Source organism: Syngnathus leptorhynchus, chromosome 4, assembly GCF_054491065.1.
Source record: "Syngnathus leptorhynchus isolate UIUO chromosome 4, UIUO_Slep, whole genome shotgun sequence".
Taxonomy (NCBI): domain Eukaryota; kingdom Metazoa; phylum Chordata; class Actinopteri; order Syngnathiformes; family Syngnathidae; genus Syngnathus; species Syngnathus leptorhynchus.
The window spans coordinates 7,897,184-8,181,269 of record NC_141198.1 but is presented as its reverse complement, the minus strand read 5'-3'; the positions used below and the strand labels follow the sequence as shown (position 1 = coordinate 8,181,269).

Genomic DNA, 284,086 nt, shown 5'->3' with positions numbered 1-284,086 from the left:
TAGTTTATTTTGGGGGGAAAAAAACTTACCATTGGGAGTTTTAAAATTGGAAATTTCGTTTGAGATTCAGCATTAAAATAATAAATATTATTGTTTTTCATAGATGCTTGATACGTGCTACCCAATCTAAAAATATGTGTATTTCAGTAGTAAAGCAGCTTTTTAATGACTTAATCTTAATCTTTTTTTAGAATCGCCCTGGGCTGTGATTGAGAGCATCAGGTGGGTTTTAGTGCCCCCTATTGACCAAGAGGAGCTCGTAAAGCCAAAGGCGACTTGAAGTCATAAAGGCAAAGTTTTCATTTAGTACCTTTTTTATCACCTGAGTAGCTTCATTTGTGCGCAACTTGAATGAGATGCAAACACTTCTGTCTAATTTAAATTATGTGGTGGGGGTCATACACAGAATGTAAAGTCCAAGGTCAAGTAGTGTATGTTTCCAATCAAGGATTCTTGACTCCTTTCATACAAACAAATGTTAAGTGTGACTTTGTTGCTGAATGCCACTGATTAATGAATATAATTACACTGCACGCAATACTGTGAGGACAGCTATAGTGGTTAGCACCTGCATCTTCTTAGAGTCCTGGGGTTCTGGGTTTGAATTGCATTTATGGCCTGATGTCCATACCAACATTATTAATTAACATTCACATCAAATATTCATTTATCCATACATCCTCTGAACCTCTTATCCACACAAGGGTCACGGGCGTGCTTGAGCCTACCCCTGCACCTGGACTGGTTGCCAGCCCTTGTTGGGCGATTCTACAAAAGTACATTTTAAGTTTTGTACGTGTGAAAATCGTCTTTCCTGCATTTTCAACAATGAAGTAAGATTTTACAGTACCAATTGGTCCTTGTATCGTCCATCATCTTAGAGATACAAGTAAAAACAACTGAAGAAATTGTTTTGAAGCAAACTACCTTGCTTTGTTGTGCTAAATAACACTGTTGCTGTAAATGCTAATATTGCATGTTTTGTTCTGAAAAAAACAAACATGCATGATAACACTGGCAGTTTGAAACAGTTCTACAAGTTCTACTTGCAAGGGATTGGCTTGGAAGTTCAGTCATGTGGATGAAAGTTATCCCCCCCCACACACACAAACACACACAAAGTGCATGCATGCACGCGTATGCACGGACGCACACACATACACAAACGGGGCTTTGGGTTGTTCCCCCACCTTAACCTTCTAACTCACACTGAACAACTTAATTACCTGCAACAACATCTCATGATTAGCCTGAAGGTCACGACTTCATTCAAGTTCCGTAGGTATCATAATGGTGTACGTTTCAAACATAATCGAGTACACGATTGTTTCCAGTCATCCATGGATGAAACTAAAAATGTGCCAAAGTGTGTGTCTTGATTGAAACATTTATTTTGCATTACAGATGCCCATATGTAGCGCATACACACTACTCAGTGTCATTGTCCCAATAAATACCTTCACCAAATTGCGCTATTCACATGACATTCTTACAGCCTTAACGAAAACCAAAAGGATAAAAAAGGCTAGAAATAAAAAAGCCCCTAGTTATGAAATCATGTGTCAAATCCTTTATTAAAGAAGTGAAGCTTAAGCTGTTTGTGTCACCTGAAGTAGCATATGAGGCGAATCACTTACTAGGAGTGTCACGCATTCCTCCATCAGTTTTCATTATGTAACAATGTGGAGGAGGGAGAAAAGAAAAAGTTTTGTGATCTCCCTTCTTGTAAGAAACATCCACATCAACTTGCCCTGAGAACACATGGTAAAAGCAAACTTCCTTATCAATACAAAAGAGCAAAATAAACCCTGTGGATAGATGCTTGTTGGTGTGTTGACACAGATGGATGTCACAGGGGAGATGCGTAAGTGTAGGAAGAACAGCCATAAACTAGTGATAGATGCGAGTGCCACATGGAAGGCAATGTGTTATTTTTCTAGCTTGCATCATTCCTCTGCTTGATACATGGATGCAGCATCTGCTTAGGTGCATTTAGTCACATACAGCTCTCTAATGCCCTTATTATCATTCTCCACGACAAAAACGCAAATACAGTTTGATAAAATATAGACTCTTTCTACATACTGTAGCATAGTTGCCATAGTTGATTTAAAGAAGGGGTGTCAAACTATTTTTTGTCGCGGGCCGCATTGTCGTCATAGTTTCCCTCGGAGGGCCATTATGACTGTCAACGCCTTATATTATTTACAGTATAGGCTATGCGACCATCTGGTGAATAACTAGTTTTTAAATCAGAGATGAGTAAAAACTGTTCAAATATTATAAAAACATGAATGGTAGTAAAAATTGCTAGCAATATCTCTATTTTTTAAAAGTGAAGGCAATTTGTAATGACACAAAGTTGATGCAAAATTTGTCTTCGCGGGCCACAGAAAATGATATGGCGGGCCGTATCCGGCCCCCGGGCCTTGAGCTTGACACCTATGATTTAAAGTGTTGGAAACTGATTGACCTCCTGAACCTGTCTGAGTTCTTCTTCAATTAATGTGTCAGTTTGAAGTAAAAAAAAAAAGTTTCATTTTATTATTCCCTGGTATGTAGCACTTTAGTTGTAGTCTGACAAGGTTTTTCCTCATAAACATGTAATGCTTAGTACATTCAGAAAAAGTGACTCACTCAATCATGAATAAAGCTTGTCCTTCTATAGTAGCCCTATTGCTTAAGGTTGGCTTGCTCTCAAGCAAGACTTCTCTTTGTGTGCATGCAATTACATCCGCATGACTGCATCAAGTGGCCTGTCCTGACAGACACAACAGATGATGCTGTTTTTCATTCTTTCTAATCCATCGATTTTCTATAGCGCATGTTATGTTCAGTCGTCTACAGGGCATAACCCTAAACTTGATCAGTTTGGTTAAAAAAGAAAAAAAATGACTGGCAGCCATCTTACTGCACTGGTATTGACACACTTGGCAATCATTTTGTGCACGTAAACCTTTTTGGGAAGCACAACAAAACAAAGCAATTGTTTACAGTTCACATAAAATGTCATCAAATTATTTTGTGATTGTGAACATCTTTCTTTCCGGTTCAATCTACAAAAGTGACATAAGTGGGAATAAATCATTTGAATAGTCAGCATGTGTTGTGTACTCCATAACTGTAGTGCTTAAAGTAAATTAATAATGGTGTTTTTTCTGTGATGTTAAGCACAGTATCATACCACACACATTGGGGACCCCAAGTGGAGGGGGAAAAAAACCCTTCATAAACCTTCTGAGGTAACTTCGACAACTTAACAAAGGCAAAGATGGTTGGTCTTTTCAGCAAGAGAAGAAAGAGCAGAAAACTAGGCTATAGAAAACCAGTTCATATATGTACAGAAGTAATACACAGTGCATGAACAGCACTGTGCACGGTTTACGCGAATAAATCATTACAATGTCATGAGCCAGTGTGATAAGTTCAAAATACTATGAAGTGAAATTCCTCAAAAATTCAAAAATTATTTTTTGAATTAGGAATAAAATGAGAATATGTTAATTAGTACCACTAGAGTGGAAGGAATGCGCTGGTTCTCTTGTTCACCAAGGCTCCTCGGTTTTGCAGATTTCCACTGTGAGAAATGATTAAAGTAAAAAACAAACAAACAAACAAACAAACAAAGCGTACTAAAAGTTCTGTAAAGGTGGAGAAACGGAAGGTCAGGAGGTAGCTGGTGGTGGTATACAGACGCATACCACACTAGACAGTTAAAAAAATAAAACACAAATAAGAATATGTAGAAGAATAAGAACAGCACTTGTCAAGTCAGACAACACACGCTGAATCTGTGACTCAAACAGACTGCACAAAATCGGATCTGCGCTCGGCAATTAGATACGCTTCTACCTGCAGGACAAACAATTTGTTCTTTTTCACCTGGTAAACCTTCAAAAAGTGTATCTTCCTCAGCCTACAATGAATAATGAGCTCTCTGCTTAGGTCGCTAGGACTCTTTTTTTTTTTTCTCTCTTTTCTTTGGTGGGTCTATGTTCATCTGTGGATACAACAGTGATAGACACATTTGATATGCAGGAAGCATTCTACCTATTATCTCCACAGAGAAAATGGCTTTTGCGTCCTTCACAGACGGGAGGCAACTGGAGGTTTTTCTATTACAGCAGCCGCTGCAGGCCGCTCCCAAACATAAATGGCAAATCTGGAAAGGTTTAAGAGTGCAAAGCAGACGGCGTGAACAAACATAGCTGGTTTCAAACACTCGAGCCTGATGGTCGACGCTCCTCAGGGGAACAGGTTGACATAACTGCGTCAATATATCAGCAACAATGTGTTCGCATCAATTTTTTTTTGTTGGAAATCATAAAAAATGTTAAGCACTAACTTATGTTACTTGGCTCTGTTCCAGCTTGAACAACCCTCTGCTGGAAGGCAGACATTTTTATTCAGATGTCCATATATGCATGTGGTGCTGTCATATTTCATATCTGCAGATTTGACGGTTGAGAAAAGAATGTGGATGTGATCTGAAACTGAAAAGGTAAAATAACAAATACAAATGACAAATACTGGTTTTATTTGGGGCTGCGCTGCCAGATGTACCCACCTGATATAGTTTGATCACCACAGTGAGTTTAGTTTGAGTAAATGTCGAGCTGAGGAAATTGACAGCGCGCTATTCATTTTGATGTCAAGGGAGCACGTCGATGCCATAAATCCAAGTAACAGATCGCTCAAGCGATCATAGCCTTCTTAGTTAGATAACAGGGAAATAAACCATCCATTATAGCCTAACAGATTGTAAGTCAAGCAGCATTAGTTGCCAAAAGGACCACTAAATAGTAGGTTATGCTTCTTTATCAATTATAGTAGTACGCCACTCTAGTCTTTAGTTAGGCCAATTAGGCCAGTGGTGTCCAAACTACTGCCATTTGGCCATTTGCGCTTCATTGTCTGTTCTTGGGTGGCCTGCAGCACTTACAGAAAATTACTTTTGACAGGACCTGCAACCTTATTGGGTTTGGGTGTTGAAATGATGTAACACCCACAACAACCGTGGGTACGACTCACCTGAAATGGCTGCAACTTTGAACAAATTCGACTTACAAAGCTTTTCTAGAATTGTAAAGATTCACAACTAAAACAGTTAAAACTTTTCTCAAATAGATTTGAAGATGTTTCAGCTCCAGAATAAAAAAAATGTGATTAACATCCTTAGGTAAACAAATTGTCCACGTGTTATATAGATCGTGAAATTCTTCACGAGGGCCTTTCACAGTACATCATAGATATTGCACGGTAATGATGTGGATTGAAAGATACGCTATGCATCATAGGAGATTCTCTAATGTCTCTAATGTTAGAACATGGTTGTGGACCAGCTTGAACAAGCCCTGACCATAAGTTTTGTCAAAAAAAGAATCCACTCTAAAATGGTTGCATGCCTTGATCTCCGTTTGCGCCTATCAAGCAAATGTACTGCAATGAATATATTTTATTTGCCACCGTTTAAACGTCATCAGTTTTATGGGTCTGAGATCTCATAAACTTTTTCCATCTCAACACACCTAGAGGTAGAAAGGCAGCTCTAGTACAAATATGTCACTACACCTCTGTAGAATTCTCATATGGAAATTCTTTACTTACTTTATTAGTAGTTGGCAACTTCCAATTTTAATCTACTACATTTCGCAACTAAAATGTGCACTTTTACTCCAGTTCATTTCCCCCTAAGTATCTTCATTACTAGTTTCTACAAAAACAAATGCGAAGAAAATTGTTATGATTATGGTGGAGCACTGGTTAGCTCCCCCGTCTCACAGTTAGGAGGGTACGGGTTTGATTCCACCTCCGACCCTCCCTGTGTGGAGTTTGCATATTCTCCCCGAGCCCACGTGGGTTTTCTCCGGGCACTCCGGTTTCCTCCCACATCCCAAAAACATGCTTGGTAGGCCGATTGAGCTCTCCAAATTGCCCCTAGGTGTGAGTGTGAGTGCGGACGGTTGTTTGTCTCTGAGTGCCCTGCGATTGGCTGGCAACCAGTTCAGGGTGTCCCCCACCTGCTGCCCGATGACGGCTGGAATAGGCTCCAGCCCGCCCGCGACCCCCGTGGGGACAAAGCGGTAAAGAAAATGCATGGATGGATGGATTATTAAGAGCACCTGATGTGCCAAAGAAAAACAAGCAGAATCGCAATCAGCGCAAAGAAAATCCAGACAAGTCTGCTCGCATCTTTGATAAAAAATAGTTACAATTTTAAAGTGTTATCCTTGATAAAAAGCAGTCAAGTTTTGTGTTGCAAACTTCTCAGTCTCTTAATAAAAAAATAAAGTACATTCTGTCATAACTCATCATATTTAAACATTGATTTTGCATCTCAAGCATTTCTCTGTGTTCAATGAAAGAATGTATGGAAAAATCAGTGCCATCTGGTGGGGAAAATAAAGTGGAAGCATCTTAAATAAATTTCCTTTCAAGGGGGCCCCAAATCCCTGGCGATGCCTTTGCTAATCCAGCTAAAATGGGCCACGAGACACTTGCGAACATCCACCCTGTACGTCTTCTTCGCCTGCTATCCTATGCATATAATCTGCGGTTTGTGCCGCTTTCAGACCAGGGAGCAACAAGGGTTGAAGCGAGAGACAACATGATGAGAACTGTCATCTGTGTCCCTGCAATGTGGGTTGCCAGTATCCTGATAATCCCCGGAGTAATCCCACTACTACAACGGAGACATCAGATTCACCGAGGCAGGACAGGGCTGTGCATGACACACACAAGAGCATCTTGGTTCTTAACAGGGTGACAGCAGCCACTTCTCATGAAAATTGGTGCTCACGCTTGACTGGGGCTTGAATTGATGTTTACAAGTCTTGACAAATGGGGGGGGGGGGGGGGGGGGATGCATAAATCTACTCAGATGGTTAGAATTGAGAGGGGAATTCAGTCATCGAACGTACTGTTTGTTTGATTTTTGCCATATGCCTAGTGTTCAGGACCTCTCTGCAGGATTAAGGTATTTTCAGAAGAAAACATCCAAACGTTCAACTTTTCAAAAGACATTTTTTTAATGTCTTCCACTGAAGGGAGGCAAATCAAGAAAAGTCTGATGTCACCTGATGTCTTATGTGTGTCTTCTTGGCGCTGACTTAAAAGACACTTGCCGATTGTTCAAAAGTTAAAACAGCTTCTCACTAGAATGAGAAAATATTTTCAAGTCACAGTCTTTTTTTTTTTTTGCCCTAATGAGGACCATTTGATGTTTCTGTTAAATGAAGTCCTCCAAAGTAAAGCGTGACTGGAAAGCGTGACGAAAACATGTTCTACACCAAAAGGAGAAAAGGATGCAGCTCAGGAAATACGTAATAATAAAAAAAGATACATTTTTTCCCCACAATGATCATATTTTATTTATTATCATCTCATTAATTTCAAGTTTAATTGTCTGGGGGGGAAAGAAATCACTGATTTAGTAGTTTCTTATTAAGTATTGCAGCCCCACAGATTAAATTATTACTTCTCACATTAATCTCAATTATGCATCATTTATTTCTATATTAATATACAATCATTTTCCAAAATAGGATTTCCAATATGGAGTTTTCTCAAGCATAATGTCCATCTTGCATCTGTTCCTAAAGAGGTACCAAAAAAATAATATATAGGGTTGTTTTCTTGATAACTTCACGCGGCAATGGAATATAGAACAGTCTTGATGCCGGATTTGAGGGTAACACCCGGAGCTGCAAGATGAAAGGCATGGAAATAAATGAGACAAAAATAGGAAACATACAGACGCTTAAAACATGAGGTTGTAATTGCACCTTAAGAGAACCAGAAATAAAAGTAAAGTCCGCCTTGTCTAAAGGGCAAAGGGGTTATTTAAGTGCAAGGACAGTTAAGATGGGCAGCAATGACAGTAATCCACTGCCAGAGTGGCCTATAAAGGCCACCCATAGGACCTACGAGACTGATGAGGTTTATAGAGGGGTCACTGTAAGTGAATTGCGACACCCCATTGGTTAAACATTAAGGTCATCCTGGAATCAGACTGTCAAGGATGAGAGGTGCTGAGGGCAATGTTCAATAAAACATGAGAGTAATCTTCTCACCGGGAGTAAAAGTGCTTTGCGATTCAAGCCCGAAAAAACAGACAAACAGATTTCCCCTGTGGGCCGAAAGAAAAAAAACTTTGCTGCCCATTCACCACGCCTCGCCGTCAAGTTTACGGCTGGTTCCAAAAATAGCGCTGAAAATTGGTCAAACTATCAAATGAAATATGACCTCTGACAAAGCTTATCTTGCGCAGAAAAATGTACGAGTCAGAGATGATAGTGTCTGTCTGCTGCAGCTTCTCTTTCTGCCTCATTAGCTGCTGATATTGGATGGGTTATCTGTTTCAAAGACATTTTCTAGTTGGAGCCAGCCGGCTCACCTTCTTCTGAAGACGTTGCAATAAGAAAAGGTTACTTTTTTGTGCGGGGGAGACAATCATGCCTGAATGTCCCTTGAATAGAATTAGCGAGTGTATGTCTTTTTGCTTCCCTGTACTTTGCTGACACGCGGCAGTGAAGGTGCATCGATGACAGCTCCATCCCGATTTCTTTCCACGGGGCATGAACGGAAGAGACAGATAAGCTTCTCGCTCATGCTCCAGGAAGCACATGAAACCTGATGGAATGAATCCTGATGGGAAGCCCTTCTAGATACACAGCGTGATGTGCTGTAGTATACCTCATGCATGGTCTCTTTTTGGATCTGTATAGAAAGAATTCTGTTCAGCTCACAATTGAATGTCTGCTACGATGTGATTGAAGCTTAAAAAAAAAAGTTCTTGAAGTTACAATCATCAGCTATGTAGCTACACACATCTTGGACTTCCTTCCCCTGCAGTGTTCTTAAAATTAAAATCAAAATAACATAGTCTGCAAGACCGGAGGGGCCTCATGTTGTCCAGCTAAATTCCTTTTTGCTGATAGGGCCAAGTTGTAGGAATTACCTGGCAAACGGCAATCGGGTTTAGAGGATTAACAGGAATAAATTCTTGTTCCAAAAGTCCAACTTCTTTCATCTCCAGAGGCTTGTTTAGATGACGAGCCACAACCAGAATCCAACTTTAATGTATGCATATTTCTTTCAAGCAAGCTCGCAACAGCATGACAAGCAGGCTGAGCAGTTAGTCAGCCGTGTTATTAGATTTTTCTTCTTACTAAGATGACGGTGAACACGTGAGGAGTTTTTGGAGCAAGCACCATGGCAATCTAACAGTGCAGGTGAATGGACAGATATGACACGTGTGTAATCATGTTATGTCATACATATAATCAGGGGGAACCTGGGGGGTATCTAAATAGTCAAGAGGGAAGTAACTGAAGTCCATGTTGCTATGCTGCCATCTTGTGTTCGAGTCAGCCTGCATATCATGGACATGATCACATCTTGGACTTCATTGGGTGAATCCTGAGAAAAAAAACAGGGGGGGATGAAAGGAAAAATGAACTGTGGACTATAATAAATATATATTGTATTTAAAGGTGGCTCTTTGAGATGAACAGTCAAAAGGAATCTAGAAAGTGTCACCCGGATGTTGTCCAAATGAAGAAAAATAGTGGCATTTAACCACAATAATAACAGCAATAAATATATGCAGAGCAAACGATATTGAAACAGACTGGTGATTGTTGGAGAATTGTAAATCGTCCGTGGTGTTCTTGAGTGAGATTTTAGAAAACATTAGCTTGTCGACACACGTAAGTGGGATTAGACAGTCTGTTTTTATAGTTTCTGTAAGTCTGTCAAGAACAGCAGCTTGCACATTTGGACCTAAATGCGGAATTTGAGGCACAAATAAATTTGAAAAGACACAGTTTAATTAATAACACAAAAAGGTCAGTAGCACATTCACGATCAGTCAAGGTTGGTAGTCAAAACTGGGTCAAAGCATAGGCCTACAGGAAGTCAGTGTGAGGGGAAAAAAAATGCTGGAACATGAGCAATGGGTGAAACATTAGTGGCAATGCGACAGGCACGGGTAAAATATGTGAAGAAATAGTGGGATAATAAGGTGCAGGTGAGGAGGTCAGGTTTAAGGTCAAACTGAACCTTTTGTGGTTTCCAAATACAGCAGCTCAATCTCAGTTCTGAGGTGTGGTTTGGAATCCTGGCTCTCCTGTTAGAAGTTAGAATGTTCTAGCTATGCATGGTAGCACTGATGGAGCTAGGATTTTTTTTTTCTTGGATGGCAGGGAGTTGGGCAGAGGGGACCAAAGATGACTCAGAGGGACTCCGAAAAATTTTTTTTTTTTTACAAATCTAAAAAATTCTTCAGAATAATAATAAATATTTATTATATGTTCCCTGTGAGGGACGTGTTTAAATGTAAAAAAAAAATTCTGGAAATATATTCTTTTGTTCAGTTGTTGTTTATATCATGTTGCCTGCCCGGCATTCCTATGTAAACCCCTGTTTACACTGCATGATAAGGTTGGCATTCCTTATTTTAAACTGCACCTCCTCAATTTGGAGATGGAGAGTCAATTTCAAAAGGACAATATTCCATCTTCAGAAGTACTATGAAAGGCATGACAGAGGTGGGATAATCCCCTAGTTGAACGCCACTATGGTTGTCCTGAAGTTTTAGTACATCACTCTAGATTCTGAAGCTGACATGTGAAATGATATGATTGGTGGTTGCCATGTGGTTGTGTGAAGGCACTGGATTCTGTGTTAACGGTGGCTATTCAATTATGGCCGTTCCAGCAATGTTCTGTGCAAAATAGACTTTCGAGTAGCACAGTGAATGGATCTTCCTATGACAGCTTCCTACGAATTCAATGACCTCCAGTCATTCTTAATTCAATCTTCACTTTCTTTCAGTCTCCATATGAGTACATGGTCATTCCTGGACCTCTCGAACCCTAAGTAGCTGACCAGTCTTCGGCTTGACTTCAACCTTCCTACTCCTCGAGTTTTCTCCGTGGTCACCAGAGCCCAAGTGTTTGGTGAAAGGAAACCGTTTGTTACATCTTCAAGGGCCGCTTTGGTGAAAATTTAGCTTAATGTCCCGCGGACGACGCTCACCTCAGCGTATCCTAACCGAGGCCCAGAAACTCCCCAAATGGTTTTTATCCCTTTCTCTCAAGCATGAGATCAGAGTCCTAGCCCGCGATTGAGGTGTTTGGATGAGTTGTATCAGATATCTATTGAAGCATAGCTCTCTTTCTCCTTTTATGGCTTTGCTGCTCGTTTTATCTTGCGTTCCCCTCCTCTTTCCAAGAAGATGAGTGACACATCAGAGATAGCCTTCAACTAATCCTATCCTTTATGCTCTGTGAGAGTAAGCTGCGAGCCTGTCGCCCTTTCACACTTTATTTGCTGCCGTTTGAAATCATACGAAATGTCATGCTCAGCATCAGATGAGGAGCTCGGGGCCCTTTTAAAGTTCACTTTTACAGAAACAGAAGAAACATATAGACATCAAAGCATGCAAAAGAGATACTTGTGGTTTAATTGTTGAGTGTCACCAGGGAAATCCGCCTTAATTTACTGGCTACATGTGTTTCAAGAAGAGACTTGGGGAATGTTTGGCTAAACAAATGATCAGTATGATAATAGAAAACAGACTCCTAAAGATGAATTACGCTTGCTGAAAATATGGGGAATGCAACTTCACACAAAATGTCACACAGAACTTTATGAGCAGGCTTTGGAGTTAAGATCTAAAACCAACCACTTCACATAATCAATGAGCAAGAAAATCAATCCAGAGTCAACTTTGTGTATCAATAAATGAATTCCCTTCACTCACCCATTTTCCTTAAGGTGTCTCCTGATCAGGGTCAGGGAGGTTTGGGTCAATCAGTAATATTTTCTAATCAATGACCTAACTATCTCATGAGCAAGTCTGAGTGGTACTTCTAATTTCCAGCAGGTGGTGCTGGCAGGTTAGCGATGTCATCAACTCACTTGTCAGTAAGCATGTGGAGGGAGAGCTTTGCTTGCATCTGCAGAGCTTTCTTTACCTGACCTCCCCATTCCTCTCAGCTGCACACACCTTGTCAGCAGGTTGGGCCTTATCTCTCTCTGACTGAACTGAGCCATTCAGTGCACACTTGACCTTGTTCATTATCATGTACCAGACTTTGTTTTTACCCACCCCTTCTCCCTTCTCTTTGTGTCCGCCCTGACTTTCCTTTTCCACTCTATTTGAACAAAGATAAGAGCAGAAGGTGTTTACTCAGTCCCTGTTAGACACACACACACACACACACACACACACACACACACTCTCACGCTCTCTCTCTTTTGTTTACCAGAGAAGCCTTGCATGTCCCACGCTTCCATCGGTACTATCAGGTCAATACTGTTTGACAGGTGACAAACACATTTTTACTATTAAATTTTAAAAGCAAAGCATGTTAAAGACTGTAGTTTGTTGAACAAACAACGACTACCGTATTCTATCAATAGAGATTAGAAGTGGTACACATCGAAATGTTTTCAACAAACAGAACGGATCCGATCATGTCGTATTATGAACACTCCAAAATAGTTTGGTGTCCATTTTTTATTGCCGTTTTGTTTTGATTAAAATGTCTTTTAATTCTCTCTCTCTTTGCCTCTCTCTTTTCTCGCTCTCTGTCTCGCTCGCTGTCTTTTCCCACACACCCCACACACCCACTCTTCCCCATCAGCCCCCACCCCACCCACCTCAGTCCGTGCCCTCCCTGCCCCAACAGTACTGCCCAGCCCTCAAATGACTTTATCCCACTTGCATTTTATTGATCAGTTCACACGCTCTGAATTGTTGTACAATTTTGTACTAATCGTAGACAATGATGACAATTCTACCTCTACATTCAGGCACAGCGCCATTGTGGTCAGCACGAGTTTCAAAATCAATTACAATACAATCTGAGTCAGTTATTCTTACAGCCTTAAGAACATTATACAATGGAATACGTACTGCTTGTGCCTTTCACCCACTAACAGATGGAATAGGATCCAGATCATCCTAATGAGGACAGGCTATACCAAAAATGGATGGATTGATGATTTGAAAATGTACAGTGAAAGACACATGAACACAACTTCAAATGTTTACATTTCTTTTCTGGTTGAACCAACAAAACGCTTGTCGAAGCAGATCTATTCACTTTAATGTCTTGATGCTCAACAGACAATGTGTCCAAGCGCGAGTGAATCATTTAGGCGTGTTGCGTGTAGGTGTAGGTACACACAGCTGTGCACTCCCCAGCATTACATTAACTTCAACACAAACATATAAATCAGCCTTAACCTTTCAACGAACGCAAACATGCCAAAATTCTTGGCAATAATCAAACTAAGAATGTACACAATGTAATCCTTAAGTTGTTTGATGACTGATATTTGGGGGATATATATAATTGGAGTGCGGCAACATCTTTACATTGCTATTTGAGAAATGTTAGGTAGGTAGGTAGGTAGGTAGGTAGGTAGGTAGGTAGGTAGGTAGGTAGGTAGGTAGGTAGGTAGGTAGGTAGTAGCAGTAGTTGTGAATTTTGAGTTGTTGAAAAAGTCGTTGAACCTTTTTGTGTTGTAGCATCACATTTTTTCCCACAATATTCTCTTCTGTGAAAAATGATGATGAGTTGGGACTTTGTTTTTCTACGTACGAACTGATGCTGTCAAGTTTCAAAGTCGCCTTTGGAATTACAAGACACATCCCCTGCCCATAATGCAAGCGTTGATAAGTGTCTATCAAAAAGTTTGCTGCAAGCGTGAGAAGGGATGGCATATGCCTTTGATTCTAATGTTAAGAGCATAATTTATGGAAGATGTTTGAATGGCCTTTTTTGTAAGAATAGATTAAAGCAAGTTTCATGTTAGAGGAGCCCGAAAATGTGCATGCAAAGCAGTCTTTTCAAAACTCCTGGGGCTGCATGTGGATTGATGAACAGGGCGGGTGCAAGCGGTGATTAGCTCATGCCATTTATTGCACTAACAACAGTATGCCAATCATTGCAGTCCCTTGAGTTTTCCTCTCTTTTCTGTAAATATGAAAGACCTTGTCCCGACAGTGACTTCAAAGGTGGCAGCGGCAGGCCTCATACCAGGCCACAGAGTCTTCGTCAACCCTTCCCCTGCACACATCAAACCCGATTTGACAAAAGAAGCTCTAGGTGGCATAATGAGACGTAGCGCGCCTTTCAACTATGTGTGAAGAGTGACATTCTCTGTCTTTTTGTGACTTGTGTTTACTTGTGCCCCCGTGTGTTAGGAAATGACCAGACGGTCCAGGCAGTCTCCCTCTTCTCGGATATGAGCTGTTGAGGGAACCGTCAAACTCTGCGAGCTCTTTAGGTCAACAAGTTAAGTCTGTCTGTGTGTACACAACCACACACACACTTGACGACGGCTGCATATGCATTGTATTGCTGCAACTTTCACTGATTGGTGAATTTGGTTTCATTGTAGTTTGCAAGGTGGCGATGTTATCATTAATACATAACTGAAAAGAGGCACAATCAGATTAATTATTCAACTCCTGTACCCAAGTAAAAGTAAAAATGACTATTTTATGACTAGTTCATATCCATCCTGTTTTGATATCTGTTCAAAGAAAAAAAGTTTGCTTCTCATTCAATAATACTTGGTGGAAAAGATGAATTATGTAACATGTACATGTACGTATATTGTTTATGAGCTAGCTAGCTTTGCCTAGCAAATATGCAGGGGTCAACTGTCGTTTTAAGGTGTAATATCACCAATCACCACTGGATGGCAGACATAATACTGGACAAAAAAAGTTGAGCCAAGTTAACATTTTGAGTAAGTCGATTTTTGTGAAACAACGTACCAAAAAAGTTCTTGAAGAAATGTTTTTGTTCAGAAGTTTTGTGCCGTCCTTGAAAGATATTGTAGATGCTAGACTGCCCGTATGCAAATCTAAAAGAGCATTTGTGTTCAGAAGTGTGCGGCCTTCTGTTGCCCCCAGTAGCTCTGATGAAAAATTGTGACCCCCCCCTCCAGCATTTAAGTCATCTCTGATCTAAAGGGAGTTTAGTCTTTCTCATAAGCCAAGTGCTACAAATCACGAGGGAGATAGCAGAAGCCTTGCTCTTGCTCGTGATGAAAACGATTAGCAGACTAAGATAGCTGAACACATTGCTCCAATTGCTTCTTGCCTTTGTTCGACATATTAACCTTGACCCAGGTCTCCTTTAGAGCCAAAAGCCATGCAACAATGCAATGCATCTCTCATATAAGGTCAAAGCCAAAAAGTAGAAGGGAAGTTGCATGAGGCTGAACCCTGACCACTCAGACAGCTATGATCGGTCAGGCAGGATGACCTCCATCCTGTAAATTGATTAGATATCAAAATAGCATTGGAAATATCATAGCTGCCATAATTAATCATCCTCAGAAGCAAATAAAAGCGTGAGCCACTTTCTAGTCATCCCGATCCACCACATATTGCAATGAAGTGGGTCAGTAATCATCTAAAATGGGTTTGCGTGCATTTATTTTCTTTTTCTGACCCTGTTCCTCTCAGTTTTAAGTAGTAAACTTGGACTTTGTGGTGTCAGCCATCCTGTTGTCTGTGGCCCCCGAATTACCTCAGAGCGTGCAGTGCCTAGCACGCTGCCAAAGATGGAGGCGAGTATTGTTTCCATGACAGAGATCAATGGGTGGGTGAATATGCTTTAATTCTGCAGGAGCTCCTCTCCCAGGCTAATAAATGCAAGCCTCCCTGCTGACTGGGCTGTCGTGCTGAGCCCAGCGGGGGTTTGCCTTTTTGTGTTCCTGTGCCCAAATTATGGAACCATCAATACGCTGCCTGGAACCAGTCAATAGAAGCCCGCTTTGTGGCTGAAGGGAGACCAACTTCAAGGCTGATCAAAAAAGGGAGAAAAGACTAAGCTCTGACACGTTTACCAAATAGAACGAGAATCAAAATGCAAAAGGCTTAGTTCAGTGTTACTGGCAAATACGTTATGATACATATAAATGGGTGTGCCACACAGAATTTAGGGATCCCACCAAACCAGTTTTAAGACAATAGTTTGCAAGTTCCACACCTTTCTTTGGAAAGAGTAGGCACAGTATATTTACTCCTAGAAATGGTTTGTTATTGAAAATACAAATTCTTCACATCGTACGGCAATATTTGCACGCACAATTAGGCACTTGAGGCGATCCTTTGTGCTTGTCACTATCAGACTATGCAATGTGGGCCACAACTACTTCCAATACCCGTGCCACTTCATTGTTCAAAAAAGTTGTTGTATATGAGAGCGTCTCATAGGTATATTTACCTATTGCTATTTTTATTTTTCAAACAATCTGCTGTGCGCTGCTGTAACAGTTGAATTTTCCCTCTGAGGATCATTACAGGATTATCGTAGCCTATCCGAGTCGAGTGAACTCTGCTTTGATTTGCGCCTTTAATAAAAGCCGAATCCTGCTACCTGATCCGGAGGTTGTCATGCACTTGCCTTTGACAATGCAAAGGTGATGAACACGTCGTTGTGCATGAGTATTTTTCCATACTGCCTGACTGCCGCTTGTAGCATCAAGTGAATTATTAAGTATCCAGCTTCAAATAGCTTGTAAAACTCCTGTCCTCCTGAAAATATGAAACTTTCTTTCCCTTTTCCTCACACTTTTGTTTTTGTTGGCTTCTCAAATATCAAGTTGTCTGCGGATTTTCAAACGGGTTGAAAAATAAGAGTTTCCCCAGCTTGCAAAGCGCATTCAAAGGGCGCCTTCTTCAGATGTGCCACCTTGCAGCGTGGTGGTGGCTGTGCAGGAAAAGGATCATTCAGATATGCTAATGGATCAGCGGGGTAGCTCGGAGCGCGGCTTACCCCGCTTTAAAAGACAGCTGCCTTCTCCCTTTCTTTTCATGCCCTGCTCTCAGCCTGCCTCTCTTTTTCCCACTCGACACTGATAGCAGGTTGAAATGTAATAACCATTGCATTTCTACTAATTAGACAGATAGAGCAATTAGCCGGGTGCATGTAATTCCAGGTTGTGAAATATGTCAGACAAAGGGAGTTCAGACGATGAGTTTGGGCAGTCATCTGATGTCGGCACGGTGTAATGATATCACTGCTCAATGCGGAGAGCGGCACATAATGGAGCCAATGCCCACCGGCCCTCCCCGCAGCAGTCTCCCTCTGTGTCAGTGCCTGTATATGAACCATTGGCTCCGCTGCCCAAGCCCCCGGTCCCACACTCTCCTGGGCTATCTATTCTCTCCAGCCAGAGTCATGCTGCGCAGGAATCCTGGGTGATTGGGTTTCTTTCAGGGGCCTTATAGTCAGTCATAAATCGGAGGGGATCCCGCCCGGCCCCTCGCTCTCGCCCTTAACCCTGGCTCCGGCTGGCAGGGGACGATTGTTGGAGAGACGGGGTCATTGCGGGGTCGCTCTCTGTGACGCTTCTTAACTCTCCTTGCCTATTTTTTTTTTCAACCCCTCCTCTGCACTATACTCCCTTTTCTCTCTGTCTCCCGGCTGAGGTTGCTAGGGCTTGGTATTTGCTTTTTAGGACCATGTTGTAATTACAGGGAGGCTCGACTCCCACTGCTGCCTCTGGCTGATCGGTGGTAAGAAGCTGCCGGGGCCATCTCGTCCACCACAACAGGCTTTTATATTGCTTCCTCCCGAGGCACGCAGAGAACGGATCCATTCACGCACGTCATATAATTTACACAAAAGGAAGCAGAATACAGTGGACAGACACATCAATGGGTGCAGAGTTCACAAGCAGATGCTAGGTCAGAATGTGGTGGACAAGCTATAGTGCTATAGTCGTTTCCACTAAACGGTACAGTTCATTGCCGTCTGCCACAGCCAAGTTTGGAAAGCTAGTATTTATGACCCTGTGGGGTGTTTTGGTGCGTTACTGATAGCGGCATCAGCGACAGTATGTAAATGCTTGATATCATACTCATGTCTCACACTGAATGTAACAATGCCACAAGTTCACAACTTTACACAGCAAACACCTCTCTTCATGCAGTGGATATGATGTCACATACTGACTACAAAAATATTCTCCTATAAAGCCTTCTTCTCAAATGTTTACAATTAGGATAATCAAATGTAAATATCAGACAACGATAAGCCATAACGTTTCTGGAAATCTTGAAATTGAGATTGTATTTAGAAAGGGGGAAACTTATACCTAGCCCTGTATGAAAAAGGTACACTTGTCACACTTGTTTAATCATGAGTAATTGTTCCTCGTCACATTTTTTGGAAAGATGAGTTCACTTTAATTGACCACACCCAAGCCTGGCCTATTCAAACCAGAAATTACTTAAATAAAACCTGTATGACGTTACGAATGACAGTCAAAAGATTTCAAAAAGCTGCAAAGGATTACAAAGACATTCATAAAGCATCGATGCGAGCGAACCATGGTGAAAGACACAACAGTTGGGTGAAAAGTTGCCCTCTCGAAATTACCCCAAGTGCAGAGCAATTGACTCATCCAAGAGGTCACCCAGGACAACACCTGAAGAACTGCTGGATGACTTTTCTGAGAAATATTCTGTGAACTGAGAAGACAAAAGTTGGAAACTGTATGTCTTGTTACGTCTGGTGTTAATGTAACACAATACTTTGCAAAAAGAACTTCATGCCAACAGTCAAACATGGGCTTGAAGTGTGATGGTTTGGTGTTGCTTAGCTACTTGATTGATGAAACCATGAATGCTGCTCTTTTGCTAAGAATCTTGAGAGAGAATGTTTGGTGACCTCAAGGTGAAGCGCAGTTGGATTCTGCAGTCGAAGAACAATTCAAATCATGTCAGCTAGTCAACTTGTAAATTCTAAATTTACAACACATTTGCGTGTCTTCCGTTTTCACAAATGCACATTTTTCAAATTGGAAACCATTTTTCAATATGCTGTATAGTGTTGTTGCGTTTTCAGGTTCCCAAAGCATTGCTATTATGCTGTGTTATCTCGACTGCCCCTAAATTGTGGCATTTTGCCTCTGAAATTAGAGGCAGTGCAACAAAATCTTCTGCATGCATGTGACCAATACATATGCTGACTCGTTTATTTTTAATTTCGAAAGGTTTTTTGTTGCTGACACACTTCCATCCATTTAGCAATACAGTAAAAATGTGTGATTCAAGTGCACTCATAAATGTTTTATTTGCACCTCTAAAATTAGTGTGAGGGGCCACTAAGCTCACAGTACAAATAAATAAATAAGAGTTTGCCTGCAGCCTTACGTTATTAACATAAGTACAATTGTTTGACATTTCCGGTCATACAAATGGCAATTACACTCACAGATGCAATGTGTAAACTTGTTTTGGTTGAGAAAAAAGCAGACCAGGTTGCCACAAGCTCATGTGGAACCTTTTGTGTCATTCTTCTTGGTGTCTTATTTTCTAACAGCAGAACACGGAACAGAGCGGTCACAGCTGCAATTGTCTTTTGTGGGGGATTGCATCCCTCTGCCAACATCTGGGATCATAAACTAGACTATCAAAGTGACCAAAAAATACTGTCATTGCCCAATTTATAATTCCCATTTTATGGCATTTGAAAAAGGGCCTGAATTCATTCATGTCTATAATAAAACTAGGAAGAAACGCTTAATGTGCAAAACACGGTCGACATTTATATTCCGCTGCGGAATATAAATGTACTGTACATTTAACATGTTCAAATTTAGTCTGTAAATAAAGGATTTTATCAGCATCATAAATTCTTCAGAGTGACCAAATTGTTTGAGGCTATGCAGAAGCATGCCGATTGTCTAACAGACTTCAAAGAGACTATCACGAAAATATCAGAAATATGCTATGGCAGGATGACTCGTTTTTCATGCCGATTGAAAAAAATGGAACAAACTAGACAGTGTTCCTTTTGAAATGGGATACGGGCTTGGAGGATCCATTGTTCTATTTCAGTTTGCTTGAATCACCGCCGGCGCATGTTGGCTCATTGCTGCCGCACCATTCTGACTTCTGACAAACAGCATCTGTACCAGGGACTCCACTTCCTCCCACGAGACAGATGGGAACAAACCCAGTATAATCTCTTCAAATAAACAGGATGCCATTTATTGTTTGCCCCACCAATTGAAGTGTGTCCCCTGGTAGTTAATGAGATCTTGATTAATCATTTGAATGTTTTGACTTATTACGTGCCAGTAGGGAGAGATGAAATGATTGGCACCACACAAATCAGGCATTTAAGCCGCGTGTTCACCTTCGATACACACGGCCTGTTTATGCTGTACATCGAGCGCAGCCACATGTGAATGCCTTAAAGCATCAAGATATCTCTAGAAATAAAGCTACGTTCAAATTTTATAGAAGCCTACGATAGATATTCAAATTTAGTGCAATATTCGGCAAAATGCAGTGAAGACATTGCTTAAAATAGAAATAATGGCCACAAAAGTCCGTTTTCAGAGACCATCGAAGCCATTCACGACCTGATGTCGCAAGTCATTAAGGACAAACTCTTCAATCAAATCAACACATTTAATTTTCCCTGTTTGGGAACGCTTTTATCGAAATTCACCATAACGCTGGGCCAAATGCCAGCCCAGTTTTACTTGGTGGGTTGGATTTCGCTTACATGTTACTACTTGCGTTTGGCCAGCAACAAGTGTTTGCTGTAACAAACTGTTTGCTTTTATTCAAGTGCAGAGGTGAGAGGAAGTCACACAGTGCAAGTCACAACTTAGTCTCGAGTCGTAACCTTCAAGTTTCAAGCAAGTCCCAAGTTAGTGGGGAAAAAAAATCAAGCGAGTCAAGCTGAGCTTTTGAGCAAGTCATAACTTGATTCAAGTATGTCATAAGTCAATACGATCTTGTTCAGTCCCAACATAAATTGGAGGGATATTATAATATTTTTTACAGTTCCATTGGAACCACACAACCTCTAAAACGTGTCATGGAAAAGACACCACACATGTAGGCTGTTTTAAGGGCCCATGACAGACAGAGACCCTGAAAAAATGTTTTTAGACAATGTATGGTATTGATTCAGGAGGGTCCTCAAATGGCTCATGATTGATAAAATTGTGTTATTTCTCTTAAAAACTAGGCCAGTGAGCAGAGCATCTTAATGAGATATGTCACACAGATGTTTTGATGTCCTGCTGTGACAACCTGAAGTGATTTATGGGGTTGTTTTTGTGCTAATTATCCAAACGAATATCGTTTGGTGCAGTCCCCCAAGCCTCCCATGGGAGCTGGAATATCAAAAGTAAACCCCCATTCCCCCACTCTTAGGAAAAGATCACAAAAAAGACCAAACAAAGAGGGCATCAAACAAACAAACCCAAACTCTTAGTACTTGTGATGTGTGTCAGCATGGATGTCTGTGCTGCGCTCAACAATGTTCACATGAAGCTGATTTGGGCAAATGGGAGCCCACAGGTCCCCACCCTATCTCACAAGTCGGTAGATTCTTTGTGACTCAGGTCCAATTTATAGTGAGAGCTAAAAACCGGGCAAGTTCATCAGCAAAAGACCAAGGACATTTTGAGAAGGAATTGTCCATTGTGTAGTGGAGTGCATGTGCATTGAAAATTCATATATGAAATGTAGAGGAGGTAGGTTGGTTAGATGTCCTCATCTTATCACCACTTATGACGTCATCATCATAATATAAGGTACATTTACTGCATAGAGTCTTTCAATGGACCCAAGGACGCTTAACAATAAGTCATCGGGATTGTCTGGGAAAGCCTTGCTCTCAAAAGGATAACTTTTATATACATATTGTTTACATATGTTTTTATATGTCATATACGTTGTTGTTGTTTTGTATCACGTTACCTACATCTGAAATTTACAATAAGATATTTTGATATAAATACATACAACAATCAACAAGGACAATTATGCTATTTTGATTTATAGTGATTGCTTTACATTTGAATTTATGTTAGTCTTTCCAATTTGAAAGTTAAATGATAGCAGTAATTAAATTTTTTGATAAATTATGCCAAAGGAGTTATTTTTCTCGATTTGAACGCGCCGTTCCCCCAGGCCTTAACATTTGCCAATATTGCCCAACAGGCTACTCTGGGCAGTATAAGACTAAAATCTTCATTCAAGCCATTCACCCCGTTTGCACAATCATTAAGCCTTTTAAGTTACATAGAAGGGTTTTAGTTTACTATCAGAGATCACTCTGTCTTTCCACCCCTACGTATAAACAGTGACATGAACTAGACTACAAAACCTGACTCAACAGTGTAGTGGTCTGAGTTTCAGGTAAACCTCAACTTTAGGATCACGTATCATCAGAGTTGCGCAACCTTTATGGTATTGTGGTCACAATAAGGTCGGACAAGTCAGTCAGTCAGATGCTGGCAGCTGGAGTTTTTGTTTCATCTCTTCCAGATGCTGAGAAGTCAAGATGATCTATGCCTTTTCCATTTGCCTGCAGAGAAAGACCAAAGGGATGATGATGTCGTCAGGGATGTTTTGGGTGTCAGAAACTGTTGTCATCTGTGTTGCTTTGTTTAAACAGGGTGAGAACTGACATCTCTCTGTAGTTTAAGCAGGTAAGCGGGATCGGAAGTCAACACTAATTCTACTGACCCTGGATCTCTTTGGGAACTGACCCAATACTACAAATATAAAAAAGAGGTGCTGTCACAACCATTCCTCCAATCTGAACAGACAACCAAAGCACCTTCATCTTTCATTGCTTTGAGTGTTCTCTTTCACCACTTCTCCCTCTGTGGTTTTGTCATATAAGCTGGTATTTCAGCTCCAGGACACGTCCATTCACACCTTTTGGTAAATCGCTTTCATGTTGCTGCCTCAACTATTCTGATATGAACATGGTCAGCCGGGTGAGCCCGGTAACACGGAGGCAGGCAGACCGTTGACAAGAAAAACATTGTCACCGAGGACTGTGTTTCCATTCCACCCCTCCGCCATGAGGTTTGAAGATTCATCTCGGATCTATCCTTTGTTTCCAAAAGCAGGGTGGGTTGACCAGACAGGGAAAGTTTAGCTGCCTACAAAGACAGCATGACATCATACCAGCGCGACATGATGCACTTTCTAAAACCTCCACTTTTGGACCTGTTTTTAAAGGTTTGCATGATTGCTCTCCAAATATGCCATTCTAATTATATGGGCAAAAAAATGAAGTATTTCTGGGGTTTTTTGTTCGGATTTGTGAAAATCAAATGATATTGTAAAAAAAAAAAGTCCCATCCATGCAAACCTGCAAAAATAACTGAAAACATTGAGACAGCTGGATCAGTAGTGGGTTGTGTCTTTTTTTAAAGGAACAGCAAACTTTGTCTTGCCGCATCTAAGACTAAATGGCATTTTAGATCTTCTTCACTTCAGCTTTCTTTTATACAGCACTTTCAAACTTTGTTGCATATTTACTCACATTGAACACTTTTCAAGTATGTGAATCGTTTGCACAAATCATACAATTATCTTCACAAATGTCGACTTTGAAAACTTTTCAGGCTTCATGGCAGCCGTAAAAAGCTGGAACAACACAATTTTTATTGTGTGCGGTTAAAAGCAGTGTTAAATAAAAAGTCAATGATTCAGATCCTTAAAAAACACATCATACAACCGCAACACGGTTTAACTGGTGAATTTAGCACATGCAATATATCGCTACAGAGACAAAGGAACATCGTTTCCTGAGTTATTTGATAAGACAATAACAGTATCGTTCCCCAATGATTCCATTCAGTTTGCTTGAGTGAAAACATTCAAGTGTATAAAATAGGATGTAATGAAGTCGCATGTCTAAGTGGCTTTTTGTCAAAGGATCCTCATTTGATCATTGCTCAGAAAGCACAGGGAAAAAATGTGAAAAAATGTGAAGTATTAAGTTGGGTATTTTTGTCGGGGACTCGTCTTGATCAGCACATACAAAGAAGTCAAACAACCATTGCACATGCAATAAAAGCGTGAGAGGGAATAAAGCCCCACAGCACATTGCGTAACTGGGTTACTAACAGCTATCGCTTTTGTTTGACAAGAAGTTTAATTTGTGAAAGCAAAATGTTTTATTACCCCCCCGAAATAATCTGTAGCGCATTAAACTTTACACTTTTTTCCCAGCGTTTTTTTTTTACACTTGAATATGACTCCTACTTGACTTCATATTTCCTCTCCATATTACTTTTGATATCTTTTCAAGTTAAGAAGTCAAAACATATGGCCCACATGCTTACTAATGTCTCGAACGCACAGTGTTGTGAGGAATGAGAATGACAAGTTATTTAGTGCTGTTTTGATATTTGAGCCCGAGGAATGCCTGCAGATACACATGATCCCCCTGTCTGAGGAGGAAACCTCATAGATGAGGTAAGACCGCTTACAGCAATGAAACAATATCTGAAACAGATTAGAAGAGTCTTTCCTCCGCGTGATTCGGCTTCCTTTCAGCACACCCAGGTGTTGCACCACACGACAGCGAGGTGATGAGAGCACGGTGGATATGCGATTGCGACCTGGAATGTATTCTGGAAGCTGGTAGAAAGGAAAGTTCATTTTTGTCAGTCGTTGTAACCCCCAGTGTCGTCTGACTGACATTTGAGATTTGTGTTCACCCGTCTGACATCTCGCCTTCATTGTTCTTCAGCGGATGAAGATGGATGTGCAAGAATGTGCAAAGATCGAGAAAAAGTAAAATTGCATCAGAATGACAAACATTTGTGGGTCTGCAGACACTCTCTCTTCCATCTTGTCTTAAACATGTTCAGGTTTCACTGTGATAAAGTCCCAGGACATTGAATCTCCTCGCTTCACACCTTGTTGACGTCCTGAAGAATGAAGCGTAAAATGAGCTTTTACATTTAAATTGGACTTCAAAGAAGCTCATTCTGTTTGCTTTTGTGTGCAGCATTCTGAACCAACCAATATACTGGTTATCTGCTTTGAGGCAGCCAGACTCGTGATCTGTACTTGCTTCTTTGTGTGGCAAATCAAAACGGCCAATGAAACGTCTATGGGCATGTGAATAAAGTAAATCAACTTGTGTGCTGCTCTTGTGGTGCCTTAAAAAAAAGACTTCCATACGCCTGTGAACACAATGACAAGCCTCCACAAAAATCACACAACAAAGCTGTTCCCATTCTCATTGCCACAATTGCCAGTCCAAGCGTTCGTCGTTTCCGCCCCCAGCACTGGATATCGATGAAAAACGAGCAGATCACTTACATCTCAGCCGCTGCTGTGGAAAAGCTGTCTGTTCCTATTTATTATGGTTGTGTTTTTCTGTCTGTATTGATAGCCATTTCCTCTTCCCCCGCAGCAGCCTCGGAGTCTCCGTACCGACGCACAGCACAGCACATCCAGCGCAGTCCCACCGAGTGCAAGCATAGGAGGAAATCAATAGAGAAAATATTGCTGCAGGCTCACACATTTTTATCTTGCTTTGAACGAGTCAGCTTTAATTTGACTTTGATCTCAATTTGCTGCTTTTGGGATAGCTTGGCTGCACATAGAAGGATTGAGGTGGGGGGGGGGGTCTTCCACCAGGGCTTAAATACAAAAGACCCCGTGAGTTGAAGCCTTGATTTTGTCCATATGTGTCAGTCAGTGTCCATTATAGGTTTGCAAGGACAAAAGGCAACTAATACTACAGGGCTTTCGCTGATCTACGGCCGATCAGAGCAAACGTTGGACAGTGTTAGCCAGGCCGCACGACAAAGAGACCCTTAACGCTGCCGTCTGAAGCAGCTCGATGGTGATGTGTGCTAACAGGTTGACGTGACGCACAGCTGGCGCTGATCTCAATGCGGGCGACGTGTCACCCTCCTTCCCATCCGACCTCTCTCATCCACACATCATTAGATGTGACACACCAAAGGAATGATGATATTATAGCATCACCTAAGGCCCACTAAAGACGTCCTTGCTTCATCTTTTTCAGACCAGTGAATTCTTAAAAGAGAAGGTGTTTGGGATCGTGTTTCTCTTTTATACAGCCGAGACAAAAGGGAAGGATAAATGACCAGGGCAGAGAAAAGACCAGCGCCTTGCTGGGCAAAGAGGGAAGGTTCTAATCTAATTTGAGTAGAGCAGGATATGTGAGTGTGTGTGTGTGCGTGTGTGAACATGTGTGTGTGCAGACATGCATGGCTCCACCGCACAGTGTGAGGGGACTGTGGGAATGGGACAGGAGGGCTGTCCTATTCAATGGCTCCTCCACAGCCAGAAGCAGTGGGGAGTCTCCCCTGACGCGCTGATTCCGGCCGGCCACTCAAAGAAGGATTAGACCAGTGAAGGCCTTCCTGATTAACAATTCACACTCAAGTACCCCCACAAGGACCTTGGGTAATAATATTGCCATCAGTCTCCCTCACCGAAGCAGACATTACAAATCTTTCATCCTTTTTTTTTTACTTTTTTCCTCTCCTCGTTCATGTGAAGGGTCACTGATCACTCGTGTTATGTGACTGAGGAAAAAGTCACCCAACACTTCTTCACTGGGGCGGATTTTTTTTTTTTAAATAAGTTGTAAAATTGAACAATTATCCCTCTCTTCATTCTTCTCCTAAATGACCATCCCGTGGAAGAGTGATTCAAAGCAAGCTCGCCGTAGACCGACTTGGCCTTCGTCACAAACAAAAAGCCATTGAAACGGGCTTTCTTGGCAAGCAGCCTCTCAAGGCCCACCATCGACCATAATTACACTAATCTATAAACACTTAGAAGGTTACAAAAACTGTCACTTCCTCTTATTAAGCACAAGGCACAAAGAATGAGGTCAAAGGTTGCACCTTCCATTGATGGCTGTGACGTATTCTTGTGAGGCAAGGCACATTGGCAAAAAGATAGGGAGAAAAGGAGTGGCACAAATTAGCCCTCATTAATAAATTACTTAATTGAACTATTTAAAACGCATGAGGATGAAATACTGCAAGCTTTGATGTAGTCAGGCCTCCTCAATATTTAATCGCTTCACTTGTGCATTTCCCAATAACTTATCTGACCTTTTGCTAAAAACTGGAGCTCCTATAAAATTCAAACACACATTCATGTCACAATTAAAAACTCGTTTTAAATTTTTCAGTCGAAAAATTTGGAATGAGACCAAAATTTGATTGAAAAATAAGCATTTTTTTTGTCATAGCCTCAAATAGTTGAGTGGCAATAGGGGAGAAAATAAAAGATTATGTTGATAAAGGGGATCATCCTGAGCTAAACGCTGAATGTGTGCGATCAGGGGGGGAGAGAACAGGATCTTTGGACAATGCACGGAGCGTATGAACAAATAGTCTCACCTCCAGCTGAGTGTGTTGTTTCTTCTCATTGTGCACTCTGAAAGCCAAGAGGAGGGCCTTGGTTAAGAAGATTAGAGTCCTACCCCACCCGTACATTTAATCAACACGGCCTTTCAATGCCGCCAACAATACCAAACATGTCCAAAATGTCACCTATTTCTCCCATAGCTTACCTCACATGCTGGAACGGAGGACAAATCATCCAAAAGGGGCAAAGAAAACCAGGATGAGGCTTATTATATAGAGGGATGGCATAAACAGATTTGTTGTCTTCAAAAACCTTTTAAAATTGTCACCATCACAGCAAACCCTTTGATATCAATCAAATTTAAGACTTGAACAAAATGCATCAACTCCAGCTTCTTTGACACTATTAATGAAAATTCCCTTAAAAACCTGAGCAGCTTTGCTTGCTTGCCCTTCATTTCTTTCATCCGTGGTTAAATATGTAAATAAAATGTCTAAAGTCATTCTTCAAAGGGGAACAAAAGAAAAAAAAGAGTCCGGAGGAAAAGACAGCCATAAAATTCCTCTGATTCTCCATAACATTAGCCAGAGGGGGGCCAGCTTCCAGCCAGAGCCTAGCAGCAGGGGTGCCAGCAAGCACCATAGAATCACAGATTGCAAATCCCACACACAAAAAATAAAATATCTTTTCAGCTTCACCCATCAAAGCCCACCCCCTTTCACTTTATTAGTTACAGAATTATCTCACAGTTACTTTCTTAGAGATGGTGCAGGGCTAGGTTCCCCCCTTCTCCCACTGTTGTGGTTGCACAGATGAAAAAAAGTTTGGATCTGCATGAGTGCATGCCTGTGTGCGTGCACGTGTCAAATGTATGACAAATATTCTATAGGAGGCCAGTTGTACTTGAAATCAGGTCCAAGACAGAACAATTAAAAGAAAATCACGAGGCAGGCTTGACTCAAACTGTTCCCATCTATATTTCAAAGCCATCGTCGTCATCATGACAAGCACAACGGTCATACGAACAGAGAGACGGGAATGAAAAAATTCCAACAATGATTCATTCCAGCAAATGTTGTCTTCTTAAAAAGTCTGTATTACAATGTTATCCTGCCAGTTTCCGAGTACTAAAGCACCAGTAATAAACACAGATGGATGGGTAGATTTATTTTACAATACTATGGCAGGAACACTGATGATGAGTAAAAGCCCCAGGAATAGATTTTATGACCTATTGTTTTATGTACACATGAGACTACTTTTGTTCTACTTCTGCTCAGCCTGCATATGTGAAAGTAAAAAAGCAGGCATGTCAGCTGTTCTCCCTTTATGAGATGTGACAATAGCTTTCTTTGTATATGACCAAAACTAAATGTGTTCCATACATTGAAGAATTCTCACATAGTAATACATTGGAAGTCATTATTACCTTTTTTAAATGCTGACATGTGTGTTATAATTAACATTTAAATCAAATGTTTTAATCTGGGTATACTAATGATGGTGCTGAAATGGTGTTGAAAATACAGTTTGGGTCTCTTCAATATCGCTACGGTAGACTTGATAAACTGTATTGACAGTGCCAAAATAATCAAGCATTGACTGTTTTCATTCAGCTCCAACCACAGTGTAGGATTCCATAAGGTTGGCTGAGTGTATTTTTCTGATGGCGATCCGGCCAACTTAGTATTAACACCAACAACTGGATGAAAGGAATCTGTGCAACACATGTGCTAAGGAGAATGAGCGTGTATTATTTTCACACCCCGTATATGTTGCTGCTCCACACGCTGAGCCTAAACAGCTGAAATGCCACCATTGAGATACATTGTGCTAAAACCATTTATGCACACTGGTGCCAGGTTTCTCATTTTGCACAGGCACATTGCTGAAATGCCTCTCAAAGCACTTTAGGTACTCTTGTAAAAATGCACTTAAAGCTATATGTGATGTGTATTTCATAGCCAACGAATACCACGGATAAATCTTGAGGCTTAAAACTTTTTTACAAGGTAATGTGAGTGGAGGTCTGGAGGATCTCTCATCAACATACACAAAGCAGAAAGTGTGTACTACCCAAAGTCTGTCATACCAACCTGGCCCCTGCACAAGCAGTCTGACATAAAACTACATCTTTATAAGGTTCATCGAAGTGATAATATGATGTATTATTTCTTTTACATCTGTTCTAGGGGAGTTCCACCCTCAATTGAGGTTTTGTTTTAAACGGGCAATAAAAATCAACAATTTCATTTGATTCTCAAAACCAACCCTTTTGTGTTGGTGGTGGGGGACTGCAGCTGTCCCTTGATTTTTTGCAGGACACGAACTGCTCTCGAATCACTTAAACAAACAAGAGAGGCATACAGTATAGACAAGCAAATTATGATTAGAAAAATGCTTTGGCTGCATGATCTGCACATCTCTTGCTCTTGAAGTGTGCTGAATTAAATATTCTCTACAGATGTGAAATGTGTTATCATTGAAATCAGCACAATTCAACGTGTGCTGGGAAAACATTCATATCAGAATTGTTAAGTTAAGATGACGATGTTGAGTTTTGTTTATTATTATCAAAGCCAAACTGTATTTATTGATAGTTGGCATGAGAGGTAGCGAGAATGGCTGGATGGAAAGTGTTGTATGTAGAACAACATTACTTCGTGTTGAGAGTTGCTTCTATTTGTTAATATTTCATCCTCCTATTTAACTTAACATGACAACCAAAGTTACACCAGCACATTTGGCACACAAGGACAACTCCTGGTGCATTGGGGATTGCTGATGGTGTAGGGGTACTCTCGCCTGTCTTGTGTGCGACGCCGTGAGTTCGATTCCCGCATACGACAGTATGCATGTGTGTGTGACCCCAAAAAGAAAAAAAAAACTGTCCAGCCGTCTATTCCAGCTCATGCAGCGATATCTTCCGGCCTGCGGGACCATTTTGAAAATCAAAAATATGACTGGAAAGCCTTCTTGTTACAACTACACTTGCATTGTATTTATAAATAGTAGGCCGTTGCATTCATTACAAATAGCACTGACTGTACCTTTGCTAATCCGGATATCACCAAAAGTAGCAATAATTTGATAACAAGGGTAGAAATAATTCAATACATGACTAGAAGCAACCCTTCATTATTTTGTTTGAAGTGTTTTATATTATCTTATTAAGTTATGAGTCTCTCTCTCTCTCTCTCTCTCTCTCTCTCTCTCTCTCTCTCTCTCTCTCTCTCTCTCTCTCTCTCTCTCTCTCTCTCTCTCGCTCTTTTTCTCTCTCTCTCTGTCCCTCACTCTCTATCTGTCTGAGACTTGGTCTGTGAATGAGGCCCATAGATTTGACCACTACCCCAATCAGCTCATCACTTCAAATAACATACTAGACTGCGTTATAATGCCCTAGCTCTAATGCCTTGATTAGCATTGCAGTTCAGGGAATGTGTTTTTCAGAATTCAGTTAATAAAAGACTCATGGGAAGACAATGAATGCCGTACATTTTTAGAATGGTCATGCGAATGTTTGACACTCCCAAACATCTGCAGACCAGCAGCAGGTTTACATTAGTAATTGCTTTACTCGTGATTTTCAAAAGTTTGTATTCCACAATGGACTAAAATGACATTAAATACTATTGTATTGTATTATATTGTATTGTATTGTATTGTATTGTATTGTATTGTATTGTATTCTATTCTATTCTATTCTATTCTATTCTGTTCTATTCTATTCTCCTGATTCCAGATCAGTTGTATAAAAAGAAATCCAAACAGTTCATGCATTGTTGTCTTACTTCCTTCATTGACAAATACAGGAACCGAAAGTGGTTTTAAATAGGCCAAATTAAACAGACATCTTCACAACTACAGTTGGAACATATCTTTTGTACATTTTTGCACAAATATTTATTCTATGTGGGACTTGTGAAAATGTGGTTATATAAGCCATCTAATTTTATTTTTTAATACAAACAAAATCAAATTAATGAGCTTTTTTGTACAATCGTGAACAAATACTATTACCCTGAATGACATTGCTATTGAGTGCGTGCCCGGATATTCTCATTCTACAATAATGTCAAAACATATCACGTGACTGTTTGCAGCTAATTGCTTTATTTCCAAGGAGAACAAAACCATATCCGTGTTAAAGGGGAATACATAAGCAAATACATAGGAAGTCTTAGATTATATCAAGCCCAACAAATGCAATTATATCAGCCCTACAAATGCATCTTTTTTTTTATCATTTCTAATATTGAATCACTGCAAGCCTCAGTGTCCAGGTAAACACGAAAACGTACAGTATGTATTATTTATAGGAAGCCCAGCAAAGAGCAAAGAGGCAATATATGTTTATTAATAAACTTGACCTAAAGTAATGCTAAGATTTAATTGAGACTGTAAGACATGTAAATATTGTGGTTGTTTGCTGTGCGGTGTAAATATTTTGGCTGGGAATATTTTCTTATACTGTACTCATTTAAATATATTTATACTATATACCTACACCAGGTCCCTGTATAGCTATCAACCATATTGTTGAATAGAAATAATTTTAACTTGGCGATCTTGTATTGGCACGAATGTGGCTGTACGCGTGTATAATAAATGTAAAAAATATAACGCGCATGGGAAAACCAGGGTGAGAAACACATCCCGTCTCATCAAAACTTAAACACACCAGAAATTTTTGGTGTAATGCGCATTTGACGCGGTGCGTCCTGGAAGCATATTGTGCAATGTTTAAATGTTCTTGTTTCCAAAAAAAAAAACATATTCACATTGCACTGATGTGAAGTTTGCAGTCGGGCACAACCAAAGAGACTGCGGGGCCGTTTAAAATGCAGTAATGAACAAGCTGTTCCACACGATTAGGAAATAAGCCGCGTGTCAGTGTCATCTTTCTTATGCTAAGTGGCTGTCTTTGAAGGCGGATCTTTTGGCAGGTTGGACCGGGACCGAGGCGGCTCCGAGCAGCTCAGCTCAGACAAGCGCTGCCACCAAACGCATCAACAGCCCAGCCCGTCCGTCCGCCCGCCCGCCTCCCAGGAGCGCCAGCCGCTCCATACTACTTGTGGCCAACGTGTGATATTATCGCTAAGGATGTTTATTTGAGTCGGACGTCATTATTTGTGACCCGCCAAAAAAAAAAGCAAGAGCGGAAAAAAAAGAAAAAAAAACAGGAAAAAGCAGGGGAGGCGCTCTACTTGTACTCTGAGTGAGGCTCTTCCAACTTCTTGCACTGGGACGGGAAGCACGCCGCTGCAGACAGCGCTGGACAGAAAACTCGCACGAAACGAGAGGATGGAGGGCTTGGACTTTTGCGAGTGATTTCTTTTGGAATGCATGGCCAAAGAGATTTTTTTATGGACACATTTGAGGCTTTTGGAGATCCACGCCATGAAAATTGAGTGAACACACATGCTGCAAGTCTTGAATCACAAACAGGGTGTCCGACAGCATGGGCTGCAACGCACTCTCCCTTCTGCAAAACTCAATTTTTGGACCAATGTGGGATTTATGTTTTTATTGAAGTTTGCCAGGCAAGGTGGTCTTGCAACAGAAAGCGGCGTAAGTTCAGCCACTCTGATTTGGTTTCATAAAAGACTTTGCAGTTGTATGAGATAACCGATGATGGACAGTTTGTTTCTTGTTTTTCAACTCAAGTAGCGAGGATGTGTTCAATTGCAAACCCGAGCCTTATGTTGTTCATGTTGCTGGTGCAATGCATCAATGAAGGCTCAGCCATTAGCTCCGTTGACCCAGACTGGCCAGGAGAGGGGAAATGTCAACAAATCAGCATCCCCCTGTGTAAGGACATTGGCTACAACATGACCCGCATGCCAAATCTCATGGGTCACGACAACCAAAAAGAAGCAGCCATGAAGCTGCAAGAATTTGCAACGCTGATCCAGTTTGGATGTCACAGTCATCTTAAATTTTTCCTTTGTTCGCTTTATGCCCCCATGTGTACTGAGCAAGTGTCCAACCCCATCCCTGCTTGCAGAGTGATGTGTGAACAGGTCAAAGTGAAATGCTCACCCATTTTGGAACAGTTCAACTTCCCCTGGCCGGATTCATTGGACTGCTCACGTCTACCCACCAAAAACGACCCCAACTACCTCTGTATGGAGGCGCCCAACAACGGCTCGGATGAGCCTCCCAAAGTCTCGCACACCCAGCCGCCGGATTTCCGACTGCACCGTCCCCTGAACGGAGCGGATCTGCACCCGAAGGACACCGGCGGCAGGAAGCCGTGCAGCAACTCTGGCAAGTTCCACTATGTTGAGAAAAGCGAGTCGTGCGCCCCAAAATGTTACCCGAGGGTGGATGTCTACTGGAGTCAAGGGGACAAGCAGTTTTCCTTGGTATGGATGGCCATCTGGTCCATCCTGTGCTTTGTCTCCAGCGCTTTCACCGTGCTTACATTCCTCATTGACCCCCAGCGCTTCAAATACCCAGAGAGGCCCATCATCTTCCTCTCTATGTCCTACTGTGTTTACTCGGTGGGCTACCTCGTCCGACTTTTTGTGGGAGCCGACAGAATCGCCTGCGACAGGGACAACGGGGTCCAATATGTCATCCAGGAGGGCCTGGAGAGCACCGGCTGCACTATTGTGTTCTTGATCTTGTATTATTTTGGCATGGCAAGCTCTCTTTGGTGGGTGATCTTGACCCTCACGTGGTTTCTGGCCGCTGGAAAGAAGTGGGGTCACGAAGCCATCGAGGCCAACAGCAGCTACTTCCACCTCGCGGCGTGGGCCATCCCGGCTGTGAAGACCATCATGATCCTGGTGATGAGGAAGGTGGCGGGGGATGAGCTGACAGGTGTGTGCTATGTGGGCAGCATGGACGTCAAAGCTCTCACGGGCTTTGTGCTCATTCCTCTCTCCTGCTACCTTATCACGGGCACCTCCTTTCTCCTGTCTGGCTTTGTGGCTCTTTTCAACATCAGGAAGATCATGAAAACAGAGGGGGAGAACACAGACAAGCTGGAGAAGTTGATGGTTCGTATCGGGGTCTTTTCTGTGCTTTATACCGTCCCGGCCACTTGTGTCATCGCCTGCTACTTCTACGAGCGACTCAACATGGACTACTGGCGCGTGCTTGCTATGAAGGACAAGTGTAAAGACAACGGCGTACAAGAGTCCGAGTGCCTTTTGACCACCTCCATCCCCGTCGTTGAGGTTTTCATGGTGAAGATCTTCATGCTGTTGGTGGTGGGCATCACCAGTGGCATGTGGATCTGGACCTCCAAGACCCTCCAGTCGTGGCAGAACGTGTTCAGCCGGAAACTGCGAAAGAGAACGCGAAGGAAGGCAAGCAGTGTGTTCACCAGCAGCCGGCCATACATGAAACCTCACCCGTCTCTCAAAGGGCACACTTCTAAGTATGAACCCACGCGGCCCCCTCCCACATGCGTATGAGCTGGCTCTTTTCCTGTGTATGACCCCCACCCCACCCTAAAACACTTTGAAAACCCTTACCACGAGACATTTTATTCAAGAGTGCCATGATGTATTTATGCAAGCTGCATTGAATATCATGCAACACGTTTTTTTGTTGTATCTCGAACAAGAGCTGCCTTTGTTTGTGAAAAAAAAAAAAAAAATGCTTCTCTTCTGTTATCCAGCTGAGGATCCTGGTGGAGAAAAAAAATGTGCTGTTTCAATTATGAGAAAAGGAGTGGAATAACCAATTGAGCTGTGCCATGGGGTTATTTGAATAATGTGCAATAGATGTTTTGCTTCCACGCGGCAAAGACACTTGTACTGTTTAGTGGAAGATTACAGACGAAGAAAGGACCCCAGAGACAATGGAGGCAAATGGTCAGAGATGAGTGTTGTGTTTAGAGGCTTTTTCATGGAAATGGAGCCAGGCGTCATATATGTTTGAACTGGGAGCGAGAACAGCTGCTGAAAAGCAGCCCAGACCTTCTCCACTGCCTTTTGTGAGGCAAATCCATGCTGTAAATTAATTAAGCACTCTGTATTGAAAAGTTGTTTGTGCGCGTTATTGCGTTTTCAGTTGCTGTTTTATAGCACAAGGAAATGTTTTCTATGTATTTCTAAAACTGCAGATTTTATTAAAAAAAAACGTTCTAGTTTTAAATGCTGGTCAACCTTGCATTGTGTTGCAGTTGAATTGTTTTTGCTGTTTTCTAACACCCGCACAGAAATTGTTTTTGGTTTTGCGTCAGTTGCCGCTGTTACGCTTTCTCTTATTCGGTGCCGCTGTATCGTCTTTATTCCTATAAATGTTGACGAGTCAGTTAAGCATGAATAAATGTTTTCTCACGCTACAGGCAATCAAAATATTGAACGACCGCCAGACGCTCAGCAGCCGCAACATTGGGTACAGCTCCAATCAGATCCAAAACAAGAACCGTATCTCAAAATCTGCCTTACAAGGTGCCATCGGGAAAGGAGTAATCTCGCTGTGCTTTTTGTTGAGCGTGTAGCTTGAATTGAAAAACATCAGACTGAGAACTGTTTCAGTATTTACATATTTTGTATCGCTTACATTGAGAAAAACAAAATAGTAGGCCGCTCGCTATGATACAGAGCGGTACTTCATCACTGCAAGCTACAACTATAATGAATGAAATATTAAATCTATTGTTAAAGTCTCAAAAACTGAACATTATGAAACTGCAGTAGTAGTGAAGGCCGATTTATGGAATTGCATTAGAATGTACAGCTGCACAATCTAATGTGGCCAAGTGAGTATACAGTATACTGTTCCTGATATTAAATATGTGCTCAATTAATAAGACACAATTTCTTATATAGAGCATGTTTAGTATTACATGTAATACTCAAACGATATTTTTATAAACATGACAGATGAAGAGGATAATCATTTTCAACATTAATGTTTGTACAATCTTTTGTGCGACTCTTGCAGCACATCCACAATTTTTCTTCAGCCCATTCTCACCTTCCTCTCTCTCCTCTCATGAATGTGTTGGCGTGTATCAATGGAGGGGCTTGTTCAATAATCCTGCTCTCATTCAGTACAGGATTAGACAGTTTGAAGGGTTTGACTTTGAAAAGAGGATTGCTGTGAACCCAAAATACAAAATATCTGTCATCTCTTTCCTTCTTTATCAGCAAAGCATGGTGGCATTTCTAAAGACACATCTGCTAGGGCTTTAAAATGGCTATTATTGACGGAAACATCTTCCGAAAAGCAGTAAGAGTAAACAGAGATGTTGGGAATTTGAGGTTCATGCACATTTAAATCACTTGACATACATATATATATATATATATATATATATATATATATATATATATATATATATATATATATATATATATTATTTATGTATCTATATGTTTTTTTTCTTTTCTTTTTTTTTATTAATATGGAAATACAAGATCACTCATTTCACATCACCTGAACGTGAGAGTTTAAAGCTTATGCATACAGTCCTGTTCTGTTGGTAGACGAGTGTTTCAGAAACCACATAATGCTTTTTGTACCTGAGGGCATTCAAGTGCCTGCATCAACCCAACCTGTTTTTACAGTCAAAAGCACATGACTCACAACCCCAATATGTCTGAATCAAAGTACAGCAGTGCCTATTGATACTCTAACTTGGAGGAGGGGAAGGTGAGCGCTCTTCTACGAAGACCACCTGGATAAGAGCCCCCAAGGTGTCTGGGAAGGCTGTAAATATAAGTGACAGTTTGCACCCACCTCCAGGGTTTCTTCAGCCATGTAGGCTTCACTTTTCTTCTTCTCTCTTCAAAGGGAAGAAATTCCGCTCAGAGCAATGGCAAAAGTATTGCTGTTAAGAAAGTTCTTTTCCTTCTCTTTTTTTTTTCTTCCGAGAGTGGGGGGTGTCACAGTATGTCTTGGTGAATTGAATTTCTTTCGAGCCTAGAACATATTGTACGTATTAGATCAGGTGCATTCAAACACTTGAATTGTAAGGATGTGTTTCATCTGACAGGATTTACCAAGATATTTCAGAAACAGAGCGTTACTTCAAACCTCAAGGTAAATCGCGCTCAAGTCAAAGAGGTAAAGTAGCTTCACCAGTTCTTTCAATTGTGCCACTACGTCATTGAATGGACGGACACACCTTCTTGCCTCTGTGTGTTAAGGTTGTATATAGAGGAACCTGTGTAAACTGCCTTTGTTTACTTCTGTTGCAAGAAGCCATAAAGTTCTCTGGAACAGATAGTGACGTAACTCACACTGCTGCGATGACTGGCGTCTGAGGCAGCTCCCCTTTGATCAGACAGTTTGGAAACGCCCTGCGTCCTCATCCTCAGCTGCTACAAGAGCACCTGTTTACTAGTTCGGGCCTGTCTGTTTTTGCAAAGCCGTTCCGACCCTCTCAATGTCATAGACTTATACATGACACGCAGACATGCACACAAAGGAATCCAACTAGAGCTCGGTGGTTGGCGGGTGTCTTCTAATGTGCTCGGCCATACTCTTCTTCACTCTTGTATCCAGAGACAGCTGATCTTAATGTAATTCTGTCGCTTTTCAGAAATGTATTTGTGATGTGGCTTCAGAAGAGCCATAAAGGAGTTGGTGCATCAAATGAAAGGGTTTTCTCACTGAGGAGTTATTTGTAGTAACTTGGAGGAAGATAGTTATCAAAATAACAACGACAGAAAAGCTTTAGAGTTAGAGGAGCAAGTTTCATAGACCCAAAGAGTTATCAAAGAATGCAATGAAAGCTCCCTCACATCCCTCAAATTCTTCTGGGGCACAAATCCAGATTTTAGAGGATTATGGTTCAAGCATGAGTGGGTGTTCACAAATGATCTGTATAGCAGCGAATCAAGGGCAATACAAGTACTGTATACATGCCCGATGTGCTGCTACACAAACACACACGCATACACTTCAGTGTGCCGTGATCATCTGCTCTTAAAGGTGAGAGTAATTACATAAAAAAAAAAGGCAACAATGAGATCTCCTCGTACAAGGAGGCCCTCTAGTGATCAAACAAGTGTTTGATAGTGGCTTTGGTTTGAAAGATGATTAAATGTGTTGATTTGCATGTGCAGAAGCGAGTGACTTTGAGGGGCGGGATCAGGCAGATTAGTGTTAACTGATGCAGACCTGTGCAAACGGACCCTCCCCCAGCATATAAGAAGACCAGCGACACACTTCCTCTGAGGACCGGTTAGTCAGACTGAATAAAACATCAGTCAGGCGGCAAGTTCTGCTGCTTTCCGGCATGAGCCTGATGATGTGCTTTCATATTCCATAATATGTCTTTTTCAGATACATGCTATACATGCTTATCTGGTCTAAGCGTGTACAGAATAGTGGAGGCAGTATTGCATAGAAAGGTAGAATATATATATACAGTAATATTAAGTGGTCATCTGGAACAACTGTCATGAATTTAATCAGTTTTATTAGAACAATTCACTGGAAACCATTGGAGTATAATTCCATCCCGCATATAGTGCACAAAATATGAACGAGGTAAATGCAGCATCCGCCACACCTGCAAATTCTAATGTGATCTGAAACAAGAGATTTTATGAATAATTGTCTTTAAAAGAATAGTTATGCTCAGCTTTGACACCAAAAGAGATTGTGGAATTAATTAAACAAAATCATCAGGGTAATTTGTAGAGGTGTACCACTGTTCCCCATCTTAGTGAGAGGGGTTTCCAATAAGTTCATTTTAGCAATGAGAGGGCCAGCATATTAAAATGTAATGTATTTCTGAGTTGCTTAATAACCGTCACACTCAAGGCTCAAAGTAAGATAGCTTGCATTGAGTCAAAATTCAGATTTGTCACTTCACATTGATACTTTGAAAGGCAAAACTGCTCAAGGATGTAGTACAGGTGACACCTTGCACCTTTGTCAGATACACACAGAAATCTGAGCTGGAAGCAAATCTATTTTGTTGATGGTGCCGGAGGATGGTGAAAATGTGGGAGCATTTCGGACTGAAACAAAAGGCAACCACCGTGGCGTGTAATTGTAGCTCAGACTTTGCTCTCTGTGGAAGATGCTCACTGGGATGCTGCTATCAACATAGCACAAAGTAATGTGTTTCATGTTAATTATTGTGTTATCTACATAACATTAGACCTGCAAAGGATTAGATCTTTGTTAATTATGACTACTGTCAAATATCTGGCTTGTTTATTACCAAGGTGACAGGTTTATTATATGCCCACGACCATAATTACATCATAGAGGGTGTTTGCAAATTTAAAGGGGAAGTCAACTCCAAAAAAATGTCTTCATAATAATATGTTGTTCTGAACACGGCATTTTGGTTAATAGCGCATTTAAGAATATCATTTTATCCACCTCAGGGGGCGACCATTTTGCCACCTCAAACCTGGCAACTGTCATTTTCAGTCGACAGCAAATGGCCGTCCCCGAGGTAGATAAAAGCAGGCGGATTTGCGCTATTTGATTCATATATCAAATATGATAGCAGATTATATCTGCAAATTATTGTCAATTGATTGTCTATGTGAAGCCCTTTGAGACTGCTTGTGATTTAGGGCTATACAAATAAACTTGACTTGACTTGATATTCCACAAATGACACATTCATCTTCATGGGGAATCTTCTCTTGTGGACTTGTAGAAAAAAACCTATTCAGACAAAAATATTCTTCTGAGTTCATTGTCTAAAATCATTATTAGATGCAGATTTATGGCGGGACATAAAATCACACACATAATCCTGTTTATAATTGCATTCAAAAGTGAGAGCAAATCTGTGTTTGTGTTCCTCCATGCTGTGCTTGTGACTGGCAGGGAGCAATGAAATTGACGGTGACACGGGGAGAGTTAGTCAGTCAGTCAGTCAGTCAGTCAGTCAGTCAGTCAGTCAGTCAGTCAGTCAGTCAGTCAGTCAGTCAGTCAGTTAGTTAGTTAGTTAGTTAGTTAGTTAGTTAGTTAGTTAGTTAGTGCGTACATATGAGCAAGGAAAGGATGCACAGGAGGAGAGAACAATGGCAAATCCGCCAGTGATTGTGAGTTCTGCTGAAAGAAAGTGCCTGCGGTTCAAACACACCAACAGCAAACTGAACAAAGAGTCACGTCGCAGAGGGAGATCACATGAAAGGAAATAATAACACAATCAACTGTCACATAAACTTGGTGACAACATGTTGGTAGAATAAATGGAATGCAGACGTTTGAGGTTCACGCCAGCCAATGGACAGTGACAAAGGAACCTGTTTGTTTGCAATAATTGGCTTTTGTACACCTAAAACAGTGGAGACAGTGAACAATGCCTATACTATGTTTAATATAGATAGGTCTTTACAGAAATAGGAATTAAGCATTAAACAAGCAAGCAAGCAAGCAAACGAAAGAAAGAAAGAAAGAAAGAAAGAAAGAAAGAAAGAAAGAAAGAAAGAAAGAAAGCACATATGACCAATGACCAACAAACAAGCAAGATTGAATTCATCATTCAATTGATTTTACTTTTTTTTTTTTTTTTTTTAAAGAAATGTGAACTGGCAGTCAAAGAACGACATTGTTTTAACTTGCACATGTCTGAGTTTGCTTCAGGCTTGCTTAACACGGCCAAAAGACTGGAAGCAATTTAAAATAAGTACTGAGGCGCAGGCTGACTTTAGTGTCAGGCTCTTAAGTGTATCTAATATCGCTGCACGTGATCATTTGAGTGTTAAAACAAGTGCGCTGCAACGACACCGGAATATTGTTGCCTCGACACCAATGGCGGGTCAGAATGTCTGCTGCTGATAAGAGTAATCAGGCTGATGGTAGCAGGCCCACTTATGCGGACAAAATTGTCCATATCCTTCCGTTGAAGAAAGAGAAACTTTGGGTCACAGAAAAAAACTTTGATAAATATTTACTGATAAAAAAAGAAGATTGACATTTTGAGGCAATTACTGTAATCAAATGGTTTCTGTCATGTTTTGAGACTTGTGCAACTGTTAACAGGTACCTTAACCTACTCATCAACAACAAAACGCTCCACAGGTTTAATGAGTACCTTCTCCAGACTGCATGTTTCAGCTCCATTCCACAGATGTTCAAAATTATTTCAATAAGGGGAATACAACTGACACTTTGCAGAACATTTTGTTTCAGGAAGCATGATGGTATTTTGTCTTCTGATTTCATTGAATCATACACACATTCATGACGAGCACTGTTTATATATTGAATAAATCATAAAATTGTCATTTCTTTAGGCAAATATCGCAATTATATCGGTATTGCTAGATTTAACAACCATATGGCATGTTTTTCCAATATCGTGCAGCTTTGATATCCAGCGACTTTTATGGCTTTCATATTTACAAGATAATGTACTTCTAGATGAAACAATGACTCTCTGTGTTTAAGGGTGTGTATGTACTAAATAATTTGCATTCTGAACAAAAGATGGCATGGATGGAGCTAAATATAGCCCTTTGGTAATTGTCTCAGATTACGGACAGCACTTTGAATGAGCAAAGCAAACAAAACAAAACAATCCCACGCTTTTGTGACTGCCTCTTCGAGGAAGCAAGAACTCCTGCTGGCAGAAAGTAGAGAAAGCAAAGACAACAAATGTTCAATCAGGAAGCACATGAGCATTTGATCAAGATCAGGACTTAACTGAAGGGCCGTGGCAGCGTGTTACCAAAAGATGGAGTCACTGATCTATTATGTTATGTATTTAGATTTGTTTTGTTTGTGTGAATGGCAGCTCATTTGATGACCATCTGTTGTCTTGAGAATTTACATTCGCACTTTCACTCACAAGATGTTTTTTTTTTAAATAAATACCATGTGTGTCATCCAGTGACTCGATCACTCCATGTTTTTTTACGTAAGAACTTTTCTGTTTTAAATTTAGAGTTTTTCATGTACAATTCAAGATATCGAAAAAAATATTCTTCTTTTTCAAACAATTTATGCACACCACATCAAAGACACACAGAGCCCAAAACAACTTGCGAGAGTGAAATGCTGAAAGTTGACGCTACACTGAGGAAGTGCGATGCCCCCTCGTGAGCACACATGAAAGGAATGAACCGGTCCTGTGTGCGCAGAGATTCAAACCGATGTTGGCGTCCATTTGCAAAGGACAATGAAAAGCTATGTTTTACTTAATATCCTTTGAAAGACTTGAGCGTCTAATCTTTTTCTTCTTCTTCTATCTTAATAGTATGACCAGTCTAGAGTAAAATATTTACACTGAACTGGCATGAATGAAGCACTGAATAGTCTGTAACTAACAGGATGTGCTCATATAATGACTTTGTTTTAGAATTGTGAATCATAATTGTGAAAATTGGTGCCATTCATAGTCTTTTTTTATTTTTTTAGTACCCAACGGCCTTCATATGTAATCCCTGGCTAGGACAGAAATTGCCTCTGGCCCGAAAGGATTCTTATTTGGGAGTAAGCCCTCTGCCACACAAGTAATGCGCCAAAGTCGACTTCAAACTGGAAACAGGAATGTACTAGTGCGGATGAAGCGTTGTTTAACTTTGCTCAATCAAGGCTGTTGGATTTGAAAGCAGCAAAAGGCTGGAGGCAGGTCAGGGGAGGTCAGAGAGGACAGCGAAAGCTTCTTATATGTGACTGAGACACTTTTGAGGACTGCTGCAAAGGGGCACTGAGTCAGTTCATTTATATTCAAGGATTTGACCTACAGACAACAGTGGTGTCAGTTAGGTTAAGACAGCTGTGCCTTGTTGCATTGTGCTCTTGCCGAAAAAGCCAGTTGGTCCCCTGGCCCCCCTGCCTTGCATGGTTGCCATAGCAAGCAAATGAGTCCAATAGCATTTTGTCACACTCATGTAGTCGCACATTCTTCCTTGCTTCCTCCTCTTTTTGACTTTCCAAAAATGCTGCTTCACCAAGACACTCCCAAGTAAGACTGTTTGGGACAATGACAACGGTTGCTGCGTTTCATTCATGCATAGACTTTGTACAGCACAAACTAAGAAGAGCGGCCTCCCAACATGCAAAAATTGCCCTTACCGAAACACATGGCAATTATTTTACCGCTCTCTGTTGTGGGATTCGAGTGGGTGGATTGGTTCACCATTTATCCTGAAAGACAAACAAGACCCCAGCATATTCTTCTTTTGAATCCTAACTGCAAACATTATAGGCAAGTTGATGAAATTCAACAACAACAAAAATTATGCTGGTTCAAATCGCAAGTGGAAGCCAACTGTGAAGTTTCTAAAGGAAACTAAGTGATTGGCGGTATGCTTGTTTAGTGTCTAGTTGTCAAAGAAAAATGTTCCTAGGGCCAATTTCAAGGAGAAGAGACTGAAGGGAAAATTGCAGCTGCATTTAGCAGTCAAGCTGGCGAGTGGTTGCTCTCAGGTGGTAGGGCATGTCGGTGCCTCACCAAACATGAGTAGGATGCCTGCTGCAATTGGCTCTGTAATTACAGGCTAGGGCAGAAAGAAGCTTATGGCCCCAGGGGCCAAATGGGTCATGATGCAGAGAAACATTCAGCTCCCTCCTAAATCCTCACTCCACCTGTCCCTAATGTTTCAGTTTCCTCGTTTGGCTGACAGGGGGCTTTAACCTTTCCATAGCCGTGTCAGGAAGACAATTCTGAGGACTTAATGAATTGTGTCACTTCCACATTCCTTCACCCTTTTACCTATGGGCTGACAATTGTAGAGAAGCTTACACTGAGAATAATAAATGATAAACTAGTGTTAACTTTTGGATATTCTTTCCACATTTTTTTCAACAATCTGGGACCTTAGATCAAATTGTCAGGAAGTCATTTATGTGTTTGTATGTGGCGACGTCTGCGTCAGGCCGTCATCATCCAGTGGTTTCTGCGTTCCGGTACAAAGGCCTGAGCCCTTTGTCAAAGAGCAGATTTCGGATGAAAAAAAAAAAGTCGATACGAGAGAACAGCAGTCTTTTTGTAGTTGGTGTTAGCTTTTTTACATCTCTTTGGTGCGTGTCTCTGCCTTGAAGCGATGTTGGCCGGACTTGAACTGGGGCCAGTACTGTTCAATGTCAGGGCCTTGACTTCTGAGAGTTACTAGCACAGATCTTGTGTTAAAGGATCAAATAGAAGAAGTTAGAGAACAAAACGCTCTACAACAATTAAACTATATATCAGTGCAATTATTATAATGTGAATTTCCTTGATGAACATTAGACTATCTAATTATGAGCAGCACAATGATCATTATCATGCTGTGTTAAGATTTTTGTCTTAAATGAACAGCACTGGAAAAATGTTGCTTAAAACACCAGGATGGGCTATATGCAGTCACGTACACATCAAATCTAAACAATGCTTTAATGCAAATATCTTAAGATGTGACAAAAGTATTTCCACTTTTGACTCACTTTGATACTTGTATTAATACAGACTCAGATTCTGTGAAATTTGTGTCAGACAAGATGACTGCAGGAGGCAATCTTTTAAATGTTGTGCTTGGTGAGTTCAAACATTCACCATCACTGACCTTTTTTCTTGTAGTCGGGAGGTGTCATGGCAGCATGGGAAGAAGGTCTTTGCTGACCACAGCAGTGTCCTGGAGAGGCAGAGCACCACAGAGGCAGCCCCAATGAGAATGCCATGTGATCTCTGGAAAGTCAACAAGGCTTGGTCCACAGCTGGGCTTCAAGAGAACACAGAGCCCACACATAGCAACACCCTCCTGCTGTGAGAAACCAAGGAGACGCGGGACTCACGGCCAACATTTGATTCATTCCAGTAGAATTTTGCCCTATTAGATGTGAGAAGACACAATGGATCTCCCACAAAGTTTTCATCACCAAAAATGTCCTTCCTACCTTTAACTTAACTAACTTAATTTTTATTTTGATACAAGTCTGCAAAAACATCGTGGTACTGCTTTTATACAGCAAATTTATGACCCCAAGTCTGAAAAATGTTGGGAACAAAATGACGCCCAGAGTTGATCGATTCCAAGACGGCTTGGAGCATCTGCATGTGTATTGTCAATTGTCAAACAACAGTGTCACCTTATTACAATTTCTAGCTTGTGCTGACGTGAGAAAAAAAATGAACTTCTGACTAATGGAAAAGAAAAGGGGGGAAAACTGAGCCATGGCATAATAGGAAATGTGAGGCTTTAATTTACTCTGAAGATTAAGCTGCCTTTTGCATCAAGTTGAAATCTCAATGGTTATGTCGCTTCTTTTTCCAAAGCATTGGCTTTGAACAAAGGTGCAGGAGAAGCATCGCTAGCAAAGAATATAAAAAGCACAATGTGGGAATAAAACAGAGGGGAGTTGAGCATCAAAGGCAACCAGGCACAGCAGGACTGGCATCGGTGTGAACTCCCAACTTAGGACACTCAGCATGCTCTTCACCAATCGCCCCCTTTAGATCAGTACTGGGCAGTAATTAAAACCATCATTCCCACTGCCTCAGTATCTCATTAGCCACACGACCTCAGGCTTTCATCCTTACTTTTCCAAAAATATCACCCCAACACCAGCAGAGATGAGACCCTCACAACCAAAACACATACGTACAAAACCATGCACATTGCACGTGCACACACACACACAGTTTGGGACCAATTTTTATTTTATTTTTGCAGGCCGAGCGCATAGCGCAGTCGAACTGCATATGGGTGGAGTTTTGGGGGGCGTTGGGGCTTTTGTGCGCCGTTGTGGGATGGGAGTAGACTTTTCCCAACCAATCCGCGCCATGTCCCTCATTTGCATCAAAATTAGGACGGTCGAAGGCAAATCCAAGTCAGCCTTCCCTGACATTGCAGAAACAAAAGCATCACCCAATTTGGAGAACTCTACCTAACCTATTCCAGCAAAATGCCCTTCAAAATGCACCTGAATCTATTATTGATTAGCCGATAAACATGCGTAGTAGTAGTAGTAGTAGTAGTCGTAGTAGTAGTAATATTAGTAGTAGTAGTAGTAGTAGTAGTAGTAGTAGTAGTAGTAGTAGTAGTAGTAGTAGCAGTAGTAGTTAATGGGGCTTGAAATTTAATCAATTCTTGAGTACAATTTATGTTCAGCAAATCCAATGCAATAATAAATAAGTATCGCCCTTTGTGCACTTCTTGATTACTTTTGGAAATTTCGACAAGGTAACCTCTGAAGCTTGTCTCTAGGTTATTTATCTGAAATTACTAGTACTACTTTCGTTTTTTTCTGATGGTATGGATGCACTATGCTGCTTCTAACAGGTCAGCCACACGTGGTGTCCTGTGTGCAGTCATCATGAAAAACACAAACTATAAGAACAGAGTGAACTCATCTCGTGCAACTCATTCATTTTTTGCCACTCTTGATATGTGTCGACTACCATTTGAAAAAGTGTTCAAAATGTTTAAAATCATATTGTGTGTCCTTTGCCTTCGGAACTAAGAACCGTCTCCTCGGATCCTGTTTTTCTGTGGACATGCCAAATACGATATGTTGCGGCACTATCCTCATATACATTCAAGAACAGCAGAGACATAATTAATTTTAATTGTATACCAGAAAGTAAATGAATTTCAGAAAGCAAATACAAAGTGCAAGATCACATGAAAGACTAAGCCCACAAATAGCGATGGCGTTTGTTCAAAAAGAAAAAGCCGACAGAAAATCCAATTAGATTTGCATTGTGCTAGCAGCTTCAAACATCCAGCAGTGTTTGTGACAACCAGACATTAAAATTAGGACAAACTGATACATTTGAAACTCTTACGCCTTCACTATCAAAGAGCGAAATTTTGAAGTGGGCGAATATCTGTTGCAGTGGTCAGATTTAGCACTTTGGCAGTAGATAAAAGGAAACCCGTCTTCCCATGTTTAATTCAGTGTGAACCATGACTAACTCATATGAAACTGGGCTTCTGAAGTCAATTGAAGACTTCTTCAGTCAGTTACTTTAGAATGCCCTTGTATCATTACAATGTTAAGGGAGAGGGTCAGAATAATATCACCAATCACCGGAGGTTCGTTTCATTTCTTTATTAGATTAGTTTGACAGTGTAGCAGCAGTGTGTGACTATACTAAACCTTAATCCATTGCATGTCATTAACCTACTTGGCATCGCTGCCAGGCTGTTTAGTGTGATCGGTGCAAGAGAGCTAATGGACTAAAAGGATGTCATTAACAGCATCATTTATGCTTCAGTCAGACCCTATCAGATTTCGACTTAAATAAATTCTATCATGAAGGGCGAAAAGACACTGGGAGAGCATACTCCATTTGGATGCATAGTACAAGTCTTATCAGTATTGGGTCCTGGGTGACCTTTAACCTTCCTTTGTCACATTGATTAGAGGTGACACTAAATATGTATCTTTGCCACAAATATCAACAGATTTGTTTTTTTCCCCCTCAGTGTCATCCTAAGTTAGTTGTTATTAAAAGGCAAACGCAGGCTGGTTCTCAGCCAAATTTAGCTAACTGACTCTCTCTGCTGTGTTTCTTTGAGAAGCCTTTGATGTTAGCAGGGGGTTTCTACACTTGCACTGATGGTAACGAAAGATACTTTAAGCGATTCTTTTTTATCTGGCAAGCTTAATGAAAGATTAATGGGTTTGATATTTACCCTTGTTTATACATTATTCAGAAAATAAGACATGATCCTTAGAACCCGTTAAAAGATTATTGGTCATAATTTTGTAGCAGTGAAAGTCGTCATGTCATGGTCGTGACAATATGTTGATGAATCCTGCATGGATCATGCTTGAACTGTTATTTGCTATTGCCAGGAGACATTTGGCATTTTCAAACAGCTCAAGTCGGCAACGATGAAAACTTTGTGGAATGTGGATTGAACTATGTGTAAGGAAGGACATCATATTACAACGGTATAAATTGCAAACCCAGTGTGGATTTTCAGGAGGTCCTGAGTGTGCTACGGAGTTTTATTCCTACCTAGTGGTGATGTAACCCGAATTTGCACATGACTTTAAAGGTTTTAGCATTTGAGTTCTAGTGTTATTTGTTGTTTGTTACTTTTGTTTATTTTTGGGGTTCCTCATCTTTAACTTTCACTGGAACAGATGGCGGCTGAGTGTAAATAACAATCAGCAGACCATAGTACTCAGTCGGGTAAGGTTGAGTGCCCTCTATAGCTCGGGGATGAGATCCTGCCCCAGGTGGAAGAGTTCATCCATCCGTCCGTCCATCCATCCATCCATCCATCCATCCATCCATCCATCCATCCATCCATCCATCCATCCATCCATCCATCCATCCATCCATCCATCCATCCATCCATCCATCCACCATCACAACCACTACAAAAACAAATACTGTTAAAGAATTCAAAACTTGGAACCCAGAGTATGTGCCGGGTTTTGGTTGCCACCAAGTGGCATGCAACTCAAACTGCACTCATAATTCGCATCCCACGGGTGTCAAACGTTTTTTTTCGCAGGCCGCATTTTAGTCATAGCTTCTTTCTTATGACTGTCAATCCAAATAAATGTATGAGCACCTCATATTATATACAGTAAAAGCTACAAAACAAATAACTCTTTTTCAAATCAGACGAGTAAAAACTGGTCAAATATATATATATATATATATATATATATATATATATATATATATATATATATATATATATATATATATATGTATAAAGATATTATTCAAAGTGAAGACAATTTGCAATTCTAGTAATGACACGAATTTGATGCACAATTTGTCTTCTCGGGCCACATAAAATGATCTGGCGGGCCGCATCTGGCCCCCGGCGCTTGAGTTTGACACAGTAGTTTAAAACGGATTACTGCGCAAAAAAAAATAGTTCCGCAAACAATTCGGAAATAACATTTTGCCGGACTTCGTATCGTATCGTATTTGATTAAATTCTAAATAAAGGCATATTTTATTTGCAAATACATTTGGCTTTAGTATGGTTAACATGTTGCACGCGGACTGATTTTCTGAGTTGCAAGGCTTATTTTGCAAATGCGCCACATCAATTATCGCAAATTGGTAAATAGACCACAGAATCTTTTGTTCATCGACAGACTTCGTTGTTTGTGTGTAAGTATGCAAAACAACTTGTATATAATGTAACAAAACTTTGAACATAAATGTTTTATTTCTGTTACTAGTTTGTTATGGCAAGGTATCAAAATAGAGTAATTTGACTCATCGCCTTTTTGATTCGTCATTTAACGTACATGAATATTGAAATGTATTGTGGCCCAATGATGCCATCAAATGTGCATTAGATAGATATTAGGTTATATATCTTTACTTGTGGTTGTCGTGGTATTTATTTCAATTAGTTAAGGTTAGCAGGATCGTCACAATGAGCAGATGCGAACCGGGGCCCAGTAAACAAACAAATGGCTCTAAACCGCGATTGTTAATTTAAAAGTTAAATATTTTTATTGATGCTTGTGTTTGGATGCACGGTGAAGTGTGCACGGTGGACTCTTTTGTAGAATATAAATTTTTAAAATCTTTATTTTAGGAAACTTTGAGATTGAGGGGAAAATGGCCAGTCAAGAGAAAATGCCCATTCGCGGACGCTCCCGATCAAGAGGCAGAGCACGTGGCCAGGAGCCTGGGCCGCCTGGGGTAAATCAAGTTCAAATGGGACATTTCTCAACTTTGTGAGTGTAATTGGAACTTTTTAAATGATGCATATATGCTACAACAATATATGCTATAAAAAAAAGGTCATACCGTATTACTGATCAAATGTATGATGCAGGTTAGCCAGTTATTCCCATTTTAGGGCTGGGCAAATAATTTTTCATTGGGGGCATCATCATTGGATTTGACTGGGGATGCCCCCATTTCAAAGTCGCTCCACGCATAATGTGATGTACATTTTATGAAGGTGTGTGACACACTGAGGTCATTTAGAGATTCTGTCAAAAACGATATCGTCCAAAATGTTACATGGGTCAGAGATTGTGCAACGGTCATGGCAAATGATAAATTTGTCATCTTTATTGCTCCTGCAAGACTCTGTCCAGAGAACCTGCACCAGAAGTTGCAGCAAAAGAAGTGGGTGGTTTGGTTGGTCGAGGGAGGCAGAAGCAACCTCTGGTACCTTTTACTGAAGAAGGTATGGTTTTACATGATGTCATGGTTCTATTTTACACACACACTGTGAATAAGCAAAATGCGACGATAATGCTTGACAGACAGTCCATTCGATGAGAACATGCATTGCGCGACAAGCGGCCTCACTCACCCTTTCTTGTCAAATGGTAATGATAAGGGATCATCCTGTGAGACCATTCAGGAATTTTAGGAGAGGTTGTGATCTCAATGGCGTTGAACCACAAATTACTCTTAATGAGATTGTTTCTGTTTTAGTAATTTATTTGGGCTTTGCTCCCGGCCTTGGCACTTTTTCAGGTCCTTTGGGCAAACAAGAAATAAATACTTTCACGAAAATGAAAAGTTAGTTAAAGCAAATATAATTTTTGTTTTGCACATTGAATACTTTATTTGTACATGCTTCGTGTCCAATCTTAGTTTGGCACTTACCGCAGATTGTTTGTGTTTGCATATTCTGGACCACAGTTATGTTTTTGTTTCAATTCATTAAAGTAAAAGACAATTCAAGCAATTTTCTCTTGTATTTAAGATTGTACGGTGATAAAACCTGGATACGCGTGTGAACGGAACGGGTGAAAACAATGAGAGAATGCCAGAGGAGATATTAATTATGTAAATGTGTCTATCATTAAGCCAAAGCGACCATCTTGAACGACAAAAAATTGTGTAGTCTGAACTCGTCATCAGCAACAGTCGTAGTCCTTGAGAAATATGACAGTTGTATTATTTTATTTACTTTGTTCAACTACTGGTTCTCACTGTCTTATATTGTAGCTGCACTGGAGATCTCAGCTGGATTTCGCCAGGTGAAGATAGGAGAAAGAGGTGGACGTAGAAAAGATTTCCATGATGGCAGCATTAACACCAGGCTGACGATGGAACATGTCAAAACGTCCAAGTGCGGTATGTTATTTTAAAAGCACACAAATATTCATTGTTGATATTTTGACTGCAAACCTCTTATGAATGACAACTTTCAATCAGAGGGAGTGACTGGGTAAATTATTCTCATCAAAGAAATATCTGCATATTGACTTTTTCAGGAACAAGTGGCTCGGCTATTCAGTTGTCGGCCAATTTCTTTCGCATTGTGTCCCGTCCTCAATGGGTTCTGTACCAATACCATGTGGACTTCAATCCACCAATGGAGTCCCGTCGCCTTAGATCAGCCCTCCTATTCCAGCATGATCAAGTCCTGGGCTCTGCTCACTGCTTTGATGGAGGAATCCTTTTTCTGCCTCAAAGACTTGATGACAAGGTGATGGCAGACTCCATACTGACAACATCCACATGGCATGTAACAATCTTGTCCTTGAAAATATAAATAATTATTGACCCCTTTCCTGCACACAATTGCGTATCATGTGTCCAGGTGACTACGCTGCAAAGCAGAACAAGAAATGGAGAGGACGTGCGAATAACGATCACTCTGACAAATGAACTACCTCCAACATCACCAGTGTGCCTGCAGTTGTACAACATCATCTTTAGAAGGTCAGCATATTTATTTTCCCTTTAATATGCTCTCAGTTTTGACTCTTCAAATATTATATGAAAATTGTACATGGCTTTAGTAAGAAATAAAATAGAGCAAATATTGTATAAAAATCGTACACAGCGTCAGTAAGTAGTAAAATAAAGCCCGCATTGTTGATGGTCTGCAGAAATGCAGCAGAGGCTTGGCATGTGACATTCTTTAAAATGACGGCAACAGACCAATATTGGTGCATTATGGGTGGTCTTAATCTGTAACCATTTTTTTGGTATTCGACTAAGGACGTCCATCCATTTTTTGTACCGCTTGTCCCCACGGGGGTTGCGGGCGTGCTGGAGCCTATCCCAGCACTCAACAGGCAGTAGGCGGGGGACACTACCCTGAACCAGTTGCCCGCCAATCACAGGGCACACAAAGACAACCAACCATCCACACTCACACTTACGGGCAATTTGGTTTGCTTTATCAGCCTACCACGCATGCCTCCGGGACTAATAACGCCATATCATTTTTCCCTAATATTTATCCGATAACCTTTGAGCATCCTTTGTTTCTTTTGAAGGGTTTTGAGAATCCTTGGCATGCAACAGATTGGACGCAATTATTACAACCCCAAAGATCCACTCAACATCTCGCAGCACAGGTACATGTTGCTCTCCTTTTAACACACCATGAAAAAAAAGTATTTACATTCATTTTTGGTAGCATTGGCTTCTCATATGAAAACCTTTCTGGGTCATATTTTTGAATTATTTTTCCCCCTCCTTCAGACTGACTATATGGCCAGGCTTTACCACAGCCATCTTGCAGTATGAGTCTTCCATCATGTTGTGCACCGACGTGAGCCACAAGGTGCTGCGTAGTGAGACTGTGCTCAACTTTATGGAGAACCTGAGGCAGAAGTGTGGATCACATAACTTCAGTGATATCTGTGCCAAGGAGCTTATTGGCCTCATTGTTCTCACAAAGTAAGAAGGACATTTTACTACGCAGATGAGTTTCTTCTACATGATCAGCTGAATGAAACGCACTGACCATCAATTGACATACTAAATGTCTTCATTCTTAACGATTCTTTTTCTACCCGTCCGTGTCATTGTTAGATACAACAACAAAACCTACAGGATTGACGATATTGCTTGGGATCAAACGCCCTTCAACACATTCAAGAGAGGGGACACAGACACCTCCTTCAAGGACTACTACAAAAATGTGAGTTATACAAACTATTTATGTGAGAGCTCTGATTCCTGGATGTGAGGAAAATCAATCAACCAACCAAAGTCTACAGCTGTTATTGACCCTGTCGGTCTGTCTGTAAAGGAGAATAGAATTGTTAATATGAAGGCAGACTGAGTCAAATCTTATAATTACAGCTGAAGTGGAATAGTATTAATGCAGTTATGGAATGGAGTGGTTTTTTTTTCTTCTCATGTATTACATCTCATTTGCTTCCTTCACTGTTTTTGTATTGATCATAGCAATATGGCCTGGAAATCACTGACTGCAATCAAGTTCTCTTGGTCAGCCACGTGAAGAAAGTTGCTCCCGGTCAAACTCCTGCTGGACCAGCTTTGCTTATCCCAGAACTGTGCTACTTTACTGGTACTCACTATATAATATAATTTAGTATAGTAACCAAACCTTGATGCTGGTAATGATTGACTTTTGCAATTGTTGTATTCAGAGAGAGAAGACAATTTACTCTTAAACTTGTTAGCAAAGTAGTTGTAACAAACAAATTAAATGAAACAAATTAATCTCCTTTGTCAAGGCCTCACTGACAAGATGCGAGCAGACTACACCATCATGAAGGATCTCAGTATGCACACCAAACTGGGACCAGAACAGAGAACAGGACGCCTTCTCAGATTTTCTTCTACCTTGAACAAGTAAATCTCCTTTTGTGTCCAACTTGTGTTCTTGTTGATATGAGGGATGGGTGTGTATTGGTACACAATATCTGTATCGGGCTGATACTGTACCAGCCTTATTTCAATGAATCAGGTTTTCTACCGATACCAGTTATCAATACCATCTTTTTGTCATTTTTAGTATGATTTTGATTTATTTTTAGACAGTTGCATACAAACAGTACTCATACAAGAACCATAAGCAACAAAACCAAACAATGGTGTATATCAATGTCTACGTATATTAAAATAGAATTCTTGATATCTATTGGCCACATACTGTCCATATTCACTTCTTATTCAGTTGTGGTTCTTGGAATTTGTGCTGTAGGGCTGCCACAAACAAATCTTTTTATAATCTATTATCATATTCCATCAATTGCTCCACCCCATCGTAGAGGGCTGCTCCCTCATTAATTTGTCAAACTTGTCTGCTAAAAAAAAAAAAAAAGAAGTTATTTCGAGCCTTGTAAACCATAACTGATACTTTAAGTAATGATGGTTGTGTTATGAAATTACTATCAGGCTATTTCATCTGTTGTGAGTAAACCCAATGAAAAGTGGTCATTGAAGCTAATTTATATGATCTCATAGTGATCCTGAAGCATCGGGAGAGATGCACAAGTGGGGACTAAGCTTTGACAAGCAGCTCCTGAAACTGACTGGCAGAGTCCTCCCACCAGAGAGGCTTTTCCAGCAATCAAGATCGGTAAAAATGTGTCTGTATTGTTTTCGTTTAAGATTAAATTGATATTAACAGATTTGTCCCTCAGTATGGTTACAACCCCCGAACAGCTGACTGGGCGAAAGAGATGCGTGGGTTACCTGTGATTCACTCTCCACCTCTGCAAAATTGGCTGCTGCTTTACACTCGACAGAAGACCAGAGAAGCTCAAGGCTTCCTGGAGACTGTGTATAAAGTTGCAGCTCCGCTTAAGATCTCCTTACAAAAATGTGTCATGTGAGTGACACGAAAAGTCTAGAATCACCCATGTAGTTTAAATCCAGCCTTTGTCGTTAAACTGTCGGGCTTTCTCCTCCATTAGGATTGAGTATGAAGATCATCCCGAGTCTTTGCTGAGAACCCTGCAGCATAATGTCAGAGCTGAGACACAGATGGTCGGTGGCAAAATCGTTATTGTTCATAATTGATCTGCATTTGATTAAGTCAGTGTTTTGTTGCTGCGCAGAGAGGTAAATGTTTCTAAATGCATGAAAATGATGCGTAAAGCAAATGGAAATGTTACGCTTGTTTGTAGGTGGTGGTGGTCCTCAGCAGCAACAGGAAGGACAAATACGACTGCATTAAGAAATATCTCTGTGTGGATTGCCCCACTCCCAGCCAATGTGTTGTGGCCCGCACCATCAACCGACCTCAAGCCCTCATGACAATTGCGACCAAGATTGTGCTGCAGATGGCCTGCAAGATTGGAGGAGAGCTTTGGAGTGTGGAAATACCTGTAAGTCTCAGGCATGACTACTACAAGTTACGTAAGTGATTTGTTCATGGTTCCCCTGTCTAAAGGTGGGTGATAAAAGCTTCTAAAGAGGGCTGCACAATATCAGAATCACTTTATTGTCCTCGTACTCGGTACATCAAAAATTGAGCGCTGCTTCCTTGGTGCAAACAGCAAATTAAAAGAGCACTCGGAACACAAGATAAAATGTAAAAAGGATATAAAATGTATAGAAAAGGCAGTATATATATATCAAACAATTATGAATTTCACAATATTGGCCCATAGAATATGTAAAACATGCAATCAGTTCCTGATGGAAATGCATGCACACAGAGACAAAACCCAAAACAAACACCGTTACAGTGACATTTGTTGTGTGCAGCTGAAGCAGCTGATGGTTGTGGGTGTGGATTGCTACCACGATACTACTGCTGGGAAAAGGTCTATCGGTGCCCTGGTGGCTAGCCTCAATCAGAACATGAGCAGGTTTGTGACTAGAACCAATGCATAGCTGCTGCTAATCTGTCACAATGTATCACATTTGTTTTATGTTAAGATGGTATTCTAAAGTCAAACTGCAAAGCAGAGGTCAAGAAATTATGGATGGACTGAAGATGGCCTTTGCTGGCAAGTTGATAATCCAAAAAGAACTACCTTGTGAAAAATCACAGATTACTATCAGCAAAAATCTGCTTTGCAGGTGCGCTCAAAGACTACTACAAATTCAATAAATGCTTTCCATCCCGCATCATTGTGTACCGTGATGGAGTGGGGGACGGCCAGCTGCACACTATCGTCAACTACGAGGTGGCCCAGATTGTCGAATCCATCAAGTCCATCGGCCAAGACTACATGTGAGTGTCCCTCTGGGTGACCCTTGAATAAACATGGCACTGATGAACTTTTTTGAAGTGCCTGTCTATTTGGCCAGGCCCAAGATGAGCGTGGTGGTGGTGAAAAAGCGCATCAACTGCCGGCTCTTTGAGCACAGCAATGGAAAGATGTTAAACCCACCTCCAGGGACAGTCGTCGACTCCGAAGTTACACGTCCGGAGTGGTACATTTAAGCCTTTTTGCTTGGCCATAATAATTGTAATGACGTTTCCTTTGGAAGGACAAAAATGATTTTGACCTTCATTTGCCAGGTACGATTTCTACATTATTAGCCAGGCTTCCACCTTTGGAAGTGTCTCTCCTACCCACTACAATGTTGTGTATGACACAAGTGGACTGAAACCTGACCATATGCAGCGGCTTACCTACAAGCTGTGCCACATGTACTACAATTGGCAGGTAAAGTCACCTTAAACTTCACCCCCCCCCCCCCCCCCCCAAATAACAAATACAAGCTCCAATTCCCATGAAGGTCGGGATGTGTTAAAGGTATATTAAAAATTAGTCTTCTCCTGCCTTGCCACCTAGTGTAGAAAGAAAGCACTGCAGTACAATGCAGTGAAATAAAATGGGCGGCGGCAAATGTTCCTTCTCTCCTGTGATGTGCACCACTAAGGGACACCCCTGATTAAAATCTTTTGACCCTTCTCCCTAAAATAATCTGAGTCACGAATGACTCTGAATAGGAATTAGAACAAGGATCTGCAACCGGAATCCACATCATTGGAATAGGTGCTTGTAATAAACTGCCCTCTGTTTGGAGCATTAAAGATATTTTCTTTAAATATTGTTGTCCAACATTCCTACCTCAACCCAGTCCTGACGATTTCCTTCATTAATGCAATATACCAATTAGCTTTTTGGGGGATTTCCTTGTAAACTATTTCCTTTTGTTTTTTTTAGGGGATCATCGCAGTCCCTGCCCCTTGCCAGTATGCCCACAAGTTGGCCTTCCTTGTTGGTCAAAGCCTCCACAAGGAGCCCAGCCTGCAGCTGGATGACCTCCTCTATTATCTGTAGGGAGGAAGCAGCCCTGTTTGGCTGTTTGTTTTCTTATGTTCTGCAAACTACTTAATTCTAGGAATCTAAAACGCTAAGAATCTTAAAAAGCTATGCTTCCTCCTAATCCTTTTTGAGCATTCTTTGTTATTGTTTAAATGTGGCACTTAAGTGTTATCTGTTTTATTGTTCTTTTTATGTTTTAAATCTGTTCAAAATAAAGACATCAATTAATCAATTGCATGCTATTTGTAACCTCGAGGCCTTTGTCTGGTGCGTTCTAAGTTGAGAAATTGTACTTTTTTTTTCATTTTATTTTTTTAAACATGGGCAATTTCAAAGAAAGAATATGTTCAGTGTGATAGAGCAAGACAGGAGTGGACTTCATACCTTTTTATTTGGCTCAGTTTATGATGCTTTACAATTAACTCACCCAAGCATACCTTCTTAAACCTAGGGGTGGATGACCTCTTATTTATTGAGATGAAAAATGCTTGTTCAGGTGTTGGTTAATTTTATGTATCATAAATGTGGATTTGCCTTGAGCTTTTGCAATCTATCATATTCAAGATGGCAGACATCATAGCATCTGTAAAAGTCAAGGTTCTTCAAAAAGAGAAATACCTTATCCATTGTTTGACCACAATAAATTTGTGGGAAAAACGGATCATCTCTTAGTCAATCAGACATGCAAATGGTTAAAAAATATCAAATTTATTTAGAAAATATTGCACATGCACCCACACAGTAATCCAGCAATATAGGCTGATTATTCTTGAAATAAAGCTAGCTCACATTGCAAACTAAAAGATCTTCACACCATGAGAAACGCTTGCACTGCATAATTATAAAGTGAATGTACAAAAAGGCAGTTTGAAAATCAAGTATAAACATTTATAAACAATTTACAAAAGAGCAACAGTCACACAAAAATGGTTGGAAGCAATATGGGGGCGAAAGGAACTATTGGTCTAAGATAACCAAAGACTGACATTTCTGAACACCCAAGTGTACCCATTGCGTTGCATACGTTTGAGCTTTCTTTTGGCAGTTGAGAGTTTTTTTGTCAGTGTAAATGTGTCCCTTTTGATTCATGCGGATGGAATGGGATTAACGCCATGATGGTCATTGTACTGTTAAGGGCAGCTAAAAAAAAAAACAGTACCTTTCAACTGATCATACATTCACTACAAACAGAATAAAGAGTGTGGCTACGTATATATACATTTACAGTACCTTGATCCTGGTGTCATCTGAGGATCAGGATCCAACATTTCAAATGAAGCAGCTTTGGGTCCAGGATAGAGGGGTTCTAAAGAGGTAGCCTTTTGTCAGTTTAACTGCCACTCTCGATCCAATCTCCAAAGGGTCATAAAATAACCAAAGAGCTCATTTTTACTGTTATTATATATATATATATTTTTTTGGAGATGGGGGGTGCGTTTTAAAGTCAGAGGCAAAGAACTCCAGGAGTTATAAATATCAGATCTGATTGTATAGAGAGAGGACATTTACTGCTGCCTGGATTAGAGTGCCACATAATTTTGTTGACAACACAAATAAAGACATTTGCAGAAACTTGGTCACATTTGATAACGTTTTAAAAAACAACAACAACAACAACTGATAAGGCAAGTACTGTATATGGAGCTTTGACCTACGAGACTGAAGTGACCGCTGCTTTGATTATTTTAATGGGGAAATCCCTGGTGGTTATTTGGTTACTCCTGACAAATGCACAGCATACTAACCGCACCATGTAAAATACTCCCACTTTCCACAAGTAACTTGTCAGGTTTTACCAAAGTAAAAGTATCAAGGAATAAATGCCACCTTGTTCTTTTGTGTGTCAAAAGAAGGTCAAGTTGTCAGTTAACAGCGCCAAGCAGCAGGTTCTTCCCTTCGGAGTGTAGTCCTTTTGTCCTTATGGAGGCATGCATGTCCAACGGGTCCCTGATGGGAGTGCAGGGTGCGTGGATGCACTGTGGGAGCGCTTGCTCTTCTGGGCCGACCCCATTTGTCCCACGGAACCTAATGGGAGACCCGTAGGGGGACAGTTGAGGGTGTTAAAAAGTCATCTGTCGCTCACACCATCAGTGAGCTCAAATCTAGCTCTAGAAGAAAACTAGAAGCACTCTGAGGCCCCGCTGAGTACAAACACAGCTTGTCTTGTTTCTGTATGAAGCTGCCCGCAGTCAAGAACAACACGGCGGAAGTATTAATTTACTTCCACAGTTTAACAAGACGACATTTCCCAAATAACGGCAGCTCCTTACACAAATTCATTTGCCTTTTGGAGACAGGAGGGACATTGCACATTCACTTCTTAAATACATGTATCTATAGAGGCTAGTGATACAACTGGGTTACAGAGAAATGACTGGTCACCACTCCTTTTCTGTAATCATAAGCTAAAAGGCTTTTCAAGTTGCACTTTAGGGAAGACATACGTGACATACGTACAAGTACAGTACTGAGATACTACTTTATGTATGGACAGAAATATTGAGGCACCTCTCCATCACTTGAGGCTTGGATGACACTACTCGTGAAGTTTATGCAATTTGGCTGGAGGAACCTGAAATGCACCATAGCCTTTATAGGTAATGAAACATCTACGCTTTCAAATGCAAATGTACAAGTCATACTGAAACCTTGAAGTTAGACATTTGCATTCAAAAGTTTAGAGGTTACAAGTTTATCTGTAGAGGTGATACAGTGCTGTGAGATTTCACCAAAAAGCGGAATATTCCGTACTTTCTGTGAGTAGTGTATTATGGCTTCAATTTAGTTCTTCTGGATAGATGTAAAACAAGTGAATGTATTCCCAGAAGAGTGGAAGCTACTATAGTTGTCATATATGCAAAGAGAAGACCGCATCCCTATTGTTATTTCGTTTGTACTTCCTGGAAATGTAATGGAAAGGTGTCCCAAAACTTTAGTCCATTCCCTGTGACTTTCTTCTTCTAGAGTATAAAACTTTTGACGTTAAAGAAAGTATCATCCTCTTCTTTTGTTTTAAATACAGCTTGCTGCTACAGACACGGAATTTATGCCATACAATAATAGTTATCGTATTTTTTGGACTATAAGTCGCACTTTTTTTTTTATTTTTTTTTTTATACATGTTTTGGCCAGGGGTGAAACCTACACTCCAGAACAACTTAGCCTACCATGCAAGTTTTTGGGACGTGGGAGGAAAAGCGGAGTTCCCAGAGGAAACCCACGCAGGCACGGGGAGAACCAGTGTGCACCGAGCCGCTCTGTTTTAAAACGTCCACTGAAAATGGGAATACTTTACATCACGGGCACTACAGTATGGTAGTTGCCCTATCGGTTACGCTGGTGACGATAACAAATCGGAGAACTGCTGAACATAATAGAAAAATAAACATTTCAACTAGATAGCGACAAAGGCCTGAATGACACCATACTCTGCAGATTACAAGTTGCGAGTGGTGAAATATGCTTCTGTCCACAGTAATTGGGCAGAGCTATTGGAGTGAGTGGTCTGGAAATTGCAATTCAAATCCTTTTCGATCTCTGACAAGGTATTTTCATTGAAATCGTTTAGATACTCGTACTTTCTCATCCCTAAACTCGATATGCCATTATAAAGTGAACATATGATTATTGGCAAGTGCGGTGTTAACTGGGTTGGAACATCTGAGGGACGGGGACAGTGCAAAATCGCCTTTTAGCTTAGAACGAGTTACAGCAGGAGACTTGTTTAAGGGGACAGACACCGTCATGTACAACACTCGGAGGAGAAACAACTGAAGATACCACACGTCTTGTCTAATGCATTGGCTATGGCTACTGTTACCTAGCAACACAGTAAAAAACAGCATGTTGAGTGTTTTTGGCAAACCCGAGAACAACCGTCACCCTGCCTAAAAAGTGTTGCAGCATTAAAAAGGAATATGGCATATCAAGTGTACATATTGCATACCGGAGACTAAGGGTACCCATGTCATCTGCATTAGACGAGGGGGGAACGTAATCTTGGTATCCTCAGTTGCTCACTTACGTGACGGAAACACAGCCTTTAAGGTGTGAAATGAACACTCTTCTTCTGTTTTGCCAAGCAGGTGAGGAAAAAAAAATAACAAATATACATATGGTGATGATGGGATTTCAATAGTTGGCATGATAAAAAATGTCAAATTGGAATACAGTACAGAAAAATATTGGATGACAGTCATTGAAAATCATTGCATACTGTCTTTGTTAGACTAAAATAACATTGAGAATAAACACTTCCAATGGTAATGGGGGCTACATTGCAAGAGAGCAATATCACCCCCATACCAGCCCCCCCCCCCAAAAAGGCATTCAGAAGAATGTACAAAAGTGACATTTTTTTTTTTTCCCCCAAGAAAATGTTGAAAACTTCATGCATGTGATCTTTTAGTCATGCTGGCCTAAACGCTATGTTGTACATGAAACTCTTATCAGAGAGTCCACTCAAATACAAATGGTGTTTAACTGCTGTTTTTGAGACAGAACAATTACAAAGTTTATACTTGAATTGAAAATGCTTTATAAATATTTGATATCAATGTACAGTTTTACACATTGTAGAGCTTTTGCCATCAACATAAAAATAGTTCTGCCAAGTATTAGTCTTAAAAGTTTTTATTATAGTCGATCCTTCACATCTATTTCCACCTTCAGTCAAAATGTCCTTGCACTTTGACCAATGACGCACATTGGACTAATGTCCACACATTAGTGTGCACACACACACACACACACACACACACACACACACACACACACACACACACACACACACACACACACACACACACACACACACACACACACACACACACACACACACACACACACACACACACACACGCTCACTCACACAACTAAAGGGAAAGGAAGAAACGGGAGGCAGAGGAGTAAACGTAATGAGAGGCCTAGTACTGCGAAGGAGCATGTACCCTTTTGGTCTTTATCCGTGTGGGAGTGTCCTGCGGGTATCGTGATGGTGAGTCGGTGAGAAAAACCTCGACATCATCAGGCACTTCTTCTAGAAAGTTGGAAGGAACAAGACCGCTGTGTCCGTTGAGCTCACCCTAAGGAATATAAGGATGGTGACACTTATTTTCTTTTATGTGCTACTTGTGAGCACTTTGTCTTCACACAATTACACGCACTCGTAGGATGACAGTTCATATTTCAATCCACCACTTGAAGCACATTTTGTCTTATTACAGTGCTGCACTACACTAACACTACTTGGCCCTTTCTAGTATAGGCATGTGTCATACATTGCCTTCTTGTCAAGGGTATCGAGTAAATGCAACCGTTAGTTGGTCAAATGTGGCAAAGGATGTTGTTCGGACTAAAAGATTACCTAAAAAAATATTTTATTAAAATGACAGTGAGTCATGTGGCTTTCTGCTTCATTCTGCTCATGTGCTGTTTGTGAGGATAAAGTACATACTATTACATTGGATCTTAAGTGTGTATATTAACACTATTGAATCAATGTATCACTACCAGCTTCCCATTTAAGAAATTTCAATGTCTGCATTTTCCCCAGCAGAGGGCGCCAAAGACCTATGAGGGAGGCTTGGCATGTGTGTAAAACTGAAAACAACCAGGTCAGAAGGTCACAGATATTTATTTAGACAATGACAGGGTGGGAATATACTAGCCACCGAGTAGTACTGTACCTAGTTTTAGAGATGGAAAAGCATAATGAATAGTGCCACACAACACACACAAAATCACTATATAATATAGCTTGTGATTCAGGGCTATACAAATAAACTTGACTTGACTTGACTTTCGAATGTATTCACCTGAGGCCTCTCATGGGGAAACCGATATGTTAGAAAATTCGGATCACTTCTGCTCCCATTGGTTACAGTGGCTTTCACTTCACTGTGAGGTATTTGACCAGTACTGGATTAGATTTCTTTTCTGATCTGACCAAATATGTTTTTTTTTTTTTTTTTATGTGAAATTGGTCAAATGTACCGCGTTTACGATTTTTCTTTTCAAATGTCTGGAATGTTTGAAATAGAAATTAAAAACAACTACTTACATAATAAAATCCATCTTCATCTATTTCCCCAAAAACCGTGATGACATCTCCAGCACAGAATGTCAATTCAGCCTGTCAGAATGGAAAATCAGAACACACAAAGCCTATTACACTTATGTCGTTACAGACTTTGTAAATACATTCAGTATATTTGGGGGGGGAAGGGGGGGTTCACACGCTAACTGTGTCCTCCAAATTAATGTGAAGCATCACATTAATGGACACCAGTGTCAATTGGACTGGAGTTAACTGAAAAACTTAGGTTGGGACTATTGAAGAGAAAGTGGCAGCACAGTGGGCGCATCTCTTCTGTGATATCCTCTCGGTCCAACAAACAAGCCAAACAGTTATAGTACAGTCAGCGGTGTATGTAAAGCATGTCGCAGACAAGTTGACACAAAGACCACAGTGAGGAGGGGAGATGCTAGCTCAGGCATTGTGAAGCGCTTTGTATTTGTGACCGACCGCTCTGAACCTCAGAGCTGTGAACGCCACCATCTCCTTTGGAGCCCAACACTTAAGGAAGAAAAAAAAAACACACAGAGCAGACAGCAATGCATCTTCCTCACCGTCACTCACCTCGTCATCTAGTCTGTTGCCCTCATACTGTGTCGTTGGGTGGGTGGGAATGCCAATAGAAAGGTGAGAGTAAGTAAAAACCAAGGGATGGAGGGGAAAAAAAACAACGTTTTACCTGAACCTATCTTAAGCATTCGACAGAGTAGATCGAGCAGTTTGACATAGGCCGCCTGCTGCTAGAGAGTTGTTTGTCAAATCCGTTATCAAAACCCGATCATGTCTTCCCAAAATATTTTAATTATACATACGTCCTGAATCGTTGATACCCTGGGCCAGATTTTAACTTCAAAATCACAAGAAAATGGGAAAGTCTATAAAAGGTCATGAAACTTTTGCTATATGTATTTTTTTTTTTTTTTTTTTTTTATAAATTGGCTTCATATTCTGGATTTTATTACAAGATTTTAAAAGTTGCTGATAACATTAAGATCCTTGGCTCTTTGTTCCAGATCATTTGCATCAATAAGATGTTTGGGATTATTTGTCAAAATCTAAACAAGGTTTGGAAAACATCTTTAAAAAAGTCACGTGTCCCTTTCAATATTTTTTACTGTTAACGGTTTATGGAATAACACGCACAATTGTTTTTCAGGAAAAGAAAAGAGTGCGGTGTTAGGCTATCTAACTTAAATAGATGCATGAGGTGGGCAAATGTTTGATTCCAAACGTCTACATCAACCTATTATGTGGAAGTGGAAGCGAGAAAATATGTTTATTTATAGACAGATGATAACAATGTCAGCTGAAGACAAAGTGGACAGCTTGAGCTGTATATAGTAATGTCACAAAATTTCCATGTCAAAATGTTGAGTTTGGTTGGAATGGCCACTTCAACCTGAGCACATACCAAAAAAATAAAAATAATTAAATATTGGATGATGACTTCCAAAGAAAATGAGCTTTTAGTGTCATGGGAAAAGCAATATATGCAGTAGAATAAATTATGTCCTTTAGTGAAACTGTTTTCCCCTGAATTTGTTCGGGTATTTGAAGTGCTCATTCCATTTTTTTGAACCAAAATTCCACAAAGATGGTGTCTACTAGGACAGTACCTCAATATCAATGTTTGGGGAACTCTCTCTTGGATCGTAGTCATACAGTGCTATCATTCTGCGGGTTGACATCGAATGCTGACGGCCGCTCCGTCTGTTCCTCTCTGCCAACCAGATGTTACAAAAGGAGCAGGATGAGGCACACATATTTGTAGTGGCTTGTAATTTGTAAATTTGACCACAATGTAGGCTCTCAGTGTTAGTCAATAATTATTATTAGCAGTGGTACAAGTAGTAAATAAAGTAAATAAGAAAATAAATGGGTCAAAGTGGACAAAAAAATGGAGGTTACGCTATTGCCTGTGATAAAAACATGAAAAGCTCAATTTCACTGAACTGTCACTGATAACTTAATTCCTACAGAATATATTTAGTTTAAATTTTAGAAGGATAAACTGATGTCAATAATTGAAGCAAAGTTTCAGGCAGCTTTAAAAGGAAGAAAATGTGAATAAGATCAAGCGAGAAGCAGGAGACAGGACACAAACCTCGCTTGGACTTTCTGGACCTGCGATTTATTGAGCGTCCACCTTTGAAATGATCACAGTTTACTTCACGGGAAAGGATCAAAAATGGGAAAAGTTGGGGAAAAATAAAGGAGAGTCAGAAGCAGGGAATCAACCCAGAGACAACAACATGGTGCCAGTGTACAACATTTCCTTACCTAACTTGTCCACAGGAGTGTTGAGTGGGAGAAAGCCCTGTTTGAGTAGCTGGCCCATCATGTTACCATCCTCTATTTGGATTTCAGAGACCATGTTACAAGGAATCAAACCCACTCGGTCTCGAATTTCTGCCCTGTAGAAGCCATCTGTGTCTTTATTTCCAAACACCTACAGGAACAAAGATAGAGGCAACGGATGAGCAAGCTTAAACCTGACAGACAAATGGAAAAAGAAGGATAACACGATCCTTTATTTTGGAAAGGGAAAAAAAACAAAACAATTACATCTTCGAAAGGTGTTAGGATCATTGGAATTATAGGCAGAATATGAAAGAAACACACTTTTGGATTTAAATATAATCTATAAACATTTGGTTATGTGTTAAGAACATGAAGGATGGATTAGGCCTGGGCAGAAAACTTCCCATATACTCCTGGGCCTGATTTTGGCATTTATCAGTGAAACATTCATAGATCTTGACGGAAATCCGTAGTATCTCCTGGCCAAGCCCTTACCTTGATGACCTGGCCCTCCTTAAAAGGGAGCTCCTCATCAGCAGCATCAGGATTAGGAGACATCGACAGCGGGTCGTAGTCAAATAGGGCCACAAAGACACGTGTCAGCTCATCCGCTTCTGATTCCTCAAAGTAATCCTGCGAGCGGCGATCCCGGCCGTGCCTGCGTCCGCCATAGCTGTCTGAAACAGAGAGGAGGCCTCTGCTGCTACTAACAGCCTCAAACAGCCACACAGGCTCCAGTGGCGATGAGAGCACAATTTGGTTTGTTAAAGCTGACAGGAAAAGGACTTGACATGCATGTGTGCAAAAAGAGCCAAATGCTGTTCAAATGATTTTATTCGATTCAATTTCAAATGATTCGAATGTCGGATTTTCCGTCGCAATGTTGACTCTTTTGTCACACATATGAGCTCAGCTGTGTGCGTGACATCATAGAAAAACATGAAGCAGCTTTTTGGAGTGAAGGGAGAAATGAACAATGTGCAATATAAGGACAATACAAGAAGCAGTTGCTCATTGCTGTTTCACTGCCTTATCTCACAAAGGGCAAGTCAAAAGCATGCCTTCCTTGATTTGGGCAAGATGAGGAGAGCATTCCTACATCCAGGGTTGGTAATCCCATGCTTGTATGCCATGTGTGAAAAAAAGCAAAAAGGAGAGCAGACATTCGTTCCAGACACAGAAAACACGGTAAATACCCTAATCGACAACAACTGAATCAAGGCAACTGGGATATTCTTGTTTGTTTGAATTGTGGCCAATAAATACATGGGAAAAAGTGAAAAGAAAAGCACTAGACTCCTTCAGAACTAAGTCCAGCCACTGGTTTAAGCATGGTAATGTCAGTTCAAAGTAGATTTGTTTACTGAACAAATCAATCAACTCTGTGGATAGAAGTCTGAGAGAGGAAGACATCACAGTTGACACGTCAGGTTTTTTTTTGGGACTGTGGGCAGGGAAGGACACAGACAGAAACCCCACGAACATCAGGAAGGCTTTCACTCACTGAGGATAAAAAAAAACGTTTCTTTTTTCAAATCTACCAAGAGAAAACAAATCACTAGACTCAAGCCTGAAGATAGAAACAGCTGGCAGAATTTTGTGGTCCCATACGTGGAAGGTTTGTCAGAGAACGAACAATTGTTTGGCATTCCGGGCGCTCGTTTTGCTGACCACACTGAGCGACAACTACAGTACCTACCCTATTATTTAAAAGAGAAAGAGGTCGAGGGATACCACACCGAAAGTTTACAACGGACAAAGCCTTTTAGATTAAAAGTAGCGAACGGTGCAGTTGCCTTGATTCAACCTTTGCGGATTTCCACGACCGACTGAGAATCAACACAGATATCAAAAACCCTAGAAGTTCTCAATGACAGATAAAGGACAGTGAGGGAGGGGGGAGAGAATGAATCTGGGATCAGTTCTTCATGCTTCATGTAAATGTTTGAATGACAGAACAGTCAGGCTGAACAATCGGTCTAATGAAAAACCTTTTGGAGAATGGAAAAAGTGATTTATTGAAGTTAACAACTGTGATAGAACAAGAATTAATAAGTATGCAACTGATTCTTCCAAATACTAAGTGATTTTGGACTGTTTGGGGCAGTAGAATCACTGAAGTGGGATAATCGAGAATTTGAGGGAAAATTGCAAGAAAAATAGGCCTTTGTCAAACACACGCAAGAGTTCCCTGGTGCTTTATTATTGACGTTTTTAACTTTGTAACTTTGTTTATCACTTGCTTGACCACAAATGACTCAAATTACACAAGTACCTTTCATAAACGAATTATGACAGCAACACCTTGGCCCTTGATTTTTTTTCCCTATTTCCTTTCCTGATCAGCATCTTACAACAACTTGCGTTCCACCCTAGAAGTTCCACTGTTCATGGGAAATTAATAGTGACAAGAGCAACCTGGCCTACAAAAAAGTTTAAATTAAAGAAAAAACAGGTGGGCTGATGCCATTCAACAGTTGAGTTCAGTTTGGCAGCAAAAAGTGATTGATCTTGTAATGTGTGTCACAATGTAACCCACAAATAAATTACAAAATAGATCTAACAGCGCTTCATGACAACTCTGGCTTTGAATCCATTCACCAATTCAACTTTAGTGTCTCTGTATTATGGTGAAATATTAAGTCAAGTCAAGTCAAGTTTAATCTGGTCAATTTAAATAATGTCAATATATCAAACGGAACCTAGGTTAGTTGGGATTGAGGTAGTAGAGATGGAAAGAGGTGTGGCCAATCTTCCCCTGTTCACTCATTCAATGATGCTCGTTAGGTAAATAAACTAAGCGTCCAGCAAAGAACACAGATTGTGATGCTATCGCTGCCGTTCTTGGCCTTTTTCTGGCTTTGTCAAGGTGAACTCTTGGTGAGAAGCTGCGCCACGTACCATATTGATCCTCTGAGGACATAGATGGCCATATCCTTCGCCGAGCTACACTGCCATAGTAAACATCCTCCTTGACAGGTGAGAGGTTCCCCTCACTCCCCTCACTGTTACTGTCCATGGTGATCTCTACAGAAGACACCAATCACAGCATTACGGTCAGAGATTCCATACACACACACACACACACACACACACACACACAACGTCACACTGCTAATTCAATCATGCTGGGAGAGTTGGATGAAGTTGTCCTAAAGTAAGGGACAGGGGGATGGGGAAGTGGAAGACACAAGGCAATTAGGACTCCCTTTTTGAGTCATGTAAAACAGCAATGCTTGCACTGTTGCGGTGGTGACCACTGTAAACACACAGCTTAGGGCTGTAACTCCTGCAAAAACTGCACATGGACATCTGGCCAGTCCAGCTCATGACGATGTATCTACGAGGTATGCAGACACCTGACAAAGGGGCCACAAGATATTAATGCGCTATGGAAGTGATGTACAGCTCGGCTCACATGGGGAAGGGAGACACATGGTATTGATTGCAACAGACATCAGTGGCCCTCTAGGCGGGGATTGGGCGTCTCCTCATTTGGTGACCTCACTAACCAATGGAAGGGATGGGTCGTCCCTGAGGGGGGGTGCCAATGTGAACCGGCCTCCGCCCTGTATGGTCCAGACGGTTGGCATTTCCATGAGGTGGTGAGTTTCCAATGAGCTTTAGGATAAGAAAAGACAAACAGTTACAACAATAGGCTACCTACATCATGGGGAAACAGTTGGCATTTGAAACAATAATTAAACAAAAAAAAAAAAATCCCACAAGTTTGTCAAAACAACGAAAAAGTCTTAGGAGCAAATGATCGAGTCCATTTGTCCTGAAGGAGGATAAATCATAGAAAAAAACAAAGAAACGATAAAGAAACAAGTAAATCAAATCAACCCCCAACATAGGATCACGGTTTGGGGTTAGTAGCACAACTAAAGACCATTTGTTTGGTTTGTTTTGCTCTGTGCATGTCAGCTTCATGACAGGAAATTCAAAAAGGTGTTACGGAAAATAAGTGAAGTTACCATGACAATCAACAAAGTATCATAAAATAGGATATTTGGAGTGACTTAATTAATAACTACAGGAGAATAGGAATTTATACGTGTGTATGTGAGATGAGATTCTGCAATAAACCTCCGAGCACAACACTAACAAATCATGAAGTATGACTTATGCAGCCAGCAGATAGAAGGCATAAACTAACCACGCTTTGCACAGTCAAGCAGCTTAGCAACTGCTGCCCATTAGCCATAAAGACATGACAACTCAAAACGTGTTAAAATGGCCTTTAGGGAAATGAAAATTTGGCCGTATCAAAAAACAAAAACAAAAAACTGTCAGTCAGAGAACGAGCAAAGTAACTTAGTCACAACAACATAAAATCAGACCAACCATGAAATGCGGTCAGAAAATGAAACCATCCAATGATGAGAAAGGGGGGTAATCATGACGAAAACCACACAACATTCAGAAAGCAAAAATGGCTGAGGCTTGCTGATTGCAAAGTACAGCAGAAAGTGCGAGTCACACACCAGCGACTGGTCCCAGTGGAGCCTGGACAAAGACTGGGCCCTGCCCCCCCTGTGAGGACTGTAATAGGCTCTGTCCAGCTCATTCAGCCTGGCCTCACTCAGGGCCCCCTCCCGGGAGTAGTGCCGTGGCCCAAAGTGTTCCCGGTTTTTAAAGTCACCGGTGTGGACTGACTTTGCAGAGGTCACTGGAATGTCAGCAAACTCCTCCTCTACACTGCACTGGCGTGTCAACGTTCTCTTACGGCCCATGGCGAGCGCTCGCCTTTCTACCGGACCTTCACAGTGGATGATGCGCATGGGAGCCGCCTGGGTATAGAAACCTCGATGACCCCTGCTCAGAAATCCTTCTTCCTCACTACCGCAGTCCAAACCGCTGTCGGGACTCTTGGTGTTCTGGCGGTTAGGTCGGCCCAGGATGCGGTCCTCCGGATTGCAGTAGTAGCGGATGTCGGCGAAGCGGGGCGAAGAGCGCTGGCGCTGCAAATGGCGAAGGCTCTTGCCGGAGGTGACGCCGCGCTTGTGCATGTGATCGTCACGGCTGTACGTCCTTCGTCCGCCGCGCGGCGTTCCCGGCCGGCCGCCTTCCTCGAAGCACAGGCGCTGGCCCATGATGTCCACACCCTCCGTCTCTTCCTCCACCTCAGGGATGCTGTGGAGGCGCTTGCCACGCAGCGATTTCTGCTTTACTACCTCCCTCTGGAGGTCCCAGCAGTCTCTTTCCTCGGCAAGGTCCTGACGCTTGTAGTATGCCTCCACGAGGCAAAGTTCCACATGTTTTCCCAGTTCAGTGAGTCAGTTCAAAAGGTTCAGTTTAGTGTTTTGGTAGGGGGAGTTGACACGTGTTTGGAGGTTTTAACACAGGCAGGAAAGAACACAACGTGTGAATAGAGTAAATAGGAGGGAAGACAAAATAAAGACATAATTAGTTATTTGTGGCAAGAAAGCAACTCATGCAGTCTCATTCCATGAAAAAGAGGATATGGCATGCTCTGAACAGGAATCTGTGGAATGATGGAGCGAGAGCTGACAGACACGACGTGGACACGGATTGGATAAGCAAAAAAGGGGGTGAAAGTGGGAAATCATGAATAAGTAGGGTGGTGAAGAAAAGGCTTTACCTGTTGAGGGGTAGAGAAGAAAGAAATGAATTCTACTTGTAATATTCCATAAACCAAGCTGAGGGCATAGAAGTGCCACTTAACACAGTATGTCGATATTTCGTAACCATTTACATTTGTAATGTAGACAGCAATTCCACCCGTATTGGAGCAGACAGCAACGAGTAAAATGCAATGAAAAAATAATGATGAAAACAAAGTAAATACATAGATGAATTTTTTGGGGGGTGAATTTTATGTTTATACTACAATTTGATTGAAAATTTGGAGCAACTTGACTTCTGACAGCATGTAAACATGACATTTTGAGACCATAATGGTTTCACATCCATTTACATACATTTTGTGAATTGTATATAATTACACTACAATTTGATTGAACATTTATAAACAGGACAATTTGAGACCATAATGGTTTTACATCCACACAGAACAAATGAAGACAGAATTGTACTGATAGCCACTGCCAATAGTCAAAATTAAATATCAAGACGTGACAGACATGAGCAAAAGTGAATATTTACATTTAAGTGCTCACTTAAATGAGATTCCCACTTGTACTTGATATGCCATGACCCTTTGCGATTAAACATTAGCATTTTGCTGATATAAAATGTCTAATACAACACAAAGCACATAAAAAAAATGCAGCGCAACTCAGAAATGCACATTGTTTTAGTATTCAGCCTCCAACCGCTAACATGCTATACAGATTATTGTGCAGTATGTTCTGTAAATGTAGCCATTCTCTAAGCTCAGCCTTGCATTAGGCCCAACCGGGGAGGGGGGTGGGAGCAGGATGAGTAAATTCAGCTGAACTAAAGAAGTAGCACTCAGCCAGGCCAAGCCACTGCGGGCTGAGTTGTAAAAACCTTGAAAAGGTGATGCCCACCACCCCCCCCCATCTGCCCCCTACCCTGTGTCACTACAAGCACAAAGTGAGCAGACGTACCTTTAGAGAGTTGTGAGAGTTGATGCTCCTCCTACGGCCCTCTTCTAATTGCATCTCAGAGTAGAGATCTTCCTCGTCCTCCTCCATGATGTCGGACAAGTCTGATCCCCGGCTGCTCTCTGTGTAGTACTCCTCACTGTGGCTATAGTGGTGGGGATGATGGTGATGATGATGCTAAGAGGAAACATAAAAAAAAAAAAATGAGCCTCATATTTAAGATATTTTTTTTTTCCGTAATCTTTCTCTCAAGTTGACACAGGTTACTATAGTTAAAGATCACATTCTGTATTTGAGGTTTTTTTTTAACCCCAGTTAAGAATGACAAACTGTACAAATGACAAACTGTGCTCCACCTATTTGCAGAGGAGTAAACATTTCTTGCTCTGGAGAGAGTCTCACAATTGCAAAGAGCTCCTCTGAAAAAAGTCGCTACATTTGTTGATCACTGCTTTTAAAAAAAAATAAAAATGCGTGAGTTGCGCCACTTGTCGTCATAATAAGCTAAAACGTACTCTGCCTTTGCATGAGACTTTTAAATGGTGAAACAAATGTGTGATGTCTCATAATACATACTAACACAACACTTGTAGGAATAATACCTGTCTGCCCAGTTCAGAGCCTCTAAGAAATTCGTCCACCGAAGCACCTCTTCTTCTTGCATGAGGAGAATCATAACCGTCTTCCTCCTCATCAGAGTTCAGTGGGTGCAGGGCGTTACCCCGCTCGCTGAAGATGTTCCGCTTCTCCACCTGATACAAGACATCACATTGACAGTTATCCCATGTTATATTATGTTTGAATCATTATGATTATTATGAATTATGATTCCATTTTTAATACAATACAGTCATCGATCGTACCCTGTTGCCTTCGGCAAACGCTCTCTGAGCAGCTTCCCTGGCCATGGCCTTGGCGATAGTGTTGGGGATGGGGACTCCCTGAGGCTGCGGCAGGATCCTCTGAGGAGAGGGCGAACGGCGTGTTTGAAAGGGCGGCGGCTCCAGGTTGGGTCCGCGCATCGGAGGCAGCGGGGAAGGGGAGTGTTCCCAGGGCGGGCCGGGCCGCATGCTCGCCTCGTGCTCTTTGGTTTCTGGCTCTCTGGCACTTAGGAGCGGTTTTGTCTTGGGCCCGGGCGGGCGCTGGAATTGAGGATTGGCGTGGGGCGGAGGGTGACAGATGGGCTGCGAGTGCGTCTGTGCGTGAGGCTGGGCTCGAGACAGAGGCTGCACTTGTGGCTGGGGATGAATTGGCGGATATGTGGATGGATAAGGAGGGTGAGTTTGGGAGAGAGGTGGGTGAGGCAAAGTGTGTGGGGGCCCAGTAGTTCGATGCGACAGACGAGGAGAGCCTAGTAGATTATGCGGGATGATGGCCACAGGTGAATCCTGGGACTCTCCTTGTGTTGATAACGTCCTTACGATGACCTCCCTGGCCTCCAAGCATTGGATTCTGTTTAACTCCACTGTCACATAATCTGCTGTCGGGTACAAGACTTCTGCAATCTGCACAAAACAACCACAGCGTCAACAATTTCGTGTGCATATCTGCTAATTGGTGCTGTTGTTGAATTCATCTTTTTTTTTCATTTTAGGTGGCTGGCTAAAGTAAAGCCAAGCCAATAAACCCCATGTAGAAACTGTCATCCATGCCTTTGTTACATCTCGGCAGGATTACTTTATTTTTGGAGTAAGTCAGTTCTCCCTCAAGTGTCTCCAGTTGGTCCGCTCGTCTCTTATCTGGAGCTTGTAGGAAGGAACGCATGACTCTTGGATTTTGACAAAATTCTTGGATTTGTTTTTTAAGTCTTGAAATAGTCTCGCCCGATCTTACCACTGAGCTCCTCCACCGCTACATACTTAACCCTGTGCTTTTGACCAGACACTACTAGAGGAACTAAGAGGACTAAGCGGAGCCTGAGACCGATCAAGCTTTTTCCATTACCGGCTCCTACCTTTGGAATGACCTTCCGTTATTAAAAACGCACTCACTGCCATTGACAAGTGTACTTTGTCTTCACACGGGGGGGGTTCTCATTGGGGATAGACGGGAGAGCATCTGCTGCGACTCCACTGGAAACTTGGAAACTACTTTACTGATGCACAAACACCAATAGATGACATTTTAGATATAAGGTCAGCACAGTCTCTGAGTCCACAGGGAGGAACGGCTGCGTTTTGTGCAACCTACCTTTTTCTACTAGTAAAAGAGCAGAAAACGACAGAATCTGTTTTTTTTTCCTTGTGAAGGGAAAGTGTGTATTCTTTCATTTGGTAGTTTGGTGCTCATACAATTATTGACCGCAATATCCCACAGTTCTCGAAAATATCAAAATGCTTTAAAATGGCTGGCAGTGAATGTGGTTTATGTTAGGCCACTCTTTTTATTGGTGTTTTGACTCAGCGTGAAACTCCACGTTGTTTTTGTGTTTTTATGTCATGAATTCATTCTTTTAATGGTTTGTTTTTTGTCATGGCTGATTTTTATTTTAAGCACTGCACTTTGTATGCAACTGTGGTTTTTAGAATGCTTTATAAATAATGTTGAGTTGAAAATTTGTGAAGCTGAATTTGATATGTACATTGACCAGTTCACCTGTAAATTTTATGTTATGATATCCAATAATGATAACACAAAAGTTTGGGGAGTCGTATTTGAATTTCATAAACCCTGTTTTAAATGATGAATTTTTGGAACGGGGGGGGGATACTGAAACTATATATTTGTATTCAGTCATCATGACATCATGAATTTAATCTGCAGGGGAGCAGGTAGGCGGTCACTTGATGAACATGCTGACGTTCAAACGATTTTATCTTGCTTGGATATTAACATTATTCCCTTCCTCCAGAAGGGGGCAAAAGAACATTACTAAACCATTCACATTGCTACAGAAGTATTAAAACAACCTAGTACCTTTTCTCCCTTTGTGCATACAGCATATCCAATGACACTGGCACCGTTGGAAGTACCAGCTGTAGTCAGTGGCGGTGGCTTCCATCTCACCTGCAGAACCCCGGGTGTCTGACCACATTGGACCTGAACCTCCTGTGGAGGGAGCGGAGGCCCTGTGGACCACAAACAGGAAGATAAATAGTCTTGAAAGTTAGAACGAACTTGTTTTACCCACTCCTCTGATGAGTTGAACTGATGTGAAACCCACAGTGCCACCGTTAGTGATTTATTTTTTTTCCGACATGTACAAGTATCTTGTATTTAATTATGAGCCATAATTGCTGTGACAATACTATATTTTGCCACATAAATGTTACATATTTATACAATTTCAATTACATCATTATTCACAAGACTCCTTGATAAAATATTTTAAAGTTTTTCACTGTAGGATTCTTTTTTTCTGACAACACTGCTTAGTATACATTTGGAATAAATGAAATGATGACCTGACTAAGCCGTGGGTGGAATGATAACAGATGGAAAGGGAGTTTAAAAATTGACACCAAACCTGAGAGAAGAACTAACACTGCGATAAGCTATAATGAATAGGACCAAAGAAAAAATATCCAGTTTAATGTTGGCCGGATCACGAAACACCTGGAGGTTAAAGTAAAACATCTTTTAAACTAACAGCAGTTGTGAATTGGTACACTGCAACAACGCGTTGGTGAATCTGGCTTTGCAAATGTATAATGTGCTAAATCAGGGGTGTCAAACTCCTTTTTTTTCACGGGTCGCATTGTAGTCATAGGTTCTTTCGGAGGGCCATTATGACTGTCAATCCAAATAAATGTATGAGCACCTCAGATTATGTACACTAAAAACTACAAAACAAACTGACAAATAACTCGTTTTCAAATCAGACGAGTAAAAACTAGTCAAATATCTAAAAAAAAGATATTATTAAAAGTGAAGACAATTTGCAATTCTAGTAATGACACGAATTTGATGCACAATTTGTCTTCGTGGGCCATATAAAATGATGTGGCGGGCCGGATCTGGCCCCCAGCCCTTGAGTTTGACACCTGTGTGCTGAATGCACTCCATGTTCTCTTGTTTAGATATGTGTAAGAATAATATAAAATATTTTAAACAGCTGCCTGTAGAATGCAGACAATTTGACACCTCAAAATTAAAACCATGGTCGTAAAAATCTTGTCAAAAGTATACCTTTCTATTTATCAAAAAATACTATTACATTTGAGCTGGAAGTTGTATTGGATCACTTTATGTTCAGGTTGTCACATTGTTGTAGCTGGCTTGCGTATACAGATCTATTGTATTGGCAATGTTTACGACACGAAGCTTTAGTCGAGGGCAATCAAAACATAAAAAAACGAATACGGAGGAGAACGATCACTTTGATTCTGATTTCTGAAAAATGTGCTTGAGTGAACTACGTTTACTAGAATTCAGCAATCAGCCAGTTATTGTATAATGTTGTTTTAACAATAAGACAAGGGAACACAATTATTTTCACAGTTTGTCAGTGCTGCGTGCATTAAGGAGCAAGCTGCACACAGTAATTAGATGCACTTAGCAATGCTTGTCTGTATGAAGCTATACCAGTGCCAACACATTTCCACTCAGAAAAAACATAGTCTTAGACAGGCAGCTATAGTCTAAGCTACGACTCTATTTCAACTTGTGATATTTAAATTTCTTGTCAGAACAAATAGTTTCTCTGGAAGCAGTAAGTGAATTATTTTGGGCAGTTGTTACTTTCATTAATCCCAGCTGCAGACACTGAATTTATGACAAGAAACTCGAGGCTGCACTTGGTCCGTTTTTGAAAGTGCAAAAATGAATACAAAAACTGTTTGAGGAAGACACGTTGAGTTTGAAAGTCTACACAGTTCGCTCAGACATCGTCCAGTGCACAGGAGACTCTTATAATCATCTCTAATTAAATTCTTCAATGGATGGATAATGTAATGAACTCATCAGGTTTTCCGATCAGATGCCAAGAGGAATAGCACAGCGTGACGCCTCTTATGGTGCCCCCTTCTCCATTCATCATCTTGCCATTTCTGTGCAGCATTCTGATTTTCAATCAATTACAGTGCTTCCTTTCTCTGCTTACATTGCCAAGACCCAAACCGCACGCACACACACACACACACACACACACACACACACACACACACACACACACACACACACACACACACACACACACACACACACACACACACACACACACACATTCCCGAATACATTCATCTGATTCTAATTGTCACAATTGCCCGCTTTCATGTGCCGTAGAGTGTTGAACAGTGGGTCCAATGAAAAATAATGAAAAACTATCCATCAATTTTCTATTTCACTTGTCATCAGGGCCGCAGGTGAGCTCGAGCCTTTCACAGCTGACTTTGGCCCAGAGAAACCTGGACTGGTCGTCAGCCAAAAGCAGGACACACATTGACAAAACCAATTATATTTACATTAGCACGCACAGTATGTATAGTGAAAGTAGATCTGCTAACTGGGCACATCCAAGATTATGTCAGGCAATTGTGCAAAATTTTGCACAGTCTGAGAGAAATTTATGCAAATCAACTAATTCTATATGTGTAATGCGATTTGTCAAACCTGAGACGAATTACGATCACAGATTTTCCTAGATTATTTTTTTCAAACCTGAAAAGCAAACATAGACCTAAACACAAAATAGAAACAAAAACCATTGCGACATACAATGCAATGCTCTTTTGGAGCTTCTAAATGAAGGGCTGAACTAGATCTAGCCACAAGAAGGAGTCAAGTCAAAGCACCTGGCAAAACTCCTTTCAATTTTGCATTTTTCTCTCATGACAAAGGAGATTATGTGCAACCATCATCCACCTTGGTCAAAACAAGACGGAGCAGTTTCATCCAGCTCAGGCGAGTAGCGGCGGAGCCCTACGACAGTAGACCAGGACAAAGCACCATACAATGACTGTGTTAGACAATGGACCCTATATTTGTGCCCAACGCAAGTCTAGCACAAAGCGCAATCCAACTATGCACTCTTTCTTTTGATATTTACCGAGACTTTGCACAGGTAGAATAGGGCATAACAAGCCGTTTGTGTCGCTGTGGGATGAAACATATCAGAGTCCCGGCCAATCATAGCAGCATCCCTCATTTGCATAAAAATCAGTGTGGTCGGCACCCATGCCGTGCTTGACGTTGCGGGACCAAAAATAGACTCGCTGGGGTCCGTGCATCAGATTGACGCAAGCAAAGTGCATTTATAACTAGAAAAGCATCTACAAGCTCACATTCTAAAATTTTGTGGAGACTTGCACATTTACAGGTAATAGTGGTCAGAAACCATCAAAGTAAACAATCTAGGTCTACACAGGAGAATATCTTATGTTATTCTAATGAGCCAGCTTTAAAAGACCTTCGTTTTAGTGAAATGGAATCCTTTTGAGCCAAACTGTTTTTTCCTTTGCTTCTCAAGCAACGCGCACAGTAGGATTACAAGAACAGCAACAAAAAAAGGTAGTATGAGTCAAACTATCATTCCAACTTGTTTTAGTGCTATTTGTGTTAATGATGAATGAACACTTAGTTTGGCATCCTGAATGCACTGGATGGTTTAGAGTGAATTCATGTGCAGGCTCACCTGCATGTTGAGTGCAGAACTCCACAGAGATTTCCCTCTTGTCCCTCTGCTCCGTTGGAAGCTGCCAAGGCACCTGGTGCGTCTGTGCCACAACCTTCACTTTGTAAACCGTCATGGGCTTCAGGTTGAAGAATTGGTATTTATATCCCCCGGGCTTTATCATGTCATACTCTGCGCCATTGAGGAAGAGGGTGTGGCTGTAGTTGCTGTTGCTGGGCATCCATGAGAGCTCAGCTGAGCCCTGCGTGATGTTGTCCACCCGCAGGTAATAAGGTGCCACCACCACATCTTTTCCCACCAGCAGCGTGCACCGGAGCTCGTCTGACAAGCCACGCTCAGTAATGCTCTGCACGGAGATCCGGTAGGTGTTGGTTGCCAGATTAAGTTTCTCAATAAGGGACTTAGTCCTGCCTCCGTAAGGGACACTCATGCGAATCTCTTTGTCCACCAAGACATTGTAACCACTAATGGACCCCCGGCCGGGGGGAATCACAGGGGGGTCCCAGCCAATGATGATACTCTTGGCCAGTTGTTTAATCAGGTTAATGCGGCGAGGATAAGGCACAATGTTTTCACCGACCTCATCAATATTGACATCTAAGGTTCCCGTCCCATTGCTGGAGGAGCCCAGGAGGTCCACACCGAGGCTGCTGCTGCTGTTGCTACTGTCGTTTGGACAGCCTTGTTTACTGTCGGACAGCAGGCTGCTTAGACCTGCAGTGATACCCCTGCTGACCCCGAGTCTCTGAGGTCCCAGGCTACTGTGGTTGAGGTTGCCAGGTTCTTTAGCTACTGAGTCTTGAACAGAGGTTTTCTCCTCCTGTATAAAATCCACAAAATTGGAGGGGACGAGCCCCCGTTGGCCATCTAGGAGCTCTCCTAAAATCCAAATTGGGAAAGAGACAGTTGGCAATTCTGGGTACGATTCAGACAGAATAAACTATATGAGGCACCAGACCTTCATAAAAGCCATCCTCATCCATTGTTCCGTAAACGTAGAGGTACTTTCCTGCCACCAGGGGGAGCTCTGCTTCTGGATTCTCATTTGGCCCATCATAAGGATTATAACTAGCACAAAAGCACAAAATAGTCATCAACAGTCTTAACCTGTTTCACATACTATAAATGGATTTACCACAAGAACAACAATTATATTTCACACAAAAAGGTTAATTGATGGAAAAAGAATAAACACACACAATTATTGGCAAAGACATCATCGTTGATGAAAAAGAGGAACTACCGGTCCTATATTTTGACCAGGTCTAATTAATGGGAATAGTAACATTACAATCATAATGTATCCTGGCAGACATGGCAATCACATTTCAGGCCACTGAGGAAAAAAATGGAAAGGATACAACATGAGGTGGGGGGCGGGGGGGTTATTTGACAATGTGACAGGCAATCTGTGATTGCCATGGACCTGGCCAGACTGTTGAAAAAATGCCCATGGCAGTCACAATGCGCATATGAAACCTAGTCGACCGTAATAAAATGGGGTCAACAAAACAAAATCTGACAGTACATAATAGAGCCTAATAATGTTCTGAGGTGGTCCGTAGTCTCTTGGGGAGCAGATGTATTTATCACTTTGTCCCGTGCTTAGTGCATGTTTTGTCCAATTTTGCCACGTTTCATCATGCCATGCTTCATTCAACTACAATCTGACAAGACCCTCGTGGTCTGTAAAGGGGTATAAGGGAGCTTCACTCAAGTCTGCTGTGGTAATAAATATGATATCCGGCGTCAATGTTTCATCTGTCAAGTCCCTTGAAGGAATATGAAAAACATGTCAGACCTCGATCACAAAGTGAGAAGGTTGAGGGACCCCATCAGAATGTGATGGGCCGATCGGAAATCTACTGTACAGACATCCATGGGAAATCGGGGACCGAAATGTAGTGTGCCTTTGATACCAAGATTTGAAAATGGAGGAAAAAATGGCCAAAATACCACAGTTCCCAAAGTTTCAGTGCCGTGGCCATCGGGTACATAGTGTAAACTTAGCAAGTGTTTGTAAATGGTCATTTTCCACCAGTTGCGGCCCTCAAAGTGACTTATACTGACATCCACATTCACCTAACTGGCAGTTGAGTATCTGGCTCTTTTTTTGTTTGGCTTTTAATTAGGTTCCTATTTTTTGCTTTTGTAATTGGCATTCTTGATTATGCCCTATTGTTCCCTTCAAAGTCTCTGAATATTTTCTTTTCCTTTTTAAACATACCTGTAGCGAGCAATACACAGACGGACCTTCCCTGTAAACCGCGGTTTAGATCTGGTGGTGGAACCGAGCTCTTTGTCCATCTAGAGAAAGAAAATGCAGTTCTTTCAAAGACATTCTCAAATTGATCCAATATATCAGTCAGTGGGTTATGAAGTAATAAAACAAATAACTGTAAAGGCCAAACACTTCCAAAATATAGAAACTAGAACTGTGGAAATGCCTGTTTACCTCACAGACATTGCCAGGATACGTTAAGGGACCTGGCTTGTACAGTGCTGGAATTGCATTCAACTCTTACATGTTGTTCCTCTCCTACATTTACGCAACTGGATAATACAGAAGACACTCAAAAACCTCAGAGAGAAGCGTCCTTGCTGAGCTGCTGCCCCGACTGCGAGTAAGGAATGTTGGCTTGACAGAGAGGAGCTCCGGTTTGTCTCCGCCAGTCTGCAATGGACGAATGAACTCCGATATCAAAGTTCTGCTTGTCGGAGTCTCACCGCCTGTGGATCAAACAAAGCACGTCATCACGTCTCATATCCGAACATTGGCGCTGAAATCAAGACAGCAACAACTAATAACTCCATCTCAGGTAGTGAACTGTGCAATAAATTATGGTCGATTCCAGTCAAGCGGATACTGTAAGGCATTTAGATGACATTGATATATTTGCAGAGCATGACGGGATTCATTTTCTTACTGTAAAGATCATAATAATGATCACCTTTGCCTATGGGGGCTGCCAATCCATTTAGGAGCTGGGACAGGGATTTGTTGGGAGAGGCGGGAGATTCACACACTGTCAAAGATTCAGTGCTGAGGATGTCAAAGCCCGCCTGCAGACGAAACTTCTCCAGCTCTTTGGACAGCAGGTTGAACTGCTCGCTCTGATTCCGACATTTCTCCTCTAGCTCACGCACTTTGGCCTGATGGTGATGAGGGCAAAGGGGACAGGTATGAGAATGGGGAAGAGGCAGAGGTAGCAGTAGGATGGGAAAAACAAACAAACAAAAAGTTATGAAATGTACACGTTGTCATTGTTTGTACACTGAGCCACAAAAGCTGCAATAGGCAATGGGTGTTAACCATGCTGTCTACACAAAGAATATGGACAATTATTGATAGATGAAAGCAAAATGGTGATGCACACATCACGACCGTTCATAAATTAACAACTTTTGAGTCGAACGTGCATACAGTATATGGAAAAAGGTGGATTCGTCATTTTAAATCACACAACATACAGGCAAACAGAACCACAATTTTAGGTGCTGAAGTCTTATTTCCTGGCTTGCACAATATTTGACCTCACAATGTGAAAGCAAAAAAATAAAATAAAAAAGGAAATGTGCTTTGAATGCCATTTTAACCACTATGGATGCTTTTGTTGTTGCCCATACGGTGATGCTACCACACTAGTTCCATGCTGTTATGTATGAACTGGAAAGATAAGTAGTTTACATCGACATGCAGCTGTGTGCATTTGTGGTCAATAATCACTAACAACACATGCAACGATCATTGATTATATATATTGATTGCCACTACACAACGAAGGATTGGGATCTTGGGCTTTTACTTTTAGGCACTTCATTAGATACACCATATGAATCTGATAAGATCCATGAAATCAAATTACAGTCTTCATTTTGTACAAAGATGCTGTAATGCTTACATCAATTCAGCAACAACAACAACAACAAAAAAGGATAAAGCTGACAGAACGATGCAGTGCAGATCAGTACATATTCACTACGTTAATGCCTCTTGTTTCATGCATAGCTCTTCTATTGGATCTCATTCGACTGTGTCGGTGTGCCCAATGTTGCTGCATGTGAGGTCACTGACGTCAGCCAACCACCTTTTTACTTTATGCAGGCTATGAAAGTTTGATTTGTCGAATCTTTTCATCAAATATTAAGGATTATAGGATGAATATTTCTCTATGATCAATGCAAAGAGAAGTCTTGTTTATACTGTCAGTCATATTCCAGAGGCTTGTGTGTGAGTTTTCTTTGATAGCCAGGAGAAACACGAGGTGGGTGGACAGCAAGACCCAAGGAGAGGAAGCACACAAAACCAAAATCCTCCTAAATATAACCAATATATGTGTTGATGTGTTGGATTGCACATTCATTTCGTAATTAGCTGTTCCTCCATTTGTACGAACAAAGAATAAACTGATATGCCTTCACGGATGCAAGAAAATATGTTAAAATATCCAACACAGCAATAAAAACAATTCTGAAATACCTGCATGCTGTCCAAGTGGTTCTAAGCATCAACAGCGACACAGTAAAAAGAAAAACAAAAGAGAGAAAAGAAATCACTCATGCACATATTAATAGAAACCCAACAAGAACATTAACCTAAACTTTAGAAAAACAGTGAGCACAGCATGACTATCTGTGTATGAGCAATTGACCAACCATTGTAATGACTTCACAGAGTATGCGAGAATATATGTCAACTACATAAAGCCCCGCCCCTCAGTCCAGAAGCTCACCTCTAAAAGATGGACAGCACCCTCATGTTCCTTTTTAGCCTCAACCTGAGCCTGGAAATAAAAGATACAGTGTTTCAGATCAGGTCAGCATGATTGGAATTTCTTTTCTACTGGTGTTGAGTGATAAAATGACTACAAATTCATTATTTACTTTCACCGTTCCTGGCGAAATAATTTGGATTTGACTCTTGCAATATTCACAAAATAAAGTATGTTTTCTTTTAAATGGATTCAAGTCTAGGCAATGATCGCAAGTCCTAATGTACATTCAATCACCGGCCGTAATGTTAGCAATAGTTACAAAATATAATAACATCATTTTTATTCCAAGAATAAACCACAAAAATCCCTTTTTTTTTCTATCTATATAAGAATGCCACATTTGTTTTAGAGGTTCTGATTAGATTAAGCAGTGATACACAATGAAGGTTCACCACCTTCGCTCAGTTCAGTGGGCCATCGGCACGTGCTTGTGTCATCACAACATCCCGTTTCAGCCATGTTGTTACTGTTTCAAAAGTTCCAAAAAATGCAGTTTTTGGTGGCTGGATCTTTAGTGCATCCCTAAAGTAAACCCATGCTGCCTGTCAAGTGAACCATTAAAGTGTTACTGATGGCAGTAACGAGAGCAAATAACCAGAAAACAACAGCAACATTGTTTTTCATTCATGACTTTAAAATTTGGACATTTCTTGAAAATGATTTGCAAAAAGCATTAATGGGTTGCCACAAGTTATCTTCCTTCAGCCTGTTCAAGCTCAAAAAGTTCTGATGACATGCTAGTTAAGTCAACTGTTTTATCTGTTTCAACTGTACTGTGCTCCCATCACTATTGTGCCACAGCATTATTGTTTCATTTGCCATGTGGAATGGATCCAAGTCAGTTTGCTTTGTTGCCAAAAGCAAACAGTACCCAGGACGTTTGCGACCGTATACCAACAATTTGATTGAATCAGAACTTCAATTCATTTACTGTCTTCACAATTGCACAAACACAGCATTGCCAAGGGGAAAACAAACTAAACTTCAAGTAAAACAGACTGAAGACTGTTCAGTTTTTGGAGCATGGTTGACACTTTGCATTCAAGCACCACTCGGCTGAAAATAACAATGAAGTGCCTGACAGCACTTACTCATGCACATTTTTAATGTACTTTGCTAAAGGCAGGTTGGTCTTCATATAACTGAACTAGGAGATTTAATTCTGCCGTGCTTTACTTCACTCCACGTATCTGAGACCCCCCCCCCCAAAAAAAAAAAAAACGTGTTCTGCAATTATACAGTGGACTCCAGATGTCAGCCATGACAAGCAATTTAGCTGTAATTTCTTATTCTTCTGTAATGTTAACAAGAGCAAATGAGTAAACCTGTTCTGGCCATTAAAGCCTTAATCAACTAAAATAATGGCTGACAATAACGCAATTGTGTTGTCGGTGGTGTGCTCGCATATTTAAGTTGATGATAATTAGGGTATTTACAAACCATGAGATGATTTAAAACTGTGACGGTAGAAAAAAAAAGAATTTCTTTAAAGAACTGGGAACATCTGTTGAGAGAAAATATGACAGCATATGTTGACTTAACACTTTCATGAATCTATTTTGCAGGCAATTAATTTAAGAGAATGCAGAGCGTCTGAAGGCAGATAAGGCAGTAATGAGCTTCTGCTAATGAGAGAAAACGCCGCCTGCAAGTGGCTGACTGTGAAGTCAGCACGACACTACAGCAACAACACTGAGCTGTGCAGACAGAACCGGTGACAATTCTTATCACGATCACACTATCAACAATCTCAGCCTTTGCTCCACTCGCTTTGACATTAAAGTCAGCTCCAGTGCGGAAAAAAAAAAAACCCCAGAAAAACGGCTAAGTACCGAAACTGCCTTGGCTAGCGAGCACTTTGGTCTAAGCAGGCCTCTAAAAGGTGTCATAACTACTTTCCAATTGCAGTGCACGATTGGCTTGTGACAGACAAGAGTGCTCGTGAAATGTTACAGAAAAGATTAGGTAGGGAAGAGAGAGCTGAGGGATGGGGGGGGCTCAGCGGACAGTCGTGCCAGGGATGACAAATTGTTGGAAAGATGCCTGGTGAGAGGACTCTTTCAGTTGACTTTCACTTTTATTGTAACGTATCACAACCTCAGCTCTAGCAAAAAAGGCTTGTTGAATCTCATCACTGACACTGACTGAGCAAACGAGAACAGCCGTCAAGATGTCTGCAGCTTTTACCTTGGAACAACCTGACTTCTCTTACCTTCTGAAGCAGGTCAATCTCCTGCTGCTTTGCATTGAGTACAGCCAAGGCCTGCTCATGCTCCAACTCGAGCTGCTGCCTCCGCTCCGCAGCCTCACGCATATGCTGTCCGCAGGGGATGAGAGGTTGGAGAACCAGGGAGGGAGAGGGATTGTGTGGGAGGGCATAAAGACGGCTAATGTTAGTGCTATTAAGAGCCAATGCAAAGTGCATCCCCGGTCTTCACTCTTCGTTTCCACTCAATCCAAGTGTTACACGTGCTCTCGCTGGTTAACAGTGCCCTGACCTAATTGACACCCTGTAGGATGAGCGCAACGTAGACTACAAACTGCAGTTCCCTCATCAATTATGTGTGAATTCTGAGAGATGTTGTTTCCGAGCCAGAACGAGCCAAACGAAAATCATTAAGGACGATGATAATGTCGCTTGATACATGACAGCATATCAGCCTGCAAGACGGATGACATCAGAGTAATCGTTTTGAGGTGACGCTACGGCTTTTCTGGCTGTGATCGTGCGCTTCGTCGCATTCTGTAAAATAAGTCCAATATTATGTAACCGGAACTCTTCAGCGTGTGAGCTGAGAAAAGTAAGAGCTCACTCAGCCTGAGTTGGACTCCATGATACTGTTATTGAGCAGGAGAGCAAAGAGAAGCAGCTGTTTAATTACAACAGCTTTAGTGCAAATGCTTATCTCTTAGCATTCGCACAGAGACTTTGCTTGACGGTGCCCCAGAGTTGAACGTATAGCTGACCTGTGCAGCTGGCCCTGTGACCCACTCGCAATCGATCCGTGGTGTGGTACACTGTCGGGCCGAGAAAGCTCATCTCTCAGCGTTCACAATATTTATCACAGCAATCGCTATGTGACAGTAGTCTATACCAAGTCATCAGCAGCACTAATAAGATCAATATTTGCACCAAGGGACATATGGATGAGGACAAAGACATGGATACACATCAAGCCAAGTTTGCTTCCCCCTTTTGGTAACACAATGCTTCATTTCTTCCACTCTAATTTGCATTATCAGTAGGTTACATGAAAAAAGGTGAGCAAATTCCAAATTCAAACCAGTGCGCCACCGTGCCGCCGGAGTTCAATACACCTGTCATCCATTCATATGCCCCGTCGAGTGAACGTATGTGACACTGTCAAGTGAAAGAAGTCAATGACGCACGCGTGAAGCTCAAGGATAATGTGTGTGTCGGTGATATGATCATCATGGGGGGGTGACCCAGTCTTACTATTGCACGCCGCCTCATGCATCAATCACATTCCACACAGTTGTGGTCGAATTGCCAGGTGAGCATTCATGTCCGCACGCATCCCACTAATGAAGAAGTATTCAGAACGAGATGAACAACTCTGCTTCCCGGAAAGACGTAGCTGTGTTCATTCTAGCGGGGGAGAGGCAAGTGGGAAGAGGGGGATGGGGAAAGCATGGAATAGAGGGGAGAAAGTCCTAGCTTCTACTCTTTCACTTTCAGACCTTCCAGAACGACACTCGCAGGCAACAGACATGTCAGGGACGTTAGATGGCCAGAAGGACGTGTATGGCACATTAGGGAGTTGTGCTGGCAAAACGTTGCATTCTCTTGAATTGGGAACCCAAAGAAGATATTCTCGTAGCCATGAAGCTTCTTTTCTCACCTTGAGCACCTGCTCTAGGTTCTCCAGTTTGCCTCGGAGCTGGTTTCTCTCCCACAGGGCTAAATCTCTCTCCTTCGTCACAGCACCAAGCGTATCTTTGAGTCGGGCATACTCAGACTTCACCTGTGTACACAAAACAAAGCGAGAACAAATACAAAAATGAAAATCTGTCACAGATTATTTTTAATAATAGATCATAATGCAGAAGTATTCTAAAAAAAAAGGCATGGGGGAGATACTATATGTCAACATTAGTTCCGAAATGCCATCCAACATATTTCAAGATGGAAAAAACATTTTAACCCAGACACTTGAACACAACCTCTCTATAAATGGTTTTACAGAAACATGGGACTCTTGAGATCCCCAATAAGTACCAAGGGTTGTGCAGTCATTTTCAGAGCAGACACAAATTCCTAATAAGTCCTCGTGGGAAAGTAAATCACAAACAAAAGCCAGGGACAGTACAACAATCAACCTGAAACAATCATACAAATGTGTCATTTGTGAACTTAACAAGGTCATCTTCCGAACCATGTGTGGAGAAACTGTTTAAGTACCAACATGTTGTAATCCAGTCCCAGGACAGGTGCTCTTTGCTTGGTGTCTTGCTCTATTCAGAAGTTCATAGGAATCACAGCACTTGTGTGGAATCAAGGCTCGCCATGTGCTTTTCTCATAATCAGCCTCGATGATAACAATTCAGAGACAGTTGCGTCGAGAGCCGCCCCACAGTCCTGAGAGGACATCAATAACCAGCATCCCACTCTTTTGCAACCCCAACAGCAACTATCTGCCAATAAACTCCTTCATGTAATTGCCTTACTGCCCATGGAGACTGAGCGTTTTTGTTGATTTAGTAGCTGAATTTTGTGTACTCACTGTAAAAGCCTTTTAAGGTCATCGGGAAGAAAGAGGGGTGAATGTTTTTGGTTTTCTTTATATATAATCAGAGGATTTGTTTGCGTCCCACACCAGACACGTTGCTAGAAAAATGAAAACATTTGGAAACCACTCGTATAAACTGATATTTAGCTAGGCAGATTTACACAAAATTCTGAAAATTATACCAAAATCTTCCACAATCCACTTAAGCAAACTGATGTTGAATTCTTACTGTTCTTTTGTTCAAAATGGATTGCTTCTTTAAAATATTACACTTGACTGCTTTTTAGGCGGTTGTGAAGACACTACCCAAACTGGCAGACTCTCACTTTTATGTGTGCAAGTTCAACATCGGCTGCTCATTTAAAATCAGATATGACAGCAAAGTGTGCAACTTGGTTGTCGGCTCTTACCCTCTCATATTCGGATGATTTATGACTGCCGCTGAAAAACTGGAGGCTTAAGTGTGTGTTCTCCTGGAAAAACTCATGAAGCTCATTCTCCTACGCATAAAAAGGCAGAAGAAAAATTGGGTTTAGGCCACCACATCTTTATAGAGTGCTCAGTGTTTTCTTGTAGTATTCTTAATTGTATTATTGTAAGAATGTTTAATATGCTCTGAAAGTTACGTCAGGGATGGGAATTAGCCAAGATTATGCCCGTAGGCACCTCCTCGCCTGCGGAAAACATCCTCATGCACAAACACACAGTTGTTTAATTTTGGCTATTGTTCTCCATGCCATTTATTATTGTTAACTGCTGCCTTGTACAATACAAATCATCATTTTAAAATAAGCCAAAAGCCAAGAAAGGTGGAGTCATATCAAGAACGCCTCTGGGGTTTTAAATGGGGACTTGACAGATACATTGGGGGTTTGAGAAAATCATTTATATTTGTGATTTAGAATCTCCCCAAAAAATGCTGGAGGTGCTACACAAATTTTCCACGGAGCTATTGCCCCCAGATCCCCCCCATACATAACGTGTCATACATGATCTTGATATTAAAAGTAAAAAAGAAAAAAAAAATCTTCAGCTTTCTTTTGCTTCTCAAACGCTCAGTGTATTATGTATATACTGACATCGAGGATCTGCTTTTCCATGAATTAAAGAAGCCTGAATTTGGACTCAGCCTCCGTTAATTTAGCCTTTTATAGCTTCAAAACCCAAATTAGATTGCCTTATCCCTTCATAGCCATTGATCCCTCAATTAGAGGCAGCACGCTGTAGATTGCAAGCTCGGCCACCAGAGCTTCAGACAAACAATTTTCACAGCAAATTTACCAAAAATACAACACCGATAACAAAGACCATAAAATGTAAGCGTTCTTGCAGTTGCTTTGCCCCCCAAAGCTTTGACAGTTACACATTGTAATCTTCCAAAAATACACATTTTGAGGGAGCAATTCCTGCGTTATCTGTCAAAATAGCAAATGCATTGAACGAATCTTCTGGGATGTACGACAAAAACATTTGTGTCATCTATATTAGTCCGTGTAATGACTTGAATAATAAATGCGACGCAATTAGTGTATTGGTGGAGTTGCTCCTTATTGTTTATGGAAGTGTGGGTTATGTCTAGACATGGCCTGACTCAGCTTGGTGGACCACAGATGTGTACTTAATGTCAACCAGACTGACGGATGACTCAGTGGTGCCATTTAACACACCAATAAAGCAAACACTCTGTTCTCTTCTCTCTCCCTCACTAAATGCAGCCGCCTCACCTACACACATAAAAACGACCCCATTTTATCCATTGCCTTGACCGAGGGAGTCTGTCTGTTAGGCAAGCATTGTTGAATATGATCAATCATAAAGTGTCATCTGTGAAAATGCATGCCATGAGGCTTATATAAAAAGCGTTGCCAATCACACTTTTGACAGAAGGCGTTGTGTTGTGCAAACACCTCGTCGCTGTCGAAGGAAAGAGGAACAAGCCGGCAGGCCACCAGATAGCGAGCGCAAGGCGACAGCACAGAGGAGCGCTGCACTCCCTCGACTTGTTGACTTTCTGCCGTTTGCCTCTATTGATATTTGATTAGCGCAGTACATATTCAAGTGTCACTTGCAACGTTGCTATGGTAAGAGCTGAGACGTGTTCGGCTGATGGACTAGAGCTGCACCACGAGGGTGAAGGTACCAGATGGCAACGCCTGCGTTGACTGTCGAGTGACGTGAACATTAACTTGTTAGAACAGACAAGCAAGTCCTCTAAAAAAACTGGTGGAATACTTAACACTTCTGAGATCTACGGATTTCAACAGCGCTCAGAGTATAGCTACACATTCCATCAAGGAATTTATCTATTTATTTATCTTTTCATCTCGTTTTGAAAGAAATGTCGCAAAATGTTGCATAAACTCTCACAAGCAGAACGTCCTCATTTCAAGATCTGTAGCAGACCTTAAAAGAACCAAGTATTCTCAAAGACCTACAAATGGAGTAAAGCAGAGGTGCGACTGAAGTAATGAATTAATTCATCAAATTGATCAGAGATGACTTATAATAACGGATTCATCATTAAGCTACTTTTTTTTAATTGTCCACATCAATAAATATCATCCAATTTCTGTAGTCCTCGTCAGCAGATTGAATAAAATATTTGATTTGACTGGAAAACGATGATCAATATTTTGGACATTTTTCTGACACATTACAGACCAAACCAATAACTGAATCACAATTAATTAGTTTAAAATAAAGTCCAGTCTTTTTAATGCAGGGACAGAAATTAAAAAGTTTTTCTTAAAATATTTTGATTAATTTACAAAGCAATCAACAATTTAATTGAGAGCAAATTATTGAAGGTGGTACTGGTACACATAATTGTTTGGCATTTAGCTCCATTTGCACACCCTGCCTTCTGATAATGTTGGACATACATGTAATGTTATATATTTGCTAGATTACAGTAATACTGTCTTTGAGTTGTAATGTAATTAAAAAAACACGTGTTTTATCTGAGCAAGCTGAGTAAAAAAAAACCATTTTTTGCTGTTGCGCTGAACTGTTGCTGTATTTCTAGCATTCCCATTGTTTTCTCAGCAAATTGTTGTGATTGATTGTGGATGTCTGCACCACTCGAAGAAAGTGTTTAGAGAGGGTGACAAAAGAAGAATAAGTCGGGGCAAACTTTGGTTTGCACAAAACAGGATGTGACTTTACTGTCAAGTCGAAGCGCTTTCAGTCATCTTCACTGCTCTGCTGTGTGTTTGTGCGCTGCTACTCAAAAGCTCAGTGTAGGAGGAGATAAGTGCTGTACTGGCAAACAACCTGCCATTTCTGCATGCCATTTGGGGACACTTTGTCCTTTGGGGAGGGAGCGCGTTCCGTGTGTCCTCGGTGGGCTGACAATGGGCAGGAGGGGAAGTGCAGCTGTGGGCTGAGAATGTGACAGAAGTGCTGGAAGGAAAATACTGCTAATGGAGTGATAGAGAACCACATACAAAGAGAGCTCATCAAAAGAAGACGGCCTTGACAATATGAGGGGATGAATTCATAAAGTGTTATTTAAATCTGTGCTAAATATCCCCCCAGCTCTATGCTTCTCCTGCTTCTTCATCTTCAACAAAATTAACTTTTGGGCATGGGCACCGAATGTGGACTTATACTGTATCAACGTAAACAACGGCAGTGAATTCAATCAGGAACCATGAGACTGTTGGGACCAAACTTTAAGATCCACTTTTGAAGCATTAAAGCAGCAGTTAGTCACCTTCTCTCTTAAACTGGAACATAAAATGTCTGAGCCAAATCCACTTTATCCACTGTGTAATATAAAATAATAATAACAGAAAAATCTTTTCTATCTATCTATCTGCCACATGGGATTGACGTAACTGCAGAGGCGAAAGCCCCAAGATCACATTATGTTGTTTATTATGATGTGGTGGAAAGAAAACATTATTCACAGTAACACTCCTCTCAATAAAAAGCATCCAACTAACTAAGCTGTGTAATATCAAAATCAACAGTTGGTATCCAGTCCAATAAAACAATTCTAACAAATATATTATGAGAAAATATAGCGTTTCCTACTTATCACAAAATCTGCAAAATTATTTTCCTGTAGCATCTAACCGGAGAAAACGTCTCGAGGCGCCACTGAGTCTGAAGAACATTTTTGCTGACACCATGTCCGTTAAGACATATCATTTAAAATATGACAGCATACACGATTGTTATGCTATCAATAACAAGTATTGCATTGTATTTAATAAACACAAACGACAACAGAAAAAACGCAGAGACCAGCACTTACACATACAGCTCATCTGCATCGTAGCATCACACACTTTGATTTAATTGCTACCGTTTGTCACATTCTGTCATCACCACCTAAGAATCAGGCTATCATTAGAAGACAGTGAAACTCATTTCATCAGAGGGTATTTTAAAGCCCGGAATCATTTTCCGCCTGCATCCTTATACTCTGAGGCTGGGGTGCTTTCTTCACTTACCAAAGTCTGACATGTTTGATTTTTTTTCTTCACCTCTGCCTCAAGCGCTTCACACTCCTTTCTCTTGGCGCTGATCTCGGTCTCCTAGAAGTAAAGAGATGAAAACATCAGAGGGCTTGGGTCTATAACAGAAGCTTCCGGAGAGAATGGGAAGTGAGGGCAATGTTAAATACTAACAAATAAATAATAGAATATAAAATGAAAACTCTGCACGTTTTCTTTTTGTTTCTTTTGTGTGAATATCTTTAAAGGCTCTGCACCTCGGCCTGATGTATACTGCATCCCGTTACCAGATATGAAGTCAGAAAGCGAGACGACACCTAAAATCTCCTGGTGAGTTCATTTCATCACGTGATGGCGTGATCTTAAGTGAAATGTCTTTCACCTCTTTCCACAACATAAATCTATCTCACTTTCATATGGAGGATGACTTGCTCGGATGTGTCAGCACCATATGCTTTTCTCTGGAGTGGTCTGCAAGAAAATGTGATGTTTCCATCAAATATGACTGAGTGCTCATTCCTGCTGTAAGGAGGCCACAGCAACACGCACACACACACACACACACACACACACACACACACACACACACACACACACACACACACACACACACACACACACACACACACACACACACACACACACATGGGCACTTGCAGAATCAAACACACTTCAATGAAAGGCCCTGCATCTGTTTGTTCCTCCTCTGTGCCAGCTACATTCAATAAAACAGGGAGCACAAGGGCGAGGAGGATTCATGAGGTTCAACCCTTTAATGTTCTATAATTCATAGTCATTTCCCTTTACGCAACAAAAATAATGGATAGTTTTCATCATTAATCATAACTCTATACACGTAAGCACAGCCATACACACATGGACTCGGCTTTTTTTTCTGGTTTTTTCCCCCATTTAGATGACTGAGATTTGTACAATGTAAGGCAATAAAGTTATAGGGCAACCACAGCTCATTTTGAGGGACTTTTAAGGATTAAAGCTTGGGAAGAAGAGAATGAAAAACTGAATTATATCGAACTTGAACTTAAATGCAAATTACGATTATTTTGCCGACAGATGTTCCTACAACTCAGGGGGATTATAAACAGCTAAACAACACAATCTAATCAAAACGTACCCATGTGTACACGACAAGGCGCCATTATATTGAAACTAAATGACGGAGAATTACATAGTGTCTCCCCAGACCGACAGCTTGTCGTCTCCCATGCGGCCTGGTTTCCAATGTGAACAGTCTCCACAACTAGACGGCATCATCATCAATACCAATGTGCACAATGAATCTCGTATTCACAATTGCGTCCATAAACACACAGCACTCAAGCTTTTGGAGACACGATTGTTCCGAACACATTTGCAAGAGCCCAATTAAAATTCTCTCTGATGAAAGATTCAAATGGCTGCCATTGTGAGTAATGAGCTCCTGCGTAAGTGAGGAGGCGTTTGCTGCACAGCGGATGAAGATGGATGAGGAAGACCATCTCCTTAAACTGGATCAAGCTGGCGCTAATGCAAATATGGTAGACACTAAGAGTGTACAGTATTCCTTTACACAGTGTATTTAGTATCTGAGAGGCACATTTTTATTTCCACGACAAACATTTTGTTGCACTTTGTGACCGTGTCCCACTTGATGTTGATTCTTAACGAAAAATAATTACATTTTTGTATTTTTATTTGTGAATCCTGAAATATGGCAAAAGGTCAAAAGGTCCAAGGGGGGGGATACTTTTGCAAGCCATTGTATGTATGTACGTACATATGACATATACATTTTCAGTACATATTTAGCGGTGCTATCACTGCGACTTAAATGTGAAGTTGAAATGTAATTTTGTTTTGAGTGTTTTTTTGGGGGGGGGTTTTCATGAAGGGTAAATTTGTTTCAGAGTTGCGTGACAGATGCCAAATGTTTGCAGAGGACAATGAGAAAAATGCCTCTGTTGCTTCTGAATCGCTACTCAGAATCGAATGCCCAGCAACATTTTCTCAAAATGAGGTTTGGATACGATATATAATTCTAGCAATAACTAATGAAGTCAGGAGGGCTTCCCCATCTCAACATTAGCTTCTTCTGATCTTCAGGAGGTGAGAAAGCTCGGTACATAATCACAGGCAAGCAGGGGGAACCTCATTACACACACTTTGCCTGTCTCTTTCATCTTCTGTTGTGTTCAATATGCATAGTGTATTAAAAAGGGAGGGGGGGTGGGGTAATCCTGCCCCGGCTGATTTTTTGGGGGTGTATTTTGAATGCCATTTATTTCCACTGGGGGTAATTTTGTGATAACAACAGATACACTGTAATGAAGCTCTCAAACACAGATACTGATCGGCTTATTCCAGGGTGGGTTTTAAAATTTTAACTTCCACTATAATTATGACACTGAGGGCGAATCCTTGCATATTACAATTCTGCTGAGATGTTTTGAAGCATGAGACCATTACGGAGGATAGCAGAGGGGCCACGAATGCCGAGCTGGCGCTCTGTCAACAGGGTCTTCAATGGAGAATTCCCCACTGTTACTCACTAATACCCCTCGCCAGCTCCACTCAGTCTTTAGTCACGCCTAACTGCTGACTATGCAGGATACAGCGCTAGGCCAGACACAGCAGTCAAGTCCACAACAGTCAACACTCACTTGTGGTTTGAGATCATTTGAAATGGCAGAGTATGTTACATAACCCCCTGCAGCTTAGGACTGGGTGTGCAGCCATAGATGCTAACACTCTACTAATGCTTCACTGTCAGTGTGCGTGTGCGTGTGTGTGTGTGTGTGTGTGTGCGTGCATATGCGTGTGTGTGTGTGTGTGTGTGTTGCACATATTGAGGACTGAGCAATTCAGAGATGTACAGGAAGACACAAGCACTCAAAAATTAATCAGCGGCATCTTGTTGCCTTGAGTAAAAATCTACATTTGTGACTTCATTAAAACAAACATGAAAACAAAAATTAACCAAACTTCAAGCATCGTCATCTGAACGTGTAATTGGATATTTTTATGCCAAGTATGAATGTGCAGTCGGAATGAAACTTTGATATATTATATTTTTATAGCTACACCTTTGACTATCAAAAACACAAGACAAAAAAATGCCATGTCTAATTAAGTCTCAATAATGTAGTGTAACGTAATAATGTAATGTAACTTTTAAAAAAAAAGAAGAAAATCAGGACAAAAGTGACGGTGCAAATGCAGTCAACAGAGAAATGAAAAATGCGTTGCAGGCAGGATTTACTGTCAAGCTATGCAGCAATCCGTACAAGTACAGGACTAGAGCATATTAAACATCCTGCAGCAGCAGCAGCAGCAGGGAGATGAGTATCCTTGTATATTCTTTGTCTCCTTTGCTCCTTTTCTTTCGATATACCCACTGCCACTATCAGCGGGGTGTGACCTCATAGAGCCACAACCAGCCTACTGATGTGTTATGACTCTATCACACTTCAACGGCACAGCGCATATGCAGAGGAGGCAAAAGAACACGAGCAGTGTGAAATGCAGATAGCCATCATGTAGGATGAAGCGGAACTTTACCAATGCTATAAAAGGCCTTGACAATAGGGAACAATGAAAAGGAAGGTAGCAAAAGAGAGCAACTGCGAACAAATAATACAAACGTGGGAAGATGAAGTTGGAACAGAGCACTAATTTGAAAGAACAGAGTGTGTATGGGAGATCTCCAGAGAGAGGACTGCAAATCTGATAATCTCATTGAATCAACACCAAGATGTCAGGTGAGACTTTGGCTTCATAAAGGAAACTACAGTGACTCACTTTGCCACAGCAGACTGCTACAAAGACATAGGGGGGTTATATACACTGGTTGGTTCTACGTATTTACCTGTGTAGTACTCGGGCATGATGAAATGATTAACGAGATGACATGAAGGAGATCATATGACGGGGAAATATTAGCATTTAATCATTTCATTTATTCTTTCTGCTGCTGTAACCATTCGTCTGACAGAAGGTCCACTGCGAACTGTTGACGATTGCTTGTACAGCCAAGCAAATGTTGAGAGCCCATTGCTGCACTGCTGCCCACACACAGACAAGATTACGCATCCCCAGTTGGATTCTCAGGCCAAGATTCTGCAGATGGCCATTAAGTTCACTGGGTAATCTCCATCCTCCCCTCACAGAGCACTAAACTCCACCTCGGCAAGCTTTAATCGTGGCTGATGGCTGGATGAAACCAATTTGACAAAGTGAACTGTGCATGTTTGTGGTAGTTTGTGGTAGCATATTTATTTCTTTTTGGATTGACTCCCTACGCAACAAATACAAAGCGGTGCGCTATTCCAACAATCGATCATTCTAAAAGATTGCTGAGCTCTGTGAATTGTGGCTAAGATACATACGGTCGAGAAAATCCTCTCAAGTCGGGTTTCATCTCTGGACCAAAAGTTGGAAGTCCCTGTTGCCAAAACCTCTGCATATACTACACAGCGTTATTGATGGAGTTCAGTTGTGGCACCTGCAATGTAATATGTATAAATATGAACGGCCATTGTCAATAACTACGCTAAGTCATTGTAAAAAAAGAAAACTCAAGACCATGAATATAATGAAAAGTGAGCTTTTTTGTGTCACATAATGCCATATTCACACACTGCTATACAAATTATTTTCTTGAGCGCCCTTGTCAGGAAACTAACACTGGTAAAGCTGCACTACCTTATTTACAATAAATACGCGTACGAAGAACAAGATGAATATCTTATTTCTTTATCATTTTATGTTTGCAATATTATTAAAAAGCATGCAGTCATACTGACAATTAACCTTTAATTATGAATACTACAAGTTGTTGTGCACACATACCATTTCATTGATGGGCTAATAAAACGACTGAGAATATTTGCTTTTCATCTCGGAAATAAAATACTAAATGTTTCCACGTACCCCCTCCGACGTCCTTGCAAACCCCTGGCTGTAAATCACTGCTCTAGATTACCCTGACCTCACATACAATTGATAGGACTACACAGAAATTTGGATTTTAAACTCAGCCTATAAACTAATCTTTCTATAAATGTTCGAAGAAGCTGAAAACCCTGCTGATAGGAAACACGTCATGAACTACATTAAAACCTCAACACCATATAAACATAACACAGAGCTTTCAATAAAATGCTCACCAAAATATTCAATCATATTTTGCAGTCATTACCAAAAGGTTAATGGAATGTGGCAGATGATAAATGAATAATGAGGACATTCCATAGGTCAGACCAAAGAGCAATTGGCCCAGCCACATGTCAGGCATACAATAACGTGACACATTATTCACAAATGTGATGCGGTAAAAAATTAAATTCTTAAATTAATTATTTTGTTGAAAGAAAAAAAATCAGCAATGACGTAAAGAGTAAAAAGGATCAGCCACATTTTTCTTCCTTCTCCTGATGACTAGCTCACTCACATTTCTGTGATGCACTGGCGGAGGCCAGCACAGAAAGACAGTCTCCAAAACATGCTATGATCAAATTAATTCACAGCAAAGCAGCCAGCTTGTACCGCAACCAGATAAGCTGATTATTACGCCCACACACACACACACACACGCTGTCCTATTTGTTCTGATCCAATGTTATCACAATGTCCAATCACTGACCTATGGAATGTTAAGACGGATAATTTCAAGGAAGGCATGGCGATCCAAAAAGGTGTGCCAGAACTGATTGTTTGTCATTTGATAATATTATAATGACAATAATTTAGAAATCAGCCCAACAACTGAATCGATATCAATGTGGACAAGTGATCAGATGTAGCAGGTATAAATAGCTCTTTTTTTTTTTTTTTCTTCGGTGTAAAGATCCCCCTGTGAAGAATGTCACAAAGGGACCTTTGCAAACACAAACTACTCATTTAAATCTTCCCACATCCAAAGAGCAACGTCTGTTGATGGCATCAGCTATGGTGGCTCGTCTCCCACTTTGATGCTGTGCCAGAGCAAAAAACCTACAGTATGTTACTCCATCCTGCAAGGCGGAGCAACTGGATGCGGAAGAAGACGGCACTCCTCCACCTTTCCAATCATTAAGTACACTTCAATGGCTGGTGACCCAATAGCATGATCTCCAAACTCAAAATACAGCGAGCACACCTTAGCTTTGGATTTCTTACCGTTTCCGTGCATGTGTCTGGCTTTGACATTGCTCCCTTAAACTCGACTATAAATGTTTGCCAAGGGCTGGATGACGGGCATGGAAAAAAACAATGGATTACCAAACAGGTTGTCTCCATGTAAAATGATCATAAAGACCCACAGTTACACCATTCAAGTCTGGGTAAATACATTCTATACATGGCATAAGGGGATGCAGGTGGTGTCCAGGGGGAGATAAAGAGTAAATATTTTGCCCCACGTGAAGTTTGGCACAATCAATACAGAAAATAGAGCCTTGCGCTTTCCGTCTAGGATGACAGTAACTGCTTCTAATTCACAGGCCTCCATAACACGTCACACTGAAAGTGCCAAAATCAGTGCTAACTGTGGGGGAAGAAAAAAAAAATGCCTATATAAAAATATAAAAATAGAGAGACTCGTCAGCAAGGTAAAACTATTGCATAACGGTTGACTGTCATTAAAGTATACAAATATGGTAGCCTTTGTCAATATCCAGGGCTGTGAAATATGAAACACTCAATCTTTATTTAAATGATGGCATGATCCATAGATGTGATTTGGGGACCTCTATTAACTTTATTAACAGTGTCAAACGGAAACACCTACTGTAAAACAGCACTCGGGCAGCAATGCATAAAAAAATTATTCGCACTTTGTCAGTTAATGCAGTTTGCTGTTATAGCTACCAATGCAAGTTAGAACTCCAAAATCCAAAGCTAAAGCCACAAACGCTGTCTGAGATGGATGAAGTGTAAAAGTGCTGTGATCTGACGAGTCCAACTTTCAAAATGGTTTTGGGAAACCATGGACGCCGTGTCCTCTGAGTCAATGAGAAAAAGATCAATAGCTCAAAATCCAAACGGCAGCATCTGTGATGGTATGAGAGTGTATCAGTGCCCATGGCATGTGGAAGATAGATACAGGTTTTGCAACAACATATACAGCCATCCAAGCAATTGTTTTTTTTTTTTTCAGGGAAGTCCCTGCAAGGCAATGCCAAGCAACAATCTACATTCCTTCACAGGGAAAGAGTGTGAGTTTCGACTGGCCCACGGGCATCCAGACTCCCACTGAAAATGTATGGCGCAGTATGAAGCAAAAAAATATACGACACAAACATCTGATTGTTGAGCAAGTGAAGTTGTACATCAAGCAAGAATGGCCAAAGCTTCAACAATTACTGTTCTTAGTTCCCCAACATTTAGCACAGGAGTAAACATGCCCAACTTTTTTTTTTGTAATACGTTACAGGCATCAAATTCAAAAAGAGTAAAAATTAGCAGGAAAAAAGTGGATCATTTTGAACGTTAAATATATTGTCTTTGTAGTGTATTATTGGTTTTTTGTGTCTTTATGACGTATAATTGAATGCAGTGGTTGGAAAGGGAGGAACAGAACACTGTATTGTTTTGATTTATGATTTACACTTCATTTGAATTGAGCTTTGGAGGTGTACAAAAATGAGCCAACACAATCCCACACCTTTGCAACTTTACTGGAGTAAGTGTGACAGTTGTGATTTCACATGCAAGAGGATCCGTGTTTACAGGAAGTGGGTTGTTTGTCTGGAGTGCTAGAATACAGAATTATCATATAAACAGTGTGAGGCAGAAAGCTGCTGCTTCATGAATGTCAATATATCCTCGCTTTTTCTCATCCGGGGATCAGGTCAACGAATTGCTTCAATACTAAGATTACGCCAAGACAATTTGTCCCTCCAAATTCTGAAATGATGGCTACACCCTTAACAATATGAACGAGAAATCTGGCACTACAACGCCAACGTCAGAAATCCCTCACTAAGGTATAGGGCTCCTTAGTAATTGTTGGCTCGCTGTTTTTTTTGGGGGTTGGGAGGCTCCATGTTTCTTCTTGACTGAGGCCCAAGGGGGACTAGAAATGCCCCTGCCTGCCAACACCTCTGCAGTGCAAATAGACATTTTGGAGTCTGAGCCCTATATCAAGAGGCAACCCTCCACATGGGTGACAGCAGCGTGGCATTCTTCCATATTGGAAAATGTAAACAGCAGCTGTCCTCTTATCAAAGGTGCAACAGCAACATGAGAGGCTTCAAAGGAGGAGAAGAGAGACAAGTGAGGAGGGGAAAATCACCAGAGGTTTAGAGTCTTTCAATTAAGAAGGAATCCTTTATCCCACTACTTGAGATGAAGATCAAATGGTGTGTTTTATTCTTTTACATGCACTCAGGGAAGGATGTTATAGTGAGGATGCTGCACACAAGTATCCTGAGCATCTCAGTGTCTTGTTCAATAGGGCAATAATGCACCAAATACAATAGGTAGGAAGGAATAAAATACACACAACCAAAAATCAATTTACAAGCGACATTATTGCATCAGAGACACAATGATGGTTTAATGTGAAGTGTCTGAACATATATTGTAATATTGTTATCATTTTCTATGGCGCTTAACCTCGTTAGGGTCATAGATGTGCTGGAGTCTGTTAGCCGACTTTGGGCGAGAAAAAAATCATTTATGACCTAGAAAGTTTCGAGACAGACATGTTTTGGAACGGATTACACAAAAAAAAAGTGTGAAGTATCATTTTGCAATTTCATGTGGAAGGTCATTGTTCTCCGATTAAGAGATTACCTTCTAGTCCAAATATGGTCAAGGTCATAAAATAATATCTAATTAATTTTGGGGAAGTGACTTATCTCGCAATCTCGTACTTTGGCATCATAATGAAAAACTGAATAAATAGCCAGCTTCTTGGTTCGATTTCTTATTTTGTTTGCTGCAGAAATGAATGTGATCAACTGCACAAATAATGTATACTTAAATATTATACAATACCAATTTTGCAAACTGTTATAGAGTCCCTACATTTCATTTGTGGATGGCTGTTCGCTGCTTATTTTTTTTAAATTGTTGAATGCGTTCTTGAGTTTCTGTACACAAAAACCTAGCATACAGTGGCCTTTTTTAAACGTGCACACAATAATATAAAATATAATAATCCAACAACATACCCTAAAACTAATTAAAACTAGCTCCATTTGAAAAACTTTGAAAAAAAATTTCCAGCGGGGATACTTTGGCGAATATTGCCCTGCAGTACCCAAGGAAAAAGGTTGCCGAACAAAAAGGAAATGGCGCAATCCGTGCTGCGAAGGTTTGATCATCAATTCACAATGCGCTGATAGATATCCAAGGTAACCATGTCAGATGATGAATGCTTCTCATTGAACACAGTTGGAAGTCATACAAAAAATACTGTGAACAAATGCCTTACTATCTTACTACGTATATCCTATTACTGATAAAACCAAGAAAGCAAGCTCCTTCATGTATTCACTATCGACAAGATATGCCAAGCTAATGGACTGTTGGCTCGGGTACTAAATGTCAAATTATTAAATAACAAAATAGCTCCACTGTGTTTGTCTTTACTTACATAATATACTCTAACTCACAATTACTGCGTGGGTGTTGGTGGAAGTCAGTGGTTAAATAAACATTTTCTGTACAAAATAGAAATTCACGTCAAACTTATCAGCCAATATTATTAATTCGCAGCACCTTTAAACCTCTTTGGAACCTGCCGAAAATACAAAAGCATCCAATGCAATCTTTTATTCACAGTGGAGCACTGCTGACAACTAAGGGCAGATCATCCTCTTTTCTTGCGCTGGCCTCCGCTGACCTGCCTTCACACTCCAGCAAACAGAGAGCACGCCAACAGCAACACATGCATGCATTTACTGACTGCTTAAAACATGTCTGCAGCAATTTGCTATGCGTACAAATCACAGCACCACGCTTCCTGCTTTAAAAAGATATGAAAAGGGGATCAGGGCAAAACAGAATAAGATGAAAAAGGGGGGAGGGGAGACGAGCGGGAGAGTGATTGGTAACTGGCTGCCATTCTGGCCCGGTGGCCCTGTAGCTGATGCACACAGCGTTGCGTAATGGCGCTGCATGCATTCAGTAAGAAGTAATGCAAACGGGGCTTAAGCACATGTAGCTGAAGGGAGCACTCAGACCTTGTGGGGAAGCAAATTTATGTCTATGCGCACATGCATACACGGGATGACGCAGCCATGTTTTGACACAGTGTGCTAAAAATAGATGCTTCTTAAAACAAGAGGGGGGGGGGGGAAACAAAACAGAATGCCAGTCAAATCCAGACTGGCACGAGGCAGCAAGATCAAGCATCTCTTGGTAGAGAGCCCAGCGATAATACAAAGATCCACCATTCAAAATCAAATTACACACCTGGCATGTGTGTGTACCCCGCTTCAAAGTCCTCGCAGCTGCACCCCCCCCCCACACACACACACATATATAATAAATTAAAGCAATTAAGAATCTGCATGAACAATTTTGCAGATCCGTTATGTAATTCTTGGCCTGTGGGGTCGTGTGATGGGAGATGGCGGCAGACAGGCCTGTTGTGTTTGCTGCTACACATACTACATGGCCATTAATCACGCTCAGGCTCTTTGCTCTTTTTCTATTTCCAGAGATGCAAAAGCCTGACGGCAGCCAACCTACGGCACTGCAGCGGCATGTGCAGGCCGGACTTTGGCTTCACTGAAAATGTCACACAATGTTAGCTCGCTGAATGGAGAGCAGCCTACAGAGACAGAATCAAGAAATCTTATAAATGGCACCAAATTATTGAAGGGTGTGATCTTGATAAAACATTGATTAATCTGATGTATTCCAGTTAAATGAATGAATGAATAAATAAATGAATGAATGAATAAATGAATAAATAGATAAATAAATAGATAAATAAATTGGTAAATAAATACATAGCCTCAAATTATGAAATCTCACACACCTAAGAGCCACCTTACTGCAAGGGAAAATTGAATGGACTTAGCAATGCAAAACAAAAACAAAAAACCTTCTCAATATAGATTTGTAATTTTGGAAATATTAATGAGTACAAAGCACAAAGGCTCAGACAGATGAGGTGGAGTGGGTGACATAAACAGATATGTCTTTGGGAGCAACAAAAAATAATGTATCTCTTCCCCTCACTCTTCCTCCCTCCTCTGTGCAAAAGGAGTTTTCTGCAGGGTGTGCTGGAGTGTGAGTCATCATCAGTGCACACAGAGAAAAAAGGTAGAGTCATTCTTTAAGTGGAGGGTTTATGGTAGCCATGAAGCACAAAAATGTTATACACCCCACCTTTAAAGATATCATTATGCTTCAATTCTAACACAGATGAGGAAAAAAAAAGCAACACAAGGACACATCACTGGTTTAAATATATGTAGTCAAGTGTTATGTAACAGTCAGCACAACTGCTCCAAGCATAACATATGAATGTGACATCAGGAAAGACTGTGTTATATTTGAATAATTATCTGTTCATCTTTCTGCAATGTTATCAACTCAATACATTCAACCACACCAAACGAGTTGGGAAAATAAAGTAAATGCAAATTACAAAGACACTAGTGACAATACAATTTAACATGACTTAATAATTAATTCACATAAATCATTGCAGAATATTCACAGCAAAATGTGTCAACTTAACGTCATTGGTAAATAAACATTTCCATCATTTTAACTGCCATGCGTGATAAGCGTACCAACAAATGGTGCAGAGTTTTAGATCAGACCTTGACACACTACGGTCTACAATGTCAGGTTTGGACTGTATCCAATTGGGATGATGTCACCTTATTTTATTGAAATAACTGATGTGGTTATCGCAATCTTGCCTTCACATCACCATGGTGGAAACAAGTCAGATAGAAATGTTTTATTGAGTGATGGAAACATGACTGTCGAACCAGTCCTGGTGTCACGGGGGGCATTGGGGGGCCATGGCCACCCTCGATTGGATGCTGTTTGGAGAGGCCAACAAAATATTCTTTTGTTTACAGAAATGGTGTCTAGTGCTGTCATAAAGTTGGCATTCTTGCATATGTAAACACAACGCAGAGACACATATTTGAATGTCACAAATGCCCTCAGGTTGATGAACGTTAGGATACTGACACGTTAGCCACCGCAGATTTCACTCACCATAAGCCAGCCACTTCCCGCCATGACACTCGTCACGCACATCACACACACCAGCCTGTTCCTGTTATTGCAAATGTTTAAACTGCTTTATTATCACCAATACACTATCCATGCATCATTTGAATGCTCAATGGGTTTTTTTTTAGCTCCTCTGAACTGATTGTTGTTTTGTTTTTCTAGCAGTGTTCTACTTCCATCTCTAACACCAATATGATCAATTCAAATGAATGATGCCTGTTTCAAGAATGTTCCAGGATCTTTCACATAAACTAAAGAGGAAACAAAACATAGCTTACAAAAGGTTTGCTGTCTCCAGAAATCATTGCATGTTTCAATTAAATAATTCTTAATATTCCAAAGGTTATTTTGTTTTTACCTTCTCCCACACAGAGACGGTGCAAGACTGGATGACAAGTTCCCTCATTTCCACACGACTACAACAGGCAGGTCTTGAGAGGTTTGTCCTAGCGGGCATCAATGTGGCTACATATAGATGAGTGTCACAGACCACACTAACTGTGTGCAACCCGATACCCAAGACCGGCTCAAGTCCATGACGCAACCCGCCTCATGATTAAATTACTGCACACAAAGCGCTACTCTCCCAATAAAACACCATTAAAAACTGCAGCTGATATGCAGCATGGAAAGTAAATGAATATGAACTCAAGGCCGGCGTAACATCCCAGAAACAGGACACTGTTTGCAATAGTAGAAAGAAAATGGGAAATGTTTTTCTTTTGTTGCAAGTTTGTTTGAACAAAATCTGGAAAAAAATAACGTATTTGGTAAGGAAATAAAAGAAAAATGGAAATGTTTTTTACAACATTGAATACTAAAAGTACATTTTGTATCCACAAAATGAAGGAAAATATAATTATAGTGAAAATGTGCTTTGTTTTTATTGATTCAGGCATCTACACCAATTAACTTCATTTTAATGCATGAGCCTTTGATGTTGATTTTAAATGTATTTCTGTATTACAGGATAGCCAATAGTCAGAAGAACACAGATCGAACAACCATGATGGATTTATCGTCTCTGAAAATAAAACAAACTTTTTTTCCCTACAGTAAAATACGGTACGGAAAAGAAAAAAAGGTGGTATGCTGTTGTTGCCCAGTGATTTTTGCTAGCATTGGCACATTCATGACTTTGATATAGAGGGGATTCTGAGGTGGCACTAATTTCACAGGCTTAAAATAGCTGAGCTTATTTAAAAATAGTGAAGCGGAGAGATGCGATCTAAGTAAATGACCCAGAAAGAAAAGCTTCCCCTGGTGAACTCCATAGAAACCTCAGAAGTGAGAATCATCCCACGTCTCACATCACATAAGTAGCAAGTCACGAGAGAGTAAAATGAAAAGGTAACAATGAGCTCTCAAGAAGAAGAAGAAAAAAAACGTGAAGAGAAAGCAACCTTTGGAGCAATTGCATCCCATATGTGCGCCACATATGAGTGGTCAGCTTATCAGTCAGCTCCTCTGCCTCCATGAGAATCGCTGTCAGCCAGCAATGGCCTTTAATTCCAGCCAGGCAGCAATCTAATTAAGGTTACTCCACTGAGCACAAACACTCACTTTCTGATTTACAGGCCATAGCTTTGAAAACAAAGCTGGTGACTTGGTCAAATCATTTTGTAAAATGTATGGAATGAAACAAAAGATGTTCTGTTTTAAGGTTTCATGGAAAATACTGGAGTACACATGGTTCAAGTGAGGGGGAAAAACTGGTAAGCGTTGAAACGACTATCCTCCACCTTGTTTTGTTGCCCTAAAAGTTGTGCTGTTCCTGTTAACTATAATTAGAATTAAGAAGATCTGGAGCTTTATTGATCGAATTGAAGGGTATCATTAGGTCTCAGTAGATGAATTGTTGTACTCCTGTCCATGAATGGGTTTTTTTGGGGTTTTTTTTTGTGGTGGTGGTGGTGGTAGTGGATGGTGCATTTTAGGACTATCGTCAACCTATTCATTTAAATACCTACTTAAATAAACGGTCACCATAATAAAACCTTTATTAACCACACACACATATTAAGAAGTATTTTAACATTTTTAACAATCGTACAAAAAATAAATAAACACAGAGATAATGCTTTAATCCTCACTGAATGAACTCTTGTGACATATGCCATGATGTCACGTATTTTGTGGCCCGTTTTCCCCTAAAATATTTCCCAAATTCAATTGTACAAATGTGTTTCATTTGAGTTTCCACCTAATGTACATTTTGTAATCACCTATGTAAAATGATCTAAGCACTAGACCACTAGTGACAGGTATCATAATTGACTTTCATTACATCACAAAACACACAGACTGAATAATTCTCTTTTTTTCCCCCCATCAAGTAACATTTCAATAAATCTGTCACATCAACTCCATCGGGGGATAAGCGCACAGACAGAGAATTTATATATACGCAGAGTCCGATTAGTCTAGCTCCAGGACCGAGCGTTTCAGTTTTTATATTTATGCACTGACTGTGTCCATAAATACCAACGCCCAGTCCAAAAATCAATGTCTACCAGCTCCAATATTTTCATCTTCCCCATGAAGGTCACATTAATCCAGAGGTACCTATCTACACACACACACACACACACACACACACACACACACACACACACACACACACACACACACACACACACACACACACACACACACACACGCACGCACACAAATCAGTCACCAGTCAACACCGTCAAAATCCAGGTTGCCTTGACCCTCTGTTAGTTGGACTAATTTAAGTGTCACATAATCTGTATCAGAGTGTAAAAATAATGACAGCTCGCCCGACATAAAGGGATTATAGAAACTGTCACAGGCCAAGAACAAGCTGGATTTTCAGGCTCTGGCTCTGTGCAGAGCCACGTACATTATAGATGAAGCAGTGGAGAAGGGGAGTGTTCAGCAAAGCACTATCAGTTACCAGAAGACCAATCTAAATCCCCCACATCATGATCAACCTACAGCGAAATATCAGTGCTGCGGGGGCCAAGCAGTAACAAGCTCAGCCTTTACTCCAAACTTGGACAAAGCAGACTCCATTGTAAACTGGAAAACTAAAGAAGAGTCATAGTGTTTCTCATAACACCATATGATTTTGTCACTTTGCTAACAGGCTTATGAAAGTCAGATGAACACTTTACAATCTTGTTAAAACCGGTTACATTATTAAAAGGGCACGTTCATTGTGTGAGGCGGCAGAGAGCGCCTGTAGCAGATTGAAATGTTAATAAGCTCAATGCACTGGCTGCAGATTGAGAAACTTGGCAAAGATTTAGCTCTGAAATCCTGCATATGGGCACAAGATGATTTAGTTCCATTGTATCGCGCATGCTTTCAAGCTGGTCAAAAGACATGAGCTTCTGCCAACCTGTGGTAAACCCATTACGCCGTCTAAGAACTATTTTGATTGTAGTGCCTCTGAGTCAGGCATATAATGCTTTACAGTAAACCCGTCCATCGGAGAGGAGACTATTCGTTCTAGAATCCCCCGTAGTAATTCTGCAATAGGGAGACCCTTAAAAAATAATACCCCTATCGCATGCTTTAAACCCATTGAAACTTATTAAGACACACTTTTTACTCACATCATAAGTGAAAATGTATCTTCCTTACTTTTTCACTATTCATGTCCAAGTATTTTTCATTCAGAACAAAGTCAATTGTACCTACTTTGATTTATTTAAGTGTAAAGCTGCTAGGTGTAACTTGAGCTCTAATGTATAGACTGAAATTTCAACTAGAAGTTGTTCGTGGAGATTAGTTCCACCTCTGTGCTTAGTTGCTTTGACCTCTGTTTCTATGATGTCAAAGTTCGACAAAAGAGGCAGTATCAGCCCTATTGTAAGCCACTCGGCAGCTTCAGTCAGCTGAGTCCCAGAGGGAGGGTTTTCTTCTGTCCTTGAGGCGAACATTGTTCATGGTTTTAATTCCCTGCCACTCCTCTCTGGGATTTCTAGTTGGCAGGGTGGCCTTTTTCTTTTTTTTTTTTATAACTAAACATGTCACGTCGCATTGAACTATTCATCTGTCTCCAATTGTCCCTTCAAGGTGCTTTGCTCGGATTCCGTCATGATCTTCATTTTTCTCAGCAAACCTTCCAATTTTTTTGGACACTAACGGCTTGTTATGGTGGATTTTTTGTGTGTGTGTGTTTTGCTGGAAATACTGTGGAATTAGAGGTCAACCATAACCATAACCCTACACAAGCTACTGGTCAACCACAGATTTCAGAGAAAAAAATAATGGACAAATAATGAAAAAAGGAAGAAGAATTGTTTAAAAACTATCATCCTCATAAACCTTTTATAAACTATAAAGCTATTTAAAATAATAGTTCAACCATCTTAATGGTCATACAAGTGTAAAAAAGAATTCAATCACTGAAAACACACTAAATGATGAAGATGTAGAAATCTACTTTGGTAACCAACATAACCATGTAATGCATAGCCATGAAAATCTGCACGGAGCCTGGTCCCTATAATTTAGCAGATGAGTACGACCCAACAAATCTCAAAGGGGGAGCTTTGTGGGAGTGAACACAGTCGACTTCAATCATGTCCAAGCGAAATGGCTCCTCTTATTCCCTTTAAAGGCGGTGCACTTGTCGTGCACTGACAGTCGTGACACATGGTGGAGCACAGACAACCACATTTTTCCCAAGAAAAAAAATGACTTGCTCATGAGGAAGGTACGTTTATATGGAGGTGCAAGCACCTCTATGGGCTGATGTTGTAAAGTTGATTTGGGAGGAGATGAAAAAAATATCTGTGCTGTGTAATGGATACAAGACCCGAGCCCCAATTATTTGATTCAGAGGGTTTGATGTCCATTCTTCACATATTTATGATGGAAATACTCTCACGAAACAACAGGGTGACACGAAACAATAACAAGAGACTAACAAACCGAGGTAAATAGGTGGAGCACAATGAGAAAACAATGGACTACTAAGGAAAACAATACTAAAGGGAAGACTCAATAACGGAACAAAAATACTGGGTAGGAGACAAACACAAGAACACGCAATCTAATCGACACAAGACTAGGAACCTACTATGAAGAGAAAAGACAGAATTACTTAGATCAGGGGTGTCAAACTCATTTTTTTCGCGGGTTCTTTTAGAGGGCCATTATGACTGTCAACCCAAATAAATGTATGATCACCTCATATAATATACAGTAAAAGCTACAAAACAAACCATATCTGTGCCCCCGGGCCTTGAGTTTGACATCTGTGACTTAGATGGAATGACAACTTGGCAAAAGGTAGCTGGCAAGCATATAAGATCACTACCAATGGCAATAAGTAAACAATTGCGATGTCAAAAAAACTGGATAAAAAGGATAAAACAACGTAACCACTGTTTATTGTAAAGAATTTTTTAAAAAGTTAAATAAACACGGCACAACGACTCCCATGACTCCTTCGCAGGACACCCACTTGGATAGAGGACACCAGATACATGATGGTACTTACGTTCTGTCACTCAGAATCATTCACATGAGAACATTTTGTAGGAGATATTTGGTGACAACAGAATTTATACACGCCTTACGTCATCCAGGGGTCACAAGTGACTATTTTCCTATATATACTTGAAACATGCATGTGCAAAGAGAATATGTGTGCTTCCGGCATCGGATGAAAAATGGATGAAATAGAACTACAAAATATCCAGCAAGAGGTTGAAGCGGGGATGCAGTGTCTTTAACATGACAAGTCTCTAGTTATATTTTACTATTGTATAGCAAATAATAAAACTCTCCAAGAAAAAAATGTTCTGATTATGTTATGGGTTTGCTTTGTACTGTGTAGCCTATTGATGAAGTATTGGGCAATTTCCCGCCTGCAGGCGAAGTTGGGATGTAACCAAGTATAAATTGGGTCATCAAAACAAACAATCAAACCAACCAACCAACCAACCAACCAACCAACCAACCAACCAACCAACCAACCAACAAACCAACCAACAAACCAACAAACCGACAAACAAAAAGACAGCTGAGTGAATCATGTGCAGAGACCCTGTGTCAATCAGCAGCATTGAGTGTTAAACAAGAGGGATAATTGAATTTGTGGATTGATGGATGCCTGTAATGTGGGCGCCACGCAAATTTAATTTCATTACAAGTGATGTAAACATGAGGTTGTTCCCCCCCAGCAGAGGAGGACCTTCCACATCAATAGATGTACACTAGAAAGTGCAAATGTAAAATCACAGGATTTGGCTCAACTGTCCCATAACATCAAACATATTGATAATGTAAATTTAAACTAATAAACCATGAATGAATGAAACAGAATAGGTGCACATTGTGGAACAGCTATTCATTGTGTAAATAAACCGCTGTACAGTAAAAAAAAAAGAGAGATGGCAAACCCTTGCATGATATTCCCATTTATGTCTCTGAATATTAATAAACTGGAATAAATTATTAATCTGGGCAATTATGGTAGAGTGCAAAAGAAGACGTGAAATCAAGTTAACTCAAGTTGTGTTTGTTCAGAGGAACATTTAAGCCCTGACAGTGTCTAGACGCTATTTAGCCTGAGAATGACAGCTTTTCCCTGTCTGGCTGGTCCATATTTATGATCGTCACTAAAATGTGTCTCTGTGTGATGATTCACAACACCAGCAAACCAGATGTGGTCGAACTGAACCTGCAGGCTCGACCGTGCGACCTGCTCTCTCACATAAATAGTTATGAGGGTGAAAGTTAACCAGGGAGGAATTGTTCACATCCCTCATTTTTCGTCCCCTTTTGACATCATGGCTGCTACCAGTGACATGTTAAGAGGCCGAGCAGTAATTGGACACTTTTTTAGTGATAGTGTGAGTAGAAACGAGCAGAGGAGATGATAAGAACTGGAATAGCAGCAATCATCATCACGTTTGTGTCATACTATTGTAGTCAATCATTTCATAAATTAATCAAATGAAAAAGATGCACTTTTAGTGTTTCGCAACATGATTTACCTTCCAAAAGTATGTTTTTTCTTGGAAATGCTTTCTCTCAGGTTTTGGTGTGAAAAAAGTCTTGAAAATAAAATTGCTCTGTCTTGAAAATGTCAAAAAGGTATTCATGATACAGTTCATCCTTGTTTCTTCAATTTCTTACTTATTTCAAATGCCGAGCACAACTAAAGGTATATTTGTTTGGACCAATATATTAATGACAACACTTTTATTTGGTGGCTGTATATGCAAGTCAGAAATCATGTCACTAACCTCCGCTAACTAAATTGTAAAGTCAAAACACTTCTAGGCAATTGATATAAAGCAATCAAATGACAGTAACAGTACAGTGGTAACTAAGCTTGCCTTGCATGTCATTGTGTTGTATTCATAAATTAAAAATGGCCACTCAATTTATGATTGATTCATGGGTACTTGAATTATTGCAATACTCTAAGTTTTTTTTTTCAAAAACTTTGTGCAGTTAATAAAGGTTCACACTGAATGTAAAGCTTTCTCCACTAAGGTGATCCTAGAGATCTCCATACTTTACATAATAGATGACGTAGAATTATTGTAAAGGGTGGAGACAGCTGTGTAGGAGGAGACCTTTACAGCGTTTTCTCCATTTTGATGATTGCATCTCCATCATAGAACAACAGAGCTGCAGGCTAATGGTGCTTGCTGAAAAGCTTCATGCTCTGTCAGTTTTTCATTACCACTTCACTCAGTCGTCCAGTATGTAGGACCATGCAATATTGGTAATTACTAACGGTACCCCAGTTTTTCAGGGTCCATAATCATCTATTTTTCCACTTCAGAGAACTAATAACATCACCAGGCTTCAACCCATCCACCCCCTCTTCAATACTGCTTTCCCTGCTGACTGAGGCGTGCACAAAACACCAGCATAACAGCGCAGCAAGACGCATAATGATATCCAAAACATTCTCAGCAATAGCAAAAAGTGCTACGGAGTAACTTTGCTCGGAAAAGAAAGTGAATTATTTCAAACGTTCTGCTAACCCTCCTCAACCCTCCAGTTTTATTCAACAAAGGCTCAATCACTATGTGTATGGGTGGATGATTAAACAAGAGATTGTTTGTGTGTGTATATATATATATATATATATATATATATATATACATAATAACATTAGTAACATTACTGTACACCGTAACATTATATTATTAATTCAGTGATTCTTTCCAGTATAAAAAGAGGGAGAATCGCTGATCTAGGTGAACGTAATGACTTTCGAAAGGTAAAGGGAAGGTTTACATATTACTGTTTACACACTTCGTATTCTTAAAATTACTGCAGTTTTTGTCTACAATAATCTTATTTATTATTATTATAGTTAATATCCTGCTTAGTATATACTATTTCACTTAATTTTTCATTAATCTCAAACAGACTAAAACTAAAACAATTTAAATGACAATATATATGACTAAAACTAAATTACATTTAGTGGAGACACTTTGATTAAAAACTAAGTCCAAATTTGCTGATACCCACAATACGTATTAGTTGTACAGTATCTTACACTGCAAAGTAAATATCCAATTCGTCGCAGACAAATTGTTGACAAGCTAATCATCAAGTAGTTATTTAACAAGCAGGTGGGGATTTTATAAATAAAACTCACACCAACTCACATTTTTGCCAACAGTCACAGTGAGTTGTGCTAAGCTCACACCCATACAGGCCACAGCTGGTGCAATGCAAGTATTCAAATATCGAGCATTGACACGTGTGGAAATCTTGCAGAAAATGTTTTTGCAAATCATAACTTGGGCTGAGAACCTAGGGAAGAATAATGTGTCCGCCTTAGTGTTTAAAAATAAAATGTTTGCATGCCCACGTACATTTGTTTTTCATAATTCTAGAGGACCATCATTATGTCCATACTTTAACCTCATGTACTCTATCTTCCACCCTATAAGGCGCTTTGGCGCAGACTCAATTGCAGGGGCTCTTTTGTACACAGAAGGTGCATTATAGGGCGCATGCATGTCATGACTTACGGTAAACAACAACAACAAAATGTCATGGGAGCAAAACAGTGTGTTCAGTTGTCACCACGGCACTGTACTGTACTCACACAACCGTTAATCCTTATTCATACGCAAATCCATCCAAGTCCTCATTTCCAGTAGCCGAATTAAACAGTTAGGCGAGTGCACCGTTAAACATAACAAGCTCCTTCTCGTCATTGTCTCATCCTTGTCATGTTGCTCTTTGGCAATGATCCCGACTTTCCAAAAGCTTGAATTGTACCTCGTAAGCAGTCTCTTTGTCGATGCCATTTTCGAGGATCCTAATGCTGTTTGTTTTGCACAAACTGATCGTATATATTTATCAAGGTACATTCTCTACGTATTACTTAAAGTCCTCTGATTGGTTTACCGCCCGGCCTACAAATTTTACGTACAACATACGCTCATTGGTTCGTCTGGTCTACATACGTATTACATCTACGTATCACATCCCTGTAACGGCAGCCACACAACAACATTTACAGATTTTGGAATTCGGTCCACACAAATGGTGCACCGTATTAAAAGTAGCACCTTTGGTTTTTGAGAAAATTAAAAGCTTTTAAGTGCACCTTATAGTGCGGAAAATACGATAATTACTTTTTGTTTCCATTATGGCGACTCTGTTTTTGTCCCAAGAATGAGAAACACTTTTATATGATTCTAGCATGGCAAGTACACATAGCCCAATTTGCACGCATTACACGGGGGTCTAATCGATTCTGCTCATTCATATTGAAGCACAGACGTCAAGGAAACCCAAGAGAATTGCAAGCAGCCTGAAGAAAGCTTGATGAGGACAAGGACATGTTACTGGAATGCCGTTGAATACAGCAGCAAACCACCCGCCCTGCATATTCTAGGAGACTGGTGACATTTATGGTGAGCATTTCAGGTCAGACCTGTGTAATAATCATGACCTTTAAACAACATCTTGATGTGTCCATTTCTGAAAAGTATAGCAAAACAGTTTCTATTTTTGTTGAGTGAACATTTCCCCTCGGATTGACCCTTGGCCAGTCTAGCATCAACAAGCTTATAGCAACCTTTCATAAAGTGAGCTCACCAGTAAGCTCGGTTTTAGCCTCTGGCTGCTCAGCGTCTCAGGGTTGAGGCTCAGGGCCGCACTGCTGTTCTCTAGAAGACAAAGGTTGTCCAAACGCTGTCCACTGTGGAGCTGCAGTGGCACCACTTCATTTCTGAGCTAGACCAGGAGCGAAAAAAAAGAAGAAAAAAAAAGACAAGGTTGGAAAATCAATCAAGAGTTCATTTGTATTTTCTCAGGAAATACATTTCTATATTCTTAGGCTGGTTATCACTGACAAGGTACAATAATATCGACCTAAAATATACTATCCCCATCATGTTTGTTCTTGCTTAAATTCAAAACCTTCAAAAAGTTTTAAATTCAAAACCTTCATAAAGTTCACTGCTGCTGCAAAATCCCACTGATGAGAAAAATTGCCTTGCACTCAGCTTTAGTTCAAGTGTATGCTGAGTAGTTGCTCAGCGCCAGCAGTGGGTCTTTGCGGACAAACACATCTGTCAGCCACACTCATGCAAACAATCCTTCATTTATGTCTTCACGTTTGTGCCTTTCAAAGAATGAAAGCAGTTCAAAGTTAACTTTTACAACTCTGCAAACAATTGTTTCAAAATGTTAACACACAATAAGGAAAAAGCGCAGTCACATTTTATTGCTTGTTATCTGTGCATGTCATAAGACATCAGTTTACTGGGATAATGGATGCCTTCCTTAACTCATGAGCAGTTTTTATTTCAAATTTTAATTACACACACAGAGAAAAAGCAAACAATTGGCTATTCCAATGAAATAAAAAGACACATTTAATCACAATGCGATTCACACATTCTATTCTTAGCCAGAAATGCTGATGCAACATCTGTTTTATTAGCATGTTTGAGTGATAATATTGTAAGGTTTCAATTATTCATCACTCCAGTGAGGTGGAACCAGATGCAGCTTTTGTGCCATAGTGGTAGTGGTGTAACACAACTCAAGCATGGCGGGCCCAACTCTGCATGGAGCTAAAGTCTGGACGTGGCAAACATGGAAACTGCTGGGGCCACACGCATAACGCAAGATGTCATGTTACTTGCTGGGCTGCAACCATGTGACATCTCCACCAGCACTTGAAGGGTGGGTCAGTGGATAGGCCTGAAGTCTGAGCTTCCTGTGCAACCAACCCCTTCTGGTGTGACTTTGATCTCTTTCCTAGCGTGGCGGATATAGGCAGAAAATAACCTTTCTTGTCTATGCCATCCATTAGTAATGACTATTAATGCAATGTTGCTGCATGTGCCCGCCACTTATGGGAACGAGCAAAGATATTTTTAGGTGCATGTCCCCAGCTGCACACGTCCAATTCAGGGCCAATGGGCAATTAGTGTTTGTCTTTCATAGCAGAAGGCAGTGCCGTAACCTTAACACAAACAGACATCTGTGTCCGTACTGCCATGTAGCCCATCACAAGGCTCAAATCCTAAAGCCCTGCAGTCCTTTTAAGTGCTTCAAACTTCAGATGTGCTATATTAGCTATTTAGCATTATTTATTATCTATTTAAATTTTCCATAAGGTTATGGTGTTGGAGTCTTGACTTCAACAGTATCTCCTCCTCAATGATGGTGTACGTGGGGGCTCCTATTTTTTAAATGTATAGCGGCCAATATAGGGTGCAGAAGCGAGTTGGCGTATTGGGGTCAGAATTCGAGAGAATGATCCATCAACAAGGACATATGAAGAGAACAGAGAGTGAGAGAAAGAGAGAGAGAGAGAGAGAGAGAGAGAGAGAGAGAGACAGAGAGAGAGAAAGACAAAGAGAGAGAGAAATTATTCATACCCCATGGGGTTGACCTATCCCTGCTGCAAATGACTTGATAGAGTTCGAGTTAGACTACAAGAAAATTACATTTGAATGAATGCATAGTGCATGTTTGCCAGTTTTATCTCAGATGTTTAAAATTTGTGATAAATACTGCTGGTGCCTTTTCCATTAGAAAGTGCAAAGGTGGTGAAGCTTTACGAAAAGCAAACTGTACCGATTAAAGTTGGATGTTCACGGGTGAGTGAAAAGAGCAGTTTCAAACTAAACTGACACATTTCATTCAATTCTATAACAGGAGTGGTATGTAGCGTCCTAGTTCTTCAGCGGACCAAGGAACACTTTGAGTTGCGGCTCTCGTTGCTGGCCTACTCAAACAATAACATTGGTTCCGAGCAAGAATATAATGGTGAAAATGTTCGATTTCCTCCACTGAGAGACAATTATTTCGCTATTCAGAATATGGCAGGCAACTGTCCAGATTGGTAATTATTCCACCTTTTCGATATTTGCATTCCATTGTTATGTTATGTTTTTATTATACAGTGTGATACATACACCCTATTTAGCAAACAAATATAATAAATCACTTTATGAGTCCTGACTGCCTTTTTATGCTATTAATCTTCAGAGCTGTTTTACAGTTTCATGTAAGGCTCTGCATGGAATCAGTGCATGGAACAGGAGGAGACTTGAAGAACCCCACAGAGACTTCTACAAAGTAGCATCAAACAATGTAGCATGCATGCCCTATCACACTAATGAAGATGAATCATTGCAAACGGAATAACAGCGACCACCGTGTGCAGTACAGTAGAGCCCAGCTTTTCCCCGTTAATCCACTGTGAAATTCCACTTGATCATGACATTAGCATCAATTACACCCCCACATAAACACAGCATTGACTCCAGAGCACATTAGCTTTCGATTAATCATTCCAAAAGTTAAAAGTGGAGCAGCAAGTTTGCCTTATATTAACTGCCCTGTTCTCCGTGTGGAGCCCTGCCTGCCAATAATGTGCTATCAAAGAGTGCAATTAACCTCCAATAGGCGGTGTGAAGGGTGAATCACAGACAAAGTCAGTGACATCAGAGGATGCTTCTCATACTTTTTAAGGTTGCGAGTGCGCTACGGGTCAGGGTTGCCTGTCAGCATGGTTTAAAAATGCAAAATGCAAAGGGAATCAAAGTAAGAGACACAATACTGCATGACAACCAATGCACAAAAATGAGGACATGCCGTGCAAAACTCCAAGTAGACGAGAAAAAAAAAAAAAAATACAACTTGAGGCTGTGACTGAACTCTTGGCTTAAAATTCATCGCATTTCAAGACAAAACACTTTGGGCACAATCACACACTGCAGAAATGAGCAAACCACCTCTCTGCACTAATTGGCAAGCAACTTGGCAAAAAGATCTACAGTCAACATGATCATTTCACTTCAAAAGAGATCGATTGCAGTGGATGATATTTATAAATGTTGTGCCTGAATGTCAGGTGCAAAGTGACACACACAGCAATGCCAGCATAGAACAGAAAAAAGGACCTCTTCCGCTCACGTATGCTTTGAGCAAATGCAAGAAACAAAAATAGTTACGCCATATCGTCTCTTGAGCAATGCAACTTTGGAGCTCCCGATAATTTAAGGACTGATATAAGGTAGTCACAAGAAAGATTGATTTCTTTGCATCTCCTGTAGGTCATTTCAGCCCCTTAGGCATAGTCTATATCCGGGGTGTCAAACTCGTTTTTGTAGCGAGCCACGTCATAGTCATAGTTTCCTTCTGAGGGCCATTTTGACTGTCAACCCAAATAAATGTAAGAACGGCATATTATATACAGTATAGGCTACACAATAAACTGATAACTAGTTTTGAAATCAGAGACTAGCGAAAACTCTTAAAATTTTTAAAAAGATGAATGGCAGTGAAAATTGCGAGTAACATCTCGATTTTTTAAAAGTGAAGACAATTTGCAATTTTTGTATTGACCATTAAAGTCGATGCACAATTTGTCTTTGTGGGTCAAATATAATTACACTGCGGGCCACATTTGGCCCACGGGCCGGAGTTTGACATCCCAGGTCAATATAGTTTGATGCAGAAAATATTCAGAGCCCAGACCTCAACTACTTCAAGTGTCTTGGGGATAAACTAATATTTGAATTGGTACACAGACTGTCTCCTAAATTTGCTGAAATGCTTTTCAGAAAGCTGTTGTGCAAGTGAGCGACAAAATCTACAATTATGTCGCAGTTCATTTTGCATACACCTTTAAATATGAGCCCTTTATTCTTACACAAACACGTTAAACTGATTATTCCGTGAAATTAAAGAAGTACAATGTCAGCATCACTCTCGCAAACACATGAACTCCCCAATCATTGTTGTCCATCCGAGGGAATGAACGGGCCTAATCAACTCCACAAACATCAATTATGAATGTCTTCATATCCCTCAGGCGACCTCTGGCACAGTCAGCATCCAGTCCGTCCTGAACGTCAGACAGACTGCAGACATGACACCAGGCACATGATATCAATTTGCTTGAGCAGCATTTGTGCAATACAAACATGTTCTCGGGGTAAACACGACGTGCATTTGTCTGCCGTGTTGAAAGGTGAATGGATGAATAGAATTATGTTGAACGTAGAAGAAGAAGAAAGGGTTTGTGTGGAGACATTGCAAATCAGGGCTTATTGTGCTATTGTGTGGAAAGCCTTGCTTGCGTTGTCATGCACGGGACAGTCCAATAAACGGTCCGAGTGACATGGCTGCTAACGATGATAATGCACTTTCACTCTGCTGTCACGGAGCCTTACAGAAGGCATCTCTGAAATCATTTCCCGCTGAAGATAGTGTTATGTAACATTGCGCGCTGGCCTTGCTGCTCATATCACTAAAGCCTCACACTGCGGGTCACGTGCCTCACCGAGACCACATTCTGGCGCCAGCAGCAGCAGCAGCGTTCCAGCTGTTACTACGACCAAGCCTCAGTCACTTACGACCACACTCTGCCACCCAGACATAGCTACAACATCCACTGATTCTCCATGTTCAGCCCATTTTTTTTTTCTACTAGGGGCTCTCCAATAAAAGGAAGATCATTTTACATTGGCGACTCAATATACATCGCAGTAGTACATTTGAAATGAAACTAATTGAACTGAAAATGATGCACAAATTCACAATGCATGTCCAACATTGACCATTAAATCCCTCATGAATAATAATCCTAAAAAAACGTATTTCCCATAATGTCCATTATTGTTTGCCCAAATAAATTACTCAAAATAAAGGGGCTGTGAAAAAGGTTTACTTTCATTCCAATATGGTATTCAAATTAATGTTACGTTCAATCAATTTAAATTTCATAACATTTTAATCTGCTCACCAATAATCACAATAGCTTCAAAAGTGGATTTGTAATAAGAAACAAGGAAAGGTAAAAATATTAAATAAAATAAATACACTAAATAATATTGTTTTGTATAAAAGTAGGTTCACCACAAAGCAAGGATTATTTTCCAGAATCACATGTCAAAACAAAAGCAAACTCTCACACATTCTCCAGCTTTATGGATAAAAACTCTTGAGCCATCTTTATTCACTTAACACATTGAACAAAAATGTGTTTCCTTCCATTCACTCATTCCGTTCAAGGCACAATAACAGCACTTTATTCACCTTGCTTCATAGTGAAAGTTGAAAATATATTTTCTCTTTGCATAGGGAAGATAAAAGCCACTTGCTGGCAGCTCAGGGATAAACTGCGAGATGATGAATGAGCATTTGTGCTTGTCAAGGTGGGCAGGAGGAGCTACAGTATGAATGGGAGCTTGTCATCAGAGATCTTGATCATATTTCATGTGTATATATCTATATCTATATCTATCTATATTTATATCTATATCTATATCTATATATATACATATACATTTACATACATATATACATACACACATACACACACCCGCGCGCACACACGCGCACACACACATGTGCCAACATGCACACAAACGACCCGTGTACTCCTACTACCCGCATTCTCTTGTGGCTGTCATCCATGGTTTTATATGTTGTGGGGAAATGCTGACCATGCACAAATGATTACAACATTCAGAAGCTCACGTCTCTCCAGTGCTGTCTGCAACCTACACAGTGAAATGATAAGCAACACAAACATTCAATAGCATTTTTTGTGACCCACAAACAAGCAGAGCAGTCTGTATTCAATCGTGTTTTACTGGTCTGCACCATTGATTTTGCAAGTTAGAATTTACATCTTCAATTTATTAATGCAACTTCACTTTAGACTTAAGAGAGAATGCCTCTTGGCAGGCGAGGCGGTCTCAACTGGACCTGACGCTAACCCTCCAAATCACGTTATACCATCCATGACAATAAAAACAGCCAAGTATTATTTTAAACCCACTGCATCATCCTTTTGATAAGAAAAAAAAAGCATAAATAAATGAACTGAATCCCCACTGCATGGAAATGAAATGCAATGATCTGGGTCTACTTTAGCAAACCCAGGCATATTGTAGTGTTGGAGAGCCAAGTGAAATTTCAGTCATCTTAACCTTTAAGAGTATGAAAGATCTTTATCCCTCAGCAGCAGCTCTGCGATTCTGCAGCACAGCAAACAAAACAACCCTGGATTATTTAAAAAACAAAACAAAACAAAAAAACAGCTTGACAGCAGACGGTAACATACCTTAGCAGTAGCACTTAAAAGGACCAGTGGCGTGGCAGGTGCTTCCCACAGGACTCCAAGGACAGGGACACAAGCAAGAAAATGATGTCAATGGCAGCTCTGTAGCATAAAATGGTTCATCAGTGCACGGCAGCAAGAAGCACAGCCAGGCAGTGCACGGGAAGAGAGAACGAAAGAGAGAGGTGGGGAAGGAGGGAGTGAGAGAGCCAGCCATCGAGCATCATTCAGCTCACACTACCACAGTTGTGCAGCAGAGCAGAGCACACACATCAACACGCCCCCTTTCCTTTCTCCCTCTCCCCCTCGCTCACTTTCTCCGTCTCTTACGCACATTTAGTCACACAAGACTCAAGCACGCAGGAGTGCAGAGGCAGTGCGGTACACAACACCAATGAGAAAGTACTCCATTACCGGGATGCCTTTCATCTTCCCGAATCACAATTGATCATTCTCAGTCTTGTATTCGGAAGTCACACGCAATCTTGTCAATTTAGCCTTCCATCTACCTTCTATCCTGCTCTCTTGTAACCTCCACCCATGAGCAGCCATGATTGGGACTCACAAGGTCGTTTGAGGCTCTTCTACTAACCCCATCAGTCTTTGATCTAGTTTTGTTGCAGCACTTCAAGCTTATACTTTATCAAAGATGGGTCATGGGTGCACCCATGGACTCTGGAGGACAAAATCTCATTCAGTGAATGGTGGGCCAAACCAATCAGCTATCAAAAACAATGGCAAGCATCCAATCAAAGATCAGGAAATTAAGTACAGAAGTGAATTTGGAGGGATCATTTGGAATATTCAATTTTTTTTTTTTCACCATTGGGCAAAAGTGTACCAGAGCAGTGCGCCATGACTGCCCTCTGTGGCTGATAAGACAACTGCATTTGTTGTGGGGAAAAGCAAGGTGAGTGGCCCAAAAGAAATATGCTTTCCCTAGTGTAGATGCCTAGCAACCACGAGCCTTCCCACCCCCTCGAGCGGGACCCTCTTAGCAATCTAGTTTATATCATACAGGGGCCGTTTATCAGTAGATGCACCACAAGATCACATGAGCTTGATGTCAAGTGCCCTCTGCCTTGCGAGTAAACAAAAAAGGGATGGGCTGTGAGCATCCAAAGCAGGAGTCCTATCTTCGTGTTTTCAGTAAAAGCAACAACCATAGGGTTATGGAGAATTTGTGGAGAGGTGGGAGGACTACCTGGAGAAATGCCATGCAACTTAAACTCCAACTTCATAACTAGATGTGCTATTGCCAATTCTACTATGCCATAAATGACTGAAATGTTTTTAGTTGTGTGTGTTATCATAATGAGTCGATGAATTCCTGCCCAACTTGGAGTTTTGATGCAGCCAAACCTTTTCAGACAGCTGTCAAAAGGATGTCGAAGGGCATAAGTAGAGCTTCAGTCGTTTCTGAACTAAGATGACTGTGGCAGGTTTGGAGGTTTGAACGGCTTTTTTTGACATTCCCTTTGTGAAGTTTCTCTGATTAAATATTGAAATAAAAAGTTGACGGTCATCTTCGAAGGAATCTTTTCGTTAATGACGCAATCGTTTTTAAAAACGGATCATGTGTTTTCCAAAAGTATCACGGCCGAGCAGATCGTTTGTTAATGCGCAATGTAGGAATGTATATATATATATATATTTGATTGAATGATAACAAACATTTGCTATTTATAGCATTTTAAACCTCTGAATGTATTCTAATCTAGAGTTGCTGCTGCAGAAAGGAGGTGAGCAGGTGTGGGCTTATTAAAAGCGCCTTGGCTTGCTGACGATGCACATGAGTTTTCCCCAGTGAACAAGAGTGTTATTTCCCTACCCGTTTCAGTTCAGGTAATGTGTCCTACAGTCGTATGTGCTTATTGGTTAATACAATACAAAACCTTCGTGGAAACCGTCAAAGCCATGAAATTTGATAGTGAAAATCCAAGTATATAATAAAATATTTGCTCCAGGGTGCTTCAACAGTAGTCAGAAAGCAGACTAGCAACTCGCCGACAGGACAGGCATTTTTTTTGGGGGGGGGGGGGGGGGGGGGGGGGGGGGTTTGCATACAGCTCAAGGAGAGATGTAACTGGATTAAAGTAAGCCTTTGTTTTCAGGTAAATGAAAACATTCCTACACATATAAACAGAACACAGAAAGGGTGGAGAGAGCAAGGAATATCTCTTTCCCAAGTGAATGTAAATATTGTGGGATTTGATCAACAAAAACATCAAGCCATCCTTCACGAGGGCAACCACAAGTCACAAGTTATTCACGTCAAACAGTGCCATTGCTCAAATCGTGCAGCCTCCACATGCACAGATCCACAGTACGGAGTCATGACAATCATAAGCCTTTGAGGCTTTTTACTAAACCTGGGAGAACAAAGCGGTGAAATCCACCTCCGTCCTAATATGACCCTTTGACCCAATGCAGTTGCACCTGGGATAGCATTTACCCATCTGCATTTTCCAAATCGTCAAAATCCCGAGTGTTATTAGGCCTTGTCTTGTTTTACAGTTTTTCTTTGTAACCAGAGCATTTGATTTTACCCTCCTACAAAATCAAGTCACTTTCACCAATTGAATATGAAAACCCGCATACAACAAGCTTTCATTAGTTGGAGCTGCAGAGAGCAACGTGAGGTCAAATTGTGGCTGCGGGCATCAACAAGTGCGGCTTGTGTCCAGATCAGACATGGCTGAATTAAAAGCTCGTTCGCAGTAGACTCAACTCACCTTGTCTGTGCCTTTCATCCGACTGCTCCTCTTTGCTGGAGGTAACCTTTGGCTCAGGGTCACAACACACTCCCTCTGAGACCGTTTCAGGAGTTTCTCCACCCTGCAAGTCTTCTCACAACCCATTGACCCCTGGGGTGAAAGGGAAGGGGTAGTAAAAAAAAATTAAGCCTAGTAGCAATCATGTTGCGGATTGACTACAAGTAACAACCTACCATGGCAAGCCAGTTTGCATGCCACCCCAAATGCTTGTCATGGTCAGCTGTGCTGGGTGGTCGGGATGATGTCATAACTTGAGATTATAAATATCTGCATCCAGCAGGGTTACATAATAAGTGGATGTTGGATTATTGCCGGGACACAGACAGCAAAGACGGCACAGCTGTCACAAGAAACACATTAAAATCCAAAGAAAAATTAAATGTTACATGCTTCACATATCAAACCTGTGTTGTGTTTACAATACATGGGAAAACATTGTTGATACCTCCCTGTTAATGAAAGAAAATAGACCCAAAACAAAGTAGAACATCCTCTATATTTCACAGTAGACAAAGTGTTCTTTCCTTGTTATGCTTCATTTTCATATCTCTGAAAATAGAACTGATATGCCTTGCTAAGAACTTGCTGAAAACGGTTTTATCTGGTCTATTCATGAGACATTCTCCCGGAAGCTTGGTGGCTTGTCAACATGCAGTTCTGTATTTTACTAATGTATTTTTATTTTATTTTTTATTTTCACCAGTGGTGTCTTCCTTGGTTGTCTCCCATAGTCCTCTCGGGCTCAACAACAACGGATTGTGCGACCCAACACTGATGTGCGTTGACCTTGGGAGTTCAGCTTTCATTATTTTGGCAGTTGTTCTGGGCTGTTCTCTTACCATATGCTATTTTCCCTCGCTTTGTCATCAATTTTCCTTATCCGGGGAGGTTGGCTGCAGTCCCGTGAATCTTAAATTTCTGAATAATGTGTTGTCACACTGCTTGTAGATGCTCTTATTGCCTTTAGCCTTATATGCTTGTCTATAAGGTTCTTTTTAATCTCCAGATACAAATATCTGATTTTGCTTTTTCTTGCCCATGTTTCATGTGCCTATTCCAAAATCATGCACTTGAATTATGATTCTTGATACAGACTCTAAATACTAGTGAAATGTTTGTCTACGTGTAGCCTGCGATTTGTGGACCTTATCTCTCACCCATGTCTGCTGAGATGCTCTAGCTCAGTCTAAAATCCAAGAGTACAAAGGGATATGTGAAATGATGAGAATGAAGTTATGTCTTTTGGAAATTATTTTTATTTTTAGTACTGTACTCCACAAAATGTTGATATAAAATCTAATTGATAACATTCAAACAATACAAATGATTATGTTTTAACATAATGAGTAAAATGTGCCCCCTAAGATGACATCAACAATATTTTTCCTCAGGTATATTAACATCACATTCACAATGAAAATAGGTTTTAATTGGGGGTAGAAAAGGCACAGTTTAGATTTTTTTGGGTTGAAACTAAGTCAAACGTCATCAATATAAATGTTTGTTTTACCACAAGAGAATAAAATGTGTCCTTTAACATGACATCAAAAAGCGAAGGCACGGGGGATAGAGAAGATACAATCTAGGTTTGGTGAATGAAGTAAACGGTTGAAATATGCTACTTCAGCCAATATCACTAACAAGTGGAAAATATGACACAAAATCTACATTCCTTCATTTCAAATGGTATTGCAAACAAGGTCCTGAGACTTATATTTTGTTTCAATAATTCAGTGACTTTATAAAACAGTTAAGCTGGAGCCTTTTTCTCCTGTTTGTCTCACAGTGGCGAGAAGTAAGCAGGACATTACTGCAGTTAAGCAGCACTCTGGCACATAAATGTCACTGTTACATCTGCGTTGTTGTTGTTGTTGTTGTTGTTGTTGTTGTTGTTGTTGTTGTTTGTCTTTATGCTACATGTTCCACAGCTCTAATCTATACAAGCACAAAAGAAGAAATGTCCCATATTTTTTTTAATTAAATTTAAATTCATCTACAGTGAATATATCCTTTGGAGAGCGACACTCAAAAGCCACAACATTAGGTACACTTGCATGACCTAATCAATCATTATTATGAAATGAATGTTGATACCGTTTTTTTATTTGAAACTTGTTAGGTTCTGCAGTTAGTTGTACCTAATGTTGTGGACAGTGACAGTACATGACAGTGACACATTCGCCGTGTACAGATTTGTGAGGTCTGTCGTTACCGGTGCAAAGAAGAGCAGAGGACAAGTTATCATACTTGATTGTGTTTCTCCCTGTAATGCTGTTATATGGTGAATGAGATGGCGCTGTTGTAAGCTTTATCACTACAGGAACAAGAGATTACTGTGGGGTTGTGACCCAGGTAATCCTTCACACAAAGGCACCAACTAGTGCAATGAGTAAAATGAGGACAGCTGCAAGTCCGCTCAAAGCGAGGCAGATCAACTTCTGTTGGAAAAAAAAAAGTGGGGGCGTAAATATCTGGACTGAAGAAAGACAATTGAAATGAAAATGTAAGATGGATGGATGGATGGATGGATGGATGGATGGATGGATGGATGGATGGATGGATGGATGGATGGATGGATGGATGGATGGATGGATGGATGGATGGATGGATGGATGGATGGATGGATGGATGGATGACAAGGGGTGTGGATGCTATTACCTCCTGCTGGCTGTTATCAGTCTCAGGCAGGAGGTTTAGTTAGTCCAACAGACAAGCCAACAATCAAAGCAATGACAGCAAGCAGGATCAGGAGAACAAAGGCAAGGATTATATATTTCTGCCGAGCAAAGAATGTGGTGTTAATTCAACTTCAAACCTTCCATTTGTGGTGGCAATAGAAATGACCATTATTACACTGCGATAGAACAAGGAAAATAAACAAAATGTTTCACATTATTTTTTTTATAGTAGTTGTTAGTCAGCGTTGATGAAAAATGAGCCATATTGTCTATGTCAATGCAGAGTTTGATTAAGTTCTTGTATTTTTCTCATCAGATTGTTCCAGCTTGTGGCTGATGAGAGTGGTGATAAATGACTTACCCGCCTGGATTTTTTCTGGTATCTTACTGCTTTTTTGGTTTCTTCTTTGGCTCGACAAATGTATTCAGCTGCATTGGAAACATTGTTCTCAATGTTATTGACCATTTCACCCTAGAAGAGAAATTATGAATACTCTTATTTGGGCAAATGCAAATGTGGTTTGTACAGAGAAGAACTGGAGAGCAAGAGAAATCCTGTTAAATCCAACAGAAATGCTAACCACTAAGTCAAAATGATGATCATGGTGCTATAAACAGATTTTTTTTTAACCTAAGACACAAATTCAATTGTGTACTGTATTTTAAAAACAAGTGTCAATGTGGGTCAATGGAGACCTGAGTTTCAACAAGCATTGCCATGTCCATGAACATTGCATGTAACTCTCTAATGCTGGATTCCAGTTGTATGATGTCCTGATGCCGTGACTCTATCTCATCCACGGCCTGACGTGTGATTTTAGAGTCTGAGATTATCTGAAAAAAAAAAAAAATCTGTTGTAAAAATGATTACAGGTCAATTCTTTTGGGGGAGGAAGGGAGATGACATGCGAGTTCAAAAAACGCTTACATCAGATGTGAAGATGGATGGAATTCCACTCTCGAGCATGTCTTCCAGTTCTTCATTGGTGGTCACTCTTCCAGCTGAAATTATTCTTTATTTAAAATTAAAGTGTGTTTTGCGACACAAATATTACGTTACTTTCGATACGCATGCTACACTGCTGATAGTACTCTGGCTACTCCAGTTCCCTCCCACATTCGAAAACTAAAACTAACTAAAAACTCAATTATTCATATATTTAAACATGATTATCTGTGAGTAACGCCGCACACTGCCCAGTGACCCAAAAGTCAACTAGGATCAGCAGAACAACCCATGAACCTGAACAGGATAAGCAGCAGAAAATGGATTGCCGGATAGATGGCTGATATTGTTTAAAAAGATGACTTTGCACTAATGTAATAACAAAAGCTGGGGTATAACACAAAACACATTGCAATCTGTTTAATCCCACAACAACAGATTAGTGTGCTTCTGTTGTGAAGATGCTCTGTGTACAGACCACTGAGTGATGAGACCAAGCCACACAAAAAACGGCCTGAGCTAACAATAATGTTTCTCTTGTCCTCCCCTATGAATAAAGCGTCGCCTTTCCTACGTGCAGGTGCAGTTTATACTTATTTTAATTGAATACCAATCAAGACGAGGCTTTGCTGCGATTAGACGACAACTGAAGGCAATCATAACGGCACCAGTTCCATTTTCTTCTTGTTGGAGGGCATTGTGAGTACAGAACGTTGATAAGAAACAAAATAGCCACTGGTACAGGAGGTGCATGTTATTAACTTGACACTATAGGCCTACAGTCATTCTACTTTTGGGTTACCCCGAAATAAAATAAAATTAGAAGGAACTCGGGAACGTCTCATAGAGAAACAGCTGGTGACACTATACAAACAGAAGCACCCCCAAGCCATCCCTCTTGTTGCTTAACCACTCCCTCCCTGGAGAGGAAAGTAGTTATGGATGTCACACTCCCTTTTGTACAGACTTTTCCTCAGCGAGACTCAGCCGAACAGAGCAAAACACGCCCCATTCACATCTCATTCAAATGCAATCCATCACTATAATATAAAGAAAAGGTCATTCCATGTGATGTCACTTGTTGTTAAAACTCCAAGACAGTACTGCGTGTCAAAGACAGGTGAAAAAGTGTTACACAAGCCGCCCTGCCCTCTTGCCGTTGTCCCGGCAACACGGACACAGTGCACAGAAGAGTCTCCAGTATCAGGCTTACCAGCTACAGTGCAAAGCGTCTCATTAATGTTGTCTCTAGGGCCTGGGGGAGAAGACCTATTTTTCATTATTGTCTGGGCTTAATGGCAAATGGACCAAACCTTCAAATACACACTTGCCACAGTCATTTTAAAGTGGTGAATTTAGAGCTTATTGGAAAAAACATTTAGGGAAATAAATTCATTTATGTTCACCTAGAAACACAGTTGAGGGAGTAGCACGTTTTCAGTGACTCAACAAGAAAAATAATCATATTCATGAAACATAATGAATTAGATAGACAAACACATTTCGGTTGATGCAAAAAAAAAAAATAAGGCTTTGGCAGACTGAATAAGCCTGTAAAAAATAACACTCCCTCAATGTCTGTTTAGCAACAGTTCAAAGAAAAGGCGGAAACTGGTGGCATCTGTTTCCTGGATCCTGTCTAACAGGGATTTTTTTTTTTTGCCTCTCTTTTATCCCTGATTATCTGACATTCCAAAATGTTTTTGCTCTGAACGCTTCGTATCTCTGAGCCGTCGTGATACTTCACATACATTTGAACTCTGATCTCATAAAAAGACAAACGGGTTAACATTTGTCACTTACTTATCTCCAACTGTCTTTGGATCCGTCCTTTGCTTCGCTCCCTAAAGGAAATTTGTGTCTCATTGTACTGGGTCATCACCTCCACAAACTTCCTGCACAGCACCATGTGCTAGAGATGAATCAAAGGACAAGGACAGAGGATGAGACTTTTCTTTTCAAACATCCCTTTTCTATATTTATGTTTAATTTCCTGATGTGGGGTGAATGTAAACACACGAATTCCACAGTACAGTCTTGAAATGAATCAGCCAAAGGACATACAAATAAATCAAAAATATGCAATTAAATAGGCTACCTGTGTTTTCTGGATTCTGAAGTCAACAGAGGATCTATTAGTCGCGTCATCTTTAGGCATGCTTTGCTCCATGGCTTCAGAGGGACATCATCATGGCGCAACATAACACACGGGAAACGTTAATGCTGTGTACAATGCGCCTTGATAATACTTGAACAGTTTGACCCACATTTGAGTTTTGTTCGCACCACATTGGCATTCCCTTTGATGTCATTGGTCAGTGCATTAAGACGATCCTTTGTTTCTGTACACAAAACATGTCAACATGACAAATACAGTGAGTTTCTGTGCAAAAGCCAATGGTAATAGTTTCAAGCTCCCCAGTGAGTTTCATAACAGATGCAAAACATGCCTCCACATTACAAATGATGTTTAATGTTGGCCAACCGCCATTACCCTCAGCAGCCTGAACTCATACACTGAACTGAACACGACATTATACCAGCTAATGAGATTCAATGACTAATAAATTGTGTCAAAAGATCTTCCTTTTAGATTACAATATTCAGATTTGATTTACACTGTCAGAGAATTATTGATTTAAGAAAATGTTCCTTATCGTTGTAGCTAACAGTACTGTGGAACTGCTTTGATTTATACTCAGCATAACTGTTGTTATTTTGGTGAATTATAGATAAATATTTGTAAATTATTGATCTGCAGGTAAAGGTATTACAGACGCCTCGACGTAGGATGCATTGAAATCTACCAAGAAAACAAACATAGAAATAAACGTGCAATAAAATGACCCAAGTGAAAGTTTATCAGACAAACACAAACACCCACACGTTGAGAAACTTACTGTCATCTGGGTGAGGTGCAGACAATATCATGCTGTGCATCTTCTTCACATCTTCCACTTGGTCGATTATCCGATCAGTGAGACCTCGAACCTCTTCAACCTGCAAAAGTCAACATTTTGGATCCACCCATAGCCCAATTCATGACACACTTGTTGAATGACAGCGTCTGACCCTCCTGAAGAAGCTCTCCATGAAACCATCTCGGTCCACTGCGACTGCAACATCTTCCTCTGCCGATGTTCTACTCTGAAACCGACAAAATAAAAAATCCAAAGAATGACAAAAGATTTAGAAGGAATAAAAGACACTTACAGCAGTCAGCTCAACCAGTCGATCCTTCATTACAATGGCCAGCTCGTCTCTAGAACAGTATACTTTATTCTAGTGAAAATCGATCCTCCGCGTCGTGGTGCTCCATGTGTCGAGTGTTCAACAAAATTCAAAACGCATCATGAAATCAAAGATAGAAGTCTATTTTCAGTGTGATCATAATGAATGATTCTCTCTCACAGGTCTTCACCAACACTTTCCCGTAGACGCCTTTGTAGGTCCCTCCCCCGAGCGCTCCCTCGAGATGAGACAATTTCAACCTCAATCAAGCAATATTCATGATTAAAACCACACCTCCACATTATTTATGGATCTCTAAATGAAAAAAAAAAAATTCCAATAATACGTCGTGGGTCTATTTGCCATATATACAGAAATAAAGTTAATTGAAGAGACGTGTCAGAAGAGAATGTTCACTAAATAATAGATGCGTGATTCAAGGGGCCACACGGGGTCAGTGTAAACCAGTATATGAAAAATTAGAAGAATGTGAAGTTGCGTCCTCGGATTTTGGAATTACAATTGGAAAATTATTTACAGTAGCCTTTTTTTCTACATGTTTCTAACGATAAGATTATTTTTTTTATTATAATCAGCACTTTACATATTCTAATCAATTAACGACAGCGCCCTCAAAACGATTGTGGTGATTGCTGTCCGTCTAATTTAATGAGACTAAAACTTTTCAAGAAGCAGCAGCTTTAAATTTAAATCTCTACATCTAACGACATGCTGTGTACTCTATTTGGGTGGTAGTCCATCCTGCCATCCCGTACGCACAAATAACGTCATCTACTCTCAACTCCAACGCCCCTCCTCACAAGTTCCAAAAATTACGTTTTCCCTTCCAACGTTCAGTCCAAGTCAGTGAGGCTGCACTCCTCGGCACACCAGAACAACTCCTATATGTATATCGGAACAATCCTTACGGATTCTATTTTTTAATTTATTATTTTTAATATTATTACTATTGGACTTTTTTTTTTATATATAATGAAAGAACTATTTACTCAATCAAACACTGTTTAATTGGAATTCTTCTACATTTTGGGCAAGTGCCTCATCTAATGTTTCTTGGAATAATGGATGACTTCTGGATTCGTTTTTACTTGTGGATTTAACTTTATTGGTTTTTATACTCTTATTAGTTGTCCCACTAAAAAACATGGCGCTTTCTGTGGGAATTCCTCTATTAGCAGCTTTTGTTACATGTGTTAAGGTAAGATATATTTTTAAATGTCAACAGTACTTCCAGATGAGTTTACAATCTGCTCTTGTGGTAAATGTCAACCAGTAAGAGTCAGTTTGGTTTCTTTACAGGTTTATGCCCAAGTCGTGCATCACCTGAACCATCCAGGTAGAAAAAAAAGTTCATTTGTACGAGCACATACACATTTTTCTATGTCACTGTTTGCAAAACCATAGGCCAAATATGTGCAAGGATGATGAGACTAGAAACTTCATCCATCCATGATTCTTATTTTGTGATCAATATTATTACGTAACACTGCATGTCCTCATTAGAGCATCCTAGTTGACTTTGGACAAGAGAAACACATAAATATACAATGCACTCTCTCATTCATAGCCATGGATAATTAAATTAACTTTGGAACAGGAAGAATGCAAGATTACTCAAAGAAAACCCACATTCGAGAATTAACATTCAAATTCCGCACAGCAAGGGATGAGCAGAGATTCCAAACCAGAAACTCTTGACTATGAGGAAGACATGATAATTTGTCCACTGTGCTAACCAGACTACCAAATGTTACACACAGAACTGTCGTGATGATCCGCTTTCAACGTTAAAACATGCTCAAAGAGCCAGGAAAATGAATTCTGATTAACGGGATGCAAAAAAAAAAAAATTGGAAATCTATGTTGACCCCTGATCTGTTCCTCCCAGGCCTCCAGGTGTTGTCCACAGCCTCACATTATTGGCCTCTTGACGCTGTGGATGGGATCCACGGATTGTGTGACCAGATTGGAAACAGACCAGGTTATGTTAACGGAAATAATATAAGTATGTGTATCCCTGAGGAACCTGTGCATCAGCAAAGTGTCCTTTTTTGTTTGAACTATGCATGACTTCATTTAACTGTTTTTCCAACACGATCATCATTCCTTTTGAAAATGAGCTGATGTGATTGATCAAAGCTCTTGTGATAAAGGAGATACACTTATGTGATATGCTTGTTTATTCAAATATCTGCTCTACTCAAAGCATTAAAACTATAACGGCAATTCCAAAAAGATATGACAAGTTAATTTTTTTTTCCCCTGAACAATGGCTATAGCACATTTTAGCTATGATGTCATGTTTAGTAAAGAGATGAAATTGAAGAGGGATCAGGTATAGACTTGAGCATGATGTGTGAAGCCACTCACACGTTGAGGAATTTCCTCATTTGAGGAGTGAATAGATCCAAGTCACTCAGCTCTGCATCACTCTGTCTCATACCTGCACATCATGTCCCTCTCATTGTCTTTGTCTTTCACTGTCTCCTCTGCTATGTGTCCATTTAGGTGTGAATCACATCACTGTCTCTCCATTGTCTCTGTCCAGCTCTCAGAATCCACAAGCACACTGTGCTCCCTTCCTCCCATAACACTTCCTATGTGTATACCAATGACTCTGCCTACACTAACATTTCTGCAACAGTAGGTGAGAATCTGCCCACTGAGACATCCATATGTACTGTGTAACACCCATTGCCTCCTGTTGTCTTTTCTGCACACGCCTCATCATTTCTCACGGTTCCTTTTGTCATGCAGCAAATGTTAAACATTGTTCTTTACACCAACCAACAGTTGTATTATTGTTAGGTCAAGAAACAGTTGGACAGTGACCGAGTTGAATTTATTTTGCCTTCATACAAATATCATCACCATGGATGTGAAATAACGCAATCAAAATGTCATTGAAGTGTATACTTTCTGTTTCAATTTAAGACAAAAAATATTTACAAGAATTACAGACATTTTATGCAGAGAAGAATTTTCAGGGCACCCTATATGTACAACGGGACAAATAATAGCAAATAGCAAACAGCATATCATTTTTTTCCCTAAATGTATACTATTGGTGACTCCCCACATTTTTATCATTATTATTATGATTATTATCATTTATTAATATTGAACACTCTAAAGTAAGCACAATGGCTTGCTCTCTTTGCCGATGCAATGTTAATGATTCAACAAACATGATATTTTGGTTGCTAAAAAGTGATGGTTTTGGACATGCATCTGAGGATGTCTTTTTATTACTTGGCTCAATTAATAGATTGGCATCCTATTTGTTTTGTTGCATTTGGATTAAGTTTGTTATCATTTTCGGCATCTGTTATTTAAACAGTCAGTTACACATTGCCAGACCATAACGCAGTTCCTTTTTTTCACCATACGCCTTTCTCTATAGATCATTCTGAAACAAGTTGGGTAAATCTGTTGAAATAATCTAATTCCAGAAATTTGAATTTTAGTCTGAAGCTATTATTCTCAGCTGGTGTGTCAGGACCCAAAAGTGGGTTTTCGGCACAGTGCAGAGGGGCACAATGCGGTACGCATTAGGAAAGGAATAACAAATGTTTCTTCTTTGTGTTCTTAGCACTTCTTAATTCTGTTAACAAATACAGTGGAGCTCAGCCTCTGACTGATGCACGTATTCAAACTCTTTTGAAACAGTATTTAAAAGTATAATGTGCTGTGCTCGTGTTTTCTGAGACCATATTTAAACATTGCTTTTCCCTTATATAAAAGTGGGTTGCAATTTGGCAACAATAGGAACATTTGATTCTCAAAGTAACAGGCGATCTTTGGAAAAACACAATTAATGCAAGTGGAGTGTTGTGATTACGATGCCTAAATGCTTAGGTCTATTCTTGATTTTTGCCACAGATATTGTTGAAGGAATGGTCAACAATGGCATTTACCTGAATGGAGACAACGATGGTACCTTTCTCCATTTTGGAAGCTACCAGAACACTTGCATTAGTGACCCTACGCTGTGTGGTCCTGATGGTAGGTACTAATAGATAGAAGGTGTTAGGGAATAAGGTCTATCAAATCATACGGCATCTTATTTGACATGTTAGATATTTCTATACGTGTCTTTTTTTTTTTTTTTTTACAGGAATCACCTTCTCCTTTTTTTGGAAGAACCATGAAGCAGAATCCCGTTTTGCTGTTGCATCCGGAGGTAAAGTCATCTCAAATGGCTTCTCGGTCTACACCAACCCGCTTGGAGGATATGTGGAGTTCTACACTCGAGGAAACAACCATCGATGGAAAGTCAATATCAAAGTTCCAGGTACCGCCAATAGATTGGAGTTGATGCGGTGTTAAATATTTTATTACGTTCATAATTGCATTGACGCTGACAAAGACAGAATTTCATGATGAACTAACATGAAAATAAAAATAAGATAACTCAGGCCAACTTTGTAACTGTAAATATGAAAGCTTAAAGATTGCAGTACACTCAGTCACAAGTGTTTATTATCCAGAAAACTGTTTTGACAAAACAGGATAAAACAAGACAGATATTTATTTTGAAAAGTTTTTCTCTCACTGATATCAGATTTTTTGTTTTATGCACTATTGCAATCACATTTCACTGTTGAATTAATAATATGTTGGGTTCCAGCAGCTCGGTGGTCATCTGGTTGTCATCCAGTATGACGTGGACCTTTCGGGGAAAGATGTGTTGTCAAGGGAAAAGGTCTGAGAGTAGATAATAGCCTTCAGGTGTCCTATGACAGACCTTATTCATACTCAAGTGTCACAGTGCATCATATATGTTTTACAAGGTGAAAGTTTAAATGGAAATAATAGCTTGGCAGTGACAGCTGGTTTCAATTTTACCCACAAAAGATGAGATATACTTTAGTTTGACATGTTTCTCAGACAGCTAATGCTGAGACTGAGACTGATTTTGTCAATTAAGTTTGCAGAACAAAGATTGGGTTCATAAAAGTGACTGAACTCTGTAGATAGAGATACTGACAGAATATATACATGACATAAAGTGTTGCAGAATGTAAAAAAAAAAGATCGGTTATTTTAATGAGTGTGTGTGTACTTTTCTAATAATCCACAGAACCTCGAGGTACTAAACAAGATTTAAGAGATGATACATTGGTATATCTCTAGAGTTCAAATGACTCGTTTGCCCGGTGTATAACTGTTACTATATTATTATCTGAAGTATCTAAATTGCCCATTGGTGTGACTGGTTGTTTGGCTTCATGTGCCCTGTGATTGGCTGGTGACCAGTCTTGGTTTTTGTCTGCCTCTTAACCAAAGTTAGATGGGATAGACGGTTTGATACAGAAGGTCACTATTAAGTGTATGGACAATGGATAATGATTGTCACATAGAGCATTAAAAAAGATCAAATGTCTCCTTGAGATCTTTCTAAGGAAATAGTTCGTGAGAGGATGGATGTTATAGAATTCGAGAAGAGTGATACTTCATGTCATTCATTTTTGTCTCTCAGGTCCTTTTTGGACCCATATTCTCTTCACATGGAAAAAGACAGCGGGTCTGAAGGTTTACATAAATGGCACCTTTACTGCTGGTGATGAAACTGGCAGCATTTCTGAAAACTACGGCGACCCCTACCCTGACCTTGTGATTGGAACTGGCAACGACAAGACCTATGGTCATTATATAACAGGAGCTTTTGATGAGTTTGTCATCTGGGAAAGAGCTCTTTTGCCCAGTGAGATCTTTCTCTACTACAGTGCTGCTATAGGTAAGAACACCACATTATGGAAAACGTATGATAAATGTCATCCAGTCCAATTTCAGTTGCTCTAACTCAGAGGTGTCTAAAGTTTTATTTATTTATCACTTCTTTGGCAGGGACAGTAAAAGATGGTTACAAGGTTGCTGATAGTTTATAGCTAGTGCTAATGCTCAACTTCAGTCCACAGTTGGGCTCTTTCACAACACTGCAGCACAGTATAAAATGTCCATAAATAGCCGTCATTGTAATTTTCAAAATGAATGCCATTGTGCACATAGTTCTGCCTTAAAAGTGTTACTCTAAACATGCTAAAGTATGGTGGATTGCACGAGTGAAGGTCATTTCATTTTATTTTTAGAACACAGCAGGTCGGATCTTGAGTCTCATTTCAATGGAATAGAGCAATTTGTGTATCAATCTAGAAATGTATGGTTGATGTTAAAAAAAAAAATGCAGCCTCTAATTACAGTTGTCATGCAAATGAGCTGTTCATATAAAAATAATTGATTGATTGAGTTTGTTCTAAAAATCTAATCATGACAGCTTGAATGTTACAGTTGCAAAAGAATATTTTGCAATGTTACACTGAACCAGAGGCAAACGTGCAGGAATAGCTCAGTCTAATAAGTGCATCCATATTTAGGCATTTGCGGGTGGCTGATTTTATGAAATCACAACAAAGACATAAAATGTGTCTTGGCCTTGCAGAGAGGCCAGTGTCAGAATATTTTACTGCTGTTGTGAAAATTGTAAACTCGTTATGAGTACATGCCATTCTTTGCTGCTGCTGCTGCATGAGAAAATCTGTTTACCTCACAGCTGGTAGTCTGGTCAGGTTAAATCGAAATAAATATAAAAAGGATTTTGTGTTCAATTGACCAGGTCATGCTATAGAGTCTGCCACAACACCGAGTGTCTTCAAAGAACTACCTTTGACTACGACAACTGTGGTAAGTTCATCATCAGCTACTTTATGGGATTTGGCATCAGCACTGCATGCCAGTGCTATTTTTATAATAATACAAATTACACCAAACAGCGATTTACTATATGAGTCATGAATTAAATTGCACACTCTAAAATGCCAGTTTTGTCCTCACAAATAAGAACATTATACTTGTAAAATTGTTGGCAACCACATCCTGACTGGTGAATTTCCACAATAAGATCTTCATCTTATGTTTGCTACACGTTCCACATTGAGACTTTTGCTACGTATTTGTTCAGCACGGCATTGCCGTCAAAAAGCAGTCACAAACAGAGAATGGTGCATGGCCGTCGTGTGTAGACATAATTGGTGTTGAATTACTGTAAAGAGAGATGCAGAGTGTCCCACAAACTACATTTTCTCGATTACTCAAAACATTCATTTTCTTTTATTGACCATGTTAACATCCCTCGCTGTCAACTAATGTACCAGACTCGAAAAAAAATCAACAATAACCTAATTATGGGCATTTAGCCACAACAAAATAGCTTTGTGTGTGTACCCTGTGACAGCTGCTCAGCACCACACACACACACACACACGGTACCTGTCTGGAAAAGACCTGTGCTGAACTGTTTGATTCCCAAACTTAGGAGATCTTTTTGTGCATTTAATTTCGGACCAACTCCCTGCCCTTGGTAACCGGTCTTGTGATTGTAAATGTAATGTCGGTTGTTTCCTCAGAGAGCCGTTGAAGTGAGTCCTCCTGTCATCAGCAGTAAGCATGAGGTCCGAAGCTCCCAGGATCCCGAGTCGATTCCAGTTTTGAGCTTTCTGAAGGCTCTACCCAATAGGACCATTCCTCATAACACAGCCAGCAACCTCACACAGGTCTCGCGACCGTCCAACGCAACAGACAAAATTGTCAGATACCGACAATGTTGGTCTTACTTGTTGTCATTCATTTCACTGCAAGCAGGCTTTTCTCAAAAATGTGGATGAAGTGCTTTCCTCTCCTGGTCTGCCAGAGGTAAATGAGTTCACACTGTGCAAACATGAAATCACCAAACAAAGGAGTAACGTGTTGAATATAAATTCAAGAGATTTTGGGAGCTTGGTGATTGTCGGAAGACTATGATAGGGCATAGAAAAACGACGGGCAAGAGAAAGTCGAAAATAGCACTTGTTTGTATAAAACACCTCCTCATTGATGTAATATACTGTAAATGTGTGGCTTCATGTGCTATAATTCCTGGCTCAAAAGTCATTCCACATCCAAGCATAATAGTGCCCGAGGAAAGTGTGCGGTTTCAGAACATTGAGTGTTCAAAATAAACGTGCTTGTTTTGGTTTCTGCAAACTGAAACAGATGTTCACATGGGAGATTGCAAAAGATAGTCGTCAATGAATAGCCTTACCTTCTCTGCTCACTCTTGTACGCTTTGAGAAACGTCATCGGCAAAGAGCAGTGCATTTTCAGTATCCATGAAGATGTGACAAATCGGTTTTATACTGAGCGCTAGAAGTACACACAAGGTAGAATTTGTTTGCAAATTCTAAGGTTACTATTGAATACACATGACACATACTGGAGGTATGCCACAACAAACTCAACTGACCAACTTTTCCCAGATGCAGGAAGACTGCGTGTAGTGCTGAATCTCCCAAGATTTTACAAGCTACTAATTCACATTTGTATACTGTGTGTGATTGGACACACCCAGGAATTAGTCAAGTCATTGACGCTCGTATACATGGGTGGGGGGGGGAATCTAATAATAGGCCCTCCTCCAACATGCCACATAAAATCCTAAAATACGATAATGTTTCATACTCTGACATGAACGAAAGCTGAATAGTGAGAGGTTGTAAAATCATGCAAGTTTATGTGATGCAGCAGTCCGGCCCCGTGGTCAGCGGTTTGATCGAAACAGTGGACCGAGTAATGGACCACATGGTGGCTAACTTGGAGCCCAGCCCGAACTCTCTCATCTCCCTGGGAGGAACATCATTTGTTGCAGGTCGGTACCATGTGAAAGGTCCAAAAAGTGACTCACTGTTTGTAGTTTGTGCGGTAAAACAGTTAAGACAAAGGGACATGGAGCATCGAGCTGACATCATTGGTTTGATTATTCAGCAAACGAAGGCAGGTCACAAAAATAGCTCTCCACCTTCCTTTTCACCAGTGTGGGTCAATTTGCCACTAACATGAATGCCATTACTTGCTCTCATGGGTTCTTCTTTTGTCATTGCTGATCCACAGATTATGCTTTGATGAAATTGCCCCAGAACTACAATTTGCCACATTACCGCTTCCCCACAGAGGGAAAGAACTACATATCTGTACCCGGGGAGGCTTTCACCATCCAGTGTAAGTGATCTTTTATGTAAAAGTCACAGCTTCATGTGGTTGCGTCGGAATGTGTCATGCACTCAATCCTTCACTGATGTTATTTGCCTCTAAATTACTTTAAGATTTAAAACTAGTGCCATGCTATGGCTTTGAGTGTCAAGGATCGCCTTTGTTCCGCTTTATGGTGTACTGTAGAACTCCAGCTCTGACTTTAAGGCTAGTAATTACTCTTTCATTCAGAACAGCAAGAATAAGAGACAGCACATTTTTCCCCACTTTCCTCTGTCGTTAAAAAGAACGAGACATACGTTTAGGCATGTTGGACTTTATGTATAGGTCACTTTCCCCTGCCTCTACTTGGCCGCACACAAATTGTGTTGACCTACAAAGAACATTTCGGATGCCTTTTGAATTTCACAGTTCAAGAAATAATCCCGCAAGCAAATGTGCTGGGCCCGGGGGGTTAGATGTGAACCAAAGTTAGTGAAACGGGCTTAAAAGCCTTTCAAAAGAGGAAAGGGAACATTAAGGATTTCCTGCAGTGCCATTGTTTATCTTAGAGGTTTAAGGTGGGACCATTGTGGATGATATGTCAGATTAGGGGAGGGTGACTCGACCCCCTGCTCGACTGGTGAAGTCATTTTCAGCTCTCACAAGATTTCCCAACCACCACATGCACGGCTTACAGACCTTTCCATTTCACTACTGTGCAAATTCAAGTGTTCTTTTTGGAGGCCAGTGTCAGCATACGGCAGCAAAGCAGTGTTAATTAACTTCTCTTCTTCATGAGTATTTTAGCAGCACTGCTTTACATTCTCAGCCCTCACTTACTTACTGTCCTGTTTTTTTTATTTTTTATTATTAGCTCAAACCACCATCGTTGGCCTTTTTTACCACAACATGCACAGCTACTACAGAGAAATCAGCCCTGTCAAGACCAGGTAATATAGAATGCAAATTAATTCAGACAACACAAATGTTTCTGTTGATTATTGCAGCTAGTTGAGCTTCAAACTTGGTACTTCCTGTGTGTGTGTATGGGGGGGGGGGACGGTCAGGTCCACTGACTCTAAGGCGCCCATGTTTCCTGAACAGCTCATGGCTGGAGTCAGGGTCTTATCTGTCCACTGGCCTATCTTCCATCTCACCACTCAAGCTCCACTGACTGATACACCCTGCCATTAGCGCAACAGCTCCATTACACCAATCCAAACCTTGTCTCACCCCGGATGCCAGCGAGTGGCAGGCAGTGAAGTGGATTGTTTAATTCCTCCTGAATGTGGCATAACTACGATCAAGCGTTCAATTTTTCCCACAGACACACGTGCTATTTATATATTGAAAATAGGCATAATATGTATTGAGAAGATCCAGTTTCTAATAGACTGTACCATTGGTCACATTGTTAACTAGAGTGAATGATGCTATGAGGTTGAAGGAAAAAATTTGGATTTAAAGTAGTATGAAAAGTTATTTCTCCAATTTTGATGACGTTTTCTTTTCTTCTTCTCAAGGTCAATCATTTCATCATGTGCACAAGGAATATAATAATACTGACGATAAGAATAACTTAATTTGGTGTCTTTGAAGGCCTAAATAACTGAAATATACTGAGGTTTTCCATTCATCCATCTTCTGTCCTCTTAAATCACTTCCATTTGATCAATTTCTTGGCCTTGCAGTTTTACTGTCTTCATTGAAACCCTTTTCTGTCTTGTAGGATTAATGAAGCTGCTGACTTTAAGGATCATAAAATCCAGGTAGCAAGCTGCTTAATCTCTCTAAATGTGGAGCCATCACCAACCCTGTCAGTCAACCTCTCCGGGGCACCGCTCATCAAGATCGTTCTAAGCCACATCTTGGTGAGAATCAAACATAACACACTAACTGTCATGGTCTCCTTGTTGTTGACTCATGTCTTGATGTTCCATTAACTGCGGGTGAGTCAGTCATACCGGGAAAATGCCGTGTTTAGTTTTTTCCAGTTTGGCAGATACAGATGTAGGGTGTGGGACACCCACCTTATCAAAGGGCTATGATTTGCCTGTGGTTGGAGTAGATGGATGTCCCTATTTGAAATGTACAAGTTCTATTTCTGGTGTTGCTTGATGCAAGAAGATGGGTATAAACCACTGACCAAGACTATTGCAACTGGGTGTTCACTTGCACAAAGAGCAAAACTTCCTTCCTTCCATCCTTAGCAATTTCCTTCACTTTCCCCTCATGGAGCGGATGGCTTCCAGAGGGCGAATTGATTATGCACATTTGACCTGCAGCCTTATGGTACTCTGAGGGAAGCAGTAAATTTCTGTTCTGAACAACAATTTCCTCGCTACTTTGAAGATTGTTCCAGTTTCCACACAGAAACAGATTGAAACTCGCCACAAATGTTACATGAAAATGACTATCATACAATATATGGCTGCTTTCACGGATAGAAAGGTGATAGCTTTTATCCTTTGCGGTCATTAAAATTAGCACGCAATTTTTTTTTCTCATTTAAACATGGTATTTTAATAGAATTGGGGGCTTAAGCCCCTCTACTATAATTCTGCTCAAACCCTCCGTACAAAACACATTCATTTTAGTTTGAAGCTATTTATTAATTGTAAAAGATTAAATGGAAACAATTCAGCTTTGTTGAGAAAAATTGTCCTTGATGGGATAAATGTTTACCCTGCAATGACGATTTTCGTTATATTTTCCTGTGAGAGAAGCCTTAAAATCATCTGAGATGTTTACCAGCCCTGTTAGGTGTTTGTATTTTACTGTGGAAATGACCGATGTTAGACAGATTACTCATGTATTAAGTATAATGCTGTCATAATATAAATATGCTTTTATTATCCAAACTTAAAACTGGGCCAGTGCTTTTAAATTTAGCTAGCATCACTTCATTCCCCTCACAGGAATGTTGAATAATATTTAATTCTCTTTGATCAAATGATTTCAATTTAGCTGCTCTGCATTAGGCATATGTTTAGTCTATCGAGAGTTTTTTTTTTTTCTTCACACTGCTCTACAGCCCTAACCTATTTTAGTAAAAGTACAAGTGTTTCATGAGTAACTTGGCACCTGATGGACATGCAACCTGCCTTTAACCCAGGAAGGAAAGACAGATCTGAAAGTCGCTATTTCGATTGCTATTAAAATTGCTGCACCTCAGATATTCCTTCGTGGCACCAGCGCACAAGTTTGCGATCTGCAGCTCGAACTCTTTGCTTATCGTCAGGGAGTTGACAAGCACCCGCAACTTCATTAAAAGGTGAATGAATGTCCATGGAAGAGTATCAGCTTTCTCTTCCGTCTTTCTTGTTGCTATGGTTACATTTTGGTGGGTTGTGACTTGCATGGTGCATAGGTTTTGGTTCCAAATGTCCTCTATTTTCCTTATCAGACTCATGTCAGGACTGAAATTACTTTAATGTCGGTTGATGGAGTTGCCAACCTTGAGTCATGGCAGGTGTGACGCTGAATTCAACACTGTAAGTTTGGTGACCTTGCACTCTTTGATTAATGTCACTGTAACGGCACAATGAGGTCACGCCATTCCCGTAAGGGTCAGTCATGCATTGCATGGCACCGGGCTGACCAAGTTTAGTTCCCAGAGAAAATGTTATCAGGACTTCAGGAGGCCCACATGCTTTCTCACGCCACTCAACTTGAATGTTGATTAGAACCTGGCACCATCAGAGATTTATTAGCGCTGTCTGACTTGTTCGGATGGAGGTGGAGTTGAGGAGGTAGGGAAAGGAGAGTGGGAGAATTTGGGCTCTGTGGTTAAACATTAATGCTTGAGTAAAATTACTGACACCTCCTGGACATCTCATTCTCCTCCCTCAAAGCAGCAGGACCAAGTAAATAAATGGAAAGACTTACGTACTTCAATGGCAAAGAAGATTAATGGGGTCAAAAAATGAGAGGCTCGGAAAAACTGATTTTGATCTTGTCGTACCGGGACAAATGGTGACAGGTGAACAGGAGAGAAAAAGTTCAGATCAGCTTCAATATGTCCAAAAGTGAATTTGTAATTTACCTAGACTAATGTGGAAAACTTTGCTTTTCTACTTGGTTTTCCTCATAAACCTTTTTTTGAGGGGGCGGCACGTTATTATATATTTGAGCCAATAAACCTCACTGCGACGTCAATGCCTAATACAGACCACATTACTATGACAAATAGGGGTGGAGCTAGTCACAAATAAAAATAAAAAAAAAGCTACTGTGAATTATAAAGCACATGCGAGACCCCACAAACACAGGATTGTATTTTCCCTTGTGGAGGCAGAACTTCATCAACTTCATCAATAGAGCCATATTACACTTGTAAAATGAGCGCTCGGATCCAATTGAAGATTGCAAAACACAAATCCCTTTATGTACGTAAATGACATACAACTGTTTACCATTTCAAGGTGAACAAAACATAAACATCAAATTTTGAGCATTGAGCATTTCTTAACACATTACCAAACAAATATGAAATGATGATATTTTTGCGAAAATGCAGTTTAATTTTAAGAGCATGAGCTCAGTCAGAAAAAGGCGGTTTGAAAGTAAGCCTCTTACCAACAATGACAATTTTTTTGGTACTGCCTCTGTTACAAGCACCACAGTGGTCAATCCAAGGTTTCTGTGAGATCATGGTGTACGATTCCATATGTTCCTTATTCTCAAATGACTCTGCCAAGACTCAATATGGCTCTACTTACAAAAGCCAAAGAAACATTACACTGGTCACTTATGAAAGCCCGTGGGAATGAAAATGAATGCATTGGTGGGAAAGAACTTTTTTTTTCATGCAAACTTTAACGGTGCAAGAAATTACAAAATAGGATTGACCCCCCACAGTTCCCTACTCACAGCATTCCTATCAACACTTCTTGTTTTGAGTGTCCACTTCAGAGACTGAGCCATAACCAACAGCTGCATGTCTTATAATGTATCCCTTGACACAATGATCTCACTCGGGACTGCGTGAATTCAAATTGGAAGTCCATATACTGTATGATGATAAAAAAAGACATATTGCATCAGTTGAGCTGACCGGTATTTCCTAAAGTCTTCAAGTGCTTTTTATACAAACACCACAAATGTTTCTCAATTGCCACCCGTTATTGTATTTAGTAGGCACAAATTAACCAAATTCTGCCCATATTTTTTGCAACACAATTAACATTTGTGTTAAAACGAAATTTTGTCTATTTTTTTGGGGGTGCAATTATTGAAAAGCCACTAGGGCAGACATAATAACAGCAATAGATACCACAAGTTTACATAGATAGCTGCCTAAAATAAAATAAAAAGTTTTGTCAACATTCATAATTTCTTCTACATCCAGAAAGAAAGAAATTACTGTCGATATAACACGAGACCTTTAATCGAGATGGGAGCTTTGGGACATATTAAATGTGATTTTCCGTGTTGAATTTAAATTGCTGCCGGATGTGCAATCTGTCTGAGAGACAGATACAGTTGTGATATTTTCGAGTTGTGTTCAAGATGGTTTGTGATGTGGAATTGTTTTTCTGATATTAAACATTGCGGTCCAATTACAAACATAATTATATTTCGAGAGCAGAAAATGAAATAAAGATCACGTAACATGGAACTGACCATCTGTGGACCAAAAAAAGAAAATTATAGATGTGTATTTGATGTTTCAGCTATTGATGGCTCAGGTTTCAATTGGCCTCAAGTTGGTCAATGTGACTTTAAGAGGCATTTATTATCACTTTGGATACTGAGAAGTTTTACCAAAGTCAATCGCTGACTTTTCATTCTGCCAGTGGTCTGACACAGAGGCTGGGATATCTTTGTTTTACGTTACTATTGCTAGGGTGCAACAATCATTTAAGACTGCTTTTGTTGTACATTACAGTTTTTTTTTTTCCATGCTCATTGCACACAGTATTCCTCCCCCAATTGCATGATACATGTTCAATATGTTAGCTGCCACTTTTCTTCATTGATACAGCCGCTTGTTTGACAGGAACATTTTTACCTTTATTCTCTTATATACTATATAGTATACCCAAGACATTTAAATACGATGCCTTTTCTTAAATTACACATTTAATGTTCTAAATTTATGGTTCTCTCGGTCGGTGAACTGATAGGAACACCCTGGAATGGACGCCAGACATACGCTGACAAACAATAATTCACATTCAGTCACACCTATAGGCGAGGTAGAGACTTCAATTAATCTAATATGAACGTTTGTTGTCAAGTAGAAGGCCAAGGACAAACAAATCCCACACAGAAAGGCCCCAAGTTGTTATATGAAACTTTTAAATGTGAATCAGATGAGCAAACCACATGCGCCATTGTGGCGCTATCTCTTTGGAACCAAACACATTTATTTGTTCAGTGTCCTGTTTATCCTCATGGATGATGTGGCTTTAAAACAATAGTCATTGTTAAATTATATATATTTTTTATCCTATTATTGAATTGAATAGAGCAGTCGAGACTTGATGTCAAAGTAACTGTAGATATTACAACAAAGACAGCAGAGAAGCTTTAAAAAGGCGTTTGACTCAGATTGAGCATCTTCGCTTTCCAAATCTTCTCTATTATTATCCTGTCACTCATTAATGTCGAGTCTCTTTTTCATTTTTGGGTTTTACAAGGCTCAAAGGAATTTCCACAATGGTGTTTGCTTGCCTTCTGTTGTTAATAAAGACTTGGAGCAACCAGCTGCACTCTTGGCTGGGCGGTATTGAGGTCTTATAGGACACCCGGGAACAAAGTGGTGTGCTCGGCCAGAACTCTAAGCGCATTTTAACACTCACCAGTGACTTTCGGAGTCCTGCATCTTTGCTCGGATAACAACTCCAAACCACATTCTGGATCTACCTCAAGCAGAGAGTTGCTGGAGAGAAAACTAAGCCAAGCCAAGCTGCACGTGTAGTAAAGGAACAGAGGGGTGACAAATTAAAGGCGGAAATGTGAATACTTTGATATAAAAATAATGAGTAAGGATGTTTCCAGAGAGAACCCCCGAATGGTTCAAGTTGTCACAATGGGTGGAGTGGGAACAAAATTAAGAGCAGACTTACAGGAACTGAGAAGTGACTGTTGATTAAAACAACAGGAAAATGAACAAACAAACACTAGCAATAATCAGTGGGAGGAACAAAGGAAGCTGGACAAGAGCCAAGGAGGGAATTGATAAAACATAACCTTGAGTACAGACTGTGCAACCAGAACTGGAGCTTACTGCTGCTCACTTTGGACAAGTCGGGGTGGGGCCGGGGACTGGTTGCCAGCCAATCCCAGGGCACTGCTTTAAAATCATTAATTCATTAGTTTATCAAGATGGACAATTTATACCAAACTATAAAGCAGCAAAAAAAGTGATACATGTTTTTTTAATACAAACCAGCTTCTGAGCTTTCCAATTTGTTTCATTGTAAAAAAAAACAACAACAGTTTTGATGGGGTAAAACCTTATGAATCCTCTTTGTTGACTTAATGCCACCTCAATACCAAAAGGTATGCAAAATGTGATGCATACCCTTCACACACTTCAATGAAACAATAAACTCATTGAATAAAGATAATGTTAAAATATTGATGTCTTGAATATTTGTTACTATCTATGAGTGTTAGTATGACTATAATTTGGGGAAACTACAGACTAGCGACCAAGGGAGCAAACATGAGCTCATTTTTTTCTCTGGCGTTGCACCACAAGTGGAGAAAAGCAGAGAAACAGATGCTCATTTTCTGAAAAATTAGTACCTTTTACTGTTGTACTATATTTGGATTTTAGTTAGAAAAATAAAAACATTCTAAATGTTCTTTTCACATTTACTCATGTGGCTCTGGAGCACATTCAATGAAACAAAATTACCCAAACATTTCAAAAGAATACATTTTAGATGTATTCAATACATCTGTCAATATCCGAGGCCCATGCCTAATTGTTGATATTTTAGCATTTTGGAAAAAAATGGTTCTCAACAATGAAGGAACATAACTACCAAAACCATATGCCACTTGACCCATTGAAGCTGTTCAGGCAACTCACAGTGACTTGACACCTCTCAAAGTCACTGAACATTTTCTTTATTAAGTCACCCTTTTTTATGTTTGAGCTTGAGTATGATGCATACCAAGACTTTGATTATTGTGGACACTTTCCCACAAGGAATGCTTTCTGTTCAGTGCTTGGTTTGCATAATTAGCCTTCTTTCATTGCACTGCAATTGCGGAAAACAAATATAACACAATAAAGTGGCACTTACAAAGTGCCAATTACACCCTGGCTCTCCTAAGTGTGATTTTATACACAGCAAATACGAAGGAGGAGCAGATAAAAATCTCAGTAGTGCAGTCAAGTGAAGCTCCTCAAAGCTTTACTCTTATGGTCTAATAAGCCAAATGAATATCTCTCCACGCAATCTTGAGAGTCACACTCGATCAGAACAAACATAATGAGAGCGAGAGTGGTCCCGCAATGAAGTCAAGGTGTTGCGTTATGCGATGTAATATGAATGAATCACTGGACTAACAGGCCAAAAAATGGTCTGACTGTCAATTTCGATCTGACTTGCACTTTTCCATTAGGAAATAGTCCAGACATGTGATGATTTGATTCTGAAAGTAGGAAGAGGTGAGCAATTTCGGTCTACATGTGCGGCCTGCTGAGTAAGAAGTTGCGCTTTGACCAAAAAAACAAAGTCGGTTGCTGCGCACCAGTCATTAGGTCACTGTCTTTGGGGACTACAAATCTTTGAGTTACAGTTGTTTTGTAAAAAGTGCATTATAATCAATCAGCATTTACTTTTGTACTATTTTGGTTGTTGTCACCTGAGTGTCTGTCATATCAAGTGTATGTCTGTCAAAAAATACAAAATACAATTCCCGCCATAATGATTGGCACCCCAGGTTAAGATGTTTTAAAAGTATTGAAACAAATTCGGTCTTTATTGCAGCAGTATACGTTCATGCTGAAAATGATCAAAATTGTTCAATAGACGGCCATCTCAGTCCCCAGACTTTAACCCTATTGAAAACCTGTGGGGTGAGCTAAAGTGAAGAATGCAGAGTAGAGGAGGACTTTACAAAGATTGTGCAGAGAGGAATGCTCAAATATCTCTATTTGTATATTCTCCCAGTTTGTGAAACATTAGAAGAGATTAGCTGCTGTTTCTGGCAAAGGGGGGTTGTACAAAGTAATAATGTCAGTGGTGCTAATTATATCGAAATATGGGATTCTGAGTAAAATACACTGGCTACTAAAACGAAGGGCAGTGTACTTCATTCATCCCTGGGTGGAAGTATATACTGTAGCATATTGTGTTCGTTTTGTTATGCTTATGTTAGTTTTTTTTTACACGTTACAAGGCACTTTTAATAGTCATATATTTATCTTTCCAGAGTGAAGAACAGAAGGAACAAGTGTTAAATCAAACCAATAAAGTCTTCCTGTACTGTGCCTTCCTGGACTATAGGTGGGTTCATGTTTGTGACTTGACATGTTTGTGATTTGCATGCAGTATTATTATTATTATTATTTTTTTTACAAGAACATTGAATGGACTTGTTCTGATTACAGAATTTCTATTTTCAGTTGATTAGTTGATATATATGTGTGCATGCGTGCGTGTGTTTTACAGTATGCATGATTTTGTGCTAAACATACTGTCGCCAGTAAGTCTTGAAACTGTGCATGCATTATACCTTAATTGTAACCATTACCAATGCTAAAACATTCCAAATTTATTAGTGGCATAAGCATTGCGGTGGTTTGTTGCACTCCTCATACATGATTCATGAATATGGCCCTGGTAAATGGAACAGTATGATTTTTTTTTTTCTTAGTCAATTTGCCACAGTTTCCACACATTGAAACAAACCACTGCTCTTTTTTCTTTGGGAGTATGTTTGTGTCTTCTATTTTGTCTGACTCTCCTTTGACCCTGAAGTTAAAAAAGAAAAAATGACCACAATGGGAAAGTGCCACAGCGTGTTCAGTGGAGATTCAAAATGGGTCACTGTGTTTAATCTACGCAAGCAACGAAATGTCACATAAATATGTTTGATGGTAGTTATTTTTGTATTGTATGTAACAAAAGGTCTTTTTTTTTTTTTTTTTCCAGTTCCAAAGAGGGCATTTGGTCCAATCAAGGTTGTGTGCGTTCAGAGGGAAACATGACATACTCTGTGTGTTTGTGCAACCACCTCACCAACTTTGCCATTCTTATGCAAGTAGTTCCCTTAAAGGTATGGCTTAGTTCTGAACATTTAAGTCCCTTAAGTTAAGTTTGGTGTATCACCAGACCAGTATCAAGTGATACTAAATAGGTCTTAAGGAATTCTGCCTTTGTGCCCTATTTTTCAGAACTCTAAAGACAGAGTTGACTTCTTGCATGTTTTAATTTTTCTTTTTTTATTTATGTTGCATTTATGTATTTATAAATTTATTCATTTGTCTTATTTTAGGCACACATTATAAGCACAGATAAATAATAATACAGCATGACTTTTTTTTAATTTTAATTCTTTTAATGAAAATTCTAATCATTGATCAAATAACAGTGCCGGTCCACTGTATATGCTTTCATTATACTCAATTACAGTCTAACATTTGAATTATGATGATTATCTTTCGGCGATGATGAAAACAACTATTATTGTAAGGCATATAATGTCACTTTCAATGTAACTTTAAATAACCATATGCGTTTTTTGGGCCTGATAAAAGGCAACAGAGCAACAGTTGCATGCTGTTGGACATGGATGAAGAGCAGACCTACATGCATGTGTTTGGAAGATACAAACACAATTCCTATTTGAGAGAGCTAATGCAAATCAAAATCTGCTACACATTAGCAATTTCTAACCTAATTAAGCAATAATATGTCAACATACTACAACGATAGCCAAAAATGAATCAGTTCCGTTTCGGTCTAACTGGAACCACACGTCGTCCTCCCTCTTAGTGTTTTGCTATCTGAGATGCAAAACGTCTCAGAATGAGGAGGAACGTATGTATACCGTTTGACTGACAGTCGGCCGGGGTGGGAAACGAGAGACAAAGTAAGCACAGCGCTCGCTGCAAATCACAAGCAGATAGTCTTGCTGGCAGCAATGTTGAAGGATAATGATACACATGTCATCCGCACAGCCTTTGCAGGCTTTTGCAAATTTTGCACGGTTATCTAAGCGAGTAACAGAGTGTATTTACAGTATGTAGAACATATTTTTGGAACTCTTAGGTTTGGAAGTCGTATGCGATTTAGTTAACTTTAGTTTAGTGACTGATCTTCAAGGCCCATTTGCTATCATGAGCAGGCCTTCACAATCACTATGTTGATTTCACTGCTGGTTTGCTACAGATTTACTGGAGGAAACCACCATTGAATGTGGTTGCTTGGGTCACTACAACGGTCAATGGTCTAGCCCTCAAGACCACAGTGCCTCAAGAAGCCCACTGATGGACACAAAAGTTTACCTATCAAACTATGTGGTTTATTACGGCAATCACATTCAGAAACTCATTTCCAACCTACGTTATTTCTTGAACTATTTGCATCTAGTGAATGCTCAAACGCCAACACTATGTACAGTATGAGAGACTGGAGTATGGCCAGTAACTCCGCTTGTTCATTTTAAATCGAGAACCACTCAGCGGTCCAGTACCATATTTAAATGTTGAAGTCTATTTGATGCTATTCTTTCCCCTTAGTCACTCTGTAATTTGCGGTCTGCCTCATCCCTCAGCTGCAAGGGAATGTACCACATATACTTTTTGGGGATGTCTAAGACTACTCTACTCTGGTAATGACAAGGCACATATGAAGACAGTTAATAGAGAATAAAACCCAAGCTCTTGAAATAGATCAGACTCTAAAATAACATTTTGTATGAAGGACTACCTCGATGTATGAATGAAGGAGTACAGTGGGTGTCAGAATGCACTAGAATTCACTCATTGCACAACAATAAAGATGGATATTTTACTGAACTCTCACAGAGACGAGGCAATATGCATAAGTATGTGTATTATGTACTTTAAGTGATTGACAAGTTGACGGCCGTGATCAATTTTTTGTAGAATGGTAACCATACCTGCGAAAAGAATTCCAACCGTTTCATTGATTTACTGACTTGTCAACAAAACGCTGTCATAAATTTCATATGTAGCGCATTGTAAATCAGTGCGTGCGTCTTTGTGCACAGCTCACCAAGGGCCACCGGGTGGCACTGTCAACCATTGGCTATGTTGGATGTTCGATTTCCATTTTCTGTCTGGCCATCACTCTCGTCACATTTGCAGTCCTATCGTGAGTATCATGATCATCACTTAAAGATTTATGTATCTTTCCTACACTGATGTGTGAATATTGCTTTATGCAAACTAATCACTTGGTTTGGGTCACATTTGCACCCGATACGAAACTTATTTTAGTACATGTACATACAGTGAAGGTAAGGTGTTATATTGTGACTTTTTTTTTGAAAACAAAAAGATTTTATTGTAATACTATCCAAATCAGAACATTTTTAACCACTCCATTACCATGAGTGACACAATATAATGGAGAGCAAAGTCAAAAAAGAAGAACAAAATTAAATAGAAAAATTTGGTGTTCTACAGCTCACCCATGACCTTTAATACCTACTGTTAATATATAATTACCTGGAATACCTATCTTAGTGTGCAGTTTGGTGTAATGTTAAGAATATAAGTGTCAAACCTAGTACATGAAAATGTTATGAATGGATAATCCATCCATCCACCGCTTGATCGCCCCATCAGTTTGTTGACCCATCCATCCGTTCAATTTACTTTATCCATTAAAACCCATCAAATTCCAAATTCTTCTTGAAAAGTGTGCAAATGGGATTCGAATGCAGCTCAATATTTCCTTGCATGTGTGAAACAATTGCCCAATCATTGACCCCAAGAGCAGATGAATGTTTAAATGTACAGAATTTTGAACAATGAAGGTGACATTTTCTACTAAACTATGAATAAGAACATATTCAACACATTTTAAGATAATTTCATCAACAATTTGAATGTCTGACTTCTCTTTGTGCTGCTCTGCAGGTCAGTTAGTACCATTCGGAACCAACGCTACCATATCCATGCCAATTTGTCTTTTGCCATCCTTGTGGCTGAGATCTTGCTGCTCATCAGTGCCAGCTTTGACCCGGGAACGGTAATTATTGTATATACAATTTTGGTCACTGTGGTTGATCACTGTGACAGTCTCAGTGATGATGAGACCATAAAATGACAAAATATTGATGTGCCCTTTGCCAGCTGCCTTGTAAGATCATGGCGGTCCTGCTTCACTTCTTCTTTCTGAGCGCATTTTCCTGGATGCTCGTGGAGGGCCTTCACCTCTACAGCATGGTGGTCAAGGTGTTTGGTTCTGAAGGCAGTAAACACATATACTACTATGGCATCGGTTGGGGTAAGTCAGTCATGAGTGGGTGCGGAGTCACTAAACTGGTGCCGTTCCGTTATTGGCTGCACTTCGAATGAGTCTTCACATCAAGTCTTTACTCTAAATGTGATTTAACTATTTTACTCATCACATATTATAACTGAAAAGGAAATAAATGCATTCATGTTTCAGTGTACATCTGTTTTGAATCACATTCCACAGTATGAGTTGACTCTCCGGATCTTATTCTAAAATAAGATTCTTGGATATTTGTCCTGTATACCATTGCTGCGGCTGAATGCCCTCTTCCCCATGTTGAACCAATTAGTGGCAACATTATGCTTTTTTCCCATATTGCTTCATTTATTCCACCACAGAGTAGGTCTTTTTATGTGGTCAAATGTAAATTATGCTTAGAAGACTGGTTTGGGAGTCGACATCCATGTACAATGTGCCTGCAGTATCAACAGTACATTTCATTGAGGCTGGAGTTTTTATCTACTTCTAGTGTTATGGTTTGAACCTGGTGTACTGTACAAAAGAACCTTTGAGCCTGACAATGAGTAACAGTTACTATGTTGGACATTTTCTTCTATGACATAACAATCAATAGGGTCATAGTGCCTGTTAAGTAGTTAATAATATGCAATTGGAACTTATTGTGCCAATCTAAATACGATTCTGTGTCATCAACATGACGTGTATCAATGAGTAACTGGAAATGGTTCCTGGAAAATACACACCAACGCAAGTTTCAATATAGTACATTTGTATTGAAATATATTTAGCTATAAACTTTATGACTATCAATACAATAGTCTTGTGCAGGGAAAGAACAATATGAACAGTATTAGGCAACATTATAGTTATGTATTTGCCACATAACTGTCAATCCTGATAAGATTGTTTTTTAAAATGTAGACTTAATGATACCGCGAGTACATGTATCAGAATTTTTAAACAGTTAAAGGTATAATATATATATATATATATATATATATATATATATATATATATATATATATATATATATATATATAGCAATATATATATATATATATATATATATATATATATATAGCAATATATATATATATATATATATATATATATATATATATATATATATATATATATATATATATATATATATATATATATATATATATATATTCTTTTTTTTTTTTAACTAGGCTCTCCACTGGTGATCTGTGTGGTGTCAATGACATCAGCTTTGGGCAGTTATGGCGAGGTTGACAAGTAAGTGTAATTTGCATGTAAGATGGAAAAACAAACGTCACTGAATAACACAGAATTGAATTAAACACTCCATCGTGACTTAGTGGCATTGCATCATCATCATTTGAAGGCTGTTGAAAAATTGCTTCTTACACAGGAACACTCTAAAATAATAACATATAACAAGGCAACATAACATGCCAGGTTTCCTCTGCCATTGCTTTCTCAGCTGCTGGCTGTCCCTGAAAAATGGAGCCATCTGGGCCTTTGTGGCACCCGCTCTGTGTGTCATTGTGGTAAGTAAGTCATTTACATGTTGGTTTTTTTTTTCATCTGGAATCTAAATTTGTTGTAAAAATCTTTTCTAGCCCAGCTAGTAGAAACCAGTTGTCATTTTCCTTCCTTATATAGTGTTTCTTCATCTCACTTGCTATTTCCTTTCTGATTACCAGGTAAATGTTGGAATTTTGATCTCGGTAACCAGAATAATATCTCGTATCAGTGGAGAGAATTACAAAGTTCATGGGGATGCCAATGCAGTCAAGTGAGTGTGACTCTCTCCATCAGAATTTTCTGTAGTTATTATCAAACTACTAACTAAAAATGTGATTTGTCCTTTAAGGCTGACTGCAAAGGCTGTGGCAGTGCTTCTACCTATACTTGGCATTTCCTGGATCTTTGGAGTTTTGGCTGTCAACACGCACTCTTTGCCATTCCTTTATATATTTGCAATTTTCAACTCTTTGCAGGTAAAGCGCTTAACTTTCCCCCAAAGTTTTAAAGTTAAAAATCCTCCTAAAGTGACTACATTCTCCTTCCTTTGTAGGGTTTCTTTGTCTTTTTGTTTCATTGTCTCCTTAACTCTGAGGTATGTTGCCTAATATGTGAAATGTTTTGGTCATTTTTGTGTTTTCTTTTGTTAAGCCTCGTGGGAGGCAAATCTCCACACACCCTCAAGTAATATTGAGTTTGGCCCAAATGTCCAATGGTGTAATGTTGTTTCCTCTCTCTGTAGGTCAGGGCTGCTTTCAAACACAAGACCAAAGTGTGGTCTCTCACCAGCAGCTCGATGCGAAACGTCAACGTGAAGCCCTTCAACTCTGACATTGTGAGACCTTGCGTGCAACAGCTGTGCAACTGTTAACTACTACTTGAGCTAAATACTCTCCCACTTTTCTAGATGAATGGAAACAAGGAGGGTGTATCCCCAACTAAGATGAACACATGGGACAAAAGCACCAACTCGGCCAATCGTATTGACCTCTCGGCAGTGTAGACCACCACCTTGTCAATGCGCGGACAATTGTCGAGAATGACGTGCAATGACCTGAGTATTTCCACGCTAGTTCATGTGATCAACACTCACCTCGGTCAAGTGAAAGTGATGCCAAATGGGATGATGTGTAGTTCCACCCTTAAAGACAAATTGACTCGCCTTAGGACTGTCTCATTAATGACATTGTGTTCCCGCCGATCGAGTTCAGTGAGGTTTCAGTGATACAGCATTATTCGGTTTCTGACTCGGATACTCTGTGCAGCAGAGTGTCTATATTTATATGTAGACTTGTCGATATGTTCACAGCAGTTTATTTGGCTCATGTTTATTTCCGGTTTCTTGCAGAATAAGATGTCCTGCTTTGAAATGCCTTACCTTAGTCAAACCACAACAGGGAACGTGACCTAATTAACTTTGTAGTTAGCTACATGCCTTCAAAACAATAATAACATGTCACTTTTGGAGATGTTACAACACAGTCAACTGTAAAATAACACACCACGAGTCTGCAGTAAAATGAATTGTATGTTATGAATGATATATTTATTTTGTGATTGGAAGATCTGTGTCATGTCCTTTACGATGTGTAAGAGCTCAACAGAAATCCTGTCTATGCGTCTTTTGTTTGCATTCTTGAAATGAGCTGATTGGTATTAGCAATACCTCACATCTTGGCAAGATGCAGTATGGTATGTTCGCTTAAGAATAATGAATGATTGCGTGTTTTGGACACGTTTCTGTGAAGTTTTGCAAAGTCCTGACCTATTTCTAGGGTGATATTTCATACAAATTGAAATGGTATGTACAATGGCTGGAACGGTGGATGACAGGTTAGCACATCCACCTGACAGTTCTATGGTTATGCGGTATGTGGAGTTTGCATATTGTCTCTGTTCCTGCGTGGGTTTTCTCCAGTTATTCTGGTTTCCTCCCACATTCTAAAAATATGCATGATGGGTTGATGGAGTCGTCTAAATTGTCCGTCGGTGTGAGTATTTGCCTATTTGTGCCCTGCGAGTGGCTGGAGAAACCGTTCATGGTGTACCCCGCCTCTCGACCAATGTTGGGATAGACTCTGGCATCCTATAGATGGATGTCTACAACAGAATAGCAGGATTGGTTGTTTTTTTTTTGTTCATAACTGTGAGAATGACAGAAGATTACATGTACATGTCATTAATCTGTATCAACACTGTACCAATAACAGCATTCAGAATATAATGAACGAATTTTACTGTAAATCTCTAAGCAAACACTCACTTGTCAAATTTGATTATTATTGTCATTCAATTTTGTATGTGACCTTCATTGTTTTTTAAATGATGGTACTATGGTTTGTGCGTTCAAATATCTTTATTAAAAATGTTTGAGAAAACAAACTGTCTTTTATTCTATGACCAACAAAATGCTAATAATGAACAGTATTGTGTTTTTTGTTATAGTTTGACCAAGTTGGTAAACTTGCCCTTACCAATCAGCAGTTAGTAGTCGATGTTTGTGAGGTACTAATTTACAAGGTGTCATTGAAGGCAACGCCACCAAACAGCTGTTGCTGGTGCGCATGCTCATTGGTAACATGAGTGACAGCGATAAAAGGTGAGGAGGACGCCAAACAAGTAAATATATTATCTCTGGCTGAATACAGACGGTTCACTGTATTAACACGTCTCTTTAGTTGTGTGTACTGGACCATTCGGAGGAAATAGTTTGTAACATTAAAAGAAAAATATCTGGTTACATATCTTTGTTTACATCTTGTAGCACGTGTTTTAACTTTTTTATTATTATTTGTCAAGTGACAGCAACGTTTTTCGTTCGTCGTCGACATTGTCTTTCATAATAATGCTAACGCTGTGTGAGGATTCTACAATTGGACTTAAAAATGGGATTCACCGCGTCCAGTGAAGGTTTTGTGGCGTTGCGTGTGTGCTTGCCACGGTAATTCAACCTCCCAAGCCAGTCTGGATAGGACACGCACAAGGGACCTCATGGAGTCTGTTGGGAAGTTTGAGTTCAGCAGGAAAGACCTGATTGGTCACGGTGCCTTTGCAGTTGTGTTCAAAGGACGACATAAGGAGGTAACTGATGTCAGTGAGTTTCGACATTTGTCTGATTGAACATCGTATCTAATACGTACGTTGTTTTGTTTGTCCAGAAACATGAGTGTGAAGTGGCTGTCAAGTGCATCAACAAGAAAAACTTGGCCAAATCCCATGCTCTACTTGGGAAAGAAATCAAAATATTAAAGGTAACTAAGAATTGTGTATTGTGTGTCTGGAGATTGTTCCGCCTTATAAAATGCAAAATAAGAGAACTGTGAATCTCAAAACAATTGATATAAGGTCTGAGCAACATCTGGAAATGCCAAAGAATGCGCATCATCTTGCTTATTGTGTCAATGACATCACCTTCGATGTTCTTTGAAGAACATATATCTGACCTACTGTTCTTGCTGAGAGTGATAATAACATTTCCATTTGGCTTCACATCCATTTAGAAATCACACTTGTAACTCTTGTACTGCAACAATAACAGACTATAACTATAACAAACCCAAGACAATGAACTGTTGTTGTTGTCGTCGTCGTTGTTGTTGTTGTTGTTGTTGTTGTTGTTGTTTGTTTTGTTTTAATCAGTTTCATGTCCTCTTTGGGTGTTTTTACCTTCAGGAACTCAAGGATGAGAATATAGTCAGACTACTAGACTATCAGGTGGGTTTGACTTCATTTTCCACATTATAAAAAACACATTAGTTTTTACCATTTTATGCCATGAGAGCAACTGTACAAACAACTATATATTGTCTAGTTCCATTTGGAAGCTTTCAGGCATCTAGAAGTTGAATACTACATTTTCACTTTGTGCATACAGTAAGCCATAAAAAAATAATAGATATTATTTAAAGCAAGCCCCAGCTCTGAAATGGTTATAAATAAAATCTAGGATTATTGAAGTTATTATTTGCATTTAGTAGTTTGTGTCAATGAATAGCTGCTTGCCTTGCTGTCACCTGCCAGACAACCACAAAGCTGTGAACTAATCTCTTATTTGTGGCAGATGGACAGTTAAACAATGGCTTCTAAAGCATCAGCTTGCACCAGATGCACACTCGCATGTCTTAAGCTTTTACACTCCGAGTGAGGCTGCAAGACACTTTTTAAGAAGTCAATCACCAGTTATTAAACTGATCTTCTACGAGTTTGTGATATAATTATCATAATTCAAAGATACCGTGTCATTGCGTTGGATTTTCCGTTTAGCTTTGTGTTGGTGTCACAAATGACAAAGTAAAGGTACCCCCCCCCCCCCACACACACACACACACACACACACACACACACACACACACACACATCACCCCTCCATGTTAGCAAGACTGACACCTGACACCTTATACTTTTAACCCTTGCACTTTGCTCCATCTCACAATTTCACCTCACGTGTGACTTTTTCAGTGTCACTGAACAGAAGTGGTAATGGGTTTGCAGGACGCAGGGAGGGGGTGAGTGCGTGAGTGGGTTAATGGGTTCAGACACCTGTTGGTCCAAACCTGTAAACGTGGTCTCTGTACTGCTTGCATTGTTGGTGAATGAATTGTTGGTGTAAGTACTAAATAAAAGCTGTCAAATCAATAATCCTTTTTGTATTTAAGCTGTTGTTTTCATCCACAGGAAATAGGTGGTTGTGTGTATCTCGTCATGGAGGTATGTATAAATGTGGTAAAAGAAAATACATTACCTGATATGGCTGCATGATTCCATTTTTTTACGACAACATCTCTTGTCTTTATAGTATTGCAATGGAGGTGACCTGGCTGAGTACCTTCAATGTAAGTATCCTCATGCAGCTCATATCATGCTTTTCTTTTCAGCCAGGTATTCTCATTACATGTTACTATTGCTTCGATTACTCGGATGTTACCTGCTAGTCTGTGTGGCCTTTGCTGTTTTCTGTGGTCTAGAGGTTGAAGAATAAATGTTCCTACAAGTTCACTAGAAAAAAATATCGCTAATCCCCTTATAGTTGAATTTAAAGCCCCCAAATTTGCCTTGTAACGAGGTAATTTGAGTAGAAACCATAACTGGCCATTAATTATTTATAGATTCTTATTCATGCCGTAGCTTTGTCATGTGCACCGCAGTTAAATTCTGTGACTGACTAATGAACATTACTTACTAAAATGGTGCCCTTCATCAGGTTTCAAAGCTATACATTGACACTGCTGAGTTGATTTTTCATTTATTAAATTTAGCCAGTCAGTGTTGTCGTTTGAACGCTGATTTAAAGTGCTAGTGTAATTCTGTCAGCGTCTCCTGTTTTGTGTCCCTGCTAGGGGGCATTGCCAGCTATTTGCGGCCTGCTTACAGAGTGCCCATGTGACCTCACCCATCTGTCACACACTTATCTTAGTCCTCTGGTGGAAAAACACTGCAGCCAAATTCTCTTCCACAAAGTGTAATGTTCACGTGATGATCGGAGTTCTGTCTCAATGTTGCAATCGTACTGGCATCTGTCGTCGAATATGTAAACAAACTTATGAAATGAAATATTGTCAGGTGCGTGATACTTTCTATCTAAGAGTCTGAGTCACTAGAAGACTTCTCAGAACAGGTCACACTGACATCTCCTGCCATCCGATAACTCGATTATTAGAATAGTTGTTGATTAATTTGACAATTGATTTGTTGTTGGTTAATCACTTAAATTTGTCAGATCGAGTGGAAAATTTTGAAAGTAATTGTCTTGGTCTCTTTTTATCCCACAAACTTGGCATTTGAATAATGTGTGTCTAGACTTTTCACATCCACAATATACATATACGCGTGAGTGTGTGTGTGTGTGTGTGTTTTATATTTGTATACTGATAATAGGTAATTCATCAATACTCCAAGGTGCTAGAAAAGCTTGATCTTTGATCTAGAAAGTGCTTGAAAAGCTTCAATTGGACTGGACGTTTATAAATGCTTCAAATATATTTCCAGACTCTCCGTACACTTGATGGAATGCTGTTTAATTGTAATGCATTCCGCTGTCTCGGTCATTTATGTAAATATACTTTTTCCTTGCTCTTACCCACAGCTAAGGGGACGTTAAGCGAGGATACAATCCGAGTTTTCTTACAGCAGATTGCTCAGGCCATGAAGGTTCTACAGAGCAAAGGCATCCTGCACAGAGACCTGAAACCCCAGAACATCTTGCTCTGCCACCCAAAGGGCAGGAGGTCCAGTTCCATTAACACGAGCGTTAAGATAGGTAAAAACTCATAGGATGTATAATGGAAGAAAATGCTTCATACTGTCTCGCTGCATTTGTTTAATGTTTTTCTCATGGTCCCTCACAGCTGATTTTGGCTTTGCGCGTTATCTTCAGACAAACACTATGGCAGCAACACTGTGTGGCTCTCCTATGTACATGGTGAGTTGTTAAGGCCTTTGCTTTGTGTCCTGCGCCCAAGTGTTGTAATGGCAATGAGATACTCAGTGTTTCTTGACACAGGCCCCCGAGGTTATCATGTCCCACAGTTATGATGCCAAAGCTGATCTATGGAGCATAGGCACCATTATCTACCAGTGTCTAACTGGGAAGGCACCATTTCATGTGAGTAACATCAGCAAAAATCATACTCGATGCGACGTGGGCTTGTGCAAGCATGTTAACGTGAGTCTCTTGTGTATGTTTTGAAACAGCATTTGCTGGAGTCTGTTGCAAATCCTCATCAATGTGGTTTGAGCAACGCACTGTTCCTAGAAAGGACGTTCTTGTAATTGTCAATTCAAAACATGGTGCATCCTTTTCAAAACAGAAATGTGATATCACATGCCAGCTGCCTGGCACCCTCCTTGGTCCCCAGTATAACGTGGAAAAAACTGAATACATATTCATAATGACCCTTGTTTACATGGTGGCAGGCACGCACAAGTGGTTGTGAGTCTCGAGGAAATATTGTTGCACAACCCTATTTGTGGATTGCTTCCCCCTTTTTTTTTTTTTTTTTTTTTATGACCAGAAGGACGCCCATGGCTTTTTGTTTGATTTTCATACAGTTGAACTAACCTTCCCAGTTTATAAAGATTATTTTTCCAAGAAAGTGTTTCTTTTTGGTAGATCAGCAAAACTACAAGCAGTGATAACGCTATCTAATGACAGAGGTGATGTTTATTTATCAAGCAGCATCAAACATGAGTTTCCCCAAGTGAATAATCTTTGTGTCGACTACATGTCACACTGTAATGTTTAAATCGAACTTTTTACACACAACACAGACAAATATTGCAGTGAGAGGCTCTTGGGAAATTTAACAAGTATGCAGTTTTACATGTGACCATGATTCTGAGTGCTTGTGTGTTTGAATGATCTCTTGTTAATGGAGTTTTATGATTTTAAAGGCAAACACACCACAGGAGCTCCGCCTCTTCTATGAATGCAACAGGACCCTTGTACCACGGTTGGTGCACCTTTTGAACCTAACACAATATCAACTGTATATGCAAATATACATAAAACCAACCGCATGAGATGTTTAAAAAATATTTTAAAAGAACTCTACAGAGCTGTCTCGTTGAGCACAAATTCAGCTTTTTTGGCCATGTCATCCTTGACTTTTCAAGTTTTTTTGGCTTTACTATAATAAAGCCAATCATAAGCTAGCCAAATGTGTTAGAAGGCAAGGTTGGTTGTTTTCTTGGCGCGTTCTATATATAACCTACTTGGAGCTGCCAGCAAGTAGCCTGCACCGCTGTCATTTTCCATGTGACCCACAAAGCGCCGCCTGCATAAACACACACACACTCGCACGCACGTGCAGCCTGCAAAGACTACAGCTAGGATTTTGTCCTGAAGCTATAAATTAGCAAGAAAATGACACATTCTACTGCTCACATTTTAAAAAAACAAACTAAAAAAACCTGCCCCCTCAGAAAAGAAACCATGTGACCTTTAACACACAAGTAACACACTGTGAACACACTGTAGCATAAAATACTGTCACGCAATAAGGCTCTGGAAAGGCACACATCACCCCTTGAACAAACAGAATGCAATCGTTCGACGAGTTAGTCAATGAATTCACGTATTCCCTCTGGCTTTTTTTTTTTCTTTTTTAATAGTATGGCACCACATAGAGAAGCTCTAAATTAAGTTTTATGCACCTAAGCTCAGTATTGTTATGTATACTATTTATGCCATAGTATATCACTGTCTATGTATGTGTAAAAAGGAAATCTTTGTCTTTTCCTTAGCATCCCAAAGGAGACTTCAAGTAACCTCAGACAGCTACTTTTGGGACTTCTTCAGAGAAACCACAAGGATAGGATCAGCTTTGGTAAACATCTGCCTTTTTAAATTAATTATTTTATTTCAGGATGATTATTTATAAGGGCTGAACAAGACTCATTTAAACCCATTCCCATTTGTTACAAAAACAAATCCCTTAATTTATATGCTATATGTCGTTGCTAAACGTGTCCCTTCCTATTTTCTTTTGCAGATGAGTTTTTCTATCATCCTTTCCTGGAGACTAGCTCAGCCTCTAGAAAATGTATGTATGCTATGTTGTTTGGTTCGGTACATAATATCCACTACTGTTTTCACAATCTGAAGACAAGCACCCTCTTTTTGAACAGGCTCTCCAACACCGATGTGCTTCTATCCTAGTTCTGCCTCAGGGAGCTCTTCGAGCAGCTCCTCCACATCCCATCCGGCCTCTCCTCAGGTGGGTGCAACTCATGTCATTTTGAAAATTTAACTACCATGTATTTTGTAAATTTGTTTTGTCAATTAAATCACTTTGTTCTTAGCTTTCCAATGAAGACAATAATCGCCATCAGGCCAAATTGAAAAACTCTCCTGTGTCAGACACCGTAGTTTTCCACTTGAAAGAACTAACCAGAAGAGGAAGCAGGGACAGTTTGTCTTTTCCAGAAGACTATGTTATGGTACATCCTGAGTCTCCCGGTAAGAATTGCACTCATGCACCAACCAACTCGCATATCACACAACAATTCATTTACAACTTACCATATTGATGTATTATTTTACTGGATCGCAGGTGAGTACACGTGTGAGGAGGACAGTGCATCGCCCATTGAAAGTTGCCTCATATACACTGGGTGAGTTTGGAATATTATATTCAACTGACTTGCTGTGGGAATGTATATTGATTGTGAAGAGTTAGTAGGCCACACAGAAACTTTGATTACATTTTTGTGACGTTCAATACCACTTCTCTCAGACCAATACCAGTACTCAACTCGAGTTTTCACCAATACCGATACCAAGTATCTAACCCTAACCCCCCTCAAAAAAAAAAAAATAATGACGGATAATTATAAAGACAGACCTATATTTTCTTTAACATTGCATATTGAATATCCTATATTTACAGAAATGAAATCTGTCAGACATGATTGCCTTTGGTTACCGATAAAATGGGCACAAGAAGGCGGCCGACCATCCCTATTTTATTTTACATATTAAATGATGAAACATGCAGAACAGAAATAATTCACAGCACTGAGATGCATTGATGGATGGTAAAATACTTTTGATATCTTCTCAGGAGAAGCCCACCAAGAACAGAGAGAGATCTTGAATCCATTGGCAGGACATCTCCCTGCTCTCCTTTGCTTCAGTGTCACTCCAAGCCTCCTGGGTAAGACAGTCTGGGATAGGTTTTGATGGCCTAAGACGGAATGAGTTATTCTTCAGCCACTCGGCTTGTTCTGTCGTGTACTATATTATGTATTTTACTCTTCTGTATTTTGGCATGTTTTCATCCATACAGGAAGCCAGCCGTGTCTGACCGCAGCCATTCAGAGCCTATTCCAGTCCCAACTCAGATCCATAACTACCGGCGAATGGAGCAGAATCTGCAACCTTCATGCTCACAAGACTCCACTAGGTATACGTAGAGCCAATTCTATTTTTTATCTCTCTCTACACATAACTCACAGGATTTTCTGTGTGACTGTTTCATACATCCTCCAGGGGCCGCCTCTGTTATGCTGGCTCGAGTGAATGTTCCTCACGACGCGGATCTAATGATTCCTGTCCTGTCCCATACTCCTCAAGTCCAACTAGAAGAGTGGCCCAGGCCCCTCCGTCCTCGCCACGTGGTACGAATAAGTCCGATGTGTCACAGCCAAACTCAACAGATGATCAATTGACCATGATGTACAGAACAGTATACTGCATCTATGCATTGTAGCTTGATCCCATTTTCTGTAATCCAGTGGGAAGTACCCCGAGGACTTCAGATCAGACTCTACCTATTAGTACAAGAACTGGATGGCCCATGGAGTCCCCTGACAAGAAGGAGAGTCCCAGCAACAAGGTCAGTCTCTCTCGCTCACATAATTATTCAGTTTAAGCTGGGATGTTCTGTGTTTCTTGCGAGTATTTGTTTGTTTGTTTGTTTGTTTGTTTGATTGTTTTTTAAAACTTTTGTTGCAGGATAATTCATGCAAGACCATGTCAGACGCGCAGAGTCCGACTCTTGCAACAGCTTCATGCAACCATGGCAATAAATCCTCCAACAAAAATGGGCAATTTAAAAGGTCAGAACAAGTTGTTATTGTTGTGGTGCCAATAGTAAGAATAGTGAGATTGTTTGATTGAATGTTTGCTTCATTGACCTTCTGTGTATATTGTATGTCCAGATCACAGAACATTGGCAGACTGTCTGGCATTTTGCTTAAAGCTGCATTTGGAGCTCAACTTCTTGAACCGAGAAGTAATGAAAGCCTCTGCTATGAAAAGACCATGGATATCGCAGGTAGTAGTCGCCTTAATTATAATTCAACCAGAAATGTTTTGTCGTTGTAGTATAGTCTAGCCACGGACCACAATAGTATGTCTAAGAATTACTTGTTAGTGTGTGGCAGTTTTGTCCTTTACACTTGACTTATTCGAACTTATAGTACCACCTACTGGCTGCCATGCAGTATTTGCTTCATCGGGGAGCTCACCAACTGCAGTCTTCTCCTTGGGTTCTCCTGCTATTGGAAACACTCCTCCTGACACTATGTTGCCAAGGATGCTGACAGGTAATTGATGAGTGAATGTAATTTGGCTTTTTGACATGGATATTTGTATAACTTTCCCAATACGTAGTTGGTTGGCCTCCAACAAGGTGAATCATCAAAACAAAGATGCCCAGAATAGAAATGATTGAAAAGGCACCAGTGTCACATATCGTGAGCTAATAATGTAGGCAACAGTTTGGGTTACCTACAAAATATTCATAGAAATTAGTACCTAAATTGTGGTACTATTTTGAGTATAGGAATGGTCTTGGCAAGTTGATATGCCAAATGTAATGAATCAGAAAAGAAAACAACATTATAAACATTTTGAAATAAATTAATCAGAATTTTCCCATGTTATTATGGGAAAAGACTCTTTTGGAGTGGAGGAGCTTATAGGCCTTCTCCCCTTTTTGTTTTATTTCTTTATTATAGTGTGTCTTGTTATTTCTATATGGCATTATTTTTTTTTTTAACCACACACTATATAAAAAGGTAAGTATAATTTAGTTTTGGAGCTGGAATGGATTGATTCTATTGTCATTTATTTCAATAGGAAACATTACCTCAATTTATCACTGTTTATATATCACATTTGGAACTCAGTCACCATTAAACATAAAATACTAGCTACTGAGTGTAATGCATTTGTCCAAGTATTGTAACAAAAACAAAAACCTTATTCCAAACTATTTATCGCTTGAGCTGTGTACTTTTTAATGCAGGCTCACCCAACTGCATTACCACAGCCTGGTTGCTCAACAGTCCCCTTCGTTATCAAATAAGCTGTAAAAGCAGTGAGACTGAATCTATGGATGTTACTCCACACTGCACTTTGGCCTTTCGTCCTCCTGAGCTCCCCGAAGATACATTGATGGAGGTACACATACCTTTGGTGAAAGGCTGCGAGTTGTTATGTCACCGAGACAACTGAACTTTCTGTAGTCACAAACCTTTATGCATTTGATTATTCCACAGCAGGTCCATACAGATGCCTTGGGTGACCTCCAGTTCATATTGGCTTTTGTGCACTGTATCATGGAATTGGCTTCTTCGAAGGACCCGGTTCTGGATGCCATTAGCAGCCCCGAGGTTTCCTTTCTAGAACACAGTCTGTTGACAGACCAAATCAGCCTCTTAAGTCGAGACTGGAGGTCAGCACATTTATTTGACCATTTTCGTAATACACTCTTCTCCTGGCATTTAACCGAGCATACTTTCTGGTGTCATGTTCTCCTTGTAGCTGTGCAGAACAGTTACTGTTGTATATGAAAGCAGTAGAGTCTCTGTCCGCAGCTCTGCATAATGCCAAAGAAAATATTCAGCAAGGTCGACTGCTTCCTTCATCCACAGTCAAACAAGGTGAAATTACCTTTGGTGTTGTGACAATCATGACATCAATAGCTTCCTTTGTGTGTTCTACATAAAGTGATGTGAGAATATGTCATTGAGCCTGATCATCATCATAATAATAATAAGTTGTAATATTGTGTTTTTCTTGAATTTAGTGATCAAGAAGTTGAATGAGTTGTACAAGAGCTGTATTGCATGCTGTCGCTCCATGAGCGATCGGCTGCAAACATTTTTGACGGACAAGCAGAAGCTAATGGATCGCTTCAATGGACTCACAGCGGAGAAGCTCATCTATTGCCACACTGTGCAGATGGTGAGATCCCCTCTCACTCCCACATGATGTGCAGCATGTACCGCTCATTTTGCATCACTGTTTCAGCCTTGGCGTGTTTAAAATTGCTTTCAGGTACAATCTGCAGCTTTAGATGAGATGTTCCATTGTGATATTGAAGTAGTTCAGCGATACCATAAAGCTCTTCTGCTTCTGGAGGGGTTGTCCCGATTCGTCACGGAGGAAAAGGACATTGACAGTATTGAACGATGTATGTACAAACAAGATCATATGTTCTCTTCATTGCAATGTTACTTTTTCAGCAAGCCATTGATGCTGGGCCGTATTGTTATTCCAATGGAGTTATCTGTTTTCCCAGGCAAGCAGTGCATCGAACGACGCCTCTCTGCTCTGCAAACATAGCAGTGCCAGTGTTGTAGTACTGCCTTCACAGAATCTGTGTTGTCATTCCTCATTCACCTCATTGCAATGTAGAGGATAGCTCCTCCCATTGACATCTACGAGCACTTTTATTTTTCTCAAGGGAATGACCACTGGAGTGCCTGCTCCAAGCAAACAGTCCAGCATCTAAAATCTTGACCTTGTGCACACAAAACTGGACTTTCTTGAGTCGGATCTTGAAGTGAGACTTTGTAACAATGATTTGTTTGATGAGACCGATGCTACGCTCATTACCTGTTACGTACCTTTTGTTTGTGTGTTTTGCACATTGATTTGTCTGATTGTAGGTCATACTTGAAACTAAAGTTATGATTTGGGGTGTTTACTCTAAAGTTAACTGACGGACAGGAGTGGAAAAATGCGGAATGACCAACGATTGTAACGGTGCCTTGTTTAAGTGGGATTGTCACCTGATGTGTCTGATAACATTTAGAACAATTTTAATTGAAAATGAGAATGACACATTGTTACTTTTATTGTTATGCAAATGGTAATGTTATGTTTAGATTTGGTGCATGGCACAAGTTTTTGTATATGAACATTTTCATTAGAGTTCGACTTTATAGATGTAAATTCTGTGTAGAAAACCACTTTGCTAATAAGTTAATGTAGTGGCGTATGTATGATTCTTAGAATAAAGACGCATTCGAGTTGTTTTATATTTCTACTGTTTTTGAATGGTGTATCAATTTCGTAAAAGCAAGCTGTTAAAGCTTGTAATCACTCTAAATTTGTAATGATTTACTGATTTGGATTCACTCACGTCACGTTTAGTTAACATAATCTACAACGTCATGGGCTCAAGCTCCCATCATTCGTTACCTCTCCGGTGTTTTGAATAATCAAATACGCCCGAATATCCCAAACACAAAGACATGGCAAACACAAAATATTCGCTATTTATTAAAAAAAAAAAGATTTTACCCAAAAAATACATACACAAAATGTTTATAAAATATGAACAACAGCAAATTATTCTCGCCCTCAACTTCCTGTACAACGGAACTACAACCGGGTTAAGCCATAGGTCGCTGTGGTCGCCATGTTGCTCAATGAAATTAGCTTCCAACATTGAATATCCGTTAGCAATATTGTTACATTCATATACGCCGTTTAATACTTGTTACTACATCGATCTTGTTATAAAATGACGTAGGTAATATTAAACGACGAAAGAAGACCCGTAACATGTAAGTAATGTAGCATATACGGTTTAATATATTCTTCGTAAATGTTGGCCTTCTAGCAATAACAAGCTAACACTTTTAGCTTTTGCTAGCACGTTTACCGTAGCGAGGGTATTTCTGTGGGCAGAAATAGCATTGTACCAGGTCTGGCTATATATTATGTACAGTGTATGTGTACTACCGTTAAATCTTTACTGTCAGAGTTGGCAAACATGCATGTTTAATAATAGAAGTACATGAAGTGTTCGCCGGGTGGCTAGCGCTAACGTTACGCCCCTGAGCGATTTCGTTATTTTGATAGAAGATCTACCGTAGGACCCTTAACTCTGACATTGTTAGTATTCCGAATCAATATAGTGTCCAGCCTATGGAGACTTATGGACATTTAAATGCATATTGGCCTTTGCAAGTAAAAGAAAAAATATATACATACCTATATACATACATATAACGTTATTTCATGTATCTCCTATGCAAGTTTATTGCAGTTATTAAATTGTGGGGCCTTCAGTTGAAGACGTGCAGCACAGTATTCTGGTTACAACAAAGCTTTCAAGATGTTCTAATATTGAGCACATAATTCCATTTTAAAAGCTAAATTGTCATGAATATAATCTGACATTTACATTGCAACAATATATATAAAAGCCTTCAAATGTAATTTTTATTCATTTTTTTCCCCTACCTTTCTCGACAGATTGAGAGAGCTAGTGTAAGAGTGTCACGCAATGCACCATGGAAGTGGGTCGCAGAATATTCAACGACAACTCCAAAGACCCAAGTCTGTTAGTGCCTCAGAAGTTGAGGATCAGCAGCAGCAAGCAACCATGGCAGCTTCACAGCAACAAACTACTGTTGCTCACCCTCAGTCACCCGTGACCACGTTTTCTTCTGCTGCCAGCCCATCAGCTCCCCAATCTCCCAATTATCAGATAATCATGAGTCGCAGCCCAGTGACTGGTCAGAACATGAACATCACTTTACAAAATGTGGGACAAATGGTGACTGGCAACCAGCAGATCACCCTAACTCCGCTTCCCCTGCAAAACCCGGCGTCCCCCGGCTTCCAGCATACGACACCACAATGGAGGTTTGAGCACGCGCCATCATCCTACATCCAGGTCACGTCGCCTTTACCCCAACCCATGCAGCCGCAAAGTCCCACCCAGCATAGCCCAGTCTCACTGCAAGGCGTCACAAGGCCTGGAGCCCCCTCAGCTGCCCTTGGTGTGTGCGGGCAGAGCCCGACACGGTTTGTTGAGGCAGGTATGGTAGTGCGTCAAATCAGTTTAGGCAGTCCATCGGGAACGGGGCATTTTGTATACCAGGATGGCACAGCGCTGGCCCAGATCACACAGGGGACACCTGGTCCAATTCAACTGTCTTCTCCAGGAGCACCAGGTTCAGTTCGGGAACGCCGTCTTTCTCAGCCTCACTCACAGACCGGAGGCACCATTCACCATCTTGGACCTCAAAGTCCCGTGGCAACCAGTACTGCTCTCTCCACTTTGGGCAGCACTGCACACATTACCACTTCTAACCTACCTCCACAGATCAGCAGCATCATTCAAGGAAAGCTCGCACGCCCTGTGATATTTGATAAGACTACACAGGGAGTAGTTGCCGCGGTTGGATCCTCACCCACGGCATCTTTTACCATCCCTTGCACCATCCCATCCTCCAGCCCCTCCCTCACCAGCCCCTCCCAAGCAAATACCAACAATCCGCTTGCGGCGACCAACACTGCAGTCGGCACTGTTAAAAAACAGGTTCCAAAGAGGTTAGAGGAGATTCCTCCTTCGACTCCAGAGATTGCCCAGCTACGCAAACAGTGCTTAGAGCACCATGCCAAGAAGATGGACAGTTTAAAGGAGGTGTTCAAAGAATACCTCATAGAACTCTTCTTTCTTCAGCATCTTCAAGGAAACATGATGGACTACTTGGCTTTCAAAAAGAAGCCTTGTGTTCCCTTGTATACTTACTTAAGACAGAACGACTTAGATCTAGAAGAGGAGGAGGAAGAGGAGGAACAATCTAAGGTTATCAACGATGAGGTAATGCGTTTTGCAGACTGGAATGCTAACCTTTTCCTTTCCTTGAATAGCGCTCCTTTAAAACTTTTTGCTTCTCTCAGGTAAAAGTTGGCACAGGAAAAGATGGCCAAGCAGTGACGCCTGTTGCCATAGCAACACAGCTTCCTCCCAATGTATCTGCAGCGTTCTCTACCCAGCAGCAATTTCAGGTAATAAATGCAATCCTTATGTGAAACCGTCTGCGATGGATTATGGATAGCCAACAAGGACATCTCCCTTGAATTTCCCGTGGGACAGGGTCACCAAGGGCCAGCTGGCGCGCTTGGCAACCCCGCTGAGATGGATGCCTTCAAGAGGCAACAGGCGATGGTGCAAGCAGGTAGGGCGAGGATCCAAAACTCCTGTCTGTTGCTATTTTCCCCCGTTTGCTTTGGTTTTTGTTCTTTTTCTTTTCTCCCTTTAATGGCTTCTGCTTTTAGATATTTGGCATCCTCTACTAGCGCTCTATGTTGAAGTATTTTCTTCGAGGAAGGCGAGTTGGCCTGTGAGGTCTTCCCAAGGTCATTGCCCTGTGCAGAGTACTTGTGTTCCCCCGTTATGAGGGTATTGTGTGTTTTAAATCCCAGATCAGGCTAAAAGATCCCGGATTGACGTTGGTCGCCATGGGCTGATTTTCCAGCATCCTGGTGTAGCTCCTTTAGGATCGCCTGGCGTGCCACTCCAACAGCTTATGCCAACTGCGCAAGGTAGGGGTGCTACAACGAGGCCCTCCTTTCTTCTCATGCTGCCGGATGATTCCCTTTCTACACATGAAGAAGACTTAAGTATCTGAGCCAAAACAGTCACCTTTGACAAATAAACTTCGGGCAGCATCATTCAGCTGATCCTTCAGATGCTGGATTTCTCAGCAGTCCTTCCTCAGGAAATGCAGGCTTAGTTCTACTACACTCTGAACTCTCAACTCTGTCAGGATGAAATGGGAAGAAGATTTGCCAACTGTGAAGAATAGTCATCACACACTGGGAAGATGCCTTGTCTCTTCATTTTCCTTTTGTCGTGTTCTGGGCCATCCTTTGTCATCCATCTCTTTCTCTTTTTTTTTTTTTATTTTGATTTTTGACTGACTGTCATGTGATGATGTTTTGTTTTTTTATTTTGGTGGGTGGGTTAAACTGCAGTTGGATCAAAGAAAGTGGGAACCCGGTGGGAATGAGCACACTTTCTTGTGGGTTTGCCCTCTGAATGACTCCATTTGATGTCACAATGTCTTTTGGTTTTCCCATTGCCAAGTCTTTCACTCTCCAGTCGTACATGCATCAACAAGGTTTTCGAAGTCATCATTCCGAAACCTTTTCATGTGTCTCATGGTCTCATTGAGTTGATTTCCCTTCATTTTACTTCATGGCATTTTGTTCTGACTTGGCTTCTTTCCCTCAGTCTAAGTAGGAGGGGAATCATATGGAGGACTTGTGTTCAGCGGACAGGTTTTTGCGATTGTGATGGTGTGGGTGTGTCAGGGCCGGGTGTTGGTGGTGAGACGTGCAGGGAGGTAAGGCAGGCGCTGCTTTAGATTGCACAGCTCCGCTCAGGCCCGCTGTCTGCAAAACCCAACGTTTGTCTTTTCGCTCATCTCTGTGCTTTGCTGCTATATGAGGCATTCAGATGCCTTGAGTACTGCTTGAATGACATAGCTTTCATGCATGTGAAACATGCCGTTTTTGTGCATCTGCTTTGTATTTTTTGTTTCCCTTTTCCTTTTGCTGTCTTTTTGTTGGTGTGTAATTTCCCCCATTTTCCTTTACCGTTTGAACATTTTTACTCTTTCAAAACCTCTCTGCATCTATAGTTTTTGACATTCTAAGTACCATATTCAACATGAAATGCAATGTTTTGATTTTGCATTAATCTATGTAATGTTTTGTTTGAGAGACATGTAGATGACCACATTAATTTCATTTCTTCTGTAATCATTTTGCCGTATTAGTTTATCATCAGGAAGTAGTATACTTCTGTTCAATCAAGTTCATCTATTTCATTTGGCACTGTTCTCAGGAGCTCCAATTAAAAACATGAAATTATTATTGAATTCACTATTGGCTGCTATTATTCAGGGAAAGCTAAGCCAAACACCTGTATTCAGTTAAAATCGATATCCTAGCAAGAGCAGACATTTTCAAGTCACTATAAGGAAATACAAACATCTTTGTTTCTTTTTACATCACTCTCTTGTTTGTTCTATAATTTGTTTTTAATGTGTCTAGGCGGGATGCCGCCTTCACCGCAAGTGGTCCAGATTGCAGGACAGAAGCAGAACCAACAACAATATGACCCATCCAAAGGACCTCCAGTGCAAAATGCAGCTAGCCTACATACGCCACCCCCTCAGCTGCCAGGCAGATTGCCGCAAGGAGCCCTCCCTATGACTGGCCCCCCAGTGACGCTGTCCCAGCAGGCTCAGATTGTGGAGAGCACAGTCCAAGCTGCTGGTCAGCTCCAAGCGCAGGTGAAAGTGCAGACGGGTGGCCCAATCATGGCAGCAGTAAATCCCCACACGCAACTCCAGGCCCAGCTCCAACAGCAGATGCAGTCAGGTCTGCATATCCAGTTGCCTCCCCAGCAGCAGCAAAACCAGACAATGCTACCCTCAGGGCAAGCGGTCAGTCCGCCCGAAGACATGCATATGCAGTTTGCACTTGCGTTCGCTTTTGAATCATGATGCAATCTTGAGATTTGTTTCCTTCCCCGTAGACGGTGACTCTTGGTCGTCCTGGTGCAGAGTCAGCTCAACCCATTCAAAGGAATATGACCAACTCAATATCGCTCTCCTCCATGTCGTCTACTCCCGTTCCTACTTCTAATTGTGTTCCCACCACTCAACCAACAAGTCCTCTGCGCCCTCCTGCTACCAATACAAACCCAAGCACCCAGTCCAAACTGGCAGGAACCAATGGGTTTTCCGGCATCAAAACGAGCGGCTTTGGTCAAAGCACGACCATGCAGTCATCGCAGGAGGCTTCTCAAGATAAACAAGTGGAGCAAGCTAAACTGGTAGGTTTCACAATAGCATCCGCAAGTACACTGGAATGAGCACCATAACTGAGAGGAAAAAAGTGGAAGCAAAGCCATTTAGTTACTTTTAATAGCATTTGGTTAAGCTGTAAATCTTCATTAAAAAGTACATTAAAGCCTGCAACAGATTAAAGACATTTCTAGTCATGTGATGTATTCTGTTGTATTGTTATTTTGTTGTACCTTACGTAAAGTGCTTTGTTACAACAACAGCTGTTGTCAAAGTGCTGTATAAATAGAGATGTGTTGTATTGTCATTGGAGAAAGATTTTTTTTGTTTTTTTTGTTTCGACTGTAGTTGAATGAACTTTTTAAATTATTACTTTCAAGTCTTAAATGATCATGACTTGGTTTTTTTTCCTCTCCTCATCCTTAGGAGAATCAAGTGCACCAACGCATCTCTGAACTAAGAAAGGATGGCCAGTGGTCAGCCAGTAGGCTTCCCAAAGTTGTGGAGGCCTCTCGTCCAAAGTCCCATTGGGACTACCTCTTGGAGGAGATGCAGTGGATGGCCGCTGACTTTGTCCAGGAGAGGAGATGGAAAGAGGCTGCTGCAAAGAAGGTATGAGAGTCTCTAGATTTCAGAATTTGAAATAGAAAGTCAAAATATCTTTTCATTCTGTTTCAGATGGCACGCACATGTGCACGTTACCATCAAGAGCAAAGGAAAAGTAAAGAGAGGTCAAATAAAGAAAGGGAACTTCATCTTCGCCACATTGCCGGCACAATTGCCAGAGAAGTGGAATTCTTCTGGTCCAACATTGAGCAGGTATGCTTCCTGAAATGTAATGATCAATCATCACTCACAATTACAGTCCTACCAATTTATCAGATCCCATTGAAAATTTTTTAATGCGTCACTTTTTGTCAGGTTGTGGAAATTAAACTTCACTTTGAAATTAATGAAAAGAGGATTAGAGCGCTTAGTTTACAGAAAGCATCAATCAAAGGTACGGCTTATTCAGTTCATTATTTTATTTTTTTATACTCAAGAAAGCATAATAAACATACAAACTGAAATTGTTCTTGTACCAGGTCACTCTGTTGGAGAGACAACTGATAAAGAGGTATGTTCGCTGTTTGAACACAAATATGATCGTATAAAAATCCCATTTTACATCTTGTTTATATTTTTGTTTTTAGGAGCGACACTGTGTGTATAGAAAAAGAAAGTCTAATTCACCTTTGAGTGTTGAAGCGGGTATGTTTTAAACAATCAAGTTGTATTTTTATTTTGAATTGAAATAACGTGGTGTGAAGGGCAAATTCCTAATGTAAAATTCCTGAATATCTTTTTTGTGTGTGTTCTAGATGAAGAGAGCACAATAGAGGAACAAGAAGTTACGGAGGGAGAAGCCGATTACAAAACAGAATTGGTTGAGCTTGCCAAAGATGGTAATTACTCTCTATGCCTCTCTGTCCAGTGTGAATTTAGCCAATGTGTACAATATATGTTCGTGTTAATGTAAGTGCACCATACAAACCACCCACAATATGAGTCAGTATTCGTGTACCATCAAAATTATTTGAAGCCTACTCAGTTTTATGTTGAGAATACTTTAAATGTGATGTTTTTTTCTGTCGTAACTTGTCCCAAAAACATCCCTTTATGGAGGAGAGCTACAAATCACTCTCAGCCGCTCCACTTAAATTCACATCAATACACTATCGTACAACAATAGAAACAACAATTTGTATAACGATTTATTTTAGGAGGCGCCAGAATGCATTTTTGGCATCCATTCACATCAATAAAGTTGATTTGAGTTAAGAGCATGGTCATGGCAATTAAACTTGTGAGTCAGGGTGCTATTGTATATCAAAATTCTATACTTGACAGTATTTCTTACTTGAATACTTTTTTGTAATTTTTTAGCTGAGTTGCCCCTGGATGCTTTGAGGAAGCAATATGCCGGTGCATATGCTGACAGCTTTGAGTGGCCTCAGCCAAGTCCGTCAAGTAATCAGGATGATGAAGAGACTGAAGGTGCCAGTGTGCTCTGAAAAAAATGTTATGTTTGTGTGGTTTTATTTGTTCTTTTACACATTTGGACCGAAAAAAAGGGGGAAAAAACACAATGGTCACTGAAATAACTTAGAATCTGGCGAGTGGAAAGTCAAAACTTATGAGAAAATGTCTTGGATCGATGAGATTTTTTTATTTTTTTATCCAGGCATTGTAGTCTTCTTTCTGTTTCTATTCTGCCTGCAGTTCCCAGGTATTTCATTGGCAATTGTGAATTATTATTTCCTTAACAGAAGATACCGCCATTTTTTGCAGATGTATTTATTTGTCCTTCCTTCCTAAATTATTGCTCTGTGATTTTCAGCAATAACGTGTCCTGCTAGGAGTCCACCTGAGGCAGTTCTCATAGACTCTCTGCTTATTGTGGACCAGTTTCGTAGTCCCGACAAGACCTCTTCTTGCAATTCTGAAGGGAAACCTGCAAGGGACATATCTGAGGTGGCTGCTGCAACCGAGCTTCTTCTGCCGAAGGGTACCCTCAAGTCCACTTCCTCGGTAAGTTAACCCATAGACAGGTTGAACGGATCATTTCACATATTTTTGGTTGATGTTGTCATTGTTTTATTTTACTAGACTCTGACTCCGGCACCATTTTTACTACACGGCGCACTGCGAGAATATCAGCAAATTGGTGTTGACTGGCTGGTAAACCTATACAAGAAGCACCTAAATGGTATCCTCGCTGATGAAACAGGCCTTGGCAAAACTGTTCAAACCGTCGCTTACATGGCTCACTTAGCTGGCCAAGAGGGTATGCTTCTATTGCTGTTATTTGCATGGTTTCTGGAAATGTATCATATCTAATGTAATAAATGTTGTTCCTTTTCTCCTATAGGTATTTGGGGTCCCCACCTCATTGTGGTTAGGTCTTGCAAATTGCTCAACTGGGAAGTGGAGTTTAAGCGCTGGTGTCCTGGCCTTAAAATCCTCTTGTATTTGGGAACGGAGAGAGACCGTAAATCACAGAGAACGGTAGGTGTTTTTGTGGTAATGAAAATTATATTATCACTTTATCAAGAAACGTATCATCTGTGCTGATCTGATCTCCAGTGGTGGCGTGAAGAAAACAGCTTCCATGTATGTGTAACATCCTACAAGCTGTTGATGAAGGACCGCAACCATTTTCTGAGGCAAAAGTGGAGACACCTGGTTCTGGATGAGGTGCAACTCATCAAAAATATGACTGAAAAACATTGGGAAACCATATTTGCCCTTCAAAGGTGAGCAGCACTATTTTTCTTGCCATTTTGAGTTTGTGACATTCTTTCACAATCACTTGAATCTGTTAACTGATGTGATAATGTACAGTGTCACAAGTACTTTCCCCCCCCCCCCCCCCTTTTTCTCTCGTGAATTGTACAGTGTGCAGCGGATCCTCCTCATCAATACCCCACTACAGAATACTCTAAAGGAGCTATGGACTATGATCCATTTCCTCATGCCAGGAATAACAAGGCCCTACTCTGACTTCCCTGTTAAGGCAGGCACTGATCAGAATCAGGACTACTGTCACAAACTTGTCATTCGTCTGCACAGGGTTGGTATACTAAATACTAACAATAGCTTTGGAGTTTAACTCTTCTACATACTGTGCTGAATTTGTTGTGCATTACCAACTTAATCTTACCTTTAGATGATTCAGCCTTTCATTCTGAGGCGCTCCAAACGGGAAGTGGAAAAGCAGTTGCCTAAAAAGTATGAGCACATCCTGAAGTGTCGCCTCTCTGGCAGACAGAAGAGCCTGTATGAGGATATCCTTACTCAACCTGGGTGAGATTTTTTGCTTGTTCAACCTCAAGGAAATAACACGTATGATTCACATTTTGTGACCGTTTTCACCTCTGTAATAGCATTTATTGAAAAAAGCAGTCAACTTGGAACATCGCAGAGGACCAATTTGTGTTGTGTTTTTAACAAAGTCAAATTGGAACAGTTCTTAATTGTAGTACTGATGCACTTTTGATTTTGACTACTTACATTTTACAGCATAAATTCCCTCTATCGCCTTTCAATTTGACTATAGACTTAGGCATATAAATTAACGTATTCATTGATGGCTTTGGTTTTAGATCCCAGGAGGCTCTGAAGACTGGCCATTTTGTCAGCGTGCTTCAAGTCTTGATGCAGTTGCAGCGTGTGTGCAACCACCCGGATTTGGTTGTACCTCGAGAGACAAGCAGCTCCTTCTTCTGTACTCCTCTGCAATATAATTGCCCATCACTCATACTGGAAGCAATGCAGGATGACTCCAACAAAGTATACACTTTTTATCTGTACTCAGATTCTCAGATTCTGTCTTTTTTCTACAATAGTTAGGCAGATTAAAGACCTGTTCAACCTATGGATTTATTCATCTGTACCTCACCTATATTCTTTTGACATATCATTTTTCAGATACTGTTAATCCTCAGTACCAAAATTGCTACACTATGATAGTCGTAGCATCGTAGTTCTTTTTACCATTCTTTATTTTTACATTGCAGTATTTTATGATATTGATATGTGACAATATCATTGTCTCTTGTCCTTGACTTTATCATTTTAGGATACAGCCCTGTCCCTGTTTGATTTGATCAGCAATGAGAATCAGCTGACTCGGTACCAGATTGAAGAAGTAATGCCCAAACTAAAGGTCACACAACAGCTCATAGAGGAGATCTACAGTGGTCCCGAACCACCGCCACATCCCAAGCCTTGTCCAATAAAACCAATGAGGTTTGAAAGAGAACTTTTTTTTTTTTTAATCAACTGAGTATTACAAGATTTTTGACATTGTGATGTTGTAATGTTTTACCTAATTAGATTGTTCCAGCCAGTGCAATATGGGACAAAGCCAGAAGGGCGGCTAGTTGCCATTACAAGTGCAGTAGGACAAAATCCTCAAACAAGCTCTTCTGCTACAACCAATTCTGTTTCCTCATCCAACTCAGCCCAGGCAAGAGGAAAGTCCCCAGTCACCACTGCGGCTACTACAGCAACTCAAGGTAAGAAATCAACTCGTTTTATCGGATTTAGCTAAATATGCACTAGAAAAGTAGAGCAGTTATGCTTTTTAATTTTGATTTCTTCCACTTTCAATTCCTCTGATCAAAAACTATCCATCCATCCATCCATTTTCTATACCACTTGTCGCCACGGGGGTCGCGGGCGTGCTGGAGCCTATCCCATCAGTCATCCGGCAGTAGGCGGGGGACACCCTGAACCGGTTGCCAGCCGATCGCAGGGCACACAAAGACGAACAACCATCCGCACTCGCACTCACACCTAGGGGCAACATGGAGTGCTCAATTGGCCTACCAAGCATGTTTTTGGGGAAACCGGTGTGCTCGGAGAAACCCACGCGGGCACGGGGAGAACATGCAAACAACACACAGGGAGGGTCGGAGGTGGAATCAAACCTGCACCCTCCTAACTTTGAGGCGGACATGCTAACCAGTGCGACACCGAGCCGCCCCTGATCAAAAACGATTAAAAAAAAAAAAAAAAAAGAGATTCGACTAACTACACAACTTTAAAAAAAAAAAAAATCCCTGCACTCTTTAATCATCAACCCACCTTTTGTTCCGCTCAGTATTTCTGAAGTTTATGTTGCTATATTTTGTTTCTTTTTATATTATTCCTTCTCAATAAAGGAGGGGATGCAGTGAAAATTGCTCAGCTGGCCAACATAGCTGGAAGTCAGAATCGTATCTCCCAGCCAGAGACTCCTGTCACGCTGCAATTTCAGGGCAACAAATTCACGTTGTCCCCCAGTCAACTTCGCCAGCTCACCACTGGACAGCCCTTGCAGCTCCAAGGTACATAAGTTGTTAATATGACATATGGCCAGGTTTCATCATTAAACTTGTGATTTGTGCTGTCGTCATGTTTTTGTTTAAAAAATTGTGTGCTATGATGCATTCATATATTAACAGTGTAGCAACTTGAGCTAAAAAAAATAATTGGTTGCTATGATGCATTCATGCATTGTATTAACAGTGTATGTAGCAACTTGAGCTCAATCATCACAAACTGTTGTTCCTAGTACCGCTCAGCCATTGTCCTAAAAAGATCATTTAACTGATTGCACCAGCATCAGATCAGCCTGAACATATTGGCACCGCTTCCCTCGACAGTCATAACAAACCTTTTTTGTCATGTCTTTAAATCAGCACCCATTGTCATTGCTTGATTTTTAGGAAACATTCTACAAATTGTGTCAGCTCCTGGGCAGCAAATCATCAGGCCCCAGGGTTCTATGGTTATGCAAACAATGGCACAAGCTGTCCCTAACTCCAATGCTTCAGCTTCACCCAGTGCACCTCATCCAGCTCTACCAACAGTCCAGCAAGGTGACTCATCCATTACCATTCCATATCATACGTTTTGTCTTTCGAAGCCGATTTTATCCCAACGGTTAGCAATAGAATGCGACTTGCAAGGATGTGTCCTTCAGCTCATACAGTATATTTGGAATAGGTGTAACAACAAATGCCACAGCAACGTCTAACAGGCTCACGACTCCTTCTTCACAGGTATGTACATTAATTCAGAGACAGCTCGAAAAACTATGGGCCAGTTGTAATGCGTTGTACTGAATCTAAAAAATGTGCGGCCTTGTCATTTTCCTTTAGGAGTCTTCCGAAGAAAAGACCCGGCAGGCTAAGCAGCGGTTGAGCCTTCTCTTTGAAGCAAACGAGCGACGCTGCAGCCGCCGAGTTCTATATGGGTCAGACTTGTTGCAGGCGTGCACTGTGAGCTCAGAGCCTGGCCACTCTGCGCTGACTGCAGGAGGATGGATGTGGGTGGGCCGGGAGAGTTGCGTCAGGGCCCAGAACACCTTTGTGGCAACCACCTCTGCACTGCAGTCTGCTCTGCTGTCTCTTGAGAATCGAATGCAAGCCACCAACAGCCTTGGCAAAGGGTGCTTACATTTTTTATCACGTTGTTGAAGCTTGAGTGCCTAAGAAAACGGAATTGTATATTACAAGGGGGGGCATTAATTTATCTATGGCTTGTAGTATAAAATAAACTGTTAAATGTGATCATAATTGAAATTCTACATAGATTAAAATGTGCAATCATGCATTTACCTGTCATAATGATCCAAGGCTAAAAAAAACCTCTCCTTTTCACCATGTAGGCTGCTATGTGTGGTGCCTCCAGCTGTTGCGCCACCGCCTCAGTTATATGCAGCCAATCCTCCCACCCCTTATACCATAAAACAAAGGTTATTCCACAGTCACCTGCAGGAATCCTTTGCTTCCCATGCTTGTGACATACACCACTTGGTGGCCAGGCATCACTTTTGTTCTCCGGATCATCAGCTAATGCAGATGGATTCAGGTTAGTTAGTTTCTCTTCCCACCTGTTGCGTATCTACACTGATATTGTTCAGTTTTCATTTTTTTTCCCCCCCAAAGTGCATGTCGTGCAGAGGGTGAAAGGCAAACCTAAGAAGGATATTAACTGTGTATGTTTTCCATCCAAAGGCAAACTAGAAGCCCTGGCCATTCTGCTGCAGAAGCTTAGGTCAGACAATCGCCGTGTCCTCATCTTCACTCAGATGATGAAGATGCTTGATATCCTGGAGGCATTCCTCGATTATAGGCAGCTCACTTATGTGCGTGTGGATGAAAGCTACACTCCAGATGAACGACAGGTACAAAAAAAAAAAAGGTTGTTGTGTTGGGCAATACATCTCATGTAGCACTTTTTTTTTTTTAATGTAATTGAGACATAGCTGTTTCTTTCTAGAATTTGAAACCTCCTGACACAATACAATAGTGTAAAAGCAAATCGCATACGGTCACAGACTGTAATGGAATGTTAGAGGTTGTTGCCTCCCCGTCTAACACCAGAACCTCCCAGTGACAGTGCAGAGTTCTGGCTCAAGGGGATATATTATTGTGCACGATTCCCTCCCTGCTGGATTCTGTTCCTCACGGGGCCAAAATTGTTGCACACATCAATATAGCTATAACCCCCGACCGTTGTTGGTGCTGCTGCTGTGTTGTTGTTTGAAAGATTCCCCCCCACACACACTCACATGCTGTTCTCCTTGCAGGAGACCATAAGGACCTTCAACAGGAACAGGCCAATTTTCTGCAGCATCCTGACAAACCACTGCTGCTCTTCAGTCGGAACTATGCTTGATGCAGATGCCATCATTTTCTACGACACAGACCTAAATCCTAGCATGGATGCTCGCACCCAGGAATGGTGTGACAAACTTGGGCGCGCTAAAGATATCCACATTTACAGGTAATGTATTTTGTGCAAACTCACCAGTTCTTGTTTTATACATATTTGTTTATGTCCACTACCTCAACAATTTGGGAGTTTGTCAAGACATTCCCATGTTTGTTTGCTCAGATTGGAGAGTGGGAACTCGATCGAGGAGAAACTATTAAAGAATGGAACCAAGGACCTAATCAGAGAGGTGGCTGCACAGGGCACTGATTATACTCTGGCTTTCCTCACACAAGTAAGATCAGTTCATCCTTATTTTGTCCCTCACTCTCAGAAGAGCTGTTTTTGCCAGTTTATTACAAAATACATACCTATTAGATTACTTATGGTAAATGACTCTTTTCTGGCCTAATTCTAGCGGACAATCCAGGATTTGTTTGAGGTGGAGGCAGGCTCAGGGGAAAAGGTGGAGGAGTTTGTTGTCCTTCACCAGGAGCCATCAGCCTTCGAGACCATCTCTCCAAAAGTAGCTAGACCCTACATCCAAGCTCTCCATAGTATTAACTTGGAGGATTCACCAGAAGCAGACGGTGTGAAAGTAGAGGATGCACAGATAACAGGCAAGCATTCTGAACTGGCTGACGAGTCAGAGTGCCAGACTAAAGAAGAGCCTGTTGAGATGGATCAGTTGAATGCAGTTATGGAACAGGTAGGTACCTTCCTTGATTGTATTTTGTCACTGAACAAATAGAGAGAAGCAGTTTTAATATTATTTCGATCATGAATTTCTGTTTCTGCGTTATTTCAAACAGCTCACTCCAATTGAAAGATATGCTCTGAACTACCTGGAGTACCTTCATATCAGTGACGATGAAACTGCTCTCAAGGTAACACAATTTGATGCTCATGTGGTATACGTATGAAATATGGTCTAATCGTTGTATCTGAGCTGGCGTTTCAAATCGTAACAAAATTGAACCGGCATTCAAATGAATGCAAACGTGACTGCTTTTGACTCTTCAACTCTCCAGATGGGCAATACAGTCCTAGTGTTTTGAGTAACTCATTCGTGACATTCTGCTCAGGAGCGATTGGCGTGTTCTAAGAGGGGCTGGGAGCTGCAGCAACTGCAGAAACTGAAAGAGGAGGAGGAGGACCGAGAGCTGATGGAGGGAGGCGAAGAGCTTTTCACCTACACAAGAGAAGACGCTTACAATATGGTGACTGGTCTTTAAATCTTGCTTTTCACAACCGGTTATCTGCTATGTTTCACAGTATTGTCAAACCTTTATTTTCATTAGGAGTATGTCTTTACTGCTGAGGATGGACATACAGAAATCATGCCGGTAAGAGATGTCTTTTGTGTGTGTTTGGGCATATTCCCTACCCTGAGTTTCTCTTTGTCAGTTGTAAAACAATGTGTTTTTTCGTTGGTAACATAGGTTTGGACTCCACCGACACCACCACAGGATGACAATGATATTTACATAGACTCTGTTATGTGTCTGATGTATGACACCACGCCCATTCCTGAGGCCAAGTTACCTCCAATCTATGTCCGCAAGGAGCACAAGAGACTGAAACTGGACCCCTCAGGTACAGGACGCTCTAATCATGTTACTCTCACTGTCTTTATTCTACACTTCTTAGTTCAAACCAATTTGCCCAAATATTTCCTGCACCATTTTGGTGCCTTCTTTCCCCACTAATTTTCCTAGTGAAAATATTTTTTTTTCTTTCAGCAGCAGCTAGGAAGAAGAAAAAGGGCCATGGGGAAACTGTAATTCCACCACGCTCCCTTTTCGAAAAGGCCAGCATGCTGAAGGTTCGCCGAGAAGGGAAAGACCAGAAAAAGAACTTTTCTCTCAAGCAGCAGGCACCCTTCGCCAAGCCTCTGCCTTCACTGGTTAAACCCACCATGGAGGCTGGTCAGGACAACCCAGAGTGGCTCATCAGTGAAGACTGGGCTCTACTTCAGGTACTCAGCCCACTAGTCTCTTTCTTGGGGAGATGTATCTTACAAGCGTCCCTTGACTGCATCTAGGTGAAACACAGACATTTTATTGCTTATTTTGACTCTGAGACTAATTGTTTATTACAGGCTGTGAAACAACTACTCGAGTTGCCCCTGAACCTGACTATCGTGTCTCCTGCACACACACCCAACTGGGATCTGGTGAGTGATGTGGTGAACTCCTGCAGCCGCATCTACCGCTCTCCTAAGCAGTGTCGTAGCCGCTACGAGAACGTCATCATTCCCAGAGAAGAGGGCAAGGTAGTCCAACATCTCAGTGCATCACTGTTTAACTGAATATTGAAACAACCATTTGTCATATTTTAACCAATATCTGTAATATTTTCAGTTGATGTTTGAGGCTAACCCTAAGAAGAAAACAAAGAGCATCTACAAGGTGCGATATTCTCTTTTATTTATTTTTTAAAATTCTTCAACCATTAGATTCACTAAACTTTTCTTATTCCGTGCTTGTCTTTTCACTCAGTCTAAGAATAGTCGTCCTCTAAGGACCTGCCAGATCTACACGCAAGATGACAACGCCACTCAAATTCAGCTCTATAACAGCCGCTTTGAGCTCATGAAAATTATAGCGAGCAAAAGGAGCCCACCTATCAAGCCCTTGTGAGTACAGCATCAGGCAAAATGAACTTAAGCAATGAAATATTACCATAAATACTTCGAGAGGAACGAGTTTTATTTCATTTTTTTTTTTGGTAAGTGTCCATTTCAAACTCTGAATGTGTTTAAATCCATTCCTCTTACAGGCTTGGCATGAATCCATTCCAGAAGAATCCCAAACACGCCTCTGTTTTGGCAGAAAGGTAGCCTTTCTGTTGTGATTTTCTTGTAGCATGCTGTATGAATCAAAAAATACAGCGTAAAACCTAACAACCATTCCTTTTATGCAGTGGGATAAGCTACGACAAGCCCCTCCCCCCCATTCAGGTGGCATCTCAACGTGCCGAAAGGATCGCCAAAGAGAAAAAGGTAATTGCCAGGATTACAGAGGAGTTGGAGAGAATTTCCATGACTGATACACTATTGCTAAAATCCATACAAAGAAGTATTGAAAGTGTTGCCAACAAATTTCATTGTAGTGAGATTATCACGTCAGCTACTGGCTGTGTCGCACGATTATGACTTCAGTGGCCTGTTCTGTTGCTTTGTATTGCAAAGCATCTGAGGCTATATGATCCAAAGCCTGCTCTTATGACATAGTTGCGTCTCTAAACCTGTAAATATGCTGGCTCATGATTGCATCCTAATTAACTAACCACAAAGTGGTGACACTTTCATAGCGCAATGTTTATAGAGGCACGTATGGCTAAAGTGGTATGGCTGCACTGTATCCAGTAGACATAAAAGGAAATGCAGTGTACCTATTTTTGTTTCTTGCTATGCGTTTTTTATCAATTTAATGTCTTGTGCAGAAGTTTTGGATTCATATCTATAATAGTATCTAGCCTTTCAGTTTTTTTTCTGAGTTTGCGTGAAGATAGGTGGTTCAGAAAATGTATTGATCCAGGGATGAGCGAGTACCGATACCAGCTTAAGCTACACCATACAGTGCCCAAAGCGCTTTACAAAACCCCAAGGCAAATAAAATCTGACATTGAGTAAATCCTCCTCAAGTTGGCAGTTTGGCACATCAGTCATCTGCGTCAAAAAGAAAGGTCACATTTTTTGTCACTGTGTTAAATGAAATTTACAGTATCTAAGTCCCTCAGGTATCAGTAGTCGGTATTGATGAGTGAGTACTCATAGTGAATCAATATGTACTGTATGTGTACTCGAAGGCCCTGGCGGAGCAACAGAAGGCTCAGCAGCTAGCGCAGCAACAGACTGGAGCTCCCCAAGGCCAGACGACACCGAGCCAGACCTCTGCAGCTGCCCAAGTTCAGACTCAGATCTCTCAGGCTGCCACTGCAGCTGGAGCTGTTGCGGTTCCTAATGCAGCTGTTCTGGTGAGAACCAGTCCATAAATCCTCCTTTACAATTGGCCCCTTTAGTGGGGTCCAAAATGTGCAGCTGCCGATACATGCCTGTCATATCTTTCAGGCTGGAGCCATCAAAAACGCCGCAGCTGGAACCACCATCCAGGCTGGTGTGTAGTAGATATACGGTTCACATAAAGGACATTTGCCTTTGCCATAGTTGAATACGCGCTCTTGGTTTGGTCTTGCAGCCGCTGTTGGGGGTAATGTGATTGTGAACACGGTTGCTGGAGTACCTCCGAGTCCCTTCCAAGCCAACAAACGCCTGGCATCTCCAGTCATACCAGGCACCCTTTCTGTGAGTCATGACGATGACACAAATGTCACACTGTAGAAAAAGATGTCCTTATGGAAGCTGTGTCTGTTGTTCTACTAGCCCGCCGGTCCTGCCGCTGGAGCGCAGGTAGTCCACGGCCAGCAGAGAACAGTTACAGCGGCTGCAGCCCCTGCCGAAGTGGTTGCCATAGCTACTGGGCAGGGCGTTCGAGCAGTTACCCCGGTAACCGCATCGACTGTCGTTTCAACCACTCTGAGCCCAGTCCAAGCACAGACACGCCCACTTGTCACTCAAGTAACACAAGGTAATGAACTGGTTTCAGTGTCCGTTTTTTTTTTTCATTTTACCCTTCCAGTATTGCTGGCCCATTAAGTAAGCAGTTTGTTATTGAGTTCTTGCTGACTTGTACTGCTTGCACTGACATGCCTGCAAACTCAGAGGAGTTGTTTTACAAAAGCTTAGCCAGTGTTGCAGACCCTCTTAATAAGTGCGCACTCAGTAAAAGGCAACATGAGGGAAATGTTTTTCACAATGTGTTTCTTCTTTATGACAAGAGAAATCGAGCTGAAGAAATAAAAAAACAGAAAAATGGTGACTATTAATATTACAAAAGAAGGTATAAATCTACGTATTGAACCTTATTGACTGAGGGTATGTGCTTCTGAACTGCAAATATTTTGTGGGTGTTGCCTTGCCTCGCCAGCATAACCCATGAGAAAATGACACAAAAGAGCTGGAGGTCTTTGATGACAGACTGTTGTGCAGTTTGATGGCTCATTTCATGATAAATTCTTAAATACCATACTGCATTTTAAAGGGTTGTGTTTACACACACTACATGTCTCAACAGAAAGGGCATGGTTCTTCCAAATGGAACAATTATCTTCATTATCTGGGGAACAAATAAATATGTGGGAAAAAAATATACATATGTATATGTTGAACATTGGCCCAGCTCTCCCTTCCAGTAGTCCATACTCTTTCACTGATTTGAATGTGCTGTACTCTGCCAAGCTACAGGGATGCAGCTTGCCCAAGCAAAGGCCTTCACCCCGGCTCACCTGCAGATGATTCGTCAACAGCAACTTCAGCAACAGCAGCAGGCTGCCTCTCCTCAGATCAAAGCCGTAAGCAAACCCCAGGTAAACAATACCAACATTTTTTGTTTTGGTTTTACCAAAAACTAAAGCTGAGTTTTCTTACATTTCAAGTCGAGGAGTTGTCATTGAATGCCAAGGATTTGTGTTGACAGGAATTATTAAAGATGCACAAACATAAGTTGCAGCTGCAGCAACAGCAACAGGTTGCAGCAGCAGTGGCGGCGGCCGCAGCTCAGGGCCAGCATGCTGCAGGAGCCCAGCAGGCCCAGGTGCAGCCCACACAGGCAGCTCAAGCCAATCCTCAGCTAGCAACGGTCACGGCACCAAGACCCGGTTCTGTTTTGACAGGCACCACAGTGACCAATCTACAGGTGGCCAGACTGGTAAATGTGTCTTATTCTCAATAGTTTGTGTGATATATTGAGGAATTTGGCATATATGAAACATTTGTCCTACGATAGATGTTTTAAATGGTTTATTTTTTCATGCATTTATGGACAATGTGCACATTCATTTATCGTTCTTCAACATGCTTTCTGTTTTCCGTTGCAGACCCGAGTACCCACCCAGGGTCAGATTCAGGCCCAGACTGGCCAGACGGCCCAGATGACCCTCACCAAGCCTCCCGTGGTCTCCGTGCCTGCCGTGGTATCATCTGCCGGTGTCACCACTCTGCCGGTCACTGTAGCTGGCATCAGCGTGGCGATTGGCCAGGCCCAGAAAACGGGTATGTTACCAAAATGCCTCAAGGAGCCTTAGCCTGTCATGCTTCTAAATATAACTTTCTCTTCTTGATCAGGTGGTCCTGTGCTGACGCCGTCCTTCCCGCAGATGCAGGTGCAACAGCTGCTTCAGATGAAGAAGCAGCAACAGGCAGCCGTTCAGGCGGCCCAGCAGAAGGCGGGACAGCCACAAGGACAGGCAACAGTGCAACAGAAGGTAACCAGGGTCTGCATTAACTAAGTTTGGAAAGCTTCACGGATGTTTTTTTACCCCTTAGTGAGGTAAATTGTCAACCCACCCCATATCCCAGGCACAGGAGGATGACAAGCAGGTGATTGTGGTCACATTTAGTAAACTGCCGATACTTGCCAGAAATCCCGGCAGCGACCTCAGTGTCATTGTTGGCCTCTAGTTCTGGCTAATGTCACAGTTGTGCCGTATTTTTTCTATTTGACAACGATGACTATCTTCATTGTGTCGCATGGTAATTACGGCCAAAGAAGTTCTTTTGTACCCTCTCGACTGATACCTTTGAACACAGAGATTCCTCTAATGCAGAACTTTGCAGTGGTAATGCTGAACATCTCACAAAAAGCCTAGAACGTTGTAATTTGGGGTTTAACAAAGGATTTTTAATTTGGAGGGGGCAGCGCATAAGCTTCATTCCCAGATATGAGCGCACACTTCTATGATCACTCTCTCTCTAAAAATAAATAAATTCCCTCCCAAATGAGTTTAAATAATGTATTTTATATCACCGAAAGCCAGCATTTGAGCAGGGGGGTAGCCATTTCATATCCATCCTAAACATTTTGTTATGCCATTCCTCATTAGATTGGCACACAGCAGGTTACGGTGCAGGCTGCCCAGCCCAACCAGCAGCAGCAGAAGGTGACCTACACGACCACCACGCAACTTCAACCCGGGATCAAGCCCCAGTTCTTTACCACATCCATCGCTCAGACGCAGAAAGCTACGGGACCTCAGCAAATCCAGGTACTGTACTTCAGTGTGATCAACTTTTGTGGTTTTCCTTGTTTGACTGTTATTCATTTTGAACAGGTCGCAAAGCTCCCACAAATAGTGCAGCAGCAGCCCACCGTGGCTAACATTCAGCAAATTGTGTCTTCTTCACAGCAGGTAGGATCTTCATTCAGCATTGTGAGCGAGCGAGGGAGGGAGCGAGGGAGGGAGGGAGGGAGGGAGGGAGGGAGGGAGGGAGGGAGCGAGCGAGCGAGCGAGCGAAAATAGGGATGGAGGGAGTCATTCAGTCACTTGAGTTAGTATAGTTGAGTTTCAAACCATACAAGGCATGTGTCCTGGATTGAAGCAAATAATACGAAAATAAATAGTAAAAGGTGATACCGCTCCTTACGAATGCCTACACTTAAGAACTTTTTGAGATACGAACTGGAGCCTCACAATTTTTGTGCATCTACCTATGAACTAATTTTCGACTTCCAAACCAACGCACCAGCCACCACTCCCCTCTGCCTTGTCCCATTTGCTCTCTCAATTCCCTGTTCGTCTCGGCACGTTAGCAGTATAAAAACTGTGTAGTCGAGCATGTCTCCTACTAAACTAAGACTATCGATATTAAACTCGAAATCATAAAGGAGCATTGCAAATGCATGCATATCATCAAGCTCGCGAAGGAGTATGGCCGGTGTTGTGCCAAAGTAGTGCACACGCATTGAGTGAAAGGCGGAAGCCGTAGCCTTGCGGCAGTACCAGCTTGTTTTCAATAAAACCATGAAAAGCACACTTTTGTGTTTGGCCATTTCCATCTTTAGAAGCTAGCAAAGAATAAAGTGACATTAAGTTTTTTTTTGTTAAAGAGCTTTGAAAATCCCAAAATGAAACTTGTTTTGGTTTTCTGTGTGTTTTACACAGAATAAGAGGGCAAAAAGTGCGACATACGGATAGTCCGGCACGCATTATTTGCTTTTACATTGATTCCTATGGGAAACGTCGCTTCTACTTACAAATGTTTCTACTTCCAAACCCGATCGCAGAACCAATTAAGTTCATGAGTAGAAGTACCACTTTAATGTGTGTCTTCGCTACTATTTGGTTGTGTTTCCCTTCATCCAAATCAGATCCAAACGCAGCCTCAAACCGTGACGCTGACCACATCAGCGCCAGCCCAGGTGCAGATGATTCCGGCCGGCACCACTACAGCTCAGGTCGTTCAGCAGAAGCTGATCCAGCAGCAGGTGGTCACCGCGGCCGCCTCACCGCAGATTCAGACGCCGCCCCCCCACAGCCCTGCCCAGCAAGACTCTTCTGCTTCGCAGCCCGTTCAATCCCAGCAGCCTGCCAAAGGTCAAGCTCGCCAGGGTGGCATAAGGGCCAAACCGCCTGGCAAGCCCAGCGGGGGGAGCAGTTAGGGGGCGGGGGGGGGGAGTGAATTCAATCGAAGTTTTTCCCCGCAGTGCACCCTGTTTGCACTAACATGTTCTTTTGCAGCCCACCACCAATAACAACTGTACATACAGAATCCTGTCGGTCAGCATTATATTCTCCAATGTTGAAATCCTATTTTGTCAAGACGTCCACCGTGGTGGGTTTCTGACTTTGTTCATTTATTGTATTTCTAAATGTTTAAATACAAAAAGAAAAGTACACCTACTAAAAAAAATGAACCCTCATGTCTCTAACACAACACAGTCGTTGTCTGGCCTCCAGCCTGACCGAGAGAACCTGTTGGACATCTGAGGCGTTTTGATATGGAGCTGTCAAACGTGTATTACTAAATAGTCCCTTGCATGTCAACAAATTCCTTTGTCGTGTTTAGATACTGAAAGGAGAGTAGTGCACGTTCCTTCAGTTATTTGGTTGTTTTTTTATTCCAACAAAATACACTGTAAACATGTACGTTAGTACTTTTGGGTTTCATCATAAATCCTTTTTTTTTTTATTGATGTCAGAAAATGTAAATATCAGTGAGAAAAAAAACATTTGTACTTGTAAAGTAGTTGTGTTTTCATTTTTTTTCAACCTAATTGTAATAAAGTGCTTTGTTTTTTTACACAGACATCTTTTTTTTTTTTTAAATTGGTTTTCCATTAAACCCATTCTAAGTGCCAGGAAGTCTTGTGAGTTTTTCACGGCAGCTGTAGCCATGAGATCAGAATCAGACTCATCTATGTTCAGAAACCAAAAATATTGTTTTCTCCGGTTGGAGTATGGTTGTTTTGGGCCACACAGGTTCCAGATAGTGCTGTATTACTGAACACTGACAGCTGTGAAAATGATGCAGTGAGTCATCAGGCAAAAATCTAGTGACCCCGTAGTGCTATAAAAATGACAGTTATGCAGAGAATCGTCACGCAATTCAAAGTGAGCAGCAGAGCAAGAAATATGAAGCAGCAAATGTGCACTAAATGCACTCAAGTGCTGTGGAAAAGTGACCAACAGTTATCCGGAGATAGATGGAACTATAATGAGGAATACTGTCACATACTAGGAATGTGTACAAAATCGGCGTAGTTTGCTTCCTGGACTAGCCACACGAGGGTGCTGTTGTACCAATTTTACCGATGCTCTGCAAATCCATGATGTGGATTTTCCACCTCATTGAAATTTCCCATCTGCTCTTCAACGCTCAACCCCCCCCCCCCCACTTCAGTGCTCTAGCACTCAATATCCGAGCCACACTCCCCGCTAAACGAAAACTGAGACGTGGGAGGTGAGCTGGAATAAGATGCCCATTTCTCAATAGGTGGTTTCGTTGGGCTGGAATAATTTGCTGCATATCTGCTGAATCAGATGCACCATGTCTATATTAAGCATTGGTTAAATCATCTTGTGCTCCGGCAAATGTGTTATTCCCCTTTTTAACCTCACAATTTAAACAAAACCCAAAGAGTTTGAAGAGTAAATTTTTATTATGTTTGGCTAGAGCAGGAGTGGCTAACACACAGACTGCCTTCTCTTGGAAGTGCCAAAAAACAACCTGAAGCCTCTTATTTATTTATTTATTTATTTATTTATTCACTCATTCATTCATGCATGCATGCATGCATGCATTCATTATTTGTGCCATCTTTAAGGATCCTTTATAATCAAAACCCTCCCCCCCAGTTCACTGCATGATTCCTTTTTGTTTTCCCTCAAATCCATGCAGCTGTTCAGTCACAATTCCTTGAGCTCTTTTCACATCATGTGTGGGAAAATGTTACTTTCATTTTGGTTGTTTTCCAATCGCATCGCTTCCTGGAAAACACAATGACTCACGACTATTCAGTTTGTATTGCCTTGGAAAGCTTTAAAGCCAATTTTTGCAGTTTCAGCCATCTGCATAGTTTTGTTTTTTTTTAATGCAATTTATAACCCTTCAGTAACAGACGAGCATGTTTTCCACCATCACAGCATATGCCTTTGTGCATAATAATAAAAAAAAAAAACCGGTTGAATAACTAACTCAAGTTGACATTTTAAAGACAATAATTGCCACTTTAATTATACAGAAGAACAGTTATTTGCTTAGTTACATTCGGGTGCTTTTTTTTGTCCAGGCAGTGAAAAATGCACCCAGGTGTCACAGTGACAAGATGTGAATGAAAGACATCAAATATGCATACCCACCCATAAAGTATGGTTAATGCTTTAGATAGAAGTCCGATTTGAAAAGAGCTAATTTATTAAAGCTGTCGAACAAAACAGCTGGCAGACCTCAAAGGATTTGAGCTGCCGTAGTGTGATTACGGAGAGTGGACTATTCAGAGCACATTTCAAACATGTCGCTAGCTGGCATCACACATCCCACTCGGCGTGGCTGTGTGTGTGTGCGTGGGGAAGGCCCACAGGAAAGACTTATATAAATGTGCCATCGTTTTCCTGCCATAAACCCGATATTAAACTTCACGCTCGACAGTGTAGACATGGACGACACCGTCTACTACAGGAAGTAAAATTTCCATTGAAAGAAGTATGCAAAGACATCGACATTGTCTTCTGTCCTTCGTGAGCCGTTTAACCTGAATAGGATATTTAAAGCTGGTGTGAAGATTGTCAGAATCAGATGACGGCTGTGGTTTCGCCATTGTGATTTACCTATCGCTACTTAGCCAAAATGATCGACAGCCCCTGAAAACCCGGATGATGTTTTCATTATGCGTGTTGACACAAACACAAGGAGATTGTCTACATGTTGCCTTAGAAACAGGTTGGTAGATGCAGGGACGAGGAAGTCAGGGGATTTGATGCGAAAGGGAGGATGGAGGAGATGTCAGCCAGGTGGGAAGGAATGACTGCACCTTGATCCTGATCATAATGACTTTAATGGTCCACCGATCCCACCATCACACAGCTGCCTGTGATATTCAAGAGAAAGACACAGGCCGTTTAAGCTGAAAGGTTGCCTTGGCAACCACCTGACCCCCTTTGGTGCAAATCACAGGGTTGGAAGGGTCTGTGTTTAATGAGCTTGCGTTGTTGATGGTGTGGCTCCCAAAGCCGGCAACATATACTGTTAAATTGTTGCTTGCTTTCCAGTGTTGATACTTTTTACCCTGATGGTGTCTTTGCAGGGAGCAGCACGGTAGCTATTTAACTATTTGAAAACAATTTAAAAAAAATATATATGAATAAAGCTGCCTCCCTTGCTTTGCTTTGCCTTCAACGTTGTCATGCTCCTTGAGGCTTGTACGAGCAGGTTGTTGTATTACACAAATTGGTGAGTCACCGCCCTGCTGGCTGATTTCGCCAGAATTCAGCCAGTCTGTGTGTGTGTGACAGGCACAAAATGCTCATCATGTAAAAAGAAAGCTGCCACGTTCCATTTTCTCACTGAGAACGTCATGCAGCAGTATAAATCTCCACTGTTCCCATGCACCCACTCTTCTTTGTCCTCCATGCGAATCATTCTCCATCTCCACGGGTTTGTCTCTTCTCTTTCGTCTCCAGGCCAAATGTATCAGCATACGATGGCTCCTTTGATCGTCCGCGCAAGCCTCTTATGCAGTGCTTGCTCCTAAGCGACTGGCTGTGAACCATAAAGAGGATTGCAGTATGTGTCTGCTAGTGCATGCCAGACTTTCTCTCCACCTATGCATCAAACTCTGCAGTTCTAAACACTTATTATTCAGTGTCGTTAAGGCATTAAAAAACATGAGCTTTTGATATGAATCAATGTCTTAGTCTTAAAACTCATTGATACTATTTTCACCATCATCCTGTTGTAATTAAAGACACCAACAATACTGAACAAAAACAGAATTAACTGTAACAGCACACAATATTTATCTAATACAAAGTACAGAGGTAAAAATGTATTTAACTCATCAGAGATGCTGAGTATTAAAAGGCTCTCACACAAAAACTGCACAAAACTGCATTCGATGAGTTCTTCTGATTGAAGAAGCGATGACAGGCAGGTCTAGGTCTGAGCCACCTGCAAACATGGTTAAGATCCACCTCACTTGGTGTAACTAGCCCCTTGCCTGGCATCTCCTTCATTTGGCAATCCTGTCATTGACAAGTGATGCCATCCATGGCGTAAGCCCACCCCTCCCCACCCCATCCCCAGCACCTCGCAAAAGTCAGCTGGAATAAGTACAGGTAGAAAGGGGGTGACAGATATATTCTCTCCTAATTGTGCTAATTTTATTCAACATTCAGAGAGCCAACGTTGCAATTCAAATAATTGTTTGTGTCTGGCAACATGGGTTTGCTTGGATGCACTAAAGACAGATTCACAATTGTCCTCTTTATATATTTCCCTATGATCGAAACAAAGCTGATTGAGGTGAGTATTTTTAATGCCATTTGACAAACACACATAACACCACATCAGTGGTAGTGGTGGTGGTAAAAAAAAAAAATTGACAGGCAGCAATGCATGTAATTACTAAGTAATAATTGTAGACAAGGATAAAAAAAAAAAATCGACAGGGTATCGTATTTAAAAAGGCGGGAATGCTTCAAGCATCTGCGCTGTGTTATATGACACATTTTTTCCTTTGTGTTTTGTCCTTCTACAAATATACACTGCACAGAACCATTTAGGATGGATAAATATACACCTCCAAACTTCATCTGTGCTTTCCATCATGGAAATGGACTTTGCACATGCTTTCAGAAATAATATGTGAGCCACTGCTGGATACTAAGCAGCAGCTGGTTCTTAAAGGCTGCTTGAATGAGAATGAGCGCACCACAGGGATGCATTTGAATGGAAGGAGACGCTGACTGTATTTTTCACAATTGAGATAGTTTCAAGTACATTTCCATGCAGCACTGAAAATGGATGACTGGTCATTGAAAATGAATTGGGATCTATTTTTCACCCTTTCTTCATACATTGTGAAATGAATCATGCTGTCTGGGTAGATGAACGCCTATACTTAATATTATGGATAAAATCGAATGATGCAGCCATTGTGCAGGGTATCGGATTTTCTATTGAACGCACCAAGACACCAATAAATAAAATGCATTTGTTCAGCAAACACGAGGAAGTGTTTGATATTTCAGCAGCATTGGCGGCTGGGTTCTACAAATCTGCAGTGTAAATACAGAGAAAACTCTTGACATGAAGGCATGAAGGTGTTGAACTTTGCACAGCTGTGTGGTGCTTTATTGGAGTTTTGAAGAAGTTTCGGCACCCCAATGGAAATCAAGTGAGTCTTATGAAGCCATCTTGTAAAACCTTTGAGGTTCTTAAAACGTGTCAACGTGTCAGGTAGACATGGCAACTTGGCTGGCACACTTTCAAAGTGGTGCATTTGCTACCTTTCAATGCAGAATCTGGCAGAAAGGTGCCATGAACCTTTTCCATTTTCTTCTCTTTGAGCGAAGCAGAACTCCAATGTATCACTATTGTAGGCCGGTCCGAACTGCCAAGACTTGTGTTAGGAAAGGCATCTGGTGTTGAACTCATTTTTGCACAGGACTAGTATCTATCTATCTATCTATCTATCTATCTATCTATCTATCTATCTATCTATCTATCTATCTATCTATCTATCTATCTATCTATCTATCTATCTATCTATCTATCTATCTATCTATCTATCTATCTATCTATCTATCTATCTATCTATCTATCTATCTATCTATCTATCTATCTATCTATCTATCTATCTATCTATCTATCTATCTATCTATCTATCTATCTATCTATCTATCTATCTATCTATCTATCTATCTATCTATCTATCTATCTATCTATCTATCTATCTATCTATCTATCTATCTATCTATCCATCCATCCATCCATCCATCCATCCATCCATCCATCCATCCATCCATCCATCCATCTATCTATCTATCTATCTATCTATCCATCCATCCATCCATCCATCCATCCATCCATCTATCTATCTATCTATCTATCTATCTATCTATCTATCTATCTATCTATCTATCTATCTATCTATCTATCTATCTATCTATCTATCTATCTATCTATCTATCTATCTATCTATCTATCTATCTATCTATCTATCTATCTATCTATCCATCCATCCATCCATCCATCCATCCATCCATCCATCCATCCATCCACCGACCTACATGCCTACTACCTACCTAAGAAATATATATACGCATATATATATATATATATATATCATTATATATATATATATGTGTGTGTGTATTACATTTTCCATAATTTGTCTTTTCATTACTGCCGACATCCGAAAACTCTCCTAGCATAGTTTCATGGAGGTCACAACTTGTGCCTGCAAAGTCCAGGCTGATTGTTCAGGCATACAGGTAATTCTCAGCCAAGAGCATCTGTTAGTCATTTGTAGCCGCTGCCTTCACTTAAGAATTTTGGCAGACACTAAAGTCACCCCCGTATCATCTCTGCTAACAACCTGCTGTGGCCACAACTACCTACAGGTTCTGACTTTTGGCAGACATCCGGACTTCCACCAACAGCCCATTTGAATGCCTTGAAGCGTACATCGTATTGTATTGTGAGTGACAGCTGACATTTCAATGTTCAAATAAAAGTTTTCATCATCATCATCAGACCGTTACATCCACCTACACATTGGAGTGTAGCTCAACTGTTGTGACGTTCGTGGAATGCTCCCAGGATGTAAGTCAATGAAAAAGAAATGCTGAAAGTCACAGTTTTAATTGATTTAAATGTTTTGTTCCGGCATTGGAATGCTTGTCACATTGTACATACCAAATTTGCAAAACTTCAGCAGAGCTCTGTGCTCTACTGAGTGACATTTTGGTCATATGTTTATTTTAGAATCGCTTAGATGTTTCTTTTTTACTTAAACCATTTTGGAATAAAAAAAATAAAAAAAACAGCAGTCATTTTATACTTCAAATCGTATGCAGCCTGGGAAGCAGCTCTGACAATAATGTAGTTAATTGGAATGCATTTTTATTCATACTACCTTACTTTAAAGGATTATCAGGCCCATACTGAATGTGAAAAAAATATGTTTTGGTGGAATCTATATCATCAAAGGTTTACATGCAGCATATTTTCTTACAGAGTTGTATGGAGAGAAAAAAGATCAGAGTTTGCCATCCATATAGGACAGTCAATTTAATGAATAAATAAAAAAATAATAATAATAGATAAATTTGAGACCAAAAAAATCATGGTCTGTCTTTCAGGCAGATCTGACTGTTTGCAAGAATTTGTTTTCCTCTTCTAGCCTTGGTGTACAAGTTGTTGTGGCTAATATTTAAGCCCCCATTAAGTGACATGACAGAATATAAAGTAGTGTTTCGAAGAGCGTGGGTGGATGTGCCAAAATGGGGTGAAGGAACAAAAAAAAAGTAGAGGATCCTCCATTTCCACTCATATCCTCCTCAACCCTCTTGCAAGTCGCTACCACCCCCATTTCCACCAAGTCCCCACCCCCTAAACAAACTCACACACATGTTGAAAGATGAATGTGCAACAAATGGAAGCAGGAGGTGAGTGACGATCCCGTATGAGATGTGTATTGTGCACCATGGTCTTCCATCCCCCTCCCACATGGTGGCCGATAATCTAAAAGGGGCCCTGTTGGCTGGGCCAGGGGGGATCGAGAGGCGGGGTGGGGCGGGGGCTGCTTCACTGGGATGTTATTTATTGGCCTACTTGGAGGCCCCTGCTGCCTCCTGCACTCCTCGTCACACCCATTGATCTTGTCCTGATCCGCCCCCACCAACGGCTCTCCATCGTCTCCCCCCCCCCCCCCCCCCACTCTTCCTCTCAACATGTTCACTCCAGTATGCTGGAAACTTGAGCCCATTAGACTACAGTGAGATGTGTGTGAAGTGTCACTAAACAATACATACAGTATATGTCAATGATTGAAGGCAAAAAAATGTTCAAATGTACCAAAAAAATAATAACCACAATAATGTTTTGTTAGACACATCTCTGACAGTGTCATTAAAAATGATCATTATTTGTAGTCCAATTGATCTCGACTGGCGTTGTAGCTGATTTCATTCGATTGCAAAAGTGTTCGCATGAAATTTTCCATTAAATGCACAAATGTGTGCAATGACTTGCCGGTGTCAACTTAAAAAGAAAGAACATTTCATTTGTTAGACTCCAGAGTGCCAGAAAATGAAACATTCGAGTAAGTCGGCCTGTTCCTTAAACCGTGGGGATAATTTACATCATGTTCCTCCCAGGCCAAGTTTAGCTTCCCATGACGTGATCAGCCGAGACTTTCTGATGTCAAAGCCAAAAGGTAAACAAGTAAACATCTTCATGACAATCTGATGTAAATAATGAAATGAACTAATGAGCCATCATTCTGACGTTGACATTATATTGTTGATTGACGACAAAATTTGCTATTTCAAATTGCTAACCCTTTCTGTTCATCAGTACCAAGGAAGTAGCAGTCTATTTGTAATAGGTAGGCAATCCCTGTTGGATACATCATTGAAGTTTATCGCTTTGTTCTATCTCTGTGTGCCTGATACCTCTCACGGAATTCTAGGCAACGCCTGGATTGGGCCGACCTAGATTGAAAACACGTGTCTTGGTTGAGGAGCTTGCCCAACTGAGATTGCAGAATTCAATGTCAGACTACTCAGGTGCATGCAGCATGTGGATCATATGCCTTTGCTTACATACGCCACCCATCCCCCATATGAGCGTGTGCTCCTCAAGTGGAAATATCACAAGGTATGCGAGGTTTCAAACTCCATCTTGATGTGCACGACACACTTTGTCTAAGCGCACGCGGGACACCTTTTGAAATGAAACATTGATTCTGCGTGGTACATATGGGACCTCACTTTCAATTCAGGTTCAACATCATCGCCAAATCAGGCTGACAAACGATCCCATAGTTTCATATTACATGAAAGGCATCCAGTCACAATGAAAGTGCTTCAGGTTAGTAATGTGTATATTTTACTGCTGCATCATTAAGCAGTTATTTTTTTACGAGTCTAGCCAGACTTGATTTCTGGCATATCATGTCTAGTCCGCTGCAGTTTTTTTAAGGAGTAATATACTCATGGGCAACTGCGATGTTATTTTCAGTTGCGTCCTCTGAGATACATAAAAATGTTGCTGCCTAACTCATATTCCGCAAATGAAACATTCATCAAAATGCTGTGTTTAGACTAGTGGAGGCACATACAACATAATAGTAAAGAAAATTTCGGGCTGATTTTTAAAAACTTAATCTTAACTGTTGTGACCCAGAAGGTGGTAAAAAAAAAAATACAGTTTAAAAAATATTTGATAAAAAAAAAACCAGCGGTTGAAATGGTCCATATTATAGCTTCTATATTGAATTGAATTAGTTTTTAATCCAAATGTGGCAGCTAAAGACTGCGACCTGCAGATCTGCAAGCTACTGTTGCTGCGGTTCGCTTGACCTCTTCCTGGGTGTGCAAACGTAAATAACCAGGTTCTCGAGGCCATATAAAATGTCTGAAATCACTCGAATCCCAGTTTCAGTCTTCAATATTATTCAGTCCAAAGAACTAGAGCAGTAGACCTGAACATCTGGCTTTCCGAAGCAGTCTTGCTCAATTTTGCTGCCATCATCATTGCAGCGACATAAAACAGCATGTAAATGCCACACTTTGCTGTGATGGGATCAATACAAAGCGATGCATTGTGCTCCGCTCTACGTTACTGTGCACGCTATGCTGCTACAGTTGATCCATAACATTCTCCATCACCCACGGCCTTTACGAGGCAGCTGCCGGGCCGCAGAAGTTGCTCCGCTGCTCCGACTTGCAGCCAGTGAGCACATCGATAATGAGCAGCGGCCTCTCTGACACAATCATTTACCGCCTGGAGGGCTCCAAGAAGCAAGTGGAGTGCGCATGCCTTCCTCTAACCTACTTAAAGCTCACACTGCCCACATGGAAGTGTTGATGCGCAACATGAGATGTCCTCATGGATTCCAACCTGCAGTCTGACCAGAATAAATGTGTGACGTAAGAACTAATGATGGGTGTGTTTTGTTTGTGGTTGCTTTATCCATTGTTTATCCAACACTTTTAAATTTCTTTACACAGCAACAGCTTTTTTTTTTTTTTGTTACATTATTGTGGGTATTTACATTGTTGAAGCAACAAGCCACAACAACGGATAGCTACAATTTGCGCAACTCTATATGCATGAATATTTTTTTATTCTTTTTTATCCAAGAGCCGCTTTTAAAAGTCATTATTGATATACAAATGTGGGTTTAGCCTTTTGACATATTGGTGTGTGATCAAAACAACTCCACTGGATGTAGAAGCAGTGAAGCAAATATACTATTGGAAGAGAACACATTTGTACAATAATAAATAAATAATATTCCTTCATTCCTTCATCTTACGCACCGTTTATCTTCACGAAGGTTACGGGAGAACTGGGGCCTTTCGCAGCAGTCTTTGGGCGAGGTACAGCTCAGTCGTAACCCTGAACAGTATAAGAGGTTTCGAATGGATGATTTGATGCGTAATAATGAGATCCAAAATGTAAATGGTGCAATGTGCGTTAATGGGCTTGACTAGCATTTGCCAATGTTTCTCTTTTTTTTTTTTTTAATAGTGGATTGGGTAGTTATGATTGACGCCATTGAACTATGCCTCATAAAAGTGGCCACTCATAAAAAAAAAAAAACCACCACTGCAAATGAATCGTATCACTATGGTTACAACTACAAGGGCATGCAGCAATATAAGCAGGAACAGAGGCACTTGCTAGAAGGAGCCCCGAGAGGCTCGGTTGTGTGCTTCTCCTCTAAGTCGACTAGGACGAGCATAGTTTCAGTGACTCCAGTTGGCTCCTTAATTCTATTTGCCTCTCGGGGGAACATCCCCCAAAACCTCTCACACACATTTTCAGAGAGCTTTGTTGGGTAAGTGGGGGGAGGGTGGGGGTAGGCTCTATGTTCCCAGCTCCAACTGAGTCTGGAAAAGACACATAAATCTCACACACATATACACACTTACACACACATGCACACACAGTCATGAGGCAATGGAGTCCTCTTGCCTTACATTGGAGGAAGAGGTGGGGTGCTCAAGGGGATGGAGGAAGAACTCATTCAACTTTACTGGTGTAACGTTTGTCATAGTCTAACTATTTCCCTTTTCATATTCACATCACACAGGCAAAGAAAATAAACAAAGGGACTGTCTTGCTTTATTATTCATCTCTGTTATGCACAGTGTTTGACTATTTATATCTTTCCATTCGGACGAGGGACATTTTGAGGTTTCATGTTCTCGCGTTACCTTTGTCAGGTCGTAATCATCGTTAAGTGCCATCAAATGTATTCATGAAACTACAGGAAAAAACATTGATTATTTCCTGTCATTATTTGAAGTAATACAACCAGTGACTTATGTCCAGCTCGATATATCGGTGTGACATTGCATTTAATCTGTCCCATAGAATCTGATCTCGACTAATGTGCTCCCCCAGCAGAAGAATGAAATATATCTCCCCCCCCCCATACACATCTGGCATGCAGAGCATTTTTGAGTCATGATTGTTTCCAGCTGATGTATGGAAATCCAATATTTATTTTAGTTTTTTTCTGTGTCTTCTAAATCAGGAGAAATCCAGTATTGTTGACTGCTAGAACTCGCCATCGTCTGTTCCGTCAAGATGAATATAATAGGCCATCGATATTTGTAATAATTGTCTGCATAGAATCCAAGACAACAAATAATTATTATCTTTTACGCTTAGTTACGCTGCCTTAAACGCAACCCAATAGTGGAACACAAATTTTGTCATGATTATCGTGCTCAAGCTTACTTTTCTTTTGTTACCAGCCTTTGGATCTTTCCTTCTCATGCTCTAATTTACAGCTGATGAGGGATACATCTTGTGCCAACATTAACAATGGAGACTCATGAACACATGGAAACATTTGATCAGAGAGTGGGCTATTATGTTGTGCGTATGTTTTTCTATTTTTTGCTTCTGAACACCAAGGACACATTCACAATAGAAAAAAAACAGGTCAATTCTTAATTATTAATTATCGAATCTTTATATGAGCCGATACTAAATATAATAGCCAAACAGTAAAAGGTTTTTTAGCTGTGTTTATGTACCTGTGCTTGCATAATTCCTGGTGCAGTCTGACACCACATCAAAGGTGCATCATGAATTAATAATCTGTTATCACAGCCGAACTCTGGTGAGGGGAGATGACTGCGGCGAGGAGCAACGAGTGGATTAAAGGTCACATCCTGTGTGTTAATCACCCAGCCCCCCCCCCCCCCCCCCCCGTCGACCCCTGGAAGGAAACATAGTAGAATGGGCACATTAGTGCCACCTGACTGGGCACAAACCATTACCAGGAAGAGGCAGAGATGGCGAGCGTATTGTACACTAAAGAGATAGAATTAAGCCTGCATACTGTCGTAAAAACATATCAAAATTTGTGAGTATGAACTGAAATTGTTTCAATGGTAGGTCATGTTTATGGTCTTCAGTGGCGATTTACTGGAAATAATCCAACTCTAAAAATAACATGAAAAAAAAAATACTACAAATACAATCAATTACATCATACACACCGGAAATGCTGATTATTAAATATGTTAATGTGTGCAGATTGCTATCACTGTGATTTGTGAAGCCAAGTTGTGTGTGACAGGTTTGCTCTGAGCGACCAACCAGACATTGAAAAAATGCTAACGTCGCTGGCTCGCTGGCCCTGTGAGGATGGAGTTTGATTGATAGAAGAAGCAGAACATAATTTATATCAACTAGCAAAACTGAACATTTTCGTCCTGGGAAATTGAGCTTGACATGGCAGTCATAGACAAAACTAAAGCAGGACTAATGCAATTTCTACGATAAATATTTACAGTATAAGTAAAACACTTCTGGGCCATGAATGTAAAACAATGAGTTTATAAGCAGTAAATATGACACCCAGCCTGCTTTCTTGTGCCAAGAATTTGAATGTACACATGAATGTCACAATGTCGTCATCACTACTTTTTGATTGATTGATATCTTTATTTCGAACATCCAAAACAAAAAAGAAAAATAAGCAAAACAAATAACACTTTAAAGTGCCATATATAAGTCCATACAACAAACAGACAAAAAAAATAAACCAACAAACAGAAAAAAATAATTAAATAAATAATAATAATAATAATAATACATAAATAAATAGATCAATAAAGAATGCTCGAAAAGTTTTCACTCAAAGTCAGCATAAAAGACACTTTTTGTTACCAGTACACTACTATCTTTGAATGTGGTGGCAAACTTTCCGCCTTGCCTCATTCCAAAATTGCCTCTTGTTCGAATAAAGCTACACAGTGAGTTATTTACTTGAATGTATCCAGTGTACTACGCTTTTTATTGTGTAATAACTGTTGTAGACCACGCTCAGATGTTGCATCCTGTCCGTACACACAAAGACCCATAGTACTAACTCATGACATGACAAAAGCCTTGAGGATCCTCCAAGGTGGACAGATTAATTTTTTAGAGTTGACAAGCAAACGCTTGCAGGCAGCCTCTAGATCATATTTGCACGGCCCACACAACTCCCACTCTCTCACATCTGACCAGAATCTCTCAGATCGGATGTGACTCACTTGCTTTGGCAGTCTCAAGTGAAATTCTTCTCCTGTTAGTCTCCTACCACGGAACTCTTTCTTTTACTGCCTCACAATGGAGTCCAGTCACAATAGAATTTTTCTCAAGTGTGTTGCCAAAGGACCGGGCTGTCCTGCGCGTTACTCTAAAAATGAGATGCCGATTGCACTCGCCTTAGTTGTAGGGTGTCTAGCACATAAATCTGTTTTAACACAATCATCTATCATGCTGTCGCAAAGATAATTTTCTGAGCACGCCTTTTGTGCTTGAGGAGAGAAGGCCAGACCAAGCAGAAATACAAACACCGCAAATATGAATGCTCAAAAGCTCCAGCGATACTTGCAGGCTTGCTTTTATTCTAATAGGAGTGAGTCAGTATTCCTGCATCAACACTTTCAAGGACACAGACGCTGTTTCAGTGCTTTTTTTTTGATGGACTTTCCCTACTTCCCGGCCAGGGCTGCGTATGCCTTTTGACCTCGGTGCCAGCAAAGACAGGCAGAAGCAACCGAATGAGATATCTCCCTCGTAAAAGGCAGCACATTCCTTTGTGTGTGCTTTAGACGACAATGAAAAGGAAACGACATGGGAAATATCTCTCTCCGTGTGATGAACTTTACTTTTCTGACAATAGCTCCGTAATTGCTTCTGTAATAGGTAGTCCTATACGCACATGCATAGATACATACTATCACATATTGCACTATGTGCTCTCCTTGTCTCTTATCTCTTTTACGCTGATAATATAATTTAGACAAGAAGCCACGAGGTGTAAGCGCTTCGCTCGCCTGGGTCCAGTTCCCGTTGGCTGTTGGCGTGAATGCAGGTCAAGGTTTGTCCCGGCGATTGGCTGGTAATAAACAGTCTAGGTTGTTGACTGACTTTTGTCCAATATTGCTGTGATCTGCTCCAGCATCCCACAACCCCTTAACTGTATAAGTGGTACAGAAAATAAATACAAATTCTTCTAATTTTGTGTTGCCTCTGGCAAACGTCTTTGTTACACCAAAGGGACCTACTCGGGAGTCACGGCCATATTATGTTTGTGTGATTCCTGCTATAGTTTATTCATGTTAAATATAATGCCACAGAGTAGAGTGCAGACCTCCCTGAAGTTTGTATTGTTAACAAATGTGTGTATGTGTGTGTGTGGGAGGGGGTGAGGGCATGAAGTGCAGTATTTGTGTAAGACCTTCTGCAAGGGGTGATAGTCAGGATACCGGATGTCTTCAATGATGTAACTAAGTTTGGGGAAAATGGAGTTCAAAAATTAATAATACTTTAACATGGATAATCTTGCAGTATTGCTGTTGTATGGTATACCACAACAGATTGAGTAATTCTGTACCTAGGGCCTTTGTGAGAACTTCAGAGAAACCTAGAACTGTTGTGTTCAGCAATTTTACTCTCCTTGTTCTTACAAGTGGAGACGTTCCATTATTTGGGGAAACACAAATTGAAAATATGCAAGGTATGTCGACTGACTGATGACAAAGACTGCAAATGTTTCACAAGGCAATTTCACCGAAACAGCTTTCGATGATATGTCAGTGCTTATAGTACATCTTGAGAGCGCAGTAAGAGTTGAGTGTCTGTTGAGTCAGGGACAGCAGATTGTCTTGATTGTTTAAAAATGAAAATTCTTTTGAAAGAAGCATTCCGGCAGCTGGAGATGTGACCGTCAAAATATGTGTGTTTCACAAACGGCTGCTGAATAGTTTTGTTGATGTTTATAAGTCCAATATTGGACTAAAACCTGCGTGCTTTAACACGTTATCTCTCTGCAGAAGGTTTAAACTGATAAGGACCTAAACTAAACATCAGATGCCCTGAAACCACATTGCTGGTTTCCAGAGTACGCCAAAATCATTTCATATTTGTAATATACATATAATATATAATATATATAATATGTATATTTCTGTGGTAAAAGTAGCTAGCAGAGGTTTTCTTTGGTATTGGGATTTTAAGAAAAAAAGATCATTCATAACCATCGATAGCCGCATTCATGTCAGAACACATATAATTGCGTAAACGGCTGCTCGTTAAAGTGTCATCAGACAAACAACAATACAGTACTTCACATTTGTTCGCAGTTTACCCTTTGGGGAGTTACTGCAAGTGCTGTTCTGTGTTCTATCTACTGCACATGTTTTTTTTTTTTAAAGAAAGCTAGCATACTGATTCACTTGTTTTAGACACCTCAAGGCAATATTGAAGCACATCATCACAAACAAATGGGCATTCTCATTCGGACTCCCTCGGTGATACGCTCAACATGATCAAAATCCAACGTATAATTTGTTGATAGCTGAGTAACACATGGAAGAAAATGTGTTATTGACAAAAATGCAATTGTGTGTCTTTTTGGAGCAATTGAGCCATGAGCTTTCTGCTTTTTGCTACGCAGCGGAAAATCCCGTCCACAGGGAAAGGTTTAATCAGCCCTGACACAAACATGGACACTACCGTGTGATCTCCCTGCAAGAAAGATGAAAAATCACATTTTAAAGCACACACACACACACACACACACACACACACACACACACACACACACACACACACACACACACACACACACACACACACACACACACACATACAGAGAGGGAGGTGTGTGACACAGATTACTTGAATTACAGTATCCGCTGTTGCACTCTATTCTTATCTCTGCTCTGTTAACCACACACCATAAAGCTCTAGTGACGTTTCACCTCATTTCGAGTGCAAGAGACTTCAAGCGTGCATTATCTGTGTCACATGTATCGTGTTCCCTGGCTTGACGTCTCACTTGAAGAATGTACTGTAAGCTTAATCATGCACAGGGAGGATGCGATTGAGGACAAACATATGCATCCATTTCTATGGCTTGTAACATATGTATGTGTGTTATGAGACTGTTCTGGTCTAGGTGTGGAGCTGCACAGCTCATGTAAAGTAAGCCGAGACATTTTTGCTCTGCACTTTCTGTGTGGGACTACGTTACACCGACTTCCCCTCCCCCCCCCTGCCGATAGAGTCTTCGGAGCCGGTCCCTTGGGTGGGTGTCGGTGTAGAAAGCGGGCCTTTGGCCCTGTCCATAGGATGTTATTGATGAAGTGAGGTAATGGATGTACCCGCTGTGCTCCCAGGGACACTGAGGATAAATCAGAGTGGGTGAGACTCAACCAGCCATCCCACCTCTCTCCAGACTCAAACGCCATTTCATTAGCTTTATTTATGGGGGGTTTGCACTCTTATGAACCCCACCTCTTGCAACCTCCCCCTCAAAATGTCACTATTCTTCTGTTTACTCCCATGTATGGTGTTATCACATCTTTCCCCATTCCCAGAATTCCCAGTGTTTAGACTGTCTCACACCTGAGAGCTTATTAGATGCAGTGGACAAAAACCTCGCCCGGACTGATAATATCTGAAGGAGTGACTAAATATTATTAGAATACGTATATGTTGAGCAGTGTGCGGGATGAGTTTTGGCATTTTTGTAGACATTTTTGTAGACAGACACAGTTAGAAATGGGCGTTTGCGCCGTTGTGGGACCGGACACAGCCAATTGAAGCGGCTTGCCTCATTCCCATTTAATTCAGTGCAGGTGAGGGGTGTGGTCTACATGGTACAAACATAACAGACTTGCTGAAGTCGGCCCAGGAGATCGGCGCGCTCAAAGTATATTTATTTACAAGGAACAGTAAGAGATCTCCATTTGCAAATGATGCAAAGTGAGCACTCGGAAAGTGCCTTGGACTGTGCGAGTTTGTGAGCCCCGGCACGAAAATGAAAATGCGCTGATTTTTACGCTGAGAGCACATTGGCCTGTCGATGAAAATAGAGCCCTTGGTGATGCCTCGGCATCGGGCTTATTTGCAGCATTGCGGGATCACCGAGCACAGCATTTCTTGCTCGTATTTGTGCTGGGTGAGCAAAGGCAAGTCACCTCTTGGCCCAGGCAGTGGGTCTGCAATTGGAGCCGAAACCATTTTCGTCCTTGATGGAAAGAGAAAGGAATTTTTCTCTCTTTGAAAGGAAGATGATGTGAACAATTGTGGTTCAGATCAAATATCACTCCTGCCAAATGTGTTCATGGACATTTTCAATTCACCTTGAGTAAGGTGATTAAAAAGTAGAACATGGCGTGAGAGAAAAACATACCATTAAATAACACCCAGGATTGTAAACGTTTGGATTATTGCGAAATGCCTCACTTCCACGAGTTGTGTTGACATATGCCTTATCATGTGCCTGCATCTTATTTTTTCAGGGCACAGAGCCAAAAAGCATTGAATCATACTCTCTCCAGGCATGTTTTCTCCATTACAAAAAAAGACAGCAATGTGTTCTTTTTGAGTGCGTGTTCACCCAGTGACGAACACGAATGTCATGACAATCTGGCTGAAACACGTCCAAACAAGGTCCATGGACCATGCAAGCCAACAGATGGTCGAATGCGCATGAGTGAGGCTTTGATGCGCCAGTTTCATCACAGGGGCTCACTTGGATGTTGTGAATGTGTCAGTCATGCCTAAGGGAGCCACTGACAGCAAATCTGGGAATGATTTGAGAAAAACATGGTGGCAGGAAAACTGAAAATTTTACGTGTTACTGAATCACTGTGCTTATGTATTACTTGAACATATTTTATGTCTATATTTTCTAATGGTCATACTTTTCATGGAATATGCATGTGAGTGTTGAGAAAGGCTATAGCTGAGCATAAATATTCACGCTATATTGGGTACACAGAATAAAAGTAGAATTTTTGGGAATGTACAGTCAATTTAACCTAAAAAAAGAAAAAGCTAAACCGTCGATCAGTAAGGCGGCTAATTAAACGTCACTTTGAAATCTCCTTAGTTGTCTCTGGCCCATCTAACTGAAAGGCTGCTCCTACTCTACGTTTACCCTTGTTTTGTCTCAGAATCTGTCTAGTACTTTCTTTTTGGAATTTTGTTGCTAACTGGAGGTGGATAATCCACTGTAGTTTTATGGAAGCTCCTCAAGTCTTGATTGGTTGTTTTTCCTTGGGCGTGGTGGTTTCTTACAAAAACCTATTTGATGTAGAAAAGATGGCTGAATTTGATTCAGATCATTTTATTCATGCATACTGCCTGGTCATATTGACAGTTTGACAAAAATAATAAGAGTGGTTTCTTTTTTTTTTTTTTTTTATAAATGTACTACAAATATTTACGAGTGTATGGGTCCAAAATAAGTGGTTTAATGTCATCATCTGTGCCTGAAACTGTTCAAACTACTGTTCTTTTGCGAGTTCAACAGAGCAATGGTTCTGTCAAATGTGATACAAACAAATGGAACAATGAGGAAAAAGGAGCGTTCTAAATATTTTTGACATACAATTACATACATTAGCCTGAATCCATGTCCCTCTAAATTCTTGCACTTATGTGATCAGAGATTTTGCTAAATATTCAGTGAAATTTCATTGAAATTATTTACGCCATCACATTACATACACATTAAAAAAAGACTCCGGCAGTGATCGCTGATGAATAAATACTGGAGTAGTACATGATTAAAAACATCATTCTCCTCTGTATAATTTTTTTAGCATCTCTGCAGCAAAATATAGTCCACGTATGATCCTAATAAAAGGAAGAGGGGAAATGGCGGAAAAAGCACACGCTGGCTGTTAGCCAGGTGCAGACAGACTCAGGAAGTGAAGGCGGAATTCCAACAATGCAGGCAGTTGTTCGACTTTTCAGTGAGATGCTGCATTCACTGCTCTCAGAGCTGTCATTGTTACACTAAGGTGACGCTTAGATGAAATCCAGTGCTTGCAAATACATCGTGGCCCTGACTTTGCACAGGAAACCTTGACTCTATTCATATTACTTGCATCTCTCCCACTGCATCTGATATGTAAACTAACCTTCCTGGATCGCTCGACTCAATTCTGCTTTTGACAGTAATAAATGCCAGTGTCGGTAGAATGAATTATATAGCAGCTAAAATATCCAGCAGGGTCAGAGAAAGAACTTGGCATGTAATTAAACCGGTATTATAAATTACATAATGTGCCGGTTAGCCTCTGTGACTTTCATATAAAACACCCAGCTCATATATGGGATCAATTATGAATGTAGAATATGTTGAGTGTTAGGTTAGATTTGACTGAAAATTCAATTCACTACATTTGTGCCACTGCTGCAGAGTTTAATGTACAATTTGGTGCCACATGTATGTAGTGTGTGAACATGGCAAAGATGCTATGGAATCTGGTACTATTTCATTTGGAACCAAAGTCAATCGCTCATATAGATTCCATTAATCTGTGACACCCTTTTAAGATTCCTGTTTTGATAAGGCTGTTCCCTCTAGCCATCTCTCTGTTCAGCATGATTTTTTTTCCTGATGTCGGCGCTATAATGAGTGTGAGCAATGCACATATCACCCGGCTGCTTTTGAAATCTCTGTTGACAGCTTAGATGTTGCCGTGGAAAAAAAATAAAAAAATCAACACAAGATTGCAGTGAATCATGAACTGAGAAACATTTGTGTCTTATCAGCAAGTTGACAAATTGGCCATTGCAGCAATGTGAGATAGATTATTCTGACTGACCGGGATTGAACTGCTGTTTTTGCTGCTTTGCGACGGCTGGATGAAGAGAGAGTGGATGCATCGATGGTTAGAGAGGGTCTCCCAAACCGCAGAGCAGAAACAAAAATATAGGGATGAAAAACGATCCCTGGCATCACTCAAGTCTGCTCCACCAAAATTTAGGTCAAGATAGATGGCCTGTCAGAAGTGTGTCATAGTTACATTGCATAGACAACTGGCCGACGTCATTGACACAAACACAAAACAGGAAATGCAGTCTTCATTCAGCCCCACTAATTTAATAGTTTTTTTTTTTTAATACCTGCAGTCTGTGTGGTGTTTTTGTTTTGGTGTGACAAAGAGGTTTCACACCATTTAGTCGGAGATCAGTTTGAGCACGCTCATCAACTACGAACACAGCGTGTAGTGCTCTGATCTCCAAAATGCATCCTTCAATGTTAAATCGCTGTAGTCACAGCTTGTACTTCTCAGTGGGCATCAAGCAGCACAGATGTATGCCCCCTGGCCTATAAGAGCTCGTTTTCAACCCCTTTTGGAACCTCACGTTCGCTCTGTTGTGAGAGTAAATACACGGGAGAGGGAAGGGGTGGGACCACAGATTGGGTCACTGATTGTCAGAGTAAATGATGTAAAACTATTTGATTGATCATCCCAGAAGAACACATTTTTCTCTGCAAAAAAAGTGTGTGTGTGTGTTTTCAAATGAATATTTGTCATAATATGTATGTGTTCTCTTGGAATCAATTAATTTTAAAAACATATTGGAGCGTTTGGCTGTGTGATTTGAGAAGAAAGAATAATTCTATAGGAGTTTTGCCAACTATCATAGATGGTTTGAAGTGTCAGTGCCAGTATAAATTTGTTGGCATGCTCAGTTAAGGACAGACTTTTTGGTTTTGCGTTTGATTGTTTACACTATATTCAGGTGCTCGAATATAAAACACATGCGATCAAACAAACCTTTACTGTTTTATGACATTTTGAGTTCAGTGTGTGCAATAAATCAATTGCCTTAGCCAAATAAATGAAAGGATTAAAAAAAAAATTATTGAAGCAAAGCACCCACTTTACATATGAAAAATATCACGGCACACCACCCCAAAACAGTCTTCTGCCATAAAATAGAAAAACAATAGAAGATCTTACATCACTGGCTTACATCAGATGTAGTGATATATTTGTAATTAATAACTATTTTTTAAAGGGAAATTAAAGGCATTCATATTATATAAAGTATAAGCTACAGAGCAAACTGACAAATAACTATTTTTCAAATCAGACAAGTAAAAACGGTTCAAATATTTAAAAAAGATGATTTTTAAAAGGTAAGACAATTTGCAATTTTGGTAATAACGAATTTGGATGCACAATTTGTCTTCGCTCGCCACTTACAAGGATGTGGCGTGCCGTATCTGGCCCCCGGGCCTTGAGTTTGACATCGGTGCAGTCAAGGAACCGCTTCAATATTGTGGAGCTTACGCCAGCAGTAATTGCGCGTAGGCGAGTCCATCGACTTTAGTCTTTGCAACAAAAGGGAGAAGTGACGTAGGCTATAAAGCATGTCAGTGGTAGGACGCACACCTTTTTTTTTTATCACAGCTTGCCAACAAGCGAATAAAGGCACAAGTAAATAAAGAAACAAAAAAGACAATATTGCGCAACAAAAACATGCCTACTGGGTGAGAAGCATGGTCCTAATATCCGCCAGCTCAACTCAATTATTTTGTGTTTGATGGTGTTTTTGTCCCAGTAAAAGCGATACGGACGCCGTCAGACCATGACATCGGTACCAATCAAATAAGTCAATTGTTTCATCTGAAGAGTTGAAAAACAATTATGAAGGTGGAAAAGTGGTTTGATCCTACTTGAAGTAAAATTGCATACTGATGAGTTTTCATTGCACCCTGCTTGATACACATTATACAAGTGCTACAATTGCACTGTGAACTGCAAATGGGTCACAGTGACAGCACACTAGAAACAAAATGAGCCATTGTTTGAAGGCTGAAGATAAGTTCAAGACTCATGACTTGATCATTATTAGCTTGTTTGTGTTCAATATGTTGACTGTCTGAATCTCCTGGACAAATGGGATCATACGTATAAGCGGACCTGTGATGATGAGTCGTGACATAAGGACATCATCACTCCGCTATCAGGTTTATCGGATGTGCTCAGAAGGAAGAGAGAGAGAGAGAGCATGCAGCTTTATTGAGAGAGCGAGACAGAGAAAGGGAGAGAGCGAGAGGGGGGAGAAAGGGGGAGAGGGAGGCGGTTCAGTCCCGCTGTGGTGTCGGCCGCAGGGAGCAGCAGATCAGCGCATTGTGCAGGACCGGGCACGACATAGCTCAACCTTCAGCGGAACAAATGACAAGGAAAACTCTTTGGTGTGGAGTAATTCACGGGGAACGTGCGCCATCGAAGCGAGAAGCGCTCTAATAGCCACAGAGGACCACGTTCGCTGACTGTACAACAACGCCTTTGAATGGTCCCCGATTGCTCCGCCGCTAAGGTTAGTTAGCTTCCATTGCTCTCCGTCCGTGGTTTTGAGGGTGGTCTGTCTCAGGGTCCAGCCATTCTTTGGAGGAGAAACCCACATACTAGCAGTATTGACCTTTTCCACGCTACGTAAACATCGCAGCTACTGGTTTTAACAAACGATCAAGGGCGAGGAGGCGTCGCGTTGATCTGCTTTCTAACGTCATCGCAGCATTTACTTGGTTCGCCAGCCATTGTCAGATCAAGTTGATTATTTTATAATTCACAAACACGTGCTACATGGCTAGGCTAAGCTTGCTAGAGGCTAAAGGTGCTAGCGGACCAAGCTAGCTGTCATAGCTGCGGAGTGGCTCGCTTACGTCAATTTTATGACACCAAATACAGTCTACAAGCATTTGTCCGATTTGAAATCACGGCGTCCCACAGCATAGTTCAATGACAGACATTTTTAAACTGTCTACTTTATTTGATGTCTGTTAAGATGTGTTGTCGGTCTAACTTTGCTAGCCTGCTTATAACTACTGTATGCACACAAAGCGCCCGGTTTGCGCGTGTAAACAGTGCTTCGTGTGTTATGTAAATTTGTGACAACATGCCTTTTACTGATTTCACTTACAAATAAGCTAACATACTTTTTGTTGAATGTTCACTTTGAGATTGGATGTCATAGTGTCGTAGCAACGTTAATAGTATTTACGTAACACATGGACGTACTCGGAATGTGTTTTGTTTTCATCTTATATGACGCGATTATTGTTGTTCAGTCGATGTCAGGCCTGCAACATATGTTTTCAACATGAGGCCGTCAGACATTTAAGGGTAACGCAATGTGATTAGCCACTGCTATCTGATGATCGGCATAATAAAGATTTATTCTTATTGGAAGCTTCCGATGAATTGTCCTCATATAATTCTAAGCACAACATATTAAAGGCCAAGCTCATATTTATCTTTTCAGAATCATTATTTCCCACAGCCGTGGCAAACTATTAAACACCAAATGAATGGCTACTATTATTTGGATTGTTTTTGAAACTATTTGGAAAATTCAGGGGAGGGTAAAAGAGATTAACTGAGAATTGATGTAGGCTCCAGCACGCCCACAACCCTCGTTAGGATAAGTTCGGAAAATGGATGGATGATGATAAAATCAGTGATGCTTGATCTAAGGTGGCAATTAATACTGATGTGATTAGACACAATATAGAACGTTTCATGACTGCATTTATGCTGAAGATCTGATTTGCAAAAGATTTGCCATTCATCTGACAGTATTGACAGTATATATACAATGGAATGTCTGTGTACAATATGTACTGTATTGTACATCATTTATAATAATTCATGTGAAACATCAATGGTGGAGACGCATACTGTATGTCTCACTGAGAGGTGAGTATTGTCACAGAAAGATACCTCTGTGACAGTACAGAGTAAAATAAGCTATGACCCATTTGACTCGAATCTGAAAAGTCTGATTTAGCGTTCATCTTGTACACCCCCACCTCTCACTCTCTCTCTTGCTCTTTCCCTTCATCTCGATTCGAGCCACCACATTCGTGCAGAACCTAAAAGTGAACTCACACCAACAAAGATGACAATGATTTTAAACCTGACGTAATACATTACTATAATACAGTATTAACGCTGAAAAAATGGGCAAACATGTCATCTCAACATCAAAAGTGTTCTGCCTTCACGGGCATCATAGTACAATTATGTATTAACATGGTCATAGTCCTCCATCTTTTTATGTAACTGTAAAATACAGTGACCGCAAACCCCATACTCGCATTTACTGGGATGTCTCTGGAAAAATACCTGTATGTCTCAAATGTTAATTAACTGTCGGTGAGACGTCACCAAATCTTGTGAGACTTCAGTGGTGCCAAAGCACACACCAGTGTCTTGTTCTGTCTGAAAAGGGCAGACAAACAATTCACAGTTCCACTTTTATGCCTCTGATATGCCAATTTTTTGCAGTTTCAAAGTGGCTACTGTGTAAGAGTCAACCCCGCATCTGAGCTAGCTGATTATCGATGATGCATAACGATGTTGCTGTAACCAGACAAGGCTCGCAATGACTTCTTTGGTAATACGTGACTTCATTTGAGGAAGAACATTCTCTTTTTGAGGCATGATATATTTTGCAGGTTATTCCCAGGGACCTGAACCAATAGTTTTATTATAAAATGACAATGCTTCAACATACTTCCAGCCAAACCTCAGTGAAAAAGGTGCTCAATTACCCAAGGACTTAATTCACGTGCCACATTTGATGAGTAGTTATGTCAAGATTAGGTTAGCTTTACAATTAACAAGGCTTCCTCATCATCTTGTCATGAGGACAAAACTTGTCAGAAGTAGTGATGCATGATCAAAACAAAAAAATTCAACTGATACTGATGACCGATTTTTAATTAAACTTTGTTATATAGTAGACCTTGTCAGAAATCTTATTCGAACCATATTATGAAAGAGCGCCAGGAGCTATGAACAGAAATTTTGTACGACAATTAATATATATTTGACAAATAAACTGGGCGGCACGGTGGAGTACTGGTTAGAATGTCCACCTCACAGTTCAGAGGGTGTGGGTTCGATTACACATCCGGCCCTCCCTGTGTGGCGTTTCCATGTTCTCTCCATGCCTGCGTGGGTTTTCTCTGGGCACTTCGGTTTCCTCCCATATCCCCAAAACATGCTTGGTAGGCCGATTGAGCACTCCAAATTGCCCAGAAATTACAAGTGCAAATGGTTGTTCGTCTGTGTGCCCTGCGATTGGTTGGCAACCGGTTCAGGTTGTCCCCGCCTACTGCCCAATGACTGCTGGAATAGGCCTCAGTACGCCCCCGACCCCAGTGGGGACAAGTGATATAAAAAACGGATGGATAAATAAACTGTGATATGACGCCTACATTAGCAAACACTAATAACTGATGTCAGCCATGAAAAAGATTGATGTTAAAAATAATATCTTATTAATCAATTGCTTATTTTGCACTATTTTGCCCCACAGAGTACTGCTCTACATCTTATACATGCATGTACTCTCTGTGTGTGCGAACATGAGTGTGTGTGGGTGTGTGAATTATCATAAGAGAGATGGCCCAATATTAGAATGGCCCAGTGCACATTTTCATATTCGGCAAGTAGAAATCTAGAAACTAAAGAAGGAAATATGAGGCTGTGACCATGACACAGCCTCCCATGAGCCCGAGCCTCCTCCCAAGCAAATCTTCCTTCTTAGCGATTGAGAAAGAGCAGCTGTCTGGCATTTCTCGCCGAGCTCCGAGTAGATTGGTCCTGGTTTGGTTTAAGAGAGTTCTATAAACATCTGTGTGGTAAGATTCTATCGATTACTCACAGTCAACGTTCCATTGAACTGGACATTATCCCTCTTTACTTGCATTGGCCATGATCTGGCAAAGTTTTAGCACTTTCCTTGTTTTCCTGGATTACCCAATAGAAGAACAGTCACTATGACGTTCATTTCGAAAACATCTGTTTTCACATTTCCATGACAGCTCAGCAAAGTGACCATACTAATTGAAAACTAACTTAGAATCAGCCTTCTTTTTTCAATCATTTCTTTTTGCATACTTTGTTAGTGTATAGTTTTAAAATACATAAAAAAGTAGTATGGGCAAGTTAATTTTATTCTCGTTTTAATTGTTCTTGGTACGACCTTTCTAGCTCAGTGGTAGAGTGCAGGTTGTGGGTTCAATCCCTGGTGACCATGTCAAAGTGTCCTTGAGCAAGACACTGAACCTCGAATTGATCCCGGTGGCAGCAGCCTTCCACTGGTACAATATCTTAATTTCATTGTACAATGACAATAAAGTCATTCTATTCACTTGCTTTAAGCATAATGCATCTCGCACAACCTCAACGTTCAGCAAAACGACTTCTCTAACTCCTTACAACTGCGGTAACGTTGTATACTGGATGGATGGCATCCATTTTTATCTTCTTCTTCACTGCAAATAACGCAGCACTGCTCAAATCCTTCTTCCTTGTTCAGGCAATGTTAACTGCTTTGTTAGACGCAGCACTTGAAGCCAGTGTGCGGCTTCTCGTCATCGGCGACCCTCTGGGGATGCTTGGTGGTTTTCCAGCTGAGTCTTCTCCATTCTATGATCTCACTTTGATTGTATGAGCGAGGCACTGCTCAAACCCATCGTGTTTCTCGGAAGATTTCCTGTCTTGAGTTGATTTCCGACATGGAGCTACCCTCTGGCATATTTATTGTGCAGTTGCTGTTTGGGGGGGGAGCGGAATACTATCAAAGGTGTTAGTGGACATTATTTGACATTCTGTCGGGAAAGGTTATTTTTCCACTGAATTGAAGAGATTTTGTCTCAAAGGTATCGTGGTGGCTGTCGTCAGAGCCGTTTTCTGACATGGATCAAGTATTATTAGACTGAGAAGGGAGGATTTGCGTCGAAGGTAGTATGGTGATGGTCACTCGAGCCGCCTTATGATGTCATTAGCGTTCCACTGGACTAGTTCAGACATTTCTAACATCTATTTTGCTCCAAAGCAGTTCAAATAGAATGACTAATTTTTGAATCGTTGTTTTCTCACTATTCTATGGTCAGTCTATTCTACCAAAGAAGTTGAAGTTTTCAAGTGATTAACTGATCATTCTTGAGGCACTCTTTTTTCACTGTTTGAGAGACCCGGTCTTTGGCTAATTTTAAAATAGTCCCCCACAGGTTACCTGCGGGTAACGTGTTAGTGGAATAGTTGAAACGTATACAATACAATTCAATAGGCTAGTCTTAAATTTTCATTGTAAACAGCAAACTAAAAATAGTCAAAGCAAAGAGATTTAAAAGATTTCCCTACGATTAAACTGTTACATGAGTCTCAGATTACAGTGCTGTTTTGTTTATCTTTCACACAAAGCTTTCAATTGTGACGTTCTTGCCTGTGAATTTCAGTTGCAGTTAAAACCAGTCACCCCTTTTTAGGAGAGGCAGACAGCGCATTAGCAGGGATTAGAAATGGCTCTGTGGTAAGTGATTCACTTGACTCTGTTGCGCAACACAGATGACAGCATGTTATAGGACATTATTCTTATTTGTGTCCAGGCCGCAGTTGAGATATATTTATCTCATTTGATTAGCCAGATCTTTCTGCTGGGAATGCACGTTACAGTATGGGTTGTTTGTCATACTCTGCAAGGCTTGTGTTTAAGGGCAGTCCAGGACATACACCTACAGGGTGATGACCTTGCAAACATTCGTGACATATAACAAACAGTTGAAGGTATGACAGGGAATTACCTTGTAGTTGCCAGTTACGGTGCTTGTGCTGAACCGGGTTAGTTCTGGCTTTACGTGTTTTCGGGGGATTCCGTGACTTAACTAACCTTGCATATCAAATCAAGATATGGGTGAATAGGTGAAATGTTTCAAGTGATACATCGGATTTTTTCAGATATGCACTATTCAGATATGCGTCATCTAGGGCTCTGTGAAATGGACCCAAAATTGATGTTGCATATTCCTGAGGGCAGAACTATATATGCGTGACTTATGAAAAGAGACTCACGGTAAGAATTTTGCGATTTGTTACAGTACATCTGTTACAATACAGTTGAATATTATTGATATTCCCTTTTACTAAGCGAACATGAGCCACCATTGCATTGAAAAATGTCTTGCATGTCGTGGAAACGTGTTGCGCTGATGGCGGTTGTACTAAGAAGCAGGAGGAAGGGAATTTGTGACGACAAGGGCAATGTTTTCAACTGGCACCACAGTCGAGAAGGAATGATATTGTGATGAATGCTACTTACGTTCCTTGGGATGAGGATCAGAGAAAATATTTTGTCTTGGAATCATTATTTGAAAAGACCGCTACCTCAATGTTTTACCTGTGCTCCTTTTCATTTTGTTGACAAAGAGCAAAACGGCCCAACACACACACATTGATGAACTTTGTCCTCGAAAGTGCTTGCAATGCGGAGAAGAATCAGCGGGTGCCAAGTGCCCCAAGAATATTAAGTATTGTTTTTATGTATATGGGAGAGACAATATTAGTAACAGATATTAGCCAACCTGTAAAGTTATTAGAAGGATCGCCACAATATTTTGTATGGTTTTGTCAGTAGGTTGTAGTGAGTGACGAATGTGAGTCAAATATGTAGAATTAGAAGTAGGTCTTTATACGGTGCAGATGTTTGTCAGAAACTAAATACAGTAGAACCTCGACTAAGCGCACTTGCAACCAACTGACGCCGGATTTAACAGACAGAACATAGTGGTAGCGGTCAAAGTCTGTTAGTTCCAGAATTGGCCATTGTTATTTACTAGCTCAATCAGCATACAGAATGGTACATGTAATTCCGGGTTGTGCCCCTTTTGCCACTAGAAGGGGAGAGCAGACACACAGATGTGCCCACAAGGCGGCAATGTTAGCTGGGCCAATTGTCCCTTCAAAGGTAATGGAATGCAAAGTCTCAACACGCAGCTCAAAAGAAGAGCGTCGTACTGTATCAAGCTATTCCTATCTATGGCTGGTGTTTATTGGAGCGACTGTTCGTCATGTAGTATGTGTACATGTCTCCTGAACATGCAGTATACAGTTGTTTTATAATATTTTTTGGGGTCAAGCCCTTATCTATGAAATCCAGCCTCAACAGAGGTGAAAAAAAGAAAACGCACAGACATCATGCCTTGATTTTGGCTGATCTTTAAAACTTGCCAACCAGTTTGAAGCTTTTTTTTAAATATTTATTTACAATAAATCTGTACTTAGTGGGCATTTTTAGGCCACAAAAAGTTGTACTATGTTGGGTATTTTTAGGCCTCAATAAAAGTACTCTGCTGCCACGGACACCCGCTCCCCCCAATTAGTCCATGAAATTGAGGTTCCATTCTACAACGAATAGACAATGATTGCCGAAATGTACATATAGAAAAGAAATTGATAAAAAAATAATTCAGAAGTTAGTCAATTCGAATTGGGCACTTGGACCTGCAGTGTAAATCCAGCCCTTCAAACACATTGCACACATTAGAAGCCTCTTATGCTTAAATAGAATAATCGTGAGGCAGACAGAGCCACTAGGATTGCATGATTCCACACAGAAGAACATTTCAAAGCTCCTGAATAATTAAGTAGCATGAAGAGGAACTAGGTCAGCCCAGAAGACAAGTGCAGCCCTCACATTTTATTGCCTGCTACTTGACATGAGAAGCTTGAATTGCAGGTGGGCTTTCATAACACTGCCCATACGCATGAGAAGCTCTCATGATTTGAGACCTCAAGCGTCAGCGTGTTTTCACACCATGTCATGAGGGACTCAGATGTGGCAAAGTAGGCCTGCTGTTTTGTGCATCACCATTTCACAAATAGCCATACGGAGCAGATATTACATCTGAATTGTATTGATTGAGTGTCGTGGTGAAATTATATATTTATTACATTCTGTAGTTTGGGTTTGTCACAAACGATTATTTTGCTTGTCAACTAAATTAACTGTAGTTACGATTAGTTGACTAATTGGATCACGTAAATCACAGAATATCACAATACCATACATACAATACCAGCAAGCAGGTGCTCTTATATAACCACCATCAGTGTACGTTGTCAGAAATGAAATCAGACATCAGTTACAACATGCTTCCCTTTCAGATGATTGAGCATCACAGACTAATGCCTCCATAATCCATAGACACTACAACATGCAACAGGACTATCAGGTTCCATAAAACGTGGTAGCCTGCGTGCTAATGTTAGCTTTCAAATATGACTTGTCAAAGTCTGCTTTATTTTCAATTTCTTCACATGTCAAGACTCACAAAGAGATCGAAATTACGTTTCCCACCATCCCCTTGTGTCAGAAATGAAATCAGGCATCAGTCACGACGTGCTTCCTTTTAAATGCTTGTTTATTGTCTTGTGACTAATTGACTCATCGTGTTAGCCCTCGTGTTGTTAAATATAGAAAATGATCCAAATGTTTTATTAAAAACTTTCATACACTTGGATTCTGTCTCCTGTTGTGATCGCATGATTAATTTATCATTGACAATTGATAATGTTTTTTTTATGCTTTGGCAATCCCAAATATTATCATTTGCATTATGTGATTCATTTATTCATGTGGCTACACGATTAGCAGCAGCGGGGTTTGGCAGATTTTTCTTCACCCTTTTCAACTTTTGTATTATTTTAGTAGTCACACATCGATTGGATGACTGTGCCAACCTGATCGTAATTCAGGTGAACAACAACTGTACCCTGAGGTCTCTGCCGCTGCTTTTGAATTTGTGTCCCTTGATGTAGGAATTAGTTTGGATAAAAGTAAAGAGGTAAAAAACTGTCATCATTGTAGTTTGTTTTCATCTAGTGCCTCCATGGCTACAGGGAGTTGTCGTTTGAGGCTCATAGAGAGGGGGAGGGTTGAAACTTATGTAATTTCACACTGTTGGCAGAGAACGAAGTGTCAGGAAATGCAATCGCTGCTCTGCAGTCCAGCATACAGTGTATTGTACAGCTGGACAAGCAAATCCGGTCACAGGCCCGCCAGTCATTGACAATTTTCACATTGGAAACGTGACTGTGGTATGATCATCGATTCTAAATAAGACCATAGTGACTTTTATACCACACAAAGGTGGTTTTATTCAACATACTGAATAGCTGAGCAATCCTTGATTACAGATACAGAAGATGTTTTCCTGAAGAAAAGGCTTATAGAATATCTTGTCTCACATATGTCCCCTCAGCGTTCATGCTCATTTTGTTGTCCTCAAATTGTAGATATTCTCTCAGAAAAATAGGGTACTGTATGGGTCCATTTTTATACTCCAAGATACAATGTTTAACATCATTTTTTTAAATCAACGTTGGTCGGATAATTATCCATCTGATAAATTTTGTGTAAATGAAAAATAACACCATAAACTATTACTTATAGAATATGAGTATAATACTCCCAAATTTGTCAATAATTGAAAACCTCATGAATAATGTGTTTTTGATTTTACTTTTATTTTGATCTTCATCACTGCTAATTTTGAGGATCGACTGTACTGATTTTCATTCTTCAAACGGTGATCACATTCAAGTTCTATTTTGTCATTAGCAGGTTGCAGTAAATACAGAAGCATAGTTAGTCACAGAAAGGAATACATACAAGTAGATGTCCTTTGAAATGTTTTGTTTTACAGCAAACACTTTTTCTATTCAGCGCATTGTTGGACAACAAATTGTGCAAAAACACATACAACAATAAGATAATAATTAATACAAAGTAGTAATACTGTTTTAAACCTTTATTGTTAAACCAATGACCCCCTCATTCCACCTTTTATGATTTGAATGTAGTTCTGTTTAAACTTTGCCTTCATTGCATTTACACAGACCCGAAGGAAACATGATTGAATTGTGACAAACAGGCCAAAACCTCAGCGTTCTTATTTGAAAATGGTAAAAAGAAAGCTTTAGCTCCTGTTCCTGCTGTACTCCCCACTAGTATTTCCTCAGCCATTTGACAATTCATTGGGAAGGTGGGGGTGGTTGTGATGAGGTATTGTCCACTGAAGGCCCAAACTCACTCTACTTTGTGGAGAGCTCCGAAGAGTGGCTAAGTAAAGCGTGCTAGCGTAAGGGAGTGAGGTGACTGAGTTCATCCTCATAGTTGGCTCTGAGCCAGCGGCTTGCCTGTGGGCGTTTGTAGCAGTGCCAGTGCATGTGTTTAGCCTCTCGTCTGGAAGGCCCCATTCGCCTCAAGAGTTTATGTCAAAGCTCTTTCATTGTGCTGGTCCCATTTCTTGAGTCAGGTTTGCTGTCCTCTGCAGCTCTTGTGACTGACGTCCTTTTTTTTTTTTTTGTATTTCCCCGGGGAATATCTGTGGAATTGGCACACATCAAATCCCGCTTGGTTTCTATCAACCGGGATCCTTTAATATTTGGGCAAGCTCTATTAATACCTTGTATTTCAGCAACAGCTGGGTAATTCCAGGAATTTGGAATATCCATTCGAGGGAGGCATACATTTTGTTTTTCAGGGAGCACATAAGTGCAAGTTCCTACACTTGTTAATATTGAGCACCATTACTGGATGAATCCATAGTGTTGAAAATGTGTTATATAGTTTAACAAAAGCATTGTTAAACAAACACTTATTTTATACGGAAGAGGATTAGGGTCAGTGAAGAAAAAAAAGGGGGATGACAGGATTCTGACTTTTTTTCTCAGAATTCTCACTTTAAAATCAGAATTCTGAGAAAAAAAGTCAGAATCCTGTCACCCCCTTGACTATGCATTTTAATTCAAATATAACAATACTTTTAGTACATACAATCAACATACAACATACTATTGATGCGGTGGAATGATGCTAAACGATGAGAAATAAAATGATTAAATGAAATAAAAATGGTAAATTAATTATGATGATGATGTTGAATAAAATAAAAAAAGTGGGAGGAATAAGTTTAATAAGAAGATAATGTTTATAAGAATATAAAATAACGGCCAACACTCGGGAAAATGGCTCGTGTTGAATGTGCCATTCTCTACTTACTGAGCTAAACAGTGACTTACTATTGATGCGGTGGAATGATGCTAAATGATGAGAAATAAAATGATTAAATGAGAAATAAAAATGGTAAATTAATTATGATGATGTTGAATAAAATAAATGATTAAAATGATGTATTAAAATTTAATAAATAAATGAATGATTAAAAAATAACGACTTACTGTTGATGCGATGGAATGATGCTAAATGATGAGAAATAAAATGATTAAAAAATAAAAACAACGGCCAATGCGAGATTCGAACCCACTCGGAAAAATGGCTCGTGTTGAATGTGCCATTAAGAATGAATGGGGGATTTTAAGGCACAAATTTGCTAATTACGCAAAAACGGTAAATGTTATGAACAAATAAAATTGTTTTATTAAAATATAAAATAAAAAAATTAAATAAATAATAAAATAAAAAATAAAATGGTAGGTGTCAAAAAAGTGAGAGGAATAAGTTGTTTAATAATCATTAAAAAAAAAAATTAAGTAGAAAAACAATAGTGTGAAGGCCGTCGCCTTCACACTAATTCCGTTTTCTGTTTAGAATCAGTTTGTGGTTAAAAGCAGTTCTTTTTAACCTTTCACCTGCTACTTAGTACCATGTTTCCCTTTTCTTTTTATCGTCTGTATGGTCTGACTTGACACCTGTACTAGTTCTCCTTCACAATTAGCATTCTCCTCTGATTTCTTGTTTTGTGAAACAACGAACGTCCGCTGCATTCTTCTAAATAACAAAACGCTTGTCATTGTGGTACACCGCATACACGCACCTGCATGTGTTATGTGAGGAAGCATCAGCCAGACAATCATTGCAGCAGGTGGTATCTAACTCAAATGCAGTACAATGGGCGCATTTGGAGAGGCAGAGCGCCCTCCCCTCTAATTATTTCAGAAGGCATTCTTGGTTATAATCGGTCGGCAGCTCGTGCTTGAACTGTTTCCATTTGTTCTGACGGATGCATTTTTTTTTCATGACTGTATTTGAAATGTATTTAATTTCTTTTTTCTTCCTCTACAATGTGCAGGCTTAAAGAAACAACCCATAATGCACATAAAAGCCATCGACTTGGCAACCACACCTACTTCCTGTCTCTAAAGGAAGAGGCTGTGCCACGATGTCTTCTCATCCCCAGTCTGTGCCACCGGGCCGGAGGACGATGGACACACGGCACCTGCCAAACCCTGCCACCCTACCGTTGCAGCTCCAGCGGGCACACACAGTAAGAGACCTGGCACGCATTACATTTGACGCGACCTCCTCCTTCCTATTTAACCTTCCAAGCTAAATTAAATGAAAGGACACTGTCTGCTTGATTGACAATTTGTAATAGTCATTACTCGGCCCCGTTGGGGAAGGGACGACCCCAACGGGTCTTACTGTGGTTTTCTTTAGAAACATTCCCCTTCACAATGTTGTGCACACAGCTCAGTCTCCTCATGAGTTGTTTGAAGTTCATGCTGTCATTGTAGGGAGGATACTTCACAGCCACACGCCGTCATTATCAAGGTTTTTTTCTAGATGACAAAATGTTTTGTCTGCGTCATTCGCTTAGTGAATAAATCCAATGTCTAGATTTTAATTCGGCATTTGCCGCTTTTCCTTCTCTAGGAAGTTGGAATGGTGGACTACCACTCTCATCATGCCAGAGACTACAGCTCACACTTGGCTCAGCCTCATCGCCGTCGGCCCTCCTTACTTTCCGAGTTCCAACCTGGAAATGAGAGGTAAGGTCATCCTGCTCAAATATTAGCAGTCACTTACCGTGTCACTTTAGAATAATGTATCACATCCCTATTTGTGCTCTGCACGAATCAGTGGTAACTTGGATAGAGTTGTGAGTTGGTTATAAAAAATTAATGCCCAATTATTAATTCTTAGAGTTGAGTAAGAGTGCACAAAAGATAAACATAATTTAGAGCAAAAAGACAAACATAGATCCTGTTGTTCCAGTACCTTTGTTTTTAGTTATGATACAAGAAGATAAGCATACAATGCTCTGGCTTGGTCCCTGCATGGTGTTTGAAGGTTTTTAATATACTGCAACATTGGTGCAAACGGATGTTAGTTTTTTAATCGATTGATGCCAGTTTTGCAGAGTAAAACAGCTTAGAGGGACAAATAAATAACTTTTAATAACAATGTGTTGCCTCTTACTTGTACAAGTGGTTGTCAAGTGCCCTACCATAACACATATAGTCTTAAAGGTAACAATGAGAACACGTGAAGTTCATTTGCGTCCAACATAGCAGTGTCAGTGTAAAACTGACTTCGGATGACAACTACCGTAAGACTATTGTGCACCGTCTTGTACATATACACATTTATAATAATTGACAAGATTGATTAAAAATCACACTGGACAGTACTTACCTTTGAGTGAGCAATCCAAATCTCCACTCAAACGGAATATACTTGCCTGCCTGCCTAAAGTCTTCCCGTACTTCATCTTTACATTGTCAAAGTCTACTAAAAACTTGTCATGTAAGTTAGATATTTGCACTTTAACAACGTACCGGGTATGAAACTGCTACAGATATCATGATGATGAGATATCAGACTTTTGTCGATCTGGTACGAATCTTGACCCCCCCCCGGGATTATCTCCCTCTAACGAAAAAAAAGCCTTCTTGTCGAGTGACTTGGAATACTTTTCTATCGTAGTAAGCAACCCTCCCTCCATATTCGCACACTTACTTCTCTACTAGGGCAGTGGGTCCAGAGGCCAGACTCTTTTTTTATTTTTTATTTTTATTTTTTTTTGAATCACAGACGGCAAGGACATGTTTTGACGAGCTGTCGGAGTGACAGAGATAATCGTCTCGCTCGCAGCTCTGCTCCAGCGCGTTTGGCCACCGTCTATTACGGCGAATGACTGCAGACGGCCAATGACTGTAGTCGTTAGCGCTGGAACAAACCTAGTCAAGCCAGCCGCCACAACAGCTGGTGTTCATACGCTAGGCAATTTCCAAATAAAAGTGCGACAAATAGGACTATACATGGATGTCAAGGTCTTACTTAGCTGTTGGCCCTCGGAAACAATTGTTCTGGCAGTTGACTTCAAGAAAGATTGAGGCTGCATGATCTGACGGCAGTTACGCTGACTGACGCACATGGAAACTGAATGAACGTGTACCCTACCATCTGGTGTTTTATAACATTTACGGACATCTGTCAGCATTTGTTTGTATCGACAAATGTTTGTAAGTCGAACGTTCGGATGTTGAGGACTAACTGTGTTGATGGATACGCTGACTCATTTGGGCTGCTATGATGCCTGATAGAACCTTTCATTTTGTCCCGAGGCAGGTTATAGACTGGTAGTTTTTATACAGTTGTTTCATTTTGGGGTTCTGCATGGTGAGAAGTGTCTAATCTTGATTTAGCCATTGTAGTTGGGTCCCCAATGTTAGCAGAAGGTTATTTGTGCTGCCGGGCGTTCACAGAGGGCAGTTAGCTTCTTCAGACAGTAAAATGTGAATCATGTCCAGGTTTCCCCTTCAACGCAGGCCATACAATCAGATAGCACATCTGCAAATTCCTGCAGCTTTTGCTTTGTGCAGCACGTGAGAAAAAGCAAGCGATGTGGCCGAACGACTTGTGGCTTCTTCTCCATGACAACGCACCTGCACATAAAGCAGCAGAGAGTTCTTGGCTGAGGAGCATTACCGTGCTGGGGCAACCTTCCTACTTACCCGACCTGGCGCCAGGTCATTTTTTTCTCTTTCTCAAACTCAAGGGGCCCCAGTGTGACCCATTTTGAAGATGTGAACATCAGAGCAATACTTCCAGGAGAGTATAAAGGCAGAGCAAATCGGACTGGGAAAGTACATTCAATTTAAGGGGGATTACCGGTACTTTGAAGGAGAAAGCTTAGTTTGGATTTGAAATATATCTTTGATGATGACATCAGTCCTGGAACTTTATTCGATGGCCGTACTCAGTGTACTGGGTCTTTGTTGCCGTTGAGCAGTTTGTCTTAGAATAAACTTAAAGCAAGGTAAAATTATATTGTAGCATTCATGCTCCAAATTTACTGTAAATACACATTCACAACCATGTAATCATTTGTTAACAACTATGATTGCTGTTATTTTACTTTGTCACTCTTTCCAGCGTCTGAGTGTTACACATGAATACCAACCTAATTGGGATTCTTTGCGGAGCACGAATGAGGTCGTATCATGGTTGCAAAGATAATTTTCTACTTAGTCACAGGATTAAGTTATTTGCTGAACATTTTAAATAACTTAAAATAGTTTTCTTAACAATTTTAATAGTGATGATGATTTATTTTGATGTCTGCTGTCAGTAAAAACGAACAACAAGTTTCCGTTATATGTTATTATAGAACAAGGATTAACTCACTGCTGTAAATTTCATCATTTTGTCTTTCAATGTGTCCAACATTTCAATGCCAAAAAGGCTTATGTAAAAATTGTCAGGTATTCTGCAACGGATTCAGTGCAAACGTGAGAATCAAGGTGAAATATGCTACTCTGTGAAAACAAGCCACTGTTGGCACCGTACATAATCTTAGTATAAACCTAAAGATTTTTTTGATCTGGATTTGTTTGCTTGTTTGTTTGTTTATTTATTTAGATATTGCTGCTCTATGTGCTCTGTTTCATTCATCCCCAGTGCAGCCTTTTAGTTAGCACTTGTTCATGTGTTCCCCTTTGGAGTAGATAGTTTGGCAGGTGCACAAACATTGCCATGCTTTCACAGTATCAGGCTGCTATCAGTACACCTAATCTCTGTTCTTGTCATAATCAGAGCCAAGGCAATGAAAATCTAATGGAGCTGGTTGTTAGGTGTTGGTGTTTGTGTTGTTTTGTCCGCTCTCCTCCCCCACCCCGACTCGCATCTCGTTCTCTCATCCTCCAGACAAATCCTCCCCGGGGATCAGATTATTCTGCACGCTCACGAGAGGAGGAAAGAAAATAGGGATAGAGAGATGGGGTGTGGGGGGGGGGGGGGGGGTCTTGAGCGTGATGTGATTATGTAAGTGCCAGCCATCTATGAAGATGAAAAAGAATGGAAGTGAAGGGAGGGGGTGTGCTTTGGGGAGTTTATCCATCTGGCCATGTGACTGAATTTTCACATGATTTTTTTTTTAGCAGTGGTTAGATAAGATAGGCTCTGTTAAACAACATCCTTAATTGATTGTTTTTGTTCTCAGTTTGTGCAAAGCACGTCACACAAATTCCATAATTTATACATTACCAGTAGCATTTTGTAGTTTTACACCACCCCACTACGACCCAACTAGATAGTTTTTTGGTATGTACACAAACCACACACTAGGCCATTGTGGGCTCAAAGCATCAATTATGGTTGTGTATTCCCCCTCTGCTCTTCCGTTTTGACACTGGCAGCAAAGTTGCTGACATTTTGGCATCTGACTGCGGGGCAGATTTGCAATCATCTTTTCTTTAAGAATTGAAGTATAGTATATATATCCTTGAAAGATGTACTTAGTGCCTGATGTGTTGCTTTCTTTTGGCGTAACCACTAGCACTGACATTTTCATGCATTCCAAGACAGATTCGATTGGTCTATGGCAGTTTTTTATTGTTCTTTTTATGTCCTGTCAATTTGCCAGTCTATACTTTCCTTAGCGATTCTAAGTTTACTTAATACATTTTACTTGTCCAATGTATTTGGAAAGCCCTTAATCGCAGAAATGCTTGTGAGGTCCTCGTAGTGTTCCCATGGAGGTGTATTTAAAACAACAAAACAACAGCAGCAACTGCAACAACAACACAGTGTACAACCAAGAACCAGCACTGGATGGTGGATTCACACTGGTCAGAACACCTCAGATTGTTTGCTGGCTGTCCACGAGGTCCATTGGGTGTCACCATGGAGATGGACTTGGGAAACAAAAAAGCAAATGATTTAAGATGGTCCATCAATTACGTTGGGACTTTCACTGTTTCGCTGGAATAGCTGGGTTTACTTTATGCTGACAGAGATTTTCATTTTTATTTTACACAATTTTTTTTTGTTGCAGAGGACAAGAGCAGCATATCCGCTATGAGCACATCTACTTACCGGAGCAGAGCAGCCATTCAGAGATGGAGTTCGGAGAGATCAAACGGCCTCGTTTGGAGATGGGACCAGATTCTTTGATAAGACCCTCATCCCATCGTCCTCAGTTGCCTGTCGGAGGACCTGAGGATTTTTCTAAGGTCGGTAGCAGCTGCAAATTACAATAACAATTTTGACATTTTGTAAACTAAACCATCAAATTAACTTGATTACTTCTCAATTTGTTACAAGAATCAGTGGCTACAAAATATTTAACAAGGACCGTATTCCATCTTTGTGTGTAGTAATTCCTTTCGTAAGGGCCTGGACTTAATGCACAAGGTTATTCTCCTAATGAGACGTTTGACCAAACAGGCATGCTTCATTCGCAGCACAGGCTGCCTGTAAATCATGGAACATTTGTTTTTCCGGATTTTGTCATTGAAATCCGTAAAAAAGATATAAAGCACATTCAAAATGCGTGTGGTTCAGATGGTGATCCCTCCGGTTCTACTTAGTTTGAGTCTTATTCTGTATGAAATAAATTCATTAGAAGGAATATAACCCAAATACTGTGCTTATGACTGAGTGCATGCCAACACCAAAATAGATCTGTATCTATTGTAATGTAGATTTGAATGGCTCTCAACCTTTTTTTGTTCCGCAAAAAATGTGTAACTCACCAAAATGCATAACTCACCATTACGATAAATGTAATTATTGAAAGTAGGAGGAGGCGGAATCCCCAGCTACTCTTTTCCCTCTTTTCAGTGAGGTAGTCACATTTTCTTTTCTTGTTTCTTCTTTTCAACAATTCCAAACGGCTTGTTTTTAATTGCAGGCTGACACAGTTTTTTGTTGTGGAGTCACTCTTTGCAAGTGTAAGAGAGCGTCGTAAACAAACGTTAAGGGAAAAAAAAAAAAAAACAGGGACCCTCAGCGCAGCGTTGTTCTCCTGGCAACAAATATCAAGGCCAAATTGCAGTATGCTCTTTGATTAACTCCATAAAATAATATTTTTGTTCATTCTCTTTGTGCAGCCATGGTGGTGCTATCGACCGTTGAAATCAATTAAATCAAATGTAATCAGTCAACCGTCTTTACGACACTGGCAGTTAAAATACATTGGTATGTTGCCCCCAGGAACCGTCAACTATTTCTTTCTTTTTTATTTGTATTGTTTTTATTTGTTTTTTTTGTTTTATTTACAAAAACAGTTATTCAGCCAAATTTCATCTTGAAGTGGCTTCTTTACATATTATTCAGAAGGCTATTTTGGTAGTGATCTACATTTTGTGCCATTGCACTTTACAGCTGCTAATTTTGTTATCTTTCTGACACCAGTTTCAGTTACCCAGAGACCCTGAACTTGAATCACACGTACCAGCAAGTATGGTCAAAGTGTTTTCTGTATTATTTAGAGTTGGCAGTAATTGCTCTCGGAACACTGCACGGTGTGAAAGTCATTATGTAAGACCTGTCAAATACAATCACTTCTTGAAGCGCACCAAAGGATGGTGGACAAGAGGGGGAAGTGCAGCGCAAGTGTAGAGCAAAAAAAAAAAGGGGGGGAAGGGCAATGCACACGAAGACGAAAGGTTCTGTGAAATTTTTTCATGCATCATAAGACATAATTTGTCATGCAGGGATATTGGAGGTTTCAAAATTAATTGATGAATAGGCAAGTAATCAATTTTGAATATAATTGACAAATAATTGTTTAGAGCTATGGTGTAACCTCAAATTGTACAAATCCTCTGATTTCAGCCTCTCTGCAATAATTATTCTCTGATTTCTATTGTTATTCCCGAAAGCAAAGTGATTATCGTTTGTGTTTAACCGAAATAAGCAAATGTGTGCCTTAACTCTGGAAAACAGTGACTGAACCTCAATCAGTTTAAAAAGGTTGATGAAACATCTGTCATGAGAAATATTATTTTCTGTCACTTTATTAACAATACCAATCCTAAATCATAATAAAGTCTTGCTTAACAAAGATCATTTGTACAAATGGTTTTGCAATACGTACATCTTCAATGATGATAATTGACAGATTGATATAATAATCGATTCTAACAATATTTTATAGCGATTGCACTGTAGGGAAATAAGCAAAGGAGAAAATAATGCTCATTTGACGGTAAGTGGTACCATCATCCTGGACTGCAGCCCCCATGTACGAAAACACACTTTTTTTTTTTTTTTTCATACATATTCACAAGTAACCTTATTCCTTTTAATAGGATCGTGGAAATGCCATGGGGAAGCTTGAGCCAATCTCCCCCGTGAGCCCTGTACACATGGACCCTGATTTGGATCTGGTGCCAGCCCGTTTTTCCAAGGAAGAACTGATCCAGAACATGGACCGTGTCGACAGGGAGATCACTATGGTGGAACAGCAGATCTGCAAGCTACGCAAAAAACAGGTTTGCACATTTCTGGAGATAGACTTTTGCTTTAATAGTGCTCTTCTACCTGCATCGTGCTAAAAGCATAATTCAAGACTGGTTGCAAAAGAGATGTTTATAAATTATTTATAACTGCATAATTATTGCTTTTCTGAGTCATGATGAGTTTAATGAACCCTTAATTTGCTTAGGGGCACAACACCTTTGCGCTGACTCATCGGTCTCACTCACTTCTCTTCCTTGTTTGCATGCTCGCATGTGATGTGATGAATTGTTCTGTTGTCAAATGGAATGCACGAAAATATACAGCACGGCACAGTGCTGAAAATGGATCTTAACAACTCTAAAATTATTATTATTAATTATTTACATATGAAGTGTGTATGATCCCTGCCACTGTTTGACTAACTAGGGAATTTGACTACGTTCACACAGCAGGGTGTGATGCTCAATTTGGATTCTTTGTTATGCGAATGAAATGTGTCCATGACGTGACACTTGCGTATGCACAAAGCATGATGTCAAAGAAAAATCTTAATTGAGCTGCGGTGTAAACTTTTATTTGGCATGCCTTTATATAGTACTGTAATTTTTGCAGGTGTTATTTCTGTTGTCAAGTTCTGTTGCGGGTTCATGCAGATGGTGCCACACAGTCCTCCAGGCAGCTGCATTCCTTTCGGCTTTCGACTTCACTTTTTATTTAGGAGAGGAGTAGGTTAAAAATACATAGAGAGCTATAAATAACATTTTCCTCAGGGGAGGAGCTGGATTATGGTAGAGGTTTTGGAACTGCTAAAGCACTCACATCCCTTCCATTCCTTCTTCCTTTTGGCTGCCTGCCATGTTTAGTAGAGAAACAGTATGGTCGACTTAGGCATGCCAACATATTAGTGCACAAGTGTCAAACTCAAGGCCCGGGGGCCAGATACGGCTCACCACATCATTTTATGTGGCCCGCGAAGACAAATTGTGCAATTCGTGTGTCATTACTAGAATTGCAAGTTATCTTCACTTTTAATAATATAATTTTTTTTTTATATTTGATCAGGTTTTACTTGTCTGATTTAAAAACGAGTTATTTGTCAGTTTGTTTTGTAGCTTTTACTGTATATAATATTAGGCACTTATACATTTATTTGGGTTGACAGTCATAATGGCCCTCCGAAAGAAGCTATGACTACAATGCGGTGCGGGAAAAAAATATTAGTGTGGATTAGATCCTATTTTACACCTGATGCAAAGCACAGTGCAGTCTGTCTTTTTTCGCTCATTGTGCCCACCTTTGTGATCATGTGAGATTTAATTTTATACTCAATCGTGGTTAACTTTCCATTTTAATAGGTTATTGTTCAAGTCTTAAGAGGTGTGGATAAGTGAATTTTAAGTCATCCTATTTCACAATATCTTTTATTAATATATAACATTGTCCCAAAAGCCTTGTCACAATTCACTGGCATTTTTAGCCTTTTGGTTTTCTTGGTCGTCCTCACACATGAAACACGCTGACAACTATGACTCTCATAAGGATACCAGCTAATTGGGGGAGCGCATAATACACGGTTACAAAAGAAAATCATCTTTTTGGGGTGGGGGATTAGATAATATTTTAATGCATTACTTTCACGAAATTATGGTATTTGATGAATAATACCCTGGAGACGTCATTGCCAGGCGTTATTATGTCAGTTAGTGATGTTGATGTAACAGACACAAGTGAAGTTTGAATCATCTGAAAGATAACAGGTTTGATGTTTTTGTCGAGTTTTCCTTATTAAGTGTGATACTTTTGTTTTGTTTTGTTACAGCAACAGCTGGAGGAGGAGGCTGCCAAACCTCACGAGCCTGAGCGGCCTATTTCCCCTCCACCCAGTGAGGCCAAGCACCGCAGCTTGGTACAGATCATCTACGATGAGAACAGGGTCAGTGGAATAAAAACACCCCCATTATTTAACCCCAAAAGTGAGAGAGTATGTGTTTGTTTGTATGCATGCACAGGCATGTGGGTGTGCATACAAAATCCAATGTCTTGTTACGTGCTATTAAGTCGGTCTCTCCATTTAAGTCAGTTGGCAGTAAGAATATGAAATAATCATACGCAGCAGTTTCATGTGATTCTCTGTGCTTGCAAGTCCACCTAGTGGCTGCACCTTACCTCTAATCTATATATTTGTCATGCACTTAAAAAGGTTAATTTTCTCTGAATCTTATTCTATACAGAGCCTGGGATAATGTTTTGTTAGGTTATTGTTTAAAAAATATAGTCACCTATGATGTTAAATAATTTAAAACAGCTTGGGTAAATAATTTTAGTAAAGAAGTTAAAACTATAATGTGTAACTTTTGGAACCCCATACGCTGGGATTCTGCTTGACAAGAACAGAATCGTCTTTGCTTCAACATGATGTTGGCCACTGTTATGCCCCCGGTACTGAATGTGACTTTACAACATTTTTATTATATTTTAAGTGACCTTTAACATTTTCATGTTTTTAAATTATTTTGTTGTGTGTTATTACAATTTATGTTGAGTATTTTTTTTTTTTATTTCACTGTCAATCAAAACTAAAACACTTTTAAGGCAACATTTTTTAAAAGTTATAAAACTGCGGCCAGTCAGTGCATCTATAAAAAGGGATGCAAATCAGTGTTGCAGTCAAGGTGGCCATGAATTTCAGATGAGTTTGGGGCTTTTAACAGTATTTTTTCAAGGGTGAAAATAGTTTACAGCTTTTATAATTTTTTTTTTTTTTGTTGCCAAAACTAGTCAAGCCTTCCGTGGACACAAGGATGCCCATTATTTTTACTTTGATAATTACAGATAATTCTGAATCAATTAAAACATCTGCACCCAATTTTTGTCAAAGATCATTGATGTTAAATGATTGGACCTAGGAAATTAAACAGGTCAAATAAATGAATTTAAGCCAGAAAATTAATTTTTAAATAAATACATGACCATGTGTGAAACTTGTAACCACAGTTGTATACAATATGTCATATCATAAACAATTGGCGGAATTAAGATCCTGTTTTCAATACTCAGGTACCTAGTATGCCAGTCAGATAATTTGATGCCTTAGTGTGATGTATGCAATTAATACTGCCCAACCAGTTGTTTCTCCACACAACAGAGCAGGAGAAGTGAGCGTTAACCTTTTTGCCTTTTTCCCGGCATTGCCAATTAACCTTTCGTGGTGTCCATGAAGAGGTAATGTGCATGCACATCTGGTTTCGGATATATCTTTTTATTTCTATCATTTATCAGAGGGTCTCCATGACAACAACAAAGCCCTTTTAAAACAGACCCCCCTCACTCCGCCTGCTGCTTTTGCTTGACTCTTTCGACTCCCACGATCTCCTCTGCCCCTTGCTACCTCCCTCTAATCTCAGGGAAAGTAAGACTTTTTTCCTTCTATGTCAAGAGTAGTGATAGGGTAAGGAGGAACTATGGCTCAGCTTGCCCTAAAAACTCTCATAGTCAATATATTTCATCCATGGCTCTCTTCATCGTCGCATCCAGCCACCCAGCCGGCTCCAGTGGAGTCGAGGTGTTCAAGTGAGCGTGCTCACTGTGTTGTCATGGTGATGACTGAGGTGCAGGCTGCCAGCTAATCCAGTACTTCTGTTTGTGTTCTCTTACCAGAAAAAGGCAGAAGAGGCACACAGAATATTGGAGGGACTTGGACCTAGGGTAGAACTGGTGAGTTATATCTGTCATATTATTTCCATATTATTATATATATATATATATTTTTTTTTAAACAAGTGACATGGGAAAATGTATTTGAATTGCATGATTCCTACCAATCAGGGCGCAAGCGGTTGAGCGGTTGTGAAGTGCACTACACAAGCTTTATTAAACAATGGAAATCTGATCTTTTCGACGCATATTTCAAAAATAGAATATCCTATTTAAGTATTGTACTTTATTTCTACCAGAATCCATTATTCCTACATATTGCACTGTCAAAACATCATCCATCTTCACCCGTCTTGCACAGTTGGGGAATTTTTCTCTCTGGGATGAAATAGCATATTAACTAGGTTACTTCCATTAATTAGAGCAGTGGCCCTTCTTGCTATTTAAAGACGAGTTTGCAAATTATTAAGTCACACATCTGTGATGATCTATGTGATGACGCAACAGATCGATCTCAGTGTAATCGGCTGCTTCCATGCTGAGCATATTGTGAAGCTGTTGTTTTTCTTTCAGCCACTGTACAATCAGCCTTCTGATACCAAGCAGTACCATGAGAACATCAAAATGTAAGTCAGCCTGCACAACTTGCTATGCCAAAAGGATAATAAATACAAGTTATAATAGCAATATCATAATCAGATTTTTTTTAAACGTTGCATACTTGATCTCTTGTCATGCAAATCATGAGTTACATGCACACGCTCATAACTTTGCTCCTGCTTTTATTCTGAATGTGTCAAAAAAGGTTCTCAGTATGTCTGGATTTCATTTCATGAAAGCTAATTGCGAGTGGTATGAGCAATAATGACTTCATGTCGGTTGTTTGCTACGGTGTGAAAGTAATTATTTTCATTGATAATGACCGTAAGAATCCAATTCACTTTTTAACAACAACTTTGTTAAAAATTTGCATTCGAATCAATTTAAAATTTTGTCTTTAGACAATAAAATTGTCATGGTGCGCCCGATGGCCTACTGTGGTCTGGAATGAATCTCTTTTCTGAAACAACATAAGAGGAGCCCAATGTAAAAATAATGGCTATTGCCACGTCATTCATTCATTACTATTTAGTTTACTACAAATGTATCTTATAAATTGTTTTAAAAAGACAACAATGTTTTAAAACTTTGATGGTCTCTAAATTCTATATTTTATTTGCTTAAAATAAAAATGGACTAAAAGCAAGAAAAATATAACTTCATGTACATGCTTTCAAAAAAAATAAATAAAAAATCACAGACCCTTGATGTGAGCTATGATCAAGAGTAAAACGCCACTGGTTGCACATAGTCGCCACCATTAGGGAATGAATGTACATCGGCGATGGGAGGAAAAGTACTCTGAAAAAGTACATATTTGATTAAAAACATTTTTTTTTTTCTTTACCGCAGCTCTATTCTGTGTCCATTCTCTGTGGTATATAGTAACCCACTTTGTAGTCTTTCCTAGCCTGTAATACCGTTGCTTAGTTAAATTGACTAATGTAGAATAAGATTACATCAATCAGCGGGGAGTGTAACCTTACAACTGACAGATTAAGTGTCAAGAATAAAATGCTGTCTTGCAGCAACGAAAGAGACAAACTGAGCGCCTGCCTAAGGAGATTACTGGCCCTGACCTTTGTTTGAGGAGCCGCAAGACAAGTGTATTTGTTTGTCCCCCATGCTGTCCTGCCCATTCTAAAGCATCAACAGTTGTTTGTGTGTGCTTTTTATGCTGTATATAGTAATCTAGGACATATAAATGTTGTACGAAATCAAGTGACAAATGTGTAAAAAAAAAAAAAAAAAAGTAGCATAATTTTTTTTGCTTTACCACCATTTTCCTAATACCACTTTATTTTCTTTCAACCTTCTTAGAAACCAAGCAATGAGAAAAAAACTCATCTTGTACTTCAAGAGACGAAATCATGCTCGTAAGCAATGGGTAAGTGTAGAAAATCCCCTTTTTTTTTTTTTTTTTTTACCCCGATTCATCATTAGAGCATCAGTGGCTGATCGGTTAGGACTTAGGCTTTCGATCCAAAGGGTTATGGTTCCTTTTACGCTAATATCTTTCGTTGCTCCCTGCTTGTGTCTGGTGTGCATCACAAAATATACACAGCAAAGACCAAGTTACATTCAAATCAGCATAGTAAATTAAAATACCTGCCTTTTTGTGTGAAAAAAGGAGCAGAAATTCTGCCAGCGTTATGACCAACTGATGGAAGCCTGGGAGAAAAAGGTGGAGCGCATTGAAAACAATCCTCGGCGCCGAGCCAAGGAGAGCAAGGTACGGGAATACTACGAGAAACAGTTCCCCGAGATTCGGAAACAGAGAGAGATGCAGGAACGAATTCAAAGGTGAGCGACACGGTTTCAATCCCAGTGACTCCAACTGACTAATTCACTTGATGTCATGTGCAATGGATACTGTAAGAACTCAAAGAGTGAAATGTGGTTTGTTCCACCATCCTTTTTTTTTGTAGCCGCGTTGGGCAGCGAGGCGGCGGATTGAGCTCTTCTGCAGCTCGCAGTGAGCATGAGGTCTCCGAGATCATTGACGGAATATCAGAACATGAGGTAATCCTTTCTGCCAAAGATTCTCTGTCCCTTGTCTGACCATTTTTTCACTTTGTAATCATCACGGAATCATTCACGTTCCGTCAATCGTGGGTGCTAGGACACCACACAGTTGAATTGCTTTAAAAGACAGAAAAATATGAATAAATAATGAAATATAATAATGATCCTATGATATTTTTCAGTTTGAAGATGAGCAGTATAATAGAAAACAGCTATTGATGAGTCAAATTGATTCGATAGTGTATCAAATGATGACTTATATCCAGTTTGGCCGCACAGAACATTGCCAACAGACTCTTGTTAAAAGTGTGAGGGGAACATTCTTCAAGGAATTTTATTGTCACACATATTCACATAACATAGCATGAATTAGGGTACCCGAGTTCAACAAATATGTGTATCTAGTTTTGTCATCATAGACAGCTCAGTGAAGTCTTGTAAACATGTTTCGAGACGAGAATGTGGAGTTCGAGTAACATCGATAATAAAAAGTAAGGTGGAGTTATGAAGTTAATCCTAGGTTTCACAACAAAATTACAGACATGCCGCAATGAAGACGACTTGTCACACTTACCGGCTGTCTTAAGACTTGCATTGACTGGGTATTTTGTACAGTGATTATGGCAGAGTGATTGCTTCTGTCGCATTATCAGTGAAAGGTGATGATGATTTTCTTGTAGTGACTTTAAACCTTAGCCGGAAAAACCTTTTGTTTATTTGAGCTTTTGAAAACATTTAATACGTTTCCTAATTAAAATTAATAATTGAATTAAAGCTAAACTCCGCAACAACCGTAGATGAAAAGAAAGTGCAGCACAGTGATGGAAGACAATAATTACAATAATAATACCATCATAACTAAATGAAACATGATCTTCCATTTAAGCCATTTCATAGTTTGGAATTAATTGTGAAAGTATTTTGTAGTATATAATTTACGTTAATCAATCAGAATTCTTTGAAGGCCTTCAACAATCCCTAGATTAGGATTTACTTGATCAAAGATAAGAACCATGATAATTTGTCCCACTGTCTTCACACTTTGTACCTTAATGAACTGACACTGACATAGAGACAGTTTTTTTTTTCCCCACAAGGCATCATCGCACTGATCTCATAACACCAATATCGACTCATTCCCATATTGCTCCAACTTGTACCATCAGAAATATTTGCTCCTCTGCTACTTTACACAAGTACTTTATTGCCATTGACACTGCAAATATAGTACCGTTTACTTTGCACATTGAACATCCTCTACTCCGGTGCTATTGCATACTGCAAAGCACAATTTTATATTGATTTGTATTGATATTATTTTTCTATATTATATTTTTTCTTACTTGAAAAACAAACCTAGCATTGCACCCCGCTTTCACTCCATACATATGTAGTGTACCATGACAAAGTTTTCCCGTTATGTTCTCTACCAGTAAGATAGATGTTCAGGCACTGCCTGCCATCTAGATGGAACTTTAATCACTGTCCCTCCAGTGCAGAACCATTTGGAGCATTTTCATTCCCTGAGATAAGAGTTAGAGGGAAATATGTGTGGAGTTCACATTTCATGTGGAAAATGTCACCAGTAGTTAAAATTGCTGAGGAAGCTTAACTTCCTCCCCTGCCGCCTGACCTCTAGTGCTTAAAAACAGCTGTAATGTTACTTCCGGTTCATGACAACAATGAGCACCATCTTAGCTCTCTTCCTTTTTCAAAATAGTCTGTCTCATTCATGGATGTTGATTAATGTGTGTCTTTTGTGTGGCACCTGCGAACATTAGAACACTGAAAAGCAAATGCGACAGCTGGCAGTCATCCCTCCGATGCTGTTTGATGCTGAGCAGCAACGCATCAAGTTCATCAACATGAATGGATTGATGGATGACCCCATGAAGGTGTACAAGGACCGGCAGGTCATGAACATGTGGAGTGAGCAAGAGAAGGACACTTTCAGAGAGAAGTAAGGTCAACTCTTCAGTACAGTAAGGGTGCTAAATGGGGTGTGTTTATGTGAAATGCTTGCATTGCGTCTCATTCACACGTTCATTAACTGATGGTAGAGGTTGCCATGCAAACTGCCAAACATCACATCAGGGGCAAAAATTAATTTTAGTATCTTGCTCAATGACATAGAACATTGTTCCTGAGGGCACATGGATTCAAACCAAAAACTTCCAGATTTGACCACTGTAAGACCTGAGGCCCACATTAAGTATTTTATTGTACTAATTTCATTGATAAAAATTCTTTTACACATTGTCATGACATATTGGTATCCAGCATCAGTTAAGTGAACAAGATTATACTAAATGTGGATGATAAAGGGGTCAAAAAAGTTGTAGGAAAGGAAGTGAATCTTTTTTTTTTTTTTTTTTAAACAAATGAGCGATGACATTTGAAGCATAGACACACAGGAGCACTGACTGAATGTCCAATTCAAAACATGTCACACAAAATGTTATAATTTCTCTGTCTTCTTATCTGGAACAAAATGAAGAAAAGTACTTTTTAGATTTTTGTGATACAAACTTGAAAATGTTCCATCATGCAGGTTGAATTTATCTTGTACAATAAATGTGATTATTACTGACAGCATCAACTAAACAATACATTGATTAACTATTGAAAACACAATGTCAGTCCCTCTTTTTTTATAATATTGAAATAAGAGGTTTTAGAGCTCAGTGCTTTATGCAAGTGATGTTTAAAATATCGATTCTTCAGGGCGTATATTTTTTATTTCCATCTTCCACAGATTCATCCAACACCCTAAAAACTTTGGTCTGATCGCATCTTTTCTCGAAAGAAAGGTATGCGTTTTGTGTTCACTTGAGAAATCTGATCTTCTCAGGAAATCACATTTCCCAGGCAAATCACATTTCTTTTTTAATTTTTCAGACGGTGGCAGAATGTGTGCTCTTTTATTATCTGACCAAAAAGAATGAGAACTATAAGAACATCGTGCGAAGAAACTACAGACGACGAGGAAGAAGCCAGGTATTGTCAGCTTTCAATCTTTAGAACTTCTAATCATGTTATCTTATGTTTCAAAGGACACATGCTATCTCAACGAACCACAATATTACTTTTAAAGTGATTATCGTTCCTGAGGTTGTAGTCGTCATGCACTGGGCAAAATGCCAGAACCTCTTGGCGAAACAAGTCAGACAGGAATAACCTATGCTAACCTTTCCTCTACTTTGTATATTGCAATTGCAGTGTTTTCTTTTCAAACATAAAATTCAAGAACAGAACAGAAGACGATGTGCTTAATTTGGGGATGGTACAAAGTCTCCCGTAATGACCACTGGTATAACACTGGCACAGCGGTATTGATTTATCTGGTCTCACTAGACAAATGGGTCAAATAGCCAAGATATGGCAAGACATTATCATCATTGACTTAAAACATTTATTAAGGGGGCCAGCTACACATAAGGTATTTGGAAAAGTGGTTGCACTCCACTTGAAGTGAATAATAATTATAATAAAAGTGAAATTCTGTTCATGTTAATTAATAAATAGGCCCCTCATCAAAGTCATCCCTCGGCCCTGCTCTTCATCTTTTTAACTTGCCTCTCACTCTTTTTGTCAGCTTGTCTCACACGTTAAAGATTCTGCATTGAGATCGTCATCATAAAATGAAGGTGTTGCTTTGGCCTACGGCAGCAATGTCAAATACATCACAAATAGCAATGGATGTCAATAGTGCAAGAATAGTTGTCAGCCTGAATGTCAGTGCTCAGCTGAACTCTCACCCTAAAACCCAGACAGGCACGGTGAGGAAGTGGTAGTGTTCTCTTCAAAACCAAAAGTCATCCAGCTGAACAGTTATTCTGTGGTTTCTGAACTTTCACATCCTGTTTTGTTTTGCGTTTGTTGGCATTCTTTTTAGTTACATGAAATTCTGTGAAATCAGATTGCTTTGTGGCACACTGGTTAGAACGTCCGCTTCACAGCGCAGAGGTTGTGGATTTGGCCTTTTTGTGTGGAGTTTGCATGTTCTCCCCGTGCCTGCAGTGGTTTCCTCCCACATTCCAAAAACATGCTTGGTAGGCCGATTGAGCATGCCAAATTGCCCGTAGGTGTGATTGTGAGTGCGGATGGTAGTCCAGCTCTGTGCGCCCTGCGATTGGCTGGCAACCAGTTCAGGTTGTCCCCCGCCTTCTGCCTGAAGTCTGCTGGGATAGGCTCCAGCGCGCCCACGACCCTCGTGAGGATAAACGGTACAGATGAATGGATGGATCGAAAGATTACTTTGTGTATGTTATATAAACAAGATACAACAGTGTTACCAAATAGATATGTGTGCTGTTTGGTGATTTCTGTTAAAGTATCTTTCTATGTTTTCTTATAGCAGCTCAGTTAGAGTATTTTGACACAAAACGTGTTAAAAAGGCAGAACCAGAGAAAATATGTTCATTGAAATGGTTTTGAAATTTGTAAATGAGGAGTGACTCTTGTGGAATTCTTTTGCGAGAAAGGCTTGAGCCATTTGTCATTTCACTGATTGCAAACTTATACATTGAGGCTTAAATGACATCTCTGATGTTGAGTCTCATGAAATGAAAACTCTGATGTTGATTTACCATAAGTAGATCATGTGGGTTCATAGTATGCCTTCTCCCATAATCTCTAGCATGGCGGGCAGCAGCAGCAGCAACAGCAACAGCAGCAGCAGCAAGTCAACCGAAACAGCCAGGAAGACAAAGAAAAGGAGGAGAAAGACAAGGAAGGAGAGAAGGAGGAGGACAAAACAGAAGCTGAAGACAAAGAGGATGGAATGAAGTAAGCCAACGTTGTATCTATTCAACAGAGAGAGCATTTAGTCCACAGTCGTATCATTTTTATCACTATGTATAGAGTCCTTTTGAAATCACGCTATTAGAAAAAGCACTTCTATGTAGCCTACAATTTTTTATTCATTCAGGTCGTCTTACTTTCATGTCTTGGTTTCTGTGTCAAACTTCAAAGCATGAAATACTATTCAAAGCATGAAATACTCTAAGCGTATGTTTCAGAGAGAAAGTTCATCCTGAAGTGCGATTGCTCTTTAAACTTTAAAGTTGCATCTCTAGCAAGACTTTCCACCACCGGCAATTCGTTCACCTTATTAAAACAGCTGTTTTCCTCTGGAAACACATTTCGAGGGTTCTTCTGTTTTGTGGTTTTGCTGTTGACAATGTAAACAGATGATATCTGTTTGTGTGTGGGTGGATAGCTTTGTGCAATATTGTCAAATAGCGACAGATAAAAAAAGCAGCAGATGGAATAGCACTCTTTCTGTTCTCCTTGGAAATCAATAGTTGAATGCATGCGATCTGTGTAGGTAGGCACTCTATTATCTAATCTGAGTTTGTACTTTGTACTGTAGAGCTAGGTAATGTACATTCTTGAGCAGTTGTGTCATGCTGATGAGGCATTATCTCCTTTATGCCTGGAGTGAGACATTGCCGGGTGATTCCGACCGAGCAAACCCTGCTGTCTGACAGTCTTGTGCTTTCGTACAGGAGCCTCTCCTATAATCGGAGAAACACCTGTACCTCACGTTAATATTAATGGAATTCAGTGTGTGCCGTCACAATCCCGTGTGTTACACTTCTTATGTGGATCAAATCTATCCAAGGTTTGTTCTTCTTAACCCAATTGTCATCTACCAATATTGATGTGTTCAGTTACCATTTTAAAAATGTATTTATTTTTTGTCAGTTTTGAAGTTAGTGAAACTAGGCCCTGTGTGAAAAAGCATTTGGCCCCTAAATCCTCAGTAGCAACACGAGTGGTTCCAATAACTGATGATGAGTCTTTGACATTTCTTTGGAGATATTTTGGAGACACTTACGTACATAACCGATACATACGTTTTTTAGACTGGTCTGCTAAAAGTCTTGGAAATCATTCAGATGTGTAAGATTTGTTGTTGTCAGCAATGGTTTTCAACTTGGAACTCTCATTTTTTGCGCAGTCATTGAACACTGACCTTAACTGAAGCGAGGGACACCAGCAGTTCTTAAAATGTTGTCCGAGATTCTTTCATGACCTTCTGGGTGAGTTGTGTCTGTAATTTTGGGAGGCGAGCTACTCCTGGGAAGGTTCACCACTGTTCCATGCTTTCTCAGTTTGTGGATAATGGCTCTCACTGTGATTAGCTGGAGTCCTAAAGGTTCACGAATGACTTTGAAACCAATTATGAATTGATGGATATCAGTTTCTGTATTTCTCATCTCTTCTTGAATTTCTTTGGATCATGGCATTCTGGTGTCACATCGGAGCGGAACTTGGAAACGTGACTTGTATACAGTGCATGCTCACAATGTGAGTTTAAATGTTGTTTCTGAATTGCAGAGATGAAACTTCTGGCGAAGACGCAGAGGACAAAGAGCCTGCAGTGACTGTCAAGGGTCGACGCACAGCCAACAGCCAGGGGCGCCGTAAGGGCCGAATCACCCGCTCGATGACCAGTGAGGTGGAGGAGACCACCACACCGCCTGCCAACAATGAGCTCGGTCAGTCTTGGTGGTTTACTTCACTTAAGCAGGTTGTGAGGGTTATGCCAGCTCATCTGTACGTTCTTTGGACTTCAAAGCAGAGTCTCATAGTTTAAGTGTCCTCCTGTGGACCAAAATTAAAAATCAACTCGTCACTGAGAGATGCTAGTCTGTTTCCTGACAACTATTATGAAAACAAAATAAAAAGGGTCATATTTATCCATTACATCATTAACATTTATTTGGAATCGACAATAATTATGTTCATTGCGAATGTAAGATATAGTATTTAACTGTATGTCAACATAGTGAGCCACTGAGAAGATGAATTAGATTATATAGGATTTTGTAAATGCAGAAAGAAACACACATCTTTTGATCAATAGTCGTTTAAATGAAGGTTTACAATTTTCCACTGAAGGGACAGTCCAATATTCCATCCAGCTATTTCTTTTAAACTCGGACAGCATTACATCAGTAGCACACTTTACATATTAGTATAATTCAATGTTCTGACAATTATCATCTTCCCAAACTATTATTAGATCAGACAGATGTTTGGAATGTGACCACTTAGCTCACTATTTTCAGACACTCACTATTGCTCCAAATAATGCTCCTGTACCATACCACCAGAGTGCACTGTTGGCCCTTCTGTCCTCTTCCCACTCTGTTATTTAAGTGCCAACCTTGTTTCCCTAAAGAGTCCTCATAGGTTGTCAGTAAGCTGTACTCAACATCAATTCTGCTATTGGTTACACATATTTAATAGATCATCCTTTGTGTGTACACAGTACAATATATTCTGCATGTTGACTTTTTAATCACGCGGAACTCCCCAAGTGATTTAAGTTGCAGGACTCCCTCTTTCGTTGTCTCAGTATTCAGAGCAGTGCTTGGTTGGCTGCTTTGTCCTTCATAGGTCCATGTAGAGAACTTACACGCACAAGAGCCAACTTCTCTACGTGTTGGGCAGGGCCAGGGTCACTCCAGCTAATAACTTGTGCAGCCAGGGAAAAGCCAGTTGTTGTCTATAATCATTAACTGACTTCTCCACTTCGATTTCCTGCTTCCTTCATCTAAAACAAACAGTCCCCAGTGACCTAGGCAACAGTGCCTTTTTAGCAAGTCGCAAAAATACCCTTCCCCCACATATTGTCTTTTTTTTTTTTCTCTTCTCTAATTTGCTCTTTGCTTTCCTCTTGTCAGTCACTCCCTAACTGAATTTGTCACTTGCAACTGCCCACTCCCCCCTCCTTCTTACTTTTTTTTTTTTTTTTTTTTTTCCTGTGTGTGTGTCTGAGACAGCCAATCTAGAAATGAATGAGAGTTCTCGCTGGACTGAAGAAGAGATGGAAACTGCCAAAAAAGGTAACACACAACAAACCTTTCCCTCCTCTATGACTTTGGTTGTAAGATTATTGTTCATTGTACAGATGCCTCATATGGCTTTAAAGCGCACCAAACAAATGATGAGCTTGTGCTTTCCTGTTAGTGAGGCAGCGATTGCCACGTGCTTCAAAACTGTGTCTGTGTGTTTGTATCTATCTGGTGGACTGTGGCTGCTGCTCTTGCTAGCCATTTCCTCTCTCTGGGTCAAGGCAGCCTGTCTTCTTATCGTGGTGGCTGTAAAGTCTGTCCCTTATCAGTCATTAACCTGCCTGTTTATTATCTTGACAGAAGATTTACCCAGGCTGATTCACAGAGGTCTCTGATACTGTGCCCGGTGTCCTCAGACTTGTACTGTGCAATTGTATGTTGTGCGAAGTACATGATACTCATTAAGCGTCTCACTCTCAGTGGTTTGTAATTCTTCACTGTTAGATCTGGATTCCTCAAAAGGACTGTATTGTCACTTTGATAAGATTGCTGATATTACATTTTAATTCTAAACTTAATTACTTGTGAATTTTCAAACTGGGTAATCTGTGTTGCATATATTAAAATGTTGTTGAGCATTTTCTAAGAATGTTAATGCGGTCTGCAAACTGCTGATTTGGGTCTGCTCTGTGGCTTTATGTGCCTTTTTGCGCCTGAATAATTAAATCTATCCTTCCTTTTAATCATAGTACACGAGGCGCTGTTGCTCTAGTGCCGACTGTGACCCCTGCTGCTCTTTGGCTACACGTGCATTGGTCCCAGCAATGTGGTTGTTTATTTGTAGAGTATTTGTTTGTTAAAGGGTTATTTTTGGTCTATATCTGGCACTGCTTGGCTTGAACACAGGACTGTGTAGTAATCCCGGTTAATGTCTTCAATTCCATTCTCCTGCAGTGGGATTAGTGGGGTGCTCCATCCCAGGGGATTAGCCCGGCAGTTGGGTAGATGCAGGGCTTCTATGGAGTGCTTATGTAATCACTGAACGCCAGCGACAGCAGCCAGAGCTGAAGAAGGACAAAGTCTTGTCATTTTTCAAACAGACCCCCCCTCCCACCACACACCAACACACCCACACCCTCCTCTCCTAAATAGACAAAAGTATATCTCCAATGTATTTAGCCCCCCAGTTCATCAAGATGCTCACTGCGCTCCCTCTGACACTTTCTTGACATGGATGTGTTAAATAGCCTTAATTGTCAGCAAGCTTGATGTGGTCTTCTCCTTTAAGATAAAAAAAAAGACATTTAATGTCACAGGTCATTTGAATATTTCCCTACCTTTCAGGATAGTATTGCAACAATAAGCCATCTTCATTGCTGTGTGTTAGTAAAGGTTGTATCTCTTGGATCTTGATCCAAGTTGTGTGTTTGTATGTGCACACTTCTTGGCTAGAATTCATGTAAGTTCAAATTCAAGGCACCTGTATAAAGGCCCCCGCTCCACTTGCTGGAAGAACCCACATAAAGGAGCTGCAGGTAGAAAAGCACATACCATCTTTCTTTTCCACTGTTGCTCGGTTATTTTTTTCTCTCCCTGTCCACTTTTTGGTTTGGGAGATGGCACCAGCCCAAGTTGGCAAGCGCTGTGGAAGATTTGGCAAGTGAGGGGACCCCCCCCGCCCCCCACTCCCCTCATTTGCCCTCTCTCCTTACTCTTGTTTTATTATAGACTGGCGAGGTCACATTCAAGATGAAAAGCAGGTCAGTCAGGAAATATGTGAAAGCCTTTATGCTTTCTCATGGTATCAACATCAACTCTGTTGCCTTCCTTGTCCTCCCATCTTCTCCCTTTGCTTACTTTCCACTTCTTTATCCCCGCTCCCCCCCTCCCTCTCTCTCTCTCTCTCTCTCTCTCTCTCTTTCGCTCTCTCGCTCTCTCTCTCCCCCTCTCTACTTCCCTCCCCCTCCTCGCTACACCCTCTGTTTACACTTGGACCGCCTGAGTGTGTGTTTGTGTCTGTGTGTTAAAGTATTAACAGGAGAGAGAGAGAGAGCGAGAGCGAGAGGGCTCGAGTTCGTGTGTACTCATGCATTTGTGTGTGCACTGGTCGGTGGTGCCTGCTGGCAGAGTGAGGTAGGGGGAGGGATAGGCTGACAGAGAGGGAGGGGAATGAGAGAGAGAGAGAGAGAGAGAGAGAGATAGAGGAAAGATCAGATGAGGAGAGAGAGAAAGAGAGGGTGAGTGAGTACAGCCTCATAGTCCCACTTTCCTGTGGAAGTCTTACTAGACGGCCGCCATTGAAGAGAGACGCAGCACAAAAACAGAGCTGCAATTACTGAAGCTCTGTGGAATAGCAGAGCGATGGGGAGAGACCAGGACCATGTGGTGTTTTGGAGCATGTCAACCTGACCCCGTATCAAGTAACAAGCCAGCTGGAAGTAAGAGCGGAGGGATTGAGCTGTTTTCGTCTTTGCGCCGGATGGGAAGGCCCCGTGTTGAAGAGCATTCCAGGCTCTCCCTCCAGAGATCAGACAGTCTGATCGTGTGATCCAGAAGGGCCACAAGACGGCGGCTGAAGTAACAGGCATGTGACACAGTGACAATCACGTTCTGGCTACACCAGCTATTGATTGGAGGTCTCTGGGTGGTGCTTAAGGCCTTTCAGGGTCCTGATTGGGTGTGAGGCAACCACCTGCTTCGGAATATCTTGACTGATTGGATGTTTGATCCACGTGTCTCCCCTGCCTCTAAGGCTTTGAGTCAACTGCTTGGGAATGCGCTTTGTACAGTTGCATACAAGGATTAAACTAGGTATTGATATTTGTCATTACTTTTCATTATAATCATTGAATTCTTAAAACTTTGAATTTGTTGAATGCTTTTTCTAGGTTGTTTGAAATGGGAATTGGCTTACATGAGGCACCACCCTCTCGAATATAGGCCTTGCTAGTTGACTACCTGTCTTAGGGAATTAGTTACAACATACGAGTCTGCTTTTTTTCTATAGCTTTTAGTTGCAATGTCTGCAGCCACTTAAAGCTGGACAAGTTGTCATGCAGTTTTCAAGACCCTTCAAATGTTCCTGCAGCTTGTTTAAGTGTTTAAGTGTCATGGATGTATTCTTATGAAAGGAATACCAGTGATCTCACACTTGCAAGATGATGCTCTGCTTTGCATGTGTCAGATTAGTTTCTAGTAGCCATCTCTTTGAAATTAGTCAGTGACAGCTATATATGTCAAAGATGCATTGGATTTGAGAGAGTTATGTTTCAAGATTAATATCAAAGAGTGTCTGCTTGTTGTCTTCCATTCTCCATTGACTAACAAGATGCAAGTGACCTCTGAATGCTTGTGTAAGGTTACACCGCTAGGTGTTGGTTCCACGCTTGTTCTTAACCCCCACAACCCTCGTAGAGCGTGCCCTGCCAGGACCTGTCATACTGGCACAGGAAATAAGTGGGTGGTGTAGGTTAAGCCGCTTACAGCGCACGCGGCAAATGGGCTGCTTTTAGCTAACAGCGCACGCTGAAGAGGAAGGAACCGCCACAGTAAATTCTACACTATCTGTCTTTGGCCTCTATTGCACAAACATGCTGACCGCTTCTTTGAGCACATGTGATATGTGAATTTCATGCCGGCTTTTTCTATCCTCCTTTGGTCTGGTGGGTTCATGGAGACTCTTGTTAAAGGCACAAATCATGTGGTGACTGAGGTAAGGACTAGGGTTTCTCGGAACTGGGTCACATCAAAGTTAGTCAGAATATAACACAGTGTGACCTCAGTGAGGGAGAGTTAGTGATGTCATTGACATAAGCTGCTATATTACCACTCCCCTTCAGATTTCTATGGTTTTGTGCATTTCGGAATACAATGGCAGTTTGCCAATGTTCCTCTTATCCACTCTGTCTGTTACACTGTGGAATTTGGTCTTTTTTGTTGCAGGTCTTCTTCAGTATGGTAGGAACTGGTCTGCCATTGCCAAGATGGTGGGATCAAAAACTGTGTCACAATGTAAAAACTTTTATTTCAACTACAAGAAGAGGCAAAAACTGGATGAGATTTTGCAGCAACATAAAATGAAATCGGTAAGCAAGAAAAAGAGAGAGGGACATGTTTTCTCACAAAGTTGTGACCTATTTGGTGTTATTTAAAATTAATTTTTGTGTATTGGATCTTAACTTAGGAGAAGGAACGAAAGGCTCGCCGCAAGGGCAAAACCCCTCAAAATGAAGAGGCCACTGCCCAGTTCACTGCAGAGGAAGAAGAGTTGGAAGGCTCAGGGGCTAGTGGTAATGAAGAAGAAGCACCTGAAGATGGAGAAGGTACATCGAATTGAGAAAGATAATATTTGCACCGTGAAACAATTCCCCCCAAATGATGGTTCGTCAAAACACAGTCTGGTGGAGTGGCCACTTCAACCAGAATTTTCAGAGAATTTTGAATCGTGGATAATGGGTAACAGAAGAATTGAGGGTTTTTTGGGGTTGAGAAAAAATGATTTTGTGTGATACAGCCAATAGAATATCTGGCCAAAAAACACCAACTTGATTATTTCTCAACATTCTCTTGGACCCACTTCTGCTTCGTCGTCTTGTCGGGGAACCCCATTTTCAGATTAGCTGATAAGTTTCAGTTAAAAAGAACCACCAATTGTTCGTACAAAACTCTAATATGTCAGCAGGTCAATATTATTGTAATGTTTCAAAGCTAACTCAACGCAAGAAGTACAAACTGAAGCTTTCGAGTGAGAAGAGCAGTGTGGGCAGTGGAATAGGTCAGGTACTTAAGTTGTAATTTTTTTGTGAATTTGTGTTTTATGGAGGATTTTAAAGGTATTTGAAGCGCTCATTCCAAGTTTGTCTTTTTTTTTTTTTCAATTCCCCAAAAATGGACGCCATTTCTTATGTTCCGAATACTAGATTCGTAATAAATTAGGAATGGGCACTTAGATACATTTTATTTGTTTGGTAATAGTGGATATTGATTATTTTAAATATCAATTTGTATATAGTGCTTATAAACGTTTTGAATTTAATTCCGTGTGATTGGCTAGCGACCCCAACCACCTTTGTCTCATCCAAAGTCGGGATAGGCTCCAGTTCACCTGTGATCTTCGTTCGGACAAGTGGTATAGAAAATGGATGGATTGACAAATATTGTTGTGCCATTTGAGAGGCCCGCATTGAATTCAACTTTCCTTGTTTTACATTAAAGTCTTGTTCCCAGCAAAATAGTTGTGACAGAATCAACAGCACCTATGCTGGCTACAGCAAAGTATTCTAGCACATTCAATTTTAGTTTCATTGCTTCAAGATGTGACTCGTCAACAATGTATTTTCATACGCTCAATCAATTTTTAGTCATCGATTCATCTATTAATAACCCCAATATAATACAGTGCCTGGAAAATGTGTTTATACCCCATGAAACATTTCCACGTTTTATGACTCCCAGCAGTCACAAACTTGAATCTATTTTGTTGAGATTTTATGTGTAAGCATCACACGGTTTTCAAAGATCATATATTTTCCAATTTTATTTGCTAAAAAAATGGAAGACTACATATCACCTCTGTTCCACTTTATGGTTATGTGCCACTTTGTGATGGTAGACCACATAAAATCTCAAGGAATAGCATTTATTTGTGGTTGTAAGATGGCAAAATGTCAAAAGGTTCAAGGGGTATGAGTACTTGTTCAAGGCACTATCTAGATTGCATTATGACCTCGGTCACTCAACATCATTCTTAATTTTCTGGTGGTGACTTTTTTTTTTTTATTCACATGAAATATTTCCACAAAAATTCTTCTGTTCAACGCCTTAGAAACCTTTATTGTTTCTCCCTCTTTGTTCTCCAACAAGTTGCATATACTCCTCTTGTCAGAGGAAGACAAGAGTGTTTTCCCAATACCCGATTTGTTTTTGATACCCGATTTGTTTTCGCCATTGTTGAAACATTTAGCAGCTTTTGCCTCGTGTTACTCTGGCAGACAACAACTCTAGACTTTTTTTATGCTATGTCTAATGATCAAGTGTATGACCATTTGAAAAAAAGTCCACGTATTTCTGATTTGGTATCATACCAACTCTCTCACAAGTCCCTTGCTTTGCCTTCTGGTAGGTGGTGCCAACAACAGCTCGGACACAGAGAGTTTGCCATCACCACATTCAGCTGATGATACCAAGGCCAAGGAAGAGACTTCTAATAAGTCCAAGGCTAGCTGTAATACTGGGGATAAAGAGATAGCTGGAACTGGCACGGAGCAGGCTGGAGATGTGAAACCTCCTCTAAAAGAAGATGGAGAGTTCTCCATCAAGCAGGAAATAAAGACTGAAACAGGGGAGACAAACAAGGAGCTGACCCAACCATCACCAAGCAACGATGCCACAGACAAAAAAACTTCAACAGAGGCTGAGGATGTCAAGAAGAGCTCAAAGAAGGAGCATGGGGCTAAAGTAGGCTCCCATGGGGACAGCGATTCCAGTGCCACTTGCAGTGCTGATGAAGTGGAAGAGACAGACAACACAGAAAAGAACAGGTGAAATTCACAATAGCTTTTATATGCCATACATGCATCTTCAAATTTGCCAATAATTTTTCTATGCATTGAACAATGATCAAAGTGAAACGGGCCTTACATTTCGAGGCTTCCAGATAAAATTTAATTCTATCATGCACTAGCTCAGTGTCATTGGTTTTCAGCAAAATAATAGTTGGGTGTTGTGGCAGCTCGCCCTCGTGTGTTGCCAGGGTGCACAGCGCGCTCCGATCACAATAAATAATGAATGTACCTTATAATCAGCAACTTTGCTATTGCAGATCATTTTTGGAATGGAACCCCCGTGATAAATGTGGGATCACTGCATCATTTTTTTTTCTTTTGCTTAAATAGTGCCCCAAACTACTCTGTCTTGCATCCTTGGCCCTCTCTGTCAGTGAAATAGTTTCAGTGGCACTTATGGCTTATAATGTGCATGTTTAAGTGTAATTTGTAAATGTGCGTGCCTGTGAATGAGGCCACAAGAAATGGGTGTCAAAGTGCGTGGGAGGAATGACTAGTCTTGTTTGTGCTGTATTTGTTCGTTTCTTTTTTCCATGAGAGCCAATTGAACACACTGGCAGAGCTGAGAAAAATGCTGCCCTCTGCCAAAGCAAACAAAGAAACGTGTGTGTGTGTGTGTTTTCTCTCATTTGTTCTATTGTGTCTTTCTGCTATTTTATATTGAGTATCCATAAGTTGTGCTGCTGTAGTTCTTTATCATAATTATATATAGTTCTAAATGTTGGAAGTGGATGCATCCGTCAATGTTTTTATATTATTTTATATATCTGCAGAATGACTTCTCCCCGTCCAAGCCTTCTAAACTACACTCATGATGGGGTCATATCCTCCCCTCTGCAGAAGCCTATGGACCTTAAACAGCTCAAACAGCGGGCTGCTGCCATACCACCTATTGTGAGTCACTTGTTTTCCAACCTCCGCTTTTGTGCTTGCGCCCTTCCATCAAAGCAGTGTTTGTATATGGAACTAAATATAAACTGAATATTTCACATACTGTACTTATCAGACCAAACCATAGGACTTTTAACAATGCACAAATGAAATGTTTGCATAAACCTGTGCGTAAAACTTACCTAGCTATTCCTATGATTTCTTCACTATCTGCATTCACAAAATTCACAGTTTGTTGTAGTATCATGCCAGGCAGGCAAAAACGATTGCTTGAAAATCTACCTTAAAAAGACTTGAATTTGTCTTTGATTTTTAAAACGTTGCATGAACCATGAGCTGATGCAATTTCATGCTTTGTTTGGAGAGATTAAAGTTTTAGTAGAACAATCATCATCGAAGACTGCATAAGGTCCCTAATTATGTGAATTACATGAAGGAGAATTTAAGTATAATGTGCAAATTCATAATATGAACCATTGATCTCCTTCTAGATCCCAGAAGCATCAATCCAAGGCAATCAGCGGAGTGCGGGTACTAAGGCTGTTTTGCCCCCCCATGCTTTGGCACTGTACCAGCAGCAGATCACCATGGCTCATGGGGAGTCGTCTCAGGAGGTCAAACAACAGCAGCAGCAGCTTTCAGGGCAGCCAAGCAAACAACAGCCTTATCCCCAACAAACAGAAAGAGACAGGGAGGCTCCTCATAGCAGCAGCCCTCGCATCCGCCCACGCAGCCCTTCCACTGGTGACAAAGATGGTATGCCTCTTTTATTGCCTACTGGATATTTAATGTTGACTTTATTATAGTGCCAAGCAGCATATGATTTTTGGCAAATAAATTGATAGGAAACAGACACGTCAGAGCAACACTTTACGGGCTAATTGATTTATAGCTGTACTGTATTTGTTGACATGCTGGCGTTGTTCTAATCTGGCCGATTTTGTCAAAAAAGGAAAAACTGAGATGCGCCAAGAATCATGCATGATGCTTGGCAGTTTATTCAACACATTTAATAGTGTTTGAACTAGTTTTTTTTCCCATAGTTGTCTGCTAATCTGCTTTCTGTATTTTTTTTCTCTCGTGTACTCGTGCGTTTCTGGGACACTGGCTGAAAGGCACTTGATAAATGATTGTAACCCTACTGACCTAGAAGGGACTAGAGGCTTATGTAGTGCACTTGATCACTGTGAGCTTGTTGGATGTGAAAATCAGATCAGTCATGTCTTTGAAAGACCATCGTGGAAAAACTCGTATACATTTCTGCAAGAAAGAGACAGAAAAATAATTTAAAAAAAAAAGAAGAAATGCAAGATGATGAAGAATATGTGTTGCTTTTGCAGAAAAGTTGCAGGCTTTCTCATCACATGGTGAAATCAAGAGGCTCGCACTGGGCCCGGATGACTTAAGGTCCACTAATTTGGGTCGACCAGTTTTGTCCCCGTTCCCCATGTCCCCACGAGACATGACCAAGATCAGTCACGACCAGCACCTGCTCCAATTCAATTGTAAAGTCTCTTCTTTATTCTCCTTGAGCCCATTTTCTTATTTTTTCCAATGCATTTCTTTTCTCATTTGTTCATCATTTCTTCTCCCTGTCAGCATTCCAGCAAGTGGGCCATCCAGTACTTCCTGGTTTGCAACAGGATAGTGCCAGGCAAGCAGCAGTGAGACCCCTCATTATACCAGAGCCACCACCTCTTATTTCCTCAACCAAACCTGGAGGCTCTATCACACAGGTAGATTTCAACACAGTTGGTTGCTCTAAACAGTAGGAAAGCTTCAAATTAGGTAACGGCAAACATATGCTCAAGTATTGCGGATACTATTAATTAAGTGAATGCTTTTCCAGGGGACTCCTGTACAGTTGCACAGCCCAGCTCATGGGTACGAACATGGAAAGATGCCTTCTACCCAGATGAGCTTGTCTTGGATTGATCAGAGGAAAGTTGGTACGTCAATTTATTTGGTTTTATTCTAAGTTCCTGTCTCTGACTAAATGGATAGTAAAGTGTATCTTTCGGGTAATAATTTCTCTTTTCATTTCGTGCTTTTACTAAACCGCTCTGTTTTTTATAGGTGGTCCATTCCCTGTCGTCAAACAAGAACAGTTGTCACCTCGCAGCTCTTCCTTGCAAGCTGACAACCCATCGATCCAAGGCACGCCTCATGACGGTGGTAGAGGTATGTTTTGGATTAAATCTGTTGTACAATAATCATAACAACAAAAATAATAATCATATAATAATAATAATAATAACTTCTGTAGTTTTGGGACTCTGTCACATCGTTTGGCTGGTCCCACGACTTATTCTCAGGTGCAAAAAAAAAAAAAAAAAAACACCCAAAAAAGTAGACAAAGACAATAAAGACATGCACATTACTGCCAGTGTCCACCTTCTATATCGCATGCTCAAGAAGGTGGCAGTAATGTCTTAAAATTATTTGCCACTGTAATCATGGCAACAAATGCATGACATATAATTAGTTTGAATAAGGAAATGAGGGTTCGCTCTCTAATTACTCCCCCCCCCCCCCAAAAAGAAAACAATCTCACTCAACAAACATTAGGAACCAGAATTGAATTGAGGAATCTCAATCATACAAATTCAAAGGGTTCCCAACTCAAAATGCGCATAACTCAGAAATTAAGAAAAACCTACCGAGATAATGGATTTCTGTGGAATGCTAATGAGAATTGATATGGAAATCTCCAAACATGTATGTACAAGTTAAGTTGTTAATATCATTGAAAGTCATATACGCTGCATCTACTGCTTCTTGTGTCAGAAACATCAGTCTTACCTTTTCAAATTAAATTAAATTCTAGCTGTCCAGGGCGGTAGTATCACAAAAGGTATCCCGGGGACCAGAATGCATCCAGATTCCTCCATCTCCTACAGAGGCGGCTCCATCACTCAGGTGAGTTGAACTTGTTGTTAGGCTTTGCGCCTTCAGAAAAGATAACTATCTATATATTGCTATATCAGATATTAATTTGCTTTTTTCCCCATTATTATTATCATAGTGTTTGAAACAAACCTACATGATTTTTTTACTGTATTTATATCATTAACTTGTCTTGCAACTACGACGGCATCCCTATCCCAGCCGTCTCTGGTACACCCCGAATTAGTTGTCAATCGCAGGGCACAAAAAGACAAACAACCATTCACACTATCAATCACACCCAGGGTCAATTCATAATGCTCAATTCACCTAACGTGTATGTTTTTGGATTGTGGGAGGAAAGCAGAGTACCTGCGTGGGTTTTGTCCATAAAGTGAAAATCCATCTGTTTACTGTAACCAAAACAAGCAAAAGAAAATAGTCAAATTGAGGTGATGTGCTGTCAGGCCAGAGAAAGAGTGTGAGGAGCCTGTAGGGATTTTTTTTTTTTGTGTTGAGCTGATGAAATGGTACAACTGCTTGGTCACCTGGGAAGCACCACAAGAAGAAAAGACTTCATATACTGTAATATTAATTTCTTATCACGTTATTACAGTTGTTTGACTATCCCCCAATTCAACTCCATCTGAGGCCATGTAACTTGCAGCTATAGTTTTAGTTCACTGTTAATCATGGACTCATATGGAGCACGGGGCAGAGCTTTGGAGAGAGGTCAGGAAGCAGACCAAGTGGAGCAGCGACTGCATCTGTGACATAACCATTGCTGTGACGAGTCCTAGTTACCCTAGCAACAAGTACTCGGTGTGCTGTGTCCGAATCTATTAATTCTAACCAAGCCACTGTAATCTAATATCCAATTGGCTCATTCGGTCTGTGAAGGCAGATTAGTCAAGAAAATGTGAGCAGTGTACAAGCTGTTGTCTTGTGGCAGATCATTTATTTGCAACCATTTATAAATTAATTTTTGGACGAGAAAGCATTTACACAAGCTTAGAGCTAGACGACACTTCTTGAAACCCCTAAATAACCTAAAATCTCTGTACACCCAGCCATATCGGGATGTGTCCACTCATTTTGTAAAAATTCAATTAACCTTATTCGGGTATAAGTGCATGGTTTGAACAAAACTTGATGTTGCAAGGTTAGTAAGGGTTGAGAGTGGGGCTGACTAATTAATCCAATTAAAATCATCACAGTGTAGGAGTAAAACTTTCAAATAGCAAAGGTGCAATTTTTGTGGAAAAAAACACTGCCTCATTGCAGTCAGTTGGTAAACTTTATTTTTTTTCATACACGCATGCGCATGCACGCAAACACACACACACACACACACACACACACACACACACACACACACACACACACACACACACACACACAGTGTACATGTTTGTTTATTAATTCATGTATAGTCTGTCCCAATAAGTTAACATTTAAACATGGCTAAAATCTTTCAAAGGTTGATTTTCGTAGCATGATGAGGTTCCTTTAAAAACAATTCATGGAAAGAGGAAGTTGAAAAAAACAAACAATTGGATATTGGGGGAAAAAAAACACAGTCACACTATTGGAGGGGCACGATTAGATTTTTTTTTTAATTGCTCATCCCTATCTGAAAGTCAAGATTATGTTTTGCCGTTTTAACCAAATGATTAGACATTTGAGTTTCCACATCCTCAATTCAATAGTGAAATGGTGAGTATGGGTCTGAGTTGTCACTGTGTCCACAGGGGACACCGGCTGATGTACTGTATAAGGGAACTATAACCCGTCTGATCACAGAGGACAGTGCGAGCCGTGCTGACAGGGAGCGGGATGACGCACTGTCAAAAGGTCATGTGGTGTATGAGGGAATAAGTGGTCACATCCTCACATATGATCGTGAGTATTTTGCACCAACCCAATGTCTGTGCTAACCATATCTCTAAATACAGAACATAGTAGGCTATGTGCACTGAACAAAAATGCAAATGTGACATTTAAGTTTTTGCTCCCATCTTTCATAATCCTGAACTTTGAACTACATAAAAAGCCTATTTCATTCAAATATTTTTCACAAATCGGTCTAGGTTGATGTTATTGACCACTTCTCCTTTGCCAAGATAATCCATTCACCTCTAATGTGTGGCATTCACCTCTAATGTGTGGCATACTGTATAAATAGAAGTTGTTGATATTGGCCTGTGAAATGTTGGTCCATTTTATCAATGAATGTCCAAAGTTGCTGGATATTGGCAGGAACACATTGTTTCCCAAGCATGCCAAATATGCTCAATGGGTTACATGTCCGGTAAATATGCTGGCCATGCAAGAACTGGGATGTTTTCGGCTTCCAGGAATTGTGTGCAGATCTTCACAACATAGGGACGTGCATTACCGTGCTGCAACATGAGCTGATTGCTTTGGATGCATAGCACAACAATGGGCCTTGAGATTTTGTTACGATATTGCACTACATTCAAAATACTGTCATTAAAATGCACCCATTTGTTGACCACCCATGACGCCGCCATCCATGCTGTCTGACAACTGTCTTGTGTCGTGAAAATGCAGTCCAGTCAACATCTTAATATGATTCAGTCATCTTAAGTGTTCGGATTTATCCAAATTTATGATGTAAATTTCCAATTCTCTGTGAAGAGAAACATTTTTGAGTCAGCAAATGAAAAATCGGAGCTTAAACGAGAGCTTTGCATTTCTAAGTCTGTCCAGTGTATGTGAATGTAACACAAAATGATAATATCTTTCTCCTTCAAATGTGTAGGTCCAGTTTCTCAAAGCTCTAAAGACGAAGGTAGAGGGTCAGGTCAACCTGGCGAAATTCTCGGAGTCAAGCGTCCTTATGATGTCATGGAGGGAGGCATCTCTCGAGGTCTGCCGATGAGGGATTCACTCTCGGCGTCCAACTGTGAAGGTAGCATCTGCTAGATTTGATCTTGTTTGGCTTTTTCAGGTTTCATCAGCCTTCGTATTAATCAAATGTCATCACTTGTCCAAACTCAGGTCTCATTGGTCGAGCCATGCCTCATGACGGGGATAGTCCACACCACGCAGCCTATAAAGATGCTCACCACATCCGCGGTTCCATCTCACAAGGTAAAATAACTATGCATTACTTGGCACCAATTGTTCACCAAGTATTTGCTGAGTGTTCTCAAGGACAGAACTACTGTATTGGTATGTGAAGACCCCCCACCCATGCCCACATATTCTGTCTTTAAATCATATATTCTCACGGTGTTAGGTATACCACGTCATCTGGACCCTCAGGATAGCTACTTGAGAAGGGAGGCCAAGCAAATGAAAAGAGAAAACTCTCCACCACGTGGGGCCAGTCTACTGTCGGACCCAATGAAGGGCAGGGAGGCTATGGTGCCCACAGTAAAGGAGGCTGGACGCTCCATCCACCTCATTCCTAGGGAGGAGCTCAGGCAGTCAGCCAAGGAAGGCATTATAACGCCGGTAAGCTACACATTTCCCCCAAGTGCCTTTTTTCAAAAAGCTGATTGGAAGTTCCTGAATGCCGTTAATGATTCTCTTTAGGGAGCACCCATGAAGCAGGAACCTGCTGGCTCAGGTAAACGACATGATGTTCGCTCCATCATAGCCAGTTCACCACGTTCCTACCATAACACGCCCCCTCACCTGGAGAGGGGACGCTATGAAGAGGCACCAAAGGGACGCCCTAGTGCAGTGGTCAGCACCGCTAGCTCAATAGCACGCTCTTCTCCCCTCACACTAACCTCGGAGCAGGGAGGTAAATCCCACCATAGCCCAGTGGGCTACGAGGACAAAAGCACCTTAAGAAACCCTTACCCTGGACCATCACATCGTAGCTCACCTCTTTCAAGGGAGACAAGTCAAAGGCAACATGATGGTGAGGGCTTTTAGGTTTTTCCCACTACCTCTGCAGGGATTACTCAAAAATGATTTCTGTCAAATGTAGGTGTGATTTTTCTCCAAATGTTACAACATGTATCCTAATTGTACATTTGTTGTGTTCTTTCTAGGCTGCAATAAGAAAGAACCTCAGGAGCGTAAAGCCACACCGACCCCAAGGGAGATGAGTTCTACCAAATCCCCTCTCCCAGGGGTTCCTGACCAACAGACCTATGAGCGTCTGTTGCAAGGCCTTGGAGCTGATGTTTACAGACAAATTCCTTTAGCCTTTGATCCAGCAGCTCTGCCTCGTGGCATCCCCATTGACCCAGGTACAGTCACACTAACTGCTTTGCACACCCCTGCTATGATGATTGACTCAACTCGGGGCATGAAAAGACTTTTGGCGCATCTCATCCAACATTCATTTGATAATTCTTAACCCTTAGCATATTTCTCTTTCCCTTTTACAGCCTACTACTTGCCTCGCCATCTGGCCCCCAACCCGGCATACCCTCATCCCTATCCCTACCTCATCCGGGGCTTTCCAGACACAGCGGCCCTCGAGAACCGTCAGACGTTGCTCAATGACTACATTACTTCCCAGCAAATGCACCAGTGGCCTGCAGCTGCTGCTATGGCTGCCCAGCGCTCAGACATGCTAAGGGGCCTTACACCACGAGATCAGCCCCTTTCTCTGCCTTACTCTGCTGCCCCTCGTGGTAAGACCACTTTGTTGGTGTTCATTGGGTAAAGGGTTAACGGCACTCCACCAATTTGTACATCAATGAGTCAAAATATACTTAAAACCAAGGTTGGGCTTGAACAAAAGCATATAGTGACCTAATGAGAGATTCTTTCATCACTAGAGCGAGAGCGTGAAACTGTTGGGCAGTGTTGTAGTATAGTTTGGTATTTCTGGGTTCACCTTTCCGAAGGTTCGCTTCATGTTACTGCTTTGTTTGAGTTTAAGCCTCTTACTGTACCTTGCACAAATATTTGAGGAGTTCAAAACATGTTTTATCTAATGCTCATCAGCTTGTTAATTTCACAGCAAAACAAATAATTGATTTGAGTGTGTTATCTTCGAACGAAGTATTCATTTTTTATTGTCATTCTGACACCCCCTTAACTTTGGCAATACTTATCCTAGGTGTTGCAAGGGAATGTTTATCTTGATTTTAAAATGACATTTTTATTCTGATTAATGACGACACATCGATCATGTTGTCGACATTTTCTTCACTTAGTTGTCTTCTGAGGGCACTCGTAATGACGACGCGGCCCAAGATTAAAATGATTTTGAAGCCCCTACTTTAAACCATCACATGGAAATTTACCATTAAAACATTTTTTGCTTTGCTCTTCTTTCCTCCTCTATTATAGGAATCATTGATCTTTCTCAGGTGCCGCACTTACCTGTCCTGGTCCCTCCCTCTGCAGGGACAGCCAGCTCCCCAATGGATCGTATCACCTACATCCCAGGAGGAAGCACCGCCTTCCCTGGCAGGCCTTACACCACTCCCCCAATCTCACCCGGTATGATGAGTCACACCAGTAATTGTTACCGGTTGGACCACTAATTGTTGTTGATATAATGATTGCTTCTCTGTTTTTCTGCACAGTCGGCTCATCGCACATGAACAAGATGCAAGGCACCTCCTCCTCATCAGAACGCGAGCGCGAAAGAGAACGTGATCGCGACAGGGATCGGGAGAGAGACCGAGAGCGGGAGAGAGAGCGCGAGCGTGAACGAGAACGGGAGAGAGAACGAGAGAGAGATCGCGAAAGGGATCGTGACAGAGATAGAGATCGGGACAGAGAGAAGGGTGGAGCAAATGTTGAGCATGCCCCTATTTGGCGACCAGGTGTGGAGCAGATTGTGACTTTTATTTTTTTCCATTAGTACATACAAAATATATATTTTATAAGAAATGCTCTAAATGCACGTCTACCTGTTTGTGCCTCAGGTACAGAGCACAGCTTAGCAAGTAGTAGCATTGTGAGACCTTCTTCCCAGCCATACAGTCACCAGCATTCCCCAGTGTCCCCTCGCACCCAAGAGAATGTGCAGCAAAGGCCAAGTGTCTTGCACAACACTGGAAGCAAGAATCTTTCTGCCGAACACTCCGGTTCCTCCGTGTTACGGTAAATGACTGATTAGTGTTTCAAACAAAACGTTTTTAAGAATTAGCTAAATACACACAGGCGCTCACAGCCTTTTTTTTTTTTCCTTTGTCAGATCCATACCCTCGGTACCCTCCCGATACCAAGGTTACCATGGTCATCTTCAAAGGACTGGCTTGCCCCCTGAGGCCTACGCATCCACACTAGACTCGAGCATCGCCAAAGAACGTGATGGCAAAAGCAGGGGACTACCAAAGCAAGTCCAAGACCACCACGGGCCCGCTAGCAAGTCTGACCCCAAGCTTTCCAGCCCTAGTCAGGGAGGAATATACCCAAGTCCTTATTCCTCAATTTCGGGACGACCACCACACCTGCAATTGGATAACCTTACCGGCCGTGGGGAAAGTGGTACACCTAGTAGGGAAAAGACTCAAAACAAACCGATGTCCATCCAGGAACAAGAACTCAGAGCACTCGGTAAGACCACCATGACTGCGGCCAACTTCATAAACGCGATTATTATGCGTCAAATTTCTTGTGAAACGGGGATGCCAGAGACGGGCTCGCTTGTTGCCAGCAGCGCCACTGATGGTAAGAAGCTGTGGATCCTGGGGTCCCGTTATCATCCAGGCACGCCCCCGTCAGTCTGTGGCCTTTTGCACGCTGTGGTGGTTGGCGTTATCGAATCAGCCTATTCATTTGCATTTTATTTCTTTAATTCTTACACGATATCAATTCTTTCCAAATTTCTTTACAAACTTAAAGACCACCAAGGGTGCATTCTGGGAAACAAAACTCTTGCATACCCCATATTCCATTTCACTGGCTAACATGAAGTGAGGAGTCTGATAGAGAACTGATGCAATCTAAAGTTTAGGCATTTTACAGTCACTGAGAAAAAGCGAAATCCCAAGTGTCCTTTAAGGGGTCAGCTTCAAATAGTGATTGTTAAACAGACATCAAGTAGAAAATCACTTCATTTCTTATTTTGATTTTCTTTATATCCGAAACTTGTCAGACAATTCACAGGTAGGCACCCCCCCTCCCTCCCTTTTAGCAAGACACTTAAAGCATAATAGTTTAAAAGTGGTAGTGGGCACGACTAAAATTGATTTGAAATTTTGACAGGATTGACATTTTTTGCCTCGTATATCCTGTCGGCCCGCAAAACCGCATACAGTACAAGTGCACTATCATCAAAGGCTGTTCCTCCAAATCAGAGTAATACTTCTCAAAGAAGGGCCAAAATGCTAAAAGCTGTGCCAACCACCAAACAGTCTCAGGCAGCTTTAAGCCTGTCAGGGGGGAGATGGGGTACTACTGATTCTTGCCCACTAAATCTTTGCATGCTGCTTGTTCTGTCATAATTTACTCCTGAGCTACACACCAAATGCTAAATCAATTGATATTCTTGAAATACGTTTGCCATTTTAGGATTATTTAATCCTAAAAATAGGCTGTTGAGTTATTGCTTCATTTCAGTACTTTTACTGCCCTATTAATATTCAAATGTTCCTTCCTATAAGTGCAATTACGATTATTTTTAAGAATGCTGAAAATAAATCAACATGGACATCAGTCTCATAGGTGTTGCTGACTCTGTTAATTGGTTTTCACTAGCAAGTAGAAAAGTCTCAAGGGAGAAAGGCGGGCTATTTTAAGATGTTGTTTACACAAATTCTTGTCATTCATTACGCGCAAACAGAAGCCAAAACAACTGTCCCTTTGGAGGAATTTCTCCTCTGAGGGATTACATGCAATCATTGCTATCCCCTGCATCATACTGTCGGGGAGATGCATTTTATGGCAACCTTTATAAATAATTTCTTCGCAATGCCCCTGCTGGAAAAGCAAGCTCTTGATATTTCATAAGTCGAATTTTGATTCCATAAGATAAAATATCAGTTCTTATCAAAAGGGGAAAAAAAATCTACTTGTCTCATTGTTGCTTTTTTTAACACTGTGGGTTTTTTTTTGTTTAAAGGATAAATAATTACCTGGCCTCTTTCCTGATCAGACATTTTATGGCATGTGACAAAGATTGTCTTTAATCTTGCATGTTTTCTTAGTACCTTTTCTTATCTTTCTTTGGACGTACCGAGCAAATTCCATAGGTTTGGAATTTTTTACCTCAATGTGTTTGTTTTTAACTCCCAGCTCAACAGAAGATGGAGTCACATGTCCTGTACCGTCCTCCATCTGAGGAGAGGCTGTCCCCAGGTCAGAAGCCACCTTCTCCTTGTGTCAAAGGTAGCCAAAGGGTCGTCACCCTGGCTCAGCACATCAGCGTAAGTTCACACACACACACACAAAATCGTAACTGTTGTGCTGTGTTGAGTTTAGCGTGGGGCAACTTCATGTCAATACTTTATGTACGGCAACAGGAGGTGATAACGAAAGATTACAGGCAGAGTCAGCAGCAACATCAACAAGGTTACCACGGCTCGCCCATCCTGGACTTGACCCGTCCTCCCAGTGCCTCGCAGCCCCCGCCCACTTCACAGGAGTCTTCCCAAGTGACCCGCTATCCCGAAGGCCTTGGGGGGGATTGTAACAGAGACCGGTAAGAGTCATTACAAAGCAGGATCACCAGCAGTTGACATGATCAACTGTTTGTGGTTGTGCAAAGAGAGCCGGCATGACTCCTCACGATTTTATTTCTGACCTCTAATAAATGTATTAATAGGCTACACGGTTCATGTTTCATAGACACACGAGGAGGCTAAGTAAGGGAGACGTGTCTAGAAAAAGGTCACTTTATTTGTGTGTGCTCTGCAGGTCTCCTCTTCAGTCCAAGTCTTCTCCAATCAGTGTTTCTAATGACTGTATTGAACCGGTATCTCCTGCTGGGGGTAACTCTGAGCCGGAAATCCAGGGAGGAGTGTCCTATCCTAATGAACAAGGAGAGCAAGCGTAAGACCCTAATGTTTCTTTGGATCTCTTCACAAATATTGCATTAAAACAAATCATTTTGAGTTGACATTGCTTTTGAGTAAGTCCCAGACTTCATGTATGGGTTTCTTCCATTTTATGAAGTGTGTTTAGCACCCACAGTTCTCCTGCTGGTTGACCGAGTTCTTTTCCCTCCCACAGAATGGCCTCCCGTTCACCACCTAACACCTCACAGCCTCCAGCTTTCTTCAGTAAGCTGACTGAGAACACCTCCGCTATTGTGAAATCAAAGAAGCAGGAGATGATCAAGAAGATGACTGTCGTAGGAAATGACAATGATTTTAGTGAGTATTACCTAAGTGTTCATATCTTTGCACCTTGATAACAATTTCTAATTGTGCCTACTTCTTACACTTTCAGATGCAGGTCAGCCTGGAACTGAAATCTTCAATATGCCAGCATCCACAACAGCAGGTTACTTTCCCCCCCCTCTTTGTCATCACTACACAACTAAACTAATAGCCTGAGCACAAATATTCTCCTTTGACCGAAGATGTTTTTATGGCTTTCTTCATGTCAGTCAAAATTTTTCTTTTATGCCATTCGGGGTGTAGCAAAAACCAATTGGAATCTGTAAATCGGTTTGATTTAAAAGATGCGAGTGCATTTAATTGAACTAAATTGATTTCTAAATATTTATATAATATACGTTTATATAATATATGTGATTTATTTTTAAATAAATGTAAAATATACTGACATATACATACATACATATCAATTTGTCTTTGGGAGCTTGATTTTTGAAGAAAATGCCACATTTTCAGTACTGACAACCTTTAATTCATAATGACAAAAACTAATTGTATCACAAACTCTTGAACTGAGCTGTACCTTATCAAATTGAATTGTAATCCTGTTGAATCAAATCATTCCACTTTGAAATTGAACCATCGCTGAATAGTATCGCACCCCATGTTCTGCATCGAGATACGTAACAAATCGTCGTTAGAGAGGTGCACGCCTACTGCGTTTTGTTTACTCTCTACTGTTTTTGCTTAATCCTGCTGCTTGATTTTTCTCCATCTAGTAATATGCTTCAGTGTTACAATTGTGAGTCAGCAACTGCTGTTTAACAGTTTCAGTGGATTGTTTTTAACACAGGATCAATTTGTCCCTTACGTGCTCTCTAATAGGATCCGTGAGTGTCCGTAGCCACCCAGCTCCAGAGACACCTGGCAGCTCCATAGGTCTGGAGGCCATTATAAGAAAGGCCCTAATGGGAAAATATGATGACCAGCCCGAGGAACGCTCCCAAGCCAATGCTGCTAACCCATTCACGTCGGTTGCAATGAGTGGAAATGATGGACGACCCGAAGAGACTTTCTCACAAGGTGACGGGTTTCTCCAAACATCATAATGTGGCCAGTGGTCTAAGGGCGTGTCATTAAACTAGCTTGTATTTCCACTTGGTGCAGTCCATTTCTATTGGTAATCGATTTTGAAAATGGTAATCATAGTTAGTTTAATTTCATAATTTTGTTAACAGTATTAGAGACATCTGGTATGGCCTGAAATGCTGGAACAGATTCAAGATTCTTAATTACTCTTTGTAGGTGGTGGGAAGCTCTCAAAGAGTGGTGGGCGTTCTAATGGGCGCAAGGCCAAGTCTCCAGGACCCGGTCTGTCAGGGGGTGAAAGGCCGTCCTCCGTGTCCTCAGTCCACTCAGAAGGAGACTGTAACAGAAGAACGCCACTGACCAACCGAGTCTGGGAAGACCGACCCTCCTCCACAGGTAATTCGTGGTGACAAAGCACACATTTTCTGTCTCGGGCAAAGTCCTCAATTCTTTTCAACGCAGTTTCTTGGCAGTAGGAGAGCAAATCACTGCTTCTGTCAAATTGAAGCTCTTCTATTCGAGTTTCTTGGTGCCAAAGCACTCCAAGATGGTAATACTTTTTTAATGTTTTAGGCTGAACACAAAACCGCGAATGGGTGAGTAATGGAGGGTCCGTTGTAAAAAAATCAATTCACAAACGTCAAACAGCCAATATGTAAATCGTACGAAGAGTGCCCAACTAGTCCTCCAAGCAAGTCATCAACACCCATATGCTTCTTTTCAGGTTCAACGCCAACTCCCTTCCCATGCAACCCATTGATAATGCGTTTCCCCGGCGGGACGGTTTCAGTTCCCTCCCCTTCATCCGGGCAGCCGGTCGGCCACGTGCCCAGTCAGGGACAGGGCCGCACCTGGGAGGAGGAGCCCAAGCCGCTGCTCATGTCTCAGTACGAGTCCCTGTCTGACAGCGAGTGACCCGCAATGCCAGCATACGCGCAGATGCACTTAGGCAAAATCATCCCACACCATTCCACTCTGCAGTCCACATGCCCCACTCCAGGATTCTCTGAAGGGCGACTCTTCAAAAAGCATGTTGCATCTCTTCATTGGCCTTATCAACTTGGGCGCATTAACCTTCGCCGCACTCAAGTGCTTACACTCTCGTTGATGGATGGGATTCTTGGTTACTTCAGTTGGTTCCCAAATGTGATGGCTGCCGCTCCTGCCTTAAAGCGCAGCAGCCCAACGTGGAAGAGCCCCTCTTAACATTTCTTTAGTGTCTACACTGCTAGGGATGCCACAAAAGTACATTTTTTTTCCTTCTTTGTTCCTGGTTATTTTTCTTCTTTCAACGGAGTCCAGATTGTGATTGGAAAACGATTGCAGCGTTTTAAAGTATGTTTTGATGGTGAACGTTCTATGATTATACTGTATGTGTGGTCCTCGATCTGCAATGAGGGATGCTTTTCGGGTGGGGAGGGGATTTGAGCACAGGAGGGTCATATCATTGGTTTACAGGGTAAACATGCTGTTCGTTGCCGATGTCGTCATACATTTGCAAAAGTCCAGAGGAACGGCCGAGGCCTGCTGATGTCAGTCAGGTGTCCCATGAGACCTTCAGCCCGCATGATGGCACTCAGACAAGTGACACTTTCTCGCTGTTTTTATATTAACCCAATCTGTGTTTGTTGAAATGTTTTTTGGATATTAAGCACTTAGTTGATGGCCTGTTCACAATGGCGCAGTGGAGAATCCGCTGACAAATGGACCTGAGAACAGCAATGGCATCCCGTGGTTGAAGGTGTCCCCGTGCTTCACCTGTTTAACTTTGTTCTCACCACCAGTGATTTCAAATAACACAAGCGACAATCACGTGAGTGAAGGAGAAGTCGAGCTATTCCTTCATATTGACAAGGTGTACCTCAGTCCTTTGCGTCGTCTTCAGCTGGCCTGCCAGGATCTCATCTTTGAGCTTTTGTGACAGTTTGACCATTGACCTTGTACTGCATAGGGGAAGACATTTAGCTTCTCCTCTGTGCAGCTTTTGTACATTATAATATATTCTTAGTGTTAAGTGCCATTTATTTTACACGCACAGTACCGAAGTTACCAAGTGACGCACAATTTTTTTTTTTTTGGCCCCCTCCCTTGCCAGGGTTTCTACTGTCCATACTGGGAATTGTATTCGAGAAGCAAATGAAATGTCTTAGTGCATCTGTCAGTCACACGTAGAAGCAATCAGTCCTGCAGTCGATGTGTTCTCCATGGCAACAACTGTGACGATCAACTTCACTGCGCCTGCATTTTGTGGGATTCCATAGGGAAAGGATTACAAAAGAAGTGGCATGTGTTAAGTGTCCAAGGTTGGATGCCATTATCTGCTAGTGTGGCGTTTCCTCCATCTCGTAGTTTATTTGAGCACAGCGACATCTACGTGTTGACTATTCTAGGACTACCTCCTCTCCCTCCTCCATCCTGCCTCTTGATGGTGAAGCATGTCACGCCTGCACAATGCTCATCTCGGCCATCTTTAAGGTGGGAGTGGGATGTTTTTTTTTTTTCCCCCCATGTGAAGACAAATGGAAGTCATGTCATTTTGCCACATGTTAAACAATATCCATTGATAAAGTTTAAGGATGTGACCGTAAACAGACTAAGCCATATCTAGATGTTGCTTCAACAGATGACAGACTAATCCATTGATTTTTATTTTTTTTCTTCAAAGTATACTAAATTGAATTTTAACATGTTTTTATTTTGCCTTTGTTCACAGTTTTGTCCAACCACCGTTTCTTTACGTCTCAAAATATCTGATGTAGTCCTTGGAGGGAGGGCAGGGCTGTGGGGAAATTATAACATTGTTCAAGCATTTTGTTCATAATGTTTTTTATATAATTATAACCCACTGTATAATAGCAAGGATTGTATATAAAACTTAATAGATGTAAATATTTATGTGGCTTGCTTCTAGGTTGGTATTAGAAAAGAAAAAAAACACCGGGTTAAATTCTACATGCCCACCAGCAAGCTTTGTGGATAGCAGTGTACACATGGAAACGAATAAGACACTGCCTTAATGTTTAAATAAAAAGCTTATTGCCATTCATAGTCTTGGTGTCTTCATTACATGGTGTGAAGTGGACAGTAGTTCTGCATTGAAGGTCTTCTACCACTAGGTGGCGTCATGTCACTGAAACGAGAACAGATTCCACTCTTGGACTGGTCTGGGAAATGTTTGGCCTGGTTTACAAACTGTCCTGGTTCATACTATGTTCGAGGTCTGGGTTCTATTCTTTTACACCTAGCCCAATTAACTGCTTTTCTAAAAATATAACTCGACTATTTTGTAAAATTAATTTTACTACTATATGTGTAAAATATACCTAAGAGTTATTATAATAACTCTTGGGTATATTTTAAACTCATGCCACAAATGTTCTTTAAATTTCTTGCAAAAAAACGGTTTCACAAATCAAATGACCAAGTTTTAGTAGTAGTCTGTATCTGTACTGGCTTTAAAATTTCTCGAGCCTTTCTGTTTTGCATGCACTCTGTGAAACTACTGAGGGCATGCTACAGAAGAGATAAGAAAATGATCAGGTTTCAGTATATGTAGTGTTGAATAACACGCAGTCATGCTTTCAATTTGTATTTACAATTAAAACATTAACTGTAGAGCAGTCCTGAAGGAAACACCTGATGTTGTATTACCTGCTTTATGTTTATTTTTCCAAAATCACAAATGACCTCTAGTCCACGATATAGATTATTTTTTCAAATTCAGTTACAATATACATCTTTAAATTAAATCAAAATAGGAACAACAGCTGACGTACAAAAATAAAAAGACAATTATGAAGTGCCTCAAGTCCACATATACATCAGAAAACTATTTTACAAAATCAAGTGTTAGCAAGCGCACACTTGAACTGACGTGAAACCAGAAAAATACTAACAAGTTCACATCCAACCGGCTTTTCACATCATTCTTATAACATTTCAGTCACCATCGACACCTGGCTGTTCCCTGCAAAATCTTCGCTCTCATTTCCACAGCTCAATCTAATATGAATCTGAATTCAGACTTGTAAACGACCATCCCTTTAATAACAACGTACTGTTTCCTTGGTTAATCCTAGCATGCACCACTCGTACGGCTTTCATACACACTTTGAGGCTTTTTTTTTTTCTTTTTTTCAAGCGACAGAACTGACAGGCAGAGTCTAAACATCAAGTGTGTACACATTTGTATAGAAATGAAAAATAACATTAGGGAATTTAATTCACTTCATGCCACATTGATTGCAAACAAACTAGATTTCAGTCAAATAGACGTTTGACTAAATGGTTGTCTTTGCTTGTTGGAGCCTGATTTAGTAAGATCACAAACAGTGTTCACTTACTCTTAACTGCATATGATGTGGGTTAGATCTATCTGCACATCCTACGTAACACCAAATTTAAATTTGGGAAAGCTCACTTGAAAACATGGTAGAGGCCAGCATTCGCTGTCCGTGTGCTGAAATAACTCTTACCCCAAAACAATGAGGCGTTTATGCAGTTTTGTCTTCGATGATGTGGCACGACACCTTTCAGTTATTTAAAGTTCAAATAAATGACTTTCCTCAGCAGACAATGGTTTCTGGCATTTCAAAAACCTGCTGTGCTAGCAATTCTGCACGCACAGGTTTCCACCTGCCATACTGTGTTCGCTGATCGTTTGGCAGATGCAATGGAAGGTGTGCATTGTTACAACAGCTTCCACATTTGTTTACGACCAGTCAAGTCCGCACCGAATTTTGCATGTAAAAACTTTAAGAAAATCAAAATGAAGCAATCTATTCATACCGGTATTGAGTTGCAAAAGCATTAGGCAATGAAAAGAACTTGTCGCCATGACATATTCACCTGGTCATATCAGATCCTCTCACTTTCAATTTACCTTCAGCATTACAGCAAAAGTGATTAATAACACCTTTTCTAGGGCTTTCCGAATTTGCCACTTCCTGAATCTATTCTTAATGATTCGTAATTATGCAAGGGAGTATTCGACCACACTGTTATATGGCAATAAAGTCGCACAATCAGCAACCAGTTTCTCTAAATAGACCGCCCATGCATTCATAGGATAAAACAAATATTTGTTGAAAACACAAACTATTAAACTATTCAAACAAGAGTTTGCGGTCACGTTAATTCTCTCAGATATATTTAACTGCTCAGAATTTTTTTTTTTTTTACTTTATTCTAGTGGGCTGTTCTCCCTCCTTTTTTCAGTGTGGCAGTCATACTCCAGTGTATAATTATAATGCATAAATTGGATGCCATGTTGCAATTAGGTATAGCTATAAATATGGTGAGAAAATGGCGTGATGAAGCTATGTGCAGCAGTTTGTGTGGCTGCTAACTTACTTTGGTCCAATCGTTCAAACACACCCACACACATCGAGATGCTTTTCATATATGGAAACAAGTGCAATGAAGCTGGAACTTAGAAAAGCTGCACCAGCTCACGTCATTAAATCCTCAGCTCTTCGTCATGACATTTTCTCTCTGTAATCTCTTCTCACAGAAGTCACTTCCGCAGGAGCAAAGGCAGCTCTCGTTCTCCTTAAATAGTAAGACATTATTAGCCAATGAGGTTTTCAAAAACCACACCAGTACAAAGATTTCCTTTGGGGTGAGATGAGAAAATTAAAATAAAAAAGGTTAAGCCTCCAGTTATCTTGCGTGTTGCTCTTTTAATATGTTGTACTCAAGTCCTTGGAGGAAAAAAAAAAAAACAACATATTGGGTGCGGGCCTACAGGTCCTCCGTGTAGATGATACAAGGACTTGAATCTTCACTGGACTCCAGCCGCACTCTGGAGACGAACCAACGACGTGCAGCCGTGGCCTTATAAATGAGCGTGGTGCGGTAAATGTTTTTGGCGTGTTTTGGGTACACGATGGTGGTGGTCTGGTAGCTGACGGGCTTCTGCCGCGGCTCCAGGTACACTTGGGATTTGTAGCTTCTCCAGGTGCAGTTAGGCACCGCCACTACCGTCTCGCTATACGCAGTCGCCGTGGGAACAGGAACACAGTAAACCCGGTTTTGGTAATGCTTGTCCGAGTCGTAACGGACCGCCGATGTGCACCTACAGGAGAAGTTACACTTGAGTACAGGATGATAACGACACGTCATGTCATCTTTTTTATTTGTACTTTGCTTACTTGACTTCTTGCTCTGGCTTTGGGTCAACTTCAATGCTCTCCCCATAGAAGACAGGATACATGCGGGTCCTGGGGTCCGTTCCTGTGTTGTTGAGCAGCAGGTACGGCAGCTGGGAAAAGGAAGTATTACAAATCACAACCAGGAAGACCTTTGAGCAGATCTAAGAGCTGCTAACAAATAGAATTCCAGTAAAAGAGCTCAGCATGCTTGGGGGGGCTTGAGGAGAGCGAACAACCTCAATTAAAAGCACTGCTGTTCTCACCATGTTAACTTTTCATTATAGATGGAAAAAGGGTGGAACATTTCCACTAAATTCCCATGGGAAACAAAACGGAGGAATTTTGGTGTTGAAATATTATAAAAAATAAAATATATATTCTCAACCATATTTAAGTTTCCTATTCAGAGCCAACCTTTGATTTGATTTGATTTGATTTGATTTGATTCTCATCCAATTAATTCTGTGTTCCTTTTCCCTTTTAGTTGTCAATACAGCTGAACCAGAGAGAGTCAGCCCACATCTATATGGCAGTATGTGTTACAGATGTTGAGTCTACTCCACATAATATCATCTAAGAGCAGCTGGAGTGGAGATGGTGCTCATGTGGAGCGGCAAATACATATGGGAGGAGAGGTTTGCAGAGAGTTGCACCTCAGCAGCTGTGGCTACAGTCTGTTTATAATGCTTTGTGCCCACATGGCCGCAAGCTCTAGACCAGACATGAAATTCCTCAAGACATTATGAAAGATTCCTGCACACAGTACACCCCTGCAATGTTTGATCTCATGTAACCCGTCCTTTTTCATGACTAAAATTAAAAAAAAAAAAAACTCAAGATGAAAAGCTCCCTTAAACTGGTATTACAACTTGGTCAAGTTGATGTTTTATGTGACATTCAAAATTAATAGATGGTTCTGGGTGTGATTTAATCTCACAATAGTTTGATATGTTGTTCATTATTGTCTCTGGTAACGTGCGGAAATGAACTACATGTTCACCAGCTGATGGTTGGACATTTTTTTGGTCTTGATTTGTTGCTGTGTTTTTAAAATCAAAATGATTATCGTGATTTCTCTTTTGATCTCAATTGATTAATTGGACAACTATTACTATTATTATTTTACAGAAATATTTAACGACGCTCGATCTTGGACAAATTTGAAGCTTGTAAGATCATGACTTCAAAATGAGGTTGGAGTATGAGAATGAGAGAAAACAGGAGGTCACATGGTTGTGAGAGGACGTGAGAAAATGTAGGAGAAATTGAGACAATCGTTTATCTGTTGTTATTGAATTTTCAATGACGAGCTGCTGTGAAGAGATCCTGGCATATACATTTTGTAGTTGGAACTCATTTTCTACAGAATTTCTTTCAATGGGTGATTAACATATTTCAAAAGCTTTTTCATATAACAAATTTTAGAGCCATAGTTTTTCATAATTACTCAAAAATATGTCACTTTCAATCCTGACATGCTCTATCATTGAGCATATTTCCCCCAAATGACCTTTGACTATTTGCAAGGTTAAATCAATGCGTTACTGTAAGTTGCTTTCAAAAACCAGCATCATAGCATAGTGACTGCACTGACACGTGGCTTCTCGCTTTGTGCAGGCAGTTGTCAGGGAATGGGGTATCGGCTCAAATGACCGAGTACCAACATGTACCGATTGAACTCACTTTGAAACTGCGGCGTCACAGATTATGCAGCCAGACTTGTGACGGACGGCCGTGTTTGCGTGCGGCTCTGGTAGGGCCATGTGAAGCGGGCGCTTGGCCGGCTCTCGGCTCCCGTCCTCTCACATTACAGTGGGAGGTGGTCACATGCTGCGGCTTGGACGCACTTAAGCGCACATGCCAGGACGGGGGACGGCGAGAAGAGGCCAAGGGCACGGCAGATCAGTGCCTCACGCTTATCTTACCTTACCTTACGTTTGCAACAAGCAGCTGTGTTCATTGGTCATGTGCAGACTCAAGATTGAACCATCATCTCAGACAGGGGAGCAACTATTACGTTTGTTTGTTTTATTTATAGGAGTTGTACCACGGTGCCAGGTAGAACTGCTGGGGGAGTTGCGAGAACTTATGTAGGGGCGACAGTACATCCAGATTTTTATAACTGAGAAGTTTTATTACACCAGTTTAGTTGATTACACCATCCACAATCAGGGTTTCATAAAGTAAAATGCACTCATATACAGAAACTTGTACAACACGTTCAACAACAAAAGACAGGTAAAAACAAGTCGAAGTAAAAAGCTACTTTGCCGAGCTTAATCGAACGGATTGACATTTTCTGGTTGCACTGATTCGGTAGCTACATATTGCCTTCTCTATTTGGATAACTTTGTGATGTCATTTGGCACTTAAAAGTGATGTCCTGTAATAGAATCCTATTTCTTGACAGTTTGTGAGTGAGAACAGGCCCAAAAGAAGACTTGAACGAGTGAATTTTGAACTTGTTTAAAGTATGGGGGAGGGATAAAACTACAAGTTATTTTTATATGGGGTCTATATGGCAGAATTTCCCCAATGGTGGGTGGGTCTGGAACATATCCCTTGAGATAAACGGCGGTTCGCTCTACTTCTGTAATGTGTGTGCTCGCCATCATCTGCAAAGTAAACACCTGACTGGATGTTAGGAGGCCTCCTTGAAGAAGCCCCCCCAACCCATCCTGAAAGAAGCATATTCATGCCCAAGAAAACAGTGCGCTGCTGACAAAGCCACACAGTGTCCAAAGAACAACGTAGAGCCGGCAAGAGTCGACAAGCCAACTTAAACATTTCCCACCTGCCGCCTCGAGACATTTATGCGAACAAGCGGGATAACACTGGGGCTTGTCGCATCCCTGTCAAGTGGTGGCCAGACAGACAGACAGACAGATAGACAGGCTAGGTTGTCTGAGCATTTTGCCCATGTTGCATTTAGAAACGAGGGGTCATCAAACGCTTATGCAACAGCCTCTAACAAGCTCCCGCACCTCAAAATAGAGCTCGTCGATTGTTCTTAGGTGGCATACAAAAACAACTCAAAAATAGATTTGGAAAGGTGGGTAAACATGAGCGCTTGAGTACACGATTGTACAATTCCCTCATTACGCTACGACAAATGAACTCAGGCCCTGGTAGAAGGGAATGTTTTTTTTTTTTTTTTGTGGAAAACTTTGAATCTTTCCAAACTTTAAGCCGGAGACAAAAAAAGATCAGGAATGATCTTAAAAATGAAACCACAAAGCAGAAACAATCCAACAAGTTTGAAGCGCCAAAGGATTAGTGGATGTCTCTGTATGCGTGGGTGTCTCTCAAGCTAATGTCACAACACTCCCAGGATGCACAACAGCATTTCTGAAGCCTCCATTAGACTTTCTAAAAGCACATGGACCTGTACAGACATGTACTCCAGACAGACTTTGGATACTGGGAATGACTTGGAAATGATTTTTGATCACTTATGTCTACATGCATTTTGCACAGGGGGTACAATGTTTGGTATCTGTCTTCTGCAAAAACGTTATGCAATCAAATGATTGGTGGTATCAAGTTATCAAGAGTTGCCTGTCACTAACTAATCTTCTTAGACTTGATTATCCTATCATGTATTCCATGTATATCCCTTAGTTGAATTTAGTTTCCGTACACATTTTCCACGTCAATGACGTCACTTTAGAGTAACACTCCATCACTCTCTAGTAATGGCTACCAGTTTTATACTCACTTCTGAAGTAACACATTCGCTCAAATGACTTTTAAAATTGTGATTGATTCTTTCTCACTCACAATTAACATCAATACCAATGAATGGATGCATGGGTGGGTGGATGGATAAATCCCAGGCAGTGTTCAGTTTCATATGATCACTTTGACAACATTCCTAGAAAATCACAATGTCCCATCACTGTTGGAATATTTTTAGAACAGACTACTCGTGTTCCTTCGCACCTCCTTGGTGGCCCCTGCATGACAAAGTTTCTTTCTACAAGCTATCCCAGCAATGCTTTAAATATAAAATATGATTTTTGTTCTTTTATTTGTTTAAAGCAACACCAAAGGCATCTTTTCTCTCTCACTCTCTGTTTTCCTCACTGGCAGCATGCGCCTGCAACATCTCTCCATGCGTACACGTGGAGAGTTGCCACACTTAGTTCCAGGCTGCACAAATGTTTACATTATTATACTTTTCAAGCAAAAGTTATTGTGTTGGCCAATTTTTGTTGTTGACATAGCTAAGTTGTTTTTTTCCCCAGCCCCATTATCATGTTACAAGATCTATCCAACTATTGCAGGAAATTCAATAAGATTGTGTAACTTCAGAGTTGTTTATATTTCAAGAGTCTTTTTCTGAAGGAGCACATTCATACTTTTGGCAGCACGTTGGATTAGTGGTTTGCACGTCTAAATCAGAGGTTTGGGGTTCAAATCCAAACTTCATGTGGAGAGTTTGCTTCATCTCCAGTGCTTGCAAGGGGTTTTCTCCAGGTACTCTATCATCCTTCCACATCTACAAAAGTATGCAGGCTAGTAAGTTAAGAAGACTCAAGATTGTCCATAAATGTGATTGACTTTGTTTGCGTGCACTGTGATTGGCTGGTGACCAAGTGCGGGGTGAACACTGCCTCTTGGCCAATGTCAGCCGAGACATGAGTGTAATTAAGAAGCCAGAGTACCTGGAAGAAATCGAAAGCCAAAGAAACCCTTGAACCCATACCATAGCTGTATGACAAACGAGCAAAGTCATAAACAGAACATAGTGCTGCCCTAGACAAAATATTTTGGGCTCGATTTTCATGACCAGCAACAGAGGCCGATTAGACTCGATATTGCTCATATCAGGGAGAAGCAAAGGCCAGGAGAATTGCGGCGCTGTGGGAGTGGTTACAGCTGACTTCAACCATAGAGTTTAGAATCTGTCTTCCTGTGACTGGCTCAAATTCACAAAAATTCAGTTCGACCAACTGCAGAAATATTTAATAGATGTGGTCCGAGCAGGTGTCGTTTGAGATGGATTTTCTGCCACCAAATTGTCACTCTGCTGGGCGCATCTCCAAGGATGCATGCCCAGCTTGGTCTGCCATACAGGCAAACGCCTTGTGCTGGTACAAAAATCAGTAGACGGCAGACCTGACCGATTGGCAGCACCAAAAGACAGGAGACAACAATGGCGACGCTTTCTGCAACTGATACACCATGTTATGAAACTGCGGGGGGTGTCACTGGGTCTCACTTTGGATCTCCCATAAAACCAGTTAAGTCAGATGCAGTAAGTCATGCAGGCGTTTAACTTCTAAGGATTCCTGAGGCAGTGGCATCCTCAACATGAGAAGGGGGAGGTGTCAGATAGAGAGCTTCCAGATGGAAGCTCTGTTTCTGACTGGACAATCAAAGATGGTCAGTCATATGACGGATGATGATTTATTGGATGATGATTTAATCCAGTGCGTTCAACTCATAAAAGTATCACCCAATCTCATCCACGTAATGATAGAAGCCATCAATCTTGTACAAAAGTGCAATTGAGCAGCACAAACCTAACATACATAATCTAGTGCAGTTCAGAATAGAGATTGATTTACAGCAATTTAAAAGTTTAGCTCGGGCTGACCAATAGGACGATGGGAGAATGATGATGTAAACTAATGCCCAACACTCTCTAATTGGAAATCTGATTGGTCTCGTTGCTTACAGTATAATTTTAATTGGATTGGCCAGCACTACTGATTCTGAAGGCCCTATTGTGCATTTTAGCTACTAGAGGAAAAAAAAGGACAGTTTGGAATAAAATGGATATAATTTCATGGAACATATTAGAATTTTGATGGTAAATGTAGGTCAGAGGAAGTCTTGCTTGCTGTGACCGGTCACCGCTCATATAAACAGATGATGATGATGATGATGATGGCTGCATCTTACCAGTTTCCCCTCCCGAGTTACGTCCTTCTTCCAGGCCGATTGCTGCTGGCTCTCCACGGGGGTCGCGCAACTGCCGGAGCGCGGCTCGATCAGAGCGGGAGAAAGGGAGCAGAAGGGCGGACTTGGGCTGGGAGGCAGCCCCGAGTCCGGGCTGTCGAGCAGCCCTTCCCGGTTCTTTCCTTTGAGACTTTCATCCATCGCTTGCAAGTGAAGGTGCCCCACCATTTCTGGGGACGATTGCAGGCGAGAAAGGACGCAAAGTCGCACTTAAGAAAAAAAGGTTCCCCCACCCTCCTCTCTCTCCGAGTCCCTGCGTCAAATTGTATCAATCCGCGTCAATTTCTTCCAGGGACTTCTGCAAGAAGATGAGAAGTTATAGGAGGCGTTTATTTCCTTTTCGCACAAATAAAAGTTAAGAAGATGAACTCTTACCTGTTGGGTTAAGTAGCCAAGCGAGCCGTCTACTAAACGCTCAAACTTGGCTTCCAAGCCTGTACTGTGCAAATATCACATTGATACTAAACACATATCGCTCGACACAAAAACATAAAGGAGACGTGCGTCTGACGCAGGTCTGGAGGAAAGCTCCTCTGTGGGGCTCGTCACCGCTCACACTCAACTTGAGGCGTGCGCGTAACCGCGTGCGCGGGCGTGTCGTCCACTATGATGAAAATCACTTCTATACATGGCCAGCAGGAGGTGCGCAGATGGTCCTTTCTCTGTTCATGTAATCTGCAACGTCACCGTTTTCATCTTTTCCTCAATGCCTTTTTTTGCTGCATGTTTGGCCTCATAGTGAGGAAATAATTGAGCGCCTGAACAGGCAATGAAAGTATTTTTATTCGTGGAAGCAGTTGTGCATACACTACACCAGAGATTTCCAATTATTCCGTGGGAAGTTACGTAATTGGTCCAAAACCGATTGAATTGTGAAATAATACGGCTTCGTCCATATATGCTTTCTCACTGGATGCACTTCTTGTAACATTTTGGTTTGGTGATGTGTCTTGGCTCATCAGAAGAGGCTTACAGATGCAATTGCAGAACTCGGAAGCTGAACATTTACTTTTTTATTTATTTATTTGATGTGTGGCCAGGCACTCGGACCCGACGACAATTCGCCAAGAAAATCATACGGCCGCTTATAAAGCCTTTCACTCTGCTATATTTAAAAAAAAGGCTTCCTTTCTTTAAAACATACATGATGAAACCTGATTAAAAGAGTCACGCAGAAACATTTTATTAATGCACTCGATATAACATTTGAGCTTTTGTATCCATTACATTTGCCATTTTTAGCTGCCGATAAAAGCAACGGGAATAATAGCATGCAACAGACGCATCGTGTCTTTGCATTAAAGCACTGCGTTTGACATTGGAGAGTTAATGATGGCTATTTGGGGGTCGCTATTAAGGGGGGTCGCTTGTGTAGTGTTTGTGAGGGGAGAAAAAACATACAAATATAATTGGTGTGTGGGCACGCATGAGCGTGTGTGCGCGTGTGGAAGCAGCCCGCTTGTGTATTTCAGGAATGGGTGGGAACGCTTGCTGAATGTTTGACGCACGAACCGAGAAAGAATTGAACGCCTGTTGCCTCTTTCCTCCAAATCATGTTTGGCCTCTCTGTTGGTGCTCCTACAAACATCAGCTTTGCCAAAAAAGGAAATCAGAAGGAAAATAAGAGCCCCTTGGCTGTGTGCTTGCTGTGTTTGATTGTGTGCGTGATGGTCCAGCAGCTCTCCATGGTGATGAACACACAATTGCCAGGAAATCATGCGTGATGTTTGTTCACTTCTCATTACACGTGTCAAGATATGGCACCAAACCTTTTACCGAGCCCCCCTAACGTAAGGGAGGGTGATTGTTTGGGATTGATCGGATTTGAGAAGTATTTTGGGGGCCATCGCATGTGTCCGACAAACACAAGCATGTTAATCCTCAGGCATTCGGGGAATTAAAGATGAGATCTGCTCGAGATTACCTAGAAGAGACTGGAATACACATGTTGTGCATTGTGGCTTGGGTGGGTGTGTCTGTGGGTGTCCCAATTGCAGTTTTAATGAGAAAGAACGATGGCCGTAAAGACTTGCATTGAAAAAAAATCACAGTATCCTCACTGAGTTGCAGGTTCTTACTTGCACGTCAATTATGTTCACCATGAAACTGATTCTACTTTTTAATCTCTTCTGAACATCAGCAGCAAAAGACAAAAACAGCAATGTCCATACAATCAAATGAAAAATAAAACATAAAAACCAATTTATTTCTTTGCAGGAATCGTAATTTATGTATTGACTTTTACTCTAAGGGACTTTTACTTTTACTCTTTTACTCTTTTCTTATTAAAACACCACTGAGGAGTATTATTATTACTTTCAAATGGACCCCTGTTTTCACCATGCTTGTTTCCTCAGTTAATGCACTGTTACTGAAACCTTTAACCTTTTCCGTAATGGATTGTGGACGTGATAGATTGTGGAACAAACACTTTCCATTTGGCCAAGAGGCTGCCTCCATTACGTAGGAGTTGATTGAAGAGTTCTGCAATCAGGATTGTGTTCTCGAGCACTCTGAGGTCCCGCAAGACTTTCAGAGAAAGACACTGAGGAGGAGGGCAAGTTGTCTGCTGATGATTCATTTTTAGTGTTTCATATTAGACTGTCATGCTCACCATAACAAACACGTGCAAAAACGAGTTGTGATTAGAAATGCACAAGCATGACTTGGGAGTATTTGCAAGGAGAAACATTAGCGAGAGGAAGACTTTTTTTTTTGGAGTGGGGGTCAAAGTGCTTTCTTGAGCTGTGCATGTGCTGTCTGGACTGACTCTCAATGTAAACAAACCGCAGAGAGGCTGGGGCTGGCAGGAAGGAAGGTTGTTTTGAGTCGGCAGGGACGTCAGCTGTGGTTTCCACACACAACCTTCTTCGTCAGACTCCCAGGAAATCGCTCTAAACATCTCGCAGAGAGGTGATCATTCTCCACTTTGCTTTTCACGCAATATACGCGTCCAACACTGGACACTGGACCATGCAGCTCTACAACTTGCTTCAGGATTATGAAACGGATGACACAGACAGTCTCCAAAGCTCAAAGTTGGATTCACGATTCAACTTGCTCCTCTGTATCCATTAAAGATGGAAGACTCTGTGAGCAAGTTTGTGCGTGTGACATTTTAATGTCTAATGAATTATTTATTACATTTATTTTGTATACACTGTGCCCCAAATGTTCTTATGTGCTTCCTTTTGGGGGGCTTGACAAATCAAACAGCGGAAGACCCAATTCCAAGAGTGGGTGTTTATGCAGATCCAGCAAAAAATCTGCATTAATCTGCACACGTTGACTGTTGTGGTTTGCAGTACGACAGAATTGTGCTGCATCATATGAGCTCTGAAATTAGAAACAGTTTTTATAACGATATAGCATCATTCTACACCATCGCACAACCGCGATTATAAACATATTGCAAAATTAATAACTTACTGACAGTGTTGGTCAAAATGATAAAAAAAGAGTTCCAACATTACCTTTGTAAAGGCAGAATATTTGGTACGGCTCTTGTCTTGGATATGATATTGCACAAGTGGTCATAATTTAGTAACTGGCTGTTGTATGGTTTCCCTTTTTGTGAACCAGACAGAAGCTGCAAATATGTCATATTGATCGATAAAATGTTTCCACTTTGGCTCAACTACTACTGTGTCAGCAGGATTACACAAAAGCTAGTCACCACAAACTTTGTTGAGGGCTGGAGTATGGAGCAAGGAAGGAACTATTAAACCTTGGGGCTGATTGCTGAAGAGGAAAAGATCCAGGAAAGTTTTTTTCTCCACGTTTATGAACGGAGGTCTGTGCAGACTAAAGAGTGATAAAATGGATTGTGGAACGCCGATAAACCACTCATGTGCACATGCGCACTGTCACATACACATAAATGAATATATTTTACCATTGTTAATTGTTTGGCCTTGGCATGGGTGTAACTAGATGGGGGGAAGACAATTACTCTTAATTGCATGATTTTTTTATCGGCTTTATTACCATATTTAAGACATCGACTTCCACAAAGCATTGAAGCTCATATAAACTCAGGTGTGCTGTGAATCTGGTGTCTGTGAATGTTGGTAACAGGTCCTCCACAACACTTAACATGATATTTCACTCCCTCATAGCTTCTGTGAACAGTCAATCGTTAAACATCAAAATTGATTTTTTTTTTTTTTTTATGTGCGAAAACTAAATATTTGACAGATTATATTTACTGACGTGCTTGGCTGCACTGTCAGTCATTGCACAGTCCATTGATTTTTGCGGGATCAAAAATAGTTTTATTGACTCACACCCACCACTTATTTGTCAGATGAATTACATATTGTCATAGTAATAATAATCCCTCCATCCGTCCATTTTCACCACCGCTTATCCTGTTAGTCCAGTGTCCAGTAACAGGGCACACATAGAGATGAGGATGTTATCTCCATCAAAACAAGGTACATCACGAAGCAAGTAGCATTTTCCAGTCAGTTGTTTTTACCTGCTTATTCTCCTGAGAACGCTGTGGCTATTTTGAGTCACAGGGTTCAGCGGTTTCAACAGTTTGACGCAAAGAACCTGTGGCTATAGATACAATCTGTGCTTTGAGTTAGTGTATCGATTCTTGGTATTTATTGAAGGAACAATGTGGACAGTGGGCGGGGTCGAGTA

The 284,086-nt window shown here is 40.7% G+C and overlaps 9 protein-coding genes and 1 non-coding gene across 20 annotated transcripts; 7 read left to right on the top strand and 3 right to left on the bottom strand.

Moving 5' to 3' along the window:
- The first annotated feature begins 32,190 nt into the window (after positions 1 to 32,190).
- On the top strand, positions 32,191 to 35,252 carry fzd10 (frizzled class receptor 10). Its single transcript, XM_085909820.1, has one exon. It carries the CDS (start codon positions 32,854 to 32,856, stop codon positions 34,603 to 34,605), a length of 1,752 nt encoding a protein of 583 aa, XP_085765946.1. The 5' UTR covers positions 32,191 to 32,853; the 3' UTR covers positions 34,606 to 35,252.
- A 13,608-nt stretch (positions 35,253 to 48,860) lies between these two features.
- On the top strand, positions 48,861 to 57,176 carry piwil1 (piwi-like RNA-mediated gene silencing 1). Its single transcript, XM_085910201.1, has 21 exons — positions 48,861 to 49,139; positions 49,576 to 49,682; positions 50,076 to 50,178; positions 50,952 to 51,080; positions 51,221 to 51,435; positions 51,550 to 51,671; positions 52,235 to 52,315; positions 52,443 to 52,640; positions 52,776 to 52,884; positions 53,154 to 53,277; positions 53,447 to 53,564; positions 54,180 to 54,294; positions 54,359 to 54,546; positions 54,632 to 54,704; positions 54,845 to 55,045; positions 55,428 to 55,531; positions 55,602 to 55,672; positions 55,746 to 55,899; positions 55,977 to 56,102; positions 56,191 to 56,338; positions 56,843 to 57,176. The coding sequence occupies exons 2-21, from the start codon at positions 49,599 to 49,601 to the stop codon at positions 56,957 to 56,959; spliced, it is 2,580 nt and encodes an 859-aa protein (XP_085766327.1). The 5' UTR covers positions 48,861 to 49,139; positions 49,576 to 49,598; the 3' UTR covers positions 56,960 to 57,176.
- A 1,634-nt stretch (positions 57,177 to 58,810) lies between these two features.
- rimbp2b (RIMS binding protein 2b) lies at positions 58,811 to 123,944 on the bottom strand. Its single transcript, XM_085910200.1, has 28 exons — positions 123,927 to 123,944; positions 114,696 to 114,833; positions 92,433 to 92,516; positions 88,383 to 88,472; positions 87,085 to 87,207; positions 85,434 to 85,538; positions 83,180 to 83,230; positions 82,927 to 82,947; positions 81,398 to 81,599; positions 81,028 to 81,176; positions 80,674 to 80,753; positions 79,405 to 79,514; positions 78,447 to 79,325; positions 74,792 to 74,943; positions 72,739 to 73,380; positions 72,478 to 72,627; positions 71,879 to 72,052; positions 69,809 to 70,558; positions 68,834 to 68,942; positions 68,223 to 68,348; positions 65,817 to 65,998; positions 65,301 to 65,469; positions 65,125 to 65,187; positions 64,637 to 64,740; positions 63,585 to 63,611; positions 63,006 to 63,077; positions 61,894 to 62,028; positions 58,811 to 58,969 (listed from the first exon to the last, which is right to left on the bottom strand). Exons 1-28 carry the CDS (start codon positions 123,942 to 123,944, stop codon positions 58,811 to 58,813), a joined length of 5,064 nt encoding a protein of 1,687 aa, XP_085766326.1.
- A 1,269-nt stretch (positions 123,945 to 125,213) lies between these two features.
- On the bottom strand, positions 125,214 to 131,038 carry stx2b (syntaxin 2b). 3 transcript variants are annotated; one of them, XM_085910416.1, is made up of 11 exons: positions 130,806 to 131,038; positions 130,665 to 130,739; positions 130,493 to 130,592; positions 129,860 to 129,934; positions 129,691 to 129,764; positions 129,396 to 129,504; positions 127,575 to 127,648; positions 127,343 to 127,480; positions 127,008 to 127,118; positions 126,627 to 126,744; positions 125,214 to 126,406 (listed from the first exon to the last, which is right to left on the bottom strand). In XM_085910416.1, the coding sequence occupies exons 1-10, from the start codon at positions 130,833 to 130,835 to the stop codon at positions 126,649 to 126,651; spliced, it is 882 nt and encodes a 293-aa protein (XP_085766542.1). In that variant the 5' UTR covers positions 130,836 to 131,038; the 3' UTR covers positions 125,214 to 126,406; positions 126,627 to 126,648. The 3 variants fall into 3 exon arrangements, with proteins under 3 accessions (XP_085766542.1, XP_085766543.1, XP_085766544.1); XM_085910417.1 differs by lacking the exon at positions 126,627 to 126,744; XM_085910418.1 differs by lacking the exon at positions 126,627 to 126,744 and having other exon boundaries at positions 125,214 to 125,903.
- Positions 131,039 to 131,830: 792 nt separating this feature from the next.
- adgrd1 (adhesion G protein-coupled receptor D1) lies at positions 131,831 to 157,121 on the top strand. Of its 2 annotated transcripts, XM_085910023.1 has the most exons (26): positions 131,831 to 132,042; positions 132,144 to 132,180; positions 132,733 to 132,849; positions 133,393 to 133,491; positions 134,727 to 134,849; positions 134,962 to 135,138; positions 136,327 to 136,584; positions 137,461 to 137,528; positions 138,251 to 138,397; positions 138,486 to 138,536; positions 139,404 to 139,527; positions 139,770 to 139,877; positions 140,725 to 140,800; positions 141,580 to 141,721; positions 149,250 to 149,323; positions 149,972 to 150,095; positions 152,055 to 152,158; positions 152,929 to 153,040; positions 153,145 to 153,298; positions 154,465 to 154,531; positions 154,740 to 154,806; positions 154,963 to 155,054; positions 155,133 to 155,259; positions 155,337 to 155,378; positions 155,526 to 155,618; positions 155,691 to 157,121. In XM_085910023.1, the coding sequence occupies exons 1-26, from the start codon at positions 131,989 to 131,991 to the stop codon at positions 155,784 to 155,786; spliced, it is 2,733 nt and encodes a 910-aa protein (XP_085766149.1). In that variant the 5' UTR covers positions 131,831 to 131,988; the 3' UTR covers positions 155,787 to 157,121. The 2 variants fall into 2 exon arrangements, with proteins under 2 accessions (XP_085766149.1, XP_085766148.1); XM_085910022.1 differs by lacking the exon at positions 133,393 to 133,491.
- A 238-nt stretch (positions 157,122 to 157,359) lies between these two features.
- On the top strand, positions 157,360 to 168,549 carry ulk1a (unc-51 like autophagy activating kinase 1a). 2 transcript variants are annotated; one of them, XM_085909125.1, is made up of 27 exons: positions 157,360 to 157,864; positions 157,942 to 158,034; positions 158,456 to 158,497; positions 159,458 to 159,490; positions 159,579 to 159,615; positions 160,866 to 161,039; positions 161,128 to 161,201; positions 161,283 to 161,384; positions 162,173 to 162,231; positions 163,025 to 163,107; positions 163,273 to 163,323; positions 163,409 to 163,497; positions 163,583 to 163,739; positions 163,834 to 163,894; positions 164,344 to 164,436; positions 164,569 to 164,685; positions 164,772 to 164,899; positions 165,017 to 165,117; positions 165,237 to 165,340; positions 165,443 to 165,558; positions 165,704 to 165,829; positions 166,534 to 166,688; positions 166,790 to 166,962; positions 167,052 to 167,170; positions 167,317 to 167,474; positions 167,568 to 167,703; positions 167,812 to 168,549. In XM_085909125.1, exons 1-27 carry the CDS (start codon positions 157,775 to 157,777, stop codon positions 167,853 to 167,855), a joined length of 2,715 nt encoding a protein of 904 aa, XP_085765251.1. In that variant the 5' UTR covers positions 157,360 to 157,774; the 3' UTR covers positions 167,856 to 168,549. The 2 variants fall into 2 exon arrangements, with proteins under 2 accessions (XP_085765251.1, XP_085765250.1); XM_085909124.1 differs by having other exon boundaries at positions 166,787 to 166,962.
- A 314-nt stretch (positions 168,550 to 168,863) lies between these two features.
- Positions 168,864 to 191,576, top strand: ep400 (E1A binding protein p400). 4 transcript variants are annotated; one of them, XM_085909121.1, is made up of 53 exons: positions 168,864 to 169,084; positions 169,779 to 171,135; positions 171,216 to 171,323; positions 171,412 to 171,493; positions 171,741 to 171,860; positions 173,376 to 173,770; positions 173,863 to 174,162; positions 174,560 to 174,745; positions 174,812 to 174,952; positions 175,055 to 175,133; positions 175,219 to 175,250; positions 175,327 to 175,384; positions 175,495 to 175,578; positions 176,060 to 176,170; positions 176,514 to 176,704; positions 176,783 to 176,960; positions 177,045 to 177,181; positions 177,260 to 177,429; positions 177,572 to 177,746; positions 177,843 to 177,979; positions 178,279 to 178,465; positions 178,755 to 178,924; positions 179,012 to 179,193; positions 179,842 to 180,006; positions 180,388 to 180,540; positions 180,668 to 180,723; positions 180,823 to 181,112; positions 181,332 to 181,534; positions 181,681 to 181,850; positions 182,256 to 182,452; positions 182,564 to 182,675; positions 182,799 to 183,089; positions 183,193 to 183,267; positions 183,466 to 183,600; positions 183,682 to 183,726; positions 183,823 to 183,976; positions 184,126 to 184,358; positions 184,482 to 184,655; positions 184,744 to 184,791; positions 184,882 to 185,018; positions 185,162 to 185,218; positions 185,306 to 185,384; positions 186,194 to 186,361; positions 186,456 to 186,501; positions 186,583 to 186,689; positions 186,768 to 186,972; positions 187,683 to 187,810; positions 187,921 to 188,151; positions 188,321 to 188,495; positions 188,568 to 188,707; positions 189,326 to 189,487; positions 189,554 to 189,631; positions 190,591 to 191,576. In XM_085909121.1, the coding sequence occupies exons 2-53, from the start codon at positions 169,810 to 169,812 to the stop codon at positions 190,879 to 190,881; spliced, it is 9,054 nt and encodes a 3,017-aa protein (XP_085765247.1). In that variant the 5' UTR covers positions 168,864 to 169,084; positions 169,779 to 169,809; the 3' UTR covers positions 190,882 to 191,576. The 4 variants fall into 4 exon arrangements, with proteins under 4 accessions (XP_085765247.1, XP_085765248.1, XP_085765245.1 ...); XM_085909122.1 differs by having other exon boundaries at positions 184,123 to 184,358; positions 187,689 to 187,810; XM_085909119.1 differs by having other exon boundaries at positions 184,123 to 184,358.
- Positions 182,031 to 182,158, top strand: LOC147057871 (small nucleolar RNA SNORA49). Its single transcript, XR_015065969.1, has one exon. It is a non-coding gene; the product is annotated as a small nucleolar RNA SNORA49 (small nucleolar RNA).
- A 21,757-nt stretch (positions 191,577 to 213,333) lies between the features above and the next one.
- ncor2 (nuclear receptor corepressor 2) lies at positions 213,334 to 270,361 on the top strand. 4 transcript variants are annotated; one of them, XM_085909068.1, is made up of 46 exons: positions 213,334 to 213,605; positions 225,172 to 225,366; positions 225,756 to 225,871; positions 230,161 to 230,338; positions 232,421 to 232,603; positions 234,391 to 234,504; positions 236,229 to 236,285; positions 236,799 to 236,851; positions 238,146 to 238,212; positions 238,456 to 238,628; positions 238,754 to 238,847; positions 240,632 to 240,810; positions 241,606 to 241,660; positions 241,749 to 241,847; positions 243,490 to 243,638; positions 245,196 to 245,356; positions 246,647 to 246,709; positions 250,601 to 250,743; positions 250,842 to 250,980; positions 252,780 to 253,197; positions 253,995 to 254,115; positions 254,604 to 254,868; positions 255,453 to 255,617; positions 255,712 to 255,848; positions 255,962 to 256,061; positions 256,189 to 256,293; positions 256,940 to 257,031; positions 258,750 to 258,900; positions 259,784 to 259,933; positions 260,023 to 260,115; positions 260,264 to 260,481; positions 260,563 to 260,896; positions 261,030 to 261,230; positions 261,372 to 261,620; positions 262,285 to 262,437; positions 262,524 to 262,766; positions 262,869 to 263,046; positions 263,141 to 263,502; positions 265,183 to 265,313; positions 265,410 to 265,588; positions 265,804 to 265,938; positions 266,119 to 266,261; positions 266,338 to 266,391; positions 267,114 to 267,311; positions 267,534 to 267,713; positions 268,042 to 270,361. In XM_085909068.1, the coding sequence occupies exons 2-46, from the start codon at positions 225,262 to 225,264 to the stop codon at positions 268,230 to 268,232; spliced, it is 7,074 nt and encodes a 2,357-aa protein (XP_085765194.1). In that variant the 5' UTR covers positions 213,334 to 213,605; positions 225,172 to 225,261; the 3' UTR covers positions 268,233 to 270,361. The 4 variants fall into 4 exon arrangements, with proteins under 4 accessions (XP_085765194.1, XP_085765195.1, XP_085765196.1 ...); XM_085909069.1 differs by lacking the exon at positions 246,647 to 246,709; XM_085909070.1 differs by lacking the exons at positions 250,601 to 250,743; positions 250,842 to 250,980.
- A 546-nt stretch (positions 270,362 to 270,907) lies between these two features.
- On the bottom strand, positions 270,908 to 279,959 carry rflna (refilin A). Its single transcript, XM_085910958.1, has 4 exons — positions 279,812 to 279,959; positions 279,380 to 279,734; positions 273,470 to 273,579; positions 270,908 to 273,393 (listed from the first exon to the last, which is right to left on the bottom strand). Exons 2-4 carry the CDS (start codon positions 279,602 to 279,604, stop codon positions 273,060 to 273,062), a joined length of 669 nt encoding a protein of 222 aa, XP_085767084.1. The 5' UTR covers positions 279,605 to 279,734; positions 279,812 to 279,959; the 3' UTR covers positions 270,908 to 273,059.
- Between the last annotated feature and the right edge of the window lie 4,127 nt (positions 279,960 to 284,086).

Excerpts from the sequence above, each read along its gene's own strand:
- rflna (XM_085910958.1), bottom strand. The coding sequence starts at position 279,604 with ATGGTGGGGCACCTTCACTTGCAAGCGATGGATGAAAGTCTCAAAGGA. Across the intron at positions 273,580-279,379 it reads TAACTCGGGAGGGGAAACTG|CTGCCGTACCTGCTGCTCAA; the intron begins GTAAGATGCAGC and ends TCCTTTTCCCAG. Across the intron at positions 273,394-273,469 it reads AAGCCAGAGCAAGAAGTCAA|GTGCACATCGGCGGTCCGTT; the intron begins GTAAGCAAAGTA and ends CTTCTCCTGTAG.
- ep400 (XM_085909119.1), top strand. The coding sequence starts at position 169,810 with ATGCACCATGGAAGTGGGTCGCAGAATATTCAACGACAACTCCAAAGA. Across the intron at positions 171,494-171,740 it reads ACAGGCGATGGTGCAAGCAG|ATCAGGCTAAAAGATCCCGG; the intron begins GTAGGGCGAGGA and ends TTTAAATCCCAG. Across the intron at positions 188,152-188,320 it reads ATCTACAGGTGGCCAGACTG|ACCCGAGTACCCACCCAGGG; the intron begins GTAAATGTGTCT and ends TTTCCGTTGCAG.
- ulk1a (XM_085909124.1), top strand. The coding sequence starts at position 157,775 with ATGGAGTCTGTTGGGAAGTTTGAGTTCAGCAGGAAAGACCTGATTGGT. Across the intron at positions 158,035-158,455 it reads AAGAAATCAAAATATTAAAG|GAACTCAAGGATGAGAATAT; the intron begins GTAACTAAGAAT and ends TTTTACCTTCAG. Across the intron at positions 163,324-163,408 it reads TAGCTCAGCCTCTAGAAAAT|GCTCTCCAACACCGATGTGC; the intron begins GTATGTATGCTA and ends CTTTTTGAACAG.
- piwil1 (XM_085910201.1), top strand. The coding sequence starts at position 49,599 with ATGGCCAGTCAAGAGAAAATGCCCATTCGCGGACGCTCCCGATCAAGA. Across the intron at positions 49,683-50,075 it reads AGGAGCCTGGGCCGCCTGGG|ACTCTGTCCAGAGAACCTGC; the intron begins GTAAATCAAGTT and ends TGCTCCTGCAAG. Across the intron at positions 54,705-54,844 it reads TCAGAGCTGAGACACAGATG|GTGGTGGTGGTCCTCAGCAG; the intron begins GTCGGTGGCAAA and ends GCTTGTTTGTAG.
- stx2b (XM_085910416.1), bottom strand. The coding sequence starts at position 130,835 with ATGAAGGATCGACTGGTTGAGCTGACTGCT. Across the intron at positions 129,765-129,859 it reads GGTGCGAACAAAACTCAAAT|CCATGGAGCAAAGCATGCCT; the intron begins GTGGGTCAAACT and ends GTCCCTCTGAAG. Across the intron at positions 129,505-129,690 it reads TCAGAATCCAGAAAACACAG|CACATGGTGCTGTGCAGGAA; the intron begins GTAGCCTATTTA and ends ATTCATCTCTAG.
- rimbp2b (XM_085910200.1), bottom strand. Across the intron at positions 79,326-79,404 it reads TGAGGATGGCTTTTATGAAG|GAGAGCTCCTAGATGGCCAA; the intron begins GTCTGGTGCCTC and ends TTTGGATTTTAG. Across the intron at positions 63,612-64,636 it reads CCCCAAACATTGATATTGAG|TATGAGGGCAACAGACTAGA; the intron begins GTACTGTCCTAG and ends CCAACGACACAG.
- adgrd1 (XM_085910023.1), top strand. The coding sequence starts at position 131,989 with ATGGCGCTTTCTGTGGGAATTCCTCTATTAGCAGCTTTTGTTACATGT. Across the intron at positions 137,529-138,250 it reads CTTTGACTACGACAACTGTG|AGAGCCGTTGAAGTGAGTCC; the intron begins GTAAGTTCATCA and ends TTGTTTCCTCAG. Across the intron at positions 155,619-155,690 it reads AGCCCTTCAACTCTGACATT|ATGAATGGAAACAAGGAGGG; the intron begins GTGAGACCTTGC and ends CCACTTTTCTAG.
- fzd10 (XM_085909820.1), top strand. The coding sequence starts at position 32,854 with ATGTGTTCAATTGCAAACCCGAGCCTTATGTTGTTCATGTTGCTGGTG.
- ncor2 (XM_085909068.1), top strand. The coding sequence starts at position 225,262 with ATGTCTTCTCATCCCCAGTCTGTGCCACCGGGCCGGAGGACGATGGAC. Across the intron at positions 241,848-243,489 it reads GACGACGAGGAAGAAGCCAG|CATGGCGGGCAGCAGCAGCA; the intron begins GTATTGTCAGCT and ends CATAATCTCTAG. Across the intron at positions 245,357-246,646 it reads GCCTGCCAACAATGAGCTCG|CCAATCTAGAAATGAATGAG; the intron begins GTCAGTCTTGGT and ends TGTCTGAGACAG.